The sequence below is a fragment of the Triplophysa dalaica genome, chromosome 3 (assembly GCF_015846415.1).
Source record: "Triplophysa dalaica isolate WHDGS20190420 chromosome 3, ASM1584641v1, whole genome shotgun sequence".
In the NCBI taxonomy this organism is placed as follows: Eukaryota; Metazoa; Chordata; class Actinopteri; order Cypriniformes; family Nemacheilidae; genus Triplophysa; species Triplophysa dalaica.
The window spans coordinates 4711137-4918663 of NC_079544.1; the positions used below are offsets into that span (position 1 = coordinate 4711137).

The window sequence follows — 207527 nt, forward strand, 5'->3', positions numbered from 1 at the left end:
ATCATGTCAATGACACAACGTTAAAGTTTTCAGGGCTTTTGGGTTGCAAGAGTCAATGAGAGCATCTAAGCAGGACTTAAGATCTTTACAAACAACAAAGAAGTATGACTTAGTAACCTTACCTTGAAATTTACATCTGTGAAAAAAAATACCAAGTGGAATAAAGAGGTTGATCAAAAAATATAGTTTTTTAACATTCTTGTTAAAGCTATGACAACCAAATTATCTGTTATTGTATAACAAAGAAATAATTGTAAGAAAGAAGTGCAGACAGATACAGAAATAGCCTACAGTAATTCCAAAATACAGAACATTTACATTTATGCATTTGGAAGACGCTTTTATCAAAAGCGACTTACATTGCTTTATCCTATACATTCTACATAGGTATTTGCAAAGCAGAAGCATATGTACATTCCCAGAAAAGACATAGTGAGTCAATATCTGGAACATTCTTTACAAATAAAGCTTGGTTGGATAAAACAGATGATGTTATTAATAAGATGTCCATTGCCTTGTTTGTTACTATATATTTAGATGGCAGAGCCCACATAGCAAAAGACTCCGGGGCGGATCCGCCTTAAAGTCACCTGGTCCTCTGTTCTCTCAGATTCAATGCAGCCATACGCGCGTTTTTAAACTGTCGCAGTCACTATCATCTCCTCACACAGTTGAGACGCTGGAGCCGGCTGGTCGGTGAAGACGGAACACGGTAAGAAGAGTTAAATATGCTTGATTTGTACGGTTACGTTAGCCAGTAACATTACCGTTGATTTCTCTGCTTGATGTTTTTAATTCTGAAGTGATTTTGGCGAGACAAGTTTCAGCGCACTGTCATTCACGTTGAGTAAGATTGATTTGGTAAATAACTTTTTGAATAAAAGCTTTTTAAACGGAATGTCTTTATCTTTCTGGGAGAATGTTATTTAATCGGTTTTTAATCCAACCCTGATACCGTATTTCCACCCCTTTCCAGTATAATAGCAGGCGAGATTAATTGATAGGCCTAACTTTAACGTAACCTGTTTTTTATCCACTGAACTTCTGGTATAGTTTGAGTCTTTTGTTCATATTTTGACATATATTGTCCACCTCCCCATGCAATGTTGTTTCAGATAATGAATTCATTATATTAAGATACTGTGTGGGCTTGTTTTTATATCCGGATGTGGACCAAAATCGAGGCTATTATGTCAAATACTAATAACGGTACACACTACTGCTTTTAACATGTTGGTCATTATCACCATAGAGTGCCTTTGAGACTCCACATTTTTCAAAATATTAATCCTAAATTCTCCATTTAGCCTCATGTTTGTTGTATTAAGTAGACCTTTGGCTGTTAGAAATGTATGTTGGTCAAAGCTCAAGCCCATAACGTTAATGCACTTGTCCACCATACCCAGGAAGGTTTTGTGCATTTGTGGCAAAAGTTAGCATTTAATGAACACACGGTGTATCTGCAGCTAGCAAAGGGATTCACTGTTAAAGCTGACTGTATACTGTTTAAGAAACATATTTTCAATTACTGAAAAGTTTTTGTTAATTAAAATGTCACCAAGACATGTGAAGCCTGACAACATTTAACTACAAACACATTATGTTAAAAACTATAAAAAGGAAATATGAGTGTAGATTAACTAACTGTATTTGCAGAAAATGTTTTAACCTCCACGTAGGAAAGGCAGAATGGGGGGGGGGGGGGGGGGGATTTCACTGAGTACATCAAACTATTTCCTAAAGGGGCGTTTACCCCAAAATGACAGGGTAGACGGGAATTAAAGGGACGCATGCAAAATGCTTAATATTACTATGAAAATAGAATATAGATTATCTAAATAATTTGTTTTATTAAATGCATTGCTGAGGTAGGGGTGTGCGATATGACGATATTAGATCGCGAACGATTAAAATGACTGCACGATCCACTTTTTCGGGAAAATCGTTAAATCGTCCTATATAGTAGTGTTCTATAGAATTCGTCAACATACTTGCGATAGATTGCGCCATGTAAACAAGCTCGTATACGTTGCTTGTGAATTCAGTAAGATTAAGTGACGCGGTCAGTGAAGATGGAGGGAAACACGGAGGACTTGGTCCCTAAAAAGTTATCCATCAGTAATAATGAAATGGTTTGGGTTTTCCCCAACTGACACGGCCCAAACAACAGTTATTTGCAAATGTGGCAATGGTAAGATTCGAGCGTCGTAAGGTAACACAACGAACCTTTTTAACCACCTCAAAATAAAGGGACTGAAAGAGTATGCCGACAGTCAAATTATAAAGGGATCCCACGCGAGTAAATCAGGTACAACCAAGCATACGGAAACTAAAAGGCTTAAACAACGACTTTACCGAAAGAACCATTTGAGAAGAAAAAAAACACGTATCCGTATGACAGAACGTGCAAGCGCTGGAAAGATGTCACTGACGCGGTCGCATTTTACCTGGCCAAAGACATGATTCCCATAAAGACTGTGGAAAATTAGGACTTTAAAAAACTGCTCAAAGTCGTAGATCCACGTTACGAAATACCCAGCCAAAAATATTTATCCTCCACGCCCATTCCACAGCTTTACTCCGAGTGCCGCAACAAGATGAAAAACAAAATTCAAAATGTAAAGTTTTTTTCCTAACAGCTGATTTATGGTCTTGCACTTGCATTAAATATTAACTTGATTAAAATATTCTTCATAATATAAATGGTAAAGAGTATATTTTTATATGGGGACTTAGTTTGGCTGTATTGAAGCCCCTTTAATTTGCAAAATAGTCTTAAAACCAACTTGAAGAAGAACCGCGATATAATCGTGAATCGTGATCTATCTGGAAAAAATCGTGATTTGAAATTTTTTTCTAGATCGCCCACCCCTATGCTGAGGACAATAGGAACTTTCAAAAAACATTTCAATTTTGTGCAAGGTATCCACTTTTAAACTCACTGTAGGTAGCTAAGCAGTGTGAGGGACATGCCAAAATCACATATATCGAGTTAAAGAAAATTGTTATAAAAAGATAAAAGACATTTTAAGAATCTTCTTATTGCAGTTATACATGTGTAAATATTTTTGTATTAAAACCTCAAAATGTCACTATTTTGCTTTCCACGATGGCTCAGTGTTTCTGATGAGGACACCAAATGGCACTTTATATAGTGATAATGACCCATGTAATAATATTTAATTTCATACGATTCATATCAATAATTTAAGATTAAAAGTTTAAAACCTACTTTTTTCGGTTTATAACATTTTTAATTTTTAAAACTCATTTGCATTTGTAAACTTTAGTTCTGGTATACTAATTATTTCATGTCATATTTATATTATAAATCATATATAATATACTGTGTGTGTGTGTCTGTGTGTTCTGTTGCAGTTTACAGCTCGTTCTAGTGCCACTGGTCTGTTTTGGAGTTCTTCATCTTCTCAATTCATCTTTTCCAAACAAACTGGTAAAGTAAGATTTTGTACTGTTTTAAACATGATTTAGCCAGCTATTTTGTCGAATACTGGGTGTGTTTACATGCATATTCTTAAAATGGTCGTTTAATAAGCAGACAACTAAAGGCTATATATATAGAAAGATGATTTACTACTATTTCTATGAATGGGAGAAACTGTGACGTGCAATATGGCAGAACAAGTCCCATAAAAGAGCCAATTGCTGCTTGTTTAAGTAACTTCAGCTGCAGCTGTTAGAAGCTATATATACAATCGCACTTACGACTGCTTATGCGCATTGGTGAGTTTAGCCTGAAAAATATGCTTTATTATATTTTATTATTCTGCTATAAAAATACCCCATACAGGTTAGTCTTTCAGCATGAAGAAGTTTTGTGTGTGCAGCGTGTGTCAGACAGTGAGCAAATAATATATAGTTTTTTCGCATCTTCCCTTTGTGCCTAAATGGACAAATTCACACAGATGTATCTCAAAACCCCTGCCTTTGCACTAAGCATTACAGAAAGAACACATGTGTAACAGTACAGTATATTGGATCCGTCCATTTGTCTTAAAGGGATAGTTCACCCAAAAATTAGAATTCTGTCATCCTTCACTCACCCTCAAGTTGTTACAAACCTGTATGAAATTCTTTGTTCTGTTTAACACAAAATAATATATTTTGAAGAGTGTGAAAAGTCACTCAACTTCATCCCTTCACTTCCCATAATCCTTTTTGCCTACCGCCGGCACACATTCTTCCATACATTCTACATGTTGAATCGGCCCAAAAAAACAGACTGTGATGGCCAATGGTACAGAACACATCAAAAAAACTTAGTCGGTCGATGTTTAAGAACGGCCCACATGCCTGACAGTCGATAGTCAGCTTGGTATGTCCCGGGTTTAAGATTCCACTTTCAGATGGTCTCATTAAGCACTTGGGGCAAATCGTAACAGATATATTTTTGGGTGGAGTTTTCCCAAAAATGTCAATATCTTGCTGTAATATACATAAAATATTAAATATGTAGCACAGGGGAAACAGGTTACTTGGTCATCGAGGTCTTAAGAATAAATTTATTTTATAACACAAAACATTATTTTACCATTGTTAATTATAAGAAATCGACAGTATTTTTTTTTCATTTCAGATTTCCTCCCTGGCAACTATTACATGGAACATCCTTTCCCACACGTTACATGATGATGTTGGGAGGAGGATCAACTGGAAGGGCATGAATGGGAAAAAATATTTTAATCAGATGATTTAATTGCCCTGAAACTTCGTAGCCCCGGGGGCTTGACGGGGAACGACCAGGGGGGAACAGGGGACGGCCTGGCTTCCGCCTGGAAGGCCTGCTGGAAGACCGGCTGAGTGGCCCCATGGAGGGCGGGCTAAGTCGCCGGCTGGGAGACTGGATTGGACGCCGGCTGTTGGACCGCACTGGATGCCGGCTGCGCTGGCTTGGATGCCAGCTGCTGGATCAGACTGGAAGCCGGCACGGACTGGATGCCGCACCGGACTGGACGCAAGCTGCTGCCGGCTGGTGTGCCGGCAGACTAGGAGCTCTAGCGGATGCCAGCTGCGGAGGCAACAAGGCGTTTGGCCGGCTGCAGAGAAGCGACAGAGGGTCCCGCCAGCTTCGCACTGGAGGAGTCGGACGGGGAGTCCCACGACACCCTTCTCCCATGCTTTCCACGGAGGCAGGGAGTGGCAGAACCAGCAGATGAAGAGCTGGACGGAAAAGTGAGCGTGAGGGTCCCTGTGGTCAGAAAACCATCCTCCTGGATGGTGTCTAGGCAGGAATCAGCAGAGACTCTAGGATTCCTGAAGGAAAGGCCCTTAACCAGGTCCCTGAAAGACCCCTGGATCAGCCTGTCCCGTTCATCCGGTGGAGGAGGGTTGATGAGACCCGCAAGAAAATATGCATTCCAGAGGTCCTCCGGAAGAGAACAACGCCTCGTCATTGATTCCTTGGCATACTCCTCCAGAGTCCGATTGCCCTGAGGAATAACAGGACAATTGCCCTTCAGGACATCGGTGGTGATTGACTGCCACCAAGCAAGAGACGGACTGCTGCCTGCTGGGTTCATCGATGGTCGGTTCATTCTGTCACAAAACGGATGTGATTGTAGGAGACAGAACCCAAATGCAGGGCAGCGAGTTAACAGACTTTATTTACTCAAATATAAGAAAACAATACCCACGAGGGGGTAAAAATAACAGGAACAAAATAAACCAAAACGAAGAGGCTGGGAATAAATAATCCAATACGTACAGGTATAACACAACATGAACCAGAATAAACAATGAACCGACACAGGTCTAGGAAAACACAGGGCTTAAGGGAAACACAAACGAAGGATAATAACACAGGGAAAGCGACGGGCAGGTGACAAGATTAAACATAAAAAGGAGACAGGTGAGGGAGATGAAACACTAATGGGAGACTAACGGAGAAACAAGGGGGCGGAGCTACACTGAAGACACGCACTGAATGTGTAAACAAGACAGTTTTTTGATTCACTGACGTGGTGAGGCATCTCGGACTGGTCGCTCCGTCCTTCTCACAAAGTCAGGTGGAAGTAATCTACGCCTAAAAATACAAGAAAAGTAGCTTTAATACTGTTTCGGCAAACATTCAAACATTTATAAACAAAGAGAGAATTTGTTCAACTAACCAATCTTGACAAGATGGTGAAGCAGTTGTGGGAGCCTTGGATGATAATTTTGCTCCACCCGTCCTCTCCTCTTGTGGAAAACCTGTTGAGAACCAATCAGAGTAGATACATGAAACTGTTCATCCAATGATCGATAAATCTATAAAACAAATGTAATAAGTTACCAATGTTGTTCCTCCTGGACTGATTCCTTGCCTCAGACGCTCGAGATGCCATCACTCTGAAGCTTATGGTAGAATGATGATAGCAATCTTAAGCTTGTTTCTACAGATATTTGAGCTGTGTATAAATCCAGAGAATTGTTCAACTCACTCAGATGAAGAAGGTGCTTGTTTTCACCACACGCGACAGTCACTCTTCTGACTGAAGACTCTCCTTACTGAACTCTCTGCTGTTGAAAACAAATAACATTACTCGGTCAATATCAAAATGTAAACAAAATGATTTTATGTAGAAACCTGTTAATAACAAACTCATAAAAGTAACTTTAACTGTTTTTACACAGGCAGAGTCACACATTTAAGAGCATTTATCGTTTTGGTCAAATAATGTATAACTCACGATTCTCGAATCTCCTCTGGCTGAGGGCTCAGGAACCAAGGCATCCATCACGGGGCGATCCATATTAGCCCATGACGGAATGACCACCTCCGACGCATCATATTCGGTTTCATCAACGAGATCCGCCCACAAAGTAATGGGCTGGATGCTGTCGAAGTCATTGAAAGAGGCGACAGTAGTAGTCATCGTGATTTGGTCCACGGCGTTGTGCATCCGAACAAGTCGATGCAGTTAAACTGTGGAGATGTCCTCCGTTCCGGGAGGAGTCAACAAATAAGTCACCTTTCGGTTACTCTCCGGTCTCACTTCCTTCTCGCTAGATCCAAATACCAACACAAAACACGCACGAATCGCAAAGAGAAGAACACACACTGGAAGAGCCTTGATCTCGCAGAAGTCAAAACACTCTCGTAGACGCTGAACACAAACCAACGAAGAATGATGCGAGGCAGCATCTTATATAGAGGCAGCTGGCGCTCCATGACGTCATAAACGCATCAATATGAGTTACCCAAGCAGGCCCGTGGCTTTATAAAAATACAAATATTGTGAACGTGTGTGTATATATATATATATATATATATATATATATATAGATAAACTATTATTTATAATAATTTATTCAATAATAATATTAAAACATATTACAAAATATATAATAGACATCCCAGATACCAAATGCAAAAGGAGATGTAAGGCAGAACATTAAGAGACTGACAGCCTCAAGCATAACTAATATTATTGCTTCTTTCCTATATAATAAACCAACCGGATTGGACTCTGTGAGTCCTGAGTGTAGTGATGAGTCTTCATGGCTTTAGAACTGCTTTCTTCATGTGATGTGCAATTAAAATGTGCTTTGAAAAAAATGTGATCATAATAGAGACGTATTATTCACACACTTTGTTATAGTGTATTATTGTAGAAAAAATTTACACTTGTGATAATATTTTAGTTATTCAGGATATTTTAGTATTTGTGCACCTCAAATAAAGACACTGAAAAGGTAAACTGTTGTATTGTAACAAAATAAATTGGATTGAAAAGACAGAACAATAATTTAGGGGCAGTGGTTCTCAAACTTTTTAATTCAAGTACTACCACCTTTTGTAAAATTAGATGTTACAACTACCACCTAATAAACACTCAAATTAGTCGAGTTGTGAATGTTTATCTTTACACCTTGTCCTCCAATTCTGATGTATTATTGATACGAAAACTGTTTTATTTACCAGATATTTTCAAACTAAAGAACATGTTTTTTTAAGCGGCCTAAACACACAGGGTTTCTGCCAATCTCATATTAATCTTGAGTACCTATAGAGTGGTATTGCAAACATCGTATCTTCGAAGAGTATTTAGTTTGATCACAATTATAAAAGATAGATTTCAGAAAAAAACTTTCAGAAATCTGTAAGATCGGTGGTGGATTTACAGAGTTCTTACACGTACAAAAAAGTATGAGCATATAACCCCGGTTCTGTCAACCTTGCACTTGTTACCTATAAAGCATTGCATTAACTTTAAGATCTTGCTTATTACCTATAAAGCCCTACATGGTCTAGCGCCGCAGTATTTGAATTAACTTCTATTGTATTACAGACCTCCACGTACATTACGCTCTCAGGCGTTCTGTCAGTTGGTAATACCTAGAATTTCAAAATCAAGTGCAGGTGGTAGATCCTTTTCTTATCTAGCGCCTAAACTTTGGAATATTCTTCCCTGCACGGTCCGGGAGGCAGACACACTCTGTCAGTTTAAATCTAGACTAAAGACTCATCTTTTTAATCTTGCATACACTACACTTCCATAATATTAATCCTCAAAGGATTTAGGCTGCATTATTTAGATCAACCTGAACCAGGAACACATCCAACAACAAATGATGTACTTGTTGCATCAAAGAGTGCAGAACAGTACTCTACTCTCAGCCAGTCTTGTCTCTTTGTTACAAGGTTACCGCAGGATGCAGTTCATGCCCAGACCTGATGGCAGAGCTGAGAATAGGAAGCGGTGACCTGACAAGAGCTAAGAGGATAGAGCTGGATAAAGGACGCGACAACTTTGTTTTTCCTACAACATTTCAAATGCTATTAGATTGTTAATGATAATCTTAAATCCTTAATTTTTATATTTTTATTAAGCCTTGTTGTGCAAGCACTGTTGAGCTTGTGCAGAGGCAGCAGCTTTTGCCAGAGGGGAACTGGAATCCCCTGGTTGGGCCTGGGTTCCCCTGAGGTTTTTTTTCTCGATGGGAGTTTTGGGTTCCTCACCACCGTTTGCATATTGTTTTGCACTATCTGCCTGGCCGGGGGGGCTGCTTTAGAATTCATACTTGTATTCAATGTGTTGTAAAAGGCGCTATATAAATAAAGTTGAGTTGAGTTGAGTGGAGTGAAGTGTATTGAGCACAGAAATGCTACGTAATACGCTCGACTCGTTTTTTGATGTTAAGCGTCTTCTCGTGTTAAGCGTGAGAAGACAGTACGTTTAACTTTGTAAAGAAGTCAGAATGCATGACACATCTTACAGCACCCCTTAAAGTTAGTCAACAGTAATAGTGGACACAAAACACTTTTCTGTAGTGCACTGTACTAAACAGGCCTCTGAAAATGACTCTAGTTGTTACAAACCTGTATACATTTCTTTGTTGTGGAAGTTGGAACACAAATAATATTTTAATTAAAGCTGGTTTGGGTCACCACTGACTTGGATTATAGTTTTTTTTCCCATTGGAGTCAAGTGACCCAAAATGATTTGGAAACAGGCTTTTATTATATATTATATAATTCTTGAGGTTTCACCAAGTCAAATTTAAGACCTTTTTAAATCCATTATTAATTCAATTTAAGACCTGCATAACAAAATAAAAAACACACCCTACATTCCCAGTTTAATCTTTTTCTTGCATACGGAGAAGGCTTCAAATACGTTGTAAGCAACTGCTTGAAACTTGCCATTCATAACTACTTGGAATTCTTACCATACTCACAAACATGAACCCTGCTGGAGCTTATGTGTTGTGTCTTATTAACTCACTGTCATTCAATTTAATATAGCACTTTAACATTTTGCATTGCATCAAAGCAGCTGTACAAGAAAACCAAACCAAGATAAACAAAAGTTGAACACACACAAAAAACACTCAAAATAAAAAAGCAGATAAAACTGGAAAGTTATATGGAAATTGACATGCATTGCAACTAGGGATGCAGGATTAGTTATCGGCCATATCGGTATCGGCCGATAATAAAATTTAGTCCGAAGTATTATAGCCGATAAATCATAAATAATTTCCTCTGGTAAAACTTCTTCAGTGGGACGCTGCTCACAGTTAATATACACTACAGTAACCTTATGTCGTGAACATTCACTTGGCAAAGCATTGTTGATGTAGGTACAGTATGTAGATACAGTATTTATAAATGTGTAAATTACAGGAACAAAAACATATTTTTTAATCAGACTAATGTCTGAATTTCTTCTGTCTTGAGACCTGTTAGACTTTATTATGGCCATTAATATTTTTTTTCTAGGTTGCTCGGGAAGAACATCTATAATTTGTTTGTTGAATAAAAAATATACCATAAAATTTTTAAGGTTAAATAATCTTAAACTAGTGTAAAGAAGACTTGGTGATGTTCAGGGGAAAAAAGAGATATAAGCAGTTGTCCACTTTTTGACTTTTGTTTCAGATTTAGGAAATGTTATATTAATATCTAGATACTGTAGATCGGCCAACATATCTGTTATCGGCTTCCAATGTAAAAGAATCATCGGTTATCGTTATCGGCAAATATTTACATATAAGTGCATCATTTCTTCTCACTTTTCGTGTTTCGTCCATTTTCTCGGCTGCTTAAGAAACTTTTACTAGATTTTTCATGAATACGGGCCCAGATTGACAGCTAACATAATAGCCTAAGCTTTTAGTAGCTTCACCTTTTTTACACAGACGCACACGGATCTTTCTTTTAAATGTTTCAATGTGTTATGATTGATAAGTGCATCAAAATAACCCAAATAAAGATTTGACGTGCGCTCGTTTATAGTATTATTATAGATTACTTACAGTTCAGACGTGATCATATTGCGCGTCGACCCGGAGTCCGGGAAACGACGTCATCGCGGCCGCCATTTTGTTTGCTACTGAAGCTGTGACGGCCGCTGCATAGTATATGAGTAGTTGCTAAAGTTTGTACTGTTTTACTATTTAACGTACCGTTGCTTCATTAAGTTTAACCCCTACAAGAGATTTCAATCGGACACTCTGTCGCTGCGCACTACAGAAGCGTCTCCTTTTGTGCGTAGCATACAAGATGGCGGCCTTTCCTGCGCGATGACGTTACGTTCAGCAACAGATTACGTAAAATATGTGGTAATGCACTTATACTGAACTCACCGACTTTGAGTGCAAGGCCATAAACGTCCTTTGTCGTTTATTTCATTTCATTTTCTACCGCTTATCCGAACTACCTCGGGTCACGGGGAGCCTGTGCCTATCTCAGGAGTCATCGGGCATCAAGGCAGGATACACCCTGGATGGAGTGCCAACCCATCGCAGGGCACACACACTCACTCATTCACTCATTGTCGTTTATTTTTAAACAAATTTATTTTATCGTTAATCTGCGTCGAATATGTTCCGAACGCGATCTCTCAGGTTAGAGCTAAAAGTGATACAGCTACGTTCACATCTCTAAAACCTCTTTTTTATTGAAACGAATACAATACCAGGAGTGAACAGAGACAAATATTACAACGTTACAAAATTAGAAAAATATCATGTCAATGACACAACGTTAAAGTTTTGAGGGCTTTTGGGTTGCAAGAGTCAATGAGAGCATCTAAGCAGGACTTAAGATCTTTACAAACAAAGAAGTATGACTTAGTAACCTTACCTTGAAATTTACATCTGTGAAAAAAAATACCAAGTGGAATAAAGAGGTTGATCAAAAAATATAGTTTTTTAACGTTCTTGTCAAAGCTATGACAACGAAATTAAATATCTTTGTATAACAAAGAAATAATTGTAAGAAAGAAGTGCGGACAGATGCAGAAATAGCCTACAGTAATTACAAAATACAGAACATTTACATTTAGGCACTTGGCAGACGCTTTTATCGAAAGCGACTTACATTGCCTTATCCTATACATTTTACATAGGTATTTGCAATCCACTGGGATCGAACCCACAACCAACGCAATGCGCTTACCACTGAGCTACAGGAAAGCAGAAGCATATGTACATTCCCAGAAAAGACATAGTGGGTCAATATCTGGAACATTCTTTACAAATAAAGCTTTGTTGGATAATACAGATGATGTTATTTATAAGATGTCCATTGCCTTGTTTGTTAATAAATATTTAGATGGCAGAGTCCACACTTTTCCCCATGATATATCATCAAATTGACCATTCTAATAGGACACAATATATGGGACAGAAACAAGCTCAGATTGAAATAATTTTCCAATTTTTAAGAACTGGATAAAAATATCACCAATTTTAAAGGGATGCATAATAGAAAGAGTAAATCATGATCTGGCTGAATCTTTAAGAAGTGTTATGACCTCATCAGGAATGGCATACATCATGATTGCAAAATTTCCTGGAGTAACAAGAAAATTATATCTGTTTACAAATTCAAAAAAATAATACAAATATCCATCCGGTCTGATTAATTGAGAAACCAAATTAATAGTATTATTGGCCCATCTGGGAAAAACAAAGATTTATTTAAAAATAATACTGTATTACAATTATTCCAAATATAGTTACTATGTGGACTAAAATTATGTGACGAGCCAAAAGCATTAGTTTGTGAAAGTTTGTGGGGCAGCTATGTAATATTATAGTAAGACCTCATACTATAATTTTAAATGTATAATTTAGAGAGACAGAATCAAAAAAATGTAAACCACCACATATTTGTTTATAACTACTGACTTTTTGATATAGTGCCTCTTTCGCTTCCACAAAAAAATCGAATAATCAAAATCCACAAATACAGATTTTTCAACATATAAGGAGAAAGCAAGGAAACTCATTCTTGATGTACCCTCAGCTTTGTTAAGAAGAATTCGGCCTCTTAAGGTCTCTCTGAAACCATGAATTTTATTTTATTTTAATTTTTAATGATCGGGTCAAAGTTCAATCTACACCGGATCTTTTTCATCTTTACCTATGGAAGCTCCAAGATGGGACACCAGTGAGGCTGTGACTATGTTGTAAAGAGATAAAGAATAACATGTTTTAATGGCTAACAACTCACATTTATCAAGGTTTAAAAACAATCCAGAAGCTGCCCAGGTTCCCCTGAACGTCCCCTGAAGTTCATTACAGACGGTTTACTTTTCTTTAATAATTGCTTGATAACTTCTTAATAATTGCTTGATAACCTGGCAACATAGAGACAATGATTAATAACTAAAAACATCACTACAAAATGTTTACTCATTTAGCTTAGGTTAGGGGTGTTCAATACTGGGTCCTTTTGGAGTCTACTCCGATTCCCAACTCCCACTGTTAGAGTCGATGGAATCGACTTATCTCCATTTAACGTGGTTATTCAGCATTTTTTTGCTTACTTGACCGCTGTCCAACAGTGACTATATCATGTTGAGATCCGTCTTTTTACACTGTGGACCACTGACAGACTTACACACAATAATTACAAAATATACAAACATTTACATTTACATTACATTTAGTCATTTAGCAGACGCTTTTATCCAAAGCGACTTACAAGTGGGGTAGGTAATGGAAGCAATTAGGACAGCATAAGTACAACAAAAGCATAAGTGCAATTAAAATGAAGACTAGTCTCATATAGCCTAACACAGTATACGTAACCATTCACTCATTCATACATTTTTTTTTTTTTTTTTTTTTTTTTTTTTTTTTTTTTTTTTTTTTTTTTTTAGTTGAGTAGAGAAGAAAAAGAGTAGAGAAGAAAAGAGTGGAGAAGAAAAGAGTCAGAACAGATCAGTCAGATGTTGGCGGAAGAGATGTGTTTTCAGGCGTTTCTTAAAGATGGCTACAGAATCTGCAGATCTTGTAGCAGCGGGCAGATCATTCCACATAGGTGGAACAGATCCGGAGAAGGTGCGCGAGAGAGATTTTTTACCTTTATGGGATGGCACCACAAGACGTCGTTCGTTTGCAGAGCGTAGGGATCTGGTGGGTACATATGTCTGCATTAGCGATTTAAGATAAGGTGGTGCCGAACCAGTAGTGGTCTTGTAGGCCAGGAGCAGAGTCTTGAATTTGATGCGAGCGACTACGGGAAGCCAATGTAGCTTAATGAGTAGAGGAGTGACGTGTGCTCTCTTTGGTTCATTAAAGATAACTCTTGCCGCAGCATTCTGGATCATCTGTAGAGGTTTGGTTGTGCAAGCTGGAAGTCCTCCCAGTAGTGCATTGCAGTAGTCCAGTCTGGCCAGGACAAGAGCCTGGACAAGGATCTGTGTAGCATGCTCTGATAGGAGCATTGTAATGCTCAAGAAGTCAACAAAACACATGAAGGGACAGTTGGATAAAGTTGCATAATTTATTGAATGTACAATAACATAACACATGTGCAATTAGATGAATAAAAAAAACTTGCCAATGTGCATTTATTCTATTAAAAAAAAACAGTGACATCCGAGCAGTGCTAGGTGGTTTTCCAGATCCGTGGTATGAAACTCAATATTCTACATTAGGATGTTTCCTTTTTAAATGTATAACAAGCTGCAGTTCATTCATACACAACTGATGAGTTGTTTTGGTGATTACCACATTGATCGCTGTACCCCAGACATCTGGTTGTGGTCTGCTAAATGCCGAAAAACAATACGGCTAAGACGCCATCTGCGTTTGACCCCACGTGGACGTGATGTCATCACACACCTATTGCGAATGCGCACTGGGCAACTGTCTCGAGGCAATGCAGCTATTTCTTTGTCAGCTATCTCCTATGGAAACAAAAAAAGAGACGAGGCACAAGAGAAGGCCATTATTTACAAAAGAGCAACATCCTTTGCACAATAGCTTTATTGTAATTTAAAGCATATACAGCTTGTAAAGAATGGTGCAAGACTACAATTCTCATGGACAAAAATGCTATGAAAGACACACACTGTCATGGGATGAAATATCTTTGCACTTTAACATAAGATTTAGTTATGTCTAGTTTAAATGAGTTTGAACTTAAAAAGTTCACTTAAAAAAAAAAGCATCAGTATATTATTAAGTTAAATTGTTGATATAAAATGTAAAGGAATAGTTCAGCCAAGAACCAAGAATAAAATAAAAGTTATAAAAAAAAATAGTTATACAACAGTTTAATTTGTGACCAAGATGGCCACGTTACAAAACAACATCATGAAGTACCAAAGACAAAAGTGGGTAAAATAGATTATATAAAAAGCAAAAAGTCATCAATGTCTCAAGCTAAATGGTAGATAAAAGATGAAAACTGCAAATCTTTGAACATACCTGCAGCTCTTTTGGCAAAATATTATTTTTCCTAATGGCATTTATACGAAGTCTTGTATCTGCATATTCAAAAGCCATTTGTCTCCTTTTCACATCCCGTAACATCCTCCAGTCAACATAATAACTCCTGAACTGTTCCACCATCCCCAGTGAACTCCTGCCGGCCTGAAAACAACAGATAGGAGATGTAAATGCGTACAGTTCAGTAGCAGCCCGTATAAAATGAATAATGGTTTTAAAACAGAAACGATAGTTTAACTTTGGTTTTGTAACAAAGCCAACAGCAACAACAAATTGACCATGTTCCCACTACAGTAACCATAGATCGACCTTAATGTTTAAAATAATACTATGGGTAATGTACTTCGAAAAACAGGCGTAACGTTACTTTAATAAACCGGTTAACTTCCGGCAGTACAGTTAGTGATTTAACTTTCTATCTAAAGTAAACAGATTTAACGTGTTATCATTTGTCATCAACCTCAAACGTCACCGGTTCCTCTTGGTGTAACATAATAGCGTTCGAGTCACCGAGCCTGACAGGCTCCGCATCAACAAACAAAGAAACCTACACCATTAACAAACAAAATACGAATAAATTACTTTACAAATCCTGACAGAATCGGGTCAAATGGATTCTACCTTTCTAGAAAACGACAAGGACGACTGAAGAAATCCCATCCCTGAGCTGAGCACCTTCCATGCTGCCATGTTGACTCGCCACTAACCTTGATGGGAGTAAGCAGGGAGAGAAATAACTTCAGTAGATCATTACTGCCACCTACTGGTTAGGCGTCATACGTGAGGGGAAAATATATTGTATTTTTCTATTAATCCTGAACAGTAAATAACGAGACCTTTTCTATTTAGAGAATATTAAAGCGGTGTTTAACTTCACCAACAAACCATTTACATATCACTCAAGTTTAACGAGAGGCAACACCGTTAAAATAATTGTATGCAATTGCGGTGTTCAACCAGAAGGTTGCAGAATGCGGCTACCAGTTCAACACAATTCTACAAAACTGGACTGGTAAGCAGTGTTTTAACCATTGGTTTATAACATTAAAATAATTAAAAGTCAGTATTTTAAAGAAGAACCTAAATGATTTTGTTGTCTTAGCCAGATTTGACGGTTTCCTGACATCATTCCTATATCCCAATACTTATAGTATCAATAATAATATTGTTTAGTGATGATGGCTCAACCATAAATGTCAACAGCATATCACTAAAATAAAAGTTGCTGTTTTTGTACATAATGCATTAGTTACGGCCTATATATAAGACACTAAATTGTGAGGTGACCTTTAACCTGTCCTTTCAGACAGATAGGAAATTGCAATACTGATTAGCTGGTCCTATTTGGACAGCTGGTTTATTGAGTACAAATATAAATAAGAAGTAGAAATTTAAACTTTGATAAAAGTTTTATCTTGGCAGGTGATTTTGTCCCAAAATATTTACAGTGCATTGGTATATATTTGATCAATACAAGTTTTCCAGAGAATTTAAGCCATTATTCTTGTGTAGCTAGCCAATTGAGATATTTTTTTGTAGCATAACAAATACAGTATGACTTGCATCGTCCGGCGCTTACTCATCTCATCTGTCATTCTATTATTACCACAGGACAAATCCCTTCCATTCAAGTTATGCAACAATGTAAAATAATTGCAGACAACAACAAAAATAACAACCAAAACAGACAGATCTTTATGTGCTTCTCTGCATGATATTGGTTCAGAGTTCAGCCCCAAGGTTCTAGTAAATTCCTGTAGAATTTCCCATGTAATCAGTCTTTGGTAAGATATACTAGAAGATGTGTTCTCAGAATAAATACTAACATATGTCAAATTGCTCAACTTTACAAAGAATATCCAATGTGTAAATTTGAGTGGAATACAGACAGATCTGTATGTATCAGGAAGCTCAACACATTTTTATGACATATAGGGACACTTAACAGTAAATAAGAGTTTTAAAATGTACAGAAATGGAACATTTAGTTTTGAACTCGTTTAAGTTAAGTTTTATTTTGTGACTGTAGATGTTTGTAAAACATTATGTTTATGGTACACATATTTTTAAAGGGATGGTTCACCCTAAAATACAAATTCTGTCATCATTTACTCACCTTCGAGTTGTTCCAAATGTGTATGAATGTTTTTGTTCTGATGAACACAGAAAGATATTTGGAAGAATGATCATAACCAAACTGTTCTTGGACCCCATTGACCATATGTTACCATATGTACTCCCTGTCCCATATTTCGTTGGACCGCCTTTGGCTTCATTACGCCACACATTTGCTGTGGTATCCTTTCAATAAGCTTCTGCAATGTCCAGAATGTAAATTTTTCCCGTCCAGAGTTGGATACATTTTTCCCCAAGATCTTATATTGATGGTGGGAGAGTCGGACCGCTGTGCAAAGTCTCCTCCAGCACATCCAAAATATTCTCAATGGGGTTAAGGTGTGGAATCTGTGGTGGCCAAATCCATGTGTGAAAATGATGTCTTCTGCTCCTTGAACCACTCTTTCACAATTTGAGCCCCATGAATCCTGGCATTGTCATCTTGGAATATGCCCGTGACATCAGGGACGAAAAAACGAATAAACGGAATAACCTGGTCAATCAGTATATCCAAATAGTCAGCTGACCTCATTCTTTGGGCACAAAAGATACAATACAATGGGAGGCTCTTACCTTTTTTCTTAGTTAAATCCAGGTGGTTACTTTTTTTGAACAAACAGTGTATATATATATATATATATATATATATATATATATATATGTTTATACAACGGGGCTATAGAATGCTTCAATCTGATTGGTTAACAAACGTTCTATGAGTATGCATTTTAAAGACGATAACATGAAAAATTTGAAATTATTGAACAATGTCCTGTGGTGTGGTAACCGTGGTATAAGAGGAATAATTGACTCCGGTTCATTCAATTATTTGAAAGTTAATGCATTAACTTTTGAATAATTGAACGGCCGTCGTCAATAATACCTTACATATTTTGTTCTGCTGAACACAAAAGAAGATATTTTGAAGAATGTAGGATAGCTAACAGTTCTGGGGTACTTTTGACTACTATTGTTATTTCTATACTATAGTAGTCAATGGGAACTGCTTGGTTACAAGCGTACATCCAAATATCTTTCTCTGTATTCAATCAAACAAAGAAGTTTATACAGGTTTAGAGCAACTAGAGAGTGAGTAATTCATGACAGAAATTTCATTTTTGGGTGATCTGTCTCACTAATATTCAACTGAATGCCATATGTACAGTGACATGCACGTGTTGGTTTTCCGAGGCAGAATCTCTATGAACCTCCTTAAAAATATTAAAATAAATCAAAAATGGACATAAAAAATATTTGCCTCTCCACAGGCAACTGAAAACCCAACCAACTTGTTCCTTTTAAACTAGATCAATGCGTTCTAAAGCAAAACAGATTTGATCTGTGCTTTGTTCTTTAACAAACAATTTAACAATGATGTGATGAACACTTGAACAGAATTCACATTAAGATATTCCAGACCAATCCTCAATGCAGTTTGAGAAGAACAGAATCATGCATGAAATGTGTGAAACCAAACTTGTTTGTACATTGTAAACAAAAAAGGCTATTTAACGTTGTGTGAATTATCTTAAAACCGAAAATCATAAACTTTTATGTTGCAGAAAACAGAGTTGCTCTTTATTTTCTTAAGACCTTGCTTTAAAGAAATCAGAGCTTACATCAGTTTAGCAGTTTTTCTATTCGATTTTCATGAGCTACTTGGGTGGCCAGTTCATTCTAACCTCACTATATTAGGCCTTGAAAAGTCAAATGAATAATTCAGCAGTAGTTGATTTAAAGAGTTTAAGAAGATTCCCATAAATTTCCATTAAACACTTGAGATTCAAACGTTCCACACGTGTGGAGATGCTCTGAACTCTTTGCCATCTGTTTTAACAGGTTATTTGCATACGTAACCTCAAGATTGTTTGGTTTTCATGGTTTAGCGATGTGAAACAGTGACTTATAGAAGGTTATAAGCAACAAGGCAATCATTCATAAGCGCTCACAAGGTACTGTCTTGTGCAAAACGACATTTTAATGTGTCTTTGTGAAGATATGAAGAATAGCGTGAAACCCTGCATCACTTTCCTTAAACCTCATTAGAGCTGTTTAGACTGGAATTTCACTTCGCATTTATCAAATCTGTAATCAACCTCAGAAATCTGTTGTTGAGCCCTACTTGACTTTGTACGTTGGCATCTCACATTTCCATTTGGTCTGTTTTATTTACAGGCAGCCACCCCGCTATGAGCTAAACTCCTTTCGTGACTTGGTCAAGGTCTTTGAGAATTCCGGAATGTATTGAGTTGATCCCTCAGGACCGTGTCAATCAAATAACCGAAGACCAATGACACCCCCTCACCACCACCACAAGGTATTTTGTCGGATGTCCCTGTTCGCCTGTCACGCTTTGGGTCAGCGCCTTTTTTATCGACTTTCACACTCCTGTTCTGTTCACCAGATGCCTAGACTCATCGCTAGACAAAGAGAACTTCCATAAAGAAACAGTGACTCCCAGCAGTGTCACTTTTATTGAAAGTTTGCTGATCTCGGTGCTTCCGCCCGTCTTTTATTTGATCAATGTTTTGTCTCCCGCTGTACGTCTGTACTTCACATTAGATTAAGAAATAGAGACATCGGAGGGAACGGAGCCCTCGCGGCCAAGCATCGCAATACGAGCGATCCCGCTTTCCAAACATAACTGTTAATCCCATCAAGCGCAGCATGAGGACGTTTATGACGAGTTCCAAGACGAAAAATAAAACAATAACAGGGACATTAAATCTCTTAAGACATTTTTCTGCAGCGCCATCTGTGAATTCATTTAGAGGACCACCAGGGTTAACAGGAAGTGTGTTGTCGGGGCACCCTCTGCCCTTTTCCATTCAACCGGGCAGAGCAGAATATTTCAGAGCGGTTTCAGAAACGTCTTCCATTCAGAACGGTCTGCAGGTGGACATAAAATCGACATGAATGTGAGCACGTGTTGCTGTCTCGTTTTACAATTCCACAAAGATGGTTAAGTTTAATTTAATGACGTATGAAGAAAGCTGCCATCTATGATGAATTGCTTTATTTTCCAATGACACAATCTATTATTTTCAACTGTACATAATTGGGATGTTGAATACTGGACAGCCGAAGTATAGTGTTTCTGCACCCACCCGAGTGGGAGGGTGGGGAATATCTAATTTGACACGCTGGTAAAGTACTTTAGTTTGATTAGATATTGTAATCCTATTTTGGAAACTTTTCAAACATTAACTCATTTGCCACCAATCGTCCGAGAGTAATAATTTTCTTTCAAATAAATGAAAATACATCAAAATATTTGTTCCTTCGAATGCCAGTGGAGAAGCTTAGCAGAATATCTGAGCTGCTTTCGTCCATTCGAGGAAAGTGGATTGGGACCAGTAACTGTCAAGCTCCATAAAGTTCAAAAATTGGCCTGAAACATCATAAAAGTGATCCGAGAACTTGGTGCAATATTCCAAGTCTTCTAAAGACACACGATAGGTCTGATTGAGGAACCTAATGGAAATTGAAGTCATTATTTACTGAAAATCTTGAAAATCCAGCTTGACAGCAGTGGTCACCATAAAGTGGTCACCTGCTAAAGACATAAATCAATGAGTGAATGATGGATTTTTTTTTCTTTTGTTCAAATGACTCCTTTAGTGTTAAAGCGAAGAACACGTGCAATGCAAAGAGTTCAACTAAATTATGTACTGTAAACCTGTGTGACTGCAGACCACAAAATAAGATATTTTGAGGAATTTTGGTAACCAAACAACATTGAACCACGTTGATTTCCATTGTATGGACACACAACCACTGAGACATTTCTTAAAATAAGGTATTTCGCACAAGAAAGAGTCATGCAGGGTTTTAAATACACAAGGGTAAATAAATGAAGTTTTATTTTGTTTGGACTGTCAAATCCACATTTTCATACATGAAAGTTCATCATACAAAGTATGCGGAAAGCTAAACATATACAGTATGAGTTTGGCAAATTCAACCGCTTTTAATCAACCGTTCCAGCCTCTTTAAGTTAGACATTGGGTATGTATTATACCTGGCGGCTTCTGGTGCCATATGGTACACTTTTCTCAGAGATGTGACCTTTATATACCTATAAAGAAAGAATGTATTTTCCAATCTTAGGACCCATGCAGGCAGAAACAGCATGCTTCAAGTCAAACATCCAGTACATGAGCACGTTATTCGAGGGAGAACAGTGGCCAATGAGAAACAGGTGAGAAAAGACTCTATGGTAGAGAGAGGTGAGCTCTGTTTAGGCTACTGGGATGATGTGGGATTATAAACTTGGTGAATAATTTGTTCAGCAATTTTTGTTTGATCTCCTAAATGTTGTTTGGAAGAGATTCTTGGTGAAACTCATGGAAAATAAAGTGAATTTGTCTAACCCATATGTTTAAAGGATGTATTTGGTTTAAAGGAATAGTTCACCTTCAAAATGAAAATTCTGTCATAATTTACTCACCCTGTTTTCATTTCAAACCTGTGTGATTTTCTTTCTTCTGCAAAACACAGAAGAAGATGTTTTGAAAATGTGGGAACCAAAAACCGTCGGTCACCAGTCACTTCTTTTGTATTAACAGTGGACACAAAAACAATGGGAACCAAACATCTTCGTTTTTATTAGTAGCTTCTTACAAAGATTACAATCAGAGTTATTATAGTTGTGATTTAGGTTGTATTTATTATTATCAATATTTTAAATTAGCTCTTATTTTTGGATTTTTGTGTTAATTTTTAAATTTGGGTATATGCTTTTGTCATTTTATATTTAATTGGTTTATTTTTAATGTTGCTATATAAGATTAATACATTTTTATTTTAGTTTTATGTTTATTATAATACTGAAATTTTACCACTATAAACTTACTTCAGGTTATTTTTGTGGCAACATTTAAAATTTTCCTTGAGTTAAGTTTTTCCAATAGTTTTTTGGTAAAAATTGCATTTGATTTCAATGAACAGGAACGTTTTAGTAAACTTAAATAACCTTGATTACAATTAATTAAATCTGTGAACAATGGCTGTCAAAAGCGATGAGCCATGATGAATGAAATATTAGGAACAGGACACCGTTCTCAAGATTTAGTAGAAGCTCCTCCAGGATCTTAACACATTGTCCCGAAGAGTCCCGCTATGTATTTTAACAACCATCATCACCGCAGAGGTCTGATTCATTGAGATGCAATGAATGTGAAGAATCCCTTTTGTGTTGAACTTAAAGGTCACCTGCGCGCTGCTCTTTTTACTGCCATGCGTATCCGTACTCTGAGTTACAACAACAATCATACTTAAGTTTATGCGATTAGAGCCATCAGTAAACTTGAAGAACAGCATTAATATTAATATGCTCATATTTTTCCCGACCATTAATGCCAAATACAGCGTGGTTGAACGAGTAGGGAATTGCATAACAGTATTGAAGAAGTACAGGCTGTTTAGCTCCTCTCAGATTTCTTGGAGATCTGCTGATTTGGAAAGCCTTTTCTTTACAACTTTGAGGTTTATTATGATTCCTGTATGGAGATGGACAGATAGATGAATGGATACCGTAACCCAAAGCTCACTGTTGACAGTGTGATATTGAATATTGGATTTGAGTCTCACACGTATGTAACTTGGTCGACGGTTTATTTGCAAAGCCTGAGACCTTATGGCTTTGATTTAAAATTCTTTTCCCCTCTTAGTTCTCTTATGGTGGGGATGACCTTCAAAACAAACCTAATAAAACCCAGAAGCATTCCATCTAAATTTGTTTAAGCGTAGAGATATATATTTTTATTTGGTTGATTTCCTTGCGGCATGCTTGCAGAAGCTGTACCTTTATAGTTGTCTCGCAAACAGTTTACATGCGATTACTAAGGAGATTGTGTCTTATTTGTTGGTTTACATACCAAGGATTTGACCTTTTGTTGCACATTATTGCTAACACACTGTCCCAAACCTCCAACACAGCCGTCGACCCCCTTATTCTTCAATCCTGTGCACCTCTCACATGGCTCCTATTGAAATATGTCCCCGTTTCCTCCAAACTCTAGCTGAGCCTTTCGCTCATAAAAAGGATCGTGAAAGCCATAAGTCTGTGTCACGCCATGCCACATTCTGCCGCATTCTTGTACACTATACTGACGGCCAAGCACATTAATTCATTTACGCAGATCTTTTACTCGACCTGTAGTGAACGAAAAAATGAGTGACAGATGACAACCGTATTTCTTTCATAGTTGTCGTCCTAACAAAGTGCTGAAAAAGTGAATGATCATTCAGTAATTCAAGAGGAAAGTGCGGTGATATATTTGAAGATGTGTCAGGAAGCACCTCAAACATGTGTATCGCTCAACGACTGTGATTTAAACGCTCTGGAAAATGTAAAACATGAGGTGTCCAGATCCCTCCACATTGTAAAGTATACAGAAGGACATTGATACACATATAGGCTGGATAATTTTTTGCGATTTTTAAATGAATATGTGACACACAAACACAATTGTAAATAAATTTATACCATGGTCTGAATACTTGATTCTGATTGGCTGGAAGGTATGCATTAAAATAATTTAAAGCGGGCATAACAAACGGGGTTTCTGCCAATCTCATAATAACCTTGAGTACCTATAGAGTAGTATTGAATACTTCGTATCTAGTTTGATCACATTAATAAAAGATAGATTCAGCTTTAGGATTGTTTCCGAAAACATACGGCGCATGCGGGGGGGAGGGGTAGGCTAAACCAAATCACGTGCGCACCTTTTGTCAACAATAAATTTCACGCAAGGTTTCAAACGATCTCCAAATCCAGCGTTATATCCACTGTTTATATAACATTCATCACCCAAATGCAGTGAACAAACAAATACCTGAACTTCGCGAACGTATGCTCTCTCTCTCCTGATTACAAGTGAAAGTGACTTCTGCGCATGCTCCTTCTCCTGCTCTCATGTGGCCGTGCCGCATGCTTTTCCTGGGAGAATTGTCCAATAAGGGACTAAGAAAAGTTGTTACGAAACAGTTTTATATGTTCGCAAAAAAACTTTCCGAATCATGTACGATCGCTGCGGGAGTGTATTGAGCACAGAAATACTACGTAATACGCCCAACTCATTTTTGACAAGTTGACCATGTTTAGCATGAGAAGACAGAACGTTACGCATTGTAAAGAAGTCAGAATGCATAACACATCATTGTAGGGCTTTTTTGAAGGTCGCCTCATCTACTGCGCACAGCCTGGCAAGTCTCTCACGAGAGCCCCACCTCAGAAAATCTTTATTCTTTACTGATTGATGATTGGCTTACTAGACGGCAGTATTTCCTTCGCTAGAGCGGCCATATTGACCGTTCTATTCCTAGCCATTTATTTTAACGACAATGGCACATCTTGTTCATATTACTATTTTAGTTTAAGTAAGTTTGATCATCATTTAAAATGAACTCAGAAAAATAACTGTCCTTTTCACCTGGCTCATCAAAAATTGCACTGTAAACATCACTAACAGCTTTAACTTGGAAAATGACCATGGTGTAAGCGGGGGCTAGCCGTTTGCAAAAGGATTTTTATGCACTTCGCAGTGGCAACCACCCACTGTTCCGCGTCAGTGGTTCTTTACCTCCATGTCGTGCATTAAAATCCTTTAACGCATGGCTAGCCGTGGATTATCCTTTACATAATTGTAACTGTGTCTATGTAAGTGATGAAAATGTGTCGTTTTCACAATTTTTTCATTTTTATTTTAAAGTTACACTTTTGGGATTTTTGCCTTTATTATGATAGGACAGTGGAGAGGTGACAGGAAATCGTTGTTAAGGATAGGGCAATATATGGCGGAGATACAGACATTTATAACTCTGGAATCATGAAAGAAAAATTTATCATTTTGACCCATAAAATGTATTTTAGGCTTGACTAAAAAAGTTTCCTTGCTACTTAAGAGTGGTTTTGTGATCCAGGATCACATATACAACGTGGGCGAAAGTTTCATTTCACTAAAGGCATAGTTCTCCCCAAGATGAATATTCTGTCATCATTTACTCAGCCTGTTGCTTTAAACCTGTGTAATTGTTATTGTTACACGTTACAAAAGGAATGTTATTTGGAAGAATGTTTGTAAACTAACAGTTCTTGGGTACCACTGAGGAATAGTAGGAATACTACAGTAGGAATAGGAAAGTGAAACTACTGTTTTGGTCAATAATGCTCCAGAACTGTTTGGATTCCCAAATGCTTCAAAGTATCTTCTTTTGTGTTGTTAACAAAGAAGTTCATGTAGATTTGAAACTTTTTGGGGCAAACTGTCCCTTTAAAAGGATACTTCACCCGAAAAAGTTAATTCTGTCATCTTTTACTCACCTTTAGATTGTTCCAAACAATCCACTACCATAGTATTGGGAATAAATACTAGGGGAGTCAATGGGGGGTGAGATTTGACAATCTTCCAGATATCTTCTGTGTGTTCAGCGGAACAAAGACATTTAAACAGGCTTGGCACACATTGAGGGTGAGTTAATGATGACATCATTTTTTCAGTCAAAACTTAAAATATAAATTGAAAGATTCAAAGAACGTACAGTATTTATTACCAATATATTGAACTGTCTGTTTATATTTTACTAAACCAGGCGTCAGAAAAATATCAGTCTATGCAAACGTTTTCTCTTTTAAAATTGTATGTTATGGATGCAATAAAAAAGATTGTTGTTTTTACTTTGAAAGGTTTTCTGTGAAGTAAAATGTACAAACCAGAATCAAGAATAACCAACAAATGGAGAAGTGATGTCTCTTCATAGAACTCAAAATAGTTATTTTATGTCCACGTGCCCATTTCTAAGTATTATGGATTTGACAAATCACCTACCTGACTATGGAAAACCACCACAAAAATGCTTTAAAAACTTTAAAGGAGACTTCAAATGGGTATTTAAACCACCAGATATTGACATCTGACCTGGTTAAAACGTGACTTTTTCATCGTAAGGTTGACGTTTGCATGGAAATGCCCAGTTGCAAATCATTATAAATCATGTGTCGATCATTCAAATACAAAATGACATGTAATTCAGACTTAGAAAGTTTAATGGGTTATTTAAACTGTAATTGAAAATGTAGTCACGCACTTACACACAGAGAATCATTTTTATTTCTTGAAAAGTACTGTAGCATATAGCCGGCTATTTCCTGAGCACGAAACAGTTTCTCCCTGTTCTTGTTCCTTACATATTCCAACCACATGTAAAACTATCCAAATATTTATGGAGACAATCAGGTGTGCCAAACGTTTTTATAGTGTGCAAGTTCTATGTTTGGCCCTGAACAACTGAAACATTTAATATGATATGTCTGAGCGTCTGACTCATGGGAAGTTTCTAAGGCCTTTAATTGTCCTCTAGCGATGATGACATGGTCTGAAAGCCTTCCAACAGGAAGCCACTGTCACTATCTGACTGCAGGGGAAAAATATATGGTCACGTTATGTATAAAGCTGGGCCTCTGTTTAAAAACCATTACACCTGCCGCTCTCCAGTTTCAGCACAACTATTTCAGCTCTGTGTAACACAACACCCAGAGATCAACAGATGCCTGGAAAATTATAGCCAAACAACTTAAGTTAGCACCTCTGATAAATGCGGATAGGTTCCTCCTAAAATGTAATAGGTAGCATTACTGAAATGTAAATAAAAACAATTGCTTTTGTGATGAATATCTACAAATATTGTTGTGGAAACTAGGCTGAATTATAATTATTTACACATACATTTTTGTTCATTTTTCATTGTGTTTCGTTTTAATGTTCCAAAAGCTGGAGCGCCAGTGAAAATACCATAAAATACCGATGTTTTTGTCATGTTAAATTACATGTTTTTCTGTTATTTTACATCAATCTTGTAAATTTGCAGACTCCTTCTGCAATTCATTTTACCATATTTAAATGCCATAAATATGTTACATTTCCGGCAGCTGGGGGGGCCAGTAAAATACCAGTTTTCGTTTTGTAAAACAGCATGTTTTTATGTTATTTTACACCCATCTTGTAACTTTGCTGTCTAGTTCTGTAAATTATATTTTTTAACCATATTTAAAAGCGCAGTAATTCGTAAAGCTACAGTTTTTTAAAGTGTGAGGTAATGATAGAACGATTGTATTCTGATTTACATTTAATTGCTCATTTTACCGAGGTGTAATGATTCAATTTCCTGTCATAACTTTATTCCAGTTTTTGAATCAAGTGGAAAAGAAAAAGACAAGTAAAAATATTGCCGTTATAACTGTGCAGTTTGGGAGCTCAGGGCTGTGTTGACTTTGGCTGTATTTGTCTATAGCCAGATATCAAATTGCATGGAAAATAGATTTATAAGCTGTGCTACTGTAGGAAAATCAGTCTAATAAAATGTGTTTATCAAAATCTACCTGTGATAGCCATGGGGAGGCTGGATGAATAAAGTTTTAATTACTACTGTATGTAGAAGAAAAGGGAGTCACTAATGATCTCCCTCAGTTCAGTCCCGTAGGGTTGAGTTTTGGAGGTAGCCACACCCAGGCTGGCCATTGGCTCAGGGCTGCATTGAGGAGATTTAAAGTGTTTGAAGAGAGAGATTTGGAGGACTCGGGACAGTGCTGGTCTGGAGGGCCCTGAACGCTGAGCTTGTAAACAGGTGCTTGCAGTAATAAGTGCTCCGTCAGCGGTGATATTACTGTGGAAGGGAATACACAGAGGGTAAGACAGCTGTAGCTTCATTATTGTCTGTGCATGGACTGTTTTAAAACCTGTGAAAGGTTTTAGGTTCATTAATAATCATTTGTTTAATGAGGAATGTGAGCGTCTTGTGCAGCCATTCAGAAAAAAAACTCACAGACTTTATTATTAGTGACATAAAAGAAAATGAACTGCTGTGCTATTTTGCTAAAATAATTTGTAAGGTAAAGTGTATATATGTGTTTTGTTAAATATAATCTAAATTAAATAGTTTTCTAAAAATATTTCAATATAAGTAAGTTTAATAATATTGCCATACTCATTTCTGCAATTTTAAAGGGTCATGAAAATGGTGCCTTCTTAACAATTCTACAGTTTCACTTTCTACACTATAAATTGTCTAAAATCCTTTTGATTTAAAACCTTTTTACTTATCTCCCTTAAGCTAAAAGCTTAATAAATTCAACATTTTCGTTAAATTAAAATGCGAAGTAAAAACTACTGCATTTATTAAGTATTCAGTACTCTCATTTGAGACAGTAATTTCTAGTTTTTAAAGGATAAACTATTTATTTTAATGCGATACAATTAAGTTGATTTTTTGCTTTTGACACTTGAATGATTCATTACAGTAAATATATAACACATACAGTAAATCTCTGTGCTAGTATCGTAAAAAAAAATTTTTTTCCCGCAATAGATATTAATATAGATTTTCTTTCTCTCTGTATTGTTTATTGCTAAAGTATATCTTCAGTTTCCTAATGTGAAAGCTGCCAAACAGTATCTGCCTCTAGATCAGATGTAGCTGTCAGCTCAACCTTTTTATCATCATCTCGGTCTCTTCTATCTTTTCTCTGAGGCATATTTGTGCTATTTAACCATTTAGGACCTCAGAACAGACAGGCTCCATCCTTCCTTAAGAGAACAGCTACTGTGCTGGCTGCAGGTATTATCTGAACCACACATCAGATGAACAGCAGATGTTGCCTTCAGCCTGTAAAGGGCAGGTTTATTAAACGCCGTCTGCACATTACACAATACAAACAGAGTAAATTTTGGGCCCCCGTAACCTTTTCAAGGCTCCTGTGGTTTGGGTCTCTAGCGGTTCATACTAAGGGAAAGAAATGCGGCTAGCTAGTCTTGAATTGAACTGCTCTGAGTTCTTGTTAGTTGAAAGGTAAAGGGTAAAATCAATGTATTGCATGCTTGTGGCGTCCAGTCTCCACCATCTCTTGCGCATTCTGCATCTGTAAACCTCAAATCTGCTCCCTAATGGTGCAACTGGGGCTTCAAATGCAGAGGAACAGACTGTCTTTGTCTTCCGCTTAATGTGTCTCTGGAGAGGTGAAGCCACAGTCTGGCTTTCTGTTTTCCCGCCCTTGACTTCACTAAATTTAGTCTCCCCTCAGAACATGATTAATGCGCTTCAGTCTGTTTGTATGTCTTATTGCTTGTAGGTATTGCCCTATAGTTCCTGAATGTTATTAATGAGTCATAGCCACAGCATTGAAAGATTGGATTTTGACATACAGTTGAAGCTCAGGTGAATACAGCCATCGGCCACTACAAGCTGCCCTTGTTCTTTGTGTTTAACCAGGGTTTAAAATGCTTTCTTTTGCCGGGATTACATTGCGCATGGCTAACTGATAAAGTCGCAGTGAATAGAAAGAAAGCTTTTAAACACAAAATGAAACAAGAATTGGTATTTACATTATGAGGGTTATACTGGATATACTGTGCTTCAGCGCAGAAGAAAATCATTTTATTTAATTAATAAGACGTTTTTTTACTTTGATTGTTTTATTTTAAATTCATTTTTTATTATATTATATTTTATTTACTAAAACAAAAACAAAAAAATCGAAGAAAATCAGATAATGTCTTGAGTCAGTCTTGAGTTAAGTTTAAAGTCACTGTGAAATTGAAATTGACAACTTTTTTTATAAATGACCTTTCGTTCCCTTTTTTTAATCCATGTGTCCTCAAAAACGACTTTCTTCACTTCCTGTCACATGTAATGGAGTGAGGGCGGGGCTATCGGAAGATTGCAGCAATTAGCAATTAACAGGGATCCGGTGGCCCTACATCTTTTCCTTATTTCAGGAAGTCCTTTCACTTGAATACGTCACGATATGAAGAAAAGATCATCACTACTTCCGTTTCGACTTTAAATGATTATTTTTTATATCATTCTGTTTACAATTTACATAAATTGCACAGTTTGCTAATATTCCACATGATGTTGAGATATTCACATCGGACAACAAAACGGTTACTGTCTTGAAATGTAATAAAAAACGACGTAAATTGGCACCGCTTTCAAGTTCATTCATCGGCTCGAAACATGTGTGCAAAGTGTTTTCAGCAATAGGAATCTGTTGCTCGTCTCTGTAACTAAAGGCCAAGCATTTTTTTCTATGTTTGTGTGTGACATGAACATCCCCTCAGTACGGGTGAAGAGAGAGAGAATTGGCAGATCTTTCTCGAATGCTCTCCAAGATAAATAAAAAGATAAAACGGCACACATGAAATAAAAGACACTGACAGAAAGCAATAAACGAGACTCTTGAAGGGCCCTGCTGGTCCAGTGTGTGTGTGGCGTCTGGCTCTGTGATGTGGGATACGGCAGGACGGTCACAGATCTTACCGCTCATACCTCAGTACTGCACCATCCAATCTAATTACCATCATAGAGCCAGTGAGACACTCCACTGCCCATTTCCACTTTTAGTGTCCCGACTTTTACCTCGGGTGATACATCAATTATAAGAGATAATGGTGTAATGTGACCTTAAAGTCAAATAAACAAGGGTAACAGCTTCCCAGAATGCATTCCATTCTGAATAAACTGTGCGGTTACTGGATTATCGCTTTGCTGTTTGCAGACTTTATTCAAGCCACTGTTGCTATTTTCCATCGCTGTTGAGCTCATAAATTTGCACACAACAAATAACTAACATTTGACTTCAAAACTTTTGTTTATCAGCACTATTATTGAGTTTTTTTAAGCACTTAAGCACTTGCTTTTGTAGTGCTGACATTTCGTTAAGAAACATTTATATACATCAATATTTATATACAAGCGTTATTGAGCAATTATTTAGTCAGTCTTGAGTCTGTTTTTAACTTTATTGTTAAGGTTGTTAACTGACATTTTACGAACAAACAATTTAGGACTATTTAAAGAAACAAGGTCACCCAAAAATGAAAATTCTGGCTTCATTTACTTTTCTTTGTTGTGATGAACACAGAGACCGATATTTGCAAGAGTGCTTGTAACCAAACAGATCTAGGCCACCACTGACTTCCTGACAACACTGATAGTCAAAAGTGCCCCAAATCAGATTCCTTACATTCTTCAAAATATCTTCTTTTGATTTCAACAGAAATTTATAAAGCAATGTTTCTATGGTAGTCAAACGGGGTCCAAAAACTGTTTGGTTACAAGCGTTCTTTCAATTATCTTTCTATGTGGTTCTTAATGAAACCATACAGTGATGGAGTCGCCTACTTTTTAAGAACCCTTTGAAGGGCGTGCATAGATTGTTTGTTACAAAAAGCAGCCAAAAGCAACATTGCTCAGTTGCTTGATCCTTGTGGCATAAATTCCAGATTTATCTGTGCTTCTGTGCACATTTTTACCTTGGTCCTATGGGAGTGCTCTCTCATTTCTGCAATTCCACATCTGCTTCTGAGCTCTTTGATGCATGTTGTTCCCTGTTTATATTTAAGCTGCACGCTCCGTGCAGAGATTTCCTCAATGTTCGTTACAAAGTGTGATGTGAACGCGCGGTAAAACAAATTTACATTTCACAGACCTGGTGATACGTGCTGATATTTTAGGTAGTTGTTAGCACATGAAATATTGACTTGTGTCGACTTCCGACTTTAAACTAAAAATATCAAATCTGGAGCCGTGAAGTGGCTGTGTTGTTTTCGCAGGTTCTGCAATGTCAGGAAAATGATTTGGTTTAGAAAAGCACAGCAGATGAATGTCACTTTGGGTCCAGTGGGCTCACAAGGGCCCTTGTCCTTTCATTGCATAGTGACTGGACACATGTGTATAAGGTTTGTTCGGCGTAAATTTGGACATTTCATATTTAACTGTGTTGCTTAAGTGTTTGTTTATGCTTAAATTCTACATGACATGAGATAGATTTTTTGCATGCTCTTGTCTATGATTTCACGTCCTGTCTCCTGGTCACATTATTGACCTGTGGACAACACAAATAGAAACAGCTATGCAGTTATCCTTGAACCTGTATGTCGGACCTTTGGGTATCTTTACATGTGGATTTGATTTCAGTAGCCTACAGTATTTTGCATAAAATGCTAATTTATAAAGATATGAACTGTGAACAGTGTACATTCTCTTTAGAAGAGCAACATAAGTGATTTCAACCTATTTGTTTCCGCATAAAAATTCCCAGACCACACAAGCTCAGACAACTACTTTTGATGAAGTATATTAAAGTAGGTATGCAGGGGTCCTGCTTTCCACTGGTGCTCTTGAGAAGAAAATTACTTTTATGCACATAAGCAAAACAGCACCGGGTGGCTCCAGGCCTACTCTTTTCTTGCATGCTATATTTATGTAGAGATGCATTAAAGAGTTTAAATGACATCACCAGGGGATTACATCATTTAGTTAGAAGGCTTCGGTGCTCCCTGAAGCCCTTGTGGCCGTGGATATGCAATTTATGGGTCAGATGGAATGTGCTTGGCAAACATACGGTCTGCCCAGTTCTTACAGTAGAATCAGACATCTATAATACTGTCCTTGTAAAACAAATTTTGCTCCATTAAACATAATGTGACATCTTGCACATTGATTTTTATCACGTGGGTTGCATGCAAATCGGGCTTCTTACTGGAAGGTGAGACCGCAGACCATAAGGAAAAAATGAGACGAAAAAGTCAACCGCACACTTAACATAACAGGAACCATTTCCTTTCTATTTTCTTCCAGAAACCATGATCATCAGATTTCACCGGCTAAAGAGAGGTCTCTTCCTTTTGGGGATGCTCTTCATGGCGTCCCGACTCGTTCTCTCTGAGGAAGCGGCTGGAGAAGAGAAAGGAGTAACGTTCAGTCATGTGTACAGGATCGACTCCGGTTGTAAGCAGGGTTCCCAGGTCGGCCAGCTTTCACAGGACCAAGCTTCAGATGGACAGACACTTACAGTAAATGGAGAGAATGACATTGTCTTCAAGCACAACATACGCCTGCAGTCGGCTGCCTGCGGGTGTGCGGATTCAGATGACCTCAAATCTCTGCTATATCGTGTGAATGGTCTGGAAGAGGAGGTGACTTATCTGAAGAATCAATGCGCTCAGGGCTGCTGTAAAGGAGGATCAGGTATAACATCCATCCCAGATTCAGAGAAATCTAAACACATGATTTCTTTTGATATAGTGCAGTGGTTCTCAACGTGGGGGGGGGGGGGGGTTATGGGGCAGGGCCCAAAGGGGGCCCAGCTGACTTGCAAGGGGGGCTCAAGATGACTAATGTTTTAAAATTAGCATTGAAATACGTTTAAAAAAAAACAGAAACAAGATATTACTTATTTGTGGGCCATTATAATCAGTTCCTATGAAAACTAGTTACTAATTACATATTCAATAGTTTAATTAGATTACTGTACAAATGATTCTCTCCATAAAGTTTTTAATTACTTATTACTAATAACTTTCTATATCCTATATCCATCTTCATTAGTTAAGTGATTCAAGGACAGACATGAAACGAATCTTTTAATTCATTCAAATGAATTATATTAAACTAAAGAACGTACTTATTAACTCACCAAAGTATTACAAATGTGAGAAGTATAAATTAAAGCATGGATTTTAAATTTTGATATCAATTCCACTATTGCTCGCACATATATTACACAAAGTATTTAGTTTAATTACATCAAAAGTAACTTTAATTAGTTACAGACAAAATAAGAGTAATCCCTTACTTTACTTTTTCAAGGGGAAAGTAATTAATTACAGTAACTAATTACTTAGTAACTAGTTACACCCAACACTGATTATAATGGATAAATGTCTTTTCAGTCAAAAATGGAGAGGACCCCTGATCTAGAGTCTATCTATCCAAAACTTCATTTTAATTCTGATTAGAAATCTTAAATCTTGGTTCGCGGCCCACCAGTGGCTTTCACCATATTATGTTCATTGTGCTTTTGATCAGAACACAAGTAGATACTTTACAGCTCTCAAAATGCATATATCTGTAATATCAACTCATTGTGCATGTGTATGGATTATAAAAGCATTATTCAAACACCTCCATACCTGTGGATCAGATGAAGAAAATCTGCTCTCTTGTTCAAGGTTTAGACACTACCTGCAGTGGTCATGGCACCTACCAGCAAGATTCATGCAGCTGTAAGTGTAACCCAGGTTGGGAAGGTCCAGACTGCTCCATTTCATCCTGCCCAGACGAATGCAACGACAATGGCCGCTGTGTTGATGGACGCTGTGTCTGCTATGAAGGCTACACTGGCACAGACTGCAGCCAGCTCACGTGCCCCGGCGACTGCAAGGATAAAGGCCACTGCGTGGATGGCAAATGCGTGTGCTTCAGTGGTTTCTCTGGAGAAGACTGCAGCGTCGCCAGTTGTCCAAATAACTGCGTAGGAAATGGACGCTGCGTGGATGGACAGTGCATCTGCGATGAGGGATTCTTTGGACAAGACTGCTCCATGGGTAAGTTTCTCAGTTTGAGAATGTGAGGTGTAGAGTAAAATTTGAAATCTTTTGTATGAAGGTTTTTTTGTAATATGATTATAGTATGTTTACTTCATTTGCTTATTAAAGTGCATCTCATTAGTGGCCCCAAAAACTGCACAAACGTTTTTGTATAATGTCACAAATGCATTATTTGCTTAGTTTCGTTTGCCATTTAAATATAGAACAACATGAAACATTTAAGGCAATCCATTACTTTTTTTATAAGAAATAAAAAGATCTGGTGGATCAAAAAGTTTACAAGTGTTTTAATTACAAGTACAAATACAATACAAATACACTGTAAAAACAACAGAAAATATTCTGTAAAATAACATGTTTTTCATGTTTTTCTTGTGGTTTTGCAGCCTTTTTATGTTATTCGACGGTTTCTGACTGCATTTTGTAAAAAAAAGAAAATGAACAGTTTATAGGACATTATATGTGAAAACCTGTAAGAAAATACCGGTCAAATTTAACATTACTTTAAAATGGTAAAAAATAAACGTGTACAACTGTAAATTTGCCCCGATTCGCAATCTCACTTGAAAATTTTGTTTGATTTAAAGTGATTGTTCACCTAAAAATGAAAATTGTGTCTCGCCCTGTCATTTCAAACCAGTATGATTCTCTTTCTTGCCCAGAACACAAAAGAAGATATTTTTACTTTAGACCAACGTAAAGATAAGTGCATAAATGTACCGGTAAAGGTACAGGTAGTTTTATATTTTATGACGATTTTGAGGCAAAAGTTACAGATTGCATTTTTAAGAAGTTTGTAACTTCATGAAAACATTAAATATCACCTAGAAACCAGTCTTAAGTAGAACGGGAACATTTTTAGTAATTGCCAAAAATACTGCGTATGGATAAAAATTACAGATTTTTCTTTTATGCCAAAAATCAATAGGATATTAAGTAAAGATATTTAATACATTTCTTACCGTAAATGTATAGAAACATTATTTTTGTGAGTAGGATGGCCTGCTAGAGTGCCTCTGATTAACAACTTCAAAGGCAATTTTCTCAATATTTTACTTTTTTTTGCACCTCAGATTCCAGCTTTTCCAGATATTGTCCTATCCTAACAAACCATGTGTCAATAGAAATCTTATTTCTCCAGCTTCCAGATGATGTAAAAATCTTGTTTTGTCGTCCAGGGTCGCATATTATTTCAGGGAAGAATAATTAAGCTCCTATTTGCAATCACCTGGTTTAATAATTTCCACATTTTTTAGGGGCCAAAAACTTTAGTGGAACAGTATCTTTATTTAAAGCAGGTATTTCGAGCTACCTCATAAAAAAGTAGGTGTCCATTCTTGAGCTTTACGAAGAAAATTTACAGGTTCTTCTGTTCTCTTATAAACACTTATATAGCAGCTAATTGCACATACCGCGGCAGTTCATTTATCACCTCCGTCTCCTGCTGGTGGAAAATGGTAACAGATAGGCTTCATTAGCACGGGGCAATTGTTTTTTATCAGACCCTTTCTGTTCCACCCGCCCAGACCTTCAGAGAGACGTGGAGTGCCTCAGAGCTGGAATGCGTGAATAGATGAGAAGACTTTCAAAAAATATTAGGCATGGCAAGAGCTTTAGGGTGTGACATATTATCTATGTTAACACTTCTTAAATGGTTTCTTAGGGGAGTTAGGGCACAGGGTAATTGAGTCCAAGAATGATAATAGTGGGGAGGTGGAGGTAAACACTGCAAACTAGTCAAACAGATCATTTGAGCTGTTACAATCTCAAGATCTTGACACTAATCGGCTTCCTTGAGGGTTTCAGCTGTTTGTCCTTTGGCTGAAGGATTTTCCATATCTTAATCACTCTCGTCTGTGCTTATATGGGAAGTCTGACTTAGATTGTAAAACCTTGTGGGGATTTTAACATGTCGCTTTAAACGTTGGTTTACCATGGTCACCAGAAGCAAAAGCAAACACCGATTTATGTAGAGATGTTTAAGGGAGTTCGGTCCCAAACTGTATCCAAAATATATTTAAATCTGACATTTTTTAGCATTAGATCATACATCTGGGATGAAAGCACAAAGTAAATTTGAGTGGAAATGTGTGAATACTTAGACTTTTGGTTGAGAAGTATAAACAGAAAGACTTCTCTGTAAACTCCATGGAGAAAAGAACTTGCATATGCTGTATACATGAATGAAAGTCTAGGCTTTGGATTATGTGCGAAAAGATTACAAACCCACAAATTCAATCTGAATGAGAAGCACAGAAGTAAACACCATGATGCATTTTTACTGCATAGTATGTTTGTCGTAAATGTGTTTGAGCATCAGAAGGTCAGCATGCCAGCTTTGTTCTAACCACACAGAGTCTTTATGTCTTTATGCCAGTTTAGTGCAGATGTAGAAGATTAAGTTCACCTACTGTAGGCTACAGAAACAAATTTTAACTTAATTACAATAGGTTGATTCAATTGAGTTCCGCAGATATGACTTATTTTATGCAAACCCCGGAAGCGAGTTTATTAGCATCTTAAGACATCCGCTTCCAGCGCCCCAAAGTCTGTTTTTTATTGTTTTTGGTAAATCACCTGAAATGAGGTCTGTAGCTATAACCAAACCACTAAATGTGTTCACGTTTTAATCCATGACATTAAACACACCAGTTATAACCCGCTTGTGATTTTCTAGAACTTTAAAACTGCGGTTGCTAACAAGTTGCTAAAAGCGCCTACTTTCTTTGGCGGGGACGTTCGACGTCATCGCGCATATAAATCTCACCAATAATGCAACTTTGCAACAAATGTCTAAAATTATTGTTGGGTTTTCATTCACAAAGTAATTACTTGCTAGGGAACACGTTTTGTTTTCTGAGAAAGTTGACAGAGGTTTAGTGGTGGCGACATTTATATTGAGCGTTTGTCGTTTATAGCCTCGCGTTAGCTTTTTACTTCTGCCAATTGTATTTAGGATTCGAAAATAGCAAATATTGTGTTGATCTGTAAAGATGACTGATGGACAAAACATGTAAACATCATAAACATTTGTTAATCACAGATCTTATTTTTTGCTATCTTCCAAAAGTCTATGGGGAAAATGCGTTGGCTTTCGGTGAGGGATCCAGCGCGGCACTTACTTCCGGGTTAGCCTACAAAAATACGTCATCTCTGAGCCACTCCATACATGTTCCCATGTATAAGCTCCTAAACTCATAAGTGTGACAATTCATGCATATTTTCTACAAATTAAAAGTTAATTTATAGTTATTCAAGGTAGTTTAATTTATTATTTATCTGCCATAAAGAAGCACCACAGTTGATTTATGAAAGCTTGTCCAAACTGAATTCTAAGTGGGGCAACCAAACCAATTCGATTACAATCACTCACTTTCCTTCTTTCCTAGTGACAGAAGTAACAGTAATTTATTGGTCCAGATGGTTTTTTTTTTGTGGAACTGCTGCTGGTAAATCCTGGAGAGAACAGTAGGAACGGCTGTATTAACTGCCACTGGGTAGAAAGGTCACCAGTTTAGAACTTCAGGAAAACATTTGACTTCCTGCCCCTCGCGGTGTGCAACAATGTCCAAACCTGCTGTTCATTCTTTCCTGTGGTCTCCACAGCACCCGTCTCTCCCTCATGGCTTCCCCCAGTGGATTTCCCTGATTTTATTTCCTTAAACATACAATCTCTGCCATGTTTCTCTCCATACGTCTTTAAGTGCTAATGGAAATGACAGGACTGCTTTTTTGCCTTTTAGGTTTCTGGGTTGTAATTGGGACGTCATCCCTCTTTTTACATGCTCTGTATTCAAAATACAGACTGTACTTATTGATGGAGGCTCGCCGCTACTTTAACCACAGCTCAAATGTAGAAATCCTTTAATCCCCTAATAACGTAACTCAAATGCACGGCACACCGCAAGAACAGCTGTTTTATCCAGGAATAGACAAGATAAAACGCAGAAATGTGAACTACGTATTCCTGCGTAAAATGTAAATATCCTCGATACAAGACAGATTTACTTCAAAGGAACAGTTCACCCAGAACATGGTTATATACGTGTTCAATAATATCCCAGCTTGATAATGGGAATGGATGGAGACCAAGTTTTGAAACTCCTAAAAGCGCACATCATTAAATCACATTTGGTGTCGTTGTGACCATGAGAACCAATATATTTATACTATATACAAGTATAGATATATTGTTTTGCTGTGTGATAACAGAAAGAAAGAGAGAACACTTAATGTAACAGATCACCCTCATCTTTTAGTTTTAGGTCCAAAGGATCTCCGTCTGATCAAGGTTACAGATGTGTCTCTGCTAGTGGAGTGGGAGTCTGTCAGAGGAGCTGAGTACTACATCCTGTCCTACTATCCAAAAGGAGACAAGGGAGCCATTAAAGAGGTCCAGGTGGAAAACACGAAAAGCTCCTACTTAATCACCGGCCTCAAGCCCGGAGTCACTTACATTGTGCAGGTGTATTCTGTCATCAGAGGGATTAACAGTGAATCGGACCAGATAGAGGCCACGACTGGTAAGAACGGCACATTTCTTCAAACACTACAAATACAGTAAAATAGATGTTATCTGTCCAATGAACTGTAAGTGGAAAAATTCAGTTCAGTTGTCAAATGGCCGCAAGATTTTGTGTTCAGCGTTATAATGCAGGATGTAATTATATGGGCAGAGTTCAACCAGAAGATGAGAACATACCAAACACATTTAAATGGAAATTAATGCTGAACAATGAGACGAGAACTAAGCACATTTTTATGCGGTCGGTCGCGCGTCCCAACAGAACAATACACTCCCATGAGAATGAACAGATCATCTGGTTGTTATGATCGAGATGCATGGGACGCTGTCAGTCAACCGGTCAACAAAGAGCTTAAATGTCTGAAAGCATTTCACACACGTAAAGGATAAAGGCCCGAAGACCCTTTTTCGACTTTAGTGTTAGAATATTTGTCTGCAACTAATATCTATCATCTGTGTGACAGAAATTGTTCTGTTGCTCAATTGGCAGAGCATTGCATCAGCAAAGCAGTGCAGCGGTTCGAAATTTCCTTTCGCAAAGAAGTGAAAAAGTAAAAACATCTTAGTTCCGAGTCAGCCTCCGTAGTGTTTCGCATGGGAGGAGCGAGAGGTTGAGTAAGCCGTTGGTTGCAATTCACAACCTCACCGCTAGATGCCGCTAAATTTCATCCACCGAGCCTTTTAAGTCATACAATAAATTCCAGCACATTTTTACAGCCCAATTTATCCTCATTTGAATTGTTATAACTTGGAAATTGCATTTGTAAGTTATTTTCCTGGTTTTCCCTTCAGAGGTCTCTGGAGTTGATGGTATCAAGGTATTGCGCCAGACAGAAGACTCTATCCAGGTGGACTGGAAGAACCCTGCCACCGCAGTGGACTACTTCAAACTGATCCATGCTAGCCCCGATGGACAGGAGGGACGGGAGAAAGTGACAATGAGCCAGGAGGCCAGGACCATGCACACCATTGTAGGTCAGTCCACTGCGTTCATCCCTTTGAGTTTTATGGTGCTGTAAGTTAAGTGGCTGTGCACTGGGAGCAATACGAATGTGTGTTTTTTTAGGTCTCAACCCAGGAACAGAATATCAGATATCAGTGCAAGCAATCAAAAGTGAAATGGAAGGCAAACCGTCTCGTGCAACAGGAGTCACAGGTCAGTAAAATTTCTAATATGTGCATATTGTTTCTAATGTGTATGAGGGGGTTTCGTTTTCTCTGCTGCTTTAAAGCTGCAACACGTAACTTGTTTTCTCTGCCTAAAATTAGCATTTTTAGTTTTAAGGGATTTAGGGATTGATCCGTGCACACGCATGCACACATGCACACTCACACACACACACACACACACACACAGTTATAGAAATAATGAAACTTAAAAAAATCATGTCTGGAATTTGGACGACTTAAAAAATAAACAAACGAAGAAATCGGATAAGTGGTCAACGACAGAGATATTGATGGCAATATGCTTTAATATTTTTACGCTGTACTTCACTCTAAACAGTATTTCCTTCTAAAAGGGTCCAATGTACTACGGTAGTTAAAATCTTTACAACCCACTGCGTAGGACAGATATTTTCCTTGTCACCATAAATCAATTAAATTGCTTCCTTGACCGAAAAAGACAACAAATCCATTTTTGTTATTTTACCCGAGGCTATTGAAACGTGGCAGCTCTTACATTTCTAGTCCCGAAAAATACACATGTCCAAAACCAACAAATATTCTCAAAGAACCTTGAGACAGGAGTTTCTTCACAGGTATCTGTAGCATAAAGAGCCGTAGATATATATTAAAGGCAGTCAATTTCACTGTCAGTTATGTGGTAGAGAGGACTTTTTCAGAGATTATCTGCCAAAAGTGTCTGGTACTTTGCCTTTCTAAACCTGTCAAATAATTTGTGAATAAATGAGTTATAGTATGGTGGCCCCCATAAGTGCATAATGATGTCTAATAAAATTAACTACGGAAATGTGATTTGTGCATGTCGGTGCCTTTTGGAAATGTTGCAGAATATTCTGATGGATTACCCATCTTTAAAATGTCTATCTGCTGTGGTTCTTAAATATTGAACATCATTAGTCATGTTTTTGACGTTAATGTGATCGTTTTTACTTGAAACAATAGTTATGGCTATTTAGGGGCCATAATATTCCATGTTTAATATTTATGCCTGAGTGCATTTGGCCCAATAATGAGATCATTCCTGTAGAATTATGGTTCGGCAAAATTATAGTTGCAATGAAAACTTTACATATGTTACCACAGCTATTCTCATAGTGCGGCTTTAATATATCAAAAGTGTGGCTGGAAAAAGATTTTTATTCATCTGATTACTGCATAAATATATGTCGCCGACTATTTATCTGCTTTTGACTAAAAGTGCAATAAAAACAGTCAGGAGATAAATTACTTCAGCAGTACTCTGAGATCAGTGATTGGGGTGGAAAGTTGTCGAAAGTATGAGTTGATCATTTTAATGATGTGGGTAACAGGGGTGTGAATTTGGAGGGAGCAGAAAATGCAAGCGAAGAGTTATTGGGTAATGACACTAATGAAAAAAAAGAAATGAAAAAAAGAAACCATCACAAAAATTGTAATGGACTTAGTGGTTATAATAGCAATTGTAATGGTTTTAATGGTCACTGCCCTTTTTGAGCATACACATGAAAGTGCAGAATCCAAACTGAAATGGTTATAAATCATGAATGCTTTGGAGTAAACACCTAGGGTTGCTCTTGTTTGGAAGAAAACATTTTGCAGATTATTTCACTTTCTGATATTTTTTTGTTTTTTTTCCTACCTATATCTTACTTTTATTATACATTTGTGCTTTATTCATTGAGTTTGTTCATGAGATAGTAAAAAAGGGGAAAAAAACCTTATACCATTACTGTAGAAGCATTCATGTCCCCCCAGTGGAGATTTGTGGTACAGCAGCTAAAAGTATTCCAGAGATCTCGTTTTTTTTCATTTTTAAACTCAAATTCAGAACACCACATGGTTAAATATGTGGCTTTATATTTCAATTTTTTTTCGACTGATACAAAAATATATATATATACGAAGTATAAAAAGTATTGATAGTGTTTTAAATGCCTTTAATCTGGAAGTGGAACATGACTTTAAGAAGTCCAAAAAAATGTGTTTGTTCCACAAGACACCCCTTATTGCTTCACTTTAATGATCCTTTTTAGCCTCTAAGCAATTTTAAATGAGTTTGAAACTATAGTGCTTGTTTATATGATGCCTGTCAAGTAAAACACCTGACACAACGTTTGCCCTGAAGATCTAATCCCTTCCCCAAAATGATTTTCTGCAAGATCCTCCTCTAGTATAGCACAACAGACTTTGGACACTTCTGATTCTAACAGGGGGATTAAATGGCGTTTACATTAAGAATCAATAACTTTAAGGGATGTAACATAGTTATCAATTGTTGGTATTGCAATGGCAAAATTGTCTCAATATTATCGTGGTCTTCCGGGCCTTTAGCATAGAGAATGTTAACCAATTGAATAGATACTTCCTCTGTCAAGGTCCAGCTGGTGCAGTTTTTTTATTTTATGAGAGGGAGTTGTCTTTTGACCTCTCTCATACTATTCCTCGAAGTACCAGTTATGATTAGAGAATATAGAAAAGGGGACAGGATATGACATGGTTAATTTGGACATCATTGCAATGTTCAATAATTGTTTATCAAACACGTATGGCAATTTTTTCCAGTCTTCATTTGTCTTTTTAAATTTCTCAATAAATATTGTACCACAGACACTTTGCGAGGTATTATCATACCGTGAGAGTGTTGATACCGTTGCATCCCTTTCAACAATACATAACTTCTTAAGTGAAATTCTCAGCATTTTGGAGTCAGAATTCAATACATGGCTCTCACTTTAAAGGTAAACTTCAGTAAGAGAACATGAGTTGGTTTCTGACAGCTGAAGCAGTCATTATAAGGGGCCTCCGGTAGACAACATTTTCCTTCCAGTCAGCAACTTATAAATTAAAGCACCAGTTGCTCACGGTCAGACTTTTACTAAACTGTAGAAACAGGAAATGCTTTTTCAGTACTTACTCTTGGACGTGTCACACGTTGTGCCTGTGCAACACTTAACAAAAGAGTGTGTTGTTCATCTGATGTGCTGCAATTTTGAGCAATCATGCTTTCTATTAAAGAAGATATCGAAATTCCTTATGCTGTATAAGATTTCCCCACAAAACAGCCATTCAGAATTTATAACACAGTTTATAGATTTCATCATGCGCTTCATGAGGGCCCGCTCCCATTTTGTAAGACTTGGAAGTCCCAGGGAACAATAAACACAAAACTTTGAATTGAAAGACCGACTATAACAAAGAAACGGCTATTTATATGTAATAAATCTGCGCCAGACTCTGATACCATAGTTTTACCCTGCAATAACCAATTCCCTATTCACCGTCAGGCATAGTTCTGGCACCGCAAGGCTAGTTTAATGCTTCATTTATTATATGGAAAGAAGTTCTGTTCAGAGCCTATTTTACATCCAGGAATTAAATATCATGGTAATGTTTAGGAAATATCACCAACCATATCTCACATTCTGTTTAACACTTTAAAGCAGTGGTTCTCAAACTGGGAGTCATTGCCCCCTTGGGGGGCCCAAGATGGATGTCAACCGTTTTTGGGGCATTTAATGATATACTTTATGTAAATTTATCATAGATTTTGTGCAATTAAAAATATAAAATAAGACAGCCAACCAAAAGAATTGATGTTTCATATGTTTTATGTTTAGTAAAAATTATAAATTTAAGAATAAAGTTTTTTTTATATTGGGTGCGCAAAGCAATGCACTCTTCACAAAGGTGCTTTAAATTATAAAAAAGCACGTTCAGGTGTTTTTGTATCCCTTGAGCATTGACTATTACTAACCACAAAGGCCCCAGGTTAGTTTGAATGACTCACAAACACTTTTCCACAAAGAAAAAGCCACAGGCGGTGTTTGCAGTATGCAAAACTACGAGCATCCTTAATGTTTCTTTCCTGCAATGTCCGGAGAAATTCAATAGCTGTTATTATAAATCTTGCAATTTACAGACAGTCAGACACAGGTCATCTTTCGGCAACACGTGTATAAGCAATAAGTCACAGAAGAGTTGCTCGCACGTATTCGCCTTAATATGCGGTTCATGAATGATTGTTTGGGGATGAGATGTCGACAAGTCAATTTAAGAATCATGGCGGTTTCAGCATTTCGAAATTGAGATAAGCATCGCCGCTGCCGGCTGTCCTGCATGAGCTGCTGTTTTGTATTCAGGTCCACATCTCAAACCCGAACAGGTCCAAAATGGCAAGAGCTGTGGCAATCTGGGGAAGCATCATGAATGAGCATGGTGACATTCGGCTGACCCCGCGCCGTCGGGACGCCAACTGAAATGATGATTGCTTTTCCTCTCGCTTCCTCATTGCGTTAGATGGGCACTGCACTCACAAATGCACACGTGCTCCTTATGTGACACTGCACACATGCTTAGTCTTACATGACCTGATAATTGCAAATCCAGATGTTTTTGGGATTTAAAAAAGACACAAATTGTATCACAAATAGTCACATAACTTGCTTTAATTTCTTCAACAGACATTGACGCTCCAACAAATCTTGCAACCAGGGAGGTTATGGAGACCTCTGCAACCGTGACGTGGGATGCCGTTCGCGCTGATATCGAAGGCTACATCCTGACCTACAGCTCTGCCGAGGGCACCAGCAAAGAAATTAAAGTGAGAGCGGATGCTACCTCTCACCAGCTGACCTCTCTGAAGCCGGGAGTCCTGTATACGGTTTTCCTCTGGGCCTATAAGGGCTCTCGCTCCAGCAGGAAGAGCAAGACCGAGGCTGAGACGGGTAAGCGCTTCTCCTTCTGGGTGAAGATGTTGAGTCCTCAGGGATCTCTCACACAACTTCTCGTTCTTAGACACTTTCTCAAGAAAGCAAGTCCTCTTCCTTAGATCATTTCACATAAAGATAAACAGTGCGTTTAAAGCGCAGTGATGATGTTGGATAGTGCTTTCCATCCTCTGTCCCATTAATAGATAGAGAAGGAAAATTGGTTTTTCCGTATTTGTTAAACTGCCAACCCTGTAATAAATGAAGGTCTCTGTAGTCTGTAGCTTTTCAGATTAGTGTTAAACAGAGAGCTTTTTCTTCACTGGCTGTTGCTTAAGACATTAAAGCAGATGATCTAAGTGCATAACCAGCTGACGGTGGAAACACAACCAAAACAGAAGCACTTGGATATATAATCAAATGTACCCGTGCGTATCCTCCAGATCCGCCCCAAGGATTTTTAAGCCAAGTGGATTTTAAACATGTTTTACAAAATGGAGATTTACACTTTATGGGTTTTAAGATGATTTATTATTTTGGGGTTAAAGAGGTCTAAAAGAATAATCATACATAATACTGGTTGAGTAGCATCTGTACACATATACCATTTTTTTTAAATGTAGGGTTAGTTTTTTCAACAACTGAGAATAACTCATCAAAACTGGGAATTTTGTTTTAACTTCAAAACTATGTCCTCGCAGCATCTTCAGTGTAGTCTTCGATTTTAAAGATTTTTTCTTGACATTTGAACAAGCAGCTTCTCCTGAGAAGGCTACTCTGGGCTCTTATTGGAATGGCTGGTTTTATCCATTATTCAATTAAGTCATCCATTTTAAAGATTTTTGTTTTGTAATAAACAAAACGATATGCTGGCACAATTACCTTTTTCTACACATATTCAATTTTTATATTATAGTCTATATTCAAAATGTTTTTAGGCGAGGCAAGTTTATTTATATAGCACATTTCATACACAAGGGCAATTCAAAGTGCTTTACATAAAATGATTGACAGAAAGAAATAAAACATATCTTTAAAATGCAAATGATTTAAGATCACAAATACTTTAGATTTTAAGAAACAATAAAACAGCAATAAAATTTATTAAAAATGTGAGTGTATATATATAAAAAGAATAAGAGCAAAAATAAAATAAAATAATATATAGAAGTGCAGTTGATGTAAACCAGCACAGTGCTCAGGTTGTGAATGCACAGCTAAACAAGTGTGTTTTTAATCTGGATTTAAAAGGAGCTACTGTTGAACGTCTGATGTCTTCTGAAAGCAGATTCCAGCTACGGGTGGCGTAATGACTAAACGCTGACTCGCCCTGTTTTGAATGAACCCTTGTTATCTCCAACTGACTTGATCCTGATGATCTGAGAAGTCTGTTTGGTTTATATTCAATGAACATATCTGAGATGTATTTAGGTCCTAGACCATTGAGTTTTTAATCAGGCAAGTGACCCTCAACTTTTAAAAAGTTTATGAAACATACTGTATATGAAGAAGTGACACATATAAGAATTCTGACTGAGGTATAACTCTTCATTTCAGCGCAGGAGGATGAAACTCTTCAGGGTTTTTATTATCTTTGAGAATATTTACTAGAACATGTGGGTCAGTTACCCTCATATCTACCTTGAAAGCTTTGCTTCGGAAATGAGGGAGCCTGATGCTCAGATTAGTGTTTAACAATGTTTGCAGACCAAGTTCATTAGTATCAGACATGCTCCATAATGTTGTAATGTAAATATTAATATATTTTATATAAGGGCATTGGTCTTAATGAACCCATCACTCCACTCCAAACGCAGCTTTGATTCAATTCAAATATTATAAATAAAACAACTTGCGAACCAGCCAGCTAGATATTGACAATGTTAAGCAATCTTTGTATGGTCAATGTCATCATTGTAATATAAAACAAGATTAGTCTAAAAACATTTAAGAGTTTGCCTAGCATACAAGTGATTCAATTTGATTCAATTCGATTCAATTTTATTTATATTGTACTTTTTACAATGTTGCATTATAAATAAAACAACTTGCGAACTAGCCAGCTAGATATTAACAATGTTAAGCAATCTTTGTATGGTCAATGTCATCATTGTAATATAAAACAAGATTAGTCTAAAACCATTTAAGAGTTTGGCTAGCATACAAGCATTTCAATTTGATTCAATTTGTTTCAATACGTTTCGTTTCGATTTGATTCAATTTGATTATATTGTACTTTTACAATGTTGCATTGTTTCAAAGCAGCTTTACAGAAACAATAGAAAAGATAAACAGAATGTGTGTGCCCATCCTAGACGTCTGGGGGCCCTATGCAAACTATTTGTCAGGGGTCTTAATAATCCATAAAAGTTCAAATTAGATAAGCATAACTGTAAACTACAAGAAACAAAAATAATAAATCAATTAACACACTAAAATGAATTAAAACTGAAAGACAAAAATTATTTACAATTTTTTTTATTACATTTATATTTGTTCAATGCTGTTTAAGTCTGAATCAGTTAAGATTGCTTAACAAAACCCAACTGCTTACGTCTACTAGTCTGCTTTTGACATAATAATATTGTATCAAATGGCAACATTTTCGATACTGTAATTGAGCTTTTGCAACCAAAGACATTGTCAAACAACAACCGAATTATAATAAGTGCTGGTGAGAAAGTCTTGTAGTTTGAGATTGTATTTAAAATGTAAAACATTAATATATTGCTTTAGAAATACCGTTAAACACATTGTTATTTCACAGCAGTAGAGTTTCCTTCTATCTGTGTGGTGTGGTGATGAATTGCAATGCTCTTACGGAGTCGACTGGCAGCATTCATCAAGCTGTAGACTAATTTAAGAAAATTGCACTTCTCATAAGCACAAACCATTTCCAAATTTATATTAATTAAAGTCATTAATTTTGCCCCGGCTTCTTAAAGAGGCAATCTTCATTAAATTAAAAATACTTTATCGATCCAACAGGGAAATTCAGCCCAACTGTGATGGGAAATAAATAGTGTTTGCTTGGATAAATGCCTATGTAATTGTATTAATGTGAGACGCTAGACGCGTTATCAAAAAGGATAAATTGTCTTCCTTTGTGGTCTAGTGATGCATTCCTTCACATTTCCGTAGCTGCTCCTACATTGCTTTAATGCTGAAGCGTTGTGTATTAACCTTTGTATAAATGACTTTTGAGACGCTCTTTTGATGACTTCATCAGTAGGTTCAAGTGGAAATCGACATCATCTTCTACAGGTTTACTGATCTGTACCTGAGGTTGTCTACACCAAGGATGCGTGGGCTGTCAAGGGCCCTCGGTCTCAAAATAAAGACCCTTTAGAAGCAGAAGCAGGATTCTGAATTGTATCTTCCTGATCTTCTCATGCAAACACTTGAGTTTATCTCTCTATTCATTAACGGAGACAGTTCACACAAAAATACAAATTCTGTCATCATTTATTCACCCTCATATCATTCTAACCCTGTATGACATTCTTTTCTGCAACACACAAAAGAAGATATTTTGAAGAATGTTGTTAACCAAACAGCATTGGCCCCCATTGACATCCATTGTATGAACACAAAACCATTTCTTGAAACAAAGACATTTCTCAAAATATCTTTCATCTTTATATACAGATATTGAAAGACATGAGGGTGATTTAATGATGAAGGGAACTGTTCCTGTTTCTTACTTGAATAGAAATATAAAACTATTGGCTTTGTTTATATGGGTTTTTAGTAGAAGTTTGTAACACGGTGACTAGTTTGTCCAAACAATGGAAGACATGGAAAATGCACGCAAAACTAAAACTTTTAAACATAGTATCGCATTTCACTCTTGGTCCTGAAGAAATGACTGACATCAATGGTTTCGAGCAAATCTACGGTTTGTTTTATGCTCAGCACCCCCTACAGGTTAAACGCACCCCCTACAGGTTAAAACGTCCTGTCGTCTTAAACCAAACCTCTTGAATACAAATGAAGTTTGCATCTACAGTTGAATCTCACAGCAGCATTATCTTTTCATGTCTCTTGTACTGGTGAACTCTTAACCTCCCTTTAAACGACCGAAAAACTGACATCCATCCAAAGAAATATCCTTTCATCCTTACAAACACCTTGCTCTTTAACATAAAACTCCACTAAACTTTGCACATGTGGCCTTTCTTTTAGAAATAGACGCTCCTACTAACCTCTTAACCAAAGAGGTGACAGAAGACTCTGCGTTGGTGTCGTGGAGAAAGGTCCAGGCGGACATCGACGGCTACATGCTGAGCTACAGCTCTGTGGATGGATCCGGTCAGGATATTCGAGTGGGAGCTGACAGCACGTCCTACAGGTTCACTGGTCTGAAGCCGGGAGTTGTCTACACGGTCCACGTCTGGGCAGTGAAAGGCTCTCGATCCAGCAGAAAAGCCACGACTGAAGCCGAAACAGGTTATCTGATTTATGGAGAACTTACTTTTTTCTCTTTATGTCAGATGAATTATGATAACTGAATTCTGTGATTCGTCTACATTAATTGTAATGTAAACCCTTGTAGTTGTAAGAGATGGTGTATTCTCATGATCAGCCTCATTTGAATGAACTCTCACTGATCCTCAGAGATTGATGCTCCCAAGAATCTCAAAGCAGTCGATGTTCAGACGCAGACGTCCACTATAACATGGAGCGCTCCTCTAGCTAACATCGATGGATATATTCTGACATACAAGGCTGAGGATGGAAGTGTTGAGGTTTGCTTTACATGCATATACACATTTGTACTTGAATCGGGTATTTTTGAGATTTTGGACATTTGGTCATGTGTTTGTATGCTTTCTGTGTTATGTTTTAGGTTGTGGAGAAACAATTGACTGGGGGAGAGACTAGGCTTGCTCTGTCTGGACTTGCAATGGGGAAAAAGTACATTGTCACCATTATTGCATACAGAGGATCAAAGAGGAGCAGAACAGTGGAGACAGTGTTTAGCACAGGTAATGCAATATACTTCTGGATGTGTACAGTCATTTTTATTACTTTTTTAAATAGTGTTCAGGCGATATGGAGTTATAACAGCACTAATATTGGGAAAGCAATGTTGACAATTAGCTACTATGAGCCCAATATAACAAAACTTCAACAAATAAAAGAATTAAGATGAGTAAAACTAATTGAAGGTTTATTGTGCATTACATAGTTAGCAGTGGGTAGCCTAACAAATTTAGGCACATAAAACAGAAACTCCACACGTGATATAGTACTATATATACAGTAAATGTAAGGGATAATCCATCGCTAGCCCTGCATTAAACAGTTTTAATGCACGACGGCCTGGACACACGCCGCCGCGAAGTGCATTAAAATCCTTTAGCGTACGGCTAGCTGTGGATTATCCCGCTTATACCATGGACATTTGCCAAGTTAAATCTTTTATTGATGTTTACATTGAAATTTTAGATCAAACAGGTGAAAATTACAGTGATTTTGACAGTTCAATTTCAAATGTAATCAAATTTACTGGAGCTACCCGTGCGTTAAAGGGTTTTAATGGACATCCTCCAGCCAATCAGAATTGAGTATTCAAAAGACCATGGTATAAAGGGTGTTAATGCACACCCTCCAGCCAATCAGAATTGAGTATTCAAAAGACCATTGTATAAAGGGTTTAAATGGACACCTTCCAGCCAATCAGAATTGAGCATTCATAAGACCATGAGCATATGGATACAGAGCATATACATAGAACATTTACATTTAGGCATTTGGCAGACGCTTTTATCCAAAGCGACTTACATTGCTTTATCCTATACATTTTACATAGGTATTTGCAATCGCCTGGGATCGAACCCACAACCTTGCGTTGTTAACACAATGCTCTTACGACTGAGCTACAGGAAAAATATAATATAATGGGTAGATTACTTGGGAATTGTAAACTACATGGCAAAATTTGTATTCAGTAACACAATCCCTTAGATTATACATTTCTTTTAACGAAATCTAACTACTTTTTGATTACATTTAGATTACATTTGTTTACAAGTGTCTTTTTTCTCTTCACCTACACAAAACAATAAAATGATATTTAATAATAAAAGTACACGAAGGACTAAAAGTAAGTCAAATGAATTTATACTGAATGACTGCAATACAACAGCACATGTTGTCACAATAAAAATGGTTAAAGCATTATGGTGTAGATATAAAGTATAGATACCAAATCAATGTAAATGGGTGTAATATTAATGCGGTGATGGGCAAAAACTAAATATTCAGACGGCAATCTGGCAATAAGATTATAATCTAAACCATTAAATTTTGTCAATATAATTTAGATTCATAAATACCTGCATATTTGTAGTTTGCTAATAACAAATGTAAATGTTCACTACAGAAAGACTGGATTATAAATAACAGGTACACACAGTCACAAAACAACAATTCAAGTTGTGAAAGATTAAATGTATCAGCTTTTGAGTTCAAACAGACTTTTTATTTTGCTAACACTTTACTTAAAGCCTTTATGTATAATGCATTATAAAGGTTATTAAAGGGTATAATACATTATATTAGTTCATTTTGTGTGTTGTAATACATTAAATATCGTTTTCAAAAATAATAACCGAATTAAAACTGCAAAGTGTATCAGTGAATTGATAAGTTTTATTATGTATTAACTATAGTTAACATTTTTCATGAGACATTACAACGCATTATAATGTAGATAAAAATGCATAATTATTACATCAAAATAATTTTTAAAATGCATTTTACAAATATGCTTTAAGTAAAGTGTTGCCAGTAGGTTTCGTTTAATTGTTTAAAAATTAGTTGAGGTCAAATGTGTTATATAACATCAATGTCACCTACTGGGTGCGAATCTATCACCATTTATAAGGCAGAATCTAAGCAGCTCATTGTGTTTTCTGATATGCTTAGTGAAATAAATCTGTTTTTTAAATCATTATAGTTGGGCTACTTTACCCGTTCCCCATGGACTGCACTCAGATGATGAGGAATGGCCACATGGAGAGTGGAGTCTATACGATCTATGTCAATAACAACAGTAGCAAAACCCTGCAGGTGTTCTGTGATATGACCACTGATGGTGGGGGCTGGATTGTGAGTAATTTTCTTATTTATGTGACAAAATGACGTGGTAGTGGCTATAAAAAAACAATGCAGTTTTTATTTATAAGCACACGTGTGTTACTGTATCTCGACATCTTATTGCTGATATGAACCACAGGTCTTCCAGAGAAGAAACACAGGCAAAGTAGAATTCATGAGGCGATGGAGAGAGTACATGAAAGGCTTCGGAGAACTGACAGATGATTTCTGGCTTGGTATTTATAACAAACACCATCATATACTTACTGAAACTCTTTTGTCACTCTGTTAAATCGAATTGAATTCATCCGAGTTGTCCTTCATTGACCAGGCTTGGAAAAGATTCACGATCTGACCAACACACCTACTCAGTACGAGGTGCGTTTCGACATCGGCTCGGGATCGGAGCGGGTCTACGCAGTCTACGACAACTTCAAAATAGCACCGGCCAAACAGAAGTTTAAACTCACCATTGGCAACTACAAAGGAAACGCTGGTGGGTGTCAATACGTTATGATTTCATTATTCCTTCCATAACCTGGGTCACGTGATGACATCGACACATTTTACGCAGGTGATGCCATGACTTATCATCAGGGAGGATCTTTCTCAACGGTGGACTCGGACAATGACATTGCACTTGGAAACTGCGCTCTGACTCACCAAGGTGGCTGGTGGTATAAGAACTGCCACCTGGCCAACCTGAACGGCAAACTGGGCGACAACAGGCACAGCATGGTGAGTTATGATGATTGTGTTACGGACCAGACTGATGTTTTGAGAGAGTAGCCTTGCTTGTGATGTAATGAGGTGGAGTGACCAGCAGAGGGCGCTCTCAAATTGCGACTTTAAAGAAGAGGAATAAGACAATATTTGAAAAGAAAACAGTGCCCTGAATCTATCAGATCTCATAAGTCTTCAATTCAGACAGTGCTTTCAGGTTGGTTGGAGGTTTCTGTTCTCATTACAATCCTCCTTTTTTGTAGGATTAACAGGTATTTTCAAATGTTTTTATTGAAGTGAGAAAAAGAAAAAACATACCGGATTGAAAATGTGTTTTTCTAAACATCAAACATAGTTAAAGCATGTGTGTTTAAGTAATCTGATTTATTTAAATGTCTCCCTTTTTTATCATCTTGGTACGTTCGAGTTTTCATTCGGAAATATAGGGCACACATATTCTCTCATTTCTACAAAGCAGAATAACTACTTCTGAAATCCAGTGGTCATTGACCACTCAAAACAAATGAAATCCTTTTTGTTAGTGTCATTTAATTTTGTAACAAACAAGTAACTGATACCGAGAGGCTTACACACATTCTTACCTTTTTGTTTTAGGGAGTAAACTGGGAGCCATGGAAGGGTCACCTGCACTCTCTTGACTTCTCTGAGATTAAGATCCGGCCCGTGGGAGTGGGAAGCAGAAATAAGAGATCTCTGAAGAGGAGGGTTTCTGTGTATTAACGTTCACTCTACATTACAAAGTAAATCATGTTATAATAATAATAATAACAAGAAACATTATGACCTAAGTCAACAAACCAGCTAATAAAATAGCTTGGAATTGGTCTTCAAATCAGGGAAGCCACTATGTAGATTCTGTGCTGTGGGAATGTTTCTCTTTCATGTTGTGTAATTTTGTTTTAAGTTGTAGTTTATATATATATATATAAGAAACACAGTGGCATTCTGAATCCAGTAATTTTTTGCTTACATTTACGTGAAGGTGAGTTGTATAATGATCTTCACAGAGCTTATTTTTGTATTGTATTTTACAGTGTTGCGCACCAGTGGACTTTGTACTGTTTTATACATTTCTGAAGTCACAAAAGTTTAATATTTTTGCAGTTTACAGATTTTACTCCAACATAACACCTGATCATTTCTAATAGACTGAAATGTCACGCATAGAATGACATTTTACAACACTATATGTATAGCTGTGATGTCTTCCATCTGGATGTGTACTGTGGTTGTACTATAATTCCCGACACAGGCACAATCGGGTATTTTCACAGAAATAAAAAGTTTTTTGAAGTGGAAAAGGTTTTGAAAGCTTCGAATGATATAGCATTAAAATTGATTGGCTTACAGCCGACGTGTCTCTCAGTGGAACAATCTGGAAAATTACACCATCTTTGTATCGCATTATTTTTAGCGGTGTTTGTCTCAGCAGTGAGCGGGTTACTCAACATCCCCCTCCTCCTGCAGAGGAACTAGAATTGAAAGATTCAATCACACAGAGAAAAGAACCGTTCTTAGAGGAAACTGACATCAGAAGAAGATATAAGTGTAGTATTGAATCATATAAATCTCCAGACATCTGGCTGTAAATTTTCTGAAAGCCAAACTGGAATACCCTTTGGGCAAATTGTAGGCCCAAAAAAAGTGCATTTTTATCAGAAGGTTGTGGATGTAGGTAAAAAAAGTAAAACGCCCTTTTGGTTTTATATTCTCTCTAAACACAAAACAGCAACAAAAACAAAACACCTGTTTGAAGAAATCCATGGAAAACGTTTTCTTGTCTTTGAGTAAAAACAATCGAATTATGGGCTATCATTTAATCTCACATCTAGTCATGTGACATATTCAGACCTAAAAGTTTTTTTGAAGCTGACATTGTACAGAAACTGCGGATTCAGTAACTATAATCCAGAACAAAAATATATCGGAATAAGTGGCAACTTCTTATATTATTCAATATATTTATACATTGCAATAATGTAATATATTAATAATTTTATTATATACATATATACATAAAGAGGTTAATTAAGACACTGTTTGTTTATTTACTATTTATGTGCTTAGGTAAACTGATACATTTTTTTGTTTCATTCTGTGAGCATTTTTAAAACAAAGTATGCTTTATATTTGCATTTATTTGCAGAAGTTGATAAAGGGAGAAAAAGGTCAAAATAGCAGAAAAGAAAAAGTAAAAGCAACTTTATTGTTCCTTTCTACGCTACAAAAAAAAAGAATTTCATATTTGATAACGGAATCGAATTTTGCATATTTTTGAAATGCAGTAAAAAATGTTGTTACAGAAATAAATGCAAATTCACAAGTTTGGTGTAAAATAACATGAAAAACATGTAATTTCACTTACAAAAAGGTTTTTTTAAGTTGTGTAATTTGCTACAGCATAATTTAGAAAAATATTGTCTATTAATTAATTAAAAAATATTAAGATCAACCTAAAGAGAAAAATATTTTTTCAATGATATTATAATAATATTTATTGAAGACATTTTGGAGTTTTAAGTTTTAAGCCTGCTCTCATGGCTTCTCTTTTTTTCAAGAGTCATGGTCTGAATCATTAGTTTGAATAAGGTTTGTTGCATTTCCTCTCTCCTCCCTCTTTCATTGCATTACTGTGAGTTGTAGCATGAGACAAAACATGATCTGTTTGGGTGGAGGGAGTAGGCCTGTGGGTGTGATCTCAACCATCAGCCGGGGGAGATTTTCCGTTCCAGCCCTCTGCTCTGCATCCTAACGCCCGGGGCTGTTATATGATGGAAAACTGCAAGAGGGTGTGTGTCTGTCTATGCCAGAAAAATCTTCACAAACTCACCACCTATTTGTCAATAGATCACATGCACCTTAAAGAGTATTACAGTTCTGTAGATCCCTCCTTTTTGATTCGTTTGTGAAACATCCTTTAAAGAAATAATAGATGAGCCAATGATCTGAACTCCAACACAGGAATGACTATAAGTATAAAAAATATATTTTATTTAATTTTGCATGTTTAAAAAAAGAGACAAAACTGAAATATCAGCATGCATCAGTCATCAGAGAAAAAAATGAATGGTTCTTCAGCATTATCACACAAACTGTCAATCCATGCAGAAGTGGACTGGTCAAAGCTTTACCATCAAACGTACTGGACATTCACAGAGCAAACAGAACCCGACAGCTTCTTTGTCCAAACAAAGAGAATTTTCTCCTTTATCCAACCGTACCAGAAATCAATTATACAATGAATTATTCAATTGCGCTTTAACTATGAAAACTATGAAAAACGTGACCGTTTAAAAAGTAAAAATGTAAATGTTTGAAATGATGAGTTTTAATGCATGACTCACAATGTGTTGAAGTCCCAAATAAACATCTAATTACGAAGCTGGAAAACAACCAAACACGTGCAAGGTGCCAGAAGATCAAGGTTTGTTTATCATCAGCTTCAATTACACACAACTGTGATCATGGAGTTTCCGTAATGTCTGGAAGTTCATCCGTTTTGAGCTCGGTGTAATTGTTTTCGCAAGGTTTCGAATTAAAGCGTTTGGGAGACGATGATGACATGATATGGAGGTGTTGATCTTGTCTAATGATAAACTCATTCTGATGTGTCAGATCAGCAGCTGCAGTTATTTTCGTCTCAGTAAATGAGGCCGTCAATCTAGCCCTCACGTTGAAGTTAAAATGCCTCATTTAGATCAAATTTGTGTGAATATTGTGTAGGGATGTCACTTGTTGTCAGTGTTGGGTGTAACTAGTTTATAAGTAATTAGTTACTGCAATTTAATTACTTTTCCCTTGAAAAAGTAAAGTAAGGGATCACTCTTGTGTTTTCTGTAATTTAGTCAAAGTTAATGTGATGTAATTGATTTAAATACTCTGTAATATATCAAATAGTGGAAATGACATGTCTAACTTTAAAATGCCTGCTTTAATTTATCCTTCTCACATTTGTATACTTTGGTCATTTAATGAGAATAATTGATGTGGTATTTATTATTTGAGTATTTATCTGAATGAATTTAATACGCTGTATCATATCTATCCCTGAATTCTACTCAAGGTTGAATTAGGAAATTATTATATGTGACCCTGGACGACAAAACCAGTCTTAAGGGAAATTTTTTGGAAATTAAGATTAATACATCATCTGAAAGCTGAAGAAAAAAGCTTTGTTATGTGGTTTGTTGAGTTAGGACAATATCTGGCGAAACAACAACCATCTACAAAGCTGGAATCTGAGGGTCAAAATATTAAGAAAATCACCTTTAAAGTTGTTAATCTGAGGCACTGTATCAGGCCATCCACTCACAAAAAATACATTTTTAAACATTAACAGTAGGAAATTTATAAAATATCTTAATGGAACATGATTTTTACTTCATATCCTAAAGATTTTTGTCAAAAAGAAAAAAACGTTAACCCCTACACTGTATTTTTGACGATTACTAAAAAATTTCCTCTACTACTTAAGACTACTACTTTTTTGTCCAGGGTCACAAATACTTTTTGGAGAGAGTCATTTGTGATCTAATTACACTAGTGAATATGTTATTAGTAACTAGTAATTAATTACTTTTTAAGAGTAACTTACCAAACACTGGTTACATTTATGCATTCGCAGAATATTTTCTCCAAAGCGACTTATATTGCATTGTACTATGCATTTTTTTATGACTGCGTGCAAACTCCTGGGATAGATCCCATGACCTTAGCATTGCCTGCGCCATGCTCTATCCACTGAGCCGCAGGAAAGCAGGTTGCTGCAAGGTGATACCTTTGGTAATGCACATATTTAAGATTTGCCAACTCATAAAGGTGATGTAGAAATCTTACATACAGAATACAGAACATACCACACATTCATTGACTTTTACCATAACTTGCAACGCAGATAGCAAAAAATAACGTTAAATTAACGTTGTGTCAACGTTAATTCAATCATCTTTTCTAGCTGTCATTTCTCCTTTGTAAATTCAGGCATGTTTTTTGTCAACATGTCTGTATCGCAAACACTCACTTTGCTGTGCATGTAACAAAAGTTCAATAACACAGATCAATAAATACAAAACAGCTCCTGTTTCACACTGTAGTCAGTGCTAATCTTTCATTAGTCAATGGATCATTTTTAACCGATATCCACAAGTCCTCGTCCTTTTGGTCGGCATTTTTCTTTCTCTTCTTCTTTTCGGGTTTCGGCTCTGTGTTTGTGGCCTCACCTTTACAACAGCAACAACACAGACATCCGCCGCGCCGACGACAGCAACAATAATGACAACACACCACCAGCGACGTCAAGATGACAACCAGAGGCACAGTCAGAAGAACGACCAAGCACACTGTGTTATAGATGCTTTGGTTGTGCTTGACTAAGGCAAGCGTCCATATATCATTGAAAAACTGCAGGATCGCCTCCTTCATGGTTCAGCGAGAGTCCTTCAAATCTCTCTGGGGTTCCTATGCAGATCAGATCCGATGCGGCCGGAGAGATACTGTGAAGATCAGGTAAATTTGATCGCTTGAGTTAGTTACGATACTGTTCAGCGTTGGGGCTGATGTGGTCCCATCTTGAGAAAATCTCACAAGCCGGTTTCGTTGAGTGATGGATGGACTGTTTCAAAAGCCTCGATGTACACGCTCATTCCTTTAATCCCAAACTATTGCACTTATCTGACAGAGGCTTGCCTTTGGGTCTTAAGAACAAAGCATTGTTTATGAGATGATTCGTTTTGAAATCGCAGGCTTTTGATGATTCACATCTTGTGTCTGACTACAGAGACCGTAGGTTGTGTTTATACTGGTTGGATTCTTTAGCATCAGTCCCACTGGAGAACACAACTCTATTTTAATCCCTTCTGCCTTGAGTCTCACAGATGTGATGGAATGAGGACATTTCTGAAAAGAGAGAAAGAGATAGAAAATGAACTTGTAAAATGGATCATAAGTTGAATGAACTGTGGATGCGGTGCCTCTGTCTTTCTCATGTGTCTTGACTCTCATCAATATTGCAGGAACTAGTGCTATCAGTCAAACCAGGTAGGTCATGATCTAGTTCTTGCTTTAATACATTTTTAAATAAGTAATGTTAAAAAAATTAAAGAAGTGCCTTACTCCAACGTGAAAACATGTCATTTATGTAAAGCAGCAGGCCGTAATTTTTGGCTATCTATCGCCATCTCTGTTTAAACATGAAAGTGCAGGTAACTTTACTTAATTAGATTTACATTTCAAATGACATGAAACTGACATTTTCCACAAACTTGTACCTGACAGATCAAAGAATAAATCATTACAAAGCTTCAGAGACATTTTTGAACAAAAAATGTATGTAATATTTATTTACTCCATAACTGATTTCTCTTTTTTTTCTTACATTTACTTGCTGAATGTTACTTTTTTAAATTTCTACTTAGATTTCGTTTATTTCGTTAAAATGTTCGTTTACATTTTACGATTTATGTTCAATTTTTTGTGTCGTTATTTTTGTCAGCTTGGTGTTGAAACACAAATAACAAAATTGCATAATAAGATACAAGGAGAGAAATTACAAACTACAATAATGAGAAGTTGAAAGATAATTTCTGAATAACTACATCAGATCATTGAGAATGAAGACAAATGTGATTTCACACATGATTTCAAATGAGTTAAAGTGTGATACGCATCTGCATTGTGCCACACAGTATTCACTTGTTTTGAGATTTAGCTTTTCAGATGCAAAGTGTTGCACAAAACCTTCTGAAGGCTCATCATTACTGTAGCTGTGCATGGTCCACGTGTGCAGTAAGTTCAGTCACTTCCTGTAAACTATTTCATAACAGGAAATCACTTACTTCAGCTTTTGCTTTGTGTGAACGAACCTCCAAAAATGCTTTGAAAAACGGTGTATTCATGTGTCAACTATCAACTATCAACTTTCACTCAATTTTTATACTTCTAAGAAAAACGATTGAATACAAGAAAAAAGGACAAAGTGTTTTTTTAAATATTCTTGTTCTTAATCTGTTGACTGTGATAAACTTAAAGGATATTGACCTATACTTGGCTTATAGTTTTAAACTACCGTGTTTATATTGCTTGTGTTTATACATCTTCATACAGTAACATTATGATACACAATGTATAAACATATAAATGATAAACTATAATATACATTATATTTGAAAAAAACAAGTAAACTAGTAGTTTTGCTGAGAATATATTTCAAAGTGTACTTTCACGAACTAAAATGTGCTACAAGTATAGAACTAGTATGCTACAGAGTATAGTTCAGTCGCAGTACAAACAAAAAACAAAGTAGGCTACTAAACTTTAAGTATACTGTAGTTTACAACTGTTACACTTACAGGTTGTGTCCAAATTCCTCCACTTGGGGACTTGCAAGCGACTGTAAGGCAGAGTTTAAAACGCCAAAGTACAGTGCCCTTAACGCACATTAAACCCACACTTTCTTGAAAACCGCTTCCGAGCAGTATTCAGGGCTATGTGTATCCCATCATGCTCGTTCACGTTCTGGTTATGAATCATGAGACTTTTTGATCGGGTCTCGCAAGATGCGAAAGCTTTCCAGTGTATTTTATACTACTACTTTTTAAGGTTATATTTTTATTTAATCTTTGTTTGGCTAACTTGCTGCTTTGACACAATACAGATAAAGCGCAATAAAAATAAATCTACCTTGACTTTATAATTAAATATTACATATTATTTCGTAGAAAAACGTAAAGTGTTACACAATTTATTGGTGAAAACTCCAGAGTTATGTATTTTGTAAAACCGCTTTTTAACACATAATAAATGCTAAGTGTGTGCCATCGGGTTAGAAATGCTACGTGCTCACTTGGGATCTTCAAACCCACTAAATAACTAGGGCCGAAAAAAGAAGATACGTCATGAAAGTAGTCAAGTGGTCAAGTGCAAAGACTGGGGTATTTGGACGCAATCTTAAAATATGCTTCAAGTATACTTTTATAAACTTAAAATGTGCCAATTTAGTCCTGAGTAGTATTAAAATACAGCAGAACACTAGCAAGTACTAGCGCAATGGTAAAAGTATACTTACAACATAAAGTAAACATATAAACTGTAAAAAATTAACCAAGTTCAGCTGTCTTTAAATAAAATTAGTTTAGTAAACTAGATTGTTTGAGTCAGTTCAGTATAATTTAAGTTCAATTGACTCATAAAGCTAATTTTATTGAACTTAAAAAAATCATAAAGCGTTTTAACTTAACTCTTTTTACAGTGTAGGCCTACTTGTCCTCGGGAGGGTAAATGTGGTTTTTAAAAATGAAAATATTTGTAACGGAAATGAAGAGTTTGGTTCCAAATTGAGACAACTCCGTTTTTTAACCAAAGGAACCAAAGTCTTCAAATATTTCTAAAACATTTCCTATTTAATAAAAGTTATAAATCAGAACAAATACACTTAAGTATACTTTATAAAATCAAATTAAGTGCGCAACATAAAGATCTCTTCAATCGTTTGACTTGTACATGTTGAGACCTGCTACACTGTAAGATGTTTCAGGGGTAGACCACCAAAACACGCCTTCACATGTACACCTGCAGTAATAGATTTATATTATTAGTTACTGTATCTCATCTCTTCTTAAATACAGATGACAAAAAAAAGCCCTTCGCGGTTCTTTTCTGTGACTGACTTCAGCAGCACAAGCCTTGCAAGGATCACATAAACTCTCGTGTGATCTAAAGGAAAGTTAAACAGGAAGACTCTCTCAACATCATACAAAACCAAGATGAAGCGTAACACGACTGTTGTTACATTATAAGACAAACCATTTGAACCAGTTTGAACCAAAGTCTCTCAAATGACTGATTTTCTTCAGTTTCCAGTGGCTTTCCCCAAACGCTCTACATCCAAGATGCACAACAAATATTACATTTCCAAGAGAAATGCCGGAGCATGCTTAACCTCTCACAAGACAAGCGAGAACATTGTCTCAACGCAACCCTTCCCTCAGGGCACTTTCTTAGTGTTTGTGAGAAAAAGAGCGCAAACTTTGGCAAAAATAGCTTGGGTTAAAAAAACGGTAGCTGCTTAGTTTAGAAAACACAATTGCATCCAGCCTTCATAAACTCAGCATTAAACAAAGTTACAGCGTCGGAAAAACTTCCCTGCTTCCAGTCCTGTGGAGAAAATATAAATAAAAGTAGAGGCGCTTTAGAGAGGCGGCATAAGCCTCAACCTGCCCGGTTTATATTCATGAAAGATGTGTATCTCCTGCCTTCCTCCTTCGGCGATGTCCTATTTTGAATACTTGAAAAAGTCAAGTTCACTAAACAGACCTTCAATGCAAACAGAATGAGATTCACCACATCTTTACCAAGACTTATCTCATAAAGGTCAACAGTTATTTAAAGCATATCCAGAAACATTTGAAAAGCCAGATGTGCTCTCGTCTTCGACAGTGAAACTATTCAACATGTGCAACCTATCGCAACGCCAAAAAAAGTTATATTTCTCAACATGTCCACAAGCTTCTCCATTACACCCAATGCCAGTCACAGCGACGGAGGAACTCAGAAGTTAAATGGGCAGATGGCCTGAATCGAGTTAGCTGTTCTCACCCGCACCGCATGTGACAAACAGATGCTCATCGGGCCAGTAATCCATCATTTCTCAGCACAGCAGTATTAAACCTTACCGGCTCAGATCAGGGCCAATCCAGACGTCTCTCCCCAGTTCTCATTTCGACTGCACAGCTCTGACAGCGCGCACAGCTCATATCCACCGCTGTACCTGGACTCGGCATGCAAGAGGAGGAGTTGAGTCACACTTTCTCAATCTCCCCGGGCCGTACAGTATAAGAAAGGACTCTCTGTGTGCTCTCTGACTCTGTTGCCTGACACGCTGCATTCTTGTGGTTGTTTTATACACTCAATTTCCCTGTGATGTCACAGGAGGAAAGATGGCGGGGCGGGGCTAGGGTGTTTACAAATCACACAGGAACACAGCTTTTAAGCAACTCTGAGAGTGAAGAAAGGAACTGAAATAGGTGGAGTGCGACAATCGTTTCTTTGCAAAACACTTTGATGGTCTGCACATTTGTTGCGTTCATTTAAAAGTGAAATACAATGAAAAATACTTTATAGTCCATCTAACAAGTGTTTTCATTATTGTGGTAGGTTTGATTCTTAGGTTGTTATATTTAGAAAGTAAACAGTAAACAGCGGTTTGTTACTCTCACTGATGAAAATGGCACTTTGCCAAAACAGGCCAGTGGATGAAAATTGTTTTGAAAGAAAAATTGCTTGGCTTTAAATATACCAGAAACACTTTGAGCAACAAAATATAATGAACATCAGATTATTGCTACAGGCTCTGATGCAGTTTGTTTCTACACTGTAAAAACTGTGTGGTTGGGGAAAATGTATGCAAATGTCAATCTTTTTAAAGCAATGTTTTTCATAGTCAAAGTCAATTGTCACATCCATAATGGTTCATATTTCTCATAAACAGACACATGAAAAATTTAATGAAATAGCTATTTTATGGGCTATAAAAAGATGTCTGTTCTTCAATTGTTCGCTATTTTTGTTGGATTGTTAGTGTATTTTAGCTCACAGAAATCACACTATGAGTGTGCTTTTTTCGTGTTACATCCATAATACATACATTTTCTCTCTGTTAAAATTGAAAACTCGTGCATTCACTGAAAAATATGATTATGTCCTTAGAAGAAAGAAATTATTAAAATAAACTTAATGCAATTATATTCCTGTTGTAAACAAAAAAATCTTGGCAATAAAATATTTTTTTTATTAATTTGTTTGAGTAATTTTAAATGAACAAATTATTGAGTAAATCCAACTCAATTTTATTATTTTAAACCCATTTAAATAGCAAACAATAAGTTTACTTATTTATTTTGTGTTGAGACTACATAAAACATTTTTGTAGATATGACAACATTGGCAGTTGACCTGTAGTTCCTAGGATGCATTGTATCTGATTGTATAAGGAGATACAGTTTCAAGATCATCAGTCATTTTAAGTGTTTTTCAATAAAAAGAAAGACTTGTCCATGATTTTTGTAGATTTATCTTTGAGATTTAGGAGAGTTTTGGTATTATTTTTAAGTTGTGCCTAGGCTGAGGGAGCCACAATATTAGTCATGAAGTGTGTTATATCATTTATTGAGCAGAAACTGACCGTCTATGTTGTTAAACATTGTATATTTCAATACGAAAGTAATTGATCCGTGAAGTTTGTGTTGCAGTGGACACATGTTTTGGTTCAGCGTATTTTTTTGTTTGTTTACTTAAAGGTCTGATGAACTGGCCTTGTTTATTGTTTTATATGGTTTTATGAGGTCTACTTATGATGTTCTTGTGGATTTTACATCCAAAAAGATCAAAATCAATAAGTAATAGACTATTTTCTACCCAGGTTTTGAGGCAAGCTCTGCAAACGCTCGGTTTAAATGAAGACAGTTGGAAGTAAACGCCCTCCGGATAGCAGTTTGTGTTGTTGGAGCCTTCTGTGAATTTGGATCGAGACGTAACATAAAGGTTACAGATTAGCGCCATTCACATTTTTCGCAGGGCATCAGTATTATCTGGAGACCTCCTGTGATTTATAAATGACCTCCCCACATCAGTATTTCATGTGACGCATTCGCACAGGATGATTTTACTCAAATTTACTGACTTATTTCCCGGAGGTGATGGCAAGGCTTTGCGTATAGTTTGTATAGCCTATACTTGTATTGCATTTAATGATATATGACCGTACCTGTCAGCATTTGAGACCGGTGATTGCGAACCAGACATAAGATCACCACGAACGCGGGTCTCAAATGATACGAGAGTTTCCATGATAAATAAACAAACGAGAGACTCCTGGTAACTTATGGATATCACACAGCACCCGAAATAATACCAAAACACTTCAGAGCAGCCTTGATTATTCACAAACGGTGTATAAAACCTTGAAAAATAATATATAAGCCCGTAAAATCACAGAGATTTCGATTCGCACGGAATTTTTTTTACTCACACAAGATTGCTGTACCATTCCTATCGGATCCAATATTGACGACACAGCACTGCTTTTTAATTTTAAACCCTCCACAAATTCAGTGTCGTCCTGTGCTTTGTTCATGAAGGAATCCTCTGAGAAATTAATCAAACAAACCCTCCACGTTTTTCCCACATGAGCTGGAACGTCTAAAAAAAAAACTTTAACCACGCACTCCTAATATCGGAATCCAAAGGAAGGTTATTCAGCGACTGTATTCTTCCACAACTAGGGATGGCACAATATTTAGCTATCTTTAACGGCATGTTTGTTTATTGATAGTTCGCTCTGTCTGGTTCCGTGCCACTGGTTCTGTCATGCGGGAACCAGTGGGCGGGGCTAGAGAAGTAGTCGTTTATCTTTTTATATGGAGGCGGTTTTCAACCCATCAATGTGGTCATCGATAGGTGCATTCCAGAACCTGGTGTTCGCTGGGCCTAGTGTCAATAACAGATGTAATCTCAGTAACAAGGGCATATTCAGTTCTGACACTAACATGATGTTTGAGTGTTGACTGATATTAGTATGATGTCTGGACTCTATCAACAGGGATTTAGTAAAATACAAACAGATAATTCAATATACTGGTGATAAATACATTCGCTGAGTGTTTACGTTTCAAATTTTGAAAAAAAATTAATATCCATAATGCTAAAATTGCCCATTTGTTACATTAAAGATATTTTTCTACCTGATTTAATGTATGGTCAATGATGCATTGTGCAAGTAAGAACAATGAAAACCATAGCAGTTTTAGCTGTTTTTTACAGTCAAGTCAAGCGTGAAAAAAAAATGCAGAACTGAAAGTTTAAGTCACGGTTAAAGCATGACCTACTCTTAGTCATTGAAGTAAAACAGCAATTACCAACACTGCATTAAACTAGATGTTTCTAAAGTCATATTGCTACTAAAACGTTTTAATGAGCACAAATTTTAACCCTGTATTAACTACTAACTTAAATTGTCTGGTTTCTTTATTGAAATGAAATAGAGAAGGCTTATCTGGACTGCATGTTGCAATGAGCCTTCTACCAGACTGGTTCTGTGTCAACCTTGTTGTGTCTAGGTTTGGGTTTTTATTTTTTTCAGGTGTGGACACTTCTTAAACCTTCAGATTAGTTCATTCACACTCATCTTTCCAACCTTAAAGCTACGGCGCCCTAGACGTCTGTGTAATGCTAAACAGAAGGATGATGACTTGAATAATCTCTCTCCTCCAGCCTCTCTCTTTTCCATCATCTTACTGTTTGACGTCATGTCGTCTGATTGGATTCTTCAGAAGCTGCACATTACACATGATCCCGACGGCACAGAATGTGCTTGAGAAACAAGGGTGTTGTGTTTATGAGCAGCCCTGTATTAATGAAAACTAAAGCAGGGAGCCTCTGAATCCAAATATAGTCCAGAGCGTTACGGAGCAGCCAGAGCCGTAGCTCATGAGTCATTCTTATGAAATGTATCAGAGTGGTGCTATGAAAACAAGAGGAGGGACATGAGAACTTGCTCTGCTATGCCATACATGGACCTTCCCTGCGCTGGCACTTTAGGAAAATAAAATGGTGATATACAGTAAAATTTTACCCTTTTGTGAGGTCAAATCTTTGCATTACTTAATACATTACATTACAGCTCAGAACAATACCTTTCTCAAAACAAGGAACTCAGGGTGAAAGCTACACAAAAGTTTCAGTTTCATAAAGTTGTACGAAACGTTGAAATTGTATTTCCTGTCCCCACACCCAACACCAAACTCACTCACTTTGAGACCTATTTATACTACACTATTTACATTGTGGTGTGGAAAGTAATGAGTAATGAAGCATTTATGATCCAAATTCTATGTGCTTTTATAAACAGAACTATGAAACTAAATGTTAAAGTTTTGGGACGTGTTCAATATTGTAAAAAACTCATTATGAATAATAATCTGAATACCCTGTTGAAAAAACCAGCATATGATGGTTTGGTATGTTTGTGATGCATTAAAACATACCTCACCCAGCAAATGCTGTTTTTTTCAACAGGGCAATCCATTATTTTTAAAATGATGTTGTTCAATGTGTCAACTTTATACATGGTCTGCATTCGATCGGCAGACCTTGTTAGCTTATACTGTACAGTCTATAGAGGAATTTTCATTAATGCATTTGGGAGATGATTTATCCAAAGTGATTCACCACGCATTTAATCTATACATTTTTTATCAGTTTTCCTTGAGGATTGAACCCATGACATTTACGTTGCTAGCGGAATGGTTTACCAAATGCGCTACATGACTCTGAAATGTTTAAAAAATGTTTATGAATGCCGTCTTGTTATCAGGAAGCATCATGATGTTAGTTAGAGTAGTACTGTATAAACATGACTATTTCAGTATTTTTGACGTTCAAAATATACAGTATTCAGAACATCAGAACACAAAAGCAACATAAGTAGCTATGCAGAAAGATATGGTTGTGGATAAAGGTGTGATAAAATCTGCTTGGTTATTTTCAATCCAGCATTGGGGGAAAAGGGACAAACCCAGCCTTTGGGTTAAATTAATTGGGTTTATTTCTGACCCAACAATGGGTTAAAACAATCTAGAGTTTTTGGTTGAAACCACGCAGCAGAGGTTCATTTATAACCCTGTTGGGCTTGTCCACTTTCGACCCCCTCTTCGTGTATGCATGTCTGTTTCTGCTTTCCCTGCCTTATATGATCAAATTTATCGTAACACATTATATTACTTTTGGTCAGAAGAAGGTCGGTCAACAATTTCGTTCTTCTGTCTTGTCTGTTTCTTTGTAACGATATTTGGATCTTCCGTTATACAATTCCAAAGTATTGACTCACTGCTTATCTAACCACAGTGGCAATTTAGTTATTTTAAAATACATCTTTCCAGTCCAACACCATAGTTAAACAGAGTGATCACAGTGAACTGATTGCTCTTTTCCATACTGTATTTGACACCCTAGATGTCTTTTCCCATCATTGCTATGCAGATGATACAAAACTCCACCTGTCATTTCAGCATGACGATCGGACATTTCGCTCTGGATGAAGGACCATCACCTGCAGCTGAACCCTGCAAAAACTGCTTGTAATCCCGGCCGACCCAAAGATTCATAACAACCTCTCCATTCAACTGGGCACATCAACCATCACACCTTCCACAACGGCCAGAATCCTGGGAGTGGTAATTGATGATTAGCTAAACTTCACGGATCATCTTTCCAGCATCCCCCAGTCCTGTAGATCCTCTACAATATTAGGAAAATTAGACCTTTCCTGTCCAAGCATGCTACGCAAGTCGTAGTCCAGGCTTCTGTCCTGTCCAGACTGGACTATTGCAATGCGCTACTGGCTGGACTCCCATCTTGCGCTACCAAACCTCTACAGATGATCCAGAATGCAGCGCCAAGAGTGGTCTACACGTCACTCCTCTCTTCATAAAAGCTACACTGGCTCCCTATCGCTCGCATCGAATTCAAGGCTCTGCTCTTGGCCTACATGACCACCACTGGTTCGGCACCCCCCATTTCTTCATTCCACTTATGTACCCGTCATATCCCCACGTTCTGCAAACGAACAATGTCTTGTAGTGCCATCCCAAAAAGGTAAAAATCACTCTCAAAGACCCTCTCTGGATCGGTTCCACATTTGTGGAATGATCTGCCCGCTGCTACAAGATCAGCAGATTCAGAAGCCATCTTTAAGAATGGGCTGAAAACACATCTCTTCCGTCAACATCTGAGAGATTAGTTCTGACTTCTATTTCTATTCTACTCTTTCTATTCTTAAAAAAGAAATGATACTGTGGTGGGCTATATGACACCGGTTTTACCGCATTTATGCTTTTTGTTGTCCTTATGATGTTCAAATTCAATTTTTCTATTGTTTACTTCATTTGTAAGTCGCTTTGGATAAAAGCGTCTGCTGAATGACTAAATCTAAATGATTTGTGTTCAGCTTGGACCACATTCAAGCAGAAACAGATAAGAGTTTACAGTAACGCACAGTTAAAGGCCTCAGGCCTATACTTATTATTGGCTTTCACGCCCTAAAGGGCACTTCTGTGGTTTCAGACCATATGTTGTGACATCTTGATAAAAGAACAAAAGCGTGACCATGCCCAGTGCAAGACGGTAGGTAGGAAATGATGCCTGAGACCATTCATTCCACCATGTCTAGAGAAAGCATGCTTTTTCACTAAGAGCTTTTTCTTCCAGCTATTGCGAAAGCTTTTTTGTATCCTCGAGTTGAAGTGTGCCCTAGAAATATCCAGCAATTTCCTGTCAGCAAATGGTGTGTTTCACAGAATAGTGAGATATGACCTTATTTCCCTCTTTGAATGACTACTTGCACATTTATGACATATTTTCACGCTCTAATAAAAATAATGACAAACGGACTTTTACTCGTTTAAGGAAGAAAAGTATTTTAAAGTCTAAATGAACCATGAAAGCTAATCCTATTCTCAGTCATATCTTATAAAAAAGAACTTCAGACAGACAACGTATTAATAAATTTGGTATTAACATAATCTCAATCTTCTAAGGTTTAAAACCACTTATTTCTTAATATTATTCTTTTGTGGATTGTACACTGTAAGTAGGACTAGTAGGATTTATACACAGGATTTTCACACAAGTTTTTGTACAATATCTGTGCATATTTTACTGACTCCCCCACACAGTTTTGTAAAGTAAATTTTACTTAAAAATGGTCTGCAAAAACTTTACAAAAAAAACTGTGTGCAAAAACTTTACACAAATGTAAGTAAACTTTACTTCAAAAACTGTATGCAAAAACTTGCATAAATATCACAAAAATGTATAATCCTACTAGTGTCTTTTTACAGTGTATAATAATAAAAACCTTATTGAAACAAAAATGCGATGATAAGAATTGTGACTTTGTTTATTCTGCTCTCACATTAAGCTGCTTTTCAAATTTATGCCATTATTGGCTGCTTAAACCCATTATTTAGTCCAAATCATCCACCAAAAAACTTTATTAAATCAAATCTTGGTTCTTCAAATGACTGTTTTCACCATTTGTCTAAAAAAATATTTCAAATGTATAGTAATGAAGTACGGTAGTGAACATGACAAGCCCAAAACTGTTTATTAAATGCATTTTAAGATGCTTTGCATTAAACAATTTGACATGCATACAAAAAAATCATGCATTTGGCAGACACATTTAAATGTAAAATAGCCGTTTTGTTTAATTTCTACGATCCACTGACCTGCCAAAGGCGCTAGAACAAATCTAATATTTAAAACGTTTCCCTTCTAATACAAACCACTTATACTCATTCTGGAAAGCTACTGATGAATGCACCTTACCTTCGGACGTGTGTTGATTTCTGGTGTACCTCCAAAACATCTGCATCAACTGTAACTCCTCTGCTTCGGTTGAAACCGTTCCAGACACTTGAACTTGGTTTCTTATTTAACTGCAGCTTGTGTGTGTGTGTTGCTGTTATGGATTCCTCTTTCGACAGTCAGCCGCCCAGCCTCTTATTTGATGTCAAGAGTGATTAGTTTGCAGCGTTCAGTGACTTGTAAAGATTCGGGGGGTGGTGTACTCTGCCTACTTACATCTAACTCGCCCTAGGCAAGCGGCATATAGGGACCCAGAGAACTGATAAGTGTATCCAAGCCCTGGGGTTTAACAATTTCAAGAGTGCGTTTAGTTGGTGATCTGTGCTCATAAAGTTATTATCAGGGTAGTTGTGTAGTACCTGGGGCACTGCTGTAATCCCACGGTTAAAGAAAAAGTGCAGAAAAATCCCTGCTGCTTTAACATAAGCACGGACAGAAAGACGGTCATAATAGTCATGGCTTTGTCGCAAATGAAGATGTTTTTGGTTCAGGTCTCTGGAGCACAAACGAACACTTAGCAGGAGTTTGACTAATGGAAAGTGTAGCACAAATAAACAGCATAATAAAGCCTCATCACATAGCAACCGCCCATGACTCTGTTTCCTCTCTGCATCGATCACAAAACGCATTCCCTTTGCCCACCTTACTTTTTTTATAAAGAGTTAAATCACCTCCTCAGTGTGTCAGGTCTGGTTGTGAGAAAATATTATTTTTTTATGAATTAAGTTTTCAATCTTGATCTCATCCTCCAAGGAGCAAAGTAGGGATTGGAAAGGTTTGACACCAAATCAAGCTTTAACCACAAGAAAGGAAATGGGTTTTGAAAGCAAAGGGGTTTAAATGCAAATCAGAAGCTGCAGAGTTTAAAGTTTGACCCAAGTCATACACTCTGAATGAGTAATATCTGAAAAAAATGTGTCGTGTATAGCATTAGCGGCACAAAAGATGTGGGTATACTGTATTTTACTGTTCAGTATACATTTTATAGTAATGTACTATGTATACTATAATATACTGTACTGGAAGAGTGAATGGCTTGAAAACCAGCATCTATAAATCGCATAAATATAATGCACAATATACCTAAGAAAAAATTAAGTCAATGACATCACATAAATGTGATTAAGATCAATTTGGCCTTGTAAACTACATACATTTATATACTAAAAACAGAAAAGTTTTTCATGTGCGTTTTTGTAAAGCTTTGCAGACAACAACATTGTAACAATTGTTTCTGTGAAAACTGCGAAAAGAAATTTGAATTATTCATGATAGGCCGGTAGTTGGCAATATCACATTGTAAAGAGAAACTAGCCTTTAGACATAAGCTACATCTCAATTTGAAGGCTGTGTCCTCTAGAGGTCGCATTCATCGATCACATACATAATTTAGGTTTTCTTATTTCAGTTAAAAAATACATAAAATGAACATTTATTTCTTCTTAGACGTCATCATTGTAGTTTCATTCTTGCCTTAAAATGTAACGGTTGCTTTTCTGAAATATTAAACCTCGATGACGTATGCGCCCCACAAATGTGTCCTCAGGAGGACGCAGCCTTTGAATAGAGACGCAGCTATATTGCATTCTTCTTCAGAGTGGAGAATACAAAGAATCAATCTGACAAAAACATACAGTGCCTTGCAAAAGTATTCTTTTCCCTTCATTTTATTCACATTTTGTTATGCTGCTGCCTTATCTTAAACTACTTTAAATAAAAAATACATTAATCTACACTCCAAACTGACAAAACAGTTTTTTTTTTAACTGAAATAAGTACATTGCATAAGTATCCGTACCCTTTTCTGGGAAACCTGAAATTTAGTTTAGAAGCATTAGTTTTGCTTGTCGATGTTTCACTTCGAGTGGATTTAACCTGTGGCAAATTCAATTGAATAAATATGATTTGGAGCGGCGCATACCTCTCAATAAAAGGTGCAACAGCTAAAAATGCATATCAGAGTAAAAACCAAAAGAACTTCCAGTAGAGCTCTGAGACAGATCTGGGGAAGACTTCTGAAAAGAATCTGCTGTATTGAAGGTTCACAGAAGCAGTCGCCTCCATTAATCCTTAATGAAAGAGCTTCGGAATAACCAGTTCTACAAGAAAGACTCAGGAGGCGAATGTTGAGTATTCGACATTTATAAGACAGCTGATAGACAGAATATATGGTTATAGTAAAGATGGTTATTGGGTTTCTTTGGAGTAGGCCCTGTCCGTAGCTCGCATCCAGAGGGCCAAGAAGTCCTCCACTTAATTTAATTTTAATTTAATTTAATTTAGTCATTTGGCAGACGCTTTTATCCAAAGCTACTTACAGTCCCCTTTTTACAGGGACAATCCCCCTGGAGCAACACGGAGTAAAGTGTCTTGCTCAAGGACACACTGGTGGTGGCTGCTGGGATCGAAGCAGCAAGCTTTGATTTACCAGTTCAGTGGTTTAACCCACTAGACCACCATCTCACACTTCCCGCCTTGAGATGAAGGCGGTGGCGTAGCCAACCCCCCTGGGGTTATATTGACAGGGACCTCCTGGTGGTGGTGGGGAGGATGGGGGCAAATCACTGTTGCTTTGACTGCGGACGTAGAAAGGGGTAAGTGGCGATCTTTTACGTTCCATGTTGGAAGGTGATTGGTTAGGTGTTGATTGGTAGTAAGTGATGCAGGATTGAGTCGTCCTGGCAGAACTTGCGCTGAAGCTATAAATCTCTTACTTGAGTTGACCTACTGTCCAAACTGAGCCATCGATGAGACAGAGATAATGATCATGGAAACCTTCAGAGCATTCAGAACCTCTGAAAGGGCAGAAGGTTCATTCTCCAACATGACAGTGATCCTAAGCACACAGCTAAAACAATGCAAGAGTGTCTTATGGACAACTCTGTCTATGTCCTTGAGTGGCCCAGCCAGTGCTTGGGCTTGAACCCAACTAAACATCTCTACATAAACCTTTAAGTGTCTGTCTACTGATGATCTCCATCCAACCTGACAAACTTTTAGAGGATCTCAGGAGAATGTCAAAAAATTGACAAACGCAGACTTGTAAAGCTTTTCACATCATACCCAAAAGGATATGAGTCTGCAAATGCGCTTTAACCATCTTTTGAGTTAAGGGTATGAATTATGCAATGTACTTATTTTCGTTTTAATAAATTTGCAAAGGTGTCACAAATCAGTATTTTGTTTTCTCATCATTGTGCATAGATACATGCAAAAAATAATCATTTAAATTAGTTTAAGATAAGGCAGCGGCATAACAAAATGTGGACAAAACGAAGGGGGATGAATTCTTTAGCTAAACACGGTATATGGGGAGACAGTAAGGACAGTTTATTAAAAACGTTGAAATCTCAGAATCTTGAACTACAATCTTGAATACTGTTTTGTAGTTCACCATTACTGTTTTGGTAACTTTGAAGTACTAGTGTTTCTCAACCTGGGTGATATATAATATGTGACACTGGATCACAAAACCAGTCTTGAGTAACACGGGAACATTTGTATTAAAAGACAAAAATACATTGTGTGAGCCTATCATAAATTTTTCTTTAATGCCGAAAAGCATTAAGATATTAAGTAAAGATCATCTTCCATGAAGATTTTTCAATTTCCTACCTTAAATATATTACAATTTTTCTCAATATTTAGATTTTTAACACTCTCAGATTCCTGAGTTTTAAAAGGTTGTATCTCAGCCAGATATTGTCTTATTTTAACAACTCGTACATCAATAGAAAACGTATTTATTCAGCTTTCAGATGGTGTAAAAATCTAAATTTAAAAAAATTGACCCATAAGACTGGTTTTGTTGTCCAGGTTCACATATAATCATTTAAAAAGAGACAAACAAGTTCTAAGAGGCGGGGTTTGAATATTAATGTGGATAATGAAGAGCTTTAAATCAAAAGATTGAAGATTACTATAGACTGAACATGTAATATGAATTTGTGTTTTTGTCATTTACACTCAGACAATAACAGGCTTCCATGTTTGTGTAGACGAAAGGTTAAAACAGAGTTTTTGGACGAGAAAATAATGTCGTGGAAACACCCCCTAAAACTAAAAAGAGTGTCCGTCTCCAAAATACTTCAAACATAAAACATCCCTTAAAATGACCCTGTAGTTGCTGTAGATGTGCTTTCAAATCATTTCACAACCAAACACAGAAGTTGTATTTTGAATGTTTTATTAATGTGTAGAAAATGTATTAAAAAAGGAACTATACAGCACATTTTAAGTTAAACTAGAGCTAACTGGATCTGTTACATTGATATCCAAGGTTATTTGGCAGAATGTGGTCAGCGAGGTTAGGGAGAAATGTTTCAGAGAACGTCCTTTTGCACACTTTACTGTACCTGCTTCATTTGTGTTCATGCTAAACACATTTTTCCAAGAGCCGTAGAGATAAAGGATGAGCAGTCAAACAACTTTACTGCTCCATTACATCCTTACAAGTAAAAAACGCAAGGGACTTTTTACAATATCAGGGTAAAATCAAATAACCAGTGTAACGGAGTCAGAGACTCAAATGCTTCTCGTGAAGTGTCACCACGGTAAATGTTCAACCATAAGCGGTTAAGTGAAGGGCAGGCATATCGAGAACTCAAAGCGTTTTCTCTGCCATATGCCGAGTCGATGAATAATGAAGGAAAATCTGCCTTTGTGTATCTGTTGAGAAACTGTCCCAAATACTACACGACATGCAATCTCTGTTCCTCTTTCAGATAATAAATAGTGTGAAGCCTCAAACCGTTCATCTGCTAAACGAAACAAAATAAATAATAACGTACTTCCTCGCTCATGTTCTCCAAAGAGGAACAACTGGGAAAACGTTGCCTTCTGGTGCAGGCAAAATGTAAGTGTTTCTCAATGTTAACCGCAACCATTTCGAGCTGATTAAGAATGTACTTGGTTTCCAATTCCCATCCCAGCAGCTACTGTAGTCTAATCGTTCCCCTTAAATAGTGAAGAAAGAAAATTAAAGCAAAGGGAAGAAAAGAGAAATCACAGTGCCGTCGCTCAAAAATAAGGAGATCTGTGACTATGAACACAAATCTTAAAGGGATAGTTCACCCAAAAATGACAATTCTGTCATGAATCACCCTCTAGTGGTTCCAAACCCGTACACGTATCGTTGTTCTGATGGACACAAACAGAAATACTTGAAAATATTTTTTTTACCATTTTTAAACACAAAAGAAGAAATTTTGAGAAATTTAGGAAAGCAAAACGTTCTGGGGCACCATTGACTACCATTGTAATTGTTCCTACAATGGTGGTCAATGGTGCCCCAGAACTGTCAATGGCCAACATTCTTTCAAATATCTTTCTCCGTGTTCATCAGGAGAAAGAAATGCGTACCGGTTTGAAACAAATTGAGAGTGAGTAAATGATGACAGAATTGTCATTTTTCTGAGAACTGTTCCTTTAAGAAAAAAGCTGAGATACTGAAGAATATCTACGGTTATATATGGTTTCCCACTCACACTGGTTTGTCAATAACGGACAGAGGAAATAGATACTGCGAACCACTATAAAACAAGTAAACAGTGCACTAGGAACTTCTTTTCTGAGGTGAACATAAAAAGAAAAATGTAAAAATGAAAAATGTCATAATTCTGTATCTCTGTATTGATGTTATAGTGAAATTCAATACTAACATTTCACAGTGGTTAAAACAATACAGTAAACAGTCTTCACTGAAACTATTAGTTGTACATCGAAATGAAAAAAGTAAACTGGAATTAAAGGTTAAGAAAAACATGACATGGTCGTACTGAAACTCCTTCACAAACCTTTTAAACACTGCACAAAATGCAATAAAGTGATGTTAACCTGAAATTATATTCTTGTCAGGTACAAAAAAAGTAACTTTCACTTAGAGTTGAATTGCTTTTTGTGTTGGCGTAAGTGCTAAACCCTTTAAAAGCTGTTGTATGTCACAGGAACGGAAATGAGCCCTTCAAGTGAACATGTCTCTCATGTCAATCTACAGTAGGTCTGCAGCGACAAAACACAAACTGCAATTCTCTTCTACTCAGCTATGAATTGTTTGTAACCTAGAGAGTTTACTAAGACACAAACGCTTTTGTTCTTTCAAGTCTACAGGAATGAGATCATTTTCAACCCTCGCAATGACTTCGAGAATTCTCCTACGAGTTTTCCATATGTACACAACACTGGACGTATAAAATCACTGCGGATGTTTAAATGAGAGTCTATCAGACTGACCCACCGCCATTAAAAAGTGGGATGATGTAAACGTGTGTAATGGATGAATGTAATACTAACCGGCCTTAAAAGAGAAGACTGGTACAATTTCCAGCTCAAAAAAAGACAGAAAAGATTTAAATTCTGCACATGATCGGATTGAAAAGCGGTATTTGAAATCGTTGCTTGGTGTTTACTCCCACCTGCATCCTCTAGTTTTCCACTGACCATAATACAAATTCATTCCATCTAGAAATGATGAAAATAAAATCTTTATAATCCAAAACGATGTCCTGTTTCAGCTTCATCATCGTTTTGAACCTCAGATCTTTTAGAAATCTTTGGTTTCTGAGGTTTTAATAAAGTCGAGTTACTTGGCCTTCTGTCTTTTTCCCCTCAATAAAAACCCATTACGGAATTTAACATTTTAATAGTATACTGTGTGGGAATTTTGTCTCCCGTGATGCTTTGACGCTACATATGGACAAATGTAAGCGTGATTAAATTATGAGATGAAAATGCAGCAAATCAAACCATGTTGGCCTCAGGGTGCAGTACGAGCAAATTGAAATAAGAAATAAGTAAGATGAAACACACCTGTAAACAAAACATGGTCGACCAAAAACCATCGAGCTACTTTTTAAAGGTATTTTATATTTATAAAAATAGAAGCATCTTATATTTTAATGGCCGGCCTTTTTTTCTAAAATGTTTTATTTCAAAGGGAGGAAATGATCTCTTCACATAATAATAAGGTTCTTTCCGAGTTATACTATATTTAAATATCCAGCGACACTTTACTCAAAACCTTTATGTATAAAGCATTATAAAGGGTTATTAAAGGGAACAATGCATTATAATTCATAGTTCATAATGTGTGTTCATAAACGGTATACTGTATGTTGAAGAATTATAACCAAATAAAAAATGTGTAGTGGAACAATAAATTGATAAGCATCATAATGAATTAACAATTATGAGACATAACAATGCATTAAAAGGTGCATTAAAAGGCATTAAAACTACTTTTGTGATGCAATATACATAAATGCTTTAGGCAAAGTGTTATCTTTCGCAACCTTCACCCGAAATCTAACCAAACAGCATTGCACAAAAGAAAATCAACGAACCTCAGGGTTTACAATTCACATCAGGCATTCGTCAAAGGGATTTGGTCATTTAAAAATTGAAATAAGTTACAGAACTCGTGGCGTCGTCCTACACACAGCGTTTAAAAACAGTAAGAGCGAGCAGGACGGTGGATTAACTGGTGGATCTCCTCCGCTTCCCGCTGATGCTGCGGTAGTTGAAAGGTCTCATTTTCATCTCCACGATTGGGATAGAAAACTCGTGGCCTTTCCAGTGATACCAGTTAATACCCTGCAACGGTCGAACACATTGGATTACAAACAATACATGAACATCGGAAAAACGAATACACATGAAATTCCACACAACAAGTTAAATCAAGTTCTATAAACCTGGCTTCTGCTATAAAACTTCTTTAAAAGATACCAATAGCACAGACAAGAAAAGAAGGTCATGACCTAATGGGTTATAATAAGTTACAAGTCTTTAAGAAAAACTGAATTGAAAGCAGACAGTGGGACAACAGGACATGAGACAATGCACTTGAGCAACAACGGATCTCGAAAGGCTTTATCTGTAGAGACCAATCTCACAGTTGTCAGTTTTATTTGCTCTTGCATATTTCCTTTCTTTAGAACCTTACATCGCAAACAAAACCACAACGAATGAGTCACAGTGCACAAAGGCTCTGTAGGTGTCAGATTAAACAGCCAAATGAAGGTAATGGTTATCAAGATGAGTTGCGTAGAGGCGGGTTCCTCTTTGTTTCTTCCATATATGAAATGAACAATATCATGTATTTAGTGAGTTTTAAACAAAGGCCTCTCAGTGAACACAGGGGACAAGAGCCTGAAAGACTTCATGTGACGGTTAGTAGACTGAAATGAAACGTATAAGTAATGTGAAACCATCTCCGTGTGGAGTAAAGTTGTTCAAAATTAACCTTCTGATAACAAACATTTTTCAATCTTATCACGTTTTTTTAATAAAAAAATATTTTTATAAACAATGAAGTAAAACCCCTCATGACTGTCTTAAGGTCATTTAGATCTTTTTCTTTCTTTCTTTCTTTCTTTCTTGCTAGTTGTACTGTATTGCAAGTTGTACTGAGTATTAAAGATATTAGCAACTTTTAATCTCTACTTGACTACATTCATGTGCTCTTTACTCCACCACATGTGACTAATGCAGTTCCACATGACATTTTGCATGGCACTTAACTTTTCTGCAGCAGTTTCTTTCGCTACAGTAGAAGCAATATTGCCATTTGCTGGACATTGAAGGAATTTTGTGGATTTCTGCCTTTGCTTACTGAAACTTGGCAACATGGCCTCTTAATGTGGATGCGGGTGCACATCGCTGCTGTTGTTGGAAATGGACATGACTGTATCTGGCGATAAGGCCAAAACCAGCTTGTCCAGTGCGAAAGGCTTTGACTTTGGTCATTTTTTACCTAAAGGAACATTTTCACTTTTTGGGGAAATATGCAAATGCTCCAGCTCCCCAAGAGTTCATGAATTGAGTTTTAACGTTTGGAATATATTCTGCCGATCTCCGGGTCTGGAGATACACTTTTAGCATAGCGTAGCATTGATCATTGAATCCAATTAGACCAGTAGCATCGCGTTCAAAATTGACCAAAGAGTTTAAATATTTTTTTCTATTTTAAATTTGAAAATGAAAAGTTGCGATTTTCTAGGCCGAATTGATTAGTAACTATACTCCCTTTCTGGCGAACTAATTAAGGAAGTTTGCCGCCGTAACATGGCCGTAGCAGGTGCACTGTTATCACGCATGTAGAAATGGCTAACTTCTGTCAACATATACATGTTACCTAGCCTGGGACTTATTTCAGGCGCTGCATGATAACACTGCACCTGCTGCGGACATGTTACAGCAGCAAACTTCCTTGATTATTACGCTGGTAAAGGAGTATAGTTCCTAATCAAATCGGCCTAAATAATTTTAACTTTTCATTTTCCGCCTGTTTTAGTACATGATTTAACTACAGAAGAGTCAAGTTTAAAATAGGAAAAATATCAAAACTCTTTGCTCATTTTTGAACACGATGCTACTGGTCTAATTGGATTCAATGATGTATGCTAAGCTATGCTAAAAGTGCTATCGTCAGACCCGGAGATCGATAGAATACATTCCAAAACGGTTAAACTCAATTTATTAACTCTTGGGTAGTTGTAAATGAGCATATTTCCAAAAAAGGTGGAGTGTTCCTTTATTTACCGAAGAGACCTTTTTGAAGGATATTGATTTCCTTATGAGCACTTGACCTTAACTGAGACTTGGGTGTCTTTACAATAGGCATAGGCTATGGTGTCAACCTTGATATGTTGCATTTTTCAGGCGTTCAGTTTGAGTTTTTCACTGACATGTCTCTTAAGTGAGTCTACTTACAGTAAAAACTCAAGTATTGTTCAAATCAGATACTCTTAAGACTTTAACTCAAGAATTTGTGACTCGTAACTTTTAATGGCGTCGTTTTCACTGCAAGGTCTCTGTAGTTACTCAAGTATGGTTTTCAGGTACTCTATATTTACACCTCGCAATATCAGAAAGTCTTGGCTTTCGTCTGAGAACACCTGGCTTACCTGACTATGTCTGGACTCTCCGTATTTGCCATTAAGATTAGCCCGATGACAGTTTTTATACCACCAGGCTCCCTTGTAGGACAGAGCACAGTTGGTGACGGCAATGTCATTGTCCTTATCCTTGGTAGAGAACGGTCTGCTCTGATGATAGCTCAGAGAGTCACCTGAGGTCAAAACAGACCATAATTAGGAGTGTGATACTGAATGACATCGGTCTCTGAGGACATATCATCCAAATATACTCAAACCACACCTGCCGTGCCATTGTATTCTCCTATCCTCAGTTTGTACAGGCTCTTGGAGTCTCCGATGGAAAACCTGTCGTAGTTGGCGTACACCGACTCCTGCCCATCTTTCATATCGATGCGGAGCTCGTATCGACCTTGAGCGGAGATCTTCTGAATGTTGTCCAAACCTGGATGTAGAAGTAGAAAACGTGTTTGAGGAATACTGTCTGCTATCCAGCCATCCCACCCCTGCATTTCACTCATGTGAAAACTCGGTCTCTTTTAGATTTGCTCGGTCTTTTTACCAATAATATATCATGTAGGATTGGGTATCCATTGACTTTTATCAATTCCGATTGCACTTATCACTTCCCAGTTTCGATACCAAAGTTGTAAAAATATAATTGTCTGGTTGCATTGTCTGGTCTGCAAAAAATATTTGTATTTATGAGTATGTAAAAATCTAATTTCCCAATATGTGCACACAGGAACTGATGATAGGGATTATAATTTAACAAAATTATGATATGACATGTTTTCAAAAATGTAGACTTTCTGTAAACCGTTTTCAAAAATGGTCTTTTTCAGGCCCCCAAAATGCCAGCTAAAATTAATAAAAAGCCAGAGCTTTACCTATCCAATCTTTTTTCCTCATTCTAAAAAATATCGTAAACACACCATCGTCGTCTCAAGAAATATCTCCATAGACAGGAAACCACTGACACTTGACTGACTCAAAACGATACATGCTAGACTAGTATGTGGCGCTATAATTCTTCTTCTTTTGGTTTTAACAGTGGCTGGCGATGTAATTCTGACACTAAAAACGGACAAGATGATTTGGAGCATGGGCATAAACTTTAAGTATTTGGTGTCTGACTAGGGTTGAGACCTGGGGGGATGACATCATCATTTTAGAAAATATGGATTTATTAAATTGTTTTTCAGATTTATTCACTCTGAGATTTCCGAAAACAGCCGTTTCAGGCTTCCAAAACGCCTATATGATATTACAGTTTTACCTATACAGCTAAATGCTTCTCTGTGAGAACGGACTCTTAAACAGCCCCTAAATGTATGCTTTGCATATTATTTGTGTCAAACGTTTACAATTCATGCAGTTTCCCTTGACTCATTTGACAACTTGAAACTGAAGTTTTTTGTTTAGCTTCCGTAAACAGCATTATGATTTGTCCGCTTCCATAGACTGCTAACGTCAACACCTTATATAAGATACTGCTAATCCTGTTCTCTGTTCACACATAGAACCATACTGGTAAATTACTGGTAATGTTACAGGTTATAGCAGTGGTATCTCAGGAATAGTCACATATGTGACCCTGGACGACAAAACCAGTCTTAAGGGTCAATTTTTGGAAATTGAGATTTTTACATCATCTGAAAGCTGAAGAAATAAGCTTTCAGATGATGTAATCATTGATATGTAAACCATTGATATCTGATTTGTTAGGATAGGACAATATCTGGCAGAACAACAACCATCTGAAAAGCTGGAATCTGAGGGTGCCAAAAAATCTAAATATTGAGAAAATCGACTTTAAAGTTGTTAATCTGAGGCACTTTAGCAGGCCATTCACTCACAAAAAAGAACGTTTTTATACATTAACAGATGGAAATGTATAAAATATCTTAATGGAACATGATTTTTACTTCATATTCTAATGATTTTTGGCAAAAAGGAAAAACGTCAATTTTTACCCCTACCATGTATTTTTGACAATTACTAAAAATTTTCCTGGGCTACTTAAGACTGGTTTTGTTGTCCAGGGTCACATATGATCACTTATCAGTATTTAACCAGCAAATAGTTTGTGTGTGAAAAGCGCTTTTGTGTAGGGATCTGCCTTAATACTGAACTGTCAGCCTCTAAACTCACTTTAGGATTAACAATGAAAGTCAACCAAAGGACTGATCAACGGATAAACAAAAACATCACCACACATGCCCAAAGAGCATCCTAATACGATTTATAAAACAATCCTATTTCTTTTACACTGACCTGATCTCAGTATGAGACTTCAGTTTGATTAAGAACAGGTCTCGTGCTGTTCTCACAGCACCCGATCTAAAGTATTACACAACCTTATAAATTTTATCACAGTTTTGGATATATTCCTGCACTTTATCAGCAATAAAGAAAATTAAAAACAGTTTCATGATCTAACCAAAGTGACCTGTGGGAGAACAGGGAATAATAGAACGACATGAATTACAACGGCATACCTTAATGCGAAAACAGAAAAGAAACATAACATAATATATCCAGGATCTTCAGGAAAAAAGCCATTTTATGCTCATGGTATTCAAGGCTCTTTTGGCCGTAATGGCAAACAGAATAGTGGTCTATAAACTCTCAGCATGACTTCATTTCAAGATCTCAGTACACTATTGTGCTCTCAGTACACTTACATTTCAGCCCCATTACTTCAATACACAATTCAGGAGTGTCATGACCAGGTGAGGAATTATAAAGAGAGCACAGTGACTGTGCAAAAGTGAGCAATATAGGGCTGAAGGATAGCGTATTTTTTTTTCCTACACTTGCTCTCTGCTTCGAATGCATAAATAGATGAGGTCTCCATTACCTGTGTCTGCCAAACTTTATGTTTGATGAACAGACGGTGTTGTTAATATTCGGCAACTAAACAGTGCAGTCGTGTAGTACATCATAGTGTTAATACTGTGCTGTCAATAATTCACTATAGAACTTTTTATTTTCTGGGATTTTTATACAAATATGATCTGTTTTATTTTTGTTAAATGAATATTACATTAAAAATGTACATTTGACCATGCCTTTATTATATATATAGATTTTTCAAATACCTTTACTGTACAGTATATGCTTAGACTTTTGATCTATAAATAAAATCTAACAAAAATTACTCATTTTTTTAAACATGATAATATACAAAAAAGTGATTATATATAGCAGTTTAGTCAATGCATATCCAATACAGCGATTAGCTCATTGCAACAATTTTCAATTTCTGCTCACGAGATGCAATCTTTCGAATGAGCTCCTTCCACGCTAAATATAGCTACAGTAAATATATAATCCAAGTTTAAATGCCAGTGGAGGCACAATTGGTAATGTTTACTTTTATCTGTAATTGAGACAATGGTCTGTAATAAGTAACACGAGATTTATGCATCGGGGCTTGAAAGGCAAATAGGGCTCCATTGTTTTCTGTCAAATTGGATTTCTGATGAAAATAATTACTGGATAATTTAAATACAGCCTGACAGCTGGGAGCTATATTGCCTGGAAACACACACACTCCTGTACACACAAACACACACATATACACACACGATGTCACTCACAGTGCTATACAGTAGATATTTATTCAGAGCAGCACCATTTATACATTTGCCAGGTGTTTTAATATTACCCTACATATACATTTTTAATCAGTATGTGAATACCTGGGAACTGAAATGAAACATGATCATAAAAGTTAAGCTACAGAAAAGCCCAAGAATAAGTGTGTGTATTTATTTGGAGGATCAAGTGAGAGAAATACAATATAATATGCATAACTATGTCTTCAGAGGTGTATAAAGACCTCACAGACCTTTTTATTATCTTAGAATGAGCTATTTCTATCTACACACATCCCCTTACATGTAATTCATCATGTTGTTATCTCCTTCAGCAAAGCAAAAACGTGACCTCATCTTTGTCCTCTGTCAGCCATCGTGATATTTGAAAGGGAGGGGTGGAGTGAGCCATTGGTTGCAATTCACAATCTCACCACTAGAGCGCTTAGTCATGTTTATTACACTGGGATTATTTACCCCAGGCAAGTATCGCCACGTTATTGTATAACGCTTTCAATGTTGCTTCGATGTAAATAAACCAGTGAGCCATTATTATTGTTTGTGAGGTGACGGGTATGGTAAAGTAGATGCTGCACAATTACGCTGTGTTTAACATGTCATGGAGTATATGGGTATGAAAGTCTTACAAAGTGTGTAAACTGCATTAACTGGACGTTAAATGGCCTCCACAAGGTCAGTTTCCCGAAATCCCTTGTCAGACAGTTTAAAAGCACCATTCTGATGAATAGTCGACAGCACTTAACACTGATCAACATTTCCAGCACCGATTCTTAAATAAGACTTCTACATCTCAAGAAAAAGTGCTGACAGAATGTAGATGGCCTCGAAAAGATAAATTGGACCTAAAAAGGAGCATATTTTTAACGTTTTCACATAGATCAAGCGGTCATGTGAGTTTAGCTTGCATCAGCCTATCACATCAGGTGCAGCGAATCAACGTTAACCACTAGTCATACAACACATACTAGACTTAATCCTATTTAAGTTGCTTTTCTCTGCTCCTTATCAGCTGCTTAATCGTGCGGCACTCAAAACCCACCTCCATCCCCATCTCCACAATATCTGCCTGTATCTGTCGCATCATTTTTTTAAATTCTGTTATGCATGAACTGCGCTCTTGCTCTGTCCATGCAAGGCTGCACGGACTGGCAGAGAGTTTGCCCAGAACAGTTTCATTCCGCAAAATTTAAATATAGCTATTGTTTTAATATTTGACGACAGTGGTCCAGACAGAACCGCTTTTCTCGAACAGCACTAGGCACTTTGTGTATAATTAAAGTCTGTTTCACGTCCTCTTACCCAGCCAGAACTCGTCCTCCAGGTTGCCAAAGCCAATCTTGTAGTCACTCCACTTCCTGGAGAAATCAGTCAACCCGTTCTGTCGTCGCTGGAACACCTGAAACATGATAAACAAGGCAACATTTGCCGATACAATAGAATGAATTTGTCTAAAGGGTGCACATGAATGGCTAGTGTATGTGGCAACAGAAATTCTATATTTTTGGATGATAGAAGCAGCTGTGTCAATGCTCGTGGCCAGCAAAGACTCAAACACCAGCAGGTAATTGGCAGCATATGTTGTTGTTCTGAATACAGGTCCCTTTTGTGGGATGAGCCCAAAATGACCAACCGTCAAGTAAAAATTGGTTTTCGCAGCTAAGTAAAACATATTGCCCTTCCAGCTGTCTGTAACTTTATAACCATGGCAGTGTGGTCCATGCAGATTTACAGCATGTGACATGTTAAATTCAAATCGAATTTAAACGTTTAGGATACTTTATGCACCATTTATTTACCTTCAAGTCAAACCTAAGTGACTTTCTGCACATCACAAAAGAAGTTATTTGGAGGAGAGCGTGTAACCAAACAACATTGACTTCCATCGTATGGACACTAAACCCCTGAAACATTTTTCAAAATATCTTCTTTTGTGTTACAACGAAGAAAGAGTCAGATACCCATTTGGAATGACGTAAGGGCAAACTATGGATGCAGAATTGTAAAATCATGTGACAGAATCGTGTGTGAATCAAACATGGTAGTAGTATAACAGAGTCAGATATCTCACTCACGATCCAGCCTCCTTCGTCGGTGGTCATGTCGCAGTAAACCTGCACACCCTGACTGAGGTCTCTGTTGATGTAGATGGTGTAGACTCCGCTCAGGGTCTCTCCGTTCAGCAGGTGCTGAGCACAGTTCTGTGGCGTGGGAAACAGTCGGTTTCCTGAGGAGGAAAAGGGTTGAGAGGCATCCGACACAACAGAGCACAGAATGCGAAGGGCCGCGGAGAGGTTAATGAGTGATGATACGCCTCGCCGGTCTGACGGGGGAGTGAGATTCATTTAGTGTTTGGTGCCTCAGATGTTATGAAATGCTATCTTTGGACATGTGGCGTCCTTAAAGTCACAGATTCACTAAATTTCTTTGGTTTTCTTTGGGACTCAACTGGTGTTTAGAGGGTGACACTACTGATTCAAAGTTAATAAAGTGGATAAGATGTTTAGAGTTGACGTGGCCGATTTGTACCTGTTGTGAAAGTGGTAGATACGATAGCGCTGGTCTCTAATCCTCTGGCGGCTTGCAGTCTCACAGTATATTCGGTGGTCTCTGCCAGACCCTCAAGGCGAATCCACGTGTCCTCGGCATCTAAGATCAGCTCCTAAAACACAATCACAGTCTGTTGGGAGATCCTCACACGCACGAAGGCACATCACATCACCACTGTTCAAACATTGTGGAACAAAATTAAACAAAGAATCAGCGCCAGAGGGGGTTTGAAGAAAACACGGCCAAAGACAACGCAATGAACAGCAACAGCTTTTTTATTTAAAGCGGTTTATTTTCCCCCTAAAAATGATTACTTTATGAGAATTATTTGTCCCAGTTAAATTTTCATTTGAACCAATTAATTGAAATAAATGATCAATTCAAATGAAATACAAAAATACCCGTTCATAACGCATAATTATGTACAATATCCTTAAATACACATGACATATAAATCTCACATGAAATATTAAAAACAAGACTGCGTTTAAAATGTTTAAGGTGAAAAACGGCCAATTTCACTATAGCGTGAATTTAATAATTGTTTTATACCGCTGGAAAGCACACCTTTCTGGGGCACCGTTGACTACCATTGACATTTTTTCAACAATGCTGATTGTTCGCTGTCACAGCACATACGTTCATTTTATATATGTATATTTCTATTGATCACGTATTAACAACAACCATTCGAGACAGTGAACACACATAGATATCTACAGGTCTCAACAGTAAGAAGATCTAATGAAATATTTCGAAAGTTGGATTACAAATAATGAAAGAATTCACTACGCAGGAGAATTCTTCCCAAAACCAAAGTCGTTTTTGTCTTATTAGCTAGTATTTTTCCCTGAACCCCCATATAATTTTGACCTGGTGGGTCGGAAAAAAGTCTATATAAACAAACCAAAATCAAATGACAGCCAACCAGGAGCCGTCTGACAAACGGTTGTTCTTTAGCTGCTTACTGTTGGGTGCCCTTCCTCTCTAAGTATTTTTCTGCTGTGTGATTGACAGCTCTGAACCCTTGATGGGGGAGGAAGAGGCTTATCGGGCTCTGGTGCTGCTGCTGCCGGGGAAAGATGAAGTTTCTATTTTGGTCTCCGGCTCACGACGGTTCACTTCCGCTTATTTGTTTTTGAGAAATTCACTCAGATTTGCCATTGTGGCAGCGTTTCTCCCACACTTCTATTATTTCCTTTTTCTGCCTCGTTCTGCTATATTTTGCATTAGTGGGAGAGAACGCGTTGATGTGGTTTTACTAGGAACCATGATGGACAGTGTGACGCACTTTGATACGCACGAGATAAAAAAGTTTTGTTACCATTCACACTAAAGTGAGGGTGTCGTTTTTTAAGATGGTGCAGATGAAATTATCTTTTATTTATTAAGTCATTTAATTATTTAATTACTTAACGTACACTAGTAACGTACACGGTTCCTTACATTAAACATTAACAAAAAACTATAAAGTGAACGGTCCGATAACCACCGCACATCTAAGGATTATTACTTGTATTACCACTGGATGGCCCAAATGGCCAATCAGAATTGAGTATTCCAGGGAGCCATATCATAAGTCGGTTGTAATGAAAAGAAGAATGATTTATGACTATGATACACCAATAGGGCTTACATCATTATATCATCTGTGCACCACTGACACCCACTGGACAAACACTAGCAGCATTACAGGTCACATATTGCATAGATCGTATAGGTTGTGTCTAGACACACACACACACACACACACACAAACAGACACGCAAACGTACGTGGCCGAACCAAGACAACTAAATACATATAGCTGTATTTTCCTCGATGCCAGACAGACCAAATAAAGATAACCAATGCAGATATTAGACAGTAATCATCCATTCAAATAATGTAATTATTTCAAACTGTACTATATCTATATGAACGCTACTGTGACATTTTGAAGAAAATGATTTCAGGGAAATCTTTGATAGACATACTGTGTCTTGTTAATTGACTTAATTCATATTTACTGAGCTACATCAAAGCAATGTAATTAAATTTTGAATTCCTATAGGCGCATTAAAAGATCCAACAGCTCCCAATACAGGACGGCCTCTGTGGAACACAGACAAAACTGTGACTTACATCATAAAGTCGCATAAGATCATCCAGTGCAACCAGTTTAATACTGAAAAGATCATTTAAAATTTCACTGTAAAATAAATTTAGTAATTGATTATGACTACAGTTGTGTTTCCTAAATACTATATGTGGACAATGACAGTATTTAGCTGTGTAAAGCGAATGCATTGCTTAAAGGGACAGTACGGCCAAAAATGTAAATTCTGTTATGGTTGACTCGCGCTCAAGTTGTTCCAAATCTGAATACATTTCTTTGTTCTTATGAAGACCGAGAAAGATATTTGGAAGAATGCTTCAAACCAAACAGTTATTGGGCGCCATTGACTACAATAGTAGGACAAATGACAACTGTATGCTGTCCTACATTCTTCAAAATATCTTCTTTGTTCAACAAGACAAATTACTTTATAAAGAATCTTTTCATACTTTGGTAGCAGTGGCAGCTGGTCCACAATTTTTATGGGGGCACAGCAAACCATTTGACACAACTACCTGGCAAATATAGAATGAATAAATAAAAAAGAATTAACAGTCTTTGCCATTGATCAGCCGCCACTGTATGGTGGTCAACGGTGGAGAAGAACCGTTTGGTTACAAGCATTCCTCCAAATATCTTTCTCTGTGTTAATCAGAACAAAGACATTTATAAACACTTTGAATAACTTGAGTGTGAAGACAGAATTTTCATTTTTGGGTGAACTGTTCCTTTAAGGCTGAATCCAAATAGCACTTGCCTTTCGACTTCCGTCTGCTGCTTTGTATGTCAGCATGTAGTTATCGATGTCGGCGATGGGCGGCTGCCAGGATATGAGAGCGCTTCGATGGTTGACCTCACTCGCTGTTAGGTTCTGGGGGGCATCCATGGCTGTAAGCATCAAAAATATGACGAATAAAAGTGGTGACAAATGTATCTTCAATATGTACACTAAACCTGTTGGTCTGACAAGCTAATCTGTCCCGAAGAGATGGTTCACACAAAAATAAAAAGTCAAAATCATATTCATATTCATCTTTCAAAACCTGTATACGACTCTGTCTTCTGGGGAACAAAGGAAGATATTTTGAGAAATGTCTCAGTGGTTTTGTGTCAATACAATATAATCAATGGGGGACAATATGGCGTGCTTACCGACATTCTTCAAAATTTCTTCATTTGTGTTCTGCAAAAGTAGCGAAGTCAAAAAATGACACGAGGTTGAATAAATGTTGAGATAAAGAAACTGTTTCAGTGAGTGTGTGTTTGTGTTTACAGATGCGTCAGCATATCTGCTGGAGTCATGTAAACAGACCTTTTACCCACGGCTATAAAGATCATGTGGGTGCACAAGATATAGGTTTCAGACATCGTGACAGATCCGCTTCACAGTAAAAACAATTAGTGCATGTTCTCCCGGCCTCCTGTTTCTCAGTTTGATCTCTTATCTGACAGCATGCCTCTCTGCCTCCAGCCGAGCTCAGCACACGCGCGCACTCTCTTCCTTTCATCACTTCATAAGCTGATGCTGTCTTTCCATGTTGTCAAACAGGCATCATCCATTGTGTTCATGCAGAAAAAAATGATGTATCGTTGCTGCTCTTCAATCCTTAAAAAACAGCTCTTCTCTGCCTTGCTCTCATTGTCTGCAACTGAAGCTATGCAACGTCCTAGATCTGAAATGCTTTTGTCACAACCTTTAATAAGTAACAAGCAAACCTATCAAGGATTTATGAAGGTGTGGAGTCCCACCAGAACAGAGGATTATGAATCCATATGTATATTAAGGGAAGCATTTGCATTTTGCAACATTTTCCCCTTGGTTTCCCCTTAAATCGACTGAGCGGGCAAACTAATAAAGAGCGTCAATCGGGTCTGAAATACAGTGTAATGCTCCTGTGCATATCTCAGGGACTCATTCATATTCACATCCTCACCTTAATCGCTTTTACGGTGAGTTGAAAATGTTATCTAAATCAAAATGACAGACAGCACTAATCCTATAATAGGCATGAAATTTGTTAGCTGTTGTCGTCTTAATTATCCCCGTAAGCTTCCGTAAGCCTCGGCGTAAATACCTAAATGATGCGTCTATGACACTTCACCCCAGTCGGGGTGGGACTTGCCAGATCCTTAAATACCAGAGGATTGTAATTTCCCTTGTTTTTTGCAGCCATTAGAGGGTTTTGTTGTGTTTTTTGTAATGAGAGCATGGCAGGATCGCTAGAGTTATCAGAGCAGAACTGTTTCTAAATAGCACCGCCATTAAGTATCCAAAAAAAGGCCAAACCAACAAACTTCATTACGTGTCAAGATTGGGAGCGTCAGCGAGCTGGCACGGAGGTGGCAAAGCCAATGGCCTGTGACTCTTTTATGTGCAAATTAATTTCCTCTAAACAATCCAAAGTAATGAAGTATTCTGGGAGGGTCGCTTGATTAAAGTTGAGGTCTAATGCTTCGGAACGCGGCCCTCCCCTCCAACTCTCTTTAAAAGACGGGCTAAAGCGTTCGATGCAGAATGAAGCGGTTTGATATAAAAATGGAGCTTGTTCTAGTTCACTCTTCTGTGTGGAAACCTGTGGGAAAGGTCTGTCTCTCCATCTTGTGCGCTTGCAGCTCGCTGTGAGGAAAGATGGCTGGTGATGCTGATCTCCTCTCTGTTCTCACATGGGAATAGCAGTTTTGCTGACCGTGGTATTTTGTTATACTAACTACAGAAATAAAGTTATGGCCTTGTTTCTGCTCCACGTGAGCTGCCCATCTCTGTTAAGAGGAAAAGGATAGCATCGATAGGAAAGTACATGATCATGTGATGGTATATTAGATATCAAGTTGTTGATCAAACTAAATAGAAATTAGTTACTGTTACTGGAAAAACTGTGATGCTTTGCATTGCTCTTGTGTTGGAACACAGTTACAGTTTGTAGAAAAACAATATATGAAAATATAAGGTTATGCTTGTCCTAATATGTTAGTATAATAAATAAGTAGTTAATAAATAAACAAAATGTACAGTTTGAGTCATTTATCATATGTTACAATATCTGGGGTCAATATGACATTAAAAGTGTCTGCAATTTTTATTTTTATTTTACAAAATGAATGCTTAAAAAAGTACATCATTTTTTATCATTAATTATGATGTGGATGTGTAAAAACATTAAAAACATGCTATTTTCATTTGACATATTCATCATTTCATTATACATAAATGTTATTTTACGTTTTTTCCCTAGTGCCACCTGCTGGGATTTTCCTTTTTTTACTTTTTTACATTAAAGGGATGTCTTGATCTTATCTATGATTTGTTTATAAACAGAAGTAGGGAGCTGCTAAAGTTCTTTGTAATATTTATTTCTTCAAGTTTGTTTATTTATATGTTTTTTGGCTTGTAAATGCATTTTGATTGATATGCCGGCCTTGATCCCCTTGATTCTGTCTTTCATTATTTCATTCTACTTTCATAAATTATAATGTGGATCTCATTTTTTGTCTTTGGTGATCTGTTAGCTAGGGCTGGCTGTATTATTCACATCGTCCTGTTATTTTGCGCACGGGCCGTAACATATCTCATGTTTGATACATGTCAAGGAGCACAAAAGTGCTGCTGTCAAAAAAAAAAATCACATGATTCACGATGGATTGACACAAACAACCCTACAACACCAAACACAGACCTCGACACTCACATGCAACATACAACACACAACAAGTGACAAGCTAAACTTGACCACGAACTTAACAACAATAGTGTAAACAAAAATGGCAAACGGTCAAATAATACAGCTTTATTATGCATGTCCCAGTGCATGCTGGGTAGAAGGCAGATGGAGCAGAACCAAAAAAATTTTTAGCATTTCAACTACAAAGTCCATTTCACCACAGCGGTGCTTGTTGGTATGACTTAAAAATGGAGTAATATCATCATAGAAAAGAGATATATATGTGTTCCTGTAAGTTTTAACTTTTAGAGTCAGTGAGTAAACCTCTTTCAAAAAACATCTCAAATTATATTATTTCTCTATAAATTATTATTTTAAGACGTGAGGTCATTATCTGAGGTCACATTTAACTTATTAGGTGAATCACTTACGTGTGACAAAGTTGGCGATGACGGTGCCGCTGGTGAGAGGACCTTTGGTGGCGTAGAGGGCCACTGAGTATGTGGTGCTGGGGATGAGCCGACTCAACTGATACTCCTGCTTGTTACCCTCCACCAGAAATGTGTCGGCAGTAACTAGAAAAAAATAACAAGAGGACATTATATTTTTTATTATCTGAACTGTAACTACTAATTAAAACAAGTCATTAGTATGTTATCATGAGTTTAAAGTATCATCACTACACATAATAACAAAATGTTTCTTTCACTGTTTCTTTATGAAGTTTAACATGCTGAATACGAAAAACAAATACATTTTTGTTACCATCGATTGGTACTTACAAAAAATATTTTCACATATTTATACATTCACTCATACACAGAAATGACAAGGTTCTGGCATAACACTGAGCTCAAAACAACAGTTTAACACAACGGTTACTAAAAATCAGTCATCCAAAACCTCAGAAGTGTACATTTTATCGTTGTTGTTTTATGACTAATTCTGTCCTCATGAGCCAAGTTGCAGATGTAGTCATCCATCAACGTTTCATCCAAACTTTCTATTTTCTAACCCTGACAATTGAGAAATATTTTCTTTAAGATGTGAAAATTCAAACAGTTTAGTGTATATACAGTATACAGATGTATTGAAATTAATTATATAAGCTCAAGATTACCTTGAGCTAAATATACATTTAAACATTGATGCTACATGAAATATTAATAAATGTGAGCCTGGATCATAAAACCAGTCTTAAAGTAGCACAGGACAAAAGTACATTGTATTGGTCAAAATTATCGATTTTCCTTTTATGCCCAAAATCATAAGGATATTAAGTAAAGATCATGTTCCATGAGGATATTTTGTACATTTCCTACCTTAAATATATAAATACTTTCTTTTGATAAATGTATGGCCTGTCACAGTGCCCCTTATTAACAACTTCAAAGGCAATTTTCTCAATATTTCGATTTTTTGCACTCTCAGATTACTGAGTTTTAAACGGTTATATCTCATCCAGATATTATCCTATTCTAACAACTCAATCATCAATAGAACGCTTATTTGTTCAGCTTTCAGATGGCGTAAAAGTCTCAACTTCGAATGGTCTTAATGTCCAGGGTCACAAATGTTACCACAATAATAAGCACCACACTATAAAAAGGCCGGGCGAAAAAAAAATTATATATATTTTTTTTAATCACACATAATATTTAATGTACTGTGGCCTGGCTTATATATATGCGTTATATATACTTTTTCACAGATTTTCACTATAATGCATGTGGAGTTTGAAAAAGCACAGCCTTTGATCTATAAAAAACACAAATAAATGGGAATATTTTTCTCCCTTTTAAAGTATTTATCATATGTTATACAGTAAGTTGCATTTTATATTCAATTCACTTATTTTTACACAGCAGAACAGATTTGTGACCCATTTTCGGACGACTGCCCGCACACATCTAGAGTTCAAATCCCAGATAAGCCCCCGCAATAGAAATGTATGTACAACAGTACAAGCCAATGATACTGTTGTAAGAAGGTTGTGAGAGGTCGTGCTTTCGTTCATCAGGTCTTCGCGTACCTTGGTTCCTGGTGAGGGTGAGCACGTAGTTATCAACACTGGCGACAGGAGGATTCCAGCGCAGCAGAGCCCCTTGAGGTGTGACATTTAATGCGGTGAGCTCCACAGGCATGTCCATAGCTGTGTGCAACAGAGGATAATGTGCAGGTTATAGACAGACAGTGAGAGATAAGCTCAGCCAAGGTAATTGCCAGCAGTGTCATCCTTGCCTAGTATTTCCTCCTAACGCGTAAAGAATACAAATAGATCACAAGGCAGCTGGGAATTAATTTGTTGTGATTATTTGGCTGGAGTAGATCACAATTTCCTCCTCCATCGTGGGAGAAAATTAGACATTCAAATGTGCGTTTCCACTTGAGTAGTACGTTCCTCGTAGTGCATTCACAGATGGCCGTTCTTTCTTCCTGATAGGAAATTCACACTCTCCTGTGTGCACCGTGGCATATGTCCTCTTAGACGAGGTCAATGGGCTGCAATCACACATTATCTCCCTATACTGTCCCACGCACTTCTTTGTTCTGCCAGCCTTGCTGTCAGGAGCCAATATCTCTTTTGCAGCGGTTGAGAGCTGACCCTCCCATCAGACGCCGTTGACTCGCCTCCAACAAAGAAGAATCCAAATTCTCGTAAAAAAAGCGTGTCGTACATATTATCTTAAACTGAAGACAAAAGGTAAGATGTTTAATACATATAGTTGGTTATTTCACATGTGACGTGTATTGTTTTGAGCCAAAATACTAATTTTGACTTTTACTTGCTATTAATGAATATTTATTTTAATATAATAGTGATAAGGTCTAGATCCCTTCCTGGGACAAACTGACTCGAAAGGGAGAGTGTCAAAAGTAGAATGCCATAGTAACAAATAAAAAAAAATGTATTTAAATACGTATATATTTTTTACGCTTGCTAACATACTACCTAACATGCGATCGTAAATGCAGTTTAATGCTAATACAGTATGTAAGGGATAATGTACAGGCAGCCGGATGTTATCGCAGTAATAAGCCCCGACAGATCACGACCCGACATGAAATCACGCTGAAGGGGGATATTTCATGATAACAACAGGCTGCTTGTACATTATCCCGCTTATTACACGGCTACTTGCCACATGAGAAAAAAATGGACAGAACATTAGAATTTGACATATTTTATTGGATAATTTGTACCGAATGTAGACCTTCCGCGAGGAAAAGCCGTTTAGTTTCGATTTTAATGTAAAACGTTCGAACATCACGAACAGGCAAATTGGTTTAGTCAATTGTAAATATAATGTCATATATGTTATTCAAATACATATTCATAATAGATTTTTGTGTAATATTAAACGTCCCTTCTCAAAATGATATGCACCATCCGGGATACAGGGTGTTATCAGTTTTGAGCGGTTGTTGTTTGGAAGTAACAACCCTTGGAATGCCGCGACTGGCCAATCAGAATCAAGCATTCAAATGAGCCCTGAAATAAATATATATATGCTATATAAGTATGCAATGTGCTTTTTACATACATAACGTTTATTAGATGAACATCTACAGTTACCACATGAACAAGCGTTAAATCATATTATTTTATTCCTACGACAAAAATAAAGATGTTCTTAAGAAAATATTTAAGAAATGTTTGAGAATCGCTCTTACTACCATTCTTACGAACTTCCTATAATTCATCTTAAGAACCATCTTAGATTTTGTCTTAAGAACAGTTTTGTGAATCCGGCCCCAGATCTGCAGCGCATGACAGCAGTTCAGAGGCAATTTCTGACAAGCCCAACACTAGAGATACAGAATCTGACTTCTCCTCAGTAAACTATGTGATGAATATGAGTTAGATGGTCGTCTGTAGGTCATTAGGCAGAGCTGCGAACCCGATCCATCAAGTTTTATCAACAGCCCATTTCATCTTTCACTTATCCGAGCTGAAATACACAAAGCCTGACTGTTTTCTAGATCCTATTAATGATAAGCTGTTTCCCAAAAAGCTGCTTGTCACTTTGCATTGTTGAAGCATTGGTGAGATTGTTTTATACACTGGCGGCTTCAGATTGTTTGCCTGTCATATTTTTATTAGCTTTGAACAAAACTGTCAGGCTTTATGTCACGATAGGAGGCGCAGGTGTGTGTTGATGTAAATGCAAACACTTCTTATCTAGTTATTAAGTTAGAAAAAGTCAGCAGTCTGTAGGCAAAGGCCAGCATCTGTTTGTTCTATTGTGTTACACCACACTGTGTGATGGGAGTTATTAGTTTAGTTCCCGGCTCAAGACATCGGCTCATTAATTCATTTCAGTGGAAAAATCCACGGCCTGAACAAACAACATTCCAGGGAATTTTACTAAAATAATATTCAAAATGAGTATTTTTGTTATAAAATAGTACCAGTCCTGGATTATATATTTGGTCAATAGCTGTGCTTTTACTCTTAACAATGCCAGAAGAGTTATAAAAATACACAAATTACATACAGTACCACAATAAAAAACAACGGACGAAAGTGCCACTGTGTACCAGTGCCCAGTCCAGCAGGGGCAGTAGGAAGGGGGAGCAATCGAACTAGGGTTCGGACCAGGCACTCGAACTAAATGTGAAACCGACCTAAGGCATTTTTATAAAAAAGACATAAATATCTTAATTCAACTAAGGCATAGACCTGGCTTAAGCTAAGCCGTGTCTGTGAAACCGGGCCAGGATGTTTTACTAGATGCTGTGTTGTTCTACAAAAAAACTATGTACTTGACATAATATAGTGAATGTACAGCAAATGCTCTTAAGAGCACTGAAGGAGAACAGAAATGAGATCTGAAAACAGGTCTCTGCTTGGAGCGTGTCAGTAACGCTCGTCATAAAAGTGAGTGAAACACACACAAGCACACATTTATACCAAAGAATACGTCATTATTAGCGGTTCACTTCCGCGATTTAGTACGATTGTGTTTATATCATCAGCGAAGCATACTGGAGTTCACATTAACCGCACCACAGACCTCCCCTTTTAAGTGGACTCGGGTACAGTTCGCGGTAGCACACCCGGGTTCGGAAGACAGCGTTCACATTACCCAAACGAACCAAACTCTGACGTTAATCGAACCCGGGTGGGCACCAAAAGTGCGAATGTGAAACCGGCCTTAGATAGATACATTACCGGTGTGCATCTTGAGACAAAACAATGGCACTGATATATTTAGAGACATTTCAGGGCAAGTTAAATTGACTTAAGACAGGTCAGACATTCATTCTAGTCTGGGACTAGCCTTAACACTTGTCCTGGAAACCGGGCCCATATCTTTTTTCATGTTATTGTCTCATGTGAAAATGGATTCGAACGTCTTCTGACCAAACTGCTACCCCAACAATCCTTACATACAGCTGGTAGTGCACACGTACTGTTACACCGGCTGTCGTGACGTGACCACCATGTGGTGCCTTTCAAAGCCATCGGGTGAACTTCCACACTGATCATTGAATCCATTAGTAAAATTTCATTTCACTTCAGCGAGATGGCTGGCAGTCTCCCAGAGGACAGCACGGTGTGAGAGATGCTCCTCATCACATGCTAAATGATGTGCTTCATTCCTCGGAATGTCAGCCATGTTTCTACCCAATCAAAAGACGAATGACTCTATGAGACTACATCCTTCAAGTGACACCAAACGCCATTTCTAATGATCGAAGCTAGTCTGCGTGAATGCTAGGGGCTTTCCAGGATAGGGCGATTAGTATGTCTTCGAGTAATGAACTGAGAAAAGAAGTACCTGTGAAGACAGTCGTGGTGATGATCTTGCTTTCTTGGCTTCCTCTTACGGCATTCAGCTTGATCTCATACTCGGTGGCGGCATGAAGATTGGTCAGGGTGAAGTTGGTGATATCATTGTCGATCACGACATTGTCTACTCTACCTGCGAGAGGATGATGAATAGAAATCCTGATTTTCTTTGAATGCATTTCCAAATCGATATTTTCGAGGTGTTCAAGATGTGGTGGAGGTACCTTTAGGTGACTGGTAAGCCATTTTGTAGTAATCAAAGGGTGCGAGTGGTTGAAACCATGATATGGTCGCAGACTCTTCCGTCACGTACAGCACAGTGATGTCTCTCGGAGGATCCATTCCTGCAAAAATGAGGGTAATGAGTTAAAAAAGTATGTTGTGTTAGCATACAGTTTAAGTGTAGAGACACTGAATCACGCAGGTGCGTTAACATAATGCTTCATTCAAGAAATGTGTTTCATTCATGTATTATTCATTCAAATGAAATAGTCCTTTTATTATTCATCATCGCTGATTCTTACTTAGAATGATACTTGACATTATTTTGATAGATAATATTTTTCCTTTGAAATAAATCAGACATCACTTAAAGGTTACAGTTTGTAAGAATTTTGCAGTAAAATATCCCAAAACCACTAGGCCAATATTATATTTTTTTCAGCTGAGTACTTACTATATCTCAAATATTTCCAACTGTTTTTACATCCTGAGAAAATCTGCATTCTAAACAGTGGACCAGGGCCGTTTAGTCGCCTGTCAATGGCGTCATATCCCCGTTACCCTTTGTTACCACCTTTACAGACCTAGCAACCGATTACACTGTCGTAGACAGATGCGGAAGTAATTTGTACCGTCAGCCCGTCTAGCATTATTGCAAATGATGTGGGTACGTTCAAATTAACTTTAACTATGCTTGATTTGAACACTTAAAACTGCGCAGTGTTATCACACCATCGAATTGGACGTTTACTGTAACATCTATGACTAACAATTTAACTTGAACTCTTACCTTACTCGGATCTAATTCATTATAATGAAATAAAATTATTTCATCAAACGCAACATTTATAAAACTTTATTACTTAACCTCTTCCGCTAACGTGATTTCTTGTTCCTGTCTGATTGATGTATCAGCGGTATCATCAATGGTGGAGTTGAAGATAACATATCCCATCATACCACGCTTCTACACAGCGTCATCAAGCTACGCCATTGTTGTTTTGATCGTGCGCCCTCTAGAGGCGATTTCTACAAACTGTACCTTTAAATGTTTCCAAGACAAATGTTTGATTCTATTAACTCGTTTTAAAAATAACATCATATTTTAATTCACTTCCCAGTCAGTATTAAATCAGTCTTAAACTCTCTAAATGTATATTCTCAATTTGTTCATTCTTTAAAACAAATTGTAGTTTTCACTCCCACTATATATATATAATACATCGTTTTTCTATCTGAAGGTGTGTTTACCTACAAGTGACAGGCCAGAATGAACAGTTTCCTCCATAACAATAAGTTTAATACATAAATAAACATAATAAAGTTTTGCACTTTGTTTAAAGGGATTTCAGCCTGTTTTGTCCAAGCATTCAAGAATCATTGTCATTGGCAATGAGCCCCAGAGAGTGAGACGTGTGTGTGTGCTGGACACACAACACTCTTCACAAGGGCATTTGCATTGTTATTGTCTGCTATCGTCCAGCAGGGAATCTTTTATGATTTGTTTACGTGTCCCAAGAGCTCTCTCCATCGCAAAAGCTGAATCTACCAGAAACTGCATTTGTAAAAGTTTAAGCGGACTTACAGCGGTTCTATCGCGTTCTAACAACTGGGAAGGATATAAACAGATTTACCCCGACCGTTATTGAAGTGGCCAGTCATTAAAACGAGTGGAAAGCTATTCACACCTCCCCACGTTCATTAAACTAATGCATTCAAATCGTAAACTATGGGTGGCAATTCATAAACAGGATGTCAACCTCATTTAAATGCTTTCGGAGTAAAATATTCCAAGTAAATGAGTTGCGATTATTCATGTATGCATATCTTAATTTATTTTGCACTCAGCGGAGCAGTCAATACATATATTTTCCGCATTTAGACTCGGTATAAAGGCCACCGAGAAAGACTTTCCATTTGTGATTTTTCTGTCTTTCCTGCCGTTGAGCATATGGTGACCTTCTCATTCCCTTTGTGTGGAATTTAAAGGACTGTTAATGTGTGAAAACATGTTTCTGAATAAAGCACGTGCATGAAAAAATGTTCTTCACATATTGTTAAATCAACAACCTTGATGAAACCCATTAGACAACAACAGCTGCGACATCTTAAAAGCGTACCATAAACGTCACTGTAATGATACCGGCTGAAGTAAAAGTTGCAATTTATTTCAAACTAGTCAAGCTGCCATGCATACGGTCCTCTGCGGAGTAGATTTTTTTAGGTTTAGAAATAGCTCTGAGACAATATCTCTTTTGGCAACTGCAAATATCAGCTCGCTGACAGTACGGCTGAATAATTTCTGACACCTCCACATTGTGACAGAGGTAATTAGGGGAGGATTACACACTGTTGAGTTAATTAAGACACAAAAGGCTAAAAAAATGTGCCGTGCAGCTGTGAGTTAGAATCATAATGAGAAATACAGCAGGTACAGACGAGACCCTTTTTTGCGCGCGCTGACAAATTACCGCATGCCCATATTGATAAAATAGACACGAAAGTAAAAATGTTTTTTTTTGTGCTATGGAAAACTCGAAAGTGTTAAATAGAAGACAATAAATGCTGTGAATTTAGTTTGGAGAGTTTATTTTTATATCTGAAACTTCACTTAAAGCTACAATGACTTAAGAATATTTCCGTATTTAATCATTTGGATGACTTTAACTAGTATAGCAAAAAGTGGATTTACAAATTTAAAGGTCCAGTGTGTAGTTTTTGGAGGATCTATTTACAGAAATGCGATATAATATGCAAAACAATGTCTTCAGAGGTGAAGCAAGATCTTACATTATGAAGTGTTATGTTTTAATAACCTTTTAATGAGCTATTTCTATCTACATAGCTATTCTTCTGTCTCCATGTTGTGCGGTCCCCACAGGATTTTGCAGAGATTTTTTGTGATTTCTGCAGCAAAAAATGCTTTATTCAAACTACCAGCTGTGAAAACATATTTTATGCATTTCCTGTGATTAAAAGGCATGCATCGGATTCATACTGAAGGTCTGGAAACCTTTAAGTTTAAGTCCCGCCAAAGAGGCCAATTTGACTGACAGGTCAAGCAACCAATCACGTTTCGTTTCATGCAGCTTCATGTTTATGGTTGTGGAAATCCTCGGAAGTTCTTCAGGTATTGTGAATAGGGTTGGGCGATGTTTACCAAATTGGCATCAGACAGCGTCTACAGTGAAAGTTTGAGATGGACGTTGACATCAATGTCTATTTTAAATATGCCCCGACGTTGTGAAGCGCAGAGACAGCAGTTATCAAGTCAGGCGTGTGTCATCTGTATAGAGTAAGCTTCTGAGTCATAAACTCATGCGCGTTTTCTTTATATAACACGAGCTGCGCAGACACGTGTCTTCTTTATATAGTTATAAAGTCATGCGGGTCTGCGCAAGCTGAGCGTCTTCTTTAAACAGCGCGAGCTGCACAGTTAAAGTCAGGCGTGTCTGATCTGTATTGTGCGAGTTCATATGCCCCTTAAGCCTTGTTTAAATTTGTTTACACTGGAATTTGAAGCACATCGCAACGAGAGTCACGCGACAAAAGTGATAGGGACAGCTTTATAAACCTGGGACAATATCAAGCAGGCTTCGCTAAGCGTTTTCAAACTGGGCAATTCCGACGATATTGCCTACAGCACCCCAGCCGCAAGCAGTAAGCAGTGATTTTATCCACATCTTCCATTTCACGCCTGACAGTAGTGGTCTGTTTGCTGTTTGAGCTAGTGCCATGAGCAGTGCAGCGAAATAGCTAATCAGAGCAGAGCTCAATATTAATATTCATGACCATTCCAAATAAGGTATAACAGACCTTTTCATTCTAGGGACAAATCTTAGGGTTGTAAATGGAAATGTTAAACTGTTTCTATATAATTTTTGAACTTACTTAAGCCACATACATTCAATGTAGATAGCAGAGAAAAATTTAACATATTGTTTCAATGAAATCTTTGGGACCTTTAAGAACGTGACACGCATCGGTGAGGCTGACTTGACTCAAAGCCACTAGCCTGCAACCTTTAGCCAAAAGCGTAACGGCTAATGCTAACGCCTTTAGAGGAGCGAAGGAAAGAAGACCAGAGGCTATTTATTTTAAATAGATGGCAAATGGATGTTGTTAGCTAATTGTACTTGTTACAGACCCTTATATCTCCATTCACTAGTATGTCTGCTTGGAGCAGCTTTTGATGGAATGTGCTATGTGTTAACATCATATAGCGCGTCTTTGGCCGAATTATGAAAATATGCGACAATCTCTACATTTTGCAAGTTTGTTTGATTATGCGTTAAATTCTGCGATCGCAAAATTGCAAAATCCTGCATTCAGGACTGGTTGTTTTTACAGTAGCCCTAAACGGACAAACTACTCAATTGAGTGTGTTTCGTAAAAACCTTATCTCCTTCGGCAAAAAAGTGAAAATGTGAGGCACCATAGTGTTTTGAAAGGGGGGGTCGAGCGGTGGAGTTCTTTAGCAAAAAGGTACAGATTGCACCTTTAAATATGCCTGATTCAGGCGTAATCACTTCAACCCACGTCATTGCAATACTGTTTCCCAAACGAAAACACTTTCCCATAATAAAAAAAGAAATTCAGGCAGTTCGGATAGTTTTGTTTTCCAATATACTGTATAAAAACACAACCTCGGACATGTGTCAAGGACACCCCTGAACATCACATTCATAAGCAGTAGTACCTGTTGTGACTAGGCCTACGACTGGTTTCGAGGTCACATTGCCGTGCATGGTAACCAAGGAAACGGCATACCGCTTGGAGGGCAGAAGACCAGTCAGGGTGATTCTTGTTTTGGACCCGTCTAAAGCAATCTCAGAATCATCACTAGAGTCCTGGGCGCTGTAGTTCAAGATGAATGCGTCAGCGGGCGGGGCTGGTGCACTCCAAGCCACGCTCAATGAATCAGATGTGACATCAGAGAAATAAAGCTGTGTGATAGGACGGAACCCTGAAATCGAACCACAACAACCGTGTTAGGAAACAGTTGGCTCCTGGGATGATGGATAAGTCTAAGGAATAGTTCACCCAAAAAATGATAACTTGATGAACTGTTTCTTTAAGAAATCTTTTTTTGACTTCAGCTAATCCATACAGTATGAGAATCGATGAATATTGGAAGAAGTGATTTGATGAAGACAGAACAGTGCGGATGCATCCAGACCATAGAACTCAAGCAAAAGATGAAAATTAGATGAAGAAAATCTGAAAATGATGAAATGTGATGACATCATGATGATAAATATGAATGTATTGATTTGCCATGCAAAAGCAAGTGAGTGATCAGAACAAAGCTTGTGAAGAATGTGAGTAGACAGAAAAGTTGTCAAAGTCAGAAAAAGTTGATTTTCGGTGCAAATATAAAATATGTAAAGACAGATAGATAGCTGAAATTTAATGAAGTGTGATTAAATGCAGGAGTGACTAGAAATGCAGCTGTTGGGAAAGAAAAGTTACAGGAGGGTGAATCTTTGTTAATTATGAAGCGAAAATAATTTCACTGCCAAGCCTTGTTGCACTTAACAACTTGATCAGTAAAGTACAAAACTAGACATTTTATGGTTATTGTATACAAGCAAAACAGGTAAAACTAATGAAAACAATAATTTTTCATTCATATGTATGTTTCTTCAATTAAAATAGTTATATACGGCATATACAGACATACATTAGGCTTTAATATTCACATAAAACAATAAAGATATTGATGATCTAAGAGCACCACATCTCTAGAGTCCACTCATGCCACCATTATAGATCCAAAGAGATGAATTTAAAACCATCTCTACAAAGCTAAAATGTAACCTATATACAGATGCTCGACACTCATTCCTGTATCTTCAAATGCCCAAAATATCAACTTACCTGTAAAGGCATCAATTGTGGCGGCTGTGCTCTGCTGTCTGCCCCTCTGTGCGGCTACAGTAATAGTGTATTCTGTGCCCGGCTCCAGACCTGTCAGCGTTGTGCTGGTGATGTCCTTGGGCACCGTGAGCTCGGTCGTGACTCCAGCGGAGGAGGTGTAAGTTACCCTATAGTGGTCGATAGGTCCCTGAACCGTGCCCCACATCAGGGTGATGGTGTTGTCTGTGGAGGCTGTGACCGTCAAATCCAGAGGGATGTCTAGACCTAAACATTAGCAATATACAGCAACTGTGTTTTATTGCTTATACAAGTACAAAGATGCTTGGTTTAGCAAGCTGAAACATTTGCTTACTGTAGGGAATTGTCAACATCATACATCAACTTTATCAAGACAAATTGTTAAAGAAAACATTTGCACAAATCTGCAGTGGAAACTTGGAGAGTAGCGACTATTATAACTAAGAGGGATGTGTCCCCCTCATTATTCCTAAATTATTGAAGAATTGTTAATCTTATCAAGCAGATGAGATTTATGATGTGCCGGCCACTTTTCATGTTTATTTCACCGGGATCTGATATTGCTAAACCTATAATTTTATCAGCACTCGCCTGTTCTCGCATTCATTGTTGCTGGTGTGCTTTGGTTGGCACCAAGAACAGCTGAAATTCCAATGCCATACTCTGTGCCAGGCAGTAAATCTGAGAGAGAGAGAGAGAGAGAGAGAGGAAGGTGTATAAAAGATGAAGTGGTAAAATCAGGTGTGTAAGGCTCATAATAAGTGCATTGGATGTCATTAAAAATTCATTCACTGAGATGGAAAAACACAAAACATCAGGAAGGTACTGAATCAAACACCCTGATGTGTCTTTGAGGTGAGAAACAAAGTCTATTCAATGCTTAGTGTCTGAAATGTTGCTTACTGGGAGAAAATATCTGTTAATGAGAGGAAAAAGTCAGCATGCCAGCACATTTGAGAGGGAGGACATTAGAGTTGCTATGCTGTCGGCCTTGGCCAGGCTACAATCAATCTTAGTAATGTCATGAATTCAGTATAGGAACATAATGTATGATAGCTTCCATAGTTGCACATGTGTGAAAGGTTCTGGAGGCTGTTGGGGTTCATTTGTACATTTCAGGGTCAGGGTGTTTTAAAAAGTGCCAGAATTACACTATGGTGCGGTTGACCAGACAGGGATTAGATTGAGACAGAACTAGGACAATTCAGGTAGATGTTACAAACACGAAAACATAAAAAACAAATATATGCAATAAATGTAAGTGCAAGATGTAAAAAAATGATCTTAATCTGGTAGGCGTTAAGGGATAGTTCATCCAACACTGATTAAACTGTCATCATTAACTCACGCTCATGTAATTTCATACCTGTAAAAATAAGATATTTGGAAGAATGTTAGTAATTTTCAGTTCCGGGACATCATTGACTTCCATAGCAGGAAGAATGAAATGGTAGACAAAGGTGCCCGACAACTCTTTGTTTTCCTAAATTCTTCAAAATATCTCATTATGTGTTTAACAGATAAAAAATACAATATTTTTTTTTACTATGGTAGTGGATGATGTCCCAGAACATTCCTCCAAATATCTTTCTCTGTGTTCATTGGAACAAAGACATGTATACAGGTCATCATCCACTAACATAGTAGGAAAAAATATATAGTATTTTTTTGTCCTGTTAAACACATAATGAGATATTTATTAAGAATTTAGGAAAACCTTGTTGTCGGGCACCTTTGACTACCATTTCATTCTTCCTACTTTGGAAGTCAATGATGAATTACAAACATTCTTCCAAATATCTTTCTTTGTGTTCATCGGAACAGGTATGAAATTACATGAGCGTGAGTAAATGATGAGTGAACTTTCATTTTTGGATGAAATATCCCTTTAAGCCACGTCCGGAAAACTGCCTCTTTATGTGCTAACACATCTGACCACATCGCCATCATTAACAAATGTTATGTAGCCCAAACTTAACTTCTAATATCCCTCTGCAAATAATAAACATCTTTAGAATAGTATTAATTGAAATGAATACAACTGATATACAATCAAATGTTAATATAAATGAATATGAATAAAAGTCAAATAGAAAATAAATGGTTATATTGTGACCGGAAGTTGACTTCGGGCCAGGCATGTGCGTCTGTTGAAAAACCACTAACTAACCCAATTATAAATAAAAGAATAAAATAAAATACAGTACAATTAAATACAATTAAACACAATAATAAAATAAACGTTTAATGGAAATTTTCATTAGAATAAATTCTGGGTTTACCAGTGAGGGTAGTCTTTGTGGTGGCACCATCATTGCGTGGGACGATGAGTTTGTCGTACTGGTCTCCGGCTAATGTGCTGAACACCACCCTGTAGCTTTCTACATCCGCTTCACTATTGTCCCATTCCAACTCTAGGCTAGTAGATGTTTTCGACAGCACTCGCAAGTTCTTGGGTGCATCAATTTCTAAAACAAATGACACAAAACGTCTCATGGTTTGATGGCCTGGGATTCCACATAGTGATGCAAAACCTGAATGTGCTGTAAGTTCCATTTGATACAGTAAAAGCATCTGCTATATGCATACACCTAAATCCAATTTCAAAGGGAGCTGGAAATCGAGTGTGAAGCAACATGTTGCATTTACTGTATGAAGTTATACGATAATGTAGGATTACGTGAGGAAAAAAGTACTGTATTTAAATAAAGAAATCGGAGCTAAGTGTTGATCTATAAATATGATTCATTCCGAATTGTTAATATTGATGAAACAAATGGTCTTTGTCTCACCTGTAGTAAACGTCGTGAAAATGGCTCCACTTTCATTGCCATTCTGGAGTCCACTAATCGATACTTCATACATGGATCCAGGCCTCAGGACTTGAAGTGAGTACTGGCTTAGTGTCGGCTGCAAGCGAAAGGTCGTTTTCGGTCCTTCTACACCCACCAGCCCGTACCGCAATATGATCTGGTCCACTTTAGCTTTGGGTGTGGTCCACTCCACGAATGCCACTGTGTCCGAGACATCTCGTACGATAAGCTGAGTTGGCCCATCGATTACTGAAGAACAGATATATCACAAAGTTATGGTCAGTAATAGTGAGAACATTTAGCAACTTTGCAATTGAATTTTTTGCTTGGATTATTAAATGATAGTATTAATAATGAGCTTCACTCTATTGTATCACGAAATACACATAAGGTAGCGAGCATTTCATGTTCTTGAAGCCAACACAAAAGTAAGCCCTGAGCTCGTATAGATCTGACATGATCTTACTGAAGATATAATGGCAAAATTGGACTTTATGTAGCTGCGTCTTCCCATTATTGACTGGATCATTAAAATATCTTCAGGGCAGATGTACAGGGTCAAAACTTACTGTAGTGGCAAAAGCCAAAGATACAGGAATAGTATCTTAAATGAAGTTGAGCTTTGTTGGACTGAATCATGACTTTGCTTGAGATTTTAAAGGTGACCATTTTTACACTACATTTTTTCTACATTCTAAACATTTTAACTTCAACTTCATCCATGCCTGTGCACGGGCAAAGAAAGGCCTGGAGAGGGCACAGGGGGTCGCAACACCCCGATTTTTTCTTTCTAAGCATTTTTAAGACTCAATTATTGTAAATAATGCATGCACAATAGTTATTGTATCCAATCTTCACAAATTTTTGATTTCCAATTATTATTAGTAAAAGAAAATATCTGAAGGACACCCAAGTCTATTTTCATTTCCTTATGGGGGGACCCGGACCCCCCCAACCTCTTCACACACAATAGAAATCGTACAATAGATGTCTACTTAAATAAGACACTAACTAGTTTTGTGATTAATTAACCTGCTTCTGTATTTAGGGCAACATGACCATATGCCTGGGAAACAGGTGTTGTGGAAGAAGATGAAGATCTCTTGTGCTTTTGACCTCAAAGGTTCAAGCTATCCCTGACCTCCATCTCCTTCCGCCGGGATGTATAAAGTGCTGCTAATTGGAACAGGTGAGACCATGCAAAACACATTTAACTTTCAAAGGATATCACTGATGCCTGATTCACATTTCAAACTCTTCCCTGTTTCATTCACAGGACACCAATCTCACTCTATTATTTTACAACTAGACAAAACCAACCGAGAGTAAATGAGAAAATGTGTGAACGTTAAGTCGAGTGATTTCTTCAATTGATTCGATGCACACCGACAGCAGAGACTTGGTGTTGATTGCTGGTTATTTTTTTCTAAAATTGCTGCATTTTTAGCGCTTAAGCACGATTACAGCGAGGCGAGTTTTTAACTCCAGGCACTGAGCTTATGCTTAACGAAACCGAGTCTTTCCAGACCATCTCAAGGGAAAGATAAATCTTAGCGTAGATTAATAATTAAACGCATTGAATTTGCCTTTTTTTATCCAATAAGGTATCTCCAGTGGACATGTGCAATATTAATAGAAAGGCATGCATAATTAACGCCTCTTTAATTATGCTCGACGCTGAGACCCGTGTAAATTAATGGCATTTTCACTGCCGACACGCAATTTGAATGGTTGTGGAAAGGTTCAATTGAATCTAATCCCGCTGTCTGTAAGTGACAGAAGAGAAATTCTTGGGTGAAGTTTACATTAAGTGCATAATTGCTGGCAGACTGACCCATTCATCATGGTGACATTTTCCATTAGCCGAAGCGTTCTGACACCTCCCCGCGGTTTATGCCTTCCTCTCGCGCACCCATTGAAAGATCTGTGTTTACACCTCTCTCTCCGTGTGTGTGACTGTAACTTTCTCCGCATGTCCTGTCAGGCTCCTTCGCAATTCTGTTTCATACTGACAACGCTCTGTCAGCTAACAGTAAAATGACTGCATTCATAGTATAGTTTGGATGTGAGCCCTCTGTTCGTCCTCACACCGACACAACTTGCATTTCAGCGAGGGACAGGGAAAACATCAACAGGACATGGCAGATGGGTGGAGGAAATCACTGTTGAAGCCACTTCCAACTTGTCAACTCCAGCTACAAAAGAGCTTCTGGTGACTCATCTGGCTGAGGGATCACCTGAAGGGAAAAGCACTTCGCATTGTTCTCTTTCATCTTCTCTGTGCACGGGAAGCAATGATGAGCTGGGTCTCTCTCCTCCGTGCATCCGAACATATGTCTGGGAGCTTTTATGTCTCCATTAATGATGGTTTCTGTTCTTCCACACAGAGAGCATCTACAAACACTTTCTTGTCGAGTTCACTGAATTCACCCAACCATGAGCTCTGCATTCCTCTCTGTAAGTGTAAAAGAAACTTCCCTCTGGTATTCTTACACCGCATTAATATTCATTACAGACCAGAGGGAACATAAAAGAGTTCGAGGACGGAAAACAAATTAGCAAACGTTATTCTGAAGGCCCGTTGCTGTGTAAATGTTTGATATGTGGACATGTCCAGTGTTGGTTTAACATCATGTTGGAAAACAACAAAACATTTCCAGGCTTGTCAAATTACAGAGAACAAAATCCTTGTCCTTCGTCCAGAGAATGAATTACTATCCAAAAGCATGCGTTTTAAAACCCAGCAGCATCGATCTTTCAGCATCGACTGGTCTTTCAAACAGTCAGTAGGACTTATATATTGATGGCAATATGGCATTTAGAGGGTTGGTTGTTCTGGGACGTGCATAAGATACACATACTTGCCAAATGTAAAACTCAAATCTACTGTAATGCTATGTACACACCGCACGATTTTAGTCCATATTCCATTTGCCAACAGATTTGTAAAAATTGCAGAAAAATGCCTGAAATCAGAGGAAATTGGTGCTTATTCATGCGAGTGACAATTGCGCGGTGTGCATTATCAAAGACACAATCTGAGACAATCGCTGATGCGGCACGGACGCCTGTGAGATATTTTGCATGCTAAATAAATATTTGGACCTGTCTGTGTTTCATAATCCCGCACGGTGAACTGTTTTGACTGAAAATTACATTTCCAATGACCTAAAGTCATTGAAGGAGCAAAATAATGGACCAGGGGAAAGGTCTGGCGAACACATCTCTCTGCAGAAAGTCCTTGCTGTCTGTGTCACCGCAACCACTGAACACTCCATCGGCGCACATGCAAAGGAAGATACTGTATATATTGTCTCACAAGTGTTTTTTACGTTATTTCTTGTATTCCTTAACACTGCGTGGATATTGACAATAACTGTAATATGAAAAACCTGTGGTTATCGATATTGCATTAATGCCTCAGATATCATAATACTGTAAACAATTCAGCAACAGTTAAAACTTTGCTTTAAGAGCCAAACTCTCCATCTCTCTCTGCCTCCCTACATTTGTATATTAAGAGTGATTCATTGATAAAATAGAGGACAAAAACAATATTATAACATAATAAGATTTTATAATTGTGTGTTGAAAATCTTTTATCGTGACAGCCCAACTTTCAGAGTGTTAGGTTGTGCAACCTGGTTTATGGCCTAGACAGAGTTGTCTGTGATTTTTACTATTGAAAATTGTGTAATGTCTGACCCCCTGTGGTTATAATGCAATGTAATGTGTTCAAAAACGCAACTAAATCCTAGATGGTCTCAGATTGTCATGCATCGAAAGAAGATCAGTTTCCCCACAACTTCGAAATTTGTGTATTGTGTCCCCGGCAGAAATCGCAATAGTTAAAATAAACTCTCCCTATTCTTCATAAACATTAATTCAGTAACTTTTAATTAAAGTCACTGAGTGCAGCCTTGACACAACAGAGGAGATCTGGCCCTCCCGGCTGAGATTGGTTATCTCTGAGGTTTTTTATTCTCCCCATTTATCTTTCATTGGAGTTTGGGTTCCTCGCCACGGACTATTGTTGGCTGGCTTGCTCACCGGGAGACCGCATGTATTAGATATTATTTGCTAAAATTATCTTCCTTGTTCTATAAACAACATGCGCTTTGCTGTGTTTGAGATTTTCAGTGTTTTTCACTATTTCTCCTGTAAAGCTGCTTTGGACACATTGTGAAAAGAGCTATATAAATAACATTTAATTGAATTGAATTGAATAAAAGCGCCTTCCAGAGACATAAACCTAGTAAAAATAAGTCAGAACCATGCTTACCTGTGACAACAGTTGCAGTTACAGGCTGGCTCCTGCCCTGGTCTTTCAATGCCACCAGGTTGATGGTGTATTCCTCCCCAGGCTTCAGTCCTGTTTGGTGGAAGGATGTGATGGTGCTGGGTAACTGTGCTGTCATCCCTCCATCGTTGTCCTGTCACATACACTCAGTTTAGTACAAACACATGCGAAAATATCAATCTCCATAATACCGAACGCCTTCATGCACGCAGCTACAAACAGCGTTTAGCCTAAATCAACAGAGATTGTTTTCAGCGGGCAGTCGACTGTGTGAAAAAGAAGCTTAGATGCATTTCGCCAGATGTTTGATGTATTAAATGAGTCCATTTTTTCTACCGGTCGGCTTAGCAGAGCTATGTGAGTATGATGCGGCAGCCCTCGAGACATCACCTGACCTTCTCTTGAATACTTATGAAATCAAGCAACATTGAGTATCGATGTTTTTTAGAGGTAAGCTCAATTTCTGGCTCTTCTAAAATGCCTCTTTGTGCTTTTTTCTTTTGTTCTTTTCCCATCAACTCACTTGTCCCTGCCATCACATCCATTACGATATTGTGGAGAATCGGAATGGCTCTTATGCTTTTTAGTATTAAATCCACAGAGGCTGAGACTTCCACTTCTAATATGATTTCCCCAGTGGCACGGCGTGGTTTGCTCTCGTACTCTGTGCTCTTAGCAGACCCTCTCAACCAGGAAAGACTGAAGTGCCCGATGACCTCGCCGCCCCCTCCTTTTTTACATTCACTTTGCATCCCTCCAAAGAAACATCTGTCAACAAGTCTTTCTGAAAATCACGCTTTCGTATCCTCGGCACAGGTGAGCTGAAGAGAGTTGAAGAGCGCTTAGAAACAAAATGTATGTTGAAACACTTCTACTTATAAAGGATAAAAATTCAGAATCTACTAAACATGTATGACACAAAAGAAGATATTTTGAGAAATGTCTGTAGTTTTGTCTCCAAACGATGGAAGTGTTGTTGAACCAACATTCTTCAAAATATCTCCTTCCGTGTTCTGCAGAAGAAAGCTTTAAAATGACATAGGGCTGAAAAAAGAATGATTTTTCTCAATTTGGGGTGAACCAGCCCTTTAAATGTACAGTTATTACTGCATCAGTCTCTCATACTTGCATGTACACCTAATCTTCCGCAGGCGGGATGAAAATCATTGTGTGTTCATCCTTACGAGCCGAATACCATTAAGCAAACCCCATAATCCCCCCTTTTCAGTTTCTATTAAAAGCTGTACAATACGATTCTCGTATCCTCGTTCTTCTTGGTAGATGAGAACATTATGCTTATAGACTCGAAGGCTGGTTCTAATAGTAACAATAGCAACAAAAGAAATACCTCAGGGGCTGTGATGGGTGTTTATTATATGTAGGGGGAGAGATGCTTCACCTCGATGTGACATGACAGGTATGCCGCACAGAAGACATGCTGCTTTGCATAAAGCGATGCATCCCACTGCTGTCTCCTAATGAGACACTGACTACAAGCTCTGTATATTGTGGGTAAAGAGGAGCTGGACATTTTGTCTTGTTTCTGGGAGATGATAACATGTACATGGTGAGAATGTTTCGTCCAGATGGAGCATTTCAGAGGGGATTTGCGAGAAGATTTCTTGCCTGGATGTAGCGTGTTTTTTTAGTCATGGTGTAAAATTCTCTTTCATACATGGACACTTTGAAATGGAGGCACCTGGCAGACATTTAAAACTTTGGCTTCAATTAAATTTGTCTGTCAAAACGTTAGATTTCGATGCCCTGTCAGTTGCCGTGAATGTTGAATATTCTGGATGCTGAAGCACCAAATGCTTAAGAGATTCCAGCCGCTTTGTGTTGTTGTGCCAGGAGCTGCAGCAGGGGCAAATTCAATTGAAGTGTGACCTACTAAAGAAAGCCTTACCTTGGGAATGAAGCTTATTTCCCAACCATCAAACAAGTAGTCTAAGGGTTGCCACTGAACCTCCACGGATGTCTCGGTGATGGATTTGAAGAGTAAACCGTCTGGATTCGAGAGATCTAAAAGGTAGAGATTGATGCATTATTGGCCTTCATCCTGCGTGTGTTCAATAAATCAACATTTTCTCAGAAACTAAGACAGATCTTTGCTTACATTGCTTTCCTAAAAAAGAAAGAAAAACGATACAGTGAGACAGATGATGCAAAGTTGTTTACTTTGTGGGCATGTATTCTGGTTTTATTTCTTCAAAATGTAACCATGCTTTGAAAATGCTTTATGTCTCACTTTTAAATATCTTGCATACTTTTATGCATACTTTGACTATTTTAACTGCACTATCCACCCATCCATACTTGCATACTCTGACTATGTTTTGACTTCACTGTCTGACTGTCCATCCTACATACTCGCATACTTTGACTATTTTTTAACTCCTGTATCCATCAATCCTGGGGGCACGGTGGTTAGCACGTTCGCCTCACACCTCCAGGGTTGGGGGTTCGATTCCCGCTTCCGACTTGTGTGTGTGGAGTTTGCATGTTCTTCCCGTGCCTCGGGGGTTTCCTCCGGGTACTCCGGTTTCCTCCCCTGGTCCAAAGACATGCATGGTAGGTTGATTGGCATCTCTGGAAAAAATTGTCCGTAGGGTGTGAGTGCGTGAGTGAATGAGTGAGTGAGTGTGCCCTGCGATGGGTTGGCTCTCCATCCAGGGTGTATCCTGCCTTGATGCCCGATCACTCCTGAGATAGGCGCAGGCTCCACGTGACCCGAGGTAGTTTGGATAAGCGGTAGAAAATGGAATGCAATCCATACATCCTAAATACTTTGGGTTCTTCTTGATATGCCTCCTCATTTCCTCGCTCCTTCGTCCTTCGTCCTATGACCCGGAAACCGATGGAGCACAGCCATCTTTAAGGACGTCCCAATTCTCTTATAATACCAGGAGGAGGCGAGGATCAAGGAGGCTTTCTGAGGAGTCATGAGCGAGGATACACATGTGTTTCCTTTGCGGAAGTGTTTTATCCACTAAACCTGACGCGCATATTATTCTCCTCCCACTGCAAATCTTCACATCTTTAGATCATATTCAAACATGCATACATTTGATAATTACGCTTTTCTTAAATGTATACCTATTTCAGACAGTATCATTAAAATTAATTTAGTTCATATATTAATATAGTTAATATTTATGTATAACATGTATTTGACATACCTTAATTAAATTTTTTATGTTTTAAAATTATTTTATTGTAGTGGGGATTATGAAATGAAATATTATGAATATGAAATCTGCCTAAAGTATTTGATTAACTTTATTTTAATTTATTTACAATGTGCAATGTGTACAGTAATCATTAATTGACGACGCTATGAAGTGATACTAGGGAGCGATTTCACTTCTTTCAAATCCTTCGTCCTCGCTTCTTTTCCTTGTTCCCTTCCCTTGCATCCTTAAGGCGTGGAGCTAAGACTACAAAATTTAAAATGCTGTTAGATTATTAATGATAATCTTAAATCTATAATTTACCTTATTAGTAAATGTATTTATTTTTTATTTAGCCTTGTTATGCAAGCACTGTCGAGCTTGTGTAGAGGCAGCAGCTTTTGCCAGAGGGGAACTGGGATCCCCTGGTTGGGCCTGGGTTCTCCTGAGTTTTTTTTTCTCTTTTGGAGTTTTGGGTTCTTTGCCACCGTTTGGGTATAGTTTTTGTACTGTTTGCCTGGCCGGGGGCAGGCTGCTTTAGGATTCAAACTTTAAAGTTTTACATAATTAATATTGCATTTAGGAATTTATAGTCCGTTTAATATTTGACCTGTGTTTCTCTCTCCTTTATCTTTAATGTGTGCTTTCACTGTGTGTGCATTCGTGCTTGTCTGTGCGTCCGTCCGTGTGTGTGTGTGTCTATGCCGATGGGTGTAAGTATGTGTGTCTTTTGTGTTTTCACCTTTTCGTTGTTTTTACAGGTATATAACTTTAGTTGATTTGCTTAAGGTCAATATGTCTCAGGCACAGCTGCTTTGTAACAATGAACATTTTAAAAAGAGCTATATAAATAATTTTGAGTTGAGTTAAGACGCAAAGAAAGGAAGCGAGGAAAGGAAATGAGGATGTGAACAAATAAGAATTGAGAAGCACCCACTGATTATTTGTTTACTGCACTGTGTCTGTCTGTCTATCCATCCATCCTACATACTTGCATACTTTGACTATTTTTTAACTCCAGTATCCATCAATCCTAAATACTTGAATATTTTTAACTGCACTTTCTGTCTGTCTTTCCGTCCGTCCATCCTACATACTTGCATACTTTGATTTTTAACTGATCTATCCATCTAGCCATCCATCCATCCATCCATTTTCTTTAAGAAATCTTTGTAAAACATTAAATTTAGATTATCGTTATTACCTCTACCTGCACAAATGCATGAAACAGAAGGATAGTCAATGGTACTTTGTGGTAATTATGTTGCAGAATGCCCAATTGGCATTTCACAAATAATGGACAATTAGTTAGGATGTGTTCTATTCTGGTCGGACGCATACAGCTTACGGCTGACAGACAGTGAGTATATATGAAAGGCCCTCTAGCATTTTGCCAATCTGGCACTGCTACCCAGCAGGTGGTAGGTGTCTAATCATATCCTGTTGGCAAAGACAGCCAGTTGCTCATCTGAAGAGGCGATATGAAAAATGAGAAGTGAGAAATAGTGCTGAACCTCTCATGCAACTTTATCAACCCAGTGTTGCATTTGTGTAATGGTGCACCTACAGTACAATGAAACAGTCGAGTCAGACATCTGTGCCAAGTGTTCAGACAATCTCTTGAAAAATACATGATCTGATGCTAACTTGAATAAAAGAGCTCTCGGCAGAGAAGTGCACTCACAGGTGGAGACTATGGTGTTCATAGGGGCGCTGATGATGTTGTCGATGACAGCGTACACGTTGATGTTGTACTCCAGGCCCGGCTCCAAGCCTTTAATGGTGGTGTTGGTAACTTTTCCGGGGACTCTGATCTCTAGTTGGACTCCACCAGGGGTTGTGGGGGCATAAGTGATGAGAAAGTCGGTGAGGATCATAGACCCCTCCCACTCCAGATCAACCGTGTTCTCTGACACCCCTCGAACTCGCAGATTCATAGGAGGTATCACTGTGTAACAAGATAAATCGAGAGAACATTACATTAATATGAAAGAACATGAAATAGATCAGTCTAGTGGACATAAATATTGTGATTCAAATTTTTATGAACTCACATGAAGCATTTTCAGTACGGAAGGGTTAATTGTATATTTATATATGTTAACAGCTGATTCCACAGCTTCAAAATTAATTTAGTTGTTGCAACTTTTGTCCAGTATCTTCTCGGAATGTCCCCATAGACATCACACTTCAACCAATTCTGTATTATATTACATATTATATATTATAATTTGCTATTATTTTTATTATTTGTGATAGTGCCGTCAATATTCAGTATAAGTATAAGCTTTTAACAGAAATGATGGATTTCTTTGTGTCCATCATGACATTATGCTACAATGCATTATCTCTGCCGCAGACAAGAAAAATGAAATTCCTGTATTGTGTTTTATTTGTATCATGCCCATAGTTTACTGTGTTTGAAAGAGGTCATTCAATATTCACAACATATAACATGCCTTATTAAATAAACTGTATAAAAAAGAATTAGCAAAAATGAATATGTTCGGACACAGCAATTCTGGTTGGTCAGGGCGCCACCAGCTGGCTAGGCACCAGTGAAATATTGTGTTTGATTTGCAATTTATCAATAGAATTTTCAAATTTTATTTCATCCAGGAAATATTGCATAAACAAACAACAATTATTTAATACTTACTTGGCATCATTAGGAATACACATTGAATTTTTTCTGATTTATTACAAGTGTGTTTTAATAAATACATATTTTGAGATTATTTAAGAACATACTGAACTAATTTTACAGTAGACTCGTAATTGTGGTTATTTTTTTATTGACTGGAGAGCACGAGCTGGGGTAAAAATGATAAAGCAAAATTTTCAATAAAGAGAAATATGGAGCCAAAATTGATCCAAGACAGCCCTAGTTCACTAATGTGCATTGTGTATGAGATGCACTAATTCTTAATCTCCTATAAAATGAAAAAACACTTCGATCCCACTACTAATTCAATCAAAATGCTGAAATACATTTTTGAATCTGATTGAATCTTATTTTAAATCACATACAACTGTTCCACAACAATATTCCACAAAAAAAAGAAGTAATCCATTAAAATGTGACATTGAGGCTCCTGTATAAACTAAATTTAAAGACGTCGGAAAACATACTTGCTACTTGCTAAAGAGTTTGGAGAATCCCATCCAGAATACCCATGAGACTAAGAAACAACCCGGGTCACCAGAACACATGAGACTTTTGTGTGATAGTGGGCTCATAGGACTGGCTCTAAGTGGCCCCTAGGGAACCACTGAGGACTTGAGGAAGCAATTCAGCTCCTTCCACACGAACGGGACAGATTGGTGTTCCTTCTGCTCCGCCTCAACCACAGACCTCTCAAAGTAGAGAAAAATGTCCCAAGGTGCTCACTTAGCAGAATTTATCACTTCAGCATCTGTGCCTTTTCTCAGTACGTTTTCAGCTTCCCTTTCATTTTTAAGGAGCAGGAATGCAGAAAGAAGGGGCGATACATAGCGCCTAAAGGGAAGAATCAATCAAATGCCTCATTATTCATGATTTCTTCCAGGAAATGTCACTCAAAGATAATGGCAATCAAACTTGGGTGCTGACAGATTTCATGCAATTCAATTCAAGATTTGATATAAAAATGATATGGTAAATAATAAATAGTAATTATTCCATTACTGATGACAATTTCTGACATTTGTTTTTCTGAAATGTCATTTCTCTATTGCTAATAATTTGTTATTCTTATTTATAGCTCATTTGTAAACACAGAATATTGGAGATATTCTGGCTAATACACAACTTAAATTTGTTTAAATGATACACAAACATTTAAAAACGATTATAATTTAATATAAAACAGGCGCAGTAGATTGATAGTATTATAGTTTTGATTTTAGTTTTATTAACATTTTAAATCAGCTTTTATATTTAGATATTTAGTTTTTATGTAAATTGTAGTTAAAGTTTTAACAATTTTGGTATATGCTTTTGTCTTTTTATAATTTATTTGTTTATTTTTTATGTTGCTATATAATACTAATTCAGTCATATTTTAGTTTTATTTAAGTTTTTGTTTATTTTAGTTTTGTGCTTTAAATTTAAGGTAATCCCATAATTTTAAGGTCAATATTTTATTGTATTTCAATGAACAGAGAAGCTTTCAAAGTTTTCATTTTAGTAAACGAAAATAAGCTTTCTTCTTACAGTACGTATTGCACAACATAACTTCCTATTCAAGCCAAAGTCTGTTAGGGAAGTGCCATCTTTGCAACTGTAAGGGCAGTTATTACGTAATTCAAACAAGACGTGAATGGGAATTCTGATATTTCTACAATCGCCGGCTAAAATCCCAATTAAACAACATATTTAAAAACAACGTTTAAAAATGATGTAAAATGTACCACGTTTGTTTCCTAGGATCAAATTGCTCATATAAACATTATTTTTACTACGCATGTGCAAAGCTTCGCTAGGGCGGCCATATTGAGGGTTGCGTTGCTCCCCATTCACTTCAATGGCAGTGACGTATCTTGTTAATTTTCATATCTTTGTTCAAGCCAGTCAAAAACATTTTCCTATGCATACTGAATTCATATTCAGTTTGGTAAGTGTACTCGGATCAACAGAGGAATTTACATTGAAATGACTGAGATTGTTTGGATTCAAACCTTGTAAAATAGTTACTAAGTCATGACATTTCTGATTGAAATGTAAAAGGAACATTACAGTTAACTAAAAGGCTTCATTTCTGCAATTTGCTTGTATGTTTAGTTATTTGATTAAATTTGACGTTTTACAAAAAAATAGGACAACTGCACTGTATATGTAAAAACTTTGGTGGCGTGAGTGATAGTTGGAATGAGCTGTGTGAACAAATATCTCACGGAGGAAATCGGGAGCATAAGAGTACGAATGACGGGCCTGCTGACGAGAGAGGACCGGGCCCGGACATGTGTTTTACGTTTGTATTTATGTTCTTGTGGCCGGCAGTCGACCTTCAGGTGCCATTTTACTTCCGTGTTATTGTTTGTTTATTTTGATTAAACTTTATTTAAATGTTTGCCGGTTCCCGCCTCCTTCCTTCCTTTTATTGAATCTAGTAATAAGGTAGTAGAGCTGGGCCCTAGCAACACCAAGGTTTTGGGTTCAACATCCAGCGGGTGTGCATGTACAACTAAAAAAATATCCAGGATACCTTGAATCCACTGGAAGTCCCGTTTATTTCATCACTAACTGTTTGCGAAACGCACAATTTCATTGGCCTAATGAAACGAGAAAATAGGATAGAGTAACTAAGAGAAAAGTCCTATCCTAATTCATTCCCTTGATAGTATAAAGACCAAAGAGAACAGAATCTTCAGTAGCTGTGTAGTGAGTAATAATTGAGAATCCTCTCGCCGTATTTTTTCACCTCTTGCACACACCACCCAACAATTTTCTCCTAATTGCAATGAAATAAGCAATTTTGCCTCTACTCGGTCTATCAGAAAATGAGAGCATGAGAAGTGAGTTGGTAATATGATTTTCCCTTCCCGCTCATGAGATGACAGCTATCTTGAGCGATGTGGGGTTTCTCCAGCCTTTTCTGTGAACTAGCTGTGAACCTGGGTAAGCGTGATGGAAAAATGGCTCAGGCCTGGTTAATATGGCACATCTTCCCCAGTGAATGTGACTTTTGACAAATGAATGGTGTTACGCTGTGAGCTGTCACCAATTTTACAGCCACGACTGAAGGAGTGGGGGGTCTACTTTGGGGTTTAGCATCTGTTGTGTGTGCGGAAATGTTTATAGGTCTTCTGTTTCAGCGAGGATTTGTTATCTGCCTCAGATTTAGTACAATAAGACAGTTTGTTTATCTGCATTTCGCTTAAACCCTACCATGTGTGACATCACAGAACACATGTACGATTTATTGTTAACTACTAAATAAAGTCATTATATATATCATTAAAATACAGTAGTGCCCAAAAGTGAAGTAAGGATGGGGGACATATTTGGGGAGTAACTGATTACATGTAAGGATACATCAGGATACAAAAATGTGCTAACTATAATCCATTACAGTTTCATAAAATAAAAATAAAAAAATCAGATTACAGTTACAATAAGTAAAAAATGACATTACTATCAGGGTTACATTGTTTCAAAACTTTTTAAAATGTGGAATTGTAAGTTGTTTTTGTGCTGTGCAACTAAATTCAATATATACCATTTCATGTGCGTTTCTAAATGCTTCTCAGCTTGTTTTATATACACAGCCTATTAAAATATGGCGTTTGTAATGTATTGTGTTAATGTGGTAAAAAATGGCAAAAAAACGTATTCGACAAAAAAGGCAAATATCAATATTTGTTTTTTATTTGAAAACGCAAATGAAATAAAGCATACATTTTCTATGTTTTCGTCACCCTGTTTAATGCAAATTTTGAATTATCGCATAAGAAATGAGTGATGGAAACACTAAAAACAGTTGAAAAGTGTGAAAAACAGTTGAAGCGAAATTAAGGGAAATTGAAACGTGTTTTACAGATCTGACGTCTACACAGTGAACAATAAATCCTGACTAATCAGTTATTTCAGCAGATTTTCTCTTTCCAGCTTCTAGGACTTGTTTTATTTACTGTAAGTAGATTCCCAATATCACCGCCATATCTGGAATAACTTTTTTGTTGCAAACTTTGAAAAGATTGGCATCACATTTGGATGGAAACCCAGCATTGACAATCATATTTTTTATTCTTGTGGGATCATTCTCATATGATTCCAAGAATCCATCAATTCTTGATGGACATTTAAGCATTACTTTTGGCGACTACTATAAAGTTTTTTGTGTGTCCAATAAATGCTCTAGGGCTCTGGTTCTCAACAGGGAATTTAGGGACATAATCCAAACGACCTAAAAGTGAAGAGATATTTTTGACACTGTGAAATTTAAACACATTTATAAATATTATAGCTGTTAAGTATGCAGTATTAAAGCCTCCAGCTGACTTCCAAGGGGGCCTCATGATGACCAATAATTAAAAATGATACCAAATGTGTACCTGTACAACAAAACCAGTCTTATGGGTCAATTTTTCGAAGTTGAGATCTGTACATAATCTGAAAGCTGAATAAATATGCTTTCTATTGATTTTTGAGTTGTTAGAATAAGACAATATGTGGCTAAAATACAACCGTTTAAAACTCAAGAATCTGAGAGTGCAAAAATATCAAAATATTGAGAAAATTGCCTTTAATGTTGTTAATCAGGGACACTGCAGCAGGCCATCCACTCACAAAAATAAAAATTTTATATATAAATGCTAGGACATTTACAAAATATCCTAATGATTTTGGGCATAAAAGAAAAATCGATCAATTTGACCCATACAATGTATTTTTGTCTTTTACTAAAAATGTTTCCATCCTACTTAAGACTGGCTTTGTGATCCAAATGAGCATTGAATTACATTAAAAACAACTTAAAACCAAGATATTTCTGTTTTTTTTGTTCGTTTTTATATTGAATAAACACTTTTCCAGTTAAAGCAACATTATAGAGCTATTGCTCACTGCTCCCCGTGTGGTTGATAAGTGCAATTGTCTGTTACCAGTGTCGTAAATAATGTCGCTGTATAAGCTTCCCTGTGGGCAGCGCAATACACGTGAATTTATTTACTAAGCTGATTAAACTGACGAGTGCAGAAACGTTGCTTGGAAACCATGTGGTACTCTTTCGCACGGGGATGGGTTGGCTGTGTGTACTGACCCAAAAACTTACAAAGAGTGTGCTTGTAGCCGCTATAAGGCTGCTCAGGTAGCAGCAACAGTAGAATGTGTCCGGTTAAGAGTTGTTCTACTGTAGAAACATTATTTTTAGGTCGATAAACTACAAAGTGTTGCTTTAATGTCAAGCTCTGAGATATTTCATTGGGTAGAAATCTTGAGTTTTTGTGAGCGGGAGGGGGGATTTTGAATATTGTTGAATACGAGGCCTTGAAGTGAGAACGGTTGAGAATCCCTGTTCTATAGGGTCACAGTATCAATAGCATTTACTGATGTGACGCGGAGCTGACCTGGGATCAGCGTCACCTGGGCAACAGCCCGGCAGCTAGCGCTGATTGCGCTACACCTGCGCTGGATTAGCTGCCGGGCATAAAGGCCGCGTGCGAAGATCACTCGAGGTCCTGGGTCGAGAGACAACACCGCTGTCACCATTCGCCCCGGAATGGAAAACGGAAGGACAGCGAGGGAAGCAGGGACGAGGACCTTCATACACGAGCACGGACTGGCCAATTATGATTTAAGAGCACCCAGGATGTTACCTTGTGGGACAGTATATTTTAAGTTGTTTAATAAATTCCCCGCTGGGGTTGCTTGCACCGTTGCTCTGTGTCTGCCGTGTCTCTTACCCCGTCACAATTGGTGGAGAATGCGGGCAACTGAAGGAAGGAGACCGGTAGGGAAAGGCTATAATAATCCTCGTACTTCCTGGGTCTCGGACCGGACGGACACGCCCTCTAACTCGACCGCCCAAGAGGGAGGAACCCAGGGACGAAGAAGAGGAGAGAGGCCGAGAGATCGATGGCGCCGAACCAAGGGACGATCCCGAGGGCAGAAGGAGCGGACGAGCCGACAGGAAGCGCTACTTAGCTGCCCGACAGAGCTGTCCAGCCGCCAGAGCCTGCTGCTAGCCGCCCGACCGAGCTATGGAGCTGCCGGAGAGTGCTGCAGAGTCACCCAAGTGCGCTGCTTAGCTGCCAGAGTGCGACCCAGCTGCCGGATGAAGCTGCCTGGCCGACAGAGGAAGCGGCTCAGCGGGACGAGAGCGCTGCCGAGGACGGGAGTCCCACTCGAGGACCAGCCGGAGATCCAGTCCGTCACTAAGCCGGCCTTTCAACCAGCAAGCATGGGCTGGGATGTTAGGCCCCATTTCCCCACCCACCCCTACGATTTTCCCGAGGCGCCTACAGGAGTGATCGGAGACCAGGTTGACGCTTGGGGGGGGGAATGTGATGCGGAGCTGACCTGGGATCAGCGTCACCTGGGCAACAGCCCGGCAGCTAGCGCTGATTGCGCTACACCTGCGCTGGATTAGCTGCCGGGCATAAAGGCCGCGTGCGAAGATCACTCGAGGTCCTGGGTCGAGAGACAACACCGCTGTCACCATTCGCCCCGGAATGGAAAACGGAAGGACAGCGAGGGAAGCAGGGACGAGGACCTTCATACACGAGCACGGACTGGCCAATTATGATTTAAGAGCACCCAGGATGTTACCTTGTGGGACAGCATATTTTAAGTTGTTTAATAAATTCCCCGCTGGGGTTGCTTGCACCGTTGCTCTGTGTCTGCCGTGTCTCTTACCCCGTCACAATTGATATCTAGCGTCACCAAAAGTACACACTGTCAGCTTTAAGTAGCTTGTAGCTTGGAAAGAAGTTTCGGAGGAGCTTCCCCAACTCTTCATTTCTCTTGATAACTGTGACTTGTGTTTTGCACTTTTACTGCTTTCCTCCAAACACAATGCAGGACAAAAAATGCTCCTCAAATCATCACAGCACAATTATAAGTGTTAGACACCGACCTGAAGCGCAGTCATCTCCAGTGTATCCCTCCTGACAGGAACAGAACCCGTCCTTGCACACCCCTCTCTGGCTGCAGTTATTGGCACAGAAGATGAGCGAACAGTCCTCCCCCAGAAAACCCGGACGGCACTGGCAGGTTCCGTTCACGCAGGTTCCCTGATCGGAGCAGTCGTTCAAACACCTGCTTTGCGAGCAGTCCTCGCCGGCATAGGCTTCTTCACAAACACACTCGCCGTCGATGCACAACCCCCTATCGGAGCAGTCGCTCGGACATCTGGGTTCTGAACAGTTCTCACCGCCGAAGTTACGGTCACACACGCACTCGCCTTCGATGCAGATGCCCTGTCCGGAGCAGTCGTCTGGACAGCGGGGTTCTGAGCAGTTCTTGCCTGTCCAGCCTTCTTCACACACACATCCACAGATCTCCATGCTGAAGGTGCCGTGACCCCCGCATTGAGGGACATAATCCAAGCGACCTAAGAGTGAAGAGATATTTTTGACACTGTGAATATTATAGCTGTTAAGTATGCGGTATAAAAGCTCTCAATTACGAGACAATATTTGCCTCATTTAACAATATCAAAAACAGAGATGCATTCATGTGAATATTCTTTAACTGAATCAATTCACTGAAATACAGAAGCTTCTGAAATGTTGTGTTCGAACGGCATATTTGTAGAAAATTGGCTTTTAATGATCCTTAGGTTAAATTAAACCTTCAAAATATAAGGTAGCCTATGCGGTATTTGACAAAGTTATCTGGCAAAAGCTGACAGCTACAGCAAATCAGGGAATATGCATTTTATTTGAATATGCATTGAAATACAGCAAGCACAGAAAAAGTATACGTGCCACATTTTATCTGTTATATAATATTTTGATTATTTTGTTCATTTTAAATACTGCAGTCATTCTCTTGGGCCTTGACACAACAACTTTGTGTTCTGTAATGTTTCGCCAAGTGTCCTTAAGATAGTTCACCCAAAAATGAAAATTCTGTCATCATCTGCTCACCCTCATGACATTTCATGACTGTCTAAATTACTTTGTTCTGAGAAGAAATATATTTGGAAGAATGTTAGCAATTTTCAATACTGTGACATCATTGACTGCCTAGTAGGAAAATTTAAATGGTAGTCAAAGGTCCCCCAGAACAGTTTGTGTTCCTAAATTCATAGTAAAAGTATACAATGCATAGAATAATGCAATGTAAGTCGCTCTGGATAAAAGCGTCTGCAAAATGCATAAAATGTAAAATGAAATCTTTTTTAAATAAAAAATTCTAACGAAAGTGATATGTTGGCAGAATTATATTTTTATCTACAAAAGTAGTTGAAACATACAGCTTCAGATTAAAAGATTTTTAAGATCATGAGAAGCATTTTTGTAAAGTGATTCTGAGCACATTTTAATGTAACTTGATGTAGGCTGACATTTTTTACTTTCCTTTGGAGTGTTTTCACATCATTTAAAACAAACAAAAAAAGTTGTTACAAACCTGCATTTTAATTCTTTATTATTGATCAGTTTATAATCAACAATACAAATACAAACCAGTTATTTAAGAGTTGTCACTGCTTCCTAAGATCATTTAAAATGGTTAAATAATTGTTAATAAACTATTTAAATGTACATTTATACAATATACTATCAGTGTTGGGCGTAGCTAGTTAGTTACTCCAATTAAATTAATTTTGCCTTGAAAAAGTAAAGTAAGAGATTCCTCTTTTTTCTCTAATGTAATGACAGTTACTTCTGATGTTATTAAACTAAAGACTGTGTAATATATTCAATAGTGGAAATGACATCCAAATTATAAATCTAACTCTTAAAATGTATGCTTTACTGTATCCCACATGTTCTCACATATAAACTTCGGTCAGTTAATAATAATAATTGATGTAGTTTTTATTATTTGAGTATTTATTTGAATGAATTTAATAAGATATCATGTCTATCCTTTTGTCAATTCTAATGAAGGTTGATGTAGGATATAGAATGTAATTAGTAATTAAATACTATTTTGAGAGAGTCATTTGCACAGTAATCTAATGACACTATTGAATATGTAATTAGTAACTAGTAATTAAATACTTTTTCAGAGTTACTAACCTAACACTGTATATTATGTAGTAATATAGTAATAGTTTCTCAGTGTCTTAATAAATGAATGAAGTTATTAACAAATAGTCCCACTGCAATTCTTGACACAAAACAGAGTGATACACTCCTGTAATCCAGTGCTGGCACTGTTAACTGGTATATATAATATGACTCATTCAGGTAGTTTTAAAACCTGTAGAACCCGTCAGTTTGAAATGAAGAATTTAGTTGAATTTTGCCACAGATTTTATATGTAATTTTGGCATCTTTTTTATTTACTTTAACCCAGCCATGAAACTAAAAAAAGAAAACTTTCTTGCTATACCAAAGCAGTTATCTTATGTTCTTAATTTTCTTACTTTTTGTTAGTTTTCTTACTAATTTTGTTGACTTACATTTATTTTCTTGCCTATTTTACTTATCTTTACGGTAAAATTGCAGTATAGGGAGCAATTCTTACAATTAACTAGTTGTTTATTAGCATGCTTATTATGAGCATATTGGCTGTTTATTAGTACTTATCCAGCACATATTCTGCAGGACCATATTCTGCATCCATAATCCTACCCAATACCTATACCTAAATACCTAAACCTTGTAAAACCTGCACAAAGCATAAATAGCCCTCACTTGAGTCTCACCTGGTCTAAACTGACAAGTATTAAATGTTTTATAACTACATGAGTACTTAAGTAGTAAAGCATTTTTTAGCATACATTCATTAACACACTGAATAACGGGTATATCTTACTACATCATAAGATGAATAACTGTACATTGAACAAATTCAATAATAATTTATTAAGCACTTTCTTAAAGATCAAGCACTAACAACTCTTAAATAACTGGTTTGTATTTGTATTTTTAAATTTAGAAATGATAAATTGCTTAATTGTCTGTTAATGTCTGTTAATATGGAAAATTATTTATAAATGATGAATTAATCGTTAACTAATGATTAACTTATGTTTAATAGCATGCCGTTATTATAAAGCGTTAACAAATTTGTTTGTTCTGTTTAACCCAAAAGAAGATATTTTGAAGAATGTAGGATCTCATACTCCTTTTATGGTCAGAGTGGAAAAAATAAATCCTATGGGAGTCAATGGAGCAGTCAGTTTGGTTCCTGTCATTCTTCGAAATATCATCCTTTGAGTTTGGAACAATCTGAAGGTGTGTAAATGATGACAGAATTTTCCTTTTTGGTTGAACTATCCTTCTAACCAGTAAAAAAAAATGTATTTCGTCATCATCGACTAAAATTACACATTAAAAATATATGAGGCAATATCTTGCAATCTTATTAGCTCAACTGGTTTGATTCAGCAAACAAACGAACAAGGATTGCACCTGAACATTAGGTTTTACAAAGGCTGAGGTTATAAGACCTTTCAAGAAGCAGTGCTGTAATTAATCTAGTTCACAATCTAACCTCATTTGTTTAGCTTAATATGACTTCTTTACTACTGCAGTGTTGCGGCTGTTTTTAGCAGCCCTGGAGGGGCTCCGCTCCGCTGCCACGGTCTGCAGGTGTGAATCCACTCGAGTGCACCTTTGAGACGTTAAACAAGCACAACACTGCCACCATCACGCTTATCTTGTCCCTACGGGTCACTGCACAATATCTTCTACTTCACTTAGCACTGCCTCCTTATTGTAACAGACAGAGGGACCGGGATGCATCCCGTGAACACTTGTTTTGTCTACACAGTACAATATGAGCCTAAGGCTGTGGTGATGTGTTGGATCAAGCCGCATCAAATTAAAATGATAGAAGATAAAATCGCGTTTAGATGTGTAAAATAATCTTAAACTCACCCATGACAGAGCTCTCACCACAGCAGCTGGAACTACACTGCACCCGAAGCATCGACACCTCCCTCTCCAGCATCTCTATACGGTTGGCCAACTGTTGAAAGACGGTGGTCGCGGGACAACCGCAGGCTTGCTTGGGGATATTGATGCGGTGAGTAAAAGTGACCTGGCTTTCCGAGTCCACTGTGTCCTCTGTGTACTCCGTTGGCATTTTGTCACCCCCGTCGGTACCTTTGCTTTCGGGGCTGGCTATCGCATCAAGGTCTACGGAGCATAGTGACTCTAGAGGTACGTTAATGTTGTACACGTGATTGAAGATCATGGGCTGGGTCTGGTTGCTAGGGAGACTCCCGTCGTCTGGAGCCTGTCGCCTCACTCTCGTGGTCCTCACTAGTTTGCTGGTAGGGTTAGGAACAGCTTGAACCCCAAAGAACAGAAGAGCCAGGCTCACTATTAAGCCTTGTAACGCCATCGTGCACCCCCACATCACGGTTGAGGCGCTAGCGCGAGATCATCAACTCCTCGAGTACTGCAGACCTCTGATCAGCACTGTAGGCAAGAAAAGACAAATTGTAGTTTATCAGAGAACAGGATGGTAAAAGGTCATAAAAACAGAGATCTGCTATTTTGTATGGAAATGATTTTCTCATTTGAAGGTTCTGATTTGGGTAATTTCATTAATGGTCTTCGAGAAGTGTCGATACAGTTCACTGATTCAGTAGAGAGCTAGTCTGAAGCCTCCAGTGCTTTAAATCTTCCTTAATCCTTTATCAGCGAGAGAAGCCAGGACCAGACTGAAGTGTAAAATGACTCGTACGAATGACACCTGTGCTTTGGGCCCGCGGTCAGAGAGTAATAATCTCCACTGACATTTTCTATGTTCACTGGACTGGCAGAGAACTTCCTCCTTAACAAAAAAAAAATGTTAGCACTGCTCAGTCAACTGGACTTTAAAATCTACTTTTGTACACTGTAACAACACCTAAAACTCTGTTTTGCTAAAGTAACCTAGACACTACCGTATTTGCTGGAAACAGATTACTGGACTGCAGTCCATTGCACAGTTGCACGAAAAGTAATGGTTAAGAAAACCCTTAGATATAGGCAGTGTTGGGTGTAACTAGTTACTAAGTAATTAGTTACTGTAATTTAATTACGTTTCCCGTGAAAATGTAAAGTTAGGGATTACTCTTGTTTTTTTCTGTAATTTAATTACAGTTACTTTTGATGTAATTAAACTAATTGAACTAAATGTGTGTAATATAGTGGAATTGACATCAAAATTCAAAGTCTGAATCCATGCTTTAATGTATAATCCTCACTGTAGTAGAGTAGGCGGGGCGAGACCGTGGTTCGAGTCCGGTGAGTAATTGTGAATGAGCGCCAGCTGTGCGCACACCGGCCTCGAATCACGTAGGAGATGGGAGCATATAAAAGGAACGAGCGACCGGACCGTCGATGAGAGAGGACCGGGACCGAACTTGTGTTATGTTCGTATTCATATTATGTTTTGTTCGCCGGCGGTCGTCCGTGAGGGGCCGCCGGCTGTTATATTACTTTATTAAATGTTTAATTGTTTGCCGGTTCCCGCCTCCTTCCTTCCCTTTTATGGAGATTTGTTACACTCACATTTGTAATACTTTGGTCTGTTAATAATACTGCTTTATGTAGTTTTATATTATTTATTTGAATTTGAATTAAATAAGCCGTTTCTAGTGTATCACCAACCGAGCCGTCTAAACTTCAAGCACAGCTTCCCTGACACTCTTGTTTTTCCTCACGGCACAGCTACTCAGACACTTCATTGTCCATATACTGTACACTATGACGAAACATTTTTTTTACAACTAGTATATATGTAAATTTAAGAGTGTTAGGATTTATTTATGCTCACTAAAGTATTGATGCTACCAACTGGGATATTTACATTGCTTAAATTGCTTACTGCACGTCATAGTCTTACTGTACTGTATGTCGTACTGGTTTATTGGAAAACCAGAGAAGAGTCCGAGAACCTCTTAGAACTTCTTTTGAATTGAACGGTACTGGTATAACTAAGTCAAGTACTTTTATAATATATCAATGTATAAAAATGTTTTTAATATATTATATTTGCATTGATTTAAATGATACCATATCAGACGCATTTTAACCTGGTAATTGTCGGAGCCCTTTTTGAGCCTACACATGAAAACGCATGTTGAAACTAAAATGGCGGTAACTCTTCTTTGGAATACAGACTTACTGTTGGTCACGTTTGAAAAAAAAGAGTTGATGTTATTTCTTTAATTAAAAAATACATTAAAAAATACGGGTCGCAAAAGGATACCAAAACATTTCAGCACACTCTTTATAAAAAATAATCAATTACTCTCCCTACATAAAGTATTTTAAAAACACCACAGAAATCTGTACGCTTGAGTCTTAGACCTTTCCAATGATATATAGTTTGTCATGAGTCGATTAGAAATTACATGTACAATATTGATGCAAACTTAGGTGTCCCGTATACAGAACGGGTGACAGTTAACAGGCTACGGTTACCTGCCAAATGAAATAGTAAATATAATTGTATGGAAAAATTCATCCATCCATTCATCCATATTCTGGCATCAAATCATCCAAATCTATTTCTATATTAAAACCTATTTCAATGAATACTGTCATTAAATTAACAAATAACTTTGCTATGAGCAGTGTTATGCCGTCATATATTCCTGTCACAGTGTGTTTGTTGGGGCCGGTGGGTTTGCTCTCAGTTTAATTGTGGTACTGGAGCCTGGAGCAGGTGGCTCATTAATTCCACCTCCATCTTGCATCTTACATGACTGAATGGCAAACTTCACTACTCATTCCAACACAAGTGCTCTGATATTGCACAACCAATTTAACCTCACACAAAAACGCAATAGGCAGAGGAAAAATAAGGAATCCAAATTTGCCCAAAATACCATAACCCACTTCACAAATATTAGCCACAACAGACCGCATTTAAATTCAACATCTTTCTTGAAATCACAAAGCTTTCAACACTCCAACAATGGCTTCCGCAAAGTCTTTCCCCTTTTTGCTTTTGTATTCAACACTTAAGATTTGAGAAATGTTCTTTCGGTCTATTGTTTTCTCTAATAGAAAAGATTACAGTGCATAGTGAGAACACAGAACTGTAGACACTGCACGGATTGCTGTATTTTTACACACGCTGTGTTCAAAAGAGAAGTCAGAGCAGGTCATTCAGACGACTCTGTCTTTTTCTTGTTATAATGGGAAGTTTTCTTTGACAGGAGCTCACGGCGATGCAAAGCAGCCTACAGTGGGTGACAAGAACAGAATCCCATCAGACAGCATGATGGAAAGACTCAATTAGGAAAGCTCTCAATTAGATATGACAGAGAGTACCGCAGAGCCCCGAAACTGCGCATTTTCCCAATATCCTAATTTACAGCCCGACAGCATGTTTATTTTACATGGATTTCTCTTTTCTGTCACAGAATGTCTGTCCATGTATTAGAAACACAGTCTCACAGCAGGTTCTGTATCTATTACCAAGATTACTTATTTAATGTAACACTGTATCAATGTGGTAAAATGTATGACTTTTCAGTGAAAATGAAAGAAATGTGAAAACAATGGGCTGCAAATACTGTATATGTACAATGCAAATATGGTACTACAAATGATACGGAAAGCCATATCTCTATAATAGAAGAATATAACCAGGGAAAGAACAATTGGATCATAATTGCCTAATTTCGCGTTTGATGAGCTGATGTAACATCCTGCATTACAATTGTTGCATTACATTGTTTTTTGGTTCGAGATGTCTCTGATAAAGGCTGTTGTTGCTGATGATAATCATGGACTTCTTTAAGAACTGTGGTTAGCAATTCAGATAATTGTAGGCACTAAACTGAATGCTGTTTTTAAAGGAGTGATAAGGAAATTGAAAAAGTTTTCAAAAGACATTGAAAGGAGGGACAATATCCCCTCAAGGAGATTCACCTTCATTCAGAGAGGTGTCACTCTCTTGTTCTTCAAAATAAAACCATCTGTGGTATTGAGATGATGACAACATAATTTCAGCATTTCAAAACTATTTCTTCCTCTCCGTCTACGGTCACGTCAGAAAACTAGCTATTAGTTAAGACTCATTTATCCAAAAATAAAGGATTTCTCTTACCAATTTTTTTCAGGACACTCATAAAAAAGCACGACTAAATAATGGAGTTTTTTAATCCAAATGTATGCTAGTAGAATGGTGCGGATATGACGTATTAGCATTTGTTAGCAATTTAGCCCTTCCGGTTCAATTGCCCCAAAGTAGGTTTTCTGAATGGTTTCTTGGTCAAATGCCTGAATCTGTGGTCTTTTCATGTTTTATTCTACGACATAAAACACACCAGTAAAAACGTACTTGTTATTCTTAAAAACTTTAAAGGACTTAAATACAGCAGTTTATAACAAATGCTAAATGCGACTACAACTATTGTCGGGAACGTTAAATGTCATCACACAGAAATCTCACCAATATTTCAACATTGGCACAAATCACCAAAAAATGTTGATAGGGATCAATATACGGTGCTTTCCTGTAGCTCAGTTGTTAGAGCTAGGTACTAGAAATGCCACAATCATTGGTTCGAACCCAGGGATTGCACATTCTCAAAAACAAATGTTTAATATAATGCAATGTAAGTCGCAAGAAGTTACCTATTAGGAAAACACATTTTTTATAAAGTTTGAAAGAGTTGTTTTCTAGCCCTGAGTTAACATTTTAGCACTCCATTCCATTGTCCCAATGTAAGTTTTCTGGTTTTCAGTTTTTTGATCAAATCAAAAACTTTGCATGTTTTATTCTATGACTTAAAAAACACGAGTAATAACTCACTTGGTATTCTTTAAAACTGTTACACGTCTTAACAACAGCAGTTTGCAACCAAGTTGCTAAATGCAACTACAAACATGGTCGGAAACGATAAAGAAACTGTAAAGTTGCCTATTAGGAAGCGTTTTTAATAAAGTTCGAAAGAGTTGTGGCAGGCTTGGCGATGGTGACGTTGTTATCGAGATACCGTTATGTAATCTGTTTATAGCCTCATCTTAGCTTTTTACTTCTGGAGATTGTATTTAGGCTTTAAAATGTATAAACGTGGTGATTACTTATTTATAATCTTGATGTACATAAACTTTAGTTAACCACAGAGCTTACTTTTTGCGATCTTCTAAAAGTCTGTGGGAATAATCTATAGGCTTTCGGTCGAGGGAACCTGTGCGGCGCTAACTTCCGGGTTGGCCTAAATAAGTTGTCTCTGCGGTACTCTATTTCCAACCTTCACGAACCATTCAATCTATCGAATCTCAAGATGAGCTCGTTTTCCCCTTCAGACACGCTATCCATACTTCTGAGAACACAAACACACGGCTGATTGAAATGTCAGGGCTGAGAACATGAGTGACTGTATTTCTCCATGTCACATCATTACGGCTCTACCAGATGTTCAGGTGACGCGACTCATCTTCGAGTCTGTGGCGCGGCACATTTGCAATCATCAGGAAGGAACCTGATGAATGTCCTTGTCTTCAAGGACTGCTGTGATTCGCTAATGTTACGCAGCACCAATTCTCCTATGATTCAGTAAGTGTTTGCTGTGTGTTCGAGTCATGATTTGATCGGAGAGAATAGCAGGAGGTTTAGAGAAAGAAACGTGAACAGTGGAGTTGCGATAAAGACGTGTAGCCCGCATGATGTTAGGGCATCAGGAGGTCAACAAAAACATTAACCTCTTGCCAAGATAACAGATGGGAATGTTTGTTGGCTTTGCGTTGAATTTGGAAATGCCTTGTCGTTAATGGAAAGATAGCAAGTACCAATAACAAACTGCAGTGCTAACCTGCTATAAGCTGTCTCTAACTTGCCTTAAGTTAAAGCCATGACTGATGAAACTGCCATGCTGAAAACAATAAAACTTATAATAGTCTTCATTACAAAGAGAGGAAACTTTTATTGCTCAAAGGTTGAAAGTTCATAGCCTATGATTTTTCCATTAAAATCAATGAAATTCCGATTTAACGTTTTTCCCCCTCATTTCTTTTTATTATATATTTTTTATACTTATGTGCGTACATTTCACCACTATAGTATTTTATCTTAACCACGAGTGTACATAAAGCAATATCTGTGCATCCTCATTCACTAGAAATGTATTCTGGATATTTCAATAATGCTGCCCCTTTTTATGTCCCCATCACAAATGTTTATATTTGTACATTTGACCGATGCTTTTATCCAAATTGACGTACAGTGTACATAATCACATTCCCTGAAACTGAACTCGCATCCCTGGTGCCATCATCTACCTGTTGAGCTACAACAATGTCTTCATAAATTGGATAAATAATAGAAAAATTTTTAGAATGGAAAGCATATTAGTTGACAAATTTTGAAGAGTAAGTATTGAAATTTAAAATTGCTATCTGTGAATGTAAGCAGTTTGCCAAGTTGTTAAGCCAAAAGTGAACGAAAAACTAAGTTATTGGCTTGGAAATAAGGAGTCGTCTCTGAATCACGCGAACTAGTCGTCTGTCGAACGAATCAGTCAAGAAGAAAGGTAATTATAACTATTATTAGAAAATGAAATTCTACACCTTTATTTTTACACCATAAATGATTGTTGGACACTCATATACCAAAATAGGACCTTAAAAATCACAAAATATTTACTCTTTAAATCTTTTGCCTTTTTTGGAAATGGATGTCCCCAGGGGCTTAAAACTATCAGTTTATTGAGAAATATCACAGGGTAAACCTGATCATATCGCTGACGTATCTATAACCCTTTCATTAAAATACTAAACTAAATTAAGAGATAAACATACTTTTCTTACAAACTTCAAAAGGTACAGGTATTGCAACTCAGAAAAGACTGATTCATTGACCTCCCTCCTTACTCAAAGTGAAAAGTGTGACAATGATACCAACAGGGTAAAGCTTGACATAAATAACTTCTCTGCAAATGATCTGGTCCCAATGCCCTTTTCCATCCTACTTGGATCTGAAAGGCATGAATGAGAATCTCATTTCGAAACATGTTTGCATCTGATTCAAATGTAGATACAATTGTGGTGTGAATGTGATTTATGCTGTCTGTCTGAACTAGTCTAAACAGGTGTTTTCAGCTCACTGCTGTGTGTCTGGCAGGAGGTTAAACTTGTCCAGCCTAAGTGGAGTCCTTCTTTATTTCAAGTTTGTCTGATCTAGTACCGCTATATGTCACGGCTGAGAGAACATAAGGAGCAGTTCCCTTAAGAGACAGCTTGGCCTCATCCATCTCTTTATCCAGCTCTGGAGATTCCCTTTTCTCTCTCTCTCTCTCTCTCTCTCTCTCTCTCTCTCTCTCTCTCTCTTTCTCTCTCTCTCTCTCTCTCTCTCTAACTCTCCTGCATTTCATCTTATGGTTAGCTCTCATTGCATTCACAAGATTGACATAAAGAGATCTCTCTGTTGTCTATGTATAGAGCTCACTACAAACTCAGACTTCAAACACCGAATTTTACCCTCAGGCAGACACGGACGTCCAGGCGGATGCTGGGGAGGAGGGGGGGCTCCGCAACCCCTATTTACGCAGGTTAATGTGCAAACACCTCGACGCGAAGACTGCCACGGATGTTGGCCTCGACCCGGGCCAGTCGCACCCTTCTCCTGAGCTCAGCCTCGCAACATTACCATTCTATTCTCATTATTCCTACAGTGGCTGCCAAATTGCCTTTTCTTTCAGGATCATTGGACACTGTTCATTTCCAGCACCTGCGACCCAGCAGGTTTTAAAGGCTCATTCTCACTCTCTCTCCCAGAGTTCCCAAGGCAACAGAGACTTAAGCATGTAGGGACACAAAGAACCGTGTTCTAGGTACGTCTCTCCTACGGTATTTATTTGCACGGGAAACTGAATCCTGTTGCCATTAAACAAATTATATGCCATAGATCGGATTAAAAAGAGGTGGAAATTTACATAATGTATAAAACGCATAGATAAGAGAATTCTATATGTGTTGTACATATAGTACAATATATACTGTTGCCAGATGATTCGTTTAATAAATCTATAATGTTTGCCTTTCTATTGCCATGTGAAACAAAGTTCAGGTCATTCTCTGTTCCAATCCTTTCAAGCAAAATCATATCCAAAAGGTTGAATTATATATAATTATTATAAGCTTTCTGAAAAAAGTTATTATTTTATTTTGTTGGTTCAACTTTAAAAAAGTTACCTCGTTTACATAAAATTTGGAGTTTTTTCAATTTAAAAATATGATAGAAACTTGTTGTAAGGACTTAACATTTCAAGTTGAATTTACTCAATGTTTTAATTTTAAGTTGAACCAACATTTTTTTCTTTTTGCCTCTTCCTGCACTGCCAAGAAATTTTATTTCTTTATTATCTGTCTTCATTATAAATAAATAAATAATACAAATAAAATTGTTTTTTACCAAAAAAAGATTGCAGCCTTAAATAAACTTTCTTAAAACACACTTTTTATCCCTTCACTAGTTTATACTAAGACTAAAATTGCCCACAGTCAAAGATACAACAAATTACTAAAAGCTCAGTGGCTGGGATAATTACATACAACTCCCAACCTTGTAAAACCACAAATGTGTCAAAAGTATACAAACAAATATGTGTATTAAATCTATTTTGGTAGCTTCACAAGGTTATTTTCTAAAACAAGTTTTGTAAATAAGTGTTTGTTGTATGTTCACAAACATTTCGATTTCACAAACGATCACAGCATAAGGCTGTGTTCCAGCATTCAGGTAGATATGCCAAAAACGATAAGTGCCGTGTTTTATTGATTAGTTTCTTTTGTTTCTGGCAGTTGAAAATGTTTTGTTATTTGTTTATTTTCTCTTCTGTCCACTTGTGTGCTGTCCAATTTCGTGCATGACTGAATGTCAGATAGAAAAAAGTGTTTTATTTAACTTTATGCTTGAGTATTTATTTCAATAGAATGAACAAAATGGGACAATGGCTAGCTTAGACCTAGTTTGGGTTTATAGAGGGCTGATGCATAATGGAAACCTATTCAAAACGTTCTGTACCGCTTTCACGCTGAAAATAAAAGAACAAAAGAGTGTTTTAACCACTCTCATGAAGGACATGGAGGTACAAATGAGTGCAGTTGGACACACATTCAAATTTTTAGGTAAAAGGAGAGAAAGAAGGATTAATTTAGATTCAAGTAGCCCTCTCCGCACAAAAATGTCAATCCACTTCTTCAATCCGCTTAAGTCTTTGAATAATTGCTTATAAACTGCTGAACTATTCTCAGCATGCAGTGTTGCTCTTTTACTTTTCAACTGCCACCCAGGGTTGGGCATAATTCCACATGTAAGAATCGCCTCTTTCAATTTAGGAGATGGTATCTGGATTGTACAGTATTGACCACACTTAACATTATTGGAATTTAATGTGGAATGACAGGAAAAGGGACTTACTGAATTGCCACTAAAGAAATTCATATCAAACCACAGTAAATTGACCACGTGTGCAAATAGTTGTGTTCCCATACTTTTTCATTCCAGGAACTACAAAGGTATAATCGAGATGCACCAAAATATTTCCCAGCCGGCATGAGGGCAAAATACACATTTGTTCCCTTAAGTACAGTTAACTAAAATATGACACTCCATCAGGACTTGTTGACATCTTTAGTGCATTTCCTTTTAACTTTAAACTGTATATAAACACACCTGAGCATAGTTAACTTACTGACAAGTAGATATGAATAGCAAACAAGCATCTTTCAAATGATTTGAAAGATTTGTTTGCATCATACTGTGCTGAAACAAGATTTTGTCACATAAAGCTTCTGTAAAGCATATGTAAAGCTCTATTCTTTGAAAAACTTTAAAACACTATGTGATCCAGTCTAAAGTCTAATGTGTGAGATGAGATAATGTGAGATAACCAGCATCAAAGTTTGATTTCAACAATGAATTTCACTATAATTTTAATCTTTGTGAGTATTAAAGATATCAAGGTTATATTTTCACAGAATGCCCTCTACATTACAGTGTGTCAAATAATTTTATGCAGATCACACATTTTCTTTACCGGTAGAATCATGTGTTAAAATAACGTCATTATACAAATTGTGTCAAGCCAATATCATATAATAGTTTTAATTCTTCTTCTCATTATTATAACTGTTGGCCTCAGTTAACGCTTGCAATGCTTATCATTTTATGAGCTCTGATTGCGTTTTTAATTTTTTGTCAAATTTTACATTTAGTCAAACATTACAATAACATTTAGTTCGTTTTGGAAATGAGAAAATGTTGGTTTGGAGTCAGACCATTTCATTTTATGAATGTGAATTTCTCCGAGTAAAATTAACAATTGTGTAATGTATAATTCATCTCTATCCATCCTTGATCATTAAAGTATATTAAAATGTCCAATCCTGTCAGCTGTAAAGCAATGTTTCATTTCTTCATAATGAACAGTATCAACCAAAAACAATTTTGTGTTTATGCAATGGAAAAATAAATGAAAAATGGTTTCTTTTTCAGTATGACAAAAGCAACCAGAGTAATCAATATTAACTTTAAAAATGTTTTGCTGGATATATCCTATGCATTATTTTAAAGGACACTTCTTTTACTTTATTATTAATAAAATATTTGTCCACCGTTCGTCAAGCTTTACGCCAATGAGCGTCTCCAAACACTGAAGTCCAAAAGAAACAAGCTGGAGGATAATATTTCTCATGTAGTTTTTTTGTGACTCTGTTTTGCAAAATGTTAGTATTGCCATTAAATATTTTACCCTTAATGTCTGTAATATTTAGTTCTTTCTCTCGTGATATATTTAAAAATGATCAGTATCTTTTAGGGAATTGCATCCATCATAACAGCAAATTCCTTGGGGTAATTGGCATTTTAAATTGATATGTCAATAATTTACCATTGTTATTTAACAGCTGACAAACCAAAAAAATCTTATTTTCAAACCATTGAAAAAAACGGTTTATTTTCGTTCAGAATGTTTTTGATTTATTCAAATATAAAATTTCCTAGAGGAAAATTTGTGTTTGTATGTCAGTATCCATGTCATAAGAGATTGTTTTTGAAATTTTGCAAGTTTATCTGGTATTTTATCAATTGAATAATTACATTTCAACTAAAATTCAAGGTCGCCCATTTGTTTAAATAAATAGTTGGGAAATTACTTTCATACACAATCTTTATTTTTTAAGAGAACAGCGATAGAATATGCCCTTTGGCATTTTCTGGAACTACAGTTCGTACTTCTTCTGCGGCCCATATTTTGAGTTTCGGATGTTGCTGTGTTTAACCGTAAATTTATTGAGAAACTGAGCATAAGAATTGCATGACATATTGTCCCAGCCCTATTTTGTACCTAAAGTTAGGTCAGAATGCAACTTATGTTGATTTTCCGGAATCACGGCACAACGGAACAAACCGTCATGACAAAACAAACAAAAAACGACAACCAGTCGAACACAAAATTCTTTCTTTAGTGTCAATATTTGTCTTACAGCATCACTGAAACACTGAGCACAATAAAGTCCTGCTATGCCTGTAGTAATCGCTGTGAGAGAGTTTGGCAAGATACGACTGAATAAATCTTTCAAATCTTTGCTGATATATTAGACGCTCCTACTACACTACCTCTCTGGCTGTGTTTATGGGGATATCATTGGCTGTGCTCTCCGAGCTAACACAATGTTTCTTCTCCCTGTATATGTCATTGAATCAAATAATTTATCATGGGGCTGCATTTGACAGGAAGCGTAATACGCCCTACTTTTAAGTGCAACCCCTTCTAAGAGAGCCATCTAAGTCATCCCTCTCTAAAGGATATTTACCTTTCATCTTCCCCTCTTAAAGCCCTCTGTTCCCTTTACTCACCAAACAGACAGTTATTGTCTGGGCTTTCAGAAAACCCAGAGGAAAGTCAGTGTAGTCAGACGGCGCTGATGAGGCCACGAGAGCGGACAACAAAACACAAACTCATTTCAAAGAATGTCAGAAAACGAATTTAGTAACTTACAGATCTAGATGAACATGAGCATTTGAGCTATTTGTTATTTAGATTGTCCTAACCTTCGGAAAATTGAGTGAAGGCACTCTTACGTTCAAATGAAAAACATTTCTCAAGAGTAAGGAGCGCTGTTACGTGATGTTGGTATTATTGAAGTTCAATTTTCATCTGTCTTCAGGCAAGAGTTTTGCTTGTTTTACTGCTTTCTATTAAAGATTCATCACAATTTGGCATGCATTTACATCTTTGCTACGTGGTAAAATGTGATAATGTGAAAATAAAACAAGAGAAAATAGTGTCACATTAGAAGTAAACATTGACTACACCAATGATAAAAAAGTTCAAGTTTTTACAGTATTTCAACAATTTTACGGTAAAATTATTGGAATTTTACGGTAAAATGATTGGAATTTTACGGTAAAATGATTGGAATTTTACGGTAAAATGATTGGAATTTTACGGTAAAATTATTGGAATTTTACTGGTTTATTTTTCAGATTTTAAAATACAGTAATATAATGTTAAATAACAGAAATTAACTGCAAATGTACAAGTCGGGTGTACATTAACTTGTAAAACATGTCAATTTACTTTACAAAAACATTTATTTTATGGTACTTTTCGAGAGCCCCAGCTGCTGGAATATTACAGTTTTTTTAACAGGGACAAAGATATTTGGTTGTGCCTGTTTTGCTCTTGAAGCACAATCCTTAAATGCTCTTATTGTAGTTTCAGAGGCAACAACATAAACAAACGTTATATGGCCCAATCTTAACTGCGGGTAGACCTCTGAAAATAATCAATAACTAATGAGTAGTTTTAACTTAATATTATACAGTGAATATACAATAAATATAAACAATTATTTATTATTAACATAAATTAAATATGAAAATATATTGTTATATTATAACAAAACAGAGACTGGAAATCAACTTCGGGCCAGCGTGTGCGTCTGTTGTAACCATCCGTATATGAGTAAGATAGCGATGTAATGTATACAATGATGTTTAAATGCACTACTATTAAAGCCAAATGTATTCGCCAAATGCATAACCTAACATTTAATATTGAGTTCATGGACCTCTTAATAAGTCTCTCAAAATCCAATGGCTAGTCGGTACTCAAAAGACTGATATCCAGTGTCAACTACATGACCTCTGTCTTCAGCACTGTCAAACAAACTTACATCTATGCATTCTCCCTCACAAAGAAGCGGTTTGTATGTAACATAGGTCATGTAAACTGCCAAAAGGAATGAGGGATTAGATATAAAATCAACCACGAGGAAACAGACTGGACCTGCCCTCACGGTGCACCTGATGCAAACATATCTCGATTCAGTGATGGATCACAGGGTGAAATTGGACATGCATTTCGGATTGTATGACTCCCTCGCATCCATTATTGAGCAGCTGGGGTTGAGATTGATCAGGGATCTCGCCGCTGTCTTTCTCTGGTCACTGAATTTCGATCCAAACCCGAAACGCACCTGATGAGATGACTTCAGACCGACGCATGTCTGAATTACATTACAAAGCCCTCGGCTTTTCACTGCCAGTTCCCACTTTCTCAGCCATCAATATGACAACCTATGGATTATTTTTAGCTCTCGGATGTCACATATTATCTTTCAGAGAGACGAAAGAAACAAATGTTGCTCGTGGAAGTCATCGCAGGGGTGCGACCTTAGATTTGAGTGGAGCCTTTAGCTTTGTATTCACCCCAGATATTTTAACATTAAAACGAATCATTATAAAGTGGGAGTTCTCAGTGTCACCCTAAATAGTGCTGTTATCCACAGACATCTGTGAACTGCTATCTCTGCTAATGGCTCGTTAATATGAGAGCCGTGGGCCTGTCAAAGACATGGAATGGAACTGAGCTGAAGGACGCTAATCCACATTGATTAGAGTCCTCAGATCAAAGGCTTCCAGTTCTGTCACTTCAGCTCCGTTCTCCCTCCACACACTCCGTGCACAATTAGAGCTCCTCTCAGCGTTTCATTAAGATGTTAAAAATACCAAGTCACCTCCGCCTCTAGGGACCCAAGTCATGGAGACACATACCTAAATCCTCATTTACTATTGTGAGAAACAAACCTTGGCATCTCCCCGAACAATTCAATTGGATTGCGTGCCTGCGACTCACAAAAGCGAATGCTGAGCCGTCGCTGGCTGCTGGACTCTAATGCGCATGCAATGCGTGATAACAAGCTCGCTTCCAGCGGAGAAGAAAAAAGTATGTTTAATTGGCAACAGAATGCCTGTTTTTTCAGCACAAAGGTTTTGTACGAACACTGAACTTGCATGATTATATGCTTAAGGTAATGAGTGGAAATATACTGTAATAAGATTCAGGATATTGAAGGAAGGAGGCGGGAACCGGCAAACATTAAAACATTTAATTAAATAAAAACAACATAAATAAACAGCCAGCAGCCCCTCACGGACGACTGCAGGCAACACAAACATAAATATAAACTTAACATGTGTCCGGGCCCGGTCCTCTCTCTTCGACGGTCCGGTCGCTCGTTCTCTTATATGCTCCCAATCTCCTACGTGATTCGAGCCCGGTGTGCGCACAGTTGGCGTTCATTCACAATTACTCACCGGTCCCGAACCACGGTCTTGCCCCGCCTACTCCACTACATATACATTTTGTATTTAGTAGGTATGCAAAAAAAACTATGTACAGTATTAAAGGTCCAGTGTAGGAATTTAGTGGCATCTAAATTTGTAGCGATGAGGTTGTGAATTCCAACTGACGACTCACTCCACCCCTCCATTTCAACTGCGGTGGCTGTCACAGAACTAAGAAGTCGTCACATTTTTGCTTTTTTGCCGAATGAGATAACACATTTACGAAACACACTCTGTAAAGCAGTTTGTCCATTTAGGGGTACTGTTGAAACAACATGGTGAACTCCATGCAAGGGGACCCGCGGTGTATGTAGACAGAAATAGCTCATTCTAAGATCATAAAACATGACGCTTCATTATGTAAGGTCTTTATACACCTCTGAAGAAAAATGACACATCGGAGATTTGAAAGGATTACTTCGACCTAAAATAAACAAATGTGAAAGTGTTTGGTATATAGCAGGTACTGTGCGATTTTGTCAAGGACGTGAATGATAGCATGCAGAATTTTATGTTGAAGTGTGCAATTTCTTTTTTGCACAAGAATTGATTGCTTAAACTTCCTCTTCACTATAAACTGCCTCTTCACATGACAAACTATGTCTGATAGACCGGACGTCATTCATTTCCTATGAGGAGTTGCACTCGTTGACCACCGTCTGCAGATGTAAAATTGAGCTTCGGATGTCTTAATAAAATTGTACTTGAGCACAAAGACCACATATGACACAGCATATTTTTGTTTAAATTTATCAGTAACATATGAATCTTGAAAAAATTACTGACTATTTTTTATATTGTCTCCATATGTTTCCTCCTAAACTATTGGTAGTTTTTGGAATATACTGTATGTATAGCTGACTATTTGCAGTCGTTTATAAATTTTACCATAGCAAATATTCGAAGATTAAAAGCTCTTATGCTGCTTCTCTCCCATGTTAGTGTGTCTGAATGTCATTTGAGATGAAAAGGTGGCATCAGACTAACAATAAATGGCCCGTGCCATGTCTGGGAACCAAAATATAAGAGATTCTTTGGAGTTCATAAATATAATAGAAGGCACCACTATGAATGACAAAGCAAAGTTAGCAAACCTCACTGAAATGCAACAAAAACACTTTGGCAACCACAATACCCTTGCGTCAGAGCTAAAGATACAAAGATATCTAGAAGCATGATTGTAACCAAACATATTCTTCGAAATATCTGCTTTTGCTTTTAACAGAATAAAATAAATGAACACAGGTTGAGGGCGAGTAGACGATGACAGAATATACATTTTAGGGTGAACTATCCCTTTAAAGCATGTGTTGATATGTGAATAAAAGCTCAAAGACAGCATCTTATTTCCTGTCACTTTTATAAATAGCAATGAATGCATATCATATTTTTTTCCGTATTCGATATTGATAAATGTATGAAAATGTATTTGCTAGCTCAGCTGTTATCTCAGACACGGTGTTATCTTACCTGAAGTCCCAGTGTTGATATGCCTCCTGTCTACCACACAAATGGAGAACCAGCACCTGTAAAAGAGAGAATCGGTGAGGACGCCATACAGATGCACACATGCACATTCACACGCAATTACATGTGCAAATAAAACACATCTCACATCTCTAGTGTTCCTTTGTATCACAGTGTGTTTTCTCATCACACTGTGGCCCTAATCTGCACATTTCCTCCTTAGGGAGAGATGCTGTTCACCTTGAGCCAAGATATAAGCCAATTTCTCTCCGGCTTCTGTTGTTAGTTGTGAGTTTGTACAAATGTAAAAATAAATGGATTTAATTTTCCTTCAGACTGTAGCAGGATGTCATTACAGGCACGGCTTCAGGGTGGACCGGAGCTGTTGTTGAGGGATGTAAATTAAGCGTGTGCTTCCTATTACACCATTGTGCCGATATGCATATATTGATCGGAGCTTTTGAATGAGCAGACCGCTATGAGCACAAGTTCCCCCTAAGGATACATCCCATGGATTTAGTTATATTTGAAAATCCACTAAAGCAAGCGATGTTCAGGACAGTGTAATTGAAAAACGAAGTAAGGAAAACAACACTTGTGTGGAAAACTGTATGTAAATAAATACAACAAATAACAGTAACTTTGTCCTTTTCCTCAGAGAGAGACAAATCTACAAAGACAGTTTGGGAAGAGCAAGTAAGCAAACTTTTCAAATGTAAATAATTTCTCAGAGGGAGAAAAACGCAAGAGGCAGGACGAACAAAAATAGTGCTGTGTAGGCACAAAAAACGGATCTCGCAAATGAATACATGAATAAAAAAGACCTGGTATGAAAACAAATACTGTCAATTCCACGCCGTGCCAAACAATCTGGGTACCTGCGATGTTCCCGCTCACACAGACTTCGGTGCTCATTTGGGCTCACATAATGGGCTAACCTTTCATCGGAAGACAACACATGTGAAGGGCTACAATCAACATCTGACCTGTTCGCTTGCTGTAGCTATCAATTCCCCGTCTCCAATAGGAATGTTTGAAAATTCATGAAGGACCGGTGTGAAACTCGCTACTGCTGTATGCCGCCCTAGCTTCCTTCCCAAATGTTCTAACAAAGAGAAGTGAAACATTTTGAACAAGACCGAGGTCGACCGTCGAGAAAATTCAACTGGATTTCCAATGATTTATGAGCCTCACTGTACGCCACGACCCAAACGTGATGGAAGTCCGGTGCGTTCGGTGCAGTATGTCAGTCAGCGAAGCATCAGAGAGAGGGATCACTGTGGGCTCAGCATGGCACAAGTTCTCTGTGAATCACGGCCGACTCGATGTAATTTGTTATCTTTCAGAGATCCTATTTCCGATGTGTTGATGCAGCAGATAGATTCCAATACCATAACCATTTATCACCTGTCACTGGGAACTTCTTTCACACTTTTTTATCTTTTGTTATATAGAAGGTTTTTGAGAAAAGGACCATGAGTCATAAACTCAGACAAAATGTGAAATACAAACAATAAAAGCCTTTTGTGAAGTTTTAATGGTTTCTCATTATGATAAACTACAAAACAATCTCACAGGAATTCGTGGCTAATTCGTATGAATTTGTATTCATACTGTAGGTTTTGGAATGATTTACTTTCGTGCCAGTGATGTAAGGTTTAGGGGTGAGGTTATATGATTTAATAATCATATGTTTTTGTGCAATAATCATGATTCTAATTAGATTTCCTAGGAGGTCAGGTTATAAAACTTACAGATAGAAAGTGTGCAGTGTATATCATGTATTGGTAGCAACCCTGTGTTCATAAACAACAATTAAAACTAACTGTTATCTTTACCTGTTAAAAGTGTAACAAAATATCTATGTATTAGGCAAACCAGCTTCATGAAGAAACGTTTTTTAGTTACACGTGACGTTCACAGACAAATATAGCAGAATACAGATTAGGAACATTTCAGTAATGAGAGAATATTTGTGATTGCTTGCCTGCTGTTCATCTTCTCATATACAATGTGGTAACATATAATCGTATACACTATATTCTTATTTTATGCTCGTATTACGTTTTCATAAGTGAGAGATCATTTGCATATTAAGATTCATTTGCACATATTGAATATTAAGATTAATTGCTTGTCTTGGAATTAAAAGTGGAAATGCAGTTTTTTCAATGAGTTAACAGTAAGGGTTGAAGGCTCAGCGCCCCGCTGCTCATTGATTTATGATTCCCTTTTCAATTTAAATGTTAGATTTTATGAATCATTTCGTAACATGATAGCCCTGTGAAATAATGTTCCATCACCCCCTTATTTGTAAATTACACCTCAGTGAATTGTGGCCTTGCCTTTTACTTTAAAACTGTTCAGAAAGCAAACTTACTTTGATGGGTCAGTATTTCTAATGGTTTGAAAGATTAATGGAAGTGCCTCTGTGGCTCCATATCGATAATTAAATAATGAAAAAAGTTATGATAACAAAACAGAATTACCAGAGTAGAAAATTCATCAGGTTAATAAAATGTATTTCGTTACTTTTCGGTATTTGATTTATCTATTGCCTTTAATACAGGTCAAAAATTATGAAATCAACGCTTTTTCACTAAAACAACGGCCACACCTCACGGTTTTGATATAAAACTTGTCATATTTTAATTAATATCAGTTCTATGTTTTGACACTAATTATAATCCTTTTTTTCACAATTTACAGACAGTTAATAGGAAATATATCTCTATATATAGTAATATTCTCTCTTATTCACACATACAGAATTTAGCCCAAAGCAGCAAATCACAGGATTTTTTCTTGTCATTAACGTACAGCGAGATGTAACCTTCCAGTGGATAGTAGTGGACATACTTAGAAGCCTGTACTATCAGTCGCCACCTAAGTAGGGGCGACACTGCCAGTACTGGACTTGGTTCTAACAGACCGCTCCGCCCGGTCCTTCACCAGATTGCTTAGTGATGGATGGAATGCCTATACTTCAACCAGTGGAGGGAAGTAGTGAGACTACATAGGGCACTGTACTTTCGCAGGCGTACGCCCAGGCCACATGCCTGTCCTACATATTAGGGTGCAGGACACTGGTTCCTTTCGGAGGTTGTAAAGCCTCACGAAGGTACTGGGTGTAGCCCAACTTGTAGCTACACATGTCTGCCAGTGGGGTGCCTTGGGCTGGTGTCCACGAGGAGGCCCTGCTCCGGTGGAGTGGGCTCTCACTGCGAGTGGGCACGGGAGATCCTGGGATTGGTACGCCGTGACGCCCACAATCCAATGCACCAGCCTCTGTCTGAGACAGCCCTCCCTGGTGCTGTCTTCTGAACAGACAAGAGCTGCTTAGAGCTAAAAGGCTCTGTGTGTGGTCCAAGTAGAGGCGCTGGACACAACACGTAGCAGTTTGGGTCTTTCTCCCCCGAGGGGAGCGCCTGCAGGTTCACCACCTGAACCCGGAAGGGAGTGTGGGAACCTTGGGCAAATAACCGGGCTGGTGTCTCAGAGAGACTTACCGCCCAACTTCCAGGCACCCATGGGACACGAAGAATGCTGGAGGTCCCTACCCTCTTGTAGAGGCAAGCGCCATCAAGAGCGGCCTTCATCGTAATAAGGACGAGAGGAGTCTCCGAGGGGCTCACAGGCCCAAAGGTCATTTAGGACCCTTAACGGTCCTAAGAGGGTATGGAGCGTTTTAGTTTTATCTCGGAGATGATAGGTTCGCAGAATCAAACCCCAGTGTGTCTCTCAACACAACGTCGAGAGACCGCTTGAAGGGGAACTGCTCCTACATATCTTCCTGTTTGACAGAAGTTGTTAGTGGTTTCTACAAATGCATATACAAAACACACATTCACAATGAACTGTTACTTGCTATCTTTAAAAGCAGACAGGTTTGAAAAGAGCTTTCGTTCCAGAGAGCTGGATAACACAGTTTTGCTAAAGCCCCGGGATCTTTTTTGACTGCCTTCATCTTCCGAATTGTGAGGCTCAGTTGAAATAGCTCCCCTCACCAAGGAAAAGTGACAGCCTTCACCTGGTAAATCCATGACGTCACAGAAACTCTAAATGGCTTTTCAACGTAAAACCCAACAAGTAGAAAGAAAAAAGTATCGACCTGCTTATTACATTCAGACAAGTGTGTACCATTCAGTGTAGAGCAGGGTTACTCAAATCTTACCCAGGAGGTCCGGAGCACTGCAGAGTTTAGCTCCAACCCTGATCAAACTTGCATACCTGTGATTTTCTAGTGATACTGAACAACTTGATTAGCTTGCTCAGGTGTGTTTGATCAGGGCTGGAGCTAAACTCTGCAGTGCTCCGGACCTACAGGGTAAGATTTGAGTAACCCTGGTGTAGAGTAACACATAACAAAAACGCAATACCCCCTGTTTTGTCCACAGTCCTATTCTGTACTTCCATCAGCATGTAAAACATCCGTCAAACAAAAGATGAAAATGGCCTGGTCATTTCATGTCATAAAGCTAAACAAATTACTGTAAAAATAAACATATTGTCAAACCCAAGTGGTGCAGTGGACTGTGCGACGACATATTGTGCAGCAGAACTTCCGGCGACCCCGAGTTCAAATCCCAGCTAGTGGTCCTTTCCCCGATTTCAATTCCCCCTCTCTCATCCCATAATTTCCTGTCTCACACTTCACTATCCTCTCCATACAAATATGCAAAAGGCCAAAAAAATAATAATAATAAATAAATAAATAACCATATTGCTCTGCCTAGTGGGATAATAGGGAAAACAGTTCCTTAAGTTTCTGCATAATAAGGTTTTCTTTGAAGTTACCATTATGGTGATCAGTGTTTCCTTTTCTTAGATCTATTTTTAGTTTTTATTTATTTCCTTCATTCTGTGTATATGGCACGGAACACAGTTGCTTGCACTGTGAGTCAAAAAACAATGTTCTGATGCAAATATACTCGATGTTGTATGTCCTCCATGTTGTCCGATAAAAATATAATCTGATGGAGGGCTGTTGCTGTTCTACTTTAAGCAATTTGTAGCCAGTGATATTCTGAAAAAGCAAAGACAGCTACACTAAGAGAAAAAAGATCCCCACATTTTACACAAATGAATAGTTGAGCGCAAACCAAGCACGGATTCCCATCAGGCCGGCATGGAGCAAGACAGACCATGAGAAACCCAAAGCCTATAATCTCCAGTCAATCTCCACTGAGCCGTGATTGCGTCTGGATGGTTTTAAGAGTGGTGAACTATACCTTTAGTTTCAGAATCTGGGATGAAAATGTCAAGTTTAAACAGGGGCGATTTTGTTTTGTCTGCTGCAAAGTAAAACTCAATCCATTTGATACTGCAGAAGAGCGCAGAATGGGGTGAGATTCTGAGAAATGCTACTGCTCATTAGTTAAGACAGCCTCTTTTAAAAAGCACTGCTACGTTTCCTGTAAACATGGCCTGGGGGAACCATCGATGTTCACAGATCAGTGTGGGCCGCGGCGAGAAGATGCGAGCACAAATAATCTTGTTTACCATGTAGTGTTTTGATAGTCGTGTAAATCGCGAGTTCCTCCCTGCTTCAGAAAACTGGACAAACATGGCCTCAGGACTGCCGGGCACTTTGGTGAATGCTAATTAAAAACCATGAAACAATCAATTGAACGGCTCTCTGCTCTTGTATAGTGCACGGAGAAGCAATGGGATGCCAGATTTGTACTGACACAGCAACCTCTACTCTCGACCTCTTTGCCTTTCTGTGTTTCCTTGCCCACTCCGCGTCTCTCTCTTTCTTGTTCTGTTCTGCACCACCCTTTTCTTTTTCTGTCTTTTTATTCCACTATTCCTCATCCTGGGCATCTGATTGTGAAAGCGCTTTTTTCAATAGGAGTTTTGGGAGGGAACCTTTGAAAACAAAAACTCTTTGGGGCTTGACGGCATGACAACAGATTTTAAAGCTGGGCTTTAAAACAGGCTGGAAAATGATGCATTGCAGCGCAGCGCTCTTTTGGTTGAACTGTGAGCTTTTGGCTTCAGTTCTGTAAGTCCCCTGCGGTTCCACCTCAAAGAGTCACACATGAGGAGGAGAGTGACTAAACTAGAGGAAAATTGTATTGCTTAGAGGTTGCAGTTTCATAACTCGGGAGATCTGATGGAGATCTCACTCGTGTTTCATTTAAGGATGCAATTGTTGAAATACATTAAAGGGATACTCCACCCAGAAATGATAATTCTATTAGGATTTACTCTCCGCAAGTTGTTTAAAACCTGTATAAATGTCTGTTCTGTAAATAATAAAAATATTCAATAGTTTTTCCTACTATGGTAGTCAACGATTTCCCAAAAATCTCAGTTGCTAACATTATTCCAAATATATATAATAGAACAAAGATATTTTATACTGATTTGGGACATTATAAGGTTGAATAAATGACAGAATTTTTATTTTTGGGTGGAGTATCCCTTTAAGATTATGAAGAACAAAATGTATGTTAACTGTTATTTTGTATTATGAATGTTTAAATGGTTAATACAGCGGGAGAAACATCTGAAATACAGAATACTAAAAATTTTCCATTTGCTCTTTATTTCATTTCATTTCTGTCTAGAAGAATTACAGAGATCTCGTTTTATTTGTGCTTCCTTTCTTATGTTAATTTCCGTTTTCTGTGCATAAGGCCATCACATGTTTGATATATAAAAAAAAGACGTGCAAACATGTCAAAGAAATCAATGTCAAAGATGAGACTTGTATTAACTAATAGACTCATCTGTGAGTCGTCCGCAGCCCTCAAAGAAGATTATTAAAACATTAAGAAAGAAAAATACAATGTAAAAAAGGAAAATTAATATTAATAAAGAGCCTTTTATTTTTATTTTAAGATAACATTTAGTAACGCATATATCCCCTCCCCAAAAGCATTGCCTAGTAAGCCATCAGCCTCCCCACAAACACAGCCAATACAACGAGGCTGTCATAAAAACTGTCACAGCTGTCATAAGCTGTCTTCAGACCTTGTACAAGGTTGTCTCCTTGGAGAAAGACAGCGAGTCAGGCATAACAGGATTGATTTTACCACACACTCAAAGTCAAAGTGACAGACAATATTCGACCCTCCAAAACACGACCCCTGTTTCATGGTCATTTATAGCAACGTCTTTTGATTCGAGTCTCAATGAAGGTGCATTAAACACTTCATAGATCAAGGTCTCTCTTATTGAAAACTGCATGTTGTGTAAAGTGATTAATTATGTTTTCTATCCCTCTGATTGCTGTTGTCTTCTTTGATAAATTATACATATTTCCAAATTCAGGATGAACAAATACAGTTCAAGTGAGGCTGCGTCAATCAAACCTATTACATCTCATCAGATGGGAAACTCATCATAGGGAGGCATTTTTGTTTAATGGGCCATCATGGATAAGCATAAAGGAACTATAAAGCCAGATGAGTAATTGTCTGTAAATCCAGTTCTCCCAAACTCACTGGTTTTTAAGTAGAGAGTTGGAAACATTGAATCCCTGCTGGCGTTAGGACACTAAGACTGTGTCTCTGATGTGGGATCTATTGGCCCATTTTTGTGTTGGAAAGTGGATCACAGGAGGCTGCCCATCGGTGGAAGCTGCCCAGACTGAATAAAGGCCAATATGATATCGCTTTGTATCCATTCACAACTTCCTTTCGAAAAAACATGAGCTGCGAAGTGTAAAATCATATGAATTATATATTTCATATAGCTCATGCTTAAAGTGATTGTTTTGTACAAAAAGCACATAAAAGTCTTGACATTTTGAAATCTTTTATAATAATAGCTACAACTTAAAATAAGTTGGCAGGGAAAAAAAAATATGTATATAAAGCAGCATCACACAAGCGAGAGATGTTTATCCATCCATTTTCTATACATTTTTCTGGAGCCCATCCCAGTTATTTACAGACAGAAGACACCCTGTACAGATGGCCAGTATCCGCTGCTCTGCTACAGAAATATCACATCTGCGCTCATATTTGGTACAACATTGCTTGTAAGATTTGTATATTTTATAAAGAAAGAAAATATTCAGAGGAATATTCAGTGACCCAGAGTCTGCCAGGAACACATCAAACTCCACGATAATGTGTAAAATGGAAATCGCAATTATTTTGCTCGAAATTTTAACCATGGTTAATAATCACGATAATGTGTAAAATGGTAAACGCGGTTATTTTGTTCAAATTTGTTATCATGATGAATTATCACGAGAATGGATGGAATGGGAATTGCGATTATTTTTTAGACAATTATTCTGTCAACTTTTTTTGCTCCACGATTATGGACACAATTTGAATCTCAATTATTTTGCTCAAAATTTGAATCGCAATTTATAATCAAGGTTATGGCAACTTTTTTTAATACTCGATAATGGGTAAATAGGTAATCACAATTATTTTCCACAGGAGCATGGCGTCCTCCTTAGGTTAAATTTAGAGTTTAAGAAATTTAAAGAAATTAAAGGGTTCATATGACACAGCTAAAACTAATATTATCGTTTGTTTTAGATGTAATGCAATGTGTACATACGATTAAAGGTTAAAAAACGCTGTATTGAAACGCGAGGTGTGCTATGATTGGCCAGTTAACCAATGCGTAGTGATTGGTCGAATACTGCAAGCGTGTGATGGATATGTAATGCCTCTTACCATATTTGGAACATCAGGTTCCAAAGCAATTGTGCTAACAGGTACGCCCACCTTATTTGCGTATACATTTGGGAGGTCTTAGGCAAGTCATACAACTGACGTACATTTGTGGGTTTGTGGTTACACGAGGCAGTTCAGGCAGGTCTGGGTGAGCATTCGCTTTTAGGTAGAATTAATATTTTGTTCAGACACTTAAAATGTAGCAATTTTACGTGTCTAATACTTGTATGGGCAATTTATAACACACCAAAGACATAGAAAAACACGTATTCGCGGCAAATGACCCCTTTTAAATATTTGATGTGTTTCTAACGACAAATGGTAGTAGTGTAAGGCTATTACAACGTATTAAGCCATTCATCTCTCCATACCTTAAGTTCCCTTTAAATATTTATGTTATGTACATCCAGAAAATACCCTACAGGGACATTTGTAACCATCCTTAATTCAAACTTAGAATAAGAAAGAGACAGCAGAGTAATATTAAACATACAATATATCATGTCTGACCAATCACAATCAAGTATTCCATTTAACAAATAGACCCATAAATAAACAATTGCTAAACATTTTGCTGTATATTTGTGTTTCAAACTGTTTAATGTCTGTTATCCATCACATTTGAAAGATTTTCAGTACCTGCAAGATTATCAACCCTCTGTGTCTGAATCTGTATCTTGAAACCAGTCGCTTAACATAGATTACCGACACAAAGGCGTGTCGCTACTTTATTTCCTCCCACACTATCTTTTTAGATTGTTAAAATAGATACACTAATCCTGCAAGGTCACCTATCTGCACGCTGGCATTTCTTCAGGCCGTTTTTAATTGCCAGACCAGCATCTGATATTAAAACACAGGAGAGAAGCTTGGTTCGATAACACTGTCTTCCTTCAGGGGTGTGCCAAATAAATATGCTCCCCTATCCCATCAGCTCTTCATTAAAGACTGAATAATGTCCAACTGCTGATGAGACTTTATTTGCATGTCCACATTAATTCTAGTCAGCGCCTTTGTTCCAGCCAGAACAAGAGGGTGCAACAGCTTAGTAACAGCAACAAAGGCAGACCCCAGCGTCTGTGCGTACATCAAACGCCGTGAAAGCTGGAATCACAGGCCGGTGCTTTGGGATATCATCCATCATGCTTGGTTCGGCATAAAAGTATGAGGAACGCATTCATCTATTTTTAGAAATTCAAATGAGGAGGCTACTTCGTCATGCCCAGCTAAATCTGTGGGCATAGTGGATGTTTAAAGCAATAGATTAATCCAGCTGGGAGTCATTTGCAGCTAAGGTCAAAAGTAATCGAAAGTAATTTTTACTGGGGGATGTTTTCCATGTGCGAAATACTGCACGCTCGACCTGGGACAAGGGTTGGCCACTCACCCAAATCCCTGTGAAAGCGACCTACTTAACAGAGCAAAATACAAGATTCTGACGACTGTCAGTCATGAAAGGCTAAATCAACATAATATAAACAATATTATAATAAATACAGTATAGAACAAATATTAACACATATCTTATAATAATAATACTCTTTTATTCCTTATATCCTTACAACCAGGAATAATATAGACCACTTTGCAAGATGTTAAAATGCGTCTTGGCCGTTTGTTAAGACGGAAAAAGCGTTTTGGGGGACTGAAAGTGCAAACTTTCGAAGATGGGTCTCAAAGTGCAACTTTTTGAAAAAGCTTCCCTTTCGTTTCCATGTAAACAGCAAGACGGAACTTTCCGATGACGTGACGCGCATGCGTATTATGTGCTCTTTCGCGCGAGTATAGCCAACACAATACGTACTGTGAGCTCTCGCTGCTCGACTATGTATTAACGTTTTCCCAGCAAAATGTGGATTTGCTGCACCACTTAGACCAGCGGAGACACACTATTTACATTCTCCAGCCTTTAAACACACCTATCCGTCAACCAATGGTATTAAAAGGCACTTTTGTCTTATAACTGTGCATGTGTATATGCCAAGGCTTGTCCTGTTAATTAACACATCGTAATAATCGTAATAATATATTTATTACTTGTAATAAAAGTCAAAATTCGAAAGAAATTCCATTGTTTTAAATGTTCTACGTTAAGCTAAAGAGGCTAGAAACATTTCACATTGCAATCATTTCCTATGCAATGCTTTCTGGACATCTTAAGTTTCTTTTCTCCTGCTTTTTGTCTGCAAGTCTATGTTCTGGAATGAAATGCAGACATTTGAGCAGAATGTTGAAGTGATTGAGTTCTTTCAAACTGAATTGTAATGTGATGGGGGATCACTGACCTTCTCAGCACCAGCGATTTTCAAGCAGCCGAACAGAAAGTCTAGCCCCAGAAACAGACATGTCTATCTGTAAAAAGACGTATTTAGATAACATCTATATTTTGTGTGCTGAGACCACACCAGACCAGGAAAATAAAATCCCAAAACAGCTACTTAAAAAAAAACTGAATTAAATGAAATATATTACAATGTAATCCTTTAAATATTTACTCCCCTACTCCCAATTTACTCAAGCATTCTTTCACTCTTAATCTCTTGAACATTTACTTTTGCTGCCAAAAACTGACTTCTAAATATTTTATTTCCCCCAATTATGTTAATTAATTGCAGTTAAGGTAATGGAGACAAGATTAGTTGGAACATTTCCTGCGAATCAATCTATCCTAAGGTGAGAATAACACTACTAACAAAATGTGCCAATGCCACTGTGGTTTAGTTTTGCAAGTTGACAGCCAAAATCCACCGTAGAAAATGGATCAGCGCAGTTCTTGCAGATACCCCCTGCCTTTCTGATCTGCATTAAAGCATGTATCCAGAAAATTTCACCCGTTATTCCCCATATTCAACCAAGAAAAGACTCAAATAGTCAATTTTGCCCATAAAAGTCAGATAAGAAGCAAAGAGACGATGCGTATCAGCATGCTCGCCGCTTACTGCCGACGCTCTATAAACAGCTCTAAAGGCTGAAGCTATTTCCCCATCTACACTAACTGTGTTAACTTAGCACGATTTAAACTCCAATGAAGTGAACCCGAGTCAAATCCTCTACCGTCGCCCATGCATCATGCTCACTGAGGGCCGAAAGCATAATGGCCATCCAGTCGACGGATCTCAATGAAATTATGGCAAAAAGTGGTGGAACTCAAGGCTTTTTCCAAACAGGCTGAAGCATATATCGGCTTAGCTTCTGTAATAGGATCTGAAAGCGCTGATGCACATTAAATGCCTGACATCAGTCACAGGTAGGCAGGCCGGCACTGGGTTTACACTTACCCGTCAATGCTTATCAAGGCCCATCAAGGACACAGATATAAGTCAGTGCCCCGAGCCACGGAATGCGCAGTCGAACACTAAAAACCTGCTCAATCTGTTATCGTAAGACTGCTTGGCAGACCTGAGAGAAATATGTAAGCATGCTCTATTGTAAGGGTCCATTACTTGTGACATTGGGAAGCCATTCGTAAGATTGAGGTGCTGCAAAGTTATTCGCTCGATACACAGTAACAAGCCAATGAACTGGCCAACGGGCTGATGGTGCGTTACTGTGGACCTTGCGTTTCTGCCAGATTTAACCCTTTCATGTAAATCCTTCGGTCAGGTATGGTTTGCGAGCTTAAAGAGACAGCTAAACCAAAAATAATAATGATGTCATCATTTATTCACCTGCATGTCAGTCAAAAAACTTTATTTGACTGTTTCTTCAGTGGAACACTATAGTGGAGTAGGCGGGGTGAGACCGTGGTTCGAGACCGGTGAGTAATTGTTAATGAGCGCCAGCTGAGCGCACACCGGTCTCGAATCACGTAGGATTCGAAAACAATTTGAGAATCTGCAATATTTTCATATTTCCTAATGAATTCATTATTAATGAAGGCAGTGATGAAAGACTGAGTCCAAATGTATTTATTTTCTCCAGAACGTGCACCAGAAGGACAACGATAAGAGGAAATAAGCATTGTTTTTATGTCTTTGGTGAGATTTAATGACTTGCTAATAAGGAGCAACAAAAGCCCCAGTGCCTGGTCAAAGATGGATTTGTCATGAAATATTCATAAATTACACAACGCTAACAATCTGGCTCACTTCCAGGAGGTCATGTCTTAAAAAGTAAATAACAAATATACAACCTCACACTTGCTACATAAAAACAAGCACTATTGGACTTGCAGTTCACAGTCATCTCACTGTGAAATAAAAGAGTTGTTTGTGCTTTTATTTAAATACAATAGCTTTACACTAGATATTCTTTCTAAATGTATGATAGCTACTTGTTTATATGAAGAGAATGCTAATGTATTATGAGAAGAATATGAAAAAGCTCTGATGATAATTTACAATTTACGGAAAACAAACTCTTGGCTCAGGTTCTGCTCAGGTTAGTGTGACATTAGTTTCCAAAGCAGCTCATCTGTGGAAGATAGAAAACACACTTCGTTTAATGCTTTAAGCAAGATAATAATGCATTCTTTATTCTAAGGCCCTGCAGTGGGTAACTGCTTTCATGAGCCGAAACTGTAAAAAAAAAAGTTTTGTATAAATCACGTGGAAAGACAAAGGGACATTCAACCCTAACAGATTTCCTTTGAATTAATGTATTTATTAATATATATGTGCATGATTTTAAATTGAAATGTTCTATATGGTAATATTGTTTGCTCTTTTTTTTTAAGGCTATAGTCAGAGACCATTTAAAAATTATTTTCAGAATTTATATGTTTTTAGGTAAAATTATCATTTTAGTTTCTTTCTGTGAACTACTATCAATTTTTCTCCCAAATGTCAGATAAGAATATCGTTTATATTTGCAAAAAATGAAAACTGGAGAAAGAGGTAAAAGAACAGAAAAGATGCTCAGTATTTTTTCAGACCTCGAATTCTGCAAAGAAAACAAGTTCATATTCACCTTTAAGCAATACAACAGTATTATTTCTACATGTATTTAGGGAAATTAAAATATATATATATCTTATGTGATAATCAATAGAATATAATTGAATATGTAAGATGAAGCAATGATTATAAAGTGTTTGTGGGCAACGCCACGAGACCAAGATAACGTTTGGAAAATAAAGCGTAAAACCAAATTTATGAAGGTGACATAAACTCGTTTTCATCAAACCGACCAAGTATTTACTGGGAAACTTAAGACCTTAACAAAAAAAGGAAGCTGAATAAAGGAAAAATGTTGTCCACTTCAAATCACAGTGTTGATGCTGTTCAATTGGGACTCCCTGTGCTGTGTCAGTAAGATTGAGTTCTTTTTTCAACTGATAGCACTTTTCTAGTGTACGTTCGGTATCAGCAGTTCTCTGTTGCTGGTGAATACACCAATGACAATAATAGACATCTTGGGTTTGCTGTGTGCTTTGGCACTTAGGTCAATAGCAGAGGAGACAGCTTGCATCCCTCCCACATCCCTCAAGATCGAGACCTTTCAGCAGCATCTCCTTGAAGATATATACGTGTGCCATTATTCGTTGTTATAGATTATTGTGTGCCATCTGACAGAAAATCGATCAATTCAATGCCATTTTAAATTTGTCTTAAATGTAAAAGAAAGGGGGGTCTGTGTGTGCATCTGTGGTCAGTTTTGAGGAATTTAGAAAACCATACGAGCACTGAAAATGTTTTCATCTGTGCATTCCCAGCATGCATTGTTCAAAGTCAGTATTTGTTTCTTGTGTATAATTTAAATTCATAATTAAAGTTTAGTTCAATGTTTACATACTGTAGTTTGTGAATAAAGGACAGCCATGCACAGATGGACCATTTATCCAACAAACCCATCTTGCAACATAAGACAGTGTCCCGTTTAAAAAGCAAATTCCTTAAAGCGATAGTTCACCAAACAAAAAATCTGATGTTATTTATTCATCACGATGTTGTTAAAAACATGTTTGACTTTCTTTGTACTGGAACACAAAAATATTTTGAGAAACGTCTCAGTGGTTTTGTGTCCATACAACGAAAATCAATGGGTGCCAGTGTTGTTTGGATACAAACATTCTTCAAAAAATCTTCTTTTGGGTCGTGCAGAAGAAAGAAAGTCATTTTAATTGACAAGCGAGTGAATAAATGATGAGAGAATTTTCATTTTCGGGTAACTAGCTTAGGGGGCACGGTGGCTTAGTGGTTAGCACGTTCGCCTCACACCTCCAGAGTTGGGGGTTCGATTCCCGCTTCCGACTTGTGTGTGTGGAGTTTGCATGTTCTCCCCGTGCCTCGGGGGTTTCCTCCGGGTACTCCGGTTTCCTCCCCTGGTCCAAAGACATGCATGGTAGGTTGATTGGCATCTCTGGAAAAATTGTCCGTAGGGTGTGAGTGCGTGAGTGAATGAGTGAGTGTGTGTGCCCTGCGATGGGTTGGCACTCCATCCAGGGTGTATCCTGCCTTGATGCCCGATGACTCCTGAGATAGGCGCAGGCTTCCCGTGACCCGAGGTAGTTCGGATAAGCGGTAGAAAATGGATGGATGGGTAACTAGCTTCAAACATAGAACCTTCAATAATACAGTATGTTTAGTGCATTACTCCAAACTGTGGATTCTATTATTAATAGTCTTGATTTTTCTTCTCTTTTTAAGGCACTGCTTCTTTTGTCTCCTCAGAGAAAACAGCGTGTTTCTGGTACATTGCTAATATGAAGAAAATGAGTTATTGTTATCACTGTGGTTGGTGGTGATGTAAGCTCCGGCGAGAGGCATGCAGAGTGCAGCCGAGGACAGCGAGAGCGTCTGGATTGATGGTAAGTTTGTCCGGCCCCACCTGCTCTTCGTGAACTCTGCGTCTCTGCCTTACGCTGCAGTAGAGCCCACCACCATCAGCAGAATCTATCATATGGACAGAATTGCTGACTAGCTAATACTTCTCTGCAGTTGCCATAAAAGCGAACAATTAAATGCTATTGGTCTATACTGCTCTGTCTTAAACCAGCGAGTTGTGGTCACAGGCAGCCGGTGGTGATGGAAAATTAAACAGCGTTGTAAAACAGTTACTGTGAAATTGCACCTGATGAGGTGGACCCCTGTAAAATGAGATGTGGAATAACATTGTCATCTATAAAGAAAACACCAGTCTACTTGGATTCTTTTTTCTAATGACACAATAAAGACCGCCAGAGTTTACAAAGTTGATTTTCTACTATGTTTAAAGATCTTTATCTAACGCTGGTGTTTTCATGTTTCGAGAATTGTGAAAATTTGTTTGTATTTAAATAATGGAAGTCAATGGGGGCCATGTGGTTCGGCTACCAACATTCTTCAAAATATCTTTTTGTGTTCTGCGGAAGAAAGTAAGTGATACAGGTTTGGCATGAGATGAAGATGAGTAAATTCTTAAATTCTTTGTTTTGGATACACTATGATTGTGTACTGTAATTAATTAAAACATATATATAATTCAAGATGATGCAGCCAATATTGAAAAGCATCTTAAATGCCAAAATCCTCTTAATTATGTAAAGAATAACGTTTTACACGTTTTGTTAAAACTATGTACTATGTATAAAACTAATAATTCCTATAATGAACCAGGGCGGCGATTTATATTTCTGACCTAGCGCTTCGTGGATCTGAGTGAGTTGGGTTTTTACTGGAATAGCAGGAGGGATAACTGTCAATCTGTTCATGGTTATTTACATCCCCAGCCATGAACCATATTTCTATTTTATCCATCACTGAATTTTATGATCTCTATATGATCATCAAACCAGCACAGGCCTGAAGACCTTACTTTGTGTTTTTCTGACATCTCATTTACTGCACGGGTCACATGCAGCATGACATTTTTAGGATTCCGTTGTGAAGATGCCAGAAATGTATAAGACTGATCGCATGACAAGACATGTGAAAACTGTGATAAAAATCAAATACTGATTTTTCTTAACTTTTATCTACTGTACGCTACACATACACACATTAGTATCGTGTTGTTAAAATTAGTATGAACTTGTTTTCTTTACAGTATTGAAGATCTTTTTTGCTATTTTGACCAGTTTGTCCAGTTTTTGTGTTTTGCAAATAAATGTAAGGAAAAACAACATTTTAATTTAGAATTTGGGAGAAATATTGTCAATAGTTCACATAATTAATAATTTTGCCTCTACACATACCAAAACACAGTAAATTGAAATGAAATATTTGGAGTGGTCTCTTCATTTTTTCCAGAGTGGAGCACCAAACCGTCCATATAGATCCACAAATATACCAAACTACATACTGTATTTTACTCTAGTCTCTAGAGGGATTGTGCTGTTTGACACTAGAACTACAGTCTGGATTCCAGTATAGCATGTGTAAGGTAGACAGTGCTGATGTCCCCAAGGACGAACACAAAGAAACATCCATGACATCACTGCCAACTCTGCAGCTGTTTTCTACTCTGTCACATACTGTACGATAAAGGTTCCTACATTCTGGCCCGCAGTCTCTATACCTAAAAATACATCGCAATCAAACAGGACGCAGGTACGCAATGCAGCAAAGCATTACATGCACCTGGAACTCCTGAAGTGTGCCAAATGGCTTCATGTTCCTTTAGTCAAGCAAATTATTTCACTTTCATTTAAATCCAGGTTCTACCCACAGATCCGTCCTTGTGTGAGATGCATATCTATTCCTGAAATTGGATATATTTGAAAGAGGCCATGTGACTTTAAGCACATTAGAGTGAAATATAGTATCAACGTAATGGGCGTAATGGTGACTTTCACTTATGATGAAACTTTGAATGAAAATAGTTAATTTTGATATTAATGTTCTCCTGCATCTGTCGTTCAGTAAATATTAGTTCAAGCCAAACTGCTTGAAGAGGTTGTGGCGATGAAGAAATAATTAGGAATCGCTTGATATTACAGAGGTCATATTAAAGTGGAAAATAAAAACATGTTCTAATTTAGTATTTTGACATTTGAACATTGATAATCTACATGGAAAATAACCTTTGGACAGGATCTCCGTTGCATCAATTTATTAAGGGGTGCATTCATTAAACAGTTGTGCTGTTTTAGCCCCCCCAAAACGTTTCTTAAAGTTCCAGTGTGTAATTTTTGGAGGATCTTTTGACAGAAATGCAATATAAAACACATAAATATGTCTTCAGAAGAGTATAAAGTCCTGACATTTTTTAATGTTTTTATGAGCTATTTATGAGAATAAGCGTTTACTATCTACATACACTGCGGTTCCCTTACACTGAATTCACCATGTTGTTTCTTCAGTAGCCCTTAACGGAAAAACTGCTCTACAGTGCCCATTTCGTAAATACGTCTTCCTCTTCAGCAAAGAAGAAGTGCTTCGAAAGGGAGGGTGGAGTGAGCCATTGGTTGCAATTCACAACCTCACCACTAGATGCTGCTAAATGTCATACACCGGACCTTTAATACATACATCTTAATAAAAGTGTCAGTAATAGCACTGGACTATATTTAAATTACTGTAGGTCATTGTATTTTTAATGGAAACACATCTAATTCTTATGTAAAGCACGAAAGATAAAGACCTTATTCATAAACCTCAGTGCACTCAAATACAATTGGACTGATCCTGTGTTACATCACGCCTTTGTACATCACCTTCATAACCTCAGCTAACACTGACAGTGAATATTTATAACCTTATTAAGAGCAAATTGTCATTACTTGTTCTGCCAAGTTCGCAGTACAATGCTAGTAAAGTTCGATTCCGATATGCCACAGTCAAACAGCTCTAGTATTTGGTCACCTCTCTCCGGAGGAGTAGGAAGTTACTGTGAATGCACCAGATAAAACAAACACTTAGCTGATATTGGCTGCCATCTGGATGTGCACGTGCGCACATTGTTTTCCTGGCAAATCGATGAAGCCGGTCATCGCACTAAAGGTTGAGGAGGGTGCACAGCAGGGGTGGCCGCGGCAGCCTCTGGGGCATTCAGACACATGACTTTTTCAAATACAACCAATCGATGCATGCTCACAGAAATCAATACGTGCCTCCTATTAGGAGTAATTAGAAAGCCAAACTTAGTTGTGTCAAGCACACCTACCCATAGTCTGACAAAATATTTGAGGCATTAATTCTAACATTCTCGAGTTATTGTGAAAAAGTGATTTGGAAAATGAATCTTTTAAACAACTAAAAGAAAAACTGTGCTACTTAATCACTGTACTATGTTTTTCACATTTGGGATGAATTGTCCTTATTGTGGTACTTATAGCTTTGTTCATTGTGACTTCAAAAAAGGAAACTATTTTCACATTTGTTCCATAGATATAAATGATTTAAAAAGGACAGGCCAAACAATAAAGAGTGAATTCATAAAATTACTTGCCATGAATATATTGGTAGCACATTACACTAAGATTCCATTTGTTAACACTTCTACACCACTTATTGATCATTTAAATTTCCTAACATTCATGAACACATTTTTATATTAATAACATCAGTTAACATTTGCATTTCTCTTAAATGAACTAACATTAAGGGGATATTTTCTATCATTATTTATTCATCCTCACATAATTCAAAACCCGTTTAAGACTCCGTGGAACACACAAAAGAAGATATTTTGAGAAATGTTTCAGTGCTTTTGTGTCCATCTAGTGGAAGTCAATGATGGTCAATGTTGTTTGGTTACAAACATTCTTCATATCTTCTTTTGTATTTTGCAGAAGAATGAAAGTCATACAGGTTTGACATATCATGAGGGTGAGTAAATAATGAATTTTCATTTTTTTCTTTAACAAAGTGTAGTAGAGTAGGCGGGGCGAGACCGTGGTTCGAGTCCGGTGAGTAATTGTGAATTAGCGCCAGCTTTGCGCACTATTACTCACCGGACTCGAACCACGGTCTCGCCCCACCTACTCTACTACACAAAGATTAATAAACGCTGTAAAAGATATTCCTTATTGTTAGTTTATGTTCTCTTAACCCTTAACTATTGTTTATGTATCAAACTTTATTGTGAGTATTACAAAGGTATTTATACATCTTCTATTCGGCAATGTTAAAAAGAGATACACTTATTAACAACAGACAAATTAAAGATGACACTTAAATCATTGAGGGTCAGATTATTATTCAATATTAAGCAAAATAACTATCAATCAAATTGAGTCAGCAATGACTTCCATCCAAACTCTATTCAAGCCGTCTCTCTAAAATCCAAATTTATACTACAAAGTTTGCTAAGAATTTTTTCATAACCCCAATGCAAATGGCAGAGGAGAAGGGATCAGCGTGTGTTTGTGGTAACCTCAACATTTTTATCACAAAAATGAATGGGTGCATCAGAAAAATGATTGAGCTCAACTCTTCCTCCGATCTCTTTTCTCCTCTTTCGCATTTCTTATCAAATTACAGGCTTGTCTTCTAAAGAGCGACTCCAGAACTCCAACCGCTTCCCTCTGGCTGAGCTGGCTCTCTGATTCAGAGCGGGAGGATTAACATGATTGATGTAACGTAGCCTGCGCACAAGACACCTCCTTCTTCAGACACAACATTCCCCGGCAGCCCTCGATTCCCTGCTTGCAAGAAGCTGCCAATTTTTCTTTCTCTCCTGGTCACCCTAAGGGTAATGTGCTATATAAATGTATAGTTATGCAATAAATTGAGGCTCTGTTAAACATCCTGGATGCATCATCTCCATGCAGTGAGGTAATGAATCTTAAAGAAAAGGAAAGTGGAATCTACCGAACGTTAGGTGTAATGTTGTGTTCCTGTTGGCTGGAAATGGCATTTTTTGCAACAGTTCACTAGTGCTGCATGCTGTATGAATTTATACATTTTAACACAACTGCAGCGCAAGATGACCAGAATGACTGCTACTGCCTTTCTTATATTCCAAACATGTTGTTCTTTTGAATACATATTGCCGTGTTGCTAAATGCATTCAAATGGAAAATGTCCAATGCCTCTTTTTGTTTAAAATGAGGTTAGGATTAGGATGCTAAAGCATTGGGATCAGAAAGCCAGGAGCTTTCCTGCCAGTGCCCGAACATGCCAAAGAAAAACCTTCATTCTTCAGCCTCTGTACTGTCAGCGATAAGTCTCCGGCTTCAAATTACCCAGAATGGCTTTTTCTTCTCTGCTTATTAACAAATGAAAGCATCAGAAATTATTTTAACACACAGCCGGCGTTAGATGTGCAGAATTAATGGCAGCGAGAACTGGCAGATGGAACGTGAATTGCACTTTCTCTTTCCATTTCAGAGACCACCAATTAATATCCAGGTGGGAGGGAATGTAATGTGCCGTCTGCTGGGGTTCTTCAGAGAAGAGGAATGTGTTAAAAACTCCATCTTCATTCATCTTCAAAGGGGCTTATAGGAGAAACTTGATGATAAGACAAACAGAAATGATAGAATCCTTTGGTTCGGCAATGAAGACTCACAGCATCAGTATGAGGCCAGAAATACATAATACTACGATAACAAATATGTTAATGAGACGCGTGTATTTCTTTTAGCATGAGGCGAATAAACAATTAGCTTACGGTGAGAATTATAGAAGTTGTAGAGGGCATTGTACTGTAGATGCGAGTTTGGATTATTTCTTATCAAATAATTAGCTGGCTGGGATAATCTTTTGTAGTTCTTCAGTACTTTTAATGGACGGGAACAAAATTGGGTCTTGAAACTAGAGCTGCAAGACGAATCGTGTTTTAACCGTGATAACTAATTCTGTCTCCCACAATAAATTAAAAATAATCGTATTAGCAAGCACAAAACATCATCGTGATAAGGTCGGAAATTGTTCATTTCTGGGGTGGAGTGTATGGATGATGGCACACTTTTCGAACTGTGAAGTCCAACAGTGGCAGATTATACATATAATAACTATATCTATACCTTGGGGCTGGTCAATAGAATAATGTTATAGTTTATATTGTATATGTAATTATATACAATAAAAATTATAACATTATTCGTTGACCAGCTCGTTGAAAAACTTCTGTTTTCCTAAATCTATGCATGTATGTGTATTATTAATAAATTAATAAGCACACTGCACAAATATTATGTAAACACAAACCTTTATTCTGTATGCGATTGATTACGATTGAAACCGACCAACATTAATTGGCCTTAAAGTGTAATAAATATGCTGATGCAAAATGAAAAAAAGTTCTACATTGAAAGAATGATTGTGATTATATTCATCATCATTTCACATTGTCCAGCAACACCTGCAACTCTTGAGTGTATTTTGTATGTCTTTCACAAATAGAAAGTGGAATGAGATGAAATGAATCTTTAGAAAATGTCGGTAGTCAGCCTGAGAAGTTCAAACTAAATATTACATGAGCCCTTTTATTTTCAATTGATTTTATATGAAGCAACCTTTTTACCCAAATTTGAGTTGGGGGAATACAACGTAAAACTCTCATTTGAGTGATTTTCTATTAATATGCATTAATTAATGAATAAACATCAAACAGACAAAATGTATGAACTTGTTGGTGTTTGGTCAACTAAAAATTTTGCCTTATTAAACATAGTAGCAATAATAATAATAATGGGACATCCAAGTGAACCGTATTCATATCACTTTTATACCTGTCTCTAGATGTGAGTGTGACGATGTGTTTAACAGCGTGCCTTCCATTCAACCAGGTCATATGCGTTCTTCAGTAAGTGATGATGTATATCCTCTCCTGCTCTTTTACAAGGTCACCCCTGTGCTTGAATAAAATATTTATTTATCCATAAATGAGGCCAAGAAATTCTCAATATGGTCCATGCATTTCACAGGGGACCTAACATGTAAGTCTCAGAGACTCCCATAGGTAACTCTATCAGTACTGCAGGAAAAACACACACGTATTATATCAATTAAATGAATAAATCCTAGCTAAAGAGCATTCTGTGTCTCAACGCGTGCCTTTTCTTCCAGTATGCAATGTATTTCAACACACTTTGAATGTAGTGTTTACGCCACTAACAAGAAATCATTGAAACTCACCTCATTTAAAATGCATGAGGCAATGGATCTCTGATCTCATCCTGGCAATTAGTAATTAACAGAAGAGACTCACAAGCATGCCGAGCTGTTTAGATAGTGTTTCGCTGGAGCTGTTCGTGGTTAATTTCAGCACACCCCTGTGATGGATGGAAAGCTAACGAACAATGATTCATTCGGCGAACTTTCAGCAGTATTTCGAGCGGACCTGTCTGTGCCGCGGCCCTGCGGTTGCTCACGGGGGGAAAGGCTTTTATTATTGCTTGACCCGTGCGCAATTAAACCGACCCCTGCTGTCCGCACTACGGCGAACATCGGAAGCGCCCGTCACTCTCGGCGTGAATAACTTCAACATTAGCCGCTGTGCATGTTTGAGCACTTATAAACATGCAGAGTAGAGTGTGATTTAATGTATGTACCCTTTGCTGGATACTTGCTGCATTATCACTGTAAAAAAAATCTGTTAACAGGAAAAACAGAAATATTGTTTTTCTGTAAAATTATAGGATATGAGGATATCTGTTAAATTGTTTCCACATTTTTCTTATAAATCTGTTGCCTCGTTCTGTAATTTTATAGTTTTTAACCATTAACTGTAAAATAACTGGTTTTCCCTGTAAAATTACATTTCCCCTGTTTTTCTTGTAATTTTGCGGTTTTGACCGTGTTAAAAGAACAAAACATACAATAAATTGTAAAAAAAATACATTTTACTTGGAAAATCTCTAAAAAAGCTTACAGTAAAATTCTGTTTTTTTACAGTGTACAGTTTCTGTCAATGTTTTGTCATTATGTTGGTATTTGTTTGTGCTTCTCGCCACTTTATGCCCATAGCAATGTTACAAAATTCCTTGGTGAGATACCTGCTCCTATTCTTTACTGTAGTGTACCTCATTCCTATGGCTTAATGAAACAATATTTGCTCAAAGTCTGCAGTTTTCTGTTTAGCTGTAAATTCACTTAGTAAATAACAATGCTGCATGAATAAATAAAACTAGAGTGGCAAGCATGGCTTCGCTTGCAGTCATTGTACGTCGAAAGTATGACGGAGTGTTAACAGCATCTCTGTTCTGAAATATGTGCTTTCTGAGTGTCATAGTGGTTTGGTTGTTTGTTTATTGCTGCCTTTCTTTTCTGCAGTCTTTACACCCTCTGTTCCCAAGAGTATTGAACTCGTACATGAATTTAAAACCATAATAGACCGCTGACAAACTAACAGCTTTTCCACTGTAATGTTCATCGTTTATTGTTATCGTTGCAGAAATATTCACTTCAAAACCACAGAGCGATAAACTACGCAGTGTCCACAGCTCAATTTAATTAACCATAATCATATCACAGGTAATATGACTTTTTTACGCCATTTCCAAAATACGTGAATATTCGGTTATATAAGTCAGCTCTGTAAATTCCATAAAATTGCAGTTTTTACAGTTTGGATCAAAACACATATAATGTGTATAACAAGTATAGTAATTCATTTTCCTTTATTTACAGTCAGTGTTAGGTCAAGCGAGAGCTCATAGCTGCAACCTGTAAAACTTTTGGTAAAAATAAAAAAAAAAAACCTAAACACCTAAGTACCTAAACAATCTATGTTCATACTCAAACTCGTGTTTCATTTCCTTTTCCTGATTCAGCTCATAACATTGATTAAAATTTTTATCTGTTGGGTTTCACAGGAAATGTTAGTTTTTCAATACATAAAAGTATAAAGTAACTTGTAACTTTATGTTTCAAACAGAGATAGCTATAGAAATACAAAGGTTACAGACTGCCACTTTAAATTTCTTTATAAGATCTCTCTTTGCTAAACAGTTACAGGAGCATCAGATTATAGTGTAACATTTACATTTACAGTACATGCTACCTATAAAACAGCAATACATATATTTTTACTGGGACTGGACTGGACTTTATAGTCTAATGCATGATACATAATCCAGAGCCGAGGCTCGAAACAAAGTGAATGTTGAGTGCTTACCATTCATGACACAGTAACCCACTGGCCAGCATTACACAAAACTATAAAGAAATTATTCAACTTTTCCCCTTCTTTGCTCCAAAAACTAAGCCCACGTGGGAAGAGTATTGATGCTCCAAATGGTAACACAAACAGTTTGCGACTGGTCTCTTCTCAATTGTGCCACCGGGAAGCATAAAATATGAGCTTCCAGGTGCTAATTAAAAATTCCAGTGCTGACAGACAACAGCACACAAGAGATGCAATTGTCTTGTCTCTCTGTGGGGGAGACGAATAATATGATTATCTTTTCACAGAATCAATTCGGATTCTTTTATGGGAGAGAAGCACTCTCTGCAGAATAAGCTGTTTGAGGTGGAGAAACAAAGGGGCTGTAATGTTTTTCAAGGCCTCCCTTTCATGTCTCCGGCATCTGGTGCCTGGAGTCTTTGCAGGTCCTTTGCAGACTTGAAATGATTCAAACATTTGTCTTTTCATACAAACTGGCTGCCTTAGTTTAGAAATAAAGACTTTGCAACATATGAGTGCTGCCAGGGTGGCCTTTGACTCAAAACTGAATATGAGGTGAAAGTGATCAAATAAAATAAGAATTTCTTATTTTTCTCAGTTCACTTTCTACGTGAATGCATGTGAAGATGTGTGCTTCAGCAAACAATAACCGTGAACAGACAATAACCTTTTTATTCTGAATTCTAAAAGATGTTTAAGCCATTACTTGCTGCTGATCCTCAAACTATATTTATTTCATTTCTTTTAACTGTTCGGTGTATTAGTGAATCTGAATTATACAAATATGACATAAAGGAGCAATGTGGAGCATTTAGCGACATCTAGAGGTGAGATTGAGAAATTACAACCAATGGATCACTCCACCCTTCCTTTGTGAAGGACTACTGTGGCTGACACAGGACTAAGATGTCGTCATGTTTTCGCTTCATTGTCGAAGGAGATAACATATTTGTTCTGTCGCTTAGTTTATCGGTTTATGGATAATGTAGAAACAACATGGTGAATCCATGTTAGGGGACCTGCGGTGTATGTAGATAGAAATAGCTCATTCTAAGATAATAAAAACATAACGCTTCATTATGTAAGATCTTTAAACACCTCTGAAGACATAGTTATGTATATTTTATTGCATTTCTGTCAATAGATCCTCCAGAAATGACACACTGGTCATTTAAGGCCATGTTCACACTTAAATTCTTTTTTTACAAGAAAAAGTTGACAAAGTCACTTTTTTATTAAAACAAACACTAGTTGTGTTTGGTTACAAAAAGCACCCGGACGCCATGACTTCGGAGGCAGCGTCTGTGCACGCAAGCATCCCAGAGAAACAGATAGGCAGCCTAACGGAAGTCTACTTCAATTATAAACAGAGAGCGTCTTTGCAATAACTAATCACAAATTTAAAAACTAATAATATAATAATAGTAATTTCTGGATAGAAATGAAATCAGAAGTTGTTGAAAGTGAAAATGAAACTTACATTTATACAAACCCTTCTCGACCAATCACGTGTTGTTATGGAAATGACTGGCCTCTGTTATTAGCTGTGAAAAAGTAGCTTGACATAGGGCGTTTTTTTTTTTCAGAAAAGTTGAACTTTTTCCAATCTCAAAAGATGCTATGAGCTGCAGATAAAGACGCTGGCATTTAAAAAAGTGTCAGGAGGATTTTTGAAAACACGGTATACTCCATAGGATTATAATGAAAAACAGATGCTAGCAGCTTCGAAAAAGAAGTCAAGTCTGAACATGGCCTAAAGCTGCCGTCCGTAACCTTCGTGTCCCCATCGCCATCTCAGTTTGAAACAAAGTCGCAGCTCAAATATTAAATAATTATTATAAGCTTACCTTTGTGAATCACAGCGAGGTAAGGAGACAGTTTTGGCACTCAGTAAAACATTTTAAGTTTTAATGTTGTTTATACAGCGTTTTTGTCAAAAATGGGGTGAAAAAACGTTCATATTTTAACTCAGCAACTATAGTGAATCAAGAAGTCCTAGATCCCAGTGTGTGCCCGTGGCCGGCACTGTTCTAGTACACACTCTTGCAAGACAAGCTGTGATTAGCTGAACACACGATAACAGATTACAAACTGGTTTCGAACCGTCGCCTGGTGAGCGCACTGTCCTGACAGGCTTGTAAGCCTGCATGAAAGCAAGCAATATAAATTAAAAAAAAACATAACATCATCTTGTCAAGTGATTTTTTGGCTCTTTTTTCTGCAAACTAGTGCAAAAGCGAACACAAGCCAACGCTCTGTTGTTTGACGACATGCTGTGAAGAATAAACTCTCCCGTTATAACATGCATGAGTTTGTGTCCCAGTGAGTTTGTGTCCCAGTTTGTGTCCCAGCGATTAGTTGTGTAACACAACGGAAGAAAAGTCACGCTTTCAATGTGGATAGCTTGACCATCCTCAATCTTGCCATGTGCACTTTGGTCTGTCTATGAAAATTACGACTCTTCTATTTTTTACGATCGTCAAATTTTTTGCCTCCTGTGTCCGAACATAAGTTTCAGTATCGGGTCTGAGATCACGCTGAGGCATGACCGCTCGGCCCAGGTGCTCCATTCGTTTTTAAGGGTATGAGTTTAATGTCATTTCTCCTCATTACAGTACACTCTCCCAATGCCTGCGCTAATTCCTCCGCCGAGCCCTTAGAGAAATCTCCTCGCTACCCCGGCTAGCATTAATCATTTTTATCGCTGGCATTTCGGCCTCGATCTGCACAGACGGGTGATGTTTTAAACCCTATGCTGATGGTAAATCTGCCAATTTTAATTAAAATGGCATCTTTCTCCTTTTGTCCTGGTGACATAATGGTCTCCAAACTTCCACCAGGAAATTTTGGAGGATTGACCCCAAGGAAAAATATGTGTATATAAAACAATGGGACAATATGTCTGGCAGAGTGGCCACATCCGTCAAATTTAAACTACACATTTGACACCTAAACACACATTTCACTTTCGCTTACATCAGCAATTTATCCCTTTTAAATAGCGAGACCAAAAGGTTAAGTGAGATCCACCAGTATATACGTCACAACGCCACAAAGTAGCAATTCATCAGTGGCCTCTTGTCTATCTTCATCACTGTTAATGACAGTGTGAAACTCAATCAATGAAAGCAATTCATTTCATTTTGCATGCGAATCATTCGGCTGAACTGAACACACAAGCCCTTTCTGAAGAGCTCATGAACAGTGGGAACTCCAGCTGTCCAGGCACCCAAATAAAAAAGGAATTCAGCAAGATCAACACTGATTGTACTGTACTGCATTAATATGTAACTATTTATGCTGTTACATTCTATAAAAATCAATAACTTATCGTCTTTCTATCAAATGCTTCTGAGAAAGGGCACGCTGTTATACTATAATAGTCTGCCCTTTTAACTACAAAAGCCTTTCTGTGAATTGAGCCCGAGACCCCGAATCCATCCATTCTCATCTTTTACGGAACGACTCGCTATGTATGAAAATTTCTCCAATGTTCATGGAGAAATTCACCCTTTGTGGAAGTTTGATTGACAGGTGATATAATGCGATATTAATGTCGGTGGACTTAAAAAGTGGTGAAAAGTTGCTCATGGGGGACAACTCAGATGAAAGTTACCCAGAGCGGCGGGGAATGAGTTTAACCCGTTCCCTTACCTGTTGAAAATCTGTTGTGCTAACAAGATGTGATGTCATCACAGCGCACTGTAGATTTGATCTTAACAACATACACAAACTTTACTGCGCACGTGCACTTTTGTGACGCTAATTTAACTTCCGGTTCATATTCACAAACAATAGTGCGCCTGTAGATTATTTCTGATAACAAACAAAAGAAACCGAGAAGAACCGTTACTTGGCTAAACTTGTCTCTCCAACATTTTAAATGTAGACTCTGATACCAAGCTCAACCACTAGATGTCAATCTACCATACGGTTTCTTTAAATGCGACCAAACTACAGGACCTGTTCAACAAACTGTTTATTTAATATAACAAAATTCAATAAATCGTTTATTCAAAAAAGTATCATACATATGAATATTAACATAAATGCAAGACATGCTGTGATTAGCTGAACACACGACAACAGATTTCAAACTGGTTTCGAACCGTCGCATAGTGGGTGTGGATAGCTTGACAATGGGCAGCAAAAGGGGGCTGGGTCTTTGCAAGGGTCAATTTGGGTCAATCCCTTACAACACATTTGAAACTATGTAGAAAACACTTTAGTTTTTGCTGTTAACACAATTATTCAGTTTGACATTAAAACTTTCATTCATTTTAAATCACACACCCTCTCTTGCGTACCGCCTCCCAGAGCAAACATGATTGACAGTCCAAATACTTATTATATGTCTGTCATGTAGTATGGACCTACAGTATACAGCGGCGAAAATAAGTATTTGACACATCAGCATTTTTATCAGTAAGGGGATTTCTAAGTGGGCTGTTCACACAAAATTTCCACCAGATGTAGTCATCAAGCCAAATATTGAATTCATACAAAGAAATAAGAACATTTAAGTATACAAGTTCAGTCATAATAAATAAAGTGAAATGAGTCCCTGCAGATGATTACTGATAACAAGCAAAAGATATAACAATACAAGTTAAGAGTATGTCTAGTCGGTATTATTTTGGGTTACAAGTACTAGAAGAAGCTTTACCTGGCTAAACTTAAATGCGACAAAGTAACACGACCTATTTAACAAACTGTTTATTTAATAAACTTAGCATTCAATACAATTCAACAATTTAATTATTTAAAACAACTGTTACACAGAAAATATTAATACAAGTTACACATATTAATTAATAAAAAGTAAATAAAGCAACTAGTCAGAACGGTCAACAAACACAGAAAGGAAGTTAACTTCGAGCCACGTGCGTGCGTCCAACAAAACCATCTATAGTCGTTGTCCGACGGAAACAAAACTTTTTTTAGAATACATTACAATTGGTCACCCTTCATGTTTGTCAGATTTGTTCAATTTAATTGATGTACACCTTAATCAAAAAACGCAAATTAAAACGCTCTAATTAAAACGCAAAAAGTGTTTTTTTATTTCCTGAGAAGTAGCAGTTTTGGAAGTAGCTGTGTTTCTTCCTGACAGTAAAGAGATTTATATATACATTAATGTATTCCTTTTAACAATATTCATATTAATGCATATTTCAAGTAAAAATGCAGTAGATCCTTTCAGTAAAAATTGTATACAAACTACTTGGGACTAACATCTCTATTACATCCCTTACTTGAGCTCTGCTTTTAGTCAGCAGAGATATAATAGCGATCTGTGTCTCCACCATTATCACACCATGACAAAAAACACCATTGTGGCTTGACCGGCCCTAATAAAGGTTCTTCATGAAGCCGAGTGCATTAGCAAGACTTAGAAAAAGCATCAGACTCCATTGATTTCATGCACAGTGCAGTGTATTTAAACTTCCCCTCCATCTGTTCTCGCAGACAGCGTGCTATTGTTTTTTTTCTGGCCTGCTCCTCTTGTGTCACACTTGAGAACAGTTCCATTAAGTGTGACTGGCATTAGGAGTGGCCAGGCTATGGGGGAATTCATCTTTCCCCTGATTGTCCTCACACACATCTATTGCCTGTTGACACTTATCTGAGGAGGTATCTAAACCGATTGCTGCTTGAAGCCTGCATGGGTGAGAGGGAGGGGAAGTGAGCCATGTCTTCTCATTGATTTAGCACCCTGGACAGCTACTTAGAGACCACGGTTTCTCTCTGTGAGGCAAAATCAGCAATTACAGTAAATGGATTAGAGACCGTTTTGTTTTTCCGTATGCTGCAGTTTTCACGCTACATTGTTTTGTAAGATCGGTATATGAAAGCGGAACCGTACGCACAAAGGTTTTTTTGCTGACCTTCTAACACAAGACAGTGTGATGCCTTTGTTAGGACTGACAAGAAAGTGACGGCCAGAGCTTTCAAATCTTTGCTTTTTTCTCTAGCAGACAACTGGGATCTGATATTTATTATAAACTCTCTTTATAAGCACAAGGAATAATATTGTGTATATATATGTATACTAAATACATTCAAATTCTAATAGCAAAATCATATAAGGACATTATATACATGTCTACGTTTTTCCTATCGATTGGTTTTGATTCAATTAAAATAGCATTGAAGATCTTTTCTGACTTACGGTTTGACGTTCTAGGCAGACCCCAGTGGTTCCCTCCTGAAATAAGAGACACATTGCATTGTCATAAGGATTTTACTCTTCCGATGCGATGATTTAATTACTCTCACAAGTTCTCCCAAAAGTGAAAACCCTTATTTGAGAAATGAACTACATAATAACTCATTTGTTGCACAACTCCATATTGTAGCAGAAATATCTGTATGGTTGAAGATAAACATTAAGCTCTGCCGAGCCATTTGATGTTTTCTGTCCTTTAGCTATAAAGAGCTTGATCTTTTTGTTAAAAGGGTCATAAAAGAACAACATTTGCACACGAGTTATGGAAATGTGGGCGTGTTAAAAAAAGAAATTAAGAAAATCATTGAAGAGCTTTCTTATTTGCAAATCCCTTCTGTGTGCCTGTTCTTTACAAAATGCTTTTACAGTCGGACAAAGCTTTCAGTTTGCTTAAGAACATTACTATGCACAATTTTAGTTATTCTCATAAATGCTTCAATTACCAGAGGTTTTTCGTTCATACTAAATTATTTCTTTAGTTTTATAACCACGGTGCATTACTATTTTCCTTCTGAAAGTTATTCAATGCATTACTACAAAATACCGTTACAGTAAACATAACAGTCACACATATGGTATTATATAATAATCTAGGTTCCATATATGTGTCACGGGTCCCTCTGTTTCTCACCGTGTTTTCCCCCAAAACTTCACTTCCCATGATCCTCCACGTTCCCTCACCAGTCCCTTCTTTGTTATCACCGCACCTGCCAGAAGTGATCTCATCACCCGGACTCTACGTATACTCTACCTCTGTAAAGTTTTCCTGTCTCGTCTTAAATGTAATAATTCTTGTTATTAGAACTGGTGTATCCTATCTCCGTGTGTGTCTATTAAAAGTATGTTGGACTTTAATCCTACCATTGTTGGTCCTACAGTTCCGTGTTATTGGCAAATTAAGGTTGTTTGTATTCAGTACTGAATATGTTGACATAATGTAACACTACATACATTATTTTATACTGTAGATCACTGAGAAAGTCAATGATCCGTAACTAAGGAAATCAGATTACGATGCTGGTGATTTATGGGAAACATTTCAACTGCCATAGATCACTCCATGACCTACAGTATGTAATGTAATTTTCCCAAAATAATAAATGATTGATTGTTTTGTTTATTAATTGACAATGTGATTCATCAAAATCATTTAATGGAGCGTTTGTTATCTTGTTCTTAAAAGAATCAGCAATTCCATGCCTACAATTTTACTAAATTTATTAAAGGTAGGTGTCGAAGTAAAATTAACTTTTTTGTTTCATTCTGTGAACTCTATTTTTACCAGACGTCAAATACAATTTCTTTTTGCATCTATTTGCAGAAAATGAAAACTGGAGAATTGCTCTGGTTTTTTCTGACCTCAAATACTGCAAAATAACAAGTTCACTTTCAACAGAAATACTACTTTATGTATTCCGCAAGACACACAAAGTATTATTTTTATGTGATAACCTAAATTTTTAATAGGATTTTTTTGGGCCAATACCGATTTTAACAAACAACTATTTGCCAATTCCGATACTGATATAGGTCAATTGCATACAGTGCTATACAATACAATACTAGAAAGTTTTTCTGCATTCAATTTATTTTGCTGAACATGAATTGGATCCATTTAACATTTTAAGAGAGGACCAACTGTATATGTGCCTAAATGTAAATGTAAATGTAAGTTAAGATAAAAATACAATAAGACAACCTTTAAAGATTGCTATCCCATTTTTTTTTTAAAAACAACTCAAATTTGACTTAAAAATGATAATTTCTTTAATATATCTAAATAAAGTCTATGCTGGTGCTATTTACAGTAATTATTTTGCTCAGAGAGAAAAAAAGGATATTCAGACATGCTGTTAATTAATAACCAGGGACCTATGAAATACAATTTTTTTCCTATATTCCGTTTGATTTTTTCCCAAACTCCATTTTTCCATTTTGATTTTTCTGGATTCTGTGTTTTCTTGTTTTTGTGGTGTACAACTATGTTAATATGAACCAGTTTCTTACATCTTATGTTTTTTTCTTTTGCTGTTTTAAGTCCATTAACATTTAATTACTAGTTTTGTACATTTGTAGTAACAGGTTTGTTATGAGGTTAACTGGACTTTTATTTTGACAACGTGCTTTATGTCACATAAATACAAAATAAAGATGTCAAATAGTTACTAAGCAACTATTTAATTAGAATTTCATTACAATGTATTTTAACATTATATTTTACTCATTTCTGTCACCCTGACCTAGCTCCCTTTTTCGCGCCAAGCGTTTTCAGAAAGTATGTCACAGATATTTGGTGTGAAAGCAAATGGAATCAATGAGACACTTGTGGAAAGTGAAGGGTGAGAGATCTATAGACGGCACATTAGTCGTCTCTCATGACTGATGTGACTTTGAGTGATTAATGGTGCATGCGGCTGAAATAAAGACTTATTGATGTGACCTTTGAATTCGGGTTTTTGGTGCAAATGGACTGACATATATGTGAAGGACTTATCATCCTGACATTTCAATCCTCCTTGTGTTTTGTGACATGACAGTTTTTTTTAAAAGGGAATGAACTTGTAGATATATTGCACAATATAAATCTAATAGTAAAGTGTTTCAGAACATTGGGTGCTGCGTTGGCATCCACAATAAGAGCAGAAAGCTGAATTAAGATTTAGATTTCCTCATCTTGTTCATGATGCAAATACTAAGGAAGGTTAAAAACAGCGAACGTGTGATTATTATCAAAGTCTTTTACTGTATTTCAATGCCCTTCATCTTTCCAAGCGATATTCATGAATAGCTTTAATATTTCCTAGTTACTTGATCTGAGTGAAAGTAGCATATTAAGTAAAAAAGCGTTATATTGTTATATTTCATCACACCTCCATACATTGCACTGCATACCCCAGATACGAACACGATGTCCCCTGAAATCCTGCTATTTTTTCTGATGGGATTTTAATGAGAAACAATACCTACTTTTGCCTCCTAAGATAAAACACTCCTGACAGTACACCACAGATTTAATGTGGGATTATAGCGCAGATGTATATCATGTTGCGAGACTCCCGGGAGGAGCTCATTTAAACAAACACAGAGGCTTCCATCTGTTAAGCTCATATTTACTATCCCATCCCAATTCTTTTTTCTCTCTTCTGTATGGGCAGTCCAGGTTAGTATCGATTCGGGTACTCCTACCTCATTTATCTAACTCTGTGCTGCTTTCCTCCCAAGCGGAGCTGAAGGACCCCGGAGCTTGGGGCTACTGAGCTTTTGAATAGGTCAATATAATCCATGACCTTTTTCCTGGGCGAGATGCTGATGACCCATTCAGGTGGTAATGTAAACAAAATGTGCTCTCACGCTCTCTTATATATATTTCTGCTCGCGGAATGAACTTAAAAAGCAAAGTGGGAAATGTCAGGGTTGTTTAAAGGGCATGTAAACACGGACTGAAATGGCACATGGCTTTCTGAGGTAATTAGACTTAATTTCATCATTTACTGGATGTGTTTTGTTCTATTGATCGTCGTTTTGTCAGTTGTGTCAAGGGTTGTGCAGTAGATCACACAGAAACGTTTCACAACCATATGATGTTTTTTCCTTCGTTTCAAATATCCATATGGATTACCAACAGCCCTGCTCAAGAATACACATGGCTGTGACATTTTTGTCCTACAATGTCAAATCGTGTCATTTAAACGTTCGCAATCCAATAAAAGTAGTTTTTCTTTAGAAAGATTCATTATTATAAATAAACGGGTACAAGTTATTTTTTTAACACTTCAGTAATATCTCCACTGATCCTCATTGCACTGGAATCTGTAAGTTGGATATATATTGGCCTCCATTAACAGTGGAAAAGTGTAAATAAATATAATGTACTATTTATTTTCACAAAGCATAAAGGATGTTATGTTTGCACTTCTGAACAACACCCACATTGTACTGTGATGGAACATCCTCACAGAAATCTGCTTTCTTTTAATAACACAAGCATACTTTGGCAGACAAAGTGAAAGTTTTTCTTTACAAAATAAAAAGCATTGAACGTTTGCACGACAATGATGGAGTAGAAAACGTAAAGGTTTTTCCTCTGCGTTCTATAAAAGTTTCACGTAGACACAACACCATCGTCAAAACGATGTGCGCTAACATCGATCCACAGTTAAAACAGGTTGGTGGATAGCGATGTCACTTTATAGAGAAACACTACATTACGAAGCAAATACAAATACCAATTTTTAAGCCAAAAACACTTTTAATACCCTTTGTCGGCATGTATTTGTGTTTAAAGTCTGGTGTATTTAAATAATATGTATCTGCTGATCTTGGTGGTGCAGTAAATCTACTTTTGGCTAGAGAAATGGGAATAAGTCACGCAGCACAAACATACACCATGGAGGCCGGCATTATTGTTTTGGTTGTTTTGTGCATGCCAACAGACTGAACACGTAATTCGCATGCATATGACGTTATCGGAAAAGCCGTCTTTAGAGTCCTTAAATATTGGCATTTTGAGACCCGTTTTTAAAAGTTTGCATTTTCAGTCTCCCCCAAAATGTCATTGTCGTGTAAAAGACTTGCCAAACGCATATAAACTTTTCAGGTTTTCTCAGTGTCTGTTTTATCAGCTGTGGGTCAAACCCAAATCCTTTGCACTGCCAACACAATGCAACCAATTGGGCTAAAGAAACATTCAAGAACAAATATTTTTGATTAATCTATTTTTAATAATAAATCACTGTAAAAAATAAATAGTTAAGAAAACATAATAAAAAAGGCATCCTAATGCTATACGATTTTCTTCATTTTCTCAGCGATTATTTTATTGTTTAGTCAATTTCTTCACTTTTGTAAGCCATTTTTTGCTAACCAAGTTGACTAGGTCAATTTACTCAAATTATGTTTAGATTTTACTGTGTCATTTTTATATTACATACATGTCATCCTCGACCTTAAGAAACATCAACATTTTATGCTGCATATTCAATTTACTTAACTTGCTTAAGTTAAATCAACACAACTTTTGAAAAATGTGGTCACAACCTGATTTTTTTGTCATATAACTGAATCCATTCATGTCGGGACAACATAAAGGAGTTGTGTTGTCTTAACATAAAATAGTTATAACTGGGCAGAGGACTTATATTTCCCAGCATGCTTTGTGTTTGAGTTCTATTGACTCTTTATCTTATTATTGAAGTTAAATGTAATAATGTCTAATTGATGTTCAAAATGTATAATATAACAATGTTGAACATATCATTTTATTTTAGTGTAGGTAAGACACAAATTAAATTAATCAAGACTACTAAAAAAATTAAGTTCATACAACAAGATTATAATGAATCGTTTCAAACAAATTGTATTTTATTGGAGAAATTTAATTCAATTTCGTGGAAAAGTTTTCCTTAATTTAATTAAGTTCGTTCAACAACTTTCTTTTTTGAGTGCTGTGTTTTGGAGAACATTTTTCAAGTTATATTTTTTACGGAGTATGAAGATAATACTTCTACTGAGGTCCAAGTTTTGAAATCAGAAATGTTTTAACTGAAACACTGGCTCTCGGCAAAAGTTCCTGCATAAGCTCCCTAAAAGTTTTAGCTACACGCAGTTTCAAAAACCAGCTACAGTCATATCAGTAATAGACATGGCTGAATTCCCAAACCATAATTTGATAGCAACACATATTTAATAAGTAAAACCGCTCTTCCACAAATAATTAATGAGAAAATCCGCATCCTTCATTAATCTCAGTCAATTCGGAAAACAAAGCTCGGGCCTCTGATCCATATTAATGTTATGAGTTTTCTGCTGAACCAATCTTTAGAAATTAAATACTGACTTCACCAAACTAAGCTTCAGAGATGTTTTTTTGCTTCCCTGCAGAATGAACAGCCGTGATCTATTGCTAAGCTGTAAATCGTGCCGGCGAGAGGAAGAGGGTTTTATAGAAATATGTTTGGGGGCGCTGTGGTGACCCGCAGATCCTTCTCCATTCAATCACCACAGTGCGTTGAGTTGGTTCCAGATGGGTAGGAAAGAAGCGGCTCTTTGTCGTTCTCGCATCTCAGAAGACCAGACAGAGGATTTGTAGTGTGCGTTTTATTCCAAAACCTCTTCTGCTCAAAGAAAGACAGGCAAAAATGACAAACTCGCATTTGATAGGATAATCCCAAGGTGCTCCATCGTGGGTGAGACGGCAAGAATTCTCCTTTGAAAGTCGAGGCGTCTGCTACGCTCCTCAAACAGTGTAATCCCATGAGCACACTCAAAAAAACACCGTTACATGTCTTACATGAAAGCCAAAGAAAAATGAACCTTACAACTTTAAACAAAGAATCGGATAAAATAACAAGAGCAAAACCTGTTAGAAATAAGTTTCTGATATTGTCGGAGTCAGCGAATTGGTCAAGAAAACCATGTTTTAAAATCAACATTTACTCCATAGTAAAGCTTGTCGTTGTATGTGTTTTCCCCAAGCAAAGAAAAAATGAATTTGTTTCTAAATTCAGAACATAAAGCCTACTTTCACAGCAAGTATGCTCAGAAAAGGAACAGCGAGTCCTACGACAGTACAACAATGTAAAAATAGTCAAGGCTACAAGGTAGAACTTTATTTTGCAGTCCTGTTTCCCATGTACATAATGTGTACTTGTTACAGGAAATATTATAACTGGGTAATAACTAGGTTCTGACCTGAACCTACCCTTAAACATAACCTTATCCCATGTCGCTACTTCAAATGACCCAGTACTTTCTTAGGTAAGCACACGTACTGGAAAAAAGTGCAACCGGTTGGACTAAGAGTATTTATTTTCCTGGTCTCTTTGTCATCGCTGTTTGCTGCTGACCTTGTGTACGAATGTGTATCAGAGAACACAGTTTTTATTTCCATCCCTGAGAGAAAGTGCTCGCCTCTCATACTTGTAACCTTGCTCCAAATGAACATGTTATCTGCAGGACAAGAGATTTAAAAGACGGTAGAATCTCTATAGCAAAAATGCTGCTTTTTATTCTGGGTAATGTGCAAGGTTCATCTTCAGTAAATACATTATGTAGTGTTGGTGACAGGTTTGAGAATGACTCACCTCCCTGATCTAATAATGTGCCTCTCTTTTGATCATATCTATAAAAGAGAACGCCAGCGTAGTCTTTAGATCTTACGACAAGAAACAAGAAGAGCATCCACCACACTCTTAAGCCAAAATTTCATTCAAGGTCCAGAACGAGGACCAACAGTGCACGTGGCAGTGTCCAAAACAATGTTCTCAAATTGGCCAAAAAAGTGAGAAATACAAAGCGCACAGTGCTTGAGTTGGAAAACACTGTTGTAAAACATGTTACCAGCTACAAGAGAAATGGCAACAGCGAAGCCCACAAGTGTGAACCCGTCCTACCTGATGTGCATCCGTTCAATGCCTAAAACACCCCAGTCAGGAAAAATACTTCAGCAAATGATGATCAAAGAACAGCAGACAATGCGAAGAGTCAACTCATGCAAATGTGGTGGTCCCAAAGGATTGAAGCTTTGCTAGTGAGTCCTTCATCATCTGAATTTATTTTTCACCATTGACAACCACTCAGAAGTAGAAAAAAACTAAAGTTAAACAAATCGTATTCTGTTTCTTAGGGCTGTCAAAGGATTAAGCGTGATTAATCGCTTACAGAATAAAAGTTTGTGTTTACATAATATTTCTGTGTGCTGTGCATATTAATTTTGTATTTATAAACACATATGCACATATGATAGAAAACTATAAAAATGAATAAACGTTTATTTATCAAAATATTTCCTAAATATAAATACATGTATGTCTATACTCTATATGTTTTTGTGTTTATAAATACAACATTAAAATGAACAGTAAACTAATACATTATGTACTTTTAATGGATACGATTGAACGTGATAAATCGTTTGTCAGCCCTAATGTTTACATTGCATTTTATAACGTGTTTAAAATCCCCTCTTCCTGCATCATCAGAGCCTTTCACGTGACATTCCCGGCTCAGGTGCCATTGAGATGACTGGAAATGCTAATGGTTAGCTTTCACCCGGTATTATAGAGCTCCCTGATTGGCCCAGATGGAATCCCTGGCAGGATCCCCGGTACCATCCGAAGCTGTTTGATGTCCTGACAGATATCTCCAACAGCCTGCAAACACTGGCATCTATCCCTACACTTCAGAACGGCCACAAATCAGCTTTGTACCATCAGCACTTAATGACCACTACTGAACTCACACTCGTTATAATGACGTGCATTAAGCGTCTGGTCCTGACCCGCATTAAGACCCCCATCCAGCACTAGTTTACTTACAGCCAGGACCTTTCCAGTGTGCACGCCATAACATCCACTACCAGCTTGGCTCTCTTGAATGTACCATAAAAACACTTTACTGCACATTAGAACATCTGCTGACAACAGTTAAAAAAAAATCTAATCAAATTTTATTTCTAAAGCAACAAGTGTACCAAAGTACGGTACAATTTAATATAAAATTTCATTTTGGAATTTTCTGGAATGAAAAGCCATGATAAATAAATAAGCAATGTACTGTACTTACATGTACTGTAAGGTAACAAACTTTAAAGAGTATACATTACGAGATCATGTAAATTACATTTCATGCAGTGTGTAACGTTGCCGTGTGTGAATGTAAGCAGTCTGTAATTCATTCACCTTCAGCTTTACAATTTGGCTGAAGTTATTGGGTTGGAAAAATTGGGGGTTGAATCTGTATCAATCTGAATCACGTGCCCTAATCCAATTCGCGAAACTGCGCAGTACCACCTACGTTTTGCTGGGACTTCACTCTTCTCCCCCAAACACTGCAGCTTGTGAGCCTCATTCACGGTAGACCAATCAGCAGACTAGATCATCCGACCAAAGGAGGGGATTAGGCGGAGGATTCGCCAAACAAATCATTTGAGAGTCAGTCAAGAAAAAAATATTATAACAAAATGGTCAGGATTCTGTCCTTCCTGTCCTGAGTTTTCCAGACAGGGTCATGATAGTGCCATGTCTTGTTTGTGTGTTACGTCTTGTGTGGAGACACGTGACAGTTCGTTTTTGGCATTGCGTCTCGTGTCCTCCTGTCTCTTGCCTTGCTTCGCCCCCTTGTTTCCCGGTTATCTCTCCTTTAGTGTTTCATCCCCGTCACCCTCCCTGCCTCATTATCCCTCTTTAGTGTTCCCCTTTAAGTGCCCTGTTTATTCCCAGTCCATTGTCGGTTCATTGTCGTTCTTGTCGTGCCATGTATTTTCTACCCTGATGTATCGTGGATTTTCCTGTTCTTCATGCTCCTAGTGTTTTGGACATTTTAGCTTGAGTCCTTGTTTTGATTTACACTGTTTTCCCCATCGTGGGTTTTTGTTTTCTGTTAAAATAAAGTCTTTAAGTTTAACCCTTTCACTGCCTGCACTTAGATTCTGTCCACCTTTCCTGACAAGAGTGTTTTTACCCCTTGTATGTACGTAAACTTGTTGTTCGACACAAAAGGAGTATTTACATTTGAACACTTGTTGAAGGGAATGATTCAGAGTGAAATAGCCTGACTCGCTACTGCATTTTTAAGCAGATGTGAAGCGATCAGAGTTTTAGGAAGCATGACAGCTTAAATCTCTGGTTCTTAGAAGGGCTGAGATGAATGGGTCTGGGAGGCTTCACCAGGCTTTCACATCTTCAAAAGGCTCTCAAAAGCTTACATAACAAAGCAGATAATGTCACCAACTTCTACAGGTGAGTTGTAGCGATCATACCGTCCAACAACGTCACTGCTTGGTTAATTCACCAATCTTTGTATCAGGAGTGTAAAGCACATGCGTCCCACTCCCAGCAACATGAAAATCTCTACCATGAGTTTTAAAATGCAAGTTACATTATGTCACACATCTGTCTACTCCTCCCATCTGGAAAGAAGATGAGGAGCACCAGCTCAAGATAGACTTGGCTAAGAAGAGTGGCTATCACAGCTGTGCAGATGAGCGCTTCCTTAAATAAGAAGAATGAAAATAATCATCATCATAATATAGAGGGAGGAGAGCAGCATCCCTGCAAAGATCTATTGCATCCTGTTGTCTGTTCCTACCGTACACTTATTATACTCTCTGACATTCTTGTCCCCCTTGAGAGTATGAAAGACAGAAATGACAATAAACTCATTTGAAGTTCATCTTATATATAGACACATCACTTGTAATGAGCCTTTGAGCAAAAGTAACACAGCCTGATGAGAATGAGACAGTACATTACTGTTAAATTACACAGCAGCCTTGAGGGATTTCAACTTGTTAAATCACAATTTACTCTTAAACTTGTGTATGTAAGAGTGTGAATTTCTCTAGTTTAACCTCGATATGATTACAGGCTCTGTTAAAGGGATAGTTCACCGAAAAATAAAAATTTGGTCATCATTTACTTACCTTCAGATTGTTCCAAACCTGTATAAATTTCTTTGTTCTGTTGAAAGGAGTTCTGTTTTTTTAAATGTCAGTAACCAAACCGATCATTGACATTTTCCCTACTATGGCAATAAATAGGGGATGAGATCTGTTTGGTTACTGACATTCTATCAAATATCTTCCTTTGTGTTTATAGCACAACAAGGATATTTGGTAACACTTTAGTATAGGGACCAATTCTAACTATTAACAAGTTTTTATTAGAATATTGGCTGTTTATTAGCACTTATAAAGCACATATTCTGGATGACCATATTTCTACATCCCTAATCCTACCCGATCCATCATACTACCTATTAATAAGCAACAAATTAGGAGTTTATTGAAGCAAAATGCGTAGTTAACGGTTTGTTAATAGCGAGAATTGGACCATAAATAACGTGTGATTTTATAAAACGGTCATTTCTGGTCCTTGATTCAGATTGGCTGAGCGGAGCTCTAAGCCGTTGTTAAATACCCCGATATATGACCGCACAACACAGCCTAAATATCATTTTAGTTACTTATTATTTTATGAAACCTTGTTAAGCATATGAAATAAACGTTTTATAAATCGATAAGCCCCACGAAGCAGTGGGGTACAGTGCATTTTATAACAGCTACAGGGTTTTAGGCACTCCACTTCGAGTTGTGCCACAACGCCCCTAGCAGTTATAAAATGCATTGTAACCCACTGCTTCTTTGGACTTATTGATTTATTCAACTGGCTCACGGTTACATCCCTATAAATAACACATTGAGATGCTCCAATTCCATCCAAATCAGTTTAAGCCAACCAAATGACATGCACCAATCCTAATCTTGCTAACCATATAAAAAAGTGATTTACCATTCGGCAACTCTTTCTCAAAAACCTTTATGAAGACCAGGTAACATGCAGAGAAATTATGAATGAGCAGTATTCATTAAGCACATCTTAATAGAGTGGCTATTTAAGACTTAAGCACATTACATTAATTGGCCAGTACTTAGAGACCACAAAGGCAGACTATGAGAAATGAATATTTGAAGGAAAGGCTGTAATGTAGCAAACACACCAGCAACTGTTGCCTTTTCTTTATGGAGGTCTTGTAATTAATCAGTGTTCGCGAGAGTGAGGATAATATTAATGCAGCCAAAATGTCACAGTTACTTTGAGGCGGCGGGTTTAATTCATCTGAGATTCTAGCGGGGCGCTCACGCGGTATAAATACAAATCTCGCCCGGGGCGACTTCGAAATTATGTTAATAAAAAGTGAAATACGACTGTGATATTTCCTCCTGGTTGTGACACGGAGGTATTTTACTTTGGCCAAATTGACTTTATGGAGTTTATGGAGTGAATTCTAAAACTCCATCATAACTCAATGCTTATTACTTCACTAATGAACTGGAGCTTGTTGGACTGTTTTATTTATGCAAGGGGGTGAAAGATCAGCATTTCGTCACGTTTTTTGGCCCGCTTGCTTCAAAGCTTATAAAGCAAAGAGCAGGGCCAATTGGCCTTCAATTGCCTGCTTTTGCATACAAATGCCTGTAAACTTGCAAAATTTAAGCTTAAAAGACAGCAAGCAGCATCATTCATCGGAGCACCTCAGCAAATGAGCATCCAAACCGCATTTACGCACAGAAGTAAAACAGCGATTTCATTCCATAGCACTTTTATTCAGGACAGACTATAAATGGCTGTATAAGGACACCTATTTGTTCCTTGTCAGGAGCCTGAAGTATTGTGAACTGAAGAGGTACACAAGGCATCTTTTTGCAGCCATAACTCTACCTCCAGAGAGTTTCTATGCATATGTAAGAGAGCGTGTAAATTTATTGCCATTTCTCCGCAACAATTGCTTCGGATGAAATGTGTACTTATACATATTGTTGGTGCACTTCGCATCCTCTAAGCCTTGATAAATATGCTTTATACTAAAGTTATTGGTTTTGCGGAAAATATGCTGGAATTAAAGCCACGTCTAATTGTTTTCATGACAACACTGGTTTATTGGAAGAGCGTAATGCATAGAGCACTTGGTCCTGTATGAAGGGGAAAATATCACTGCCGTTCCCTCGACCTTCTACACAATTAACAAAGTGATTTTCACAGCTCTTTATACAATTAAAGTTAATTTGACACAAACAAGACACAACCACAAGACACCTCAAAGCCCACCCACAGAGAGTTAGTATAACTTTACAGGACCAGCGACAGGATCTCATTCATTTTTAAGCTTTGCAACTTTTGTCGACATGTGCAACACAACTGGTTTATTTTATACGAATGCGAAGTGACGCTGTTGTGAAAAGATCATGCAATGCTTCTTTTTATACTTCACAGTTCACCAAAACATGAAGATTCTGTCTTAAATTACTAACCTGATTTATAGTCAATGGTGGCCAAGATCTATTTGGCTACAAACATACTTCCAAATATCTTTCTCTGTGCTCATCATTACAAAGACATTTGTACAGATTGTACAAACAACTTGAGGGTGAGTAAATGATGACATAATTTTCATTTTTGGGAGAACTGTTCTTTTATTCTTATAGCCAATCCAGATTACACGATTTTAGCCAGATTTTGGCGCGATTTGCATGTCGTAGGACATTGCAGTAATTCATAAACGACATGGGGCGTCGAGACGCACAATTAAGTCGTGTAGTCTCGCATAGTTTGCTTGGAGATTTTTTTCTTTTTCGCGCTTTTCTGATGCCATTTTATACTGCAGCCGCTTCTTTCCGAAAGTCAGTAAGTCACTATAGTAACGCCTACTCAATGACATCACATACGCAGTCAACGTCACCCACTTCGTAAAAGACGAAAACCCGTTCTCGTCGGTAGGACACGCATAGTCTGCCATTGTTTCTTGTGAACGACATGTCAAGATTTGCAAAGTCGAAATCGTGAAATCTGACACAGTGAAATCATAACAGATGAAAAAAACTGTGTAATCTGAAGAGGCCATAAAATATTACAAGTGTAATCTATGTACAATACTTTTATCATAATATATAATTCCCTTCATGTTAATACTTAGCGGCATTACACCAATAAATCAAAACAGAGTAACTTGAAACACGTCAAGATTAACCAGTGGTTCATAATTGTTACTAAGGCAACCAAAAGTAGGAACGCCTCGAAAATAGACAAAATAGACACAGCTAGGAGACACGGGGTAAGAGTTACTGATGTGTGAGCGACATTTTACAGCATATCTAAACAACACCCACAGACCGTATGGTTTGAAACTGCTCAGACAGTCTGCACAACAGCAGAATGCGTGGAACAGATGTGAATCATTTTGTTTCTGCTTAAATAAAAAATGCCTTCAATTAAAATGAATGCAATCTTTTCCCACTTAAGCTGTAGATTCGCATGGTTTTGCTCTATACATTTGTTAATTTGAAAGTTCAACGCTGCAGTCTGTATCTTTTGCCTCTTTGTTTGAAACATAAAATTGCAAGTTAACCAAAAACCAGTCGCAAGGGTCGATTTTTCAAAACTTTTACTGTACATCATCTGAAAGCATTATGTATGGTTTGTTAAGATTTGAGAAAACATTTGGCCGAGATACGACTATTTAAAACTCTGGAATAGGAGGGTTTAAAAAATCGAAATATTGAGAAAACAATCCTTTAAAGTTGTCCAACAGAGGCACTGCAGCAGTCTGTTGCTACGACGAAACAGGTTTGTTTTAATGCTCTCTTTCGCCTTACCACTGTAATGACATTGTGGCAAGTAGATAAAACCGAAATTCTAAGCTTTGCATAGATACCAAACTTTCGTGGGTAATTCCCAAAGAGCCGGCACCAGCGAGTGAGGTTTGTATGTAATCGTAATCGTTTGTTTTAGATGTAACGCAATGTGTATACACGATTTAATGTTAAAATCGCTGTATTTTCCACATACCGTGCATGTTTGTATCTCCTCTTTGCCATGCCTCTCTGAAATGCGCAGTTTGGCCAGTTAACCATTGCGTAGTGATTGGTTGAATACAGCAAGCGTGTGACAGAAATGTAACACCTCTTACCATATTTGGAACATCAGGTTGAAAAGTAATTTGCGTATACATTTGGGTGGTCTTAGTCAAATCATACCAGGAACTGACGTAGACTTCTGGGGGTGTGGTTACACGAGGCGTTTCAGGCAGGTCTGGGTGAGCATTCGCTTTTAGATAGAATGCATCTTTTGTTTCTGACACTTTAATTTTGGCAATTTTAAATGTCTAATACATGCATGGGCAACTTATAACACACCAAAGACAAAAAAATCATGTTTTTGCCCCATATGTCCCCTTTAATTATCGTAATTTAATTTAGGTCTAGTCCTGGCTTAAACTAAGCCTTGTCTGTGAAACCGGGCATAGTGTTATTATAAGCTCACAGTTGCAAATTAAATGACAAAAAAATGAACACTTGTTTTTATGAACTTTGTGTTGTGTTTAAACAAACAAAATTGAAGCTTTGAGTTTCAATAGTACTGTAGACGTTTGCATGTTTCTTTTTTAAACTGCCAATTCAAAAACGATTACCCTTGAAAGCAATAGATTGGCACATAAGGGCACTGCACTTTCATGCTGTCACATCCCAGAAAGGCATCGTTTCGTCTTATACTTCACTCCCAATACCTTACTATAAATCTAAAGAGGAATTATTTTTCTGATGACCACCTTCCATTCTATAATGTGTCCCTGCTGGACACAATACATATTGAATGTATCTGGCAATCTGCAATCAGAACATTGAAAGAGATGGAGGAGGCAAGCAAGGACATTCTTCCTCAAGTGTGCCCCCGGACGGGACATCATGTAGATGAGATCTTAAAGGCATCATGCACTCAATAATGGAAATTCTTTGTCATTAATTGACCCTAGTGTCATTCCAAACCTCTGTGACCTTCTTTCTACTGCAGAACACAAAAGAAGATATTTTGAAGAGTGTTGGTAACCAGACAACGCTGACCACCATTGACTTCCATGTATTGAAACAAAACCTGAAACATTTCTCAAAATATATTATTTTGTGGTTTTCTGTTTTTTTTATATTAGTGGTGAATGAATGATGAGAGAACTTCTATTTTTCCAAAGAGCTGGTGCTAGCTATTGTTTCCAGACGGCCTCTGTGCCTGTTTACAGATGTATGTCTTGTTTGGTTGAAGTACACATTGAAAGAGTAAAGAGGCACTACTCTTTTGTAAATAAATTGTATTTCTGTAAATCGAAAGCACACTTCTAAATACAGATGTGCTTTATACAGTATCTTATTATGTGATTTTAGAGATGTATTATGAAATGTTTAGGTGCATTTTGGAAGATTTAGTCACTGGACTGGTTTGTCAAGCTTTGTGCTGTAAAAAAATGACGGAGAAATGCTTGAAAAAAAATGAAAAAACTAGCCCATCTGGTAAAAACAATGTTTTGGTTGTGCTGCCATCACAATCTAACCTTTGCTTTATCTGCAGGCAATTCTGTCACAAGAGGCCAATGTGATGTGTGATCACAATACAAACCGGCCTTTTTGTCTGTATTTGGGAAATAGCGAGTGAGGTGAGGCATAAAGCCACACAGTTAATGTGAGGTAGGAGGCTAAGATGAAAGTGAGACCTATCACCTGTGAGTCAGAAGGCAGAGGCAAAATGGACAGGATTGTCTAGTGGGAGTCTTTGGCATCCAAGCGGAATGGCAGGTTCAGAAACGGGTACAAAAGTAGCGCTTCTGCCAGGAAAACATGCCCTCCGGAGCTCTCCAAGCTCACAGGAATGAGGAGAAAACCTTGAAAAAAACTCTTTGGCCAGGCTTAGACATCCCAAGCTGAGAATATGCCGCCCATGTCGGGGGAAAGGGGGTGGCTTTAGAAGATAGATGGATTTGGAGGGACTTCAGAGGGATTTGATGGTTGTCACCGAGGTGACTGCTGGATTGGCCCGTAATGCTGTTGACACGCTCATGACAATGCAAGTTTCAGCCGCTTGGCAGGTGCAAGAAACCAGAGAGAAAGAAGAAGTGGCAGAGAAGTATTGAGGTTCAGCTTTCGCTGCTTGGAGAGCCAAGCACTTTTCCTCAGGGATACAGTGTTTTATTACCTCCAAAATGGGAAGGGGCCGCTTTGCTCTGTATGTGAAGCGGAATGAGAGTGTTTGCCTAAAACCTGTAACTGGAGAGGCAATTGTCCCGTGCATGTAGATGTACCAAAGAGCTTTTAATTATTAGTCATGTGAAATGAGGAGAAAATGTATAAAATGTGACTCTGTCTGTGAAACCTCTGCTAAAGTCTCAATCAAATGATAACATTAGCATCAAAGCAGTCTAAGCCATGACAAATATATGTAATATGTATGCAGGGGAGAGAGAGAGAGAGCATACATTTGCGATGTTCAGGTGTTTGTTTACTTACTCAATTTGGGTGATGAATGTTATATAAACTGTGGATATAACGCTGGATTTGGAGATCGTTTGAACCTGATATATGGAGTCGTCCCACCGCTAAAAGATGCCGGACATGAACCCCTTGCGGTGAGTGAAACTGATGTCTTTGTTTTGCTGACAATGGGTGCGCACGTGCTTTGGTTCAGCCTACCCCTCCCCCCCGGACACGCCATGTGTTTTCGGAAACAATTGTACAGCTGTATCTATCTTTTATAAATGTGATCAAACTAAATACTCTTTGAAGATACAAAGTATTCAACACTACTCTATAGGTATTCAAGATTAATATGAGATTGGTAGAAACCCCGTGTGTTACGCCCGCTTTAAAAGCCAGAAAATTTGCAATGCAATCATAGATTTTGATACTATATATCAAATGAAACTATAATATTATAAATGTTTATTGATATGCACCAATACTGATCGTTGATTATTCAGAATGATATCTGCTGATACCTGAAGATAAAATTCTGATAATGAAATGAATATTTCTTTGTTATATGTATCAATTTATATAAGGACTAATAATATTGAACATCAAACTAGTGATGTTTCTAAACTTTTTGTATATACAGAGCACAAATTCATAGCATTTTCCTGTCCTCTTTTTTAGACGTCATATTTCGCCCTCATCCTCGGCTGTTATTAAACCATCGGCCGATAGCATGAAAATTGGTTTATCGACAATTACGATTATTGTCCGATACACAGTTGAAAGAAAAAGTATGTGAACTTCTGGAGTGGTCCAGTCAGAGTCCTGACCTCAACCCGATTGAGATGCTGTGGCATGACCTCAAGAGAGCGATTCACACCAGACATCCCAAGAATATTGCTGAACTGAAACACTTTTGTAAAGAGGAATGGTCCAAAATTTCTCCTGACCGTTGTGCAGGTCTGATCTGCAATTATAGGAAACGTTTGGTTGAGGTTATTGCTGCCAAAGGAGGGTCAACCAGTTATTAAACCCAAAGGTTCACATACTTTTTCCACCCTGCACTATGAATGTTTACATGTTGTGTTCAATAAAAACATGAAAACATATAATGTTTGTGCGGTATTAGTTTAAGCAGACTGTTTCTCTATTGTTGTGACTTAGATGAAGATCAGAACACATTTTATGACCAATTTATGAAGAAATCCAAGTAAGCCCAAAGGGTTCACATACTTTTTCTTTCAACTGTATTGCCACATACAGTACTTTTATTCATAATACTGAAATAAATTATATTAAATACTGAAATGAATAATTGTATTGACAGTGCTTACTTAAAGTTGGCCAGAATATGGATTGATTTCAGTCTTTGACATGGCTTTACAGTCGGTCAACATTAAACATATCAAGGTGTGTGTTAAAAACAGCAAATCACCAAAAATGACTAGCTGAGTCTCACAGAAAATTGTGTAAACAATTTTGTTTCTTTATCTGTACTGTTGGAACAGAATGACCTCAATGATCGTCATGGATGAAGGGCAAAAAGAATGGAAAATGACAAGCTCAACGGGATTCACAAATAACGTGTGCGCTATCATGAGTCACTAAATTATTGTTTCCTTTAAAATGACGTAGGTTATTGAATTCAGTAAACAAATGCTTAGGTAAGTAAGCACTACACCAATAAGTCAAAGAGACAGAATGCCTACTACAATTCGCACATAAATTACACTAAATTTATTTACCGCATCGGCTATCCAGCAACAATAAAGCAGCACAGCAGCATGAACAGAAAAAGATGGGAGGGCGTCACAACACCCACTCTAATTCATTGATGCCCTTTTTCACTCTCAATGTCAAGCCAAAGAATGAGTCCGATAGTCAATGAACTGATCTAACACACAGCTCTTCTCTGGATTGATATACTGGTCTTCTCCAGGTCCATTTTGACCGATTCCAGAGGGACCCACGGATGAAAGCGAGAAGCTTGTGTTGCCCTCATAAGGCAACATTCAACCATTCCTACCGTCAGCTTTGATGAAATGCCACAGTCCTGGGATCATGTGAGCAGGTGGGCCGCTTATGCCATTGGGGGCACACAGTCTAAACACTGTTCCTCAGACAGCAGGGAGTCGAATTGGGCACTAATTCACACCAGTTGCCCGGGAAGCCCGGGACACAGCCAGCTGGACTTTTGGCAGTTTATCGAATGGTTACACGATCTGGCGACTCCATAGACCGACTCGCAGTACAATTCTGTGACTGCTGAATTCATACCGCAGCTCTCTTGCATAAAGAAGACCCTGTTTCATTTTTTTCAGGAGTAGACCGCACGTGATGTAAAACCCAGGGCAGCGGGTGCAGCGGACCCGAAATCTCCTGTCTGTTTTCAACGCCCTTCATCTAAGCCTGACACCCGTTTCCTTGGCAACCGCACTGACAGTACACGGCCTTCGCGGGTCATGAAGTTGAAACATCCGAGACTAAAGAAACGGGAACTACTTATTCAGGTCCTGACACTGCTGGCTGGCTTTGTCTAAAAATACTGCTCCTCACCTCGATATTCTCCCTCGCTTCCCTGTCTAATTGAAAAAGAAATTTATGCAAACTAGTTTTATTTCAGATTAAAGCACAGCTCTATTTTCATCTTATTTTGGGGCAAGTTCAAAGAAACTATGTGAGAAAGAAATCACATTTCGCATTAAACGAAACCACTCAATGAATCGAACTATTTCAATGAGTATAAAGCAGCTTTTCATTTTTGTCCATTTTACATTATTCACGTGTGAAATCAGACAAATTGTCATTTCGCTTTTTAACTAACTTTCACAGATTAATGTCTTCCGCAGATATTACAGTATGTCAACATACTGTAAATAGCATAGAAAGTGGCAGATACAATGAACAGATATGGTGTGCAGAGAATGACCTTTTTCAGTCTTTAAAGGCGAGTATATGATGTGTTAAATGATACTTTGCATGGATTGCTCTCTTTGAATTTGCTGTGAAAATTCACCATTTTATGCAATAAATGATGGATTTGATATTTACTTCAAGCTGTATGAATGCTAAAAAAAATGCACTGCTCGGCCAAAATGTTTATTACAATTTTAAAAGAACAAAACTGACCTTGCGCTTGATAACAATCATGCCCAAACATTTAGATGTGTTGAATAGGCTTGAGGTATTTATTGATCTTTCCTGCATTCGTCCATAAATCAAGATAAGCCTTTGTAGAACATTACTGTGGGGGTATTGTTTGATAACGTGGGCTCTTCTGGCACACGCAGCTATAACTAACAAATATGGCACGATGAACAAGTTCTTGTTGTTGTTAAATTACATGGCTGGCTTAGATTATTTTAAAGCAATGGCCCGAAAAACGAATAAGCAAATGGAAATTGGGCAACTGTGGCTGCTTAGGCTTGTTTAAACCGGTTCATTGCAGAGAAAAAGACAACTTTAGTGATGTGCTAAAGCTTTGACCGTAAGGACTGCCTGTAAATGAGCCTTTAACTTATTTAATGGTGCATTTTCCTTCTTCATTCCAGCGGTCTGGATCCTTTGAGGTGTTCAGTGAAGACAGATATAGTGCCTGAGTGTTTTAATGAGGAGCCGCAGCAATTTAAAGGACAGGTATATTAGTTCTGATGACAGGAAAGTGTTATTCACAGTTTGCTACTATATCTGTATGTTAGTCACTTTCTTTCGCTGTAAAAATTATTTTTGCTGGTCCAATTTACAGTCCTTAAACAAGATAATTCAACATAATTCTTAAAAAAAATCATGTTCAATCATCAAACTTAATCCATTCAAGGTGGAACTAGTATGAATGATTTGTGTTGTGTAAAAATAAATTAAACATTGGAAGTATTTGAAAAGCAAATTTTTAATTAAGCATTTTTTTAATGAGTTTTTCGGTAAAGGGAAACACTTGTTTATGTTTAATATCCGGTTATATTGGAGATTTAAAAGAGTTTGTTATATTTTGGAGTTTTGGGGTTATCAAGGCTGTCGGATCGAGGTATGCTTTTAAGTTTCTGTTTACTTAATATATTGGAAAAGATAAATGAATTTGGTTAACGAAGATAAAAGTGATAAATAATGCTGAGTCTACTTAAGTTTAATATGTTTAGGTTTAATATTTCATAATATTTTATAGTGATAGTTTACCTAATAATGTAATTCTGTCATCATTTAATCACCCTCTTGTCATTTCAAACCTGTATGACTTTCTTTCATCCGCAGAACACAAAAGAAGATATTTTGAAGAAAGTTTGTTACCAAACAGCATTCGCCCACTTTCCCTTCTATTGTACAGTATGTATTGAAGAATACAAAATTCTTCAAAATGTCTTCTTTTGTGTTATGCGGAAGAAAGAAAGTCATACCGATTTGAAATGACATAAAGTTGAGTAAATGATGAGTGAATTTTTATTTTTGGGTGAACTATCACCGTAATCCAACAGATTTATTTCAATGTAGCTATTCCTTAAAAGAGATGGCGTTTGTTTTTTCCAACTTCACCCAATTGAAATGCAAAAAAACAAACAAACATCACCCTTATTGAGCCAATAAGCACAATATAGGAAACAGATGCTATAAAAAAAAACTAATCTGCATAATTACTCTGTCACACATTTCAGCTTTAGTTTTTGTTTCAACGTTTCTTTATATCCACAGCAAAGTTTTATTAAAGACCAAGGCATGTTGAAACTAGCCCTTAAACGTATTTAAATATCATTTTCTATCAAGAACATCACCCCTCAGGGATGTCCACTGAGATTTCATTCTTCCCTTCAAAAGGACTTTAATGATATAAAGATGACCTCTTTTTCATCCACCACTTCACTGTTTCTTTCGCAACACAATTGATTCCTCAGTGCGAAGGTCACTGTACCATAACCGTGTGCGTTGAAAATTACGCTCATTGAAACGCGGTGACCTTTCAAGTGCTTTGTGAGAGTCGGCTCATCCAGATTCAAGTCTATGAGATTCTTCATTCTCATCATATTAGAAAAGGTAAAGGACTTTGGAGAGGGAATTTCACTTTAAACTGACAATGAGTGTCTATGTGATCCAACATGTCTGGCTGAATATGTGATTTCACTCAATTTCAAGCATGACTGACCTGGCTCATGCGTTCCTTTGAAATATGCCCGAAAACTTTTATCTAATCCAATTTCTTCCCTCTGCGGCCTGGAGATTGTACGACTGGGGTTGAGACAAACATCTATGCACGGACACTGTTTCTATAAGTCAGGATGGCTTTTTTGGATAGTAAATCGGTGACTTTGTATGTGCAAGTTTGCAAGTTATTCATTCAGTTAAACAAAAACACATTGTAATTCCCTGGGATTTGGGTTTTCCTTTCCCCCATAGCTTTTGTTTCCACTTTTCCCACATTTAACTCTGCCAGTGTTCATTTGAATAATCAAACTTCAAAGACTTGTGGTTTTTAAAGTGTGCTTTTTTGTGTGTGTGCCTGTGCAGTGGAAAGCGATCATTCTGCTCCGAAATGATTTCTGCCTTATCTCAACGGACAGATGTCTTATTCACTTCTTCAGAATGCTGCTTTCAACATTTTGTGGGTCTAACGATTTTACTTGGTCCACCGACCAAGGTTTTAACTTGTGTGGTAACACGTATCTGTATACTAGTTTAACTGATGTAGAGAGATAGAAGGGTTTCACACAGCAAATATAATGTTTTGTAAGAAATGACATATAACTCGACAATAAAAACGGCACCCAATACGAACACCACAATGTAATCATTCATTCAGTTTACCTTAAAATTGTTACCCTAACCTTAAAGAGACAGTTAACTCAAAAATTACTCTAAAATTCTTTACTCACCTTCAAACTTGTATGCATTTCTTTGTTCTGATGAACACAGAGAAAGATATTTGGATGAATGTTTGTAACCAAAAAGTTCTTGGTCACCATTGACTATGTCAAAAGACCCCCACAATGGTTTGCTTTCCAACATTCTTCAAAATATATTATTTTTAAGACATTTCTATAGATTTGGAACAACTTGAGGGTGAGTAAATGGAGGGCGGGGGCTGAGCTGTTCCTTTAGCGGCATAGAGTAATTTGCAGGTGGGGCAGGTAGGACATGTCCCCAGCACTTTTCGCCGAAGCCAATTTTGTCCCCACCACTTATTGGAAGAAATAAAATATACAGAATTTCTATTTACAGTGCAAATAGCCCCCCTTGTAAGCAGTGGCAATTTACACTATCTCCGTCCACCCAACTGTGGCTAAAATTGCGTAATTTATTAAAGTGTGTTATTGTGATGTTTGCCAAAGTTTTCCCTATCACATATCAGATCGTAATGGCATTTATTTTCTATAAAATGATGAAAAAATATTTGAAAAGTGGCAATTCAAATCATACATAAATCAAACATTTCGCTTTTAATTGTATTCTGTTGCTATATTCGCCTTATTGTTCTTGATATGCGTTGCTATCGTTTATTACACCGCATTTGATAGAAAACGTCTCACACGTCATTTGTCAATGGAAAAAGGCACAACTTTAGTCACAACTATAGTTCAAAACTAAATTTTGAAAGTTTGTTATATATTTGTAGCCTATCTGAAGTATGACTGAAGTAATACTGTAAGTGAAAATAAGACATTTTATTTTCCATCTATTTCCCCTGCATACATGATAAATCATGATTGTCATTAATTAGCAGACGTTTCAATCGAGGACCCACTGACAGGTTATCTGTGACAGACACAATTTATTTAACACAGGGAAAAACACACACATTCTTTTCAGCAGTTTCACCATCCTATGCAATAAATTATGGATTTCACACTCAGCCTGCACTGGTAGCGGGTCGCGTCCTACTCGTCTTTCCACATGAAATAACAACTAGAAGAACTTCCGAATTTGCAGGTCACACATGCGCGAGCACTTGTAAAAAAAGCTTGCGCTGTCTCGAAAACTCGCAGTCTGAAGCCCTGACCACTTTTCAAAACTGTTACGCCTCTGTTTAATGCCCACTTCTGCACATTGTCTGTAATATAAATGCACTCTTTTTAATATAACCATAATAAGACAATTACCTGATTATATAATGCAATTTCTCCAAGATGCTGATGATCGAGATAATCTACTGTATGTGCACAAAAATGGGTTGATGAAGAAATAACAGAACAGTGCTGAATTGATGATGAATCAATGAATAAACAAATAGGATACATGTATGGCTTTTGTTTTTTCAACTCTGAGGCAAAGCTGATAGTGAATGAAACAGAGCTGAATGTTCGCAGAATACAAAGAAGTTACAGCCACACTGTCTACTCAGAGAAACCACTGTAAGAAAAGACTCAAATATTCTTTCTAAAGCCGATCTCTGTTTTTCCTACAGAAAACTTTTTGGGCAGCCCCTGAAACTTTGCATTATTTTCATATATTGATTAATATTTACCAGTTTTATTTTGATAAAAATATGCATGCTGTAGTATTTTTAGATACGGCGGTCTGAAACGCATTGTCTCTTATGGGGGCATACACAATAAAAGGTCACTTTATTTTTTGTGTGGTTTTTCTGGTAAGTTCTGTCTCGCTACAGAGCACAAAGTCAATACACATTGAGGTCAAAAGAATATCGAGCGTGACGCATGGAAATGCCATTTTATTTCTCTTGTTAGCTTTTAGTGGCAAGCTAATGATTTGTATCTTGAAATCCCAATGTCCTATGGAGCTATACTTCACAACAAAGCACATCAATGCTTAAGATTAATACTTTGTGAAGGTGATTTTGATGCTTTCCACAAAATGTGTTGATTCGCCAACAACCCATTCTTCCTGCAGAATAAACCCAACAGTCATATAGGGGTTAATTGGGAAGGTGATTTTAAAGGAAATCAAGCATTTGCTATAATAAAATTCATTTGCAAGCATGCAACATTTGCATCTTTTAAATTGCAAGCTTAGCACTGAAAAATAGAAAAGAAAAACTCCATTCAAAGCGCCTGATTGTAACGAAAACCTCTCACCAATTCCAGCGTCCTGCCGCTCATAACACACTCATCTACTGTGCCACACACACTGTCAATCCAGAAAGCCGTCATTGTACCGTCTCGCTGGGCTGTAATGTGAAATATAAAGTCAAGACTGTGCAGACCGTGGCTAGGTTTCATAAACACTAATCAGACCGGACTTGTTTTCTCCAAGGTTGTGTTTTCCATAGGCCAGTACGCATTAACAGCATTTAAAAACATGCACAGCCCATATCAGCTCCATGGCAGTGGGGATGGGGGAGTGTTGCGCTTGTCTACAGGCCTGACATGTAAAAAAACGCCATGAATACTAGAATGACACTTTTGATGTGCAGGGAAGGGACTATACTTGTAAATACTGGAGGTACGGGGCTGAAATGACAATCTACTGTTTACTGGTTTCGGTTGAATTTAAGAGCGAATTATTTTATATTTATTATTTACATTTATATTAGAGATGCATCGATCATTTCTAAGTCGATTATTCGGAGTGATATCTGCCGATACCGATACTGAAGGTTAAATTAATATTTCTTTGATTGACAGTATAAATCGGTCCTGATCATCATATGTTTTTAAACAGCCTGATAATTGATTGCGTGAAAAATCGCTTTTATCGACCGTTACAGATTATTGGCCGATATATCGGTGCATCTTTAATATTACAGATATATATCGAAATATATTACATTATGACAATATCTGATTCTTTTTTTAGGAAATACAAGGTTATAGTCAGGTAATGCCACTAGAAAATATCTGTCATAGCACGTTAGATTTCAATCTTTTCTGGTTCACAACCCCCTATTCTTAAGTTAAAAAATTCTTGACCCTTCTGTGCACCTCCGTCTCTGATATCCCTCCAAGGGTGTAAAAGTTTCAGAACCCTTAAATCATTTTTAAGACCTGAAAATGTTTAAGAGCATCTTCTTTTAAAATGTCTTACAGGTCTCCTAGCAGTTCTTTCTACAAAATGTTGACCGAAAGAATTTACATCAAATAACAACATGCTGGGTGTGTTTGAATATAAATCCTCAAACCTCTTCGCAATTCCTCCCTGACCCTGTTGGCAAAGCAGAATCTATTTAAATATTTCACCCGTCAGCAATCGTGTGGGCTTTTGTTTAAAGATCAAATCTCCCAGATGATCAGTCGAACTCGTCCATTTAAATAAGACATAAAGTAATATCGTTCCACATGCATTCGCTGAGCCATCGGGACACTATTAGTTATTCTCAAACATCTACGAAAGATACAATGAATGTATAGCTGAACTGGTTATGAAGATGCAAAGCGTCCAGAAAAGGCATCAATTCTCTCTTTTAACTACAAAGCAGGAAGGATAGAAATTGGCAAAGAAACTTTATGTGGGAGTGTATCTCCATCTGCCCGCACAGATGGGTAGAACTAGCAACTGAAAGAGCGAAACGAGCCAGCCGCACAACTACAAACAGTGGGTCAGAGTAAATATCCCTATAACAGATCTGTTGATTCCGGCTCCGCCAGAAGAGTGAGATATATATTTTTCCAACAAACTGTACCTCTTTTCAATCTTGTCTATCTGTTATCTGTTTACAAAGGGATGGAAAGAGCACCGCGCAGAATATCAATGTGTCTGGCCGTTATTGCACTTTTCAAATTGCAGACATCTGATTGGCCTATTGCTTGAGGGAGAAGAGGAAGCAGCGGCGGATGGAGGATGATGAGTGTTCGGAGCCGAGCTCTGTCTGCTGTGCGGGAAATCAATGATATTTGTTTAATTATTGGATGAAGTTAATCAGTTCCACCGCCGTCATTACTACCACTGCCTAGAAGCCTTTATAAAATAATTTGTTTAGGCTTTTCGTCTGAAATAATAAAAGTTGGTCTGAAACGTCTCTTGGTTTAATATGTGGATAGGTTCATTAATATGTCGAGCAACAGTTTGAAAGGACACCGTAGTCTGTGTCCTTAAGCAAAATAGATTTGACATCTTGTCAATGATTGCTTCTGACAGCACGCATTGACCATGTCTCCTCTAAAATCCCACTTAAGTGTCAGAAAGCCAGCAATAATTGAAAACGACACTTTATCGGATAGATTAATTTGACAACTGTATCTCCGTGGGTGTGCATTCACAGAGCCGCCGTCTCTTAAGCATGCAAGCCAGCACATTTCCGTTTGAAACGTTTAGCAGGGAGGAAATTCGCGAGTAGATAACATATTAAGTTAATGATACAATTCTGTCTAATTGCAGACAGATGGAATCTTCAGTGGAGCAAATAATTGTTTTACTCCTTAATCACATGTCAATTAACCGGCGCAAGATTGCGGCAAACGTGATTGGTTGGGATAACGTAACCTCACCCACACTGGAGATGAAAAACGAGCGTGTTTGACTTAACGACGCACAGACACCCATGAGCTCCTGTAAAGAATTAAACAAGCTGTGACCTGAATGCTTTGCGAAAAGACGAAATTCATTCAAAATGTTCTCTGATCTGTACCAGCCTTGTGTTTTATTACTTTCAGGATTTTCCGTGCGAGATAAACAAGCATGCAATTTAAAAATGAGAAAACATGCGTTTCTCGAACAGGATCGGTTAAGATTGCAGCATGAGCTTTTAATCACAGCCTCAACGAAGCAAGCGCATGGAGTTAAGGTCTTGAAGTCTGTTTATGATAGCACCGCAGAGCAGCTGTTTTGAAAAGACTGGAAACAGCTTAAAATACTGTTTGGCCATCAAAACAAATGTCACAAGCTAAAGATACGCTTTCCCATTTGGATTAGAAATGTAATATTTAGGATATTTAGAGCAGAGATTTATATAACAATTACAGTGTCTTAAGAAGTGTTTTGAAAGCATGATGAATCCAACCTTATGATGTGACAACTGACAAGTAATACATGATTTACACAAATCTGCTTTATTTGACTATTAAACCGACTTCTCATTTCTGTCCTCGTTCAGCATCTTGTCTTTAAAGAAAACCCTGGCCCATTTGTAATAAAAGTAAAGAAATTCCTTATCTGTGTGTGTGTGTAAATCACGGCTGATTTATTAATGTCCTCCATTTCCTCCAGAGCTTTACCGAGCGATCAATCGGCCTGTTAGCTGGCCCTGATCGAATGCTAGCTGATAAGTCAAATGTTCTTTGTCACAGAGCTCTATATAACAGTGTTTTTTTAGACTTTCATTGATTCCTGATTTTCTTGAGCCCAGCAAAGCTTTTCAATATGCCAATAGCTGGGAATTTATCTAAAATGCTCAGAATACCTTTCAGGTATACCTTTTATGTTGTCAATATATGCAAAAAATGCCTGACGTGGAAAGTGTTGACTTGTTGCATTCTCACTTTTAAAGGTACAGTAAGAGTCTTTTATTTTGGAAAACAGGAACTCTGTCTCTACAGCCATTCAGATATCAATGAGATATGTCATGCGATATCACACCTAGTCCTGTATACACTGTAAGCAGTTGGATTGCTGTAATGTTTTTGTACAGCAGGTTTAGGTGAAAGGACATGATCTAAATAATTGTCTGGCGGTCTAGAAGCATCGCGGTTTCCATGCTTACTTTAGATTTGCTAAATGTGCTTCTATATGTTTTTCATGTACGTTCTATTTATGCTGTTTTTGCTCTTGTTGCTCTGTTATGGTATGGCTCTGCTCTATGTTTGCTGCATTTTGTGGGTTTGGCCCCAAAATTGCTGCTTGCAGCTATATTCGTAATATTGTTATATATTATTGTTATTATTTATAATAATATAAATGTTCTATTTGTTTTTATTTTCAACATTGTTTGTGTAGTGTTCAAAAACTGAAACAGGAAGTTCTTCTGGACCAGCCTTGGACCAGTTTTGTTTACGTCTCCTAAAGAAAAAACATTTACTTTCCTGAGGTGAGAAACAATTACAGGTGTTGAAAGTCTTTTTTTTGTATAACAGTCACTGTATTCAATTCTGGTGCTGCAAGGGGTGTACACATTTGACAATAATTAAATTAGATCAAAGATATAATGTAAATATTTTTCTGTTTTTACTTCCTGGACTTTCTGTGACTGCTCAATGTAATGGTAAACAAACCAATTCAACTAACCAAGTAATGTTCATCCTGTTCATTTTGAGTGTTGTGATGAAGTTTTTGTCTCATAGATGATCATTAAGCTTGAAGCACCTTTTCAATCAAAGCAGGAGCTCACCTGCTCCCCCCGCTGGCTACAACAGAGTCTGTAAAGGATCTGAGAGCATGTATAAAACTGAATTGGGTAGGTTTGTAACCAGAAAAGGTGGCAGGTAGGTTCAGAGTGCCTGCCCAAGCAGAGGGCAGAGGTTCAACTAATTTTCTTTCTCCACTCCACTTTTTGTACTCGGATATTACTATTCAACTTCCAGTAGCTGAACGCCACAACAACTCAGAGCGGAGAATTTATCAAACAGATTGAACCCGTGACAGAGCGGACCACGGCTTCGGTGTTCGACGGGTGAACAAGAAATGCCTAATTTGCAAAAAATCTTTTTTTCCTGCCCTAATGTGTAATTTGCAAACGTTGAGAGTTGGTAATTAAATTGAGAACAGTAGTCTACAATTGGGTCATTTTAGCAGCAGGAGAACATCAAAAATCACGCACAGAGTGCAATAACCTACCGTTATGATAAACGGATCCATCAGCTGAGCTGTATTTAAGTCAATGACAAAAGGAAAAGTCAATTGAAAGCCGTTTAATAGCAGTGCAACGGAGTGTGCCTCCCTGGGACAGTCACAAGCTGCTTTCATTTTGGACAATGATTCTCGGGAGGTCCAATATATGCTGCCCAATTTGAAACGTTTGCATTTCCCCTAAGAGCACATGCCAATTTGGGGGGGGTAGTTGTGGGCACCATTTTGAAGTCTAAGAGCAATAGTGGATGAAACTTGTGCAAGAGTGTTATTGCTGGGCATTGTGCAGAGGCAAAGCCCCTGGACAGAAATATTATGTAAATTATTAATTTCCTCATCGACACAGTTCTGCTGTTTGGCCACCCACTGGCGTGCCGGTACATGTTAATTATTCTCAACGAGTCAGAAGTGCAATACAAGAATGAAATTTTTATTGGAATCATGCAACGCATCATACACAGATGTGAGTATTGTGCATATTGGGCATCACTGTTGGTTTGAGTTACATCATTTTAACGCTGTGTACTAAGCGTGTTAGACATAAAGAAGCAGCTAGACAAGTCCTCAATGCCAATGAGTTTCAGTTATAGCCATAAATAACACTTTGAGACATTATGAAATCTCATTGGTCAGAAATGGCACTTTCTTGGTAACTTCTGATTGGTGGTCAACCAAATTTTGACATATTGACAGATCTTTTACATACGACCCCTTCCACAATGCGTAATTCCAATGAAAAGATTCAAGCGCTCACACTCATTACCAACGTAAATACATTTGTGTTGGTAATGAGTGTGATGTTTTCCGTTTCACCCAAAGCAAACATTTCCAAATCGAATGCGTGTCAACCACATTATTGATTCACATTTCCATAAATTCTACTGTGCTGGTTGCGTGAAGGCTTTCTGACGACAGCATGTTTAATAGATAGGCCTGCTTGCTGGAGGGAGGAAAGAGAATTTTATCTGAATTCTCAGACTCTGGCGAAGCTTTGAAATCATGCCTAAGACTAATGAAAGAGAGGCATGAAGGAGGAAGGAATGAGCAACCGAGAGGTGTGATCTACCTACGGAGAGATTACCCACGTACCCCTGGGCTCTCATCTTACAGCGCGTGGGGAGGCATGCGGGATCGTTCGTCACATCCCAGCATGGTGGCGAAAAAAAGAGAACTCGAGGTGTTAGGATTTATACAGCCACTATAAATCTGTAGAAATCCCCCACACCAGATTTTTTTATATCATGCCGATACCACACTCTGCCCGTGGACAATATGTTCAACTGACTTTGACAAATCAAACACTTAGGAAATATGACAGTATCCTTCATAATGCAGCTCTACGGCGAGGAGAAAAATATGGATGCACACAGCAAGTGGGAGAAGATTTCTCTAAAATAAAAAGTCCAGGATGTAGCGCAGAAAATAAATAGTGAGTTTATCCTGCGAGATGGATGGTGACAACATTATCTGCCCATAACAGCATCCCCAACTATTTGGATGGAAAGTTTTTCCACTGCAGACAACAATAATTGCTCATTCTTGGGTACACTGAGGCTGGTATTATATTCACAAAACATTTAGGCAGAAAATGGAACAGAAATCATTCAGATCTTATCTGATTCTTGACACAGACTGCAGCTGGATTTGTAGGGACTGAATGGCAAACGTTGAAATAATTCAGATGACCCAAAAAATCATTGCATTTCAAATATCTGCACCCATAGCAATGAAGAGCGTCATTTTAAAACAAAACATAGACGTTCTTGCACAATTACTGTATAGTTGACAAATAAACCACACGTGACCAATGGTGTGACAAACAAACCAACTCTCTTATTTTATTTTTTAATTTTAAGTAAACCAAAAACATATTCAGGCATAAAGTGCGGGAACGTGAATTTTTTTGGGTTTGTGGTCTTATTTTCTATAAAATGCACCAAAATCCGTCCACAGCCCCCAGTTCGAGAACCACTGGTTTAAAGTACGATCCACAATGAACAATGAACAGATCAGTGTATGACAAAACTGTTCATCATAAACTCAAATATTGGGAAATGTTATTTTGATGAAGCAGAATGTTCCCTATGAAGACTTTCTGTAGTAAAGAGTTTGTCATTCTGCCAACAATTTTGAACAAAGTCCAAACAACACTACTGTACTGCATCAAATAAAAAAAGGTGAAATGTATATAAAATGTATATTTATACATAAATGCACAGATACGCATATATAAATTATTAAAATATTATAATAATATGATATTTTCACAATCATACAATATTCTGTAATAAAATACATATTAAAACACACGCAAAAAACCTCAATATTAAAACATCAATGGTCGACAACTAGACTTATATTGTAATATGTGTGTTATTTGTTTGTGTTGATCTTGTAGAATTTAGTTTATTCTTCAAATAATTAATCAACTGAGTTTAATCGGAAAATAAGATTACATCAAAAGTGCGTGTGAAACCAACTTCTATAAAACCTTTATGCACATGTTGTAACACGCTTCTTTTTACCAACTACACAAGCAACAGAAATCAATATGAATGCAATGAATACTTCTGTAACACCCACTGAGTAACATCCACTACATGAATATTAAAGCCCATTTAAATGATGTAACCCTAGAAAACACGTTTAGTTACATGACGTTCAGTCTGCGACTTCAGTATCCTGATACTTCATCTCATAATACTCTGATTGATGCACAACCCACAACCCAATTCATTACCTGAGCACCTTCCATTCCCTCCTGCACAGACCCCTCGAGTACAGCACCGCTTATTAAAGACAAGCTGCTCAACTTACCCAGTTTAAGAACTAGCTCCGCGCCTATAAATCTTCACCCTTTTCTTCTTCTTCCTTGTGCCGCTTTCTCACCCTCACAATGTTTCTGGAGAAGGTGTATTGATCGCACGGGCTGTGTTTTCTGAAGTCTGTTGTTGCCACCGGAGCTCTTCTCTGGCTGCCTGTCGCGGCTGCAATGAGAAAGCCGAGCGGCGTGTGCACCTTGCTCCTGCTCTCTCTCTCTCTCTCTTTCTCTCTCACACACACACACACACACTCACACACTATCTCAGTGTCTCCATCCCTCTCACAGCGACACCCCCTCGCTCTCTCTCTCTCTCTCTCGCTCCGATCCTCCCTATTCTTCAGTCCCCCCTGTCATGTTTTTCCTCTCTTCCAATGTATTGATCTGCCAGGCGCTGGCGTTCTCCTCCACAAGCCTCTAGAGGTAGC

The 207527-nt window shown here is 37.6% G+C and overlaps 4 protein-coding genes and 2 long non-coding RNA genes across 11 annotated transcripts; 2 read left to right on the top strand and 4 right to left on the bottom strand.

The window, feature by feature from the left end:
• Positions 1 to 508: 508 nt before the first annotated feature.
• On the top strand, positions 509 to 7844 carry LOC130418455 (uncharacterized). The gene is made up of 3 exons (XR_008906344.1): positions 509 to 712; positions 3379 to 3454; positions 4598 to 7844. It is a non-coding gene; the product is annotated as an uncharacterized LOC130418455 (long non-coding RNA).
• Positions 5904 to 11874, bottom strand: LOC130418454 (uncharacterized). Its single transcript, XR_008906343.1, has 3 exons — positions 6293 to 11874; positions 6129 to 6210; positions 5904 to 6043 (listed from the first exon to the last, which is right to left on the bottom strand). It is a non-coding gene; the product is annotated as an uncharacterized LOC130418454 (long non-coding RNA).
• Positions 11875 to 14228: 2354 nt separating this feature from the next.
• mrps14 (mitochondrial ribosomal protein S14) lies at positions 14229 to 15910 on the bottom strand. Its single transcript, XM_056743686.1, has 3 exons — positions 15814 to 15910; positions 15172 to 15336; positions 14229 to 14648 (listed from the first exon to the last, which is right to left on the bottom strand). Exons 1-3 carry the CDS (start codon positions 15880 to 15882, stop codon positions 14466 to 14468), a joined length of 417 nt encoding a protein of 138 aa, XP_056599664.1. The 5' UTR covers positions 15883 to 15910; the 3' UTR covers positions 14229 to 14465.
• Positions 15911 to 16029: 119 nt separating this feature from the next.
• Positions 16030 to 54241, top strand: tnn (tenascin N). Of its 5 annotated transcripts, XM_056743663.1 has the most exons (17): positions 16030 to 16204; positions 19483 to 19624; positions 21418 to 21508; positions 32950 to 33339; positions 34323 to 34697; positions 38960 to 39223; positions 40018 to 40200; positions 40292 to 40381; positions 44853 to 45116; positions 49284 to 49547; positions 49716 to 49846; positions 49948 to 50086; positions 52063 to 52214; positions 52342 to 52438; positions 52534 to 52698; positions 52777 to 52940; positions 53541 to 54241. In XM_056743663.1, the coding sequence occupies exons 4-17, from the start codon at positions 32955 to 32957 to the stop codon at positions 53664 to 53666; spliced, it is 2799 nt and encodes a 932-aa protein (XP_056599641.1). In that variant the 5' UTR covers positions 16030 to 16204; positions 19483 to 19624; positions 21418 to 21508; positions 32950 to 32954; the 3' UTR covers positions 53667 to 54241. The 5 variants fall into 5 exon arrangements, with proteins under 5 accessions (XP_056599641.1, XP_056599640.1, XP_056599642.1 ...); XM_056743662.1 differs by lacking the exon at positions 21418 to 21508; XM_056743664.1 differs by lacking the exons at positions 16030 to 16204; positions 19483 to 19624; positions 21418 to 21508 and adding an exon at positions 25644 to 25784.
• A 1669-nt stretch (positions 54242 to 55910) lies between these two features.
• On the bottom strand, positions 55911 to 62811 carry LOC130418334 (uncharacterized protein KIAA0040). The gene is made up of 2 exons (XM_056744408.1): positions 62615 to 62811; positions 55911 to 58841 (listed from the first exon to the last, which is right to left on the bottom strand). Exon 2 carries the CDS (start codon positions 58365 to 58367, stop codon positions 58029 to 58031), a length of 339 nt encoding a protein of 112 aa, XP_056600386.1. The 5' UTR covers positions 58368 to 58841; positions 62615 to 62811; the 3' UTR covers positions 55911 to 58028.
• An 11734-nt stretch (positions 62812 to 74545) lies between these two features.
• tnr (tenascin R (restrictin, janusin)) lies at positions 74546 to 207249 on the bottom strand. 2 transcript variants are annotated; one of them, XM_056744206.1, is made up of 24 exons: positions 207096 to 207249; positions 174773 to 174808; positions 144023 to 144078; positions 127846 to 128391; positions 123924 to 124400; positions 116051 to 116314; positions 113103 to 113218; positions 111179 to 111329; positions 106876 to 107145; positions 106366 to 106551; positions 104675 to 104764; positions 104066 to 104329; positions 102885 to 103151; positions 98188 to 98307; positions 97953 to 98096; positions 94199 to 94318; positions 92598 to 92741; positions 89265 to 89395; positions 86389 to 86521; positions 85935 to 86086; positions 85162 to 85258; positions 80523 to 80684; positions 80270 to 80433; positions 74546 to 77954 (listed from the first exon to the last, which is right to left on the bottom strand). In XM_056744206.1, the coding sequence occupies exons 4-24, from the start codon at positions 128327 to 128329 to the stop codon at positions 77838 to 77840; spliced, it is 4053 nt and encodes a 1350-aa protein (XP_056600184.1). In that variant the 5' UTR covers positions 128330 to 128391; positions 144023 to 144078; positions 174773 to 174808; positions 207096 to 207249; the 3' UTR covers positions 74546 to 77837. The 2 variants fall into 2 exon arrangements, with proteins under 2 accessions (XP_056600184.1, XP_056600185.1); XM_056744207.1 differs by lacking the exon at positions 174773 to 174808.
• Positions 207250 to 207527: the final 278 nt, after the last annotated feature.

Excerpts from the sequence above, each read along its gene's own strand:
- mrps14 (XM_056743686.1), bottom strand. The coding sequence starts at position 15,882 with ATGGCAGCATGGAAGGTGCTCAGCTCAGGGATGGGATTTCTTCAGTCG. Across the intron at positions 15,337-15,813 it reads CCTTGTCGTTTTCTAGAAAG|GCCGGCAGGAGTTCACTGGG; the intron begins GTAGAATCCATT and ends TGTTGTTTTCAG. Across the intron at positions 14,649-15,171 it reads TTTTGCCAAAAGAGCTGCAG|GAGATAGCTGACAAAGAAAT; the intron begins GTATGTTCAAAG and ends TTGTTTCCATAG.
- tnn (XM_056743663.1), top strand. The coding sequence starts at position 32,955 with ATGATCATCAGATTTCACCGGCTAAAGAGAGGTCTCTTCCTTTTGGGG. Across the intron at positions 40,382-44,852 it reads TCGTGCAACAGGAGTCACAG|ACATTGACGCTCCAACAAAT; the intron begins GTCAGTAAAATT and ends TTTCTTCAACAG. Across the intron at positions 49,847-49,947 it reads CTGAGGATGGAAGTGTTGAG|GTTGTGGAGAAACAATTGAC; the intron begins GTTTGCTTTACA and ends GTTATGTTTTAG.
- LOC130418334 (XM_056744408.1), bottom strand. The coding sequence starts at position 58,367 with ATGAAGGAGGCGATCCTGCAGTTTTTCAATGATATATGGACGCTTGCC.
- tnr (XM_056744207.1), bottom strand. The coding sequence starts at position 128,329 with ATGTGGGGGTGCACGATGGCGTTACAAGGCTTAATAGTGAGCCTGGCT. Across the intron at positions 94,319-97,952 it reads CACCACGACTGTCTTCACAG|CTATGGACATGCCTGTGGAG; the intron begins GTACTTCTTTTC and ends TGTTGCACACAG. Across the intron at positions 77,955-80,269 it reads GAGAGTCCAGACATAGTCAG|GGTATTAACTGGTATCACTG; the intron begins GTAAGCCAGGTG and ends CGACCGTTGCAG.